The sequence below is a fragment of the Phascolarctos cinereus genome, unplaced genomic scaffold, assembly GCF_003287225.1.
Source record: "Phascolarctos cinereus isolate Bilbo 61053 unplaced genomic scaffold, phaCin_HiC Scaffold_2;HRSCAF=192, whole genome shotgun sequence".
In the NCBI taxonomy this organism is placed as follows: domain Eukaryota; kingdom Metazoa; phylum Chordata; class Mammalia; order Diprotodontia; family Phascolarctidae; genus Phascolarctos; species Phascolarctos cinereus.
Window position 1 is genome coordinate 59,515,392 of NW_027555625.1, and position 288,358 is coordinate 59,803,749.

At 43.3% G+C, this 288,358-nt stretch overlaps 3 protein-coding genes across 7 annotated transcripts; 1 reads left to right on the forward strand and 2 right to left on the reverse strand.

Moving 5' to 3' along the window:
- Positions 1 to 772: 772 nt before the first annotated feature.
- Positions 773 to 29,700, forward strand: SLC38A8 (solute carrier family 38 member 8). The gene is made up of 10 exons (XM_020989475.2): positions 773 to 1,028; positions 6,989 to 7,187; positions 9,526 to 9,685; positions 10,607 to 10,708; positions 14,082 to 14,139; positions 21,682 to 21,796; positions 22,460 to 22,607; positions 24,749 to 24,954; positions 26,327 to 26,378; positions 29,263 to 29,700. Exons 1-10 carry the CDS (start codon positions 840 to 842, stop codon positions 29,354 to 29,356), a joined length of 1,323 nt encoding a protein of 440 aa, XP_020845134.1. The 5' UTR covers positions 773 to 839; the 3' UTR covers positions 29,357 to 29,700.
- A 6,457-nt stretch (positions 29,701 to 36,157) lies between these two features.
- On the reverse strand, positions 36,158 to 87,723 carry NECAB2 (N-terminal EF-hand calcium binding protein 2). The gene is made up of 13 exons (XM_020989270.1): positions 87,492 to 87,723; positions 85,005 to 85,029; positions 70,569 to 70,677; positions 65,887 to 65,912; positions 65,416 to 65,513; positions 61,359 to 61,495; positions 59,155 to 59,273; positions 58,362 to 58,441; positions 48,758 to 48,814; positions 47,918 to 48,030; positions 44,424 to 44,501; positions 37,771 to 37,862; positions 36,158 to 37,054 (listed from the first exon to the last, which is right to left on the reverse strand). Exons 1-13 carry the CDS (start codon positions 87,720 to 87,722, stop codon positions 37,026 to 37,028), a joined length of 1,194 nt encoding a protein of 397 aa, XP_020844929.1. The 5' UTR covers position 87,723; the 3' UTR covers positions 36,158 to 37,025.
- Positions 87,724 to 89,780: 2,057 nt separating this feature from the next.
- OSGIN1 (oxidative stress induced growth inhibitor 1) lies at positions 89,781 to 137,804 on the reverse strand. 5 transcript variants are annotated; one of them, XM_078149405.1, is made up of 9 exons: positions 137,703 to 137,804; positions 121,936 to 122,080; positions 120,631 to 120,823; positions 119,596 to 119,658; positions 97,282 to 97,371; positions 94,414 to 94,550; positions 93,846 to 94,037; positions 93,538 to 93,629; positions 89,781 to 91,236 (listed from the first exon to the last, which is right to left on the reverse strand). In XM_078149405.1, exons 5-9 carry the CDS (start codon positions 97,322 to 97,324, stop codon positions 90,288 to 90,290), a joined length of 1,413 nt encoding a protein of 470 aa, XP_078005531.1. In that variant the 5' UTR covers positions 97,325 to 97,371; positions 119,596 to 119,658; positions 120,631 to 120,823; positions 121,936 to 122,080; positions 137,703 to 137,804; the 3' UTR covers positions 89,781 to 90,287. The 5 variants fall into 5 exon arrangements, with proteins under 5 accessions (XP_078005531.1, XP_020844930.1, XP_078005532.1 ...); XM_020989271.2 differs by lacking the exon at positions 120,631 to 120,823; XM_078149406.1 differs by lacking the exons at positions 120,631 to 120,823; positions 137,703 to 137,804 and adding an exon at positions 124,700 to 124,778.
- Positions 137,805 to 288,358: the final 150,554 nt, after the last annotated feature.

The following is a 288,358-nucleotide window of genomic DNA, read 5'->3' on the forward strand; positions in this document are numbered from 1 at the left end:
CTCTATGAGTTCTTAGATGGGAAAAAAAAAGCCAATTTAACCAAAGAGGTCCTTTCCAATTACCATCCAAAGCCAGTCAAGGTTTAAGGACAAAGTATTGAATCCCCTTTCCTCAGACCTCCCAATTGGCCCTAAGAATGTAATCCTCTTTAACCCTCCCGAGGCCAAAACAAGCTAAAAACTACTTTCTGTGAGCAATCTCTTAAGTGGCAGGGGAAACACACAGATACACATACACACACACACACACACACACACACCACACACACACACACACACACCCTCTTTCTCCACTTAAAAACTGTTAGGAGGATGGGAGGAGGAGAGATTGGGTGAAGGAGATATTTGGAAGAGAAGTTATGTGAAGGGTTGGAATTTGAGGATACACCCAAAGGGAACCTATAACCTAGAAAGACATGGTAGTGCAATTAGAAATGGATTGATCATTCATTACGGTGGAGCTAGAGGAGATGGGGAGGGGGGCTGGAGGTATGAGACAGAAGAGAGAAGAGAAATTTTGTAGGAGGAGGTAGGAGAGGTCAGGGTAGAGCTGAGGGGTGGAAATTGGATGATGAGGAAAGGGGTAGAGGTTTGGACTGCTGGACTGAGTGAAGGGGTGGAGTCTGCCTCTGATGTACTCTGTCAAACTCTCCTTAAGTGTCTCTGTGGTTGAGGAAACTCAAGGTGTATTGACTGGCTCCAACTGAAGCTGGACAGAGAAACTTTGTTCTCTCTGAGACAGAGCAGATCTGAATTGACTCTTGCAGGAGAAGTCCCACGGTAGCAAGAAGACAGAAAGTTATGAAAACTGGACTGTTTCCTCCCTTTGTTTTTTAAATATGGAAGAAGTGAACAGAGAAAACATTGGTCTGTTGAACAAGCCTTCACTGGATGGCAGGACACGAAGCTTGTCATCTGTTGGGGCTGTTTTTATTCTGCTGAAATCGGCTCTGGGAGCTGGACTGCTAAACTTTTCATGGGCTTTCAGTGAAGCAGGTGGCATCACCCCTGCCTTAATCATGGAGCTGGTAAGTTCCCTGGAGCCTCAGTTCAGTTTCCATGAATTCTTAGGGATGAGGTGGAAGGAATCTGTTTGAGTGTGATTTCAGGGGCGGGGGGAGAGGGAAGAAGAAGGGGTTGCAGAACAAATAACTTCAAGCAAAGCTCAACAGATGTGTATAAAATCAATGTTGTTAGTTTACATATTTTCCTTCCTTTTTCCCTCTGACTTCAGTGGTGTAGAAATGTTTCGGTGTTACAGGTTGGCAGTTGCTCAGTCTTAGAGACTCGCCTGGGGCTGTTGAGAGACTACATGACTAGTCCATGAGTGTAGAGTAGAAAGAAACCCAGGGTCTAGAGTCAGAAGACCTGGGTTCAAATAAGTCACTTAAATCTCTGGTCCTCAGCTGCCTCGTCTATTAAAATGAGGTAGTCAGGCATTCTAAGGGCATTTCCAGTTCTCAGTCTGGAGCCATGACCTTGGGTCTTCTGGAATCCAAGCCTGGCCCTCTCCACCCACTACACCATGCTGCCCCTCCTCTGTTAACAGAACTGAAAATCCTATTTTAAAGCAAGATAAAAAAAAAATTAACCATACCAAAAGGATAAGTAATCAAGACTTCTTCAAGGCTCATGAGAATCTTTTGTCTCTTTCTGTCCCTCTGTCCCTCTGTGTCTCTGTCTCTCTTCTCTCCCCCTCCCCCCTCTCTGTCTTTCCTTCTCTCTCCCTCTCTGTCTCTCTCCCTCCTCTGCTCTGTCTCTCATTCTCTGTCTGTCTCTCTCTCTGAATCTCCCTCTTTGTCTATGTCTCTCTTTCTTCCTCTCTCTCTCTCTCTCTCTCTCTCTCTCTCTCTCTCTCTCTCTCTTCTCTCCTCTCCTCCCTCCTCACTCCCTCTCTCCTCTCCCCTATCCTCTCCTCTCTTTTCTCTCTCCTCTCTCTCCTTGTAGTCAGGAGAGACCTGAGTTCAAATCCTACCTCTCATACCTACTAGCCATATGACCCTATGTATATCCACACAATCACACATATTTGAGACTTGAGTTTCTCTGCCTTGTCCAGGCTGGAGATGCATTGGCCACTCTGGATCCCAGTACTTATCAATATGGAAGCTTTACCTTCCTCTCTTTTTCCAGTCCATTCTGATTCACTCTTCCTTAGCTTGCTGGCCCTCCATTTCCCAGGGTTCCCCATATTGGTGGCAGACAGTGCTGATTCCTGATTGACTTTTACCCCTACTGCAGTTCAAAACTCCCAAACTCAAGCAATCCATCAACCTCAGCCTTCCCAGCAGCAGGGACTACAGGTGTGGACCCCCTTGCCTAGCTTTTCCCTTATTTTTAAAATAGTAGGTATCTCACACGTTTGGGAAGAAGCAAAATCACAGTTGCTGCAAGTCTTTTGTGTGTGTGCTGTTACCAAAATGGACAGTTTATGAAACTGCTCTGTTGATGCTGCCTCCAAGATTTGGTGACTTTCCATATTTTTGATTACTTTTTGTATCTTTTTGCTTCTTAAGCTGAGACCATGCCCTTTGTCATCTTTGTATTCTCCAGTGTTTTGCACATAGTAGGTGCTGCTTTAGGCTGACTGCTCACCAAGCCATGCTAGAGTTGGGATCCATTGGGCATGAGACTATAATGAAACAGCTATAAGGACTATAGCTCTGGCTGGAGAAGGCAGAATCAGGTCCAATGAGTTGAAGCCACATAGAAGCAAATTTAGGTTTGATGACGAGAAACATTTTCTAACAAACAGAACTGTCCCAAAATGGAATGAACTGCCTTGAAAGGGGGTGGACTTCTGTCCTTCCAGGCCTTCACGGAGGCTAGATAACCACTTGTAGGACAGATTACAGCAGAGATTCCTTTCCAATATAAGCTAGAATAGATGACCACCGTGGTCCTTTCCAGCTTTCAAATTCTAGAAATTTCCTTTCTTTTTTTTTAAATTTTACTTACTTGTTTTTTTAGTTTTCAACATTCACTTCTATAAGATTTTGAGTTCTAAATTTTCTTCCCATCCACTCCTCTCTCCCCAAGACAGCATGCAGTCTGATATAGGGTATGTATGTACAATCATATTAAGTGTATTTCTACATTAGTCATGTTGTAAAGAAAAATTAGAACCAAAGGGAAAAACCATGAGAAAGAAGAAACAAATAAAAAAAAGAGAGAGAGAGAGAAAATAATATGCTTCAATCTGCATTCAGACTCCATAGTTCTTTCTCTGGGTGTGGATACCATTTTCTATCATGAGTCTTAGAATTTTCCTTTCTGCAGGGAAAAATAATACTATTTGGTAATGAGCTGGCCTTTCCTGTGTATTCATCTTATCTCTTCAATTAGATTTTAAGCTCCTTGAGGGCAGAATTTCACATTTATTTGTATAAGAAATATACATATCCCTCTTACTTCAGGGCTATTTAAATGGTAGTGAATAAACATTATTGGAGATCGAATGGATTTATCTTTTTTTCTCCCTGAGGAAAATAGAAATTTCCTTTGTTACTATTTGAAAGAGAATATAAAGTTTATTTAACTTTATGGAAGCGTATGACTTTTTATTCGTCAATAAGGCTTTTTCCTTTGCTCTGCTGATGGGTAAAAAACATTTCTCTTGGCCTGCCTTGGGTGGGTTGATGATGTCAGAGAAGACTGGAAATGAAAATATTGGTTAACTCAGGCTACTGAAAGGATGGCTGAGTTATAAAGCCAAGTTATAATAATATGATCTGGGGATCATAGAAGCAAGATACAGGAGAAGTGATTGATTCCAACCTTCTTTTTATACTGGTTCTCAAATCGATCAAGGGAACTGATGTTCAGAGAAAGGATGTGACTTTCCCATAGTCATTCAATCAGGATTTACATATGGATCTTTTCATTTAAAATCTATTGTTCTCTCCACTACACCCTAAACTGAGAGAAGTCCCCTCAAAAAAAGCAAGATACTCCATGGTGTGGTAGAAAGCCCTACCTCCACCCCCCTTACATTGGAGTTGGAGAACCTGCGTCAGAATCTTGACCAAGCTACCTGTTACCTGAATGGTCTTGAAAAAATTGCTTTCACCTTGATTTCTTCATCTGCAAAATGAGCGTGTTGGGGTAGATTAGAGATTTCTATCCTAAAGTCTATGGACCTCCTCGGTCCATGGGCAGATTTCAGGATGGGGCCCACAAACATAGATGAGAAGAAATTATGTCTTCATTTTTTACTAACTTCTAATTGAAATTGAGCATTTCCTTCAATTATTTAAAAACATGATTTGGAGAAGGGGTCCATAGGCTTTGTCAGGCTGCCAAAGGGGTCCAAGACACAAAAAACAGCTTAGATTCTCTGGACCAGGTGATCTTCAAGGTCTTAAGCTATGATCCTACATCCTTTAAAAAAAAAACAAAAGTAGAGTACCTATTATGTGTGTAGGGTCCCATGTTAGGATTGTGGGTTATTAAATATCTACCATGTGCCAGGCACTGTGCTGTGACCTGCCAAAGTGATTGATGACAAAAAAGGTTAAGAATTCCTGTTGTTTCTAGCTCAAACAACTCATTTTATAGATTAGGAAACTAAACACCAGAGGGGAAGTACTCTCAAGGACTTTGCAGTCAAGTTGGGAGGCAAGAAGACCATACCATTGGAAAGGAGGCAGAAACACCATTATTGCACTTCTGCCCTTTTCCTTGGGTACCTCCACTGATAATTCATATCTTGAAAGCAACCCTCCTGCCCTCAGCCATGGTCTTCTTCTGCTTTTTATTTTAAAATCTTTCTATCAATATAGTCCAACACTATTGAGGTTACCTTTGACTACTTTCATTCCTATAATTGTCTAAATTAAAAGGATTTTAGAGATCATTTCAACTAACCTGCTCATTTTACAGAGGGAAAAACTGAGATCTAGAGATGGGAACCAGCTTGTCCAACGTCACAGGGCTGGAATCCAAGTCCTCTGACCCCGGATTCAGTGTTCTTTCTATGACATATGGCTGAGTGGGAACAGATGCTATTTCTGAGGAGTGAATGGATTCTGGGATGTGATTCAAAAAAGCCCATGTGGCTGAACTGAGTTTTATCAATCTAACTCTCTCTTAATCAGAGTACTTAAGCCTCTGGAAATAAGGAAAGAAATAATAACTGACATTTATATAGTGCCCTAAAGTTCTTTTAAAATGTATTAATCTTTTTTTAATGTCACTGGGACTTCTCTCCTTTGTAACAAATATCTATAGTCAAAATAAATCAACACAGTGGCTACGTATGAGAATGTATTTTTCACTGAGCACATATAGAGTCTACGAACCTTTTACCAGGGTAGCTAGGTGGCACTGCAGTGGATGGAGTGCTGGGCCTGGAGTCAGTAAGACTCATCTTTGTGAGTTCAAATCTAGTTTCAGACACTTATGAGCTGTGTGACCCTGGGCAAGTCACTAAACCCTGTTTGCCTCAGTTTCCTCATCTGTCAAATGAGGTGGAGAAGGACATGGCAAACCATTCCATATCTTTGCCAAGAAAACCCCAGATGGGGTCATGAAGAGTCAGATAAGACTGAAATGACTAAACAAGACCAACCCTTTGCCAACAGATAGGAAATATCTTCACTGTAAAGTTCTCTGAAGTCACACTGGTCACTGCCCTTAATTAAACTTCAGAAGTCTTTCAATATTACCTTGTGCTACTGTGGTCACTATATACATCATTATAGGACGCTAGCTTTAGAGCTGGAAGGGACTTGAGAGTTCATCTGATCTAACTCCCTAAATTTAACAGATGAGGAAACTGAAGCCCAGAGAGGTTAAATGATTATTCGTGGTCACACTGCTCATAAGCATCTGAGGTAAGATTCAAACTCAAGTCTTCCTGACTTTATATCCAGAGATCTATTCACTAAACTATTCTCCTAATTCTATTTATTTCACTCTGTAGCAGTCCTCATGCTGCTGTAACACCCCATTGTAGTCACCATAACATTGATAAAGCATTTCCTTGCAACAACCCTGTAGGACAGGGAGTGCAAGTAAGATTATCCCTATTTTACATATGGGGAAGCTGAATCTCAGGAAGGTTAAGTGATTTGCCCAGGGTTATACAGCTTGTAAATAAATATTAGAGCTAATGTTCAGATGCAAATATTCTTCCTGCTTTCATATATGGTCAAAAGTAGAAAGAACACTGCCTTTGGAGTCAGGAGACTTGGGTTTAAATGCCAATTCTGGTAGGCAAGTCACTTCCCTTCTGGTGTATCTATAAAATGAGATGTTTGAGCTAGATAGAACAAGAGTTCTTAACCCTTTTTGTCATCGACCCCTTTGGTATTAGCACAATGCCGGGCACCTAGTAGATGTTTAATAAATGCTTGCTGATTGACTGTCTGACTTGCAATCTTGTGAGGTCTATGTTCCCCTTCTCAGAATAATGCTTTTAAATGCATTCAATAAAATCCACAAGATTGTTAAGGAACTCAAAGGTTAGCGAAAATAAGGGTGCATTTTTTTGCCCAATTCTAAAATCTATCCACAGAGGTCCTTGGGCCTTGGGTTAAGAATCCTTGCTCGAGAAGATTTCAGATTTTATCTAGTTCTCAATGCTGCAATCCTACCGTAGGGACAAGATGATGGTCCTTGGACTCCAGTTTAAGAACCTTTGATTTAGAAGGTTTCAGATTTTATCCAGTTCTAAATTCTGCAGTCCACCACAGGGATAAGATGATGATCCTTGGACCCTGGTTTTAGAACCCCTATCAAGTCCTAAATTCTACAATCCTACTATAGGGCTAAGGTGATGATAGAAGAGAGTTGGTCGGCATAGCCTGTGGGGCATGAGTTTGTATTGAAGTGTATATAGCAGTCAAAGGGCATGACCCTTGAGCATCCCTACTTTTTCCCAACTTGTGTCATTGGATAGGTCTCTCCCATTTTCCCCCGTCTGTGTCCTTGGGGAGGGTGGCTGGCAGTCACAGCCCAACTTCATGGAAGGGTCTTCTTTTCACAGGTATCTTTAGTCTTCCTCATCAGCGGCTTGGTCATCCTGGGCTATGCTGCCTCCGTCAGTGGCCAGTCCACCTACCAGGGCGTGGTCAGAGTGCTCTGTGGATCGGCCATTGGGAAGCTCTGTGAAATCTGCTTCATTGTAGATATGTTCATGATTTCGGTGGCCTTCCTGAAGGTTGTGGGTGATCAGATGGAAAAATGTAAGCACCATCCCTTTAGCTGTATCTTGAGAATTTATCGCCTACTATGGTGAGGTCCACACCCCTTCTACTTTGACAATCCTATAGCAACTCACTTTTTGATGGTGGCTTTAGGTTTACAAAAGCACTTTCCTTGTGAGCTAGGTAGGAGGTGTTACCGAAGGCTCAAAGAGGGAAAGGGGCTTGATTAGGGTCACAGAGCTAATGAACTGAAGAGTTGAAATACTGATTTTGGTTTCATTTTATGACAACCCCTCCCTTACCTGCCAGAACCACTCTATTGTAGTTAACCACTAAATTTAATTTAATTTAATTTAATTTAAATTTAATTCTGTCCTGTCCTCAATGTCCTGAAAGCTTCAAGTTTCTTAGGCCATGTCTGTTGACAAATTGGGCAGGGGAGTTCCATGCCAGCATGGAAGATCAATATGGGGCAAACCTTTTCCTTCAGTGCCCTAGAGAAAGGTCACATTGTCCTAGGTGGTGGTTTGGGCAAAACTCAAGGGGCAGCTAGGTGGCACAGTGGATAGAGCACTGGCCCTGAAGTCAGGAGGACTTGAGTTCAAATCCAGCCTCAGACACTTGACACTTACTAGTTGTGTGACCCTGGGTAAGTCACTCAACCCCATTGCCTAGCAAAGCAAAACAAAAAAAAAACACAAACTGAAGTGAGTTTTGAGTCTAATTCTTGCTCTGCCCTAAGGAACACAGTTTGTATTATCTTGTTTTTAAATTACAATTTTATTGATGCAGCTAGGTGGTACAGTGGAGAGAGGACTGGACTTTGAGTTAGGAAGGCCTGAGACACTTACTAGTTGTGTGACTCTGGGCTTACCTTAATCTCTGGCTACCTCATTTTCTTCATCTGTAAAATGGAGATGATAACCATAGCACCTACCTCCTCTAGATGGTGAAGTGGATAGAGCGCTGGGCTTGGAGTCAGGAAGATCTGAGTTCAAATCTGACCTCAGGTTCTTCCTAGCTGTGTGACTCTGGGCAGGTCACTTAACCCTGTTGGCTTCAGTTTCCTCATCTGTCAAATGAACTGGAGAAAGAAATGGCAAATCACTCTAGTATCTTTGCCAAGAAAACCCCAAATGGGGTCACCAAGAGCAGAATGTGACTGAGCTGGCTGAATAGTAACAACCTCCTAGGATTGTTGTAAGGATCAAATGGGATGAGATAGGCTGTCCCAAAAGTCTTAGTGCGGTTATAAGCTATTAAATCTTAAAACCACAGGGCATGTTTGTAGAGCACTTTGTGAACCTTAAAGCACTATATAAATACTAGCTATTTATGCCTTTTATTTTCACATCAGTCACTCCTGGATATATATCTGTTCCCCAACCCGAGGAGCCTTCCCTTGTAACAAAGAAAAACGGTTCTGAACAACCAGGGGATAGAGCCACCACCTCAGCATCCAATATCCAGAGTCTCCCACCTTCCTAAAGAAAGGAAGGAGAGTTTGCATTGTTCTTAAGTATTTTGGTTTGTGTGTATATGTCTAGGTGGATGTTTATATATATTTTTATTTTAAAAAAAACCTGAGGATGGACCTCCTCAAGTGTAAGGAATGAACAAGGGTGTCTGAGTACACAATAATAATAATGATAATAATAATAATAATACACAATAATTGCTCCCATTTCTGTAGCACTTCAAGGTTTACAAGGCACTTTCCCCAACAACAACCCTATAAAGTAGAGAGTAGAAGTTCTCCTATCCCCATTTTACAGATGAGGAAACTGATGCATAGGTAAAATAACTTACCCAGTAACAGGCAAATCCAGAATTTGAACTCAGATCTTCTGACTCCATTTTTCTATCACAGTGTCCTGCTTTTCCTTGGGCAGGAAAATGTCCCTTAGAGACTGTGGACTTGTTAAGAGATTCACAGTAACGATAATAACTCATATGTGCATCATGCTTTGAAGGTCATCCAACACGGTGTATGCTTGAGGTTAACATCTTTGATAACTAGCCCCTGTCTGTAGACCAAAGCCAGCTTGAAGAAGCCCTGGGAGTTCTTTCTTTGTCTTCCTGGGAGTCTCTACTGAAGACCCTTGATCTTACTGTTGACAGGAGATGAGTAGATGCTCCCTCAAACCAGCATTCCCTGATGTTCTCTTGGGGTTCTTCGGTGGCCCCAGTATTATTGGTTTGTAGTTAGAGAACCTAGGTTGGAATCCCAACTCTGCCACTTAATACTGTGTGACCTCAGACAAGGTGACCTCTTTGAGTCTCGGTTTCCCAGTCTGCAAAATGAAGGAACTCAGTCTGGCGGCCTCTTGGGTCCCTTTCAGCAATATGATCCGATTTTCCTTTCTCTTCTCTCTAGTGTGTGATTTCTTCTTGCCAAATGAAACCCTCAGTGGGGGTGTCTTGGCTGTCCCTCGGCCCTGGTATGTAGAGCAACACTTCACTCTGTCCATCCTCTGCATCCTCATCATTTTCCCTCTGTCTGCTCCTCAGGAAATCAGCTTCCAGAAATATACAAGGTACATCCACATTTAGGAGTAAAGTGAAGATATATGCAGTTTATGAAAAAACCCAAGGATGGACCTCCTCAAGTGTAAGGAATAAACAGGGATGTCTGAGTACACGATAATAATAAAAGTAATAATTATAATACTCAATAATAGCTTCCATTTCTGTAGCACTTCAAGGTTTACAAAGCACTTTCCCACGCATTTTGTTTGGACTTTTCTTGGACTGAGATTCAGGAAGGGACCAGGGGTGTCAGGGATTACATTCCTTCAATAAACACACATACACCCCTTATTTTTGGGGGGGTTGGACCTATGATTTCAGGAATATGGGAAACTCTCAGTGGGGAAAGTCTCTCCATCAATGCAGATCAACAATCTATAACTTAGAGTTTTAAATAGTTTGGCTGAAGAAACTGAGAATTTTAAGTGAGTTGTCCATGGTCACACAGGCTATATGAATCAGAGGATGCGAGACTAGCCCTTTATCACCTATGATAAACTATTTCTCCCACATGGAAAGGAAAAAATCAGAAATTTAGTGCTAGGTACAGAAAAAGTATAGCAACTGAGTTCAAGAAAATGGGAGACAGATGTCTTGCCTGTCTCCCCAATCCTTTCTCAAATTTGGTTTCCAGATGGCTTTTGTCCCATTGGAGGGCAGGGCAGGGCAGGGCCTAAGAGCCACAACGTGTAAGGTGCTGGCCCTGTCCCTGGCAGACACTAACACAGCAGCCAGGAAGCCAGCCAAGCCAGCCAGGTATGGGGCCTGCTTGGCTGGATTTCTTGTTCTTCATTCATTCATTTTAACCTAATTACAGGCCACGTGAGCCCAGACTCCGCTCAATGGGAAAGGCCAACTAAACGTGTGTGTGTGTGTGTGTGTGTGTGTGTGTGTGTGTGTGTGTGTGGTGTTGTGTGTGTGTATGTTAGCATTCTAGGTACGCTGGCTGCTTGCTATCTGAGCCTGGTCATCGTGGTGAAGTATTACCTGAAGCCCAACAGCCTTATTCCTGAAACTCATCAGTCACCCAGGTGGGTGTCAGGGAACTAGCTGTTCCTGGTCCCCAGAGAAGGAAGTGGAGAAGAATGGTAACTCAGGAAACATTTTCAAGCACTTACTATGTGCTGTATATTGGAGAAATTTGGAGGGATCTTCTTGGTGACCCTAGTGTTTCAGAGGCATTTTCCTGCTATCTCATAAGCTCTGGTGTAGATTAACAACCTATGGGCCCAGAGCTGACCATATACTTTTCAGGTGGCAATCAACCTTCAGGACTAGATATTGGGTATTCAGCTTTGCTGGGTATTGGGGTTTTAAAGACAAAAATAAATTTTTGCCCTCAAGGAATTTGCATTCCATTGGGGGATGAAGGGAAATACGGAAGCACACACATACCTCATGAGCTGGTCTACACATGCCAATCCTGATACATGAGGGTCTCCTCACAAATCGTAGGTCAAAGGGGCGTACATTATAGCTGGAAGGGATCTTAGGGGCCTTCAAATCTAACCCATTTATTTTACAGATGTGGAAACTGAGGCAAACAGGATGAAGTGACTTGCCCAGGGTCATACAGCTAGTGTGTTAGGCTGGATTGGAACACAGGTCTTCTGGACTCCAGGTCCTATGCTCTATCCACCGCTCCACCTAGCTGATTGGACCCCAGGCCGTCCTCTGATTCCAGGTCCAGGGCTTTTCCCCTGCCACTCCATTGCTAAATGCTTCCTTCTCTTTGTATCGTGAGGTTAATGAAAATTCCTCACATTTACAATTGTCTCATTGGATCTTTGCAACCCTATGACAAAAGACAGAGTAAATTCTCCCCATTTGGTGAGTGAGAGAACTGAGGATTGGGTGGTTTAAATGATTTGTCCAAGGTGAGAATGCTGTAGAGGAGGAACCTGGTTAGGTTTCAGTTGACCCCCTCTACCACCTCTTGTGGCCTCTGGACAAGTCACTCACCCAGTCTAGGCCTCAGTTTCCCCTTCTGTAGAATGGGAGAGTCACATTAGGTTGTCCCTTCCAGCTGTGGAATTCTGTGACCCTTCATGGCTAGTAAGTGATGAGCTGGTATTCCAATCTAGATCATGTAATTCCCAGGCCGGGGACCTTTCCAGCGTAGCCCACTGTGTCTCTGTGCCTGGGATGGATGATAATGAATGGGAGCCCACCCGCCCAAGGAAAGCCTTAGATTCTAAAGCAGTCAGTGACAGGGCCACTTGGGGATTAGAAGGTAACAAGATTAGGCTAATTAAAAGGGTTAGGGGGGTGGTTAACCAGTGGAAGATCCATTTTAGAGATGTTAGCAAAGGTAGGGGGGAGTCCATGGGTGCTGTACGGTAGGTTGGCAAAATACAGAATTAACAGCCCCAGACTGGGAGGCAGTATGGGGAATCACTCAGTCAACAAGCATTTATTAAGTGCCTAGTGTATACCAAGTACTGTGCTAAGCACTGGGGATATAAAGAAAAGCAAAAACAGTCCCTGCTCTCGAGGTTACCATCTAATGGTGGAGACAACCTGCAAACCACTGTGTAGAACCAAGATAGATACAGAAAAAAAACTGGAAATAATCAACCAAGGGAGGTGCTGAGATTAAGGAGGATTGGAAAAGGCTTCTTTCTGGAACTTTAGTTGACTTAAAGGAAGCTAGGAGCTGGAGATGAGGAGGAAGAGCATTCCAGTCATTGGGGATAGCCAATGGGAATGTCTGGGTCAGGAGATGGAGTGTCTAGTGTGAGGAGGCCAGTGTCATTGAATTGTGGTGTAAAGAGGAAGGGAACTGGAAAAGTAGGAGAGGGCCTGCTTATGAAGGGCTTTCAAAGTCGAACAGAGGATGTTGTATTTGATTCTGGAGCCAACAGGCAGCCACTGGAGGCGACATCATCGAACTTGTGTTTTTTGTGGTTCAGTCAATTCAGGTGTGTCCTCCTTTTTGTGATCCCATCTGGAGCGGTTCACCATTTCTTTCTCCAGCTCATTTAACAGATGAGGAAACTGAGGCAAACAGGTGAAGCGACTTGCCCAGGGTCACACGATAGTAAATGTCTGAGGCCATATTTGAACACAGATCCTCCTGACTCCAGGACCAGCACTCTATCCACGGTACTGCCTAGCTGCCCCAATTTGTGTTATAGGAAGATCAATTTGATAGCTGAGTGGAAGATAGACTAGAGTTGGGGGATACTTAAGGCAGAGATCCTCAGCTCTCAACAGGCCATTGCAATAGTGCAGGCTTGAGGTGACAAGGGCCTGCACCAGGATGGTCACAGTGTCAGAGGAGTGAAGTGTGTGCATTATGAAGGCAGAAACAACAGGACTTAGTGACTGATTGGATTAGAGGGAAGGTCAAAGAGTTGGAGGAGGTAAGCGTGACATGCAGGTTTTAAGCTTGAGGGTGTGGGAAGATGGGGGGCTCCTCAGTAATAGGGAAGTTAGGAAGAGGGGAAGACTTGGGGGCAGTGATAATGAGTTCAGTTTTGTAAATGTTAAGTAAGATATTTACAAGACATCCAGTTCAAAATGTCCAATGGTCAGGCAGAGATGTAAGATTGGAGGTCAAGAGAGAGGTAAGGGCTGGATAAACAAATCTGAGAGTCAAATACATAGCGATGATAGTTGAACCCATGGAAGCTGGTTTCACCAATGAAATGGGATGGTGAGGGAAGAGGTGTGTGTCTAGGACATAGCCCTGTGAGAAGCACGTGAGCTGGGTGAATATCCAGGAAGGGAAACTGAGAAGGAAGGGAGAATGCAATGGGATTCAGGTTTTGTAGACATTGGGAGAGGCTGGCAGTTACAATGAAATGGTTTCTTGGATGTCATACAGAGGATCATTTCAGAAACTGCTGGAGTTCACTGGCTCTCTTAGTGGCACCAGATGGTCAGGGATACAGGGGGTACAGCTGAAATGGCAGTTAGAACCATACTTTAGGAAGCAATGGCTCTGAAGGTTGATTGCCACCTGAAGCATATGGGCAGCTCTGGGCCCACAAGGTATTCATTGTGTCCAAGCACTTGGGAAATAGCAGCTAAATGCCCCTGAAATGCTAAGGTCACCAAGAAGATCCCACTGAGTTTCTTCAATTCCTTGCCCTGTTCAGTGCCTTTGCTCAAGGCTGCTAAAGGCAATGAAGATGAGGGTGCAAATTCCTCCTCTTCCCTTCCCTCCATCCCAGAGAGGAAACTGGCAAGATGTATCCCATCCGTGCCGTCTGAACTGAGAACAGCCAGTGACCAGAGGCACTTGGCACACATGTTTAATCTTTCCCAAAGCCTGATTTTGATCCTGTGCAATTAAAACCAGAATGTTTCCTCATATCCATTTGTATTTTCTATGCCTCTAACGTTAGCTGGGGTTTCAGTTTTCCTTTTTATTAAACACCTGGTTTCATCTATTTACAGACCTTCCTCCTGGCTTGCTGTATTTAATGTATTCCCCACCATCTGCTTTGGATTTCAGGTAATTTTAATTTGAGTACAGAAAAAAAAAAGCTTTAAAATTTTTTTTCCCTTTTCTTTCATGAGTTGCCATGGCTGAAGAATTTGTTGCCCAGTGGCCAATCTTTTGCTAATGAGCCTTTTCAGACTCAAGTAGGCTAGGCACTGGATAAAAGGTAAGATACTTTGTTTAGGATTGAACTTTAGACTTTCCAACTTGGTAGAACCATCCAATCATGAATAAGCATTTATGAAGTACCTCTTCTGGATCAGGCATTGTGCTAGATCCTGATGCTTTGATGACAAAAACAAACAATTCCTGCCCTCAAGAATCTGCAGTTTGATAAGGGGACACTGATTATGTATATATAAAACTTAAAAAGCAGTTACAGAATAACTCTGGGGAGTGGGAACATGAGAGTGGGGGAGGTCGAGGCAGTAAAGGGATTGGATCTTGCAAAGGCTTCAAAGAGATTATAGAAGGTGGTGTTTCAACAGTGACAAGGAAACCAGGAATTCCAAATGATGGTGAAGAGGGAGGACATTCCAGGCATGAAGGGACTGCCATTGCTAAGGCATGAACTTACATAAAGAGTGTGCCTGCATCATAGAGAACGTATAATAAGACTGGAGATGTAGGACGGACTGGGTTATGAAGAGCTTCAAATGCCCAAAGAAGACTTTATATTTGAGACTGAAGATAGCAGGGAGCTTAGTGAGTAGAGGGAGGATTCACATGGTCAGGTCTAAACTTTAGGAAAATTACTTTGTCAGCTATGTGGAGTTGGATTGGATGGAGAGGAATTTACCAAGAACTTGCAATATGCCTGCAGGAGGACTGCATAATCCAACCTTTGAGAGTCCCGGGGTCATGTTTACACCATCATAAAATACCAGAGTTGGACTTGATTGGCATAAAACAGAGCCTCCAGGAAATGTATGAGCAGAGCAGAAAGGGAGATAGGAGTGAGGGACAGCCTGGGTATTGGACTAGTCCCCTCAGAGCTTAAAGACCTAGGAAGAAGAGCTCCAGAATGTTAGGTACAGATCTCTGGGAGATTCAGAGAAAGACATGAACAAGAATTGCATAAAATGAGATGGGATGGCTGGGCTGCTACATGTGCCAGTGGAGGGATCGGCTCTTTGAATGAGCCCCTCAGATCCCACTGGAGTGGGGTGAGAATGAATTATGGGAGAAACATTTAAGCACTGCTGTATGCACAATACTGTATTAGGTGCTAAGAGGAGATAAGACATAGTCCCCCACTATCACTCAGTCTAACAGAGTATTGGGCATAGAGGTAATTAACACAGGTTATGTTAAGTCAACAAACATTTATTGAGTACCTACTATGTGCCAGGCACTATGAGATATAAAACTCATTGTTTGAAGTCCAGGGTGAAGGTCATTTTTCAACTTCCCAGAGGTCAAGAAAAATTTCCTGCATGAGGCAGCAAGTAATTCATATAGGAATTCAACAGATGAAGAGGAAAATGGAAGAAGTTCCAGGGATAAGTAACTCCAGCGTGAGCATAGGCATTAGGAATTAGATGATTTGGGGAAATGGAGAATAGTCCAGTGTGGTCAGGGGATAGAGTGTTGGAGGGCAGCAAGGTTAAATAAGGCCAGAAAGTTGGGGCACTTGTGCCAGTACTGGACATTTATCTTTCTATCTCCCAATCTTCCTGCAGTTTCTAGATTCTAGAAGGCTTTGAATGCCAGGCTGAGGAGTTTGAATCTTACTTGGGAGCAGGCCTTTCCTCCCCTTCCCCCCTGGGGAAAGAGAGAGGAGATGGAGGCCTGGGGTCTCTCAGAAAGTGAGATGTTCTGGGGATATTCACTACTGATCCAAGGGACTTCCTCCTGCACCTCTAAATATCTGGGATATGTTCTGAAGGCTAGTTAAGCCCTCACTGAGGTATAATGACCATTCCTGGTGACCACTTCCCTTATCACCCTTTCCAGGACTGGCCATACCACCTGGCTTTCTGCTCTTGGTGGGGGATTCGGAATACTTCCTCCCCACCACTATTTCCAGACTCCTCCACTACCACCGTCACTTGACAATCTCTCCTCCTTTGGGCTCCGGGGGATGATACCCCTACGACACGCTCCTTCTGTAATGAATTCACAGTCTTTCTGTTCTGCCCTCATGTTAGGGGATTTCAGCATACATATTGATCCCCTCAAATCCCCTAATGTCCCAGATCCTCATTCTACTTAAGACCCATGACCATGCTCCACCTCAGCTCCACGAGATGCTCATACCCTCGATCTTGCTATCACCCACAGATTGTCTACTCCCATGTCCATGAACTCCGCAATTCCTTTATCTAATTATAATCTTTTATCATTCCATCTGTCCCTATGTTTTATGATCCCTAATTCTGTTCTTCATCCTGAACTGGACCACTGATCCCTATACCATCACCAGGATATCACCCCTGCACTGGCTACGCTCTTCTCCCTTCATAACTGGATTGCGTGATAAACCAGCCTAGCTCTATACTACCCCCTATTGTTGACTCTTATGCCTCCTTGTCCAATTGTGCTTGCCAAAACCCAAACTGGATTATTCTCATCACTTAGTTTCTTTGCTCCTATTCATATGCTGCAAAAACAGCTGGAAGACATCATAAAACTATTGACTAGGTCCGCTACAAATTTATTATCTAACCACTACAGCAAAGCAAGAATTCTCTTTCAGGTTGACTGATTCACCACTCCACTTTCCACAGTGGTTGTTCCAAAGCTTTTCATTCCTCTTCCGGCCTCTCATTGCACCTCCAACTCTCTCAGCCAAGGACCTTGCCTCACACGGCACTGGAAAAATTCAGGCCATTCTCTGAGAGCTCCTCCTGATCCCCTCCTCATCTCAATTTATTCAGACATCTTCCCTCACTAACTCCTTCTTTGCTCTGGTCTTGGATAAGAGATGGCTCTTCTTCTGCCCTTGATCCCATCCCCCCTGGACATCTCCAGCAGACTGCCTCCGCTATCATCCCATTCTCTCTTGTCCTCAATTTCTCCCCTATTATTCTTTCCCTGCTGATTACAAAGGATAAGGGATGACCCCAGTCATCTCTATCCTTAAAAAACTCTTTTGATCGGGCCATTCACAGCTAAACTCCTTGAGAAAACCATCAACACTGAGTGTCTCCTCTTCCTCTCCTTTCTGTCTTCTAAAACCTCTTCACTCTGGATTCTAGACCCCATCATTCAACTGAAACTGCTCTCTCTAAAATTGCCAGTGATTTCTTAATTGCCAAGTCTGATGGCCTTTCCCCACCATCATCCTTCTTGAATTTTCTGCAGCCTTTGACATGGCCGATCACCCTCTTCTAAATACTTTCTCTTCTCTCTAACCCTGCCCTCTCCTAGCTCTCCTATCCATCCTACCACTCCTTCTTGGTCCATGTCACACCCACAAAACATGGGTGTCCCCAAGGCTTTGTCCTGGGCCTTCTCTACTTTATGCTGTCTCTCTAAGTGATCTCCTCAGATCCCATAGGTTCAATTATGATCTTTAAACAGATAATTCCCCCCTCTCTTCCTCTTTCTCCCTCTTTTCTGGCTCTCTCTGTCTCTCTATATGTATATATATTCACACACATATACATATATACATACACATACACTCACACACACACATATACATATACATACACACACACACACACACACACACACACACACATATATGTATATATTCAGCCTTAGTTTTTTTTTTTAAATTCCAGTCCCACATTTCCAATTCCTTTTGAACATCTTGAATTTGATGTCCTATAGTATCTCAAATACAACATGTCCAAAACAGAACTCATTATCTCCCCCCCCGAATCCTCCCTTCTTCCCAACTCCCCTATTACCATTGAGGGCACCACCATCTTCTTCATTAGCCAAGCTCATAGCCTCAGTGTCATCTTCAACTCTTCCCTCTTATTTGTCCTACATATTTAGTCTATCTCCATGTCTACCTTCACGACATCTTTGGGATAGGTATTCTTCCTTTCCATTCACATAGCCACAACCCTAATTCAAGGTCTTTATCATCTCTTGCCTGGGTTATTACAATAACCTTCTACCTGGTCTTCCTATCTTCAGTCTCTCCACACTCCAATCTATCATCCAATCAGCTGCCAAGGTGATTTTCTCTATCATCAGTCTAATAGTGTCACCACTCAGTTCCCTCCAGGATCAAATAAAAACTCCTCGATTTGGCACCTAAAGTGCTTCATGATCTGGCTCTTCCTACCTTGCCACTCTTCTTATACCTTACTGTCTTCTACACACTCTATATTCCAGCAATATTGACCCACTTGCAGTTCCTTGAATATAACATCCGACATCCATGCCTTCCCAATAGCTGTCCCTCCCTGTCTAGAGCTCTGCCTCATTCACCTTCATCTCTTGGTTCTCCTGGCTTGCTTCAGGACCCAACTCAAATCGCATGTCCTCTGGAAAGCTGCACCTCATTCTCCTCAGCTTCTAAAGCCCTCCCTACTTAAATTCCCTTCCATCTACTTTCTCTATATCTTGTAAGTACCTAGTTCTTCATGTGTCATCTCCTCCATTAGGAAGTAAGCTTCTTTAGGACTTGGCCTAAAGGCCAGTTTTCCATTTTTGTATTCCCATTCCTTTTTTTTGGCTAGGCAATGGGGTTAAGTGACTTGCCCAGGGTCACACAGCTAGTAAGTGACAAATGTCGGAGGCCAGATTTGAACTCAGATCCTCCTGTCTCCATTACTTTTCACAGTACCTGGCACACAGTAAGTATTTAATAAATACCTGGTGACTTGACTTGACTCAGGGACTTCTCAATTTCAATGCTGACCTAGTACTTCCTGTTTCTGCTCCTCTTGCCTCTACCTGACACCAGTTACAGGAGCCAACATGCTTATAGGAGAAAGAAGGTTAGATTTGCAGTGAAGAGCAGTGCAGTGGAAAGAAATAAGCTCTATAGTTAGAGGACCTGTGTTCAAATCCCACTTCTGGTGCTACTGTGTGACCTTAGGATAATTACTTAACCTTCCTTGGACTCAGTCTTCTCATCTGTGAAATGAGGAGATTAAGCTAAATGGCCCATGAGTTCTCTTCCAATTTTGAATCTATGATGATAGTGTGTGTGTGTGTGTGTGTGTGTGTGTGTGTGTGTGTGTGAGAGAGAGAGAGAGAGAGAGAGAGAGAGAGAGGAGAGAGAGAGAGAGAGAGAGAGAGAGAGGCAGACAGACAGACACTTGGATTTGTAAATGGCAGAGCTGGGATTCTGAATGACTTTAGACAACTCAATGGAGCACACCCTCAGTTAGCTACTCTGGAGAAGGATGGGCCCTTTAGCATCCATATGTTGCCCTAGGTATATAGCAAGCTCTGGGGACTTAAAAGTAGGAGAAAGGGAAAGACTCTTCAGTTTTATCCGTCTCCCCACAAGTGTTTGCCTTTCCTAGAAAGTGATCAGTGCTCCTTTCATTTTCCTCCTTCAGGAATGTCCGTTTGTTTTCCACTCCCTCCCTTCTCATTTTAACAGGTTATCTCACAAAAATGCCCCAAAAGCTTCCAATTGAAAAAATTCCCCGCTACATTAAGAGCAAGTCCTAGGACAGCTGGGTGGTGCAGTGGATAGAGCACCAGCCCTAGAGTCAGGAGGATCTGAATTCAAATCTGGCCACAGGCACTTACTAGCTGTGTGACCCTTGACCAGTCATTTAACCCTGATTCTTCCCCCACCAAAAAGAGCCAGTCTTTGGGGTGGGGAGGGAGGCGTTGGGGGGTCATTTTCCCTTCTTCCCTATGACTGGCTGTTATTTCTTTATTGCTATTATTTCTCCCTCACTGATGTTCTTGGAGGGTCACAGCTTTACCGCAGAAGCAGCCCCCTCTCTTTTCCTCCTCACTATTGCCTCTTTACTGGGTACCATCTGTGGTTTGTTGAACGTCAACCACCAGACTTTTCCTCTCCTCGCTTTTTTCCCTTATATTTCTTCCAAAAATCTAGAGGATGTTTTTGCTCTCAACTGCTTTCTGTATGTAGTCTAGCAAGCCCCCCAACTCCTGAGATGCTCACTCACAGCCCTCAGCAGGGTACAGTGAGGTTGGTCCGCCCAAGGCGTTTGCCCAAAGGGCCACAAGGGGGCGCCCTGATTCTCCTTTTGCTGGGCTCCATCTCCTGTCTCTCCTAGCAACAGTGGCCAGGGCTGCTGTTGCCAGGCGTGTTGGCTATGGGGAGAGAGGTGCTGAGGATGGACTCCAGCCTCCTTGTCCCCACCCCCACCCAGCAATGACCTGAGTACACAATGGGTCCTCCATGCTCTCATGCAGCAGAAAAGGAGAGATGCCCTTCAAGTGATCTGAAATCGTGGGAAAGAGTGTCAGGACAGGAGAGAAAAGAGCAGGGAATATGCTAGATTCTGTGACAGAGGCTGTACGGATGTCAGGATTGTTAGAGGTGAAGATGGAATGGGGGGACAGGGACTTCATGGGGTAGCATGGTACAGTGGCAACGGGACTGGGGGGGGGAGAATCAGAAGATGTGGGTTTGAAATCCAGCTGTTACCCAAGCAAGTCACTTTATTTCTCTCAGTAGGAGGAAGGGAAGGAAAAAAGAGAGGGAATGAGGAAGGAGAGGAAAGGAGGAAGGAAGAAAGGAATGAAGGAAGAAAAGCCAGTGAGGGAGGGTAAGGAAGGAAAGAAAAGGAGAGAAAGGAGGAAGGAAAGAAGAGAGGGAAGAGAATGAAAAGGAGGGAGGGAAAGAGAGAAGGAGGAAAGAAATAAAAGGGAAGAGGAAGGAGAAGGGAAGAAAGAGAAGGAGGGAAATAGAGGCAGGAAGGAAGGAAAGAGAAAGTAAAAGGAAAGGAGGGAGGTAAGGAGAGCGGGAGTAAGGAAAGAAAAGGAAAGAAAGGAGGAAGGAAAGAGGAAGGGAAAGAGAGAGGCAGGAAAGAAGAAAGGAAGGAAAAAGAATGGAAGAAGAAAGGGAGAAAGAGACAGGAAAAAGAAAAGATGGAGGAAGAAAAGAAAGCAGGGAAGGAGAGAGGGAGGGAGGGAGGAGAAAAGCACTTATTAATTTCTATGAGGCTGGGCTCAATTTTCTCCCTCTAAGATGAGGGGTTTGCATTCAATGATGTCTAAGGTTCCTTCCTGCTCCAGGTCTGTGACTGCTAGGGAACGAGGGAGAAGGAATTGAGAGGCTCTAAGGCTGGGAGGCAGAAACCCAGGCTCATAAAGGCTTGATAAATCCTTGTGGACTGACTGGCTGATAGAATAGTTTTTATCTGACCGCAGGCTGAACATGGGGCAGTTCACACACACACCGTCTGGTATCCCCAGGGAAAGCAAGGCTGCAAAAGTCTTCAGGGGAAGCCAAGAATGCCCTGTTCCTGGATTCCTTCTCCCGGTAGAGGCTTGATGCTCTGTTTATATATAATTCTATGCTTAAACTCAGTGCTTGGGTCAGAGACCTGTAGTCCCAATGATTCCAAAGGTGGGAACACCATGGCCTGTTCTCATTCTTGGGAAGAGCCCCATGGGTGGGTGTGGGGGTGCGCTATGACTCCCTCTGTTTTTCAGTGCCATGAAGCTAGCGTATCTATCTACCGAAGCATGGACAACCAAAACCTCTCCCATTGGACTGTGGTATCAGTGGCCTCCATGCTAACCTGCTGCCTCATTTATTCCCTGACAGGTAAAGGCCCACCTGAAGTTGGAGAAGCAGACCATTTCTCCATCAACCTTTGATACTGGGGAGGGGGTCCTGAGGGCTACAGAGTGGGGGAAATTACAAGCATACAATTTACTGACGTAGTAAAGCTGGAATCCTGCTGCTGAAGATGTCGGGACCCAAACTCAGGTCTTGTCTGTTCAAGACCCTCAAACTACTCCTTAGAATCTCTGCTACCTCCTGCCCACGTAGCAGTGGCCGAACCACTCCATCAGGCCTGCCAGTCGTCCTCTGGATGCAGTAACTCAGGCTCCCTTAAGCTATGGTCTCTGAGAGGTCTTCCATGTGGGTCAGCCTGGCACCTTTACATATATCTACTTTGTCTCCCCACTTTTGAATCTTAGAAGGCCCCCTGACTCCCACTCTTCCCTCCTCTTAACCCACTTTCTATCTCCTTATTAAGTTAACAACTGTGAATGTGTCTGTTCTGAGGCTCAGAAACTTTAATTTCAGTAGAGACGCTTCTGAGCTCCCATTAGACCTTGTGACTTAGAAAAATATCTTCCAAGATGTTAAGGGATTTATCTGAGCCTGTGGGGCAACCAGGTCCTATCTGTGGATTCTAAGCCGAAGTGAGGTAAGATTTCTCTAATCCTTCCTGATTTGAAATCCCTTGAACCTTTGCAGGGCTCTATGGCTTTCTGACTTTTGGAGATAATGTTTCTGCTGATGTGCTGATGTCCTACCCAAGCAATGACACCGTGGTCATCATTGCCCGCTTCCTCTTTGGTGTCTCGATTGTGACCGTCTACCCGATTGCGCTCCTCCTGGGCAGGTGAAAGAGTTTGTCAGTTACTTGGATTAGTGTCCTAGACCGTTCCTGTGGTGGAAGAGAGCCCCCATATTCCAGCTGAGGGACAGGAAGGACCCATCTCTATGCCCTGGGACCCGGCTGCTCAGGGCAGCCTGCTCTGGATTATTAGTTTAAAGAATTTCAGCCAAAAAATATTTATTGAACACCTACTGTGTGCACTTATAACCTTTATCACAGAGCTTAATGATGAATTATGTGTTCAAATCTGTCTGCAATCGAAAGGACAGTTGAATCCTGGCTCTGTTTTACATCAGTCATTCTACCTTAGCCAAGATACTGACTGTCCATTCTTTTAAGTCTTCTTTATAAAGCACACACTGGGTATAGCTAAGGTAGACCTAAAGTTAAGATCTGATGTAGTTCCTACTCTCATGCAGCTTAGTCTGGTTCGGGGTAAAATGTGTGTGTAGAGGCACCTGGTGGCAGTGCAATGGTTAGAGCTTCAGACCTGGAGTCGGGAAGACTTGAATTCTAATCCAGCCTCAGACACGTACTAGCTGTGTGACCCTGGACAAGTCACTTAACCTCCGCCTGCCTCAGTTTCCTCATCTGTAAACTGAAGATAGTAATAGCACCTCCCTCCTAGGTTTGTTGTAAGGATCAAATAAGGTAACATTTGTAAAGCACTTACACAGTGCCTGGCACATAGTAGGTGCTGTATAAATGGTAGCTGTAATGATGATGATGATTGGGAATAATAGGATATGGGTTTGAATCATGGCTCTGACATATACTAGCTGTGTGACTTTGGGCAAATCACTTTAACTTTCTGAGCTATATAAGTTTCCTCACATGTAAAGTGCAGGCTTGGATGAGACAACCTCTAAGATTTGGGGCTGGAAGAGACCCCCAATACTATACCACCAAACGCAACTCTAATATATCATAAAATTATGTAGAGACATGAGGAAGCTATGAGTCAATTCAAATGTTTATTCACTGGTTCTCTAGGCATGGATCCATCTTGTTGAAAAAAACAAAAACAAAAAAATGGCATCCGAGGGGGAGAGGTGGTGCCTAGCTGGGGCATTAGAAAAGGTTTCTTGGAAAAGGTGGCATTTGAGCTGCGCTTCAAGGGATGCGTAGGAATTCAGGGGCAAAGAAGAGAGAAGGAGGGCATTCCAGGCATACGGGCAGGATCGGTAAAGGCTAAAAGGTTGGAAAATCGCAAGCCATATGTGAGGAGGCGATTGAGATTCGCTTAAATGTAGAATATGAGGAGAAAAGAATAATAGGAGAGTCTCTCTTGACCTTGGCTTTCCTGTCTGTAAAATGGGGTTAATAATTCTTGCCATCCTATATCCTGGGGTTTCTGTGGGGCAAGTTTGTAACTTTAAAGCAGTAAATCATTGTGGGCTATTAGTATTTCCCTGGTCTCATTTCCCCAATGAAGCTTAATCTCCTTAAGATCACGAATTATTGTGTTTATTTTTCTATCCCCCCAAAGCACCTAGCATGGTAAGCTGGTGTCCATTGTAGCTTCCTTATAAATATTTGGCCTTTGTTCAATTCAGAGTACTTGTTTGGAGATCTTAAAATCAATCTAGAATTTATTAAGTGACTTTTATGTGCCAGGCAAGTGCAAAAAAAAAAAATCCAACGATTCCTGCTCCCAATATGTGTATGAAGTCTATACAGAGACAGAGTAAATACAAAATAAAATATAGGATCATTGATTTAGAGCCAGGAGGATCAGCTTCCTCATTTTACAGGAAACAAAGCTAATCAATGTCAGAGGTAGGATTTGAACTCAGGTCTTCCTGACATCAAGTCCACCTCCTTATTCCCAACACCACAGTGCCTAAATCTGAGGTAATTAGGGAAGGAGGGCACTGGCAAATGCTAGGGCTACCTGAGAGGAAAGGAATGGCATAGAAGTCCCTTAGGAGTCTGTGTGAAAAGAAACCTATCTCATGAAAAAGGGATAAGCCAACAAAGGTTGCCAAAGGTTGGTGCCATCCAAGGAATGGGATGCTTCATTAGATTTGATTATTAGATTGTGAGCTTCTCAAGAGCAGGGATTCTTTTGCCTTTCTTTGCATCTCCATCACTTAGTGCAATCCCAGGCACATGATAAATGTTTATTGACTGACTTTTCCCAGGTCAGTGATCCAGGACTTCTGGCTGAGCTGCTCCAGTGTCTGGGGCTGTGGAAGATGGGCAGACCCTTCAGGAACCTGGGTCCGAGTGCTGCTGACAGGCTTGTGGGTAGCCACCACTCTTCTGTTAGCTCTGCTTGTCCCAGACATTGGGGAAGTCATTATGGTCACTGGGGGCATCAGTGCCTTCTTCATCTTCATCTTCCCAGGTGAACATCTCCTCTTTCCAAAGGCTTTTTCTGTAGTCTTGCTTTGCTTCTGAAGACTCAGGTCTCTGGGGGACGAGGGGAGGACACCCTAGGCTGACTTCAAGGACTCCATTAGGAACTGGAGAATCTTTCTCAAAGCCAAACAATGTCCAGCTCCTGCCAGCTACTTCTCCAAGTCATGTCAAGGCTTCCAACTTAAACTTAAAGCTTCATTGAGGGAACTGGAAGACTTCCTAAGAAAACCTTCCTTGTCATCAATGATAAAATGATTGTAATAAAGGTTCCTGGAGCCACGGCTGATTTTCCCCATAATCCATCAGCACAGAGAATAAAGAGTTATGGACTTCTTAATGTATATTGATGGTAAATCAATAGAGGCCAAATGCTTTTAGTAAATATGAAATGTAATTTAAGACACTGAATTGGAGAAGTCTGCTACTATATATCATCATTAAACATAGAAACAGATACTATGACACGTTTTGGGCTTAGCTAGCAAACTGGATAGAGCCCCAAATTAGAGAAACATCCTAAAGAAATAGCAGTTACCATAGGGTCTCAGAACTGGAAGGGACCCCATGCCTGTCTCCCAAGCCCAAGATCACATTAGCCCATGAGCCTCAGAAGAGGTAGGAGGCTTAGTACAAGACCTTGAATATAGTAGGTCCTTGGTGAAAGTACTTGGCATTTAAACCCCTTTACAATCCGGTTCCAAACTATCTTTCCACACTGATTTAGCATAACTTCCCCTTTGTAGATCTCCATTCCACCCAAACCTGTCTACTTTCTGATGGCCTTGAAGGATATCCTATCTGTACCCTCTACACTTTCACGCAGAATGCTTTTCCCAGGGGGTAACAGAAAGCAGTCAGATGGCTTCTGAGTAGACTGCTAGAAAGGATTGTGAGAGAAAAAGAATCAGAATAGGAAAGGGAATCAGGAAGTCGGAAGTGTCTGGCAACGAAATTTGGCCTTTTATTATGCACTCACCATCTGCGGGTGGTAGCTGGAGATTGCTTTTGGATTTTAACTAGTTGTTTAAAGTAACCTTACTCCTCTAAGCATTTTGTGTTTCTGTGATTCCTAAATTTAGACACACTAATTTGGGCTCTTGAAACAAGATTAATTAGCTTCAGTATTAAGGCCTCAGAATCATAGAATTATAAAGCTAGGAGGGAACTTGGAGATGGTTTAGTCCAATTTCCTGGCTTGAAAGAGGAGGGAGGTTGAGATCTGGAGAGGGTGGTGAAGGTCACAGTGGAGGGTGGTAGATGGTAGACCTGGCATTAGGGTGAAAAAGCCCACTCTGAGAAGTCTCATGGAGTATTTAAGGATCTGACATCTGCCCCCCATGTTTGCGTTTTGTTGGCAGGGCTGTGTCTCATTTGTGCAGTGGACATAGAGAACCTGGGCCCAAGGATCAGGTGAGCTTCACTCAGTGGAGTAAGTGTGCCCTCCTCCACTGTCATGACTTTATCTTAGATCTTAGGGATCCTAGCATCTAAACCCTCTCTTTTTATAGATTAGGACACTCAGGGCAATGACTTGCTCCTCTTGTTTTTACTGACAGGCATTCACCCATGCCATGGCCCACACCTGGAGTGCATTCTCTTCTCAGGTGAACAATCCTTCTCTTTCAAAGCTTAGCTTACCTGTCATCTCCTCCATAAAGCTTTCCCTCCTCCCCACCCCCCAACCAAATCTCTCTCCTTCAGATTTTTCTAGTGCATCTTGCTGGCGTTTCTTTTTACCTCATTTTATACTATTTTGTATTCTATGTATCTGTGTACATATGGTATAGGTTGATAGCTTTAGAGCTGGAAGGGACCGTAGAAGCTATGGCATTCAAGACCTTCCCTTTACTGGTAAGGAAACTGAGGCTGAGAAAGGTGAATCAAATGACTTGCTCAAGGTCACCCAGCTAGTAAGCATCAGGATTCGAATTCAGATCTCAAGCCCAGCACATTACCCATTTCACTAGCCTCTAAGAGTGTGTCCCCTAATAGCGTAGAAGCCCCTTGAGGAAAGGAATTGTTTTACATCTTCATATTTCCTGCCATTCCAAGCACAGATAGTAAACATCCAATAAGGGCTTGAAATGGGTTGTGCAGCGTGCACGTGAGAGATGGCGCAGGCTTCAACCTTGTACCACAGGAGACCCTGAGGCCCCGCCTTCTTCAATCACAGGAAACCTGGCTTATCTGGTCTAAAAAAAAGGGCCTGCAAAAAGCCAGATCTAGGCTTGTTGGAAGGAAGACCCTCCTCAGCATTAGAGCTGCCCCCAAGGTAGAAGGGGCTTCTTCAGGGGGTTGCGGGTTTCCTCGTCAATGGGGGCCTTTAGGCAAAGTACACTGTGCAGTCAGGAGGACCTGAATTGAAATCCAGCATCAGACACTGATTAACTGGGTGACCCCGGGTAAGTCACTTCACCCTGTTTGCCTCAGTTTCCTCATCTGTAAAAGTGAGCTGGAGAAGGAAGTGGCAAACCAATCCAGTATCTTGGCCAAGAAAACCCCAAATGGGGTCACAAAGACTCAAACCTGACTGAAATGACTCAACAATACACACACCTGTCCGGTACCTTGATCTCGTAGGGGGTGGATGAGACGCCTCTGAGCTCCTTCCTGTTCTGAAATTCTATGGATTGGCCCTTAGAACCTGTTGTCAGCAGTTTGGGCAGGAACTTTTCTTTCTAAAGAGGTGATTGGGGGCAGCTAGGTGGTGCAGTGGATAGAGCACTGGCCCTGAAGTCAGGAGGACTTGAGTTCAAATCCTGCCTCGGACCAAACAGTTAACACTTACTAGCTGTGTGACCCTGGGCAAGTCACTTAACCCCAATTGCCTAAAAACAAAAAACAACAATAAAGAGGTAATCTGAGTATGGCTTCCTTCTAGATTGTAGAAAATGCCTCCTGGTCTGTTTTGGGATTGGGCTGGGTGTTTGTGTGGGATTAACCTCCCCCCTTAACCCCTTAATCCCTTTGAACAGATCACTGCCTACAGAGAAAAGCTGAAAAATCTTCCTCCCTCCTTTTCTTCCTCCTCCTCCTCCTCCTCTTTCTTCATTGCTTTGCCTCTCAAAGACTCTTTCATTTAAAATGGAAAGAACACCTCCTTGGGAATCCAGGAACCTGGGTTTGAGGCCTGACTCCATTGACTACTTATATTTCCTTAGTTAAGCCACCAGGCAACCTTTCTGACTCTCAGTTTCCTCATCTGTAAAATAAGGCAGTTGGGCGAGAGTCCACCCCCTACAAGAACAAGCATGCCGTCTGCAAGGTACCTGACAGGTGTGTGTATTGTTGACATCCTATGAGGCTGTGAGGTTTGTTGTTTTGTTTTGTTTTGTTTTGTTTTGCTTAGGCAATTGGGGTTATATGACTTGCCCAGGGTCATGCAGCTAGTAAGTGTCAAGTGTCTGCAGCCGGATTTAAACTCAGGTCCTCCTGACTCCAAGACCAGTGCTCTATCCACTGTGCCACCTAGTTTCCCCTAGAGGTTTTTCTTCTACCAGGTTTTCATGATGCTTTTTTTTTTAAATTAAATTTTGTGCACCCAGCACATAAATATTATGGCATCATAGATCTAGGGATGGAGGGGACCTCAGAGGTCATCTCCCCATTGTATTGTTGAAGAAACTGAGGCCAGAGGATGCAAGTGATTTTCCCCAAATTGAACAGGTAGTGAGCATTAAAAGCAGGATTTGAACTCAGGTCTTCTGACTTCTAGGCCAATATTTTTCTCACTGTACCACTCCACCTTTCCAAGGAAACCTGAATCTGACAAGCAGGCTAGTGTTGCCTATTACTGCTATTATTAGCAGTTCCTCCTCTGAAAGAATGTTACATGTAGCAGATCATCTAGTCCTACTTCATTTTGAGGAAACTGAGGCACAGAGAAAGAAAGTACTTGCTTAAGGACCCGCAAGAGCAAGGAATTCAAATACAGATCCTGACTCCAAATCCAGGCTCTTTCCACGTCTTCCTGTTCTCCCTCTCACTAGAGTCGGAGCAGAGAAAAAGAAATGGAGCTGAGCTCCAAACCAATTTCTCCCCTCCCTCACCTTTGATAGTTGCTTTGGTGATTTTGTGAAGAAAAAAAAAATAAGGCTAAAGGCCTGAGTTCTTATTGCCTGCAATTTAATTTTTCATAGACCTGATGCTCTCATAACTACGAGTGCTTGAGAGATGTCTGCATTCATTCCCCATGCATTAAAGTGATTTTTTTCAGCCCCTCTTGTTTCTATGAAAATGTCAAGAAAGAACTTAATGGTTATTTTTTCTTTATTTTCCTTCCTCAATTCCCCAGGTCCTGCTTGATCTTCTGGGGTGTGGTCTCCATCTTGGCCGGAGCCTTTATCTTTGGGCAGAGTACCAGCTCAGCCATCTTAGATCTGTTCTGAGGGTCTGTTCTGCATCAGATCTGAGTCTTGAGCTGGATATGAACGTGGAGTCAGGAAAAAGCTGAGCAGAAAGGATCCCTCTTGGACAATTCAAGAAGCTATGGACACTTGCTGAGACTGACCAGACCCTGGGTACCTTCTCATGTGTTCACTTTGCTTAGAGTGTGTTGTGTGGGTGTGCACATGTGTGTGTGTGTGTGTGTATATGCATACATATATACATATATAAATATATCTAATTCTATGGTTTCTAGATCCACTCCCCACCCCCCACCCCCGCATGGAACACCTGACATTCATATGGCTGTCTTCTGGTTTTCTCCTTAAGCAGAAAGATGCCCCTGGGCTACCCCACTTTTTACCTTGGCAGAGCTTCCCATAGCACTGACTGACCTGTAACCTTAGTTACAGTGAAACACTATATGAGAAGGTAGCTAGTATTAGTTTTGTGAGCACCTTTTTATATAAAAAGGTATTTTATATATATATACATATATATATATGTATATATATGTATATATATATGTATATATATATGAAAATACACACACACACACACACACATATATATACATACCCTAACCATATGTATATATATACATATATACACCAACCCCCACCCCCCCATACCCACACCCACACATACCCCAGAAGCCTGTGAGCTAGGGCATAAAAGTAAGGAATGAGGTTTCTTCCTTTTACTTGTAACCAATTTGCAAGCATTTGGTAAGTGTCTACTATGAGCTAGGCACAGAGAATGTAAAGACAAGAATGAAACTACCCTGTCCTTAAGGAACTTATATTTTATTGGGGACCAGGGAACAGGATAACATGTATGAAAATATCTACATACAGAATAAATAAAAGGTCATTTCAGGCGTCATGTATGAAAATATCTACATACAGAATAAATAAAAGGTCATTTCAGGGGAGACGCCAATAGCTTGGGGGATGAGGAAAGACTTTCCATATGAGGTGGAAGTTGCAGTTGGAGCCAGGTTGTGAAAGCCTTTAAATGTCAAACAGAAGTATTCGCATTTGATTCTAGAGGTAACAGGAACCACCATGTTTATTGAGCAGGAGAGGAAAGTGATAAGACTTACCTATTGTAATAGATGGGGTCAGAGAACTCGTGTGTGTGTGTGTGTGTGTGTGTGTGTGTGTGTGTGTGTGTGTGTGTGTGTGTGTGTGTGTAGGGGAAGATTAGGGAAGGGTGACTGGGAGTGGATGGAAGGGAATGCACATGAAAGTTCTTGTCATGATAGAACTGAAGAGATTTGGCAACTTATTGGATATGAGGGAGACTGGAGAAAGGGTAAGAAGATGATTCCAAGGTTGTCAACCTGGAAGACCAGAAAAATGGTGGTGTCTTTGAAAGAAAGAAGGAAGAGGGAGAACAGTGGTGGGTTTGGGAGGAATCAGTAATGGGTTTCAGATCTGATGAGTTTGAGATGCCTATGGGTCCTCTAGTTTGAAATGTCTAGGAGGTAGTTGGTGATGAAGAACTGAAGTTTAGGAGAAGATGAGGGCTAGATACATAGATTTGGGTGTCATACATAGCAAGATAACTGAGTCCATGGGAGTTGAAGTCACCAAGTAAGAATATATGGGGGGGGAGAGAGAGAAAGAGAGAAGGCCCAGGACAGAGCACCCACAGTTAGAGGGCAGGATATAGATGATCTAGCAAAGGAGATTAAGAAGGAGCAGTTGAACAGATCAGAGGAGAACCAAGGATGGCAGTGTCTCAAAAACCCAGAGAAGAGAGAGTATCCAGGAGAGGATGGTTAACGAGTGTTGAATAAATGAAAATGTATTTTTTAAGCACTGGGATACAAAGACAAAACCAAAGACAGCCCCTGCCCTCAAGGAGCTTACATTTTCGCGGAGGGAGACAACACATACTGTTGGTGATTGGTGATCAGGGTGGGGTGTTTTGCTTGGAAAGTTAGCATAGTGCTTGGCACATGATCGGTGCTTAATATATATTTATTGACTGACTGATCAGACTGATGAATAGAAGCAAGTTGGGAAGGGACATTTCCAGGAGTATTAGCCGTATTGATTTGATGATTGTTTTAGAACTGGAAAGGGGTAATGATAGGGGAGGGCAGTTAGGTGGCGCAGTGGATAGAATGCTGGGCCTGGAGACAGGAAGACTCATCTTCCTGAGTTCAAATCCGGCCTCAGATACTTACTAGCTATGTGACCCTGGGCAAGTCACTTACCCCTGTTTGCTTTAGTTCTTCATCTGTAAAATGAGCTGGAGAAGGAAATGGCAAACCCCTCCAGTATCCTTGCCAAGAAAACCCCAAATGGGGTTGTGAAGAGTTGGATATGACTGAAATGATTGAACAACAAAGCAATAGGGGATAGAATAAAACATGGTTGGCACTCTTCTGTAGTAGTGGACCTATAGACTCTCATCAATTCAGATATGGAGGCCCCTGGTCTGGAGCTTTCAAAACAACAACAGCCAAAAAATGAGCCCTCAGGGAATGGTTTTGGGTCTTGGCATGCGGGGCAGTTGTTGAAAAGATGGCCAAGGGCTATGTTGCAGAGAGGTCCTGAACAATGAGGATGGGGAACGAGCCACTGGATTTGGCAACTGAGAAATAATCGGTAACTTTAGAGAGAGCAATTTTAACTGAATGATGAGGTCAGAAGCTGGATTGCAAAGTGCTGAAAAGGGAGAGAGGAGAAGCAGCAGGGATGAGAATAGATAACTTTTTTTTTCCTAGGAGTTTGGCCAGGAAAGGGAAGAAAGACATTAGACAGTCTCCTGAGGATGTTAGGGTCAAGTGGGGCAGTAGGAATGAGTCAGTAGATAGGGAGATGTAGAGAGAGATGGAATAGTTGCAGAAACAATATGCTGGAGGCAATGAGAGAAGATGAGATCAAGAGTCCAAGTAGAAGTGTTGGTCTTGGCAAGGAGAAGGGCTGCCTAACCCTGCAACAGAGGGTTATGAAATATAGAGTAGGGGAGGTCCAAAGAATTTAACTTACTGATGTCAACTAGAAGGGTGACAATACTTGGGACTGAAGATCCTAAATTTCAATCTGGAAGACACTTCAGATGCCGTTGGGTCCAACCCACTCTTTTAACTGCTGAGGAAACAAGCCCAGAGAAGTTAAGAGATTTGTCCAAGGTCACATCAGAGGTGAAATTTGAATCCACATCCCTTGACTCCAAAGCCAATGGTCTTTCCACCGAACCTTACGATCTCCTCAGCCTAGTCTTGACCAGCATTTTAAAATCATGGATTAGGATGAAGGGCAAAGGCATGTGCTTGTCAGATTTGCAGCTAGAACACGAACATAGTAGATGACAGAATCAGGATTCAAAAGTTGGTGAAAGCAATGAGCTAAATCAGGAGGGGAAAATTTAACAAAGAAATGTCAAATCCTACACTGAAGTCTTAGAAAAACAAGCCAGTGTATAAATATAGAATGGGGAGCCCTGGCTTGTTAGTTCACCCACCCCTGAGGGTTTTATTAGTTAGTGACAATAACTTCACTTGTTAATAAGGGGCCTCCAGGGCCATGTAGATGCGGAACTGACTTCACAGGCAGGAAGATTTGGGTTCAAGTGCCTCTGGCACATATTGGCTGTGTGACCCTGGGAGAAAGACTTTATGTCTGAGTACTCTATGCCATTCCCTCAAGCCTATAAGCTGCAGAGAAGGTACAAAGCTAGCATTAAGTAGAGGGAGCTTTCTCACCTGGGAGTTCCCCATACCAGTGAAATCACAGGTGCAATCCCTCTCCCTGATGACAATACACCTCTAAATTGTTTTGAGATTTTTAAAACACTATTTGCTCTCAACAGCTCTAAAGTGTGTTGTAATAGTATTTTGATCCCCATTTGAAAGATGAGCAAATTGAAACATCGAAGTATGGGGACTTGTCTCACAACTAGGAAGGGTCAGAGTCAGGTTTTGAATTCAGGTCTACTGACTCTAAGTCTAGTGCTCTTCCCACTATTCTACTTCTTGCCTCAAGCTTCTGAGGCTGACCACAAGTTCAGTAGGAATCAGGGTGCCATGTCAAGGCGGCCAAAAGGAAAGAAGGCAATCTTAAGAAGCATTATTTGACAATTCTCAAATCTCGATGGGATAGAGACCACGCTGAGACATTTTTTCTAGTTCTAGGAACCACATCTTGTGGGTCTTCAACATAGGTCTTCAAACCATGGCACGTGAGGAATGGATGGAGGAACCAGGAATGCTTATAACTTAAAGAAAGGACTTGGGGGAATCTGGCAGCTGCCTTCATCCATTTGGAAGGAGGTTATGTAGAATGATGGGACGTCAGAGCTAGGGGGCAATGATGGAGGCAATCCAGTCTCACCCTCTCATTTTACAGATAAGGAAAAATGATTTGTCCATGGTCACACAGTGTTCCCATTTGCAACTAGAACCCAGGTCTCTGGACTTCTAAATCACTGGGCCTCTCGGAGGGCAAACAGACTACAATTTCGGAGAGCAGAGCTAGGACCAGGAAGGCAGATCTTAACCTAAGGGAGAAAACTCTCACTGGGGCAATACAACAACCAAACAGACCGCTGAATTCTTCATCGCTGCAAGTGCTCAAATATTAAACTCTTTATGGAGGAGGAGCTTCTTGTATTTGGATTGGGGGGGGGGGGAACTTCAAGACCTACAGTCCCCTGGGCATGAAAGGAGATGTGACTATGAATGACAGAGAATTGGCTTAATTGGAAAAATCCATCTGTCCCCGAAACCGCTCAAGCAAAACCCCGAAGCGCCCCTTTATTGGAAAAGTCTGAGCGATTCCATTAAGAAATGCATTCGATCTGAAGCCCAGCTTTTCTCTTGTCCTCCCACGCGGCTCATTATTCTTTCTTCACCAAGTATTGGCATAGCCTCCTCGCCGTCTCAAGCATTAACTCCGGGCTTTGGTCGGAGGAGAGCTTCTTCCTTCTGCGGTGTATTGATAGCAAAAGCAAGTACAGTCGGCTGTTATCGACTGACTCTCGGTCAGGCTCACTGCCCCAATGATGCTCGTCCCTGGGGCGATGCACGGCTACAGTCAGCTTAGCGGCGTCCACCTTTTGCTTTGGTTTGACGCACACACCGATATAATAATAGCTTTAGAGTTTGCATGTCACCACAATCCTATGCGGCACTATGCTTATTTTACAGACGGGGGAACTGAGGCTCAGGAGGTGAAGTGATTTATGTGGGATGGGGAGTGGGAGGGGGTCCACACAGCTGGTAAATGTCCGGGGTGGGATTCAAACCTCTATTTTCCTGACTCCAAAGTCTGGCAACTTCTAATACCATCCCCTCTCAGATTACCTTCCATCTACTCTATATATCTTCTACATGCCTAGTTGTTTGTGCATTATCTCCCTCATTAGAGTGTGAGTTCCTTGGCGGCAGCGACTGAATTCCCCCCCCCCTTTGTATCTCTAGAACCTAGCATGGTAACTGGCACATAGTAGGTACTTAATAAATACTTGTTGACTGACTGATTTTCTACTGTGCCACACACACTATCTTCAGTGGCATATATTGCCTTGTTGGAGAACGTGATGCTGAAAGTGGTGGGCAATTTTTTTTTCCTGACTTGGCCTCACTCTCTTTTGAGATATGGCCCCCAAAGAAGAAATTATTCAGCGGGTGAAAGCTAGGAATGCTCTTTTTAGTTGGTGCTATTTGTGGGTTGAGAGCCATCGGGACAGAAAGTGTTTAGAGCCGTAAGATGCTAGAGCTACAAGTGATATTCGATAGCCAGAGTATCAAAGGATTTAGAGCTTAGACTTTTCTTCATCCAAAACATCCATTTTACAGATGAAAAAACTGAGGCCCAGGGATGTGAGTGACTTGAACAATACAACACAGTGAGTTTAGTGGCAGAACTGGGACCTAAATCTCTGACAGCCTTTTGGGGTTTCCCCGTGCTTTAGCAGTCCACCCCGTAGGTGCTACAACCCTATCACATTAGGAAGCCTGACAGAAGCTTAGTGTGCTGGCTGTTCAAGGTGAAAGGGTGCGCTCAGATGTCAGAGCCTTTCCATCTTTAAGAGAACAGAACTCTGCTGACACCTTGTCTGAAGTAATACAATGGCTGGAGTTGGGAGAACTTCCTCCTTACCAAGCCCTGGGCAAGTGTTTGAATCAGTAGCCATTTATTAAACACCTGCTGGAGCCAGGCAGTCTTCTAGGTGCTGAGGAAACAAAGAGGAACAAGAAACAGTCCCTACCCTCAGTGGGTTTCTACTCCCTCTGGGGAAAAGATCCATCTTCTCATAAAAGGAGTGAGGGAGAAAACAGCAGGTGGAATGGGAATCAGGTCTTCAGTACATGTGTAGAATTTATTTTTTAATTATTTTTTTCAATGAACAAACATTTATTCTTTCTCCTTCCCATCACTCCCCCCAAAACCCCAAACCATTGTAATAAATTTGAATAATCAAGCAAAACATATCCCTTTCTCCTGCTTATGTAGTTCCCCATCTCTCATGTTCACAAGATTTGGAGTAGGTCTACAGACCTAGCCTGACCTTATCATTTTGCAAATGAGGAAACTGAGACCAAAGAGAGGTCAATCGATGTGTCCCAAGTCACCCAAGTGGTAGCAGAGTCCAGATTTGAATCCATGTCTTCAGACTTTAAAATTGAGTGTTCTTCCCACCAAACAACTGTTCTATATGTTTTCCTGCCATGTGATCAGTCATTTCAGCCCACATTAGAAAACCCATATTTATGGTAAAATGTTAAGGGGTGAGATGTTGGGAGGGCCACAGGGGTCAGGAAGGAAAAACACATACTCCATAGCTGTTCCTCAATCAGAGTTTATTCCTCACCTAATAGTAAACTGTTTACATTGGCTAAAATACTGTACTGACATTTTGCGAAGTTCTACAGTTTAAATCTAGAGGCTTGAGGCTCCTAAGGGGAGAAGAGTAATCATATCCACCACAGCTACCATAAAGGCAGAGGACAGCTAGTTAGCAGCCTAAAGGGCCCGTGACCCTACTTTAGTCTCAGATACCAAAGGGGGAAATAGCACACCAATAAATAACTATATAAATGGATCTGTTAGGGAGCTGAGGCTGGGAGGGCAGCCCACGAAAGCACACGAAGGCTGAGTGATCATGCATGGTTTTTAAAGTGAAGGAAATGAATCATGGGCATTGATGGGAGATGGAAGTCTGGGTAGAAAGCAGCAGAGAAAGAGAGAAGGATGAGTTGTGGCTGTAGGAAGCTGGGAAGCAAGGGACCCTCGTGGGGCTGATGGGGATATAGCTGCTTTGTAGCTGGGCCAATGGTGGGTGCTCAGAGGGGCGGCTGCTGTCGAGAGGTGTACTGTCAGGGGGCGGATTGTGCTTCTTGATCTACAAAGATCTTGGTTGGTTCTGCCTCCTTCAAGGCCCCAAACTTTAGCCGGCCTTAAAGGAAACAGCCTCAAATACTCTGACAGTAACAGAGGGAGAGGGGAGCCCCAGGGTACAAAATAATGATGGGTACTGGGTATGGGGAGGGATTTTTTTCCTTCACTTCAAACAACAAGAAAATACATTCCTGTTTGGAAGTGTATTGAAAAGACAGCATTTATAACAAGATTCTTAGAAAAGACACACAGTTCTTTATAATGAGGGGCCAAGTCCCTGGCCTGACATTCTGAGTCCATTAGGAGGGCGGCATCAGTCTTGATTCAGTGTGCACCAAGCAGCTACAAAGGGAATAAAAAGGTGAGAAAACGTGACATTTGAATGGTGGCATCCTCATGCTCGCTGCCCCCAGGGAAAAGTGAAAGTTCGATAAAATTTATAACTTGGAAAGGACCTTTTGAGGTCACCTTGCCTCACTCCCACGGGAACTTCCATCAATGAGGATCGTGCCTGAGAATCTTAACATTAGAGTCCCTCCTTTGGGGACCAAGGCATCACCTTCAGAAGACCCCCTTTAAAATACTTATCTGTCAACCAAGAAGGGAAACATGTTTGCCACAAAGCGACGGTGATGCTCCCATCCCACACACAAACCCAGTGTCACTCATCCCAAGGCAGATGCAGAGAAGCAGGGTTTGAGAACAGCCTCACTGATCCATAGTTCTGATTTTTTTAAAGGGTTATCTACAGATTCAGAAATCTGAGTGCTCAGGTCAGGAAGGCTCAGAGGTCAAATCAATCCCCTTTCTGCAAAGATTTCTCAGCTTTTTTTCCTAGTCTTTGAATGAACATGTTCCAGTGATTGTCATTTTTTTTTTCATTTTCCTCATCTATATTGCTGTGTGTGACAGACTACAGCTACATTAATGATGTTTTGAATGGACAGTCCAAGCCATGCTCTCCCCATCCAAAGTCCTCTCCCCGGGTCCAAATGTCCTCTTGGCACCATTTCAGTCCTCTGGAGACTCCTGGTATTCCCTGTGGCCCAAGCATTTACCTGGCACTGGGATGCTGGAGACAGCTTCGGGCTGGGTCAGTGTATCCACCTTTACATGCCGAAAGGCTTTGCAGACTGGGCTTTGCAGGTGCCTGAAACCCAAGCAGAGATTGGAAGAGGGGAGGAGGGATGTAATTTAGCTTTTTAACACTTTTTAACACCCTTTATATGGACCCAAGGGTCTGAAGTCCTGAATAACACTTCCAGGAAGGGGCCTGGAAATCCAAGGGTCACCTATGGCTAGGCTCTGCCTCTGGCTTTCTGTGTGGTCTGGGAAAAATCACCTGGAATTAAAATCACTGAATACTAGAGCTAGAATGAGCTCCAAATATTCCCCTTATTTTGCAGACATAGGAACTGATACTCAGAGAGGGAAAATGATTACCCAAGGTTATACAGCTCATTAGGGTCAAAACCCAAGGCTCCTGATTCCCAGTCCTAAACCATTTCTATTTTTCCTCTCTCTCTCTTTCTCTCCTTTTGTCTCTCCCTCCCTATCTTTCCCCCTTTCCTTACCTCTTTGTTTCTCCCTCCCTCCTTCTCTTTCTCCCTCCCTCTCTGTCTCTCTCTCCATCTGTCTGTGTCTCAGCTAGAGCATTCCTCCCTCCTAGTCCTAATGAAGGATGAACAGTGTCCACAGGGCCCTCTTTCTTGCCTCCATGCTGTCTTCATTGAGGAAGATTGTTTGGGCGGGTTGGATGTCAAGGAGGAGAATTAAAAAGGGTTAAGCAGTAAAAAAAAAAAAAAGGGTGAGGCAATTAGGATTAAGTGACTCACCCCAAGTGGGCAAGTGGCACTTGCCCCATGGGAGGACCTAGATCTGTGGTCCTCCTTTCCATCCCATTTCACAGAATTCACTTCAGCCCCAGCCAGACCTTCAGCTGTTGCATGGCACTTGGGTGGATAGCCTGCTTTATTCACTTGTCTCTTATAATTTAGTGGGCCTTTTTATCTGGGTTCCTCTGGTCTCTTCCACCAGAACTGAGGGCAGAGACCATGGTTCTTATACACAGTACCTCACTGTTCAGTTATTTCTCATTCTTGGTGATCCTTTTTGGGGTTTTCTTGGCCAAGATACTGGAATAGATTGCCATTTCCTTCTCCAGCTCATTTTACAGATGAGGAAACTAAGGCAAACAGGGTTAAGTGGCTTGCCTAGGATCACACAGCTAGTAAGTGTCTGAGGCTGGATTTGAACTCATGAAGATGAGGCTTCCCGATTCCAAGCCTAGTGCTATGCGCACTATGGCACCACCTAGCTTGCCCCACTAGTGCTCAGCAAATAGCATTCATTTAAAGGGCTCTACTCTTTGCTGGCTTTTAAATACTTAGTGCCTGTCCTGCCCCACATTACCCAAATTACAACATGTAGTTAGTCGTTCAGGTCACACGTGCAGATGGAAAAGGAGGATTGTATACGAAGAGGTCAGTGGGGCTGGATTGCATTCAGGAATGTGCATGGTCCTTCCAGTGATCCTCAGCTGCTCCTGGTCACCAGAGCCCATCATTTCAACACTGATGCTCTTCTGGTGAGGTCATATGGCTGTGGGTGGTGAAACACTATGATCTCAGAAGACCCAACTCCCCAAGGCTTTGCATAGAAGACATGGGGTACATGTGAAGAAGCTGCCCGTTGGGAGAAATGGTGTCAGACACATCTGACCAGAAGAGTGGGCCAGCCAGATGGTGAAAGACAGGGATGCTGGCTGAGCAACCTAAATGCAGTGCCGGTGTTTGTGAGCCCTCAAAAGAGCTGGAGGAGGAGGCCTCCATCCACTTGGTGGAACCTCCATGAAGGGTTGTCCATAAGAACCAGACTGGAATCTGGTAGGATGAGAAAGTATGAATCAGTTGTCATCTGCATCAGGGGAGAGAGTGTCTACCCTCATAACACAGGTCCACTGTAGAGTTCAACATCCATCCTCCATCTTAAGAATCCTAATTTTAATTTAATTTATTCCTAATTTTAATATTTAATTTTAATTTCAGAGTCCTCATTTTTACAAATCTCTTCAGAAGCCTTTTATCACTCTGAGGCAGCCTGGTGTATGGCGTAGTAGGGGGAGAAAAACTGGATATTTAGTCAGGAGACTTGAGTTCAAATCCTGGGCTCTGCTGCTTACTCAGGGTTTCCCTCTCTGGGCCTCAGTTTCCTTATCTCTAAAATAGAAGGGTTAGAATTTCACTGGTACTTGTTAGCTGTGTGACCCTAGACAAATCATTTAATCTTGGTCTATTTCCTCATTTGTACAATGATGGAGTTGGACTACTGGACAGCTTCTGAGATGCGGATCCTAAGCTCTGTGTTGAGCTCTGTGAGGTGCTGGAGGTTGGGTGGATGGGGGATGGAAGAATGTGATGCCCCCCCCCCCACGGATGCTTCAGTTGCCCATCGATTAGCCTTTGACAGCTCCTGACATCCCTCATGGGGGCTGGACCACAGGGGGTCAGGTGTGGCTTCAGGTGCAGGGGCTAGGAAGGTTGTATACCGGGCTGTTATTGTTCAGTCATAGCTGACTCTTTGTGACTCCATTTGGCATTTTCTTGGCAAAGATGCTGGAGTGGTTCACCATTTCTTTTTCCAGCTCATTTCACAGATGAGGAAACTGGGGCAAACGGGGTAAAGTGGCTTGCCCAGGGTCACACAGCTAGGAAGTATCCAGGGCTGGATTTGAACTCAGTTCTTCTTGACTCCAGGCCTAATACTCTATCCATTGCACCACCTAACTGCCTTCATACCAGATCTAGGTTTGGGCTTTTTGCTGTCCCAGGAAGCTGTGCCTCAACAGTCCATCTGTGATTAAAGACAGCCTGAGGGGAAGGCGTCCTTTCCACAGTGACCCTCTACAGAGCAGGAGACATCTCAGCAAAGCCTTTTGGAGCAAAGAAGGCAGCTCTCAGGCCAAAACCGCCACATCTCCCCAGCACTGGCCACCTCATGACCTTAGAGATCATCTAATCCAGGGCTCTGAACTTGTTATATTACGTTATATCATGTCATATTATAATGATATAATATTGTGTTATAATACTATATACTGATATAATATTATGTTATTATATGAATATATCCTGATATTTATATTAATATATTATTATCTATTATATCACCATTTTTCAATGTTATTGGTTTCTTTTGTAATCCAGTTATTTTACATTATGCATTTAGAAACATGACTCTGAGAGGGGGTCCTCAGGCTTCCCCAGACTGCCAAAAGGGGCCAGGACACACACACACACACAGAAGTTAAGAAGCCCTATTCTAGCCTAAACCCTTCATTTTACAGATAAGGAAACTGAGATCTAAAGGAGAAGCGACTGGTGGTTAGTAAGCAGCATGGTCAGGATTAGCACTCAGACCTTTGGACTCCTGAGCCCGGTATTTATTCCTTCTATGACCCTGAGACAGGTGGGGAGCAGGTCCTGCCTGGATTCCTGCTCCTTTCCCTTTTCTGCCTGATCTTCCCCTGGGCACAAAACCAGATCTCTGAGCCCCACATCCCACCTTGGGCCTCGCTCTGGACGGTTTTGCCTGTCTCTCCTCAGCGCTTACAGCCCCTGGAGGTTCTGAATTGTGGGGGACATTTAGAAAACGCCTGTGTGTGAGACTCCCGGACAGTTAAAGACCTGAGTCTACTTATGCTCATGCAGCACAGTGTGCTTTTCGATGTCTTTATCTCATTTCATCATCTCACTCGAGTTAATAGAAGATGGGAACTTGGTCCCAGGTTCAAGTAGAAAAATTTTCATCAACAGGGATACTTAACTTAGCCCTGACTCCCCTAAAGCTTCCCATCTTATCTTATCTCAGCCATACACATTTCAAAGGGTGTGCAACGCTGGGCTCAGGATTTGGCTTCCTGGGGTGCCCGTCTGATGCCCGGGAACCCACTCAACCATTCTAAGGGAATGCTATTTTGGCTCAGACTTGAGGAAGGCAGGTGATGTGATTTCAGGGAAACTAAGTTCTCTAAGGCCTGGAAGAATATTAGAACCACCTCTCTGCTATGCAGGGGCCCAAGGACCATCTCTGGCTTTCCTCCTTTGGGACTCACCTGTTTGCTGCCTCTTCTGGAGAGAGCAAGAGAGCACTCCCTCCGCAGTGCCGTCTGTAGATAGACTTCACAGAGGCAGTGTTATAAGGAATATTTTGTAAAATGGGAAGGGGTCAGAATTGAAAAGCAGAAAATCACAGAAGGGCATAAATGAAGAGGAAGATCTGGCTGGAGGGAAAGCAGCTGAAGAAACTGGTTATACTGGAGAAAAGACACAGGGGAGGGACATGAGAGCTACCTTCCAATACTTGGAGGGGAGACAGGTCAAGAGAAATTGGCCCTGAAAGGCAGAGCCAAGAGCAGTGAAGAAAGCTGCAGAGAAACAGAGGATGCAAGGAGAAATCTCTGAAATGTTAGAGCCAGCCCCAAGCAGCCATGGCTGACTTGGGGGGGGGCAAGGGGCTCCCCTTAACTGGAAGTCTTCAGACAACTTGTTGGGAATGTTAAAGGGGGAGGGATTCTTGTTCAGGCACAACTCTGAGAGTCCATGATTCTGTGAGAGAAGGGAAAACAACTGGAGATTATTGTATGGATGGAAATCTGAGATTCTGACCATGGTCCCGGGAGGGAAGGGACCTTGAAGGGCCCCTCTTGTCTCACAGCCTCGAGTCACAAATGAGGAACCCGAACCCCAGGGAAGACAACATGCATATTGGGTAAACGCTTTTAGACGCTGGAACAAATCCTTTGGATTAACTAAGATGGCGCTGGATTGACTGGGGACAAGATTTGTTTGTATGGAGGATAACCATTGGCACCAAGCACCTAGCTTAAAGTCAGAAGACCTGGGTCTCTCATCTGGGAAATGCTTCACCAGTGAGGATCAAATGAGATAATATATGTAAAGCACTTGGCAAACCTTCTAGCCCTATAGAAATGACTGGCATCATCCATCCTACAACCCATTAAAATATGTGGGGAAAGTGAGAGGGGAGGAAGGTCAGAGACTTGTTTTAAATAAGCAGAGCCATCACCTCTCTGTTGGCAATAATAGTAATGATGAGATGCCTCAGAGCAGCTTCTACTACCAGCTCTGTGACCCAGGGTAAGTAACCACTGCTCTGAGCCTGCAAAATGGGGATAACACTTGCTCAATGATAATAATAATAATTGCTAGCGTTTACATAGTGCTTTAAGGTTCACAAAGCATGTTACAAATATTCTCTCATTCTGTTGTCACAACAGTCCTGGGAGGTAGGTGCTATTATTATCTTCTGAGGCGGACAGAGGTTAGGTGACTTGTCCAGGGTCACACAGCTATATGAGGAAGGATTCAAACTCGGATCTTCCTGACTCCAGGGGCTCTAGACCCATTAAATCCTCTAATTACCCAAAGCCTGGCAGGGCTGAGGTGGGCAAAGTACTTTGTAAGCCTTAAAGTGTGAAGGAAATGTGATTGCTATTAAGGATAAAGACCAGAACTGTGATTTCATTAGTATAGGGGACTTCTAGATGAGGAAATTCCCTTTACCGCTGCAGGTGAGTGCCTTTTCTACAACTTAGTCTTAGGGAGTTGTTTAGGGCAGTGAGAGGGTAAGTAACTTGACCAGGATCACACAGCCAGTATAGATCAGGGAGGTAGGATTGGAACCCAGGTCTTCCTGAGGCCCAGGGCCAGTTTTCTATTCACCAGACCTGAATGAATCTCATCACTATTATTGCCAACAGAGAGCTAGTGGCTCTGCTCATTAAAAAAAAAAAAACTCTCGCCTTCCCCCTCTCACTTTTCCCACATATTTTAATGGATTGTAGGATGGATAATGCCTAGCATTTCTATAGAGCTAGAATGTTTGCTAAGTGCTTTATATATATATATCATCTCATTGGTGAAGTAGATGCTATTATTTCCCCATTTCCCAGATGAGAGACCTGGCTGAGAGAGGATAAGGACTTACCCAGGGTCATCCAACTAAGGAAATGTCTGAGGCAAGTTTTGAACTCGGGTCTTCCTGACACCAAGCCCTTATCTATTGTGCCACCCAGCAGCCTCCAGGAAGATGGATGATATGGGGGTATCTTCCCATTCCTCCCTGGGGTCTGCGAGGCCTGACATTCCTTAGATACCAACAATTCTTGGTTTCTAGGAAGTCATCAGTGAAGAAGGAGCGGTGTCAGGTTCTTCAGGCCCCTGACTCTATCATCCCTGTGGGGCAAGGCTGTCCTCAGGTAATTACCGATCTTTCCCAACAGGACAGGATATTCTGGTTTCAAAAAACTGGTTCTCAAGCCTGAAGGGCTTCGATACTCTTAGATACTCTAAGAAATATCCCTCCTCCCTGGAGTGGTGTTTCCACTGTGGAGCGCTGAGTGCTGACGGCAAGATGGGTCTTAAATAACTCCCAAGGAAGGAAGGAAGGAAGGAAAGAAAGAAAGAAAAGAAAAAAGAAAGAGAAAGGAAGGAAGGAAGGAAGGAAGGAAGGAAGGAAGGAAGGAAGGAAGAAAAACCACAATTTTTCATAAAGGCAGCAGAATCAGCTGCACAACAAATCATCAAGGGAGGCTAGAGGTTGGTTTCCCTGGTCTGGGGAGTCTTCCTGAGCCGGCTCCCTGACACTCTGAGTCATCACGAGAAAATACTGGAAATTGACTTGGTCTTACCCCTTCCACTCCTCGTCAGTCTCCCAGAACTCATAGACAACAAAGGTGAAACCATCTGAGAGCCTCACAGCAGTGATGCTAGAAGAAGAGAGAAGGAAAGAGAGATGGGGGGGAGGAAGGGGTGGGGAGTCAGAGAGACAACAGAACTGAGATTAGAAGAGGTGAGTTCAAATCCTGGCTATCCCACTTGCAACCCTTGTTACCTTGGGAAAGTCACTTTCCTTTCTCTGAGCCTCAGTTTCTTCCTCTGTCAAATGAGCATGTTGGACTAGATCAAGTGTTGTTAACCTGGAGTCTGCGAACTTGTTTTTAAAAAATATTTTGGTAATTATATCTTGATATAATTAGTTTCCATTATAATCCTATGCATTTTATTTGATGCAGTTAAAAACATTCTGAGAAGGGGTCCCTAGGCGTCACCACGCTGGTACCCCAGGGGTCCATGACATGAAGAATGATTAAGAACCTCTGTACTAGATAATTGCTAAGGGTCTTTCCAACCCTAAGAAATTATCATCCTAGAGTGAGTGTTTGTGTGTGTGTGTGTATGTGGGGGGGGGGGAGAAGGGGAGAGAGAGAGAGAGAGAGGGACAGAGAGAGAGAGAGGGAGAGAGCAGGAGAGGGAGGGAAAAGGAGGGAGAAAGAGAGAGAGAGAGAGGGAGGGAGAGGGAGAGAGAGGGAGGGAGGGAGGGAGGGAGGGACAGGGAGAGAGAGAGAGAGAGAGAGAGAGAGAGAGAGAGAGAGAGAGAGAGAGAGAGGGAGGGAGGAGAGAGAGAGAGAGAGAGAGAGAGAGAGAGAGAGAGAGAGAGAGAGAGAGAGGGAGGGAGAGAGAGAGAGAGAGAGAGAGAGAGAGACAGAGAGAGAGAGAAAGACAGAGAGAGAGAGAGAGAGAGAGAGAGAGAGAGAGAGAGAGAGAGAGAGAGAGAGAGAGCGCCACAGCATACAACCACTGTGAACTCCAGAAACATGGAGGGTTCTGAGACCACAAATAGTTCTTAGCCTTAGGAAGGAAGGCAGGAAGGAAAAAAGGAAGGCAAGGCAGCAAGAAGGAAGGCAGGAAGGAAAGAAGAAGGAAGGTAGGAAGGAAAAAAGGCAGGAAAGGAGGGAAGGGAGGGAAGGAGAAAAGGAAGAAGGAAGGGAGGGAAGAAACAAGTACTCATTAAGCACCTACTATGTGCCATACACTATGATAAGTGCTTTACAAACACCAGCTCATACAGTCCTCACAACAGCTCTGGGAAGTAGGTGTTCTTATTATCTTCATTTTACAGTTGAAGAAACTAAGGCAAACAGCGCTTAAGTCACTTGCCCAGGATCACATAGTGCTTTCAATACAGGCCTTTGATGGATGTAAAATAAATAAATGAAGGCAACAGAGGTGGTAGAGGGAGTAGGCTTACACAATGCAGTACCATCTCCTGGCCAAACTGAACCCAAACCAATACATCTCCTCTCAGACATTAGTCTGAGGTATTCATTATCAGACTCACTAGTGTGTAAGACAAACAAAGGCAGAATAGTACCCAATGAGCACCTAGCCTAACCCACGGGGTTACAAGAAGTCACCCAAGCCTCTGCTAGAAGCCCCCTAATGAAAAGGAGCTGGTTTCCTCAGGTAGAGAGTGCCTTTCACTCAGTGATAACTCTAGTCATTAGGAAGTCTTTCCCTAGGGGCTAAGTCTAAGTCTCCTTCTCTTCCACTTGCCCTCATTCTCCTGGGTCTGCCCTCTGGGGTCAATCAGAACAAGCCCCATCCCTCTTCTCCATTATAGCCTTTCACATTCTTGAAGAGTGATATCCCACACATCCTGAGTCATTTCTTCTCCAGGCAAAACATCCCCATTTCCTTCAATAGATCTTCTTACAGCCCTTCTCCCTCTTGACCCTTCTCTGGAGGATCTCCAGCTCATGAATGCCCTTCCTAAAATGGGGTACTCAGAACTAAAAACATGACCTAACCAAGGCATATTAGACCATTACCCTCGTTATTTTGCACATTGCTTCTGCTAATGCAGACTCAGATTGTATTAGCCTTTGGGGGGGGGCAATAAACCATATCGTTGACTTATATCAAGTTTGCACTCAGCTAAAACCTTCATACCTTTTTTTTTTCCCAGATGAAACGCTACTTGGCCATACTTTCTTCATTTTGTACATGGAAAACTGATTTTTTGAACCTGAGCATAAGATTTACATTCGTCCCCATTAAGTATCATCTCATTAAATTTAGTCCAAGATTGGAACCTGTTGAAATCTTTTTGGATCCTGACTCTGCCATGCAAGTTGCCCTAGCTTTGGGTCATCAAATCTGCTTTCTTCTGGAAGCATTATCTCCTGAGGTTCCCTGTGAGAGTGTGCTGGTGTCACCAGGGATCTCCCTAGCCCTCTTCCAATGGTACATTGGCAGGGATTAGCTTATCCCGATAAGGTTAATAACCTCTTAATATGATTATGATGATGACTATTCTCATTTAGCACATCAAGGTTTACCAGATGCTTTCCTTACAACAGCTCTCTGAGGTAAAAGTAGTACTGTATGGCCTTGGAGTCAAGAGGACCTGAGTTCAAATCCAGCCTCAGACGCTTGACATTTACTAGCTGTGTGACCCTGGGCAAGTCACTTAACCCTGATTGCCTCACACCCCCAAAAAGTAGTACTATACCCATAATACAGATGAGGAAACTGAGGCTCAACAAATATTAAGTGATGCATTCATGGCTAGTAAGTGTCACAGGAAACATTTGAAACCAGATATCAACTCCATGTCACTTTAGCATTTTCCCCACTGTATCATAACATAGAATTATAGATCTTAGAACTAGAAAGAACTGGTAATAAGGTATGAAATTGAGAAGTTGTAGTGGGGAGGATGTGTGGAGCCAGAGAAAGAAAATGGCATTGGGGCACTTGATGGAGGGTGGAACTGGAAAACACTGGAGTCAGAAGATGAAGGCCATGACTATGGGTTGGAGGTTCATGGGGCTTTGATAAGCAGGTACCCTTTCAGCATTGCCCTTCTTCCAATCTCTAAGACCCCAGTCCTTTCTTCTGCCTCAGACACTTACCAGCTGTGTGACCCTGGGCAAGTCACTTAATCTCTGTCTGCTTCAGTTTCCTTAACTGTAGAATGGGGATAATAAAAACACTTAATCTCCCAGGGTTGTTGTGAGGATAAAATGAGATGATTATCTGTGAAGCAATTAGCTCAGTTCTCAGCACTTAATAAATGCTTAAGGTCCCTTCTGACCCTTCTAGACCCAGAGGACACCTACTCCTTCTCGGTCATCCCATCAGTCCTTTGGCAATAGCTAAGGAGCTAGGGTTGGCGCATTTACTAGGACATGCCAATCACGGTTTGCTCAAATCTCTGCATGTATGACCAGTGAGGGGACCCTAGATTTCATGTCTTTCCCTCTGAGGAGGCAGTGTTTCCTAGAAGGCGCAACACACCTCTGCTCCCTCCCTCCCTCCCAATAAATCCAGTGGGACTTACTGAAAGCAGTGGCTGTCCTCAGCTGTACTCCTCAGGTACTGCCTCAGGGAACTCAGAAACTCCCCAAGGTGCTCCCGCGACACCACCATCTCTTGTCTCACCAGCAGTAGATACTGAGGGAAGAGAAAGGATATAGCTGAGCAGCCAACTCCCAGGACATAGCTCTCAAACCATGACTTTGCTCCTTACTCTCTGTGTTACTTCAGGAAAATTATGTAACCACTCTGGGCCTCAGTTTCCTCATCTGTAAAATGAGAAAGTTGGACTAGCCCAAGGTTTTTTACCGTGTTTGTGCTATGGCCCCCTTTGGCAGCCTGGTCAGGCCAATGGACCCCTTCTCAGAATAATGCTTCATATGAATAATATGAAATACATACGATTACAAAAGGAAGCCAATCGTATTAGAATGCAGTTATCAAAATATTTTTAAAAACCAGCTCATGGACTCTAGGTTAAGAACCCCTGGACTAGATGGTCTCTTAGTTTTCTTCTAGCTCTGAACCTTATGAAGACCCCTCCTCAGGGTGATGTTTGCCCCATTCTACCCAGGCTCTGTGACTGTACTTCTCCCTTGCTGCAGCCATGAAGAGAGTCCTTTCCAATGTATGGGGGCAATCAAATCCTTGGGTGGACTGCCATTTTGTACCCCTGGATGTCTTGCATTCATTGGACCAAGCATCAAATTTCAGTCTTCTAACAACCATTGATGTTCATTTTATAAGGTCCTCACTTCAGAGAAATTCTCTGCCCTGAGCTGAGAGTTCCAATCAGCAGTGGGCGGTGGGGTCACCCTCGGAGAAGTGGATAGACAGAGAAAACCCAGTGGGGATGGGTACTCACAGTGCACGCCGTGCTGTTTCCATCTGAGAGACGCTGATGCAGATCAAACCAGAGGGTCTGGAATCAATCAAAACAGGAGTCAGTTCAATCGACACGTATTAAGCATGCAGTGCCAATCCCAGCATCGGGGGCTGCTGCAGGAGATTCAGAATTTAAATAAGACGCCGTCTCTGCCAACATGAAGCATATCATCCAGGAGACCCAGTGAGGGCTCACAAAGCACTCTGTATACATTATCTCTGTCAGGCTGATGGTGCCTCTCCCTTGGAGACCCCGATGAGCGAGATGCTTTGCCTTGCCCAATGTTATACATTTAGTAAGAGGCAGATCTGGGATTTGAACCCAGGTCCTTTGTTTTGCTTTTCTGCTAGGACTACTTTCTACCTCCAAAGAGGCCTAGGAAGTTCAGTCCCCCTTGGGGAGGTCTGTTGGGCCATCTGGGGCCTCCTACCAAATGGGTCCAGAGTTAGACAGGGGACCAAGGCTGAAGGGACTGATCCCCAGTGGACTCGGGAAGCCTTGGACCTTTGAGGATGATGCTGATGACATGATGATATCTCAGAAGTGTCTATTTCACAGATGACGTGTTGCTAGAGGAGTCACTGGGAAAGCCAGTTAACCTAATGCACATTCCATTGTTTCCCTTCTCTGAGTACTTAAAGCTCTGCTACCTGGGAACATGGGCCCCTGATCAATCAATTAACCACCAAGTCTAGTATGTGCCAGACACCATGCTAGGTACTGAGGATACAAGGACAGAAATGAAGTGCCTCCTGGCCTCGAGGGGCTTAACCCTGTCTTCAGTTTCCAGAACTCAGGGACGAGCAGACTCTAGGTCTTGGAATGGGTCACCCTGAGCTATTTCCAATACATGAATTTCAGGCACAATGTCTGTGTTTCCTGCCCTCCAGGCTCTGGCCCTGCTCTCCCCTTGGACCCTGTTGGCCTCCACCTGTCTGCCTCCTACCCGGTCAAAGGCCAGGGGTTCAGCCAAAGCAACGGATGTTCCCCCTTGAGTCTGACGCCCAGATTAAATCAGGAATCCGACCAATCAAGTTGCCCAGCCCTGTTCATCAGGACAAAAGCGTGTGCTTGTGTGCCAGGCCTGGAGCGAGATGGCCAGGAGCAGATGGTCTGTGTCACATCCTCATGGATAGACAGATCACAGAATGTCAGAGCTGAGAAAGCGCCCTTACAACAAAATGTCAGAGCTAGAAAGGTCCCCACAACAAAGACCGTTAGAACTGGAACGGTCCTTAAATTAGTGGGCATCAGAGCTGGAGGGATCCTTAGATCATAGCATGAGAGCTGAAAGGGCCCTTAGAATGTGAAATGTCAGAGCTGGGAGGTCCCTGGGAACAAAGAATGTGAATAGAGTATTGGACCTGGGTTTAAATCCAGCCTTGGACACTCAACAGCTGTGTGACCCTGGGCAAGTCACTTACCAAACTGTCTGCCTCAATTTCCTCAACTGTAAAAGGGGGATAACGACAGCATCTACCTCCATAGGTTGCTTGTGAAAATCAAATGAGATGATATTTGCAAAGCACTTGGCACAGTGCCTGGCACACAGTAGCTGCCTGCTTCCTTCCTTCTAGCTATAAATCTCCCATGTTAGAGCTGCAATGTCCTTAGCACACAGAATGTCAGGGCAGGAAGGGACCTTGGAGATCATCTCGTCCATCCCCGATATTTTCTAGGGTAAAACTATGGGTGCAAAACGGCTTTAAAGTCACAGCAGAAGCAAGGGATAGAGCTGGGCTGAGAATCCAGGGCTCCTGAGCAATCTTCAATTAATTTGTAATTTCAAGTTAGTGGTTGGGAAGGGGCAGAAGAGCAAGGTAGGAGCATAAAAATGATTGTTATAATTACAATCATAACTCATGACAATCATAATTGACATTTCTCTAGTGCCTTCTGTGCATATTCTCATCTCAATCCAGCCCAGCCTCCACCATGGTCCCCTGGTCTCAGCTGTAGGAGGAGGTGGGCCATAGCGGGGGGTACATACCCAGCCTGGCTATGGGACCCTGCAGTGTGGTCCTATCGGGATGGACCCAGGCCTCCCCAGGGGGAATTCCCCTGAAGATCCAGATAGAGGTGGAGGCATTGAGCGGGATAATAACATAATCTTCCTACAATCTCACTTTCAATGGGCCACTCATCCATTCAAAAACCATTTTACAGTGGCCTTATCCTTCTTTGGCTCTCTGGTTTTTTGCTTGTTTATTTGCTTTTCACTGGATCTGGGCATTTTCTCCCCTATACCCCATGCTTAAGATGCCCTCCCTCTTCAACTCTGCCTACTGGCCTCCCTGGCTTCCTTTAATCACAGCCCTATCTTTTACTGGAAGCCTTTCCCAAACCCTTTGTGTTCCAATACCTTCCCCCTGAGAATTAGCTCCTATTTATCCTGTCTCAAGGGCAGCTGGGTGGCATAGTGTTTAGACAACAGGGTCTAGAGTCAGGAAAATCTGAGTTCAAATATGACTCCAGACACTCACTAGCTGGGTGACCCTGGACAAGCCACTTTCACCTTGTTTGCCTTAGTTTCATCATCTGTAAAATGATCTGGAGAAGGAAATGGCAAACCACTCCAGCATCTCTGTCAAATGGGGTCATAAAGATTTGCACACAACTGAACAACAAAATTAATCTTATCCATAGCTTGCTTTGTAAATATTTGTTTGCATGTTATCTTTCCCACTAGACTGTAAGCTCCTTTAGGGCAGGGATTGGGTTTTCTTTTGCCTTTTTTTGTATCTTCAGAGCTTAGCACAGTGCCTAGCACACAGTAGGTGCTTAATAAATGCTTATTGATACTGGGCAAGTCACCTAACCTCGACTGCCTTGCAAAAAAATAAAAATAAATGCTTATTTATCTGTGATTCTATTGGTGGGTGAAGGGATGGAATTCTGTACCTTCTCCATAATTTGTAGTCTTACTGAATTACCAAGTGCACTAAGAGGGTCATCCAGGGTCACGAAGTCAAGAATGTGCCAGTCAGCACTTGAACCCAGGTCTTCTCGGTTCTGAGGCCAGCCTGCTATCCATTATATCATGCTGCCTCTCATGCTCTGCATTCTTTGTATGATAAAGACCAAACCCAGTATGGCATTCAAGGTCCTCCCAATCTGGTGTCCTACTGCTCTGGCCTCATCTTCCATTATTCTCCTACAAAAGCTCTCTACTCTAGCCAGACCAGTGTTCTCATTACAAAACACCTCCACCTGGATGCTTTTGCTTACTGTATTCCTCTTCCCTACTACGTCTCTTTCTCTCTTCTGCCCCACTCCCTCCTTTACCTTTGTTCCCAGGTGTTATACATCCTTCACAGCTGAGCCCAAGTGCCATCTCCTCTAGGCAGACTTCCTGGAACACAGCCAGGGCATAATTATTTCTCCTTCCTCTGAAGTCTCTGTCTGTTGGAACATCCTCTTCTCTGGCTGCATGTCAATCTCAGCCTTCTCTCTCTCTCCCTCCACTGCCCCTCTGTCTCTTTCTGTCTATATCTGTCTATTGTCCTTCCCTCTTCCTTCCTATCCTTCCCTTCTCTCCCTTCTCGTAAGCTAATCGGTACTAACTCTTTTGTCTGACGGTGATGGGTTAGCAGAACTTAATGTCAGTTTCACCAAACTTAGCCACTGCTAAATTTGCCTCTCTTACCCCTCCCTACCCGCCCCCCCCATCCAAATGTGTGTCTTGCATATGACTGTGATGGAGTATTATCGTGCTGTGGGAAATGACAAGGGGGGTGGTTTCATAAAAACATAGCAAGACCTCTATGAACTGATGCAAAGTGAAGTGAGAAGAACCAGGAGATCACCGTGCACAGTAATAACAATGTTGTAATGATGGTCAACTATGAAAGACTTAGATACTCTGGTCAATACAATGATCCAAGACACTTCCAAAGGACTCATGATGGAAAACTGCGGTCGACCTCTAAAGAGAGAACTGACGAACTCTGAATGAAGAGTGAAGTATAGTATTTTCTCACTTAGTTTTTCTTTTTTTTTTTTGAAATATGCTAATACGGAAATATGTTTGGTATGATTTCACATGTATAACTGATATCCTATTGCTTGTCTTCTCAGTGGGTGGGAAAGGGGGTAGGAGGGAGGGAGAGAATTTGGAACTCAAAATTTAAAAAGAAAAGAATGTCATAAATAATAATTTTTTTAAAACTTATGAATGAATGCAAAGAAAGAGGGGGAAAAAAAGTGCGTGCCTTGAATGAAGTTCTATATTATCTCAGTAGAAGTGCTGACTTGGATTCAGGGGACCTGGTTCAAGTCCTGACTCCATTATTTAGGATACCAAAGCACCTGAGCCCCACTGCTCTGGTTTATTTCCAACACCCCCAAACAATGAGTTAGCCAGGGCAACTTATGGGCTGTTCCTTGTCTTCGGTGTGGTTCAGTTTCTTCACCTGAAAAATGGAGGGTCTGGACTACAGGATTTCTAAGCTCTACTTCCATGGCCATAGGCTGCCTGAGATTACATTACCTTTTTATGTAGACAGGCAAACTCTACCTGACCCTGCTAGTCAGTTCTGTGGAAACACAATGTGAGGCAAAATAACATTACTGGGATACTTAACCCTGTAAGAGCAATGCCATAAATTAGGAGAAAGTGCTTTGGAGTGGCCAAAATTCAGGCGATAAAAAGCTAAATTAGATCTTTCAGGATCTAATATGATTTAATCTTTGTAACACTGATACAATCTGAGGAGCTGAGGAAAGGCTGAACCCAGTGCCCGGTCCATGACCCTGTCTTCTGTCCTCTCTTTTCCACTTTCCCTCCTGAACATAACCCGCCCCCCAAGCCCTGAGTTTGTCTTCAGTTCCCCCCCCCTCCTCTCTACATCGCTGCTACAAGCTGGACTTTTCTTCCCTCAAAGATCAGCATACCTTTCTTTAGAGGACTGCCAGGCTGTAAGAGATCATAAAATGGCAGACCTGAAGCCCAAGAAATTGTGACTTGACCAAGATCACAGTGAGCGGCTGCTCAGTGGCAAACCCAAGCCCTCTGACTACGTCCGGTGGTCCTTCCATTACATCTCTGATGCCTCTCCAGGGCAATTAGGGATGAGTTGTGTTCTAGCCCTGCAATGTGAGGGAAAGGAAAGGAAAGAAGGACAGATGTTCATGGCTGTGAGGGGCTGTGCCAGGTAGGAGCTAGGGTTGATGAATGGTGGCTCTGTGGTCTTCTCAGGGGGCACCAGGGCAGTTGCTTCTGTGGCCCAGAGGCAGCTCTGGGAGGCTCTACTTTCTGGAAGTCTGGTTTGAAGAAACTGGGAGGCATCTAGGCATTTAGAAGTAGGTAGAACCCTAGGCCTTGTCAAGAAAATCTGAGTTCAAACTGAATATAATACTTCAGGGGGAAATGGACATTTAATGAAATAGAGAACTTTCAAGCATTCCTAATTAAAAGACCAGAGCTGAATAAAAAAAAATTGATATCCAAATACAGGACTCAAGGGAAACATAAAAAAAAGTAAGAAAGAAACAAGAAAGGGAAAACAAGAGATTCAATAAGGTTAAACTGTTTATATTTCTACATGGCAAGACAATATTTGTTACTCTTAAGAACTTTATTACTATAAGGGCAATTAGAGGGAGTATATATAGACAGAGGGTATGGATATAAGGTGACTTTGATGGGATGATGTCCCCCAAAAAAACAAAATAAAGGGGTGAAAAAGAAGATTGCATTGGAAGGAGGGGGGGGATAGAATAGGGTAAATTATCTCACATAAAAGAGGCATGAAAGAGCTATTATGATGGAGGGGAAGTGGCAGGCAAAGCTTAAACCTTACTCTCATCAGAACTGGCTCAAAAAGGGAATAACATATACACTCAGTAGGATACAGGAATCTATCTTGCAATATAAGGAAGTAAAAAGGGACTGGGAAAATAGAAGGGGGGGGCTAACAGAAGGAGGGGTGGGTTGTTGGAGGCAATGAACAGAAGAAAATCTGAGTTTGAATCCTGCCTTGGACACTCACTAGGAATGTAACCCTGGCCAAGGCACTTAACCTCTGTCTGCCTCAGTTTCCCCATCTGTAAAATGGGGATAGAATAGCATCTCCCTCCCAGGGTTGTTGCGAGGATTAAATGAGATAGCATACAAAGTGCTTTGCAAACTTTAAAGTGACATGTTAGTGATGGCAATGATGGTGATGCTAGGCCAGAGGATGCACCTGAGCGAGCATTTGCCAGTGAGCTAAGGAAGTGGGGGATGGGAGGGGGTGGGTCCAGCTGCTGCCCCAACCAGTCACAGGCCAGCCTGACAGCTGGGCCCACCCTGCCACGGGGTGAGGTGGGGGTGGGGGGCACAAGAGAAGGAAAACAAATCAAAGATAATGAGGAGGCTCAGCCCGAGAGCCTGTCATCTCTGAAGAGCCCTGGTTGTTAGGACGACCAGCATTCTAATAATAGACTCTAAGAGCCTCCCCTCCTGAGCTGCCCCAAGTTGTTATGACAACCTGGGCTGTCTGGTCCTGCTGAGCACCGCCTGCCGGGGCCAGGGATGCAGCGCTGGGGATGCAGGGATGGGGATGGGGGGCTGGCTCTGGTTCTGGCCTCCTCTAAACTGATCCAAGACTGCTCCCACCCAGCGGCCGGCCTCTCACAGTCCTAGACCATCTATGGACCCTCACCAGGTTTCCACATCTATGTCCTCACACCAGCCTTCCCGTCACACCACCCTCCATGTCTGGCCGTTTGTGGTTTGTAAGATGCAGACCTATCCATGGTCTAAGGGGCAGGGGGCAAACAGGGGGCACAGTGCTGAACATGGAGTCGGGAAGAGCTGAGTTCAAATCCTGCCTTGCTGTGTGACCTTGGGCAAGTCACTTAACCTCTGTTTGCCTCAGTAAAATGTGCTGGATCTGATAGCCTCTGGGGACAAGTCGCTTAACCCTGTTTGCCTCAGTTTCCTCCTCTGGTAAATGAACTGAAGAAGGAAATGGCAAACTATTCCCAGTATCTTTGCTGAGAAAATCCCAAATGGGGTCACATGGACAACAACTGAAAAATGCTTGACCTGAAAGGCCCACTCTAGCTCTGAATCAGTTATTTTCCAGGTACCTCACTCTGCTCAGTGGTTCCAAGAGAGGCTTTTCAGGGCTCCAGGCCCAGTTCTCCCCCTCCCTACAAAAAGCAATCACAGGATCTGCTTCCTGATTGGTCCAGTCTGGCACCCTTAATCAATCATTAATCATGATAAAATGCCAATAACTCAGCAGCTCCCCTGTCTGCATCTAGAAATAAATATAGGCTAGCGTTCTTTCCCTGGCTCTTGGCTGGCATAGCCCAGAGAAATAAGTCCTGGACAAGGATTTAGGAGCTAATTACTCGTCCAACCCTGAGCATGTGTACCTCCCTCTCTGGGCCTCAATTTCCCCCTCTGTAAAATGAAGGAATTGGATTAGATGACTCCTGGATGGTCCCTCCATCCATATGATTCTCAGGCATTTTACTGCAACCTCAGTTTTCCTCATCAGCAAAATGGGAATAATAACATTCGTACTACCTACACCAGGTGGTCTTTGCAAGGAAAGTATTTTGTAAATCATGAAATGCCACAGAAATGAGAATAACGATAGCTGGCATTTGTACTTTAAGGTTTGCAAAACACATTACAAATGTTATCTTCACAACAGCTCTGAGAGGGAAGTGCTATTACGATCCCCATTTTACAGGTGAGGAAACTGAGGCAAATAGGGGTGAAATGACTTGCCTAGGGTCATGCAGCTAGTAAGTGTATGAGGCAGGATTTGAACTCAGGTCTTCCTGACTGTGTCTAGTGCTCTATTCACTGATATACCTCACTAGGTTTCAGAGCTTGGATCACTGGGATCCTGCTCCAGGTCCTGCTCCTAACTCACTGCGTGGGAATCGATAAGTCCTTTAACCTCTGAGTTCCTCCATCCATCAAATGGAAAATCAATAACTCATTCCTGCCCTGGCTATCTCATTGTGGGGGTGTTGGAGAGCCCAGATTAGATCAATGGTTTTCAGCTGCTTTGGAGTGAATGATGGTCTCTGGGGCTTCCGAGGAGCGTCCCCCCAATAGGTCCTGTTACCCTGGCTCAGGGGGCAGAAGCCCAATTTTTGCAGACACTGTGCGGGTGTCCCTTGAGACTCAGGTGCTGAACGTGCTCTGGGTCATCATCAGTCTCACGCCTTGTCCAGATAGCTTCCTCCCCAGTTCCCTCTGGCTTGTTCAAGGCCCTTCAGGAGGACTGCACTGATGACATTTACAAGGCAGTTGATAAACAGGCTTCCTCTCTCTCCTTCCTCTCTTTCTCCCCCCTCTCCCCTTCCCTCTTCTCTCTCTCTATTCTTTTCTCTCTCCCTCTGCTTCCCTCCCTCCCTCCCTCCTTTCTTCTCTCTCTCTCTTCTCCTCTCTTTCTCTCTTTCTCTCTGTGTCTCTCTCTGTGTCTCTGTCTCTCTCTCTCCTTCCCTCCCTCTCTCCTTTTCTCTCTCTCTGCTTCCCTCCCTCCCTTCCTTCTTCTCTCTCTCTCCACTCTGTCTCTCTCCTCCTCCCTCTTCTCTTTCTGTTTCTCTCCTTCTCTCTGTCTCTGTCTCTCTCTGTGTCTCTGTCTCTCTCTCTCTCCCCTCTTTCATCCCTCTCTCTTTCTCTCACCATCCCTCTCCTTCTCTTCTCCCAATCTCCCTCCTCCACTCCAAAGACCCATTGAAATAAATCAAACATGGGAACAGATTGGCTCACTATGCAGCTATAGCAAGAGAGGCCAGTGTGTGCCTGACACCCCTAGACAGGGGATGGGACACCAAAGCAGGAATATTTCTCTTCCTTTGGATAAAAGCATACTGCAGGGGCAGGGATGCTGTGGGTAGGTCTGGGCTTGGCCCCTCGGACAGGCAAAGGGGGATATCACATTCTGTCTCTTCCTAGAATTGCCTACAGACGGGTTTCCTCTCCCTAAGGACTAAGGGTCCCTTAAGGGAGGAAGGACATCTTCTTCCCAGCACCCAGCTGTGATTTTAATCATAAAATGTTAGGACTCAGAGTTGGAGGGACCTCGGAGGGCATCTGGTCCAAGCCATGCTTGAAACAGGCATCCCTTTCCACACCATCCTGGAACAAATGTTCAGAGAGAGGGAGGGAGGGAGGAGGGAGGAGGCAGCCCAGGACAAACACAGGGTGGAGGACAGCTTTGGAGGACAAAGTCAGAGAAGTCTTGCTTTATTAAACTTTACCGGTCTGCTGTTGTACTAATGAGTTATTTATTTTTAATAAAAAAGGGCCTCACACGCATCCCTCTGTTAACCATATTCACAGCTTGAAACTGGGAGTTAGGCCATGAAATATCAAGGCTCCAACCACCCCTTGGTTAAAGTGCATCTTAATTGAAATTTTAGTTCTTGGGGTGAGGGAGGTGGTGGCATAAATAAACCCCTTGAAAGCTGAATTTCTGAATTTATAGCTGTGATGACTGTGAGGGCCGGGAAGCCTCCATGGGGCTGGGGCCTCCAGCAACACCACTAGGGCTCTGGAGCAGGCCTGGAGACTACAGCTGGGAGGTGGAAGAAGGGAGAGGCTGGGGACCCAACACTAGGCCTTCCTTACCTTATTCTCCAGCCTCTCTATCAGCTCGGCTAAGCGGCTGATCTGTGCTTCCAGCCCCTCCTCCTTGGTGTCTGGGGAACCTTAGTGGGAAAAGCCAAAGAGTTCATTAAGAGGACTCCAGGACCCTGGGGAGCCATGAAGGGTGGTATAAGGGAGGAGGAGCTAGCAGTGAGCTAAGGATGAGTGGGCCCAGACTGGACCTGGAGGCTTCTCCCCAGACATGCATCTGCAGTGCTGACCCCCCTGCCTGGATGCTCTCCTTCATTACCTCTGCCTCCTCTCTGCCTTGGCTTCTTTCCAGACTCCCACCTCCTGTGGGAGGCCTATGATGGTCACCCTCATTACTAGTACCTTCACTTTGAGATTGCCTTCCAATTTACTTTGTATGTATCTGGCATGTACATAGACGTTGTCTCCATCAGAATGTCAGGTACTTTGGGGCAGGGACTGTGCCTTATAGGTACCCCCAATGCTTAGCACAGTGCTTGGCATCTAGTGAACACTTAATAAATTCTTATTAACTGGTTGACATACCCCCTCCTGAATGCTGGTGACTCCCACCCCCCGCCCCCATGTCTTGGGAATATTCCATTTCAGGATTCTGCTCTAGGATGGATCTATCCTGGGGGAGAGCTTCCCTGGGCCCCTTCAACTCCCAAGCTCCCTACCTCCATACCGAAGGTCCTGCCATGGTCCAAGCCCCATTGATGTGACAATCTAGGTACCTCCCATAACAGAGTGGCCCTCTAAGGGGCCCCGAGTGAACACTCCCCTCCCCCCAGGTTCCACTCACCAGACGGAAAGCTCTTCCCCGGCTCTGCAGATGAGAGTCTGTGATTGGGGGCGTAGCGGGGAGCCGGGTTGCCGTACCATGTATCCACCACACCTTGGCTGGCCTTGTTGGGGTTCTGCCTATAGACAAAGCACAGTATAAAAAATACATGGTGATGTCAGATTCCTGACACATGGGGCTGTTTTGACACTGGTCTCATCTTTTGAAGGCTGGGGGGATGGATGCAGCACTGATCTCCTATCACACACTGGGAGAGCTAGGCTTTCTCCAGTTATCCAAGAGGAGATACGCCAGTCCCTCCCTTCAATAGAGATGGTTCTCTAGGCTCCAGCTTCTTCCAGCACAAAGGTTTCCAGTTCATTTGTATTCTAGCTTCTCTAGGCATGCTTGGAGCACTGAACCTGGTGTCAGGAAGACCTGGGTTCAAATTCTGCTTCAGACATGCAGTAGCTATGTGACTCTGGGCTAGTTATTCAATGTCTCTGAAACTCAGTTTCATCTGTAAACTGGGGATAATAAGACCTATAGTACCTAGCTCATAAAATTATTATTAGGAGGAAATAAGATAATGGATGCAAAGCCTCAGTGTTTTCTATCCATAATCAGCTCATAGGATTACTATCGTTCAGGCGGCCTGCCAAAGCTCCCGGCTTCTCTCCCTCACTGACACCCTCTCACCATGGTCACTGTGGCCCCCACCTGCCACAATCCTAACCCTTGTCTCCACCCCTGAGGGAAATGATGAACCTTGATTTGGGGGTGACAGTGAGGGAAAGGGCTTTAAGCCCTGGGCTCAGTTTTGAGAGACCTGATCTCTCTCATTTCTTCAACCCCGTCAGCTGTTGTGGGAGGTCCCCAGTCCAAGAATAGGGTCAAAACCAGGCTTCCTTAGGAATCAGTTTGTAAGGGACAGCTAGGTGGTATGGTGGATAGAACACTGGCCCTGGAGTCAGGAGGACCTGAGTTCAAATCCAGTCTCAGAGCAGACACTTACTAGCTGTGTGACTCTGGGCAAGTCACTTAACCTCTGTTGCCTCACCAAAAAAAAAAAATAATAATAAATCAATTTGTACTGGAGACAGGGCCAGGGCTCCTCCCACCTCACCCTCCCATGATATTGGACTTCAGCAAGGTCAAACCTAAGGAATTCTGGTCCCTATTCCCTTTTCTACATGAAAACACAGACATACAACAAATACCCACATATATGAATACACACATATTTCCTCCCATTAGACCGTGGGCTCCTTGAAAGCAGAGACAGCTCTTAGTAATGGGACATGTTGTTCAGTCATTTTTCAGTCATGTCCAACTTTTTGTGACCCCATTTGGGGTTTTCTTGGCAAAAATACTGGAAAGGTTTGCCATCTCCTTCTCCAGCTCATTTTACAGATGAGGAAACTGAGGTAAACAGGGTTAGATGACTTGTTAAGGGTCACATAGCTAGTAAGTGCCTGAATCCAGATTTGAACTCAGGTCCTCTTGACTCTAGGTCCCAATGCTCTATCCTCCATGCCATCTAGCTGCTCTAGCTACAGGAACACAGTAGGTGCTTCATAAATGCTTAGTGACTTGACATAGACATAGTATAGCATAGGCACCCAGTGTGCAGAGAGATTCCCAGATACGAGCTGACACTTAGATAATGCTTTAAGGTTTGCAAGCACTGTACATACCTAGGCTTATTTGAGCCCCACCAAACCGTGATAGTTGGCATAAGTAGTATTGCCATTTTATAGATAGAAAAAACAGGCCCAGAATGGGGAAATAATTTGTTCAAGGTCACACAGCTACCCGCTCGATGTCTGGCCCCTTCCTCCTCTGCTATCGCCACTCCTCTGTGTACATTAGATCAAGGATAGCATGCTTCCATAACCCTTGCAGGTTTAAGGGAGGCAGGAGGAACATGTCACTGACACCATTTTACAGAAGAGGCGTCTGAGGCTTAACCACAAATGGGGTCATGGACATGACTGAAAGAAGACTTAACAGCAAAACTGAGGCTCTGGGGAGGTTAAGTAACTTGCCTAAGGTCACATAGCTAGTAAGTGCCACAGGCAGGATTTGAACCCAGATCGCTTGGCTCAAGCCCTGCCATACACTTATACTTGTATATGTGCTCATGCAATACAATTATTAAGCACCAGCTATGTACATAAACATATGCACAGACGCATACAGAAGGCTCCTCACGTTTCCCTCACCTTATCTGGCTGGTCTGCTCCTCAATGGCCTCTACAGCACTCTCCACAGAGCTCAGCAGGGACTGGATCTGATTGGCTGTCTCCTTGAGAAGGAAGCGGGTCACAAACTGGTCCACATTGGATCCCCCCTCGTAGACCTGTGACGGGAGAGCAGGGAGCAAAGGCAATGAGGAGCGTAAAGTGGGTGGGGGCATTTTGAGGTGGAGGGGTGTTGGAGAAGGCGCGTGGGGTCAGGGAGGCAGCCCACGCCTCCCTCCCACAATACCTCCTCTTACTTGCCCCTGAAGAGTCAACACATTTGGGGGAGCAGGGCCCTCCTGTATGAGATGATTCTGTTTGAACAGCTAATCGGCACTTCTGCTACCCCAAACTGAACTGCCTTCTCCTTCTCCTTTGTCCACTCCTCGGTGCTCCTTAGCCCAAGTCATAAATGGTGCCCTGGAATCCCTAGTCTTGGAACTGAAGATTGAGTTCAGTCTGTCAGCTAGCATTTATGAAGTGCCTGCCTGAATGGGGACTCAGCTGGCCAGTTCCAACTGGCCAACTCAGGGTCCTCACGTGGGGCATCATGCCATACCTGACTTTGGTGGCTGACACCTACTTAGATAACTGGAGGTTTACGGGCTAGATTTCTTCTCAAAGATCAAGCCTTAAGCCCAATTCACTCTGTCTCTCATTGATTTGACAACAGGTTCCTGCCCACCTAATGCTTTTTATAACACCACTTAAGGCTTATTTTTTGGGCCCTCCTGGCTCAGAGTGAATGTAAATAGTAACTGTTTCTCTTTTGACTTAGCAACCCTGAGGGTCTTCCCCTCCCAGTATGATTTTTTTTTTTAATTAAAAGGGCCATCTCTTGACTCACTTCTTAAAAAGGCCTATTCATTGAACGGGCATTTGCCTTATTCAAAGTCAGAACTTGAAAAGACCGGAGCTTAAAAGGGCCAAGGTCTCCCACTGCATCCTGGGCCATCTCCAGTTTTCCTGATGAATATCTGGCCACTGGACCCAGATGGCTCTGGAGGAGAAAGTGAGGCTGGTGACTTTGCACAACCCTCCTTACTCAAACCAATTCAATTGCAAGTCATGTCATCATCTCCCTGATGTCATGGTCCTCTTCAGGCATGAAGGATGAACCACACAACTGTATGCCAGACACAGCACTAAGCCCAGGGGATACAAAGAAAGACATAAAATAATCTCTGCTCTTGAGGAACTCACATTCTAATGGGTAGGAGAGCAGAGAGCAGGGCTTTAGGGACCATGCTGGTACCTAGGCGTGAACATTCATCAATAGGAGGGGGGGAAGAAAGTGAGAGAGAGAAAGAGAGAAGAGAGGGAGGAGAGAGTAGGGGGGAGGGAAAGAGAGACAGGAGAGAGAGAAAAAGGGAGGAGAGAGGGAAAGGCAGAAAGAGGGAGATCTGTCAAAAGAGAGACAGCCAGGGAAAGATCAAGGCAGGAGAAAGAAAGACAAAGCAGCAGAAAGAGAGGTGGGGAGACCAGGAGAAACAAACCGAAATGGGGTAGAAAGAGAGACAGGAAGACAGTAATAATGAGAGAGGGGGAAAGCCAGACAGAAAGAGAAACAGCGGCAATCTCTTCCCCAGACCAGGCAATTTCATGGGCGGTTTGAGACTGCATTGTAATTGTAGAGATGAAGGGGAAGGATTTGCTGTGGGTCAGACTGTCTTTTGTAAAATTAATTAACACTCAGAAAATTACTTCAGGTTCTGATATTTTTTGCTGAATTATAATCACTGATTATCCTTTCCACTTAATTTTTTTTAAAAATGAAAACCAAATGCCCCAGATCTGTTCCTCTACATCCCCAGGTTCTCTGACTGCCGAGGTAAGTAAGCTTTGTTGTTGTTCAGTCATTCCGGCCATGCCGGACTCTTTGTGACCCCATTTGGGGTTTTCTTGGCAAAGATACTGGAGTGGTTATTTCCTTCTCCAGCTCATTTTACAGAGAAGGAAACCGAGGCAAACAGGATGAAGTGACTTGCCCAGGGTCTCAGAGCTAGTAAGTGTCTGAGGCTGGATTTGAACTCAGGATGATGAGTCTTCCTGACTCCAGGCCTGGTGCTCCATCCACTGAACCATCTAGTTGCCCAACAACTAAGTAAAGAGGTCTGGAATTACAAGGTCTCCCCCATATCACCCTTCTCCAGTGGTGGGAGAGCAAAACAACCCAGATCCCTGAGGGCAAGCCTATGAGATCGAAGGCTTCCTTGTAAGAAAAATAGTGTCCCCATTGGTCAGGATTTCATCTTCCCTTTCAGACGAGTTGCTCCTCATAAAGGCAGATGGTCCCTCTGACACCTCATGGTGCTGATGTGGTAGAGAAGAAACATTACATGGACCCCATTCTCCCCAGACAGCTAAACTAGGACAGCAACCTGACCTAATAATAATAACTCACATTTGTGTATATAAATGTAATATATAAGCTTTAAGGCTTACAGGGCATCTCCTTGCCTCTGGATCCTGGCTTCCTTCAAGATGCAGCTCAAATCCTCCTCCCTGTGGGAGGCTTTTCCTGGACCCCCTTCCCTGCTCCTACCTGCCTTCTGCCATGACCCTCCACTGCTTCTACAGCGTATATCTTATTTGTACACAGCTGTTTGCATCTTGTCTTCTCTATTCAACTGTGAGGTCCTTGAAAGCAGAGAATGGGTTTTGCTTTTTTTGTTTTGTTTTGTTTCTTGGTATCCTCAGCACTTAGCAGTGAGCCTGGCACACAGTAGGTGCTAAATAAATACCAATTGACTGACCTGATTCACATCGAAGTAGACAGTATAAGCATTTTTATCCCTATTTTGCAGATGAGAAAACTGAGTCTCAGAGGGGTGAGGTTATTTGCTCCTGGTCTTCTGGCTGGGATTTGAATGTAGGGCTCCTCACTCCTCACCAAACCTTTCCGAAGGAATGTGAACGGAGCTCCTTGGGGCCACATTTTTCCCCTTTCTTGTATTGCCCAGCCCTTAGCACAGTGCCTGAAGTGGTAAATAAGCGCTTAATACATGCTTGGGACCTCACTCTGCCTCCAGAGGCCACACATCTTTGTCTCTCTAGGGATAGGGATGGCCGAGGAGATGGACACAGAGTATGTGTGGGCAAGGAGGCAGAAGTGGGCGGGGGCCGTCCTTTTCTTTCTTCCACGGAAAGGTTTTCCTTCTCCTGGGCAGGCAAAAATCCTTGGAGTTTCTCCAATAGGCCCCCTTCCAAATGGTACTTCTGTATCATAGTTATTGTGGGTGCAGTGGAAAAAGACCTGGGTGCAAATCCTGACTCCCATACTTTCTGGTTATGTGATTTTTTGGGGGGGCATATCACTTTACCCAGCTAGGCCTCAGTTTTCTTATCTGTACAATGTGGATAATAATACTCCCCCATGTCACAAGATTGTATGAGCTGTTATCATTGCAGAATTGAGTTGTCCCTATGTGGATTGCTATTATGGAATTCTGGAGTGGGTGTGGGTTTCCTTTAAAAGGCTCTGTAGGAAGAAGGCTGTCCAGATGGATGGTGGGCATAAACAGTGTTTGGTCAGTGGACTTGAGACATGTCATGAAACATCACCTAGGTCATGAAGGACCATGGAAGGGGGTAGATGAGTCATATGTTCAGAGCATAGGACAACGAATGAATGACCCAAGGGCTGTAAGAGCTGAAATATCAAGAGGCCCAGGGAATGGCCCCCAGCACTTTGAGCAGATCTTCCATGGAGGGTTTATGGAGGAAGATGGACCAGAATGACCCAGGATGAGGAGGCACAGATAGGCTGCACTCTCTACGAATCCCTCAAAAGCATCAAAAAACAGGACACGTCTAGTCTTCCCCATATCTATTGCTTTCCGTGTATGTCCCTGAAGGGAAGGTGGATCATGAGGGAAGGGCTTTCTTCCTAGGCCTGGGGACCCAAGCCAGACCATGACCCTCACAGTCTGCATTCTCCAGCACTAAACACAGCGATTGGTATGTAGTAAGCTCTTAATAAACGCTTGGTGATTGATAGATAGCAGTACCTCCTGTCTTAGGTTGGCTTCATACTCACCTTCTTGGTATAGCCCATGGCCTTCAGGACAGAGTGGTTCAGAGTCTCCAGGGAGGCTAGGACATCCTCATAGTCTCCCATGTGGTCCACAAAATAATCTAGGAGAAGGGGGCAGAGGGCAAGGAGTGATCAGGGCACATCTGAACTCTGTTCTTGCTTTGGGATGATGGAGAAGGCCATGTTATGCCCCTAAATTGGGGATGATGATTGAGGGTACTCATGGGTGGGGTGTAGGCAAAGGTGTCAATGGGAAAGCAAATGTGGATGGCCTTGGCTTTGGGAAAGTTTCTGCATCCTCCAACTCCATTCTTATGCTCTTCTTGTCCCCTTCTCCCTTTTTTGCCACCCTCCATGGCCCTTCTATCTAGTTTTGTTTGGGATCCCCCTTTCTGTAGATACCTTTAGCCCTTTCCCATCTTCCCCTGTTGTATCTTTCCCCACCCCATACCCATTAACCCTAGGGGCACCTACCACACAGCTCTTTGGTGTCCACATGGCTGCAGAGGGAGGGAAGAAGGGAGAAAGAATTGGAGAGTCAGTGGATTTGCATCTGCCCAACCCCAAGTGGAGGTGACAGTGAGGATGATTTTCCATTTTCATGTATCCAACTGAGGGCACCCTAGGATGGAACCCCTAGGCTTGGATCCCAAATGAAGGGACAGGAAGGCCAGTGGCACCTAAGAGGCAGCATGGTGTGGCAGCTGGACTTAGATCGAGAAGACAGGTTCAAATCCTGCTTCAGATCCTTTCCCTGAGTGACCCTGGGCAAGTCACTTAAAAAAAACAAACCTCAATGTGACTCAGTTTCCTCATCTGCAAAATGAAGGGGTTGAATTCAAGGTTCCTTCCAATTTTATGTCCATGATTCTATGGGATGGAAGGGTCCTAATTAATGGCAAAATATGCTTTTGGCCTACCATTAGAGTGACTAATGAAGTCAACAACCAGGGGGAGGGGAGAGGGGATTATTTCCAGATAGGACTGGTTAACATCTATAGATGTTCCCTGGGAGGACTCTGAGGGTGCACTGGTCCTGTTCCATAAGCACGTTACACCCCAACCACAGAATGTTAGAGCTGGACAGGACCTTAGAGGCCAGCAGGCTCAGCCCCTTCATTTTACAGATTAGTAAACTGAGGCACAGAGTTGTTAATTGACTAGCCCAGGATCACACAGCTAGGAAATGACAGGGCCAGATCCTGCACCCAGTCTGCCTGACTCCAAAACCAGAGTTCTTTCTATATGACTCATCCCCTTTAGAACTGAGCACCAAAAGGACAAAACAGGATGAGTCTATTGGACGCTGGATGGAGAGGCAAAGGGCCTAGCAAATCCCTCCTTGAAAGGATCCGTGGCTTTGAGATCAGCCCCATTTGGTGGGGTCAGGAATGATAGTAATGAAAATGGGAGCATCTGTGAGCTTCTGTTCCCTTTCAGCCGAGAAATGCTTGACAGGTGGCCTGTGTGAGGCAGGCAGAATTCCCCACCACCGAATCCCCCACAGGGGGAGAGATGAAAGAGCATGATGCAAACTGCTGAGAGAAAGTGGAAGTTCAGAAAGGGAATGATGTGGAGAGTGAGGGAACCTGTTGTCAAGAAACCGGAGAGAGAAAACAGCAGGGGATAATGGAAGCAAAGGCTACCGGAGGGGGCCAGAAGAAAGGGCTGGACAGCGACAGCGGCAGGGGCGGCTGGCTGGGGAAGAGTCAGACTTGTTCCCAGACAACCAGGGAGAGCCTGGCTGGCTGGCTGGCCAGGAGCCGACTAAGGGGATGGATGCCAGACTAAACTCAAGGGAAGGACCTACAGAAATCAGCCAGAAAGTAAGCTCAGCCTTCAGTGACTGACCAGCATTGTCCTCTTCAAGAACAAACAACAGCCATCTGTTGGGATGGGAGGAAGAGAAAGGGGGAAGGGAAAATGAGCTTGAGAGAGAGAGACTTAAGCAGAAGTGACTAAATGGGCAGACGGAACCACTGAGTCAGGACTCAGGCAGCTTCAGAGGCAGCTGTGAGTAGACATGGGAGTCCCAAGGATGGATGGAGAGACCCAAGGATGGGACTGAAGGAGTAAGCTGGCCAACCTTGGAATGAAATCTACAGAACAGCTGTGAGCATAAGATCATCCTGTTAAGAGGGGTTAGCTGAATTCTAAGACTGCACCCACAACTCACACACACGCGCGCACACACACACACACACACACACACACACACATGCATGCACACACACACCCCGACACACATGTATACATGTATGTATATATACTCCAAGACTTTTAAAATTAAGTTTTAATTGGTATTTCTTTTAACAACATCTAGATTTCCCATGGGATCCCTCTTCTTCCCTGTCTCCCGAGATTTTTTCAGCTTCCAACATCCAACATTCATTCATTCATCCATCCATCCATCCATCTATTCATTCAACAAGGCTGCCCTGACTCTCCCAGAATTTACTGTCTTTTTCGGTCCTTTGTTGCTTACCCATTCATTTCCTCATTCATCCATTTATTTACTTATTCATCAAACTAGGTGCTGATGGGGATACAAAGGTATTGAGGCCAGGAACTATTATTTCATATTGGTCTCTATCTTCAGAGCCTAGATCATAGGAGGTTGCTTAAGAGACGTTTCCTGATTTGAACTGAATAGTTTCTGCTGTCAGAGCTTACAGTCCGATATTATTGCTAATTGCCTCCATATATGTATGAGTCTTATCTCCTCAATTAGACTATGAGCTCCCAGAGGGCAGGAAGTGTGTATTTATTGTTTCCCTCACAGGGCCAAGTATCCAGCTAGGCACAAAATGATGTCAGCAAATATGTATGGAACACGGTGACTTTCTCCACTTGAAGAAAAATGGTTCTGGATGTACCCATCCTGAATGATTCTTCCCTCTCGAGTGATCCTCCATACTGTCAAACTGACATTCCTAAGACACAGGACTGCCCATGTCACTCTTCTGCTCAAGAATTCTCACTGACTCCCTGTTGCCTCTGAGATAAAATACAACCCCCTTTGTGTTGCATTTAAAGCCCTTCACAATATACCTTCAACACTTTTTTCCTGAATTATTTCCTGTTGTTCCCTCTATGTTCCAGGCAATCTGGCTTACTTGGGGTACCCTTTACACAACATTCTGTCTCCATCTTCAGTGGATTTTCACGGGATGGCTGCCATGGAATATTTCTTCACTTCAGCTTCTTGGAATCCCTACCTCCATTCAATGATCATCTCAAGTACCATCTCCTACATTCCTGCCCCACCCCAGCTCCCTTGGAAATTATTTTATATATATTTATCTGCATATATTGTTTCTCCCCTGTAGAATGTAAGCTTCTTGAGGGCAAGGATTGTCCTATTTTTGTCTTTGTACCCTCAGCGCTTGGCACTTAGCACTCAGCACAGCAATGCTAGTTGACTAAGTTGACTGACATGGTAGAAGTTTAATAAATGTTCACTGAATTGAATAAAAGAGTCCTTGGGGTCAGGCCATTGGTCAAAGAGTGCATGGGGAGGACAGAGGAAGGGTCTTGAAAAGCTAGGTTAAGGAGGGCAAGCTCTCAGAGACTTGGAGCTTGGGAAGAAGAGGCCACTGAAGATAAACTTTCAGGAGAGTTCCCACAAAAAAGATCTGGGGGTCTCAGTGGATTGTAAACTCAATATAAATCAATAAATAGGGTGTTGGTGTGGGTGTTCAGTCATTTTTCAGTCATGTCTGACTTTTCATGACTCCATTCAGGGTTTTCTTGGCAAAGATACTGGGATGGTTTGCCATTTCCTCCTCCAGCTCATTTGACAGATGAGAAAAATGAGGTAGACAGGGTTAAATGACTTGCCCAGGGTCACACAGCTAGTAAGTGTCTGAAGCCAGATTTGAACTCAGGAAGATAAGTTTCCCTGTCTCTAGCCCCAGAGTTCTATCCACCGTACCAATAGGGTACAAGATACTTAAAAAGACTAATGCTATCCCAGGCTACATTAAGAGAGGCATAGTGTCCAGAATGAGGGCAGTAAGAGATTAGATAGAGAGATATATAATACATATACATAGTTATGTGTGCATATATACGTGTGTGTGTGTGTGGCTCGATAGATACGTAGATAGATGGATGGATATCTTCTGCATTGTTCAAGGCATCTCTGGTTCTGGGCTTTGTGTTTCTGGAGAGACATAGATCACTGGAGAGCATCCAGAAGAGAGGAACCAGAACGGTTAGAAGCCTAGAGGATCTGTGATAGGGTAATCTCTTAAAAGAAATGGGGATGTTTACCTTGGAGAAGAGAACCTGACAGAATGTCTAGATTTACTCTACTTGGCCCCAGAGGAGAGAACCAGATCTAAAGCCTTCAGTGGGGATCACTAAGTAGAGGGGGGAGGACCATTGGTTGGGGAGGTTGCTGGGGGAGTTCTTAATCAGTTACAGGTTGGACGAGATAGCCTCTAAGGTCCCTCATAACTCTTAGATTCTGTGATCCTATCACCTCCCAGGAGAGTTGAGGAACTGGCCTGGGTTACTGGAACCTAGGAGAGTAACCTCAACAATTCATGGCTCTCTGACCCAGGGTGGGGATAGCTTCAGAATGAAGTACCAACAGACTTCTGGGACCATACCTAGCCCACTGCCACCCCTAATCCATGTGTTCCTAAGAGATTCCTTTTTCTATCCTCCTTTCCTCAAGGCCTTTATTTTCCCATCTGCACACTGAGGAAATGGATCCTGGTCTTCTCTCTCTCTCTCTCTCTCTCTCGTTAAGTGACTTGCCCAGGGTCATACAGTTAGCTGGCCTTCTCTCTTAAAAGTAGGCTGGGAAAGATTTTGGATATGTGGACCCAACAGTCACAATAGAAACAATGAGGGTCCTCTAAGGTCCCTTAAGATTCTGTGAATCTTTTCCAGTGTAATCTATAATTCCTTGAAAAATGACTTTTGGACAAGCTGCCATTTTTAGATTAGTGAAGCCTTCCATGGTTTCCCTTCCACTAGTGAGGAAAATTGAAAATTGTCATAGGAGAATGGTTGTCTCTCTTTTCAGTTTCTCACCCAAAGCCACACATTTTGATTGGGTGTAGCCACAAAGCCATGGCTGCCATGGGCTGTGAGTGGTCCTAGCTATATGAACAGCCCTGTGTTGGGGAAATGGGAGGACTCACTTGGTATTGTCAGAGTCAATCGTGTGAAAGAGCTTCTCAAGTTCTTCTTCATTAAGGACACCATCTGAAAAAAACAACTGGAATTCTTCCAAGGACAGCTTCCCATCATCTAAAAGAAAGAAGACATGAGGCATGAGGGTCTGGAGACAAAGAGCAAGTCTGTGATCCATTGGGACCATGGAGCAAGAGAATGGAAAGTCATGTAATCCCCAATGCACAAAATCCCCAATCACAAATAATCCCCAAATGCAGAGAGGACCTGCACACTAGATAATCCCCAAATCCAGAAAATCCCGAACCTAAATAATCCCCCAATCAACAGATAATCCCCCAAACCCAGGGAATTCCCCCACCTACAGATAATCCCCAAACTTCCCCTAAAGCCCGACTTTTAGGGTATATGTTCCAGATCATTAACTGAGGGGCCCATTCTACTCCCCACCCTCAACTACATTTCACTCTCTAACATCAACTCTTTCCCAGCTGTGGTAAAGTCCAGGCTTGGGCCTAAGGACAGAGTGCACCCATCTGTCCATCTCTCTTCTATCTCAGACTGGCCTTCTGTCTTCTTTCTTATCACCCATATTACCAGGTCCCTCCTTTCCCCCTAGAGTGGGACCAGTAAGGGTTCGGTCCTCCCTTATCTCAGACCACTCTGTCTCCTGCTTCAGGAAAGGCAGTCCCTGAGCTACTTCTTGAGGAAGATTTAATTAGCAGGAAAAGAGGCCCTGGGCCAGTCTATCTTTCATCCAGCAGTTCTGAGGCTACAGAGACAAAGTCATAAGATGACAGCTCCAGAGCTAGAAGGACCTCAGAGGTCATTTCCTCTAAGCCCATCATTTTACAGATGGGGAAAGTGAGGCCCTAGGAGACTAAGTAACTCCCCCAATGTCACAGAGGCATTGAGGATCTGAGAAAGGATTCAAACCCAGGCCCTCTGACTCTAAAATCTGAGTTCTTTCCACTGTCTACTGCCTCCCATTAGGAATCAGTTCTTTGCCCAGATCTACATGGGACAGTCTTCCTCTGTCCATGAAGTCAGAATTCATCCTGGATGCTTTGTGGGACTGCACAGACACAGGAAATTTGGGTAAGATTTCCACGGGGCTCAGAAGCAAGTCCTTAGCCCAAAGTGAGGCACAGGGGCTCAATATCTGAATTCCACTCTTGTTTTGCTCAGCCTGAGTTGGGTTCTAGGAACACAGGCTTCTCTTGAGTTTATTTCTGGTCCAACCGACTGTCTTAACAGCTTCCAATCTTGGGTGAGAGTGTCTGGCTTTTCTCCTCCAGGGAGATGGCCCTGTAGGCTCTACATAGGGTACACAGATGAGTTTCTGCCTGCTCCATCTGCTCATCCCCAACACTCCTTCCTTCCCCCTCCCCACTTTGGTTCCTCCTACCTCCTCTTCTCTCCCATTACCCCCAGGGACTGGTAGGCACAGCTGTTGGAATCACCTCCCCATCCTCCTTGATGAGATCAGAGACAACCTCACCAAGAGGATCCTATGGCTTTTGGCCAGTTGTCTTGGGTAGCTGGGAAGGAGGACCCTAGCAGCACACAGTTCTCTCAGACAGATATTAGATATTGGGCAGAGGGGCATTAATTACTCCAGAGGTGGTTTCACTTGAATCTCTTTCTTGACGAGTTATGAAATCCATCCATTTCTGAGAATGTACCTCTCTACCTGATCCATTTTCTCATTATCTATCCTCCTTAAACCTCTCTTACTTCTGACTTGACTATGTCTGTGGCCACCACTCACTATTCATCTGGGATACTGGATTCAAAATCTTGAGTTTCTCTTAGATTTTCCCCTCTCCGTTACCCAAAAGTGCATGGGACTTTTCTATCCCACTTTACCCCTGAAATCTCTTCTATATGTTGTTATCCACACCTTCCTTCCTGCCCCAATTGGAAGTCCTGTGCTAATTCACTTGAGCTCAAAGTGCTTTGCAATTAGTAAGTGCTAAATAAATGCTTTCTTTCTTTCTTTCTTTTTTTTTTTTTTGCTTTTAGGCAGTTGGGGTTAAGTGACTTGCCCAGGGTCACACAGCTAGTAAGTGTCAAGTGTTTGATCTGAGGCCGGATTTGAACTCAGGTCCTCCTGACTTCAGGGCCGGTGCTCTATTCACTGCACCACCTACCTGCCCCAATAAATGCTTTCTAATTCATTCATCTATAGCCAGTCAACATGAGATCCTATCTCAGCATCACTCATATTCATTTCCTCCTCTCTGATTCCTCTGCCATCATCCCCAGTAAAGGGTTAGGGTTAGGTTACCACCTACCTGGATTATTGCAAATAGCTAACTGACAGTATTCACCACCTCCACTGTGTTCCACCTCCAATCTATCCACCAGGCTACTACCAACATCATCTTTGTTATAAATAGATCTAGCCATGTCACACCTCTGCTCAAAAGTCTTTGGTGGCTCCCTATTACCTCCAGGATAAAGCTTAAACTCCATAACCTCATATTCAAGGCTCCCATAATTTAGTATTGCTCTATCTTTCTAACCATCTCTACCACCCAAACTCTGTTTTTAAATTGGAATCACTCAACAACCCTCAACATTCTCTGTGCTCTCATGACCCAATGTCTTTGCTTAAATTGATCCTCCTGCCTGGAATTCTCTCTCTCACTCTCTTCACTGGTTGAACTCATAATAATTCTTTAAAGCTCATTTCATATACCACCTCCTCCATGAAGCTTCCCCCTAATAATGTACCTTCTCTCCCAAACCCAACATGACACTTTCTCTGCACCTCAGTATGTATTTTTTATGTTATATTATGTATTATACTTACCTGTGTCAGTGTCTTCTAGACTATAAAGTCTTGGAGGACAAGGACTAGGGCCTTAACTAAACTCCAGCACAGTGTTCTGCACACAGTAGGAGCTTAATAAATGTCTGTTATACTTCACATTCCTGGTATGAAAGCTGAGTTTGCTACAGAGAGCAATAAGGGGAGGGGGAATGGGTCTTTTTTCATGTGTCTTCAGAAGCTAACTTCTATCATTCTGAGTTATTACGTGAGACTAGTTAGATCTTGAAGAAAGGGGATGTTTGCCCTTTAAAGCACTCTGGTGGGCTCCTTTCCTCCCCACAAGGGCTCTGCCCACACCTTCCCCAGGATAGGGGAAGAGGGCTGGGAAAAGAGAGTGTGAGGATGAGTAGGGGAAGGGAAGGATGGAGGAACCATGACCTGGGGTCTCTGTCTCATCTTGTATCTTTCTCTTCCTTTCTAACCATATCTCTGCCCAAGTGTCTCAGTCCGGTAATCAGAGATGACATGAAAAATCAAGATGGAGAGGGTGGACCCAAGAGCATTCATCCTCAGGGAAGAAGCAGAAGCCTAATGAATCCACATCTAATTAGGGGGAAGAGTCACCAAGTCAACAAAATGGCTTGAATTGGACCATGGTGTGGCATCCTTACATAGAATCAACTTCAAGCGTACGTGTATTCAAGTGTGTCAGAATTAATGAAGTGAGACCGCTGCCTTCACTAACAAGCTGGGACTGGCAGCTTCCTTAACAAGCTGGGGCCGGCAGCCTCACTAACAAGTGAGGGCTGGCGGCAGCTTCTCTGGCGCGTGACCTTTCAAATGCCAAACTCCTTATTTTAAAACACACACACACACACACACACCACACACACACACACACACACACACTTTTGCGTCTCACATGTCTGTACTGTGGGGAAGCATGGATAGCATTGCTGCCTGGCTCTGGCTGGCTAGGACATGGATGGTTCCAGTTCCTCTCGGGTGGCCAAGCCTCTCATCTCTCCACCTTCACCACTCCCCAACAGGCCTCTTCCCCTTTGTCTTACAGAACTACCTCCACCCCAGTCCCCACCCCAAACCGACACTTCAACCTCACTCTATTTCAATCCCTTTCTACTGAAGAAGGAAAGTTAGAGAAAATGATTAGTAATAACCAATTATGGAGGACAGCCAGGCTTTCCCCCTGTCCTATTTCATTGTTCAAAGCCCAGCCTTTGAAGGACTTTACTGATCTCTGCCAAAAATTCACCCCACCTAGACCATCTTATCTATGGTGAATTCCTGCCCATTGTGTTCTCCTCAAGCAAATTTGGGTGGAGGTAGATCCTTTCTCTAGCTTGCCCGAGGCTGGGGGTGGTCTGGGCCTAGAGAAGTGACTTAATGTTACTTCTCTCAGCCTCTCATTGGAGCTCATTTCTCATTGTCATATTCATTTTCTCATTAATTGTTAACCAACTGGAGTTGATTGCCATCCTTAGGTGACACTCTCTCTTACAAGAGCATATAAACTGTGAGCCTACCACCATGAGGGGTCTTTGGCATTCAAGAGTGCCACTGACCTCTTTTTTAATAAAATAATAAAATATTAGCATTATTAATAAAATGACTAATTACCCAGAAACTATGAACTTTTAAAATACCACGAAAGGGTATAAATATTTATATAGCACCTACTATATGCCAGGCACTGTACTTAAGTCTTTTTCGTTTGTTTTTTACAAATGTTATCTCATTTGATACTGAGTCCCACAAATTTGCCACTGGAACCAGGGCAAGCTTGAGAAGGCCCCTCAGTTTCCCTATTTGGAAAGTAGGATGGTTGGATTAGACAGATAATCTCTAAGGCCTCTTCTTGCTCCAAATGTTCTGATTGCTCCAAGCGGATATGTCTAAAACCAAACATATCAGTTGTCTAACGCCGCAAAATGAGCTCCACTCTGTGACGGTCCAGTTTCCATCAATGACACGTACAATTACTTTCCCTGCCAACCAGGCCAGAAAGCCTGGTTTGTCTTAGTCTTTTCCCTTCTTCCTCATTCCCAATATTCCAAAAGTCCCAAAGTAGTATAGTAACTGATAATTTTGTACCTACCCTTTTCTACTCACCTCACACTTAAACTGCTGGAGTAACCACTTAAACGGCGGTCCTGACTACAGTCTCTCTGTAAGCCAGAACATGCCATGAATCTTCCTAATACAAAACACTAAACATGCCACTCTCTTTCTCAAGAACCTCCAATGGGCCCCAGTTGCTCATTAGATCTAAAAGTACAAATTCCTTAGACCTTGTACATCTGACCTCAAACAGCCTCCATGGCCAAGCCTCCCACAACTCCCTGGGTGAATGCCCATCTAGTCTAGACTGGTCTCTTTCCCCTCCATCATGATAATTCCTGCCTCCATACTCTACCTGTCTGCTCTCCTGTTCCCTGTACTGTTCCAAGTACCTATCCCATCTAGCTCTCCCTGTATTATTATAATCTACCTGTTGTCCTAGATCCACCTTAAGTCCATCTACTTTGGGAAGGTGATGCAGTGGACAGAGTTCCAGGCCTGATGTCAGAAAGACCCATCTTTCTGAGTTCAAATCTAGCCTCAGACACTTACTAGCTGTGTGACCCTGGGCAAGTCACTTAACCCAGTTTGCCTCAGTGCAAAATGAGCTGGAGAGGGAAATGGAAAACCACTGCAGTATCTTTGCCAAGAAAACCCCAAATGGGGTCACAGAGAGTCAGACATGACTGAACAACTACACTTTGGAAAGGATTTCCTGACTATTCCAGACCATGGAGATCTCCCCCTTCCTGAACGCTTACAATGCTTAGATGAGGATCAGGTATGTTAAGCTTTGGGTGCATACACCGTGATGGTCCTGTTCCCTGTGCTAGCCTTGTCTCCATCCTTATCTAGACAACAAGCTTCCACTGAGCAGAATTTGTGGGGGATTTTAAGCTATTCTAGGGAAAAGAGAAGGATCAAAAAAGAAAAGACCAATGGCTGGAGGAGAGGGGACAGACAGAAGTAAAACCACTCAACCCTCACTTTGCTTCTGTTTTCTTTGCAAAGGAGAATGATGTTTAGACGGGAAAGAGCAGGACATAAATGACTTAACAACAAAGCACCCAGCTGCCCTTGATGAATCCAAGTCACCACGGCCAGACAAGCTGCGTTCTAAGATACTGAAAAAAGGGATTTTTCAGTACTGAATGCGATTGTTGAGTCACTTTTACTGACATTGAAAGATCTTAGGGAACTAGAAAGGTGCCACGGGACTGGAGAAGGAAACATTTTGCCACAGTTTAAGAAAAAAAAAGAGAACAGAGTTTGCAACAAGAAGCCAACTTAATTCAATTCAATAAATATTTTCTAATTGCCTACTATGTGAAAGGCACTGTATTGCTGTAGAGGGGATTGGAGATATAAAGAGAGAATGAAAGACCCTCTCTGTCCTCAAGCAACCTCCATTCTCCTGAAGAAGGTAGGTATTTACAGAGACAAGGATGTCATTGACCAACTCTGATAGACTTGACTCTTCTCAGCAATACAATGCTATAAGACAATCTGAAATATTCATGATGGAAAATGCTCTCCACATGCAGAGAAAGAACTATGAAGTCTGAATGTAGATGGAAGCACACTATTTTCTTTTTTTGTTTTGTTTTGTTTTTTCTTTCTCATGGTTTTCCCCTATTGTTCTGATTCTTCTTTCACAACATGACTAATACGGAAATAGGTTTAATATGATCGTACATGTATAGCCTATATCAGATTGCTTGCCATCTTGGGGAGGGGAAAGAGGACAGAGGGAGAAAAAAATTTGGAACTCAAAATCTTATAAAAGTGAACATTTAAAACTATCTTTACATGTAATTGGAAAAAATAAAACACTATTAAGTGGGAAAATAAGTAAATAAAACTAATTTTTTAAAAAAAAGAATGTAATCAAGTTTGACTTTAATTTTTGGAGGGAAAAATAAAATGTATTATTAAATGAATTGTTGGTGAACATCTACAAAAGAATATGGGGATCGCTATGTTCAGATTAAATCATTTCCTCTTTTGACATGGTTACTAGATGGATAGATCAGGAGAATGCTATGGGCGTGCTTTCCCTAGATGTAAGCAAAGCATGTGATAGTCTTTTATGTTATTCTTGTAGAAAAGATGGAGAGATTGTGGGTCAGATGACAGAGGTTAGTCGGATTTGGAAATGGTCGAGTGACTGGATACAAAGAGAAGCTATTAATTATTCAGTGCCAACTTGGAAGGCGGCCTTCAGCAGAATGGGCCCTCGGGCCTGCACTGTTTAATATTTTCATTAATAACTTGGACAAAGCAGTAGATGTCATGCCTATCCAGTCTGGAGGTAGCAGGAAGCTAGGGAGGATGATCTACAAGCAGGATATCAGAACCCCCCAAAAAAGGCTGATATACGGGGCCAAATTTCAGCAGCTGAAATTTAATAGGGATAAATGCAAAGTGTTACATTTGTGTTTGAAAAATAAATCAGGTGCATGAGTACAAGATGCAGGAAACATGGCTAAATCACCATTTGTGTGGAAAAGATCTGGGGGAGGGAGGGGTTCTAGTAGAATGCAAACTCAAAATAAGTCAACCAGCACCCATTAAGCGATTGTTATATGCCAGGCACTATGTTAAATGCTGGGACACAAAAGCAAAAGGAAAGACACTCCCAGTCCTCAAGGAGCTCATATTCATTTTTTTTGTTTTGGTTTGGTTTTTTGTTTGTTTTTGGTTGGGCAATGGGGTTAAGTGATTTGCCCAGGGTCACACAGCTAGTAAGTGTTATGTGTCTGAGGTCAGATTTGAGCTCAGGTCCTCCTGAATCCAGGGCCGGTGCTCTATCCACTGCGCCACCTAGCTGCCCCAAAGAACTCATATTCTAATGAGGAAAACCAACACATAAAAGTTGGGGGACGAGTGGGAGAAGGTACCCACTCTGGGACATGGTGGAGAAAGAAGTCCCAAGAGTCAGGAGCATAGCCTGAAGGAAAAAAGGAGTAGAATGAACGTGGTTGGCCTTTGCACTTTCCTTCAAATGGAGGTTCAGGGAGGAATTGATCCATCAAAGGAAGGGGTACCAGGCATGGAGTTGTCTTCCAGAACGAGAACGGGGCTGTGGCATGGTGGAGAATGAAGTATGGAGAGTCAGGAGTGGTGCCCAGAGAGACATGAAGGAGTGAACACTAGGAGGTGGTGGGATGGAGACAATGGGATCATGAGGTAGGACCTAGGTGGGAATCTGAAAAGGAGACCTCCTCTCCACCATTGTGCCAAAAAGGAGCTCTGGCTTGGGTAGGCAAATAGAACGAGCTTATCAGAGGATGAAGAAAAGAAGGGGAGGAAGAGGAAGGAGGAGAAGGTGAAGAAGGAAGAGGAGGCGATGTCAATCTTAGGCTGAATTACAAGAGCTATGGTGTCCATGACACTAGTGCTAGGAAGCCTAGTCTGTATGATTATCATATTGTATCTCTTCCCAGGGCCCTGCTCAGATCAACTCTGGATTATGATGTCTGGTTTTTGCTTCAAAATTTTAGGAAAGAAATTGATAAGCTAGAAAGCATCAAAAGGAGGACAAATGAGAATGGTGAAAGGACTTGGGATTATGCCACATGTGAGCTAATTAAAAGAACTAGGTGACACAGTGGATAGAGTGCTGTCCCTGACATCAGGAAGACCTGAGTTCAAATCAGGCCTCAGGTACTTACTATCTGTGTGACCCTGGGCAAGTCACTTAACCCAGTTTGCCTCAGTTTCCTCATCTGTAAAATGAGCTGGAGAAGGAAATGGCAAGCCACTCCAGTACCTTTGCCAAGAAAACTCTAAATGGGGTCACAAGAGTCTGGCATGACTGAACAGTGACAAAAAGAAGACTTGGAGGATGTGGAGAGCTATTTTCAAGGATCATGTGAAAGGGGAATTTGAATTATTCTGCTTGGTCCCAGAAGGCAAAACTAGGAGCAAGGGACAGATAGTACAAAGAGGAAGAAGGTTTTTGAAGAATTTTTGGGAGGACTTGGACAAGAAATAGTAGCTCTCTTTACATGTGTTAGTTCAATTGATCCCCCACAATAGCTCTGAGGGAGAGGTACTATTATTAATTTATTAATTATTATTTTATAGATGATGAGGAAACTGAGACACAGAAAAGTGAAGGGACTTGCTGAGGTCATACAGCTAGTCAGTGTCTGAGGCAGGATTCAAACTCAGGTCTTCCTGACTCCAAGTCCTTTGTTCTATCTACTGTGGTGCCTAGACTCAGTCACTCAGGATGAAAGAGCATGGATGGGTTGTGATCTTTATTGTTTCAGTTTTTCACACACTTCGATGAACTCACAGATTTAGGGACAGAGTAAAGAAAAACTTCCTAACAAGCAGAGCTGTCCAAAAATGGAATGGGGAAGATTGTGAATTTCCCTTCACTGGAAGTCTCAAAGCAAAGGCTACTGTGGTTAGGTACAGAGTAGAACTCAATAGATACTTGAGGACCAATTGACTAGCAAAACTTAAACACTTTTGATTAGTCTTTAAAACTTTTAAATGATTCTTATGAGATGGGATGATAGACTAGATATGCTGGTAACCTGAGTCCTTGCCTCACAAAATCCATGACAGGGGCTAGTGGAGAGCCTGCCAGGCCTCCAATCATAATCCCCAACTGATTCCTGGATCTGATTCTCATTTGATCTGGGCTAAGTTATTTCCCTTTCCTGGGCTTCTGTTTCCCTCACTGTAAAATAAGGAGTTTGGTATTTATAGCAGCATTTTTTTGGTAGTAGCCAAGAACTGGAAACAAAATTGATACCCCTCAACTGGGAATTGGTAAAACAAGCTGTGGTACACGAATGTAATGGAATATTACTGAGCTATAAGAAATGATGAGTGTGATAAATGCAGAGTAGGGGAAGACACATGAGTGTAAAGCCAGCAGACTCAAGAAAACAAGGACTACAATGATAGAAACAGAAAGAACAAGAAAACAAGGAAACCTGAATATTCTGCAGTGATGACCAAGTTCTGCCTCCTGAGATCTGCCCCTTCTCCCTGCTACTTTGCAGAAGTGAGGGACTAGGAGCGTGGAACACTGCATACATAGACCTTTTTTTTTTTTTAGCATATTGATTAATTACGATGAACTACTTTTTTTCTCTTTTTTTTTATTTCTCAGTATAAGAAATAAAAGAGGGAGAAGGGAGAGATGCATCAGGAAATACAGGTGATGTAAAAACAAAAGATATCAATAAAATTTATTTTAAAAAAGAGGGGAAGGAGGAATAGCTTGGACAAAATAACTAAGGTTCCTTTCAGCTCTGGGTCTTACAGACGTAGATGTACATGCCCTGAAATTCGGAGACTGGCTGGGGAAAGTGCCCTCGTGACAGGTGGCATAGATTTAGCCCTCTCAGGATAGCTGGACCTGAGCACTAAAGAAAATGAAGCTGTCAGGGTTGAGGAAAGAGCAGTTCTTGCCCCTCAGGCTCAAGAAACCAGTGGGGGAGTATCTCTCATCAAAAGGACTGCTCAGCCATCTTCTCTCTCCTCCCCACTGTCATCCCTCTCCGCCTTCTTTGTCTAATGAGCCCATTAAATTCCTGAGAAATCATAGCCTGTGACCCTGTGTTCCTGAGCTTTCTAATGAGGAGGAAGAAACACAATGAAAATGAAATACTGGTCTGTGGTTGGGGAAGGGATGAACAGTGTCTCATGTGTAGTCATACACACTGATGGTCAAAAATAGCTTTAGGGATCATAACAAAAGGACTGACTGCTTCAACAAACATGTCTGCTTTTGCTCCTCCACACTTTCCCAAAGTTCTTCTCAACCCGACTTTACCTTTTCTTTAGCTCCAACAGTGAAAAGAGCATTAGATTTCAGTGTGAAGATCTGGGTTCAAATCTTGGCCACTCACCATTTGTGTGACTTGGGGAAAGTCACTTTGCCTCTCTGGACCTCACTTTCCTCAGCTGTAAAATGAGGGATTGGACTAAATGACCTGTAAAATGCCTTCCTGGTTTAAATCTATAGTCCTATGACCCTTTCTTTTCTTTTCTCCCTTCTCATGTCCCTTCTTCCCTTTCTCCCAGCCACTTCACCTCAAATCAGTTCAACTAGCATTTACTAAGATTCTACTAATGCCAGAGGTCTCACTGAACCTTGGAGAGAAAGAAATCAAAACGAAATTGTACCTGCCCTCACAGAACTAGCAATGACTCGAGTGCTGGACTTGGAGTCAGAAAGATCTTAGTTAAAATCCTCTCAGATATTTATTAGATGTGTGACCTGGGCAAGTTACATAAATTTCTGTCTGCCTCAGTTTATCACATCTCTAAAATGGGACTAATAATACTCACCTCACAAGTTGTGAGGATCAAATGAGATGCCATATGTAAAGTTCTTTGTAAACTCTTTGTAAATGCTGACTAGCATCGTCTTCGTCATTATCACTATCACCATCATTATAGTCTGTCCTCATCATCTTCATCACCACCATCATCTTCAAGACCACCATCATCATCTCCACCACCTTCATCATCACCATCATCATCATCACTATAACCATCATTATAGTCTGTCCTCATCATCACCATCATCTTCATCAAGACCACCATCGCCATCTCCACCACCATCTTCATCCTCTAGTGAAGACTTTCCTACTTGCCCACCCAAGCCAGAGCTCCTTCTTGGCACAATGGTGGAGAGGGAGTCTCCTCTTCAGATTCCCACCTAGGTCCTACCTCATGATCCCATTGTGCCCATCCCACCATCCACCAGTGTTCACTCCTTCCTCCCTCTCTGGGCTCTATTACTGCCTCTCTCGACTTCTTTTTCCACTATGCTACAGGAGTCTCCTCACCTTGGAAGACCACTCCAGCCCGGTATCCCTTCCTTTGATGGATCAACTCCTCCCCGAACCTCCATTTTCAGGAAAGTGCCAAGGCCAACCATGTCTACTCCTTTCTTCTCCAGGCTCCTGACTCTCTAGACTTCTTTCTCCACTATGCCCCAATTCAATCAACCAATCAATCGACATTTATTCAGGGTACCTTCTCCCTCCCTCCCCTCCCCCTTTCAGCTCCCTTTTATGTGTTATCTTCCCTCATTAGAATGTAAATTCCTTCGAGGCAGGGACCCTTTTTCTTTTTTGATTTTTTGTATCCCAACACTTAGCACAGTGCCCACACACAGTAATCACTTAATGGATGCTTTGTGGAGTTGTTGATTTGTCTAGGAAGTCAGTGGATTAGGAAGGAGAAAAGAGGCACCCGATAGGGAGTGCCTTAAGAAATCCGGGGGGTATTATGTACATTTATACCATTGGTTGACTGGAGGAGGTTCTAACCTTTGGGCTGGAGAGGGTAATGCATAGGTGATCAGGGAAATGGTACTGCTAGCCCCACAGATGATGCAGAGAGGAGTAAGTTTCTCAACATCACACAGCGAGTTAGTGGCTGAACCAGGACCCAGATCCAGACCTTCAGACTCCCAGTGTTCTTTTCCCTATACCACACTGCTTCTGGTTGTCATCTACTAGTCTCATGTGTGTGTGTGTGTGTGTGTGTGTGTGTGTGTGTGCGTGTGTGTGTGTGTGTGTGTGTGTGTGTGTGTGTGTGTGTGTGTGTGTGTGTGTGAATTCTCTCCCAGCTAAAAATATAATTGACATGAGGGCAGAGACCATGTTTTGGTCTGGGTTTGATTCTTGGGTCTGGCACAGTGGTATGGAGAGGTCTCTTTCACCCTAGATTCCCACCCCATGCCAATTAAGTGCCGGTACAGCCCTTGATTCTTAAGTCAAGCCAGCAGGTCTACCAGAAAGCAGAGGCAGGAAAAGTGTGGGGGGGAATGGAAGGGAGAAGGGGAAGTGGGTGGGGAAGCCAGGTGTGTGCATGAGTGCTCCCAAGGAGAGGAAAGGGGGTTAAAAGAGGGAGTGAAGGAATCCCCCTTTTACCAATATTCCCTTATTTATAATGGGGATGAAAAGGACTAATAATATTTAGCCGAAGGTATTTGTGTCTTTATTTCTCTGCTGTTTCCATTCTTGAGAAACCAGGAGGGGGAGGGGCTAAAGATGCACTCAGAGGCTGCTCCTACTCTTACCCTAGATGCCCATTTGGGGGTTGGGCTTTATTGGGCCTTATTTTTCATGCACGATGACTTTGCCCTTCTACACCCCTGCCCTTGCCAGCCCAAGGCTCAGCGGGGAGCTTGTGGGTTCTTGGCAGTCTTGCCAGCCACCCACTGTCCCCATGCCCCCCAAAGAGAACTCCAATTCCAGCTTCAGCTCGAGCCTAGGGTTTCACCTCCCCCTCCTACTTCATGCTCAGTGGGACTGAGGCTGGGAACAGCTCAGCTCCTGCAAGAGGGTGGGAGTGGGGGAGGTGGGGCTAAGGGGCCCAGATACTTGAACGACCTGTAATTTCATCAGTGTGGGTGCTTTCCGCTGTGACATTAATCACAACCTCTTCAAATTATAGGAGCATAGATTTAGAGCTGGAGGGGACCTTAGAGGCCACTGAGTCCATTCCCTTCATTTTAGTGAGGCCCAGAGAGATTAAGTCATATGGTTAGGGTCAAACAGCAAGAAAATGTCTTCTGTGGGGATTTGAAACTAGGTCTTCCAGAGTTGTTGTGACCAGAAAACATTAATCTCCCAAAGGCCAACATGGTAATTAGCTTTCTCTGAGCTTAATTAGGTTGGTACTCTGGAATACTCCCAGATTTAAAACCTTCCCAACCTGGAAGGACATGTTGGCATTTGTACTCTGTGGGCACAGTCTTTGACAGGCCAGGTTACCCTCAAGACAGGAAGTAGTATGAGAGGAGGGCTTTGTAGAAGAAGGGGGCAGTGAATCAATCAAGTGAGAGAAAGTAACAGGCCAAACCCAATCCTAACCCCAGGAGGCCCCAGCATTTGGCCCAGTCCATCCCTCAGTCTGGCCGCACAGAAAATCTCAGTTGTGCTGTCTTTCACCCAGCATGGTCTTCGTGTCTCCCTCTTCCCTCCCTTTCATGCGCCACTTAGAGGCCACTGAGTCCATTCCCTTCATTTTAGTGAGGCCCAAAGAGATTAAGTCATATGGTTAGGGTCACACAGCAAGAAAATGTCTTCTGTGGGGATTTGAAACTAGGTCTTCCAGAGTTCACTGGAACTCTGTTCACTGGGCTGTCCAAACCTTCCTGCAAGCCCTTATCTCATTGGTTCAGCCCCAGTCCCCAGTAAGGCCCTTCCCTTCATGAAGTCATAGGTGAGACATGGGAGCCTAGGGTCTGCAAGGATGGGATATGCCTGGCCCATCCTGGGCTTTGTTGATTCTAACTTGGAGGCAGAGGTAAGACATTCTAGGTTTTCTGCCTCTATAGTACGGATCCTTAACTGGTGGGGCTTTTTTTTTTTAATATCCTGGAATCTTTTGGTGGTCTGAGGAAGCCTATGGACCCCTTCTCAGAATCACGTTTTTAAATGTATAAAATAAAATTTGTAAGATTACAAAGGAAGCCAATTATACTGAAATACAGTTATCAAAGTATTTTTTTAAAAAGTTCACAGACCCTAGGTTAAACACCCCCGAAATAGGGTCTCTCCCCCTCTTCCTGTGCTGAGCTTTGCCAGGGAGTACTCACCATTCTTGTCAGCCCGGCGGAAAATCTGCAAAGAGGGGAGAATCCAGGTTACTTTTGAGGGGAGGGGGAACACTCCCATTTCCCTGATCTCAGGGCCTGTCCCCCAATCCCTTTTACCCACCTAAGGGAGAAGCTTGAGGGGCCAAAGAAGTAAGATGGATTGAAGCACATATAGTCTCAGAAACTTACATATTAATATACACAGAGTCTCATTCATCTATAGATATGACCACAGGCATTCATACATACATATAGAGTCACAGTCATAATCACAGAGACACAATTAACACACAGTCGCACACACATACATCCCCTTATACAAATAAGGTCAGCTCCAGACAAAACTGGGAAGTGAGACAAGTTGTCAACCTTCTCAACTCCTATTCCTCCTACAGAGAATTTTCTCTATTTAATAAAAAGTAAATCCTGGAAGAAATCTCAAGGAATGAGTATCTAAAGGTGGAACTTCAGGCACCATGAAAGGTAGGCAGGGGAGTTATTTTATTAGGGTACCCCCTTCACAGAAGGGATTTTCTACTGTGCCTATGGATGAGGGCAGCCCTGTGCTGTGTGTAGCCTGCGTTCCATGCTTGGGCATGCGCACGCGTGCGCGCACGCACGCACACACACACACACACACACACACACACAGAGGAATCATAGAATTTAGAGCTAGAAGGAATTTATGAGACATATAGGAATGCACACAACCATGAGCACACACTCACTCAAGTCTTTTGAGCCTGGGCAAAGACTGGAGACTCAGATATAAAGGACCTGAGAGTCTGGAAGAGAAACAGAGGCCATGAAGTGACAAATCAGGGTTCAAAGGAGTGGGGGAGAACTGGCAGTATGGGTTCTAATCCCAGCTCCAATACTTGTGTGATACTGACAAGTTTCCTTCTGTGAGCCTCAGTTTCCTCATCCATAAAATGGGGATATTACTACTTGCTCTATATGACAGAGTTTAAGGAAAACACTGTTATAGCAATATTATATAAATGAGTTACTACTACTACTACTACTACTACTACTACCACTACTGCTGCTGCTGCTGCTGCTACTCTACTACCACCACCACCACCACCACCACCCAGGACTGAAGGGTCTTCAAGTCACAAATTTCCTAACAGCAACATAGTAGGACCTGTGTCTTTTCCCTCCATGATTTCCTGCCTGGATAGTCTGTGCCCTTAGAATCCTCATTCCTGGAGTAGCCTTGGTTACCAGCCTGAGAGTCATTTGCTGTCCATCAGTATCTGATTTCTGAGAAGGGGGACAGAGAAGAGATAAAGGACAAGAGCCTGTCCCTTTTCTAGGTGTAAGGAAACATAGGCAGCCCCTGATTTGTGTAGAATCTTAGAAACTAGAATTCCATAAGTCATCCAATCCAAAATCTTTTTAGAAATGACTGAAGGGAAATGACTTGCTCAGATGTACAAAGAGAACCCAAACCTTTCACTTCAGTGCTTCCATCCCAAGGCAGAGTCAGGTCAACTAGGGGATACTCAGAGCCATATAAAGCCTTGCCCCCAGGACTCCGAAAGAAAATTCGGAAGTAACCTTAAAAGGTGGGGAGCACGGGAGGGTCGGGGTTCTAGGTTCGATCTCTCTCATAGGAATATCTCTTCCCTTCAGCCCCATACTTTCTGCACACACACGTCCACCACTGCTGAAGAGAAAGAGTGTGAGATCTGAACCACATCTGGTTGGGAAGAGGAGACCCCAGAAATCTACCCCCTCGACCCTGCCCCATAACCAACATGTCTACACTGATTGGACCAAACACCTGGACTCAGCATTCCCCAATCACCCCCTTAAACGCGACCCCAACTAAACAGATTCCTAAAGCTGGGCAGGTGTCCAGGGTGGCAAACCAGGTCCGAGGAAAAGAAGGGAAATTGAGGGGCGAGGGTCAGAGAGTCCTATTAGAAGGGGGAGGAACTCTGGAGAGAGACTGTGATCAAGGAAAAGTATTGAGGAAAGCGCCAGGATCTAGAGAAGGGACTGTCCCAGTAAGGAGGTCTGGATTCAGGGAAGGGCTGAGATAGAGAGGCTGCAGATTCAGAGAGGTCTAGAGGTGGGGAGACGATCGGAGCTTAGTCTTGGGAGAGGAGGCGAGGGTGGGGGTGGAGTGGGGTGGGGTGGGGGCGGAGAGGCAGGGAAGTGGGATGGAGTAGGGATTGAGGATCCCTCGGGATGGGAAAGGGAGCAGGATCTGATTTAGGGAGAGGAGGGAGGAGAGAGCCCCTAAGAGAAGGGGAAGCTTTCATGGGATCCCGAAGGATGGAAGACGGGAGCAGGGGGCTAAGGATAGATGTGAAGGGGCAGCTAAGATCGTGTGGGAATCAGAGATGCCGAGACCGTAGGGGGACGGTGTAGGGATGGGGAGAGGTGGAGAGGAAGAGAGGTTTGGGATAAGGGTGGGAGAAAAGGAGGAGGAGGAGGACGAGGAGGAAGAACCCCGGGCCAGGGAGGGCTACTCACGTCCAGGATGACCGAGGTGCCCCTCCGGGGCGGGGACGGGGGCGGCGGCGGGGTGGGACAGAGCCCTTGGCCAGTCCTGGCCCCCGGCCCGTCGGCCAGCGGCTCCCGGGGTTCGCCCATCCTGGCTCCCACCCAACGGAGCAGCCCCCCCAGCGCCCGGCCCTGCGGCGGCGGCTCCCGGAGCAGTCTGTGCGCGCCGGCCCTGCAGAGGCGCGCCGCCCGCTCACACATCGCTCGCGCAGCGCCCGCCTCCCGCCTCCCGCCTCCCTCCCGCCGGAGCCACCGCCGCCGCCGGCCCGACCCCCGCCCCCGGCTCCAGCGCCCGCCCGCCCACGCGTGGCCACCTCTCCCAGCCCGCTCCGGGCGGTGCCGGCGCTGCAGACCCCGCCCCCCCGGACACCGCGTGGGATGCGGGACTCGGGACGCTGGACCCAGGCTGGGGGGCGGACAGGACCACGGCGCCCGGGAGGGGGGCGCTGGAGCCGGGCTTGAGCCTCCATCCCCGTCCAAACTCGGACCCCAACTCCCCTGGACACCCCCCCCACACACACACGTCCTCCCTCCCTCTTATTTCTGAGGATGGTGGGGGTGGGGTAGGGCTAGGGGCTGAGTCCCAGCGGGAATAACTGCGAGGCGCATTAGGACAGTTGGAATCCGTGAAGTCAGGAGTACGGTCTGAGGCTGGGAGGGGGAGAGGAGAGGTGTGCTGCGCTGGCCAGGGCCTCTCGTACTCAGCATCTAGGAAGGGATGGAGTCCAGCCTAGGAGTGCCCCTGAGGCCTCCAACACATCGATCCTTCCTTGCATCTTTCCTTGTCTCTGATTCCTCAGATGGCAGGGACAGGCAAGTAAAGAAGAGTTTCCCTAAGTCAGGCGCTCCCTCTGCCGGCCAAAGCCCCAGAACTCTCTCATTCACGCCACTCCCCCGACTCCTGGAGCCCTCACACCCCTCCCAGGGCCCTTCACTTACACACTGGTCCCTTCCCATCCCACCATTCACTCACTCACAGGGCTACCAGGTGAGATGGAATCCCACTTCAGACACTTACTAGCTGTGTGACCCTGGGCAATCACGTAACTTCTGCCTCCCTGTGTACATATCTGTAAACTGAGATCTAAGAAATGGGGGAAAAAAATAAAAGGCTCTGCTAGTTTTAAATTTATTATCCCTTTACATCCCATCACCCTGCTGTCACTCTCTCTCTCGGGATAGCACTCGGGATAAAAACAAACAAAAAACCAAAACACCAAGAAAGTCTGTCCTCAAGGAGCTTACATTCTGAGGAAATGTATGCAGTGTGGATAAATAAAAGTAAATTCAAGATACATACAAATTAATTTCAAGAATGACAATGCTAACAACTAGGGAAACATGAAAGGTTTCATGTAGGAGGTGACACCTGAAAGAGGCATCGGTGAAGGGACAGCATTCTAGATGTGAGGCACCACTGGGGTAAAGGGATGGAGGTGGGAGATGCTCATATATGGGGAACAGCTAGTATGCTAATTTGACTGGATCCAGAATCCTATGAAATAAGACCGGAAATGTGGTTGAGAGCCATGTTGTCATGGGCCTTAAATTCTAGGTGGAAGATTCTCTGTTTTATTTGGGAAGCCATAGGGAGCCACTGAGGATTTTGGAGGATGCAAATGACATGGTCAGATTTGTGTTTTAGGAATATCGCCATCAATGTGTCAGCTTTAGGGAGGATGGATTGGAGAGGGGAGAGGCTCTTGTTGTTTGTCATTCATTCTAGAGGAGGACCGTGACATCAGGAAGGTGATGCCATGACTTGCTAGTGAATTGGCTTCAAGTGAGGGAGGGCTGTGCAAAGCCACTCACTTTCTCCTCCAGAGCCATCTGGGTCCGGCGGCCAGATACACATCAGGAGGACTGGAGATGGCCTCATTGAGAGCCATCTGGAAGCAGAAAGGCCAAACAGAGGGCTGTTGCAGTTTTGCAATGGAGAGGTGGTAAGGGCTTGAGCTGGGGTAGAAGCTGAGTGAATAGAGGGGGAGGGGTTAGGTCCAAGATGTTCTGGAGGTAGAACTGACATTATCTGGCCAATGATGGGCCCGGGGAGGTGAGGGACAGGGAAGCTTCCCCTTCCCCTCCACCACACACACCATGTCAGTTTCCCACTTGCTCATTCACACTCTGTCCTTATGACTCCAGCCTATTACTTAGACACAGCCAGAGATTTAGACAACACAGCCTCAGTTTGGGGTCCCTGGGATTGCCACACGAAGACAAGCTGGAACATCACAAAGACAAATTCTCTCCAAGGACTTACTTTGGCAGCCATTTGGTTTATTCAAAGGGTAGTCCTGGGGAAGAGCTGAGGTCAGTAACCTCCTGGGGCTGGGTTCAACCATCAGTGTTGCTCATTGGCCCAGGCTTTGGGGCCTTGAGAGCCTGATGTTGTAGAGGCTTGCAAATCTCCACTTTGGGTTCAGGAAAATTTTGAGCTGGTCAGCACTAAACGTACTTCTCAGACCCTGGTCCAGCCAGACCCACAAACACTGTACTTTTCCCAGGGCATGGGCTCTACCTTTAGGCAGCCCTGACATTTTGGTCTATTAACAAGGAACTGGTCTTTAGAATCACTGCCCTTCCCATCCCTCCCCTTTATACACACACTCCCTCCAGGGAGACATCCCTCTAGGGGAGGCCTATGTTGGGGCCCAGGCTCGTGTCTGAGCCCCAGTCACTGTACCAGGCAGGACTGAGCAGGTTTCCTTCCTTGTCTGAGCTGGGCTGTGAGGCTGGGGGCATGGAGGGTGGGCAGAGGAAGCCCTAGGGGGGCTTCCTGTTTTCTTTCAGCAGGGAGCTGGCTACAGCCAGCGCCCCTCCCTGCACGAATCTCACAAAGTTGTCTCCCACCAGGGGCCCCATGGCGTAGAGGCTCCTCTGTCGAGTGCTCTGGTAGGTGAAGGGGTCGACCTCAATGGGATTCCTCTTGGGGCTGAGCGGTTGGTCTGGGTCCACAGTTAGGTCAGTGCCACCATGGGCCAGGAAGGAGAGGTCGGGGTAGGAGCCGATGAGGACCAGTACAAGGGAGACCCTGAACAGCTTGTGTTCCCCATTGTGGTCCTGGAACACAGCCTGGTGGTCCTCCTGGAAGACCAGGGGCTGATGTTTAGGCAGGCTCAAGTAGCCTTTGTAGGCCGTGGAAGAGAGGACTGATTTCTTCCGCATCATCTGGTGTACTTTTTGGTACTCCGGGTACATCATCTTGGGGAGCTGGTTGAAGATGAGGCCAGGGTCATCCACAGACCGGCGGAATGCATGGATCACTGGGAGGTTGTAGTGCCGAGCATAGAGGATGGCATCGGCGGCTGATAGCCCAGCCCCGACAATGAGCACGGGGTCTGATGTAGGGGTCACAGCCCCAGCCTTCATGGCCTCTTCTAAGGCAGAGAGCTCATAGTGAACATAGGGAAGATCCTCTCCAACGATGCCTAGCCGCGCTGGACTGTCTGATGTTCCCGTGGCCAGGACCACATTGCGGGCACGGAAGCTGAAAGGCTGCTGGCCCCCATCTGTGGTGGTCATAAAGCCGCTCACCACAAACAGGGGGCTCCCGTCCTGCTGGCTCCTGGTTTCCCCTGACTCTGGGCTCTCAATGTCCACGGCTGTGACCACAGAGCCACAGAAGAAGTTGTGGCTGAGTCCCTTCTTCACCACATAGTCCTGGTAATAATGGGCAATGTCCCCAGCTGTGGCCCGGCTGTCCCGCAGGCCCCTGCGATGAGGAAAGTCAGAGGTCAGTCTTGGTGATCTGATCAATGTAGGTGCATGAGCGCTTATACCCTTCAGAAGGTGCAGAAAAGACTGGCCTACAGCTTCCTAGTATATCTAGCTACTCCTACGCAATGGTTGCTTTCCCAAAGGGACTGGCCCATTAGCTTTTTTGAGGACAGAGTGCTGGACTTGGAGTCAGGAAGACCTGAGTTCAAATCCTGCCTCAAAACTTTTATCTGCGTCAGCCACACTTACTGAGTGACCGTGGATGAAACACAACCTCTCTCTCAGTTTCCTCATCTGTAAAATGGGGGTAATAATAGTACTTACCTCTTGAGATTGTTGTCAAGATAAAATGAAATATTTGTAGAAGTACTTTACAAACCTTAAATCTCTATACAAATATATTTTATAAATATATAAGTAATATAAACATATTTTATACATAAAGCTTTCAGTTGTGTTCCACACTTCATGACCCCATTTGGGATTTTCTTGGCAAAGATATTGGAGTAGTTTACCATTTTCCAGCTCATTTTACAGATGAGGAAACGAAGGCAAACAAAGTTAAGTGACTTGCCCAGGGTCACACAGCTAATAAATATCTGAGGCTGGATTTGAACTCAGTTCTTCTTGACCTGAGCAGTCCAATCCCTTCACCTTAGAGTTGAATGAGTAGAGACCCATAACCTAGATGTCTGGGCTCTTTCCCATAAATCCCAGCACTTTATCCACTGTGCCACCTAGCTGCCCCAATATAAATGCTAGCTATTATCTGCAGCCCAACCAGATTGGGGTATGTGATGAGAATTTCTATCCATGCCCTCCCCCTTGAGGGGATGGGGGGTGCAACAAGAGAAAATTGGAAGGGGAAACAGCCAAGGGCAAAAAGGAGGGGGCAAATGTTGAGGGGCAGGACATTCTAGACGGGATTAAGGCAAGGGTAAAGAATGAGGGGATGGGGGCCCATGAGTTGTGTTGGCCAACATAACCTAGGGCTTGGACTTAGAGCAAACTCAGACTACACGTTTTGAGTAATTTTTGTAAACTACATTTTTGTACGCTCATCCCTCTGTTGTGGGGCTGGGAGGTGTGCGGGTGGCTATTCTTTAAGGATCATCGAATGCCAGTGCTGGAAGTGACTTGAGTGTTCATTTAGTCCAATCCCCTCAGTTTAGAGTTGAAGGAGTAGAGACCCATAACCTAGGTCTCCAAGCTCTTTCCCATATATCACTTGGCCCTTTAGCTACTCAGTAAAACGTCCTTTTTGCAGCCTTGCTAAAACATGCCTCCTGCCTCTCAGTGGAGAGGGGACATGACTTGCCAGATGGGGCCAACGTTCTGACTTGTTTTTCCTTAACTGACCTTCTTTGTTAGAAGGCAGGGTTCTACTTTTGTGGAGGAGTGATCACTGGAGAGTAGCAGCAGTGAAAAAAATAAAGAGCATTCATAAAACGTTAAAAAAAATACAAATGAAAAAATCCTGACTTAGTCTCAGGATGTAAGAAGAGACTCTTCGTAAGTAGAGAGGAGTCAGAGCCACGAATTTAGAGAGGGAAGGGACCCGAGCGGCTACTGAGTCCCACGCCCTCATTTGATGCATAAGCAAAAGGAGGTCCAAGGTCAAGGAATTTGCCCACTTACACAGCTAGTAAATGTCTGAGGCAGCACTCGAACACAGGTCTTTCTGATTACTGTGCCACCTTCCGACTCTATGGAGTGGTATGCTAGGGGCTGGTATATGAGGGGATGCGGATGATGACCAGCTCAAGCTTACCACTTGATAGTATGGGAAAAGCTAGAGTAGAGAGGGTGGGAATCAAGGAAGAACGGCAATTGGGAAGCTAGGGACCACAGACTATTCTTTTACAGAGAGCTAGTTGGTACAGTGGATTGAGTAGTAGACTTGGACTCTGGAAGACCTGGCTACAAATCTTCCCTCAGATCCTTAGCTGTGTGACCCTGGACAAGTCATTTACCTTTACAAGGTTGGTGTGAGGATCCAAAGAGATAATGTGTGTAGAGTACTTGGCAAATTTTAAAGTGCTATAGAGCTGTATGCTATTATTGGTGTTGTTGTTATTATTATTATTGTCATCGCCATAGAATGGGCCACCAAAAAAACACACAAACAAAAAAAACCTAAAAGGACCCTGGACCAGATTCAGAGGGGACATTATCTTGGATTCTGGGTCTTCTACCCCAGCTAGGGTTGGGAGAAATGCATTTTTCTGGTTTCGAGCAGCCTTCTTTCCCTAGTTCTCCCTCATTCCTCCCCAGCCAGGCCCCATCTTCTTCTCACCTGCGCTTCCTCCGCATCCAGTCCTTAAATTTCAGGTCAGGGAGCCCCATCCACTCGCCCTGGCTCAAGGTCACCATGGAGCCTTCAATGGACTAGAGAAGAATAAAGTCCTTTGGTCTCTGCTTCCAATCTCCCCCTGACCCTAGGGCCCACCCAAGGGAGGGAAGAATAGGAAGGTCCCTTCAGAAAGACAAGACGATACATTGGCTAGGGGGAGGGACACACAGGGCCACTCACTGGGAGCAATTTTCATCATTTGACTCTCCCAAGTCCCCTGATCTCCCCAAATTCTGTTTCTCCCAACTCACATGCCAGGCACCTCCGGGGAGGTTGCGACCCAGGACCAGGTGGGGGATCATTCGCTCTGCTTGGTGTTCCCAGGTGAGGACAGACTCAGTATTTCCTCCAAAATCTGTATCTGGACGCAGGAGAGCATCAAAGAGCAGGGCCACAGGGCTTTGACTTCTGCCCTCCAAGCCCTCTGACAGATAGTCCAAGTCCTACCAGGGAGAGAAAGATTTCATTCGGAGTTAGAAGGGACCTTAGTGGTCATTGGAGACAACCCCTTCATTTGACAGATGAGGAAACTGAGGCACAAAGAACCTAAGTGACTTGCCTAGGGTTTCTCGATAGGCTTGGCCCAAGAACACAGGAGACCAGTGAGGGTCAGGATAGGTACGAGTCTCTGACCTGTTGACTAGACCCTGCTCGATACTGAAGACCAAGTTGTGGGGGTGGTAAAAGGAAGATACTGATAAAAGTTACCAGGGGTAGACATTAAGTAAGGAAATCCAGAGAAGAGGAGGACCACTAACTCAGGGGGTGAGCGGGTCTCTGTGGAGATCGGGGTGTGCTTATAAAGGTTTCCAGACTGACCTGGTCCAGGATAGAGACATGGGGTTTCTCACTCAACTTCTTCTGCAGGAGGGGGTGTGGGTGGACAGCATCAGCCTTCACATAAGGAGTATAGCCAGAGAGTAGGTAGGACAGACAGATTCCTGAAGGGCCATTGCCTGGTGGGAGAGAAACATGGTGATGGACAGCCCATTGTTACCAAGTCCAATTGCTAAAGGAGAAGAGATGGCTGTCCCAGGACATATCTCTCCATGAAGATCCAGCACTTAAAAACAACATGAAACAAAACATCCACACAATGTTTGCCACAGGGCAAAGTACATGAACCAATGATCTACAGCTCCCCAGACACCTTGTCTATGGACCCAAGCTTGTCTCAATATGAAGAGGCTCAATATTAGCTATGTATTTTATCTATGCCATAGACACAGGCTCAACAGTAGTAGCCTCAATGGCTCTCCCAAGCTCAGCCTGATCTCTCTTTGGCATTTAAAACCCTTTATAGCTTGACCTTTTCCTGTCTTTCCAGTATTCTTATACTTTACAAGTCTCCTGCACATACTGTACAATCCAGCTGTACTCCTGTTCCTTGAACATGTCTCTGACTCCTGCCTTTGTTCTGGCTGTCCTGCATGCCTGGAATACCTTCCTGATGCCTCTACCTCTTAGCTTCCCCAGCTTCCTTCAAGAGTCAGCTCAAGCCCCCCCTTTTACAAGAAGCAGGCATGGTTCCCCTGTCCCCTCAACTCCCACCTGCTTTCCCTCTGAGATTGACTTCCATTCATATCTTAGGATAAATTTATTTGCTCTCCAATTAATTTTAATTTTTTTACTTTATCTTTTATTGAACATTATTTTTGTTGTGTTGTGGCCAGTCAAGAATGTGTTTAGTATTTGTTTTTCTGCATTTATTTGTGAGGTTATATCCCAATACATGGTAAATTTTTGTAAAGGTGCCATGCAAGGTTGAGAAATATATAAACTCCTTTCTCTTCCCATTAAGTAATCACCAGAGAGCTATTATCTCAAATTTTTCTAAAATTCTATTCAGGTCCTTAACTTTTTTCCCTCATTTATCTTTTTGTTAGATTTTTCTAAGTCCAAAAGGGGTATGAAGATGTGAATTTGAAGGCAGATTATTTAGTCACAAACCCTGACTTAAATCTGTTCCTACCTTTAACCCTACATTCTAGGTCTCCTAGAACTATTTCTTTCTTTGTTCAAGAGGTCATCACTATCTCTTTGGCAACTCATACTCCAGAAAAGCCCAGCTGTCTGAAAATTGGCAGCCAACTTGGGTATTAGAATATAAGCCTGGTAGTAAGAATACTATCCAGAAAAGGAGAGCCAAATAATGCTGGGCACTCAAAATATAGGACCCTCTAGTAGCAAAATTGCTGCCTCTTCTCTTGAAAGGCATATGCTAGAAGGGAGACAGGGACTCTCATCCCAACTAATTAGTCCTATGAGTTGATACAAGTATTAACTTTGTTCACCTTCCCTGGACTCTGGGAGGGTCAGCCAACAAATGTGCGGTACAATGAGTTAGGAGAAATCTGTTGGGTTTATACAATAACTAAGGAGCCTGGATCAATATTGTCATTATCCTAACATTCACTAATTTTTTTCTTTTTTTCATGTATTTATTTATTTTTGGTTTTCAACATTCACTTTTATAAGATTTTGAGTTCTAAATTTCCCCCCTTCCCCAGACAATATACAACCTGATATAGGCTATATATGTACAATCACATTAAACATATTTCCATATTAGTCATGTTGTGAAAGAAGAATCAAAACAAAAGGGAAAAACCATGAGAAAGAAAAAAAAGGGGAGAACACAGTATGCTTCGATCTGCATTCAGACTCCATAGTTCTTTCTCTGGATGCGGACAGCATTTTCCATCATGAGACTTTTGGAATTGTCTTAGCTCATTGCATTACTGAGAAGAGCTAACTCTATCAAAGTCGGTCATCGCACAATCACATTCATTATTTTAATAAAAAGTTTACAAAGTCTTGTTCACATGGTCTGAGAACAGAAACAGATATGATTTTACCAGTGGAAATGACATTTCAAAAGATGCATTATGATCTACTTTGCTGCTGCACCCTATCTGACTTACAACTAAAACCTCTTTTATGCGTTGTCTTCATTATTAGAATGTGAGCTCCCCAGGGCATAGGGTGTCTTTACTTTTCTGTTTGTATCCTCAGCAGTAAGTATAGTGCCCATAGTAAGAGTTTAACAAATCCTTTCTTCATCCATCTATCCATTCTTCCTTGTCTTCTCCCCTCTCTCCCTCTTCTTTCTTCTCTCTCCTCTCTTCCCTTCCTCCTTTCCTTTTCCTTCCTTCTTTTCCTCCTTCTTCCCTTCTTCCTTCCTTCCTTCCTTCCTTCCTTCCTTCCTTCCTCCTTCTTCCTTCCTTCCTTCCTTCCTTCCCTCCTTCCTTCTTCTTCCTTCTTCCTTCCTTCCTTCTTCCTTCCTTCCTTCCTTCCTTCCTTCCTTCCTTCCTTCCTTCCCTCCTTCCTTCCTTCCATCCTTCCATCCTTCCTTCCTCCCTTCCTTCCTCCCTTCCTCTATTCCCTCCTCCCTTCCTTCCTCCCTTCCTTCCCTCCTTCCTTCCTTCCCTCCTTCCTCCTTCCCTCCTTCCCTCCTTCCCTCCTTCCTTCCTTCCTTCCTTCCTTCCTTCCTTCTTCCTTCCTTTCTTCCTTCCCTCCTTCCTTCCTTCCTTCCTCTCTCCCTCCCTCCTACCAACTGCTTGAGGTAGGCCCTACAATGTTACTCTCCACATTCTTGACCAGCCTCAGGCCTCATGGCTGGTGATCTTTGGTGCCTAAGCAGTCAAGAAGCTAGGAGACTCTCCTGCCTCAGAAGGGAATACTCACCAATGATGATGACTGGGAGGGGCTCCTTCCACACAAAACACATAGTAGCCACAGGAAAGGGTCTCGAAGCCAGAAATCAACCTGTCAGGGCTGAAGAAAATGAAGATTATTAGGGTGACCCATGCATTGTTAAGCGTGGAGCCTCTCAGCGTGGCCAGCGATGATCCTTGCACCACGTCTACAAGTAAGGAAGAGCATAGAATTTGAGGTTGGAAGCAAGTAGATCGATTACCTAGCCCAACCTTCCCATTTTCCATAAAAGGAACCAAGGTCTATAGAGGGGAAGGGCTTGACCCCGAGCCAAAAAAGGTAGTCAATAGCAGGAAAAGACTCCAGACTAGGTCTTAAGACTCCAAATCCAGTCCTCTGCCCATAGCACCATAGTGGAGGTCCCCATTTTCAGACCTACCCTTTCCAAGTACCACACTCTCTATTCTAGAACCCTGCCTAGGTGGAAAGAGGGGTTCCCTAGAGACTATGGTCCCAGCCTGAGCCCAGGCCAGCTCTTCCCTTCCTCCCAGTCAACTCTCCTATCCCTTCAGTGGTTATCTATGGCTTCCTCTCTCCTTAACCCCAAAGACACAGCAGCAGCTGCCCCTGGTTTCATTTCATGAGCATTCTTGACTTCATCTGATTTTGCATCTTGGATCAGCCCTGACCTGTCCGCCTGTGAAGAACAATCCTCCCCTTCCCTTGCTGGAATTTTTAAAAAATATATTCTTGTTACTTTATGTTAAAGGCATTTTGGCATTGTAAACCTGTAATGATAGGATGCCGGAGGTACGGCATAGGGGTTAATACTTGAGTGACAGCCATCCAACTGGGGAAAGGGTAGAGCTGGTAACCCGGGATGAGGAGGGTTCGGCCATCCATTGGGTTCAAGGTAAGTCAATCATTTCTGCTCTACAAATGAGGTCACTTCCTTGTACTTCCAACAAGAGATAGGTATTTAGAAGGCAGCCCCTAAACAGACTTAAAAAAAAAACCAACCTGGAATGATCAGAGAGATTGCCTCTAGGAAGGAGAGTTATTACTGGAGGGAGCAGATAATAAAGGCGCATAACTTTAAGGAAAGATAAGAGCTGGCGTTGATGGTGTTTTAAGATTTGCAGTCCTTCACGTCCATTATCTAACATCTGTGATCTTCACAGCAATTCTCCAAGGCAGATTCTTATCGCTCTCTTGCAACAGAACCAGTATCTATCAGAGCCCCGCCCCTCCTCTAGCAACAGTAATAATCTACTACTAGTGCGATAATCTCCTAGCGTGGTGTCCCAGTCTCCAATCTGTCCCAAATCCTTCTTATACACAGCTGCCCAAGTGATTTTCCTAGAGTGCAGGTCTTCTGATCGAGTTACCCCCTCCCCAGTAAATGCCCATGGCTCCCTAATTGATTCTAGGATCACACAGGAACTGTGTAGTGTTTCAGAACCTGGCCTTCCAGCTAGGACATGCAGGGGATAGAACCCTGGGCTTGGAGTCAGGAAGACCCCAGTTCAAAACCAACTTCAGACCCTGGGCAATTCATTTTCATCTCTGCCTGCCTCAGTTTCCTCAATTGTGAAATGAAGATAATAAAAGCATCTCCCTCCCAGGATCAAATGAGTTTAGCATAGTGTCTATCACATAGAAAGTACCTAATTAACCCTGTTTCCTTCCTTCATTCTGGCACTTTATGGCCCAGTCAAACTGACCTTTGATGTTTCTCATACACAAAAGTGGAGTTCCCACTTGTCTCTTCTGTCTGGAATGAACTTCCTCTTTAGTAACACCTACCTCCACAGCTCAGCTCGAGGGTCACTTCCTAGCAGGTCACCTTCCTGATTCCCCAGCTGCTAGAACCTCCCTGCCCCCAAATTACCTTATATTTGCTAGATTTTGTTTGGGCAGCTAGGTGGTACAGTGGATAGAGTGCTGGGTTTGAAATCAGACATCTTCATGAGTTCAAATTTACTCCCAGATACTTACTGGCTGTGTGACCCTGGGCAAGTCAATTCACCCTGTTTGCCTCAGTTTCCTCATCTGTAAAATGAGCTAGAGAAGGAAATGGTAAACCACTCCTGCAGCGCTCTGTAGGCAAAGCACCATGCTAGGTGCTGGGGATACAAAGAAGTAAATGAAACAGTATAGATCCTCAGGGAGATTACATTCTGAGGAACATATGTTAATCATTTAAAGGAACCAAATACACTTAGCCTGAATAAGAGAAAACTTGGATGAGATATGATAACTGTCTTCAAGTATCTGAAATGGAGAAGAGATTAGAATTGTTGGCATAGTCCCAGAGGGGAGCTAGGGGGTGGGAGTTGAAGTGAAGTGGGTTCCAGTTTAATATATGAACATCCTAACTATGAAAGCAGCCCCACAGTGGAATGGGAGGCCTCAAAAGGTAATAAGTTCTTTGTTACCAGAGTTCTTCAGCATCTGAACAACCACTTACTAAGGGTGTGGGAGGATTTCTACAGGGCATAGGCTGGAGGAGATGATTTCTTATGTACCTACTAGCTCCAAGACAATCACATTTTTACAATGAGGAAACAAAACTCTGAGTAGGAGAGCAAAGCCTTGAAATGGACTTGTTTAGAGTCTAGAATATGGTTTACTGATCCAAATGTAACTTAAGCCTAACTATGGCTGAGCAGGGCGAGATCAGCCTAAGTGACTTTTCGAAGCTCAGCCTTATTTTGGGTGGATGGAAGGGAAGACACTTGGGAGCCCCAGGACCATCCCTTCTGGCTTCCTGAGGCCAGCACTCTGTCCACTGCACCACCTAGCTGTTCTCAAATCCTGGCTGTGGATTGTTCCAACTCTTGAGCTCTCTCCACCAGACCACACTGCCTCAGTTCCCTCTTTTGTTAAGAAAAAAAAAAGAAAAAGAGTTGAACTGGACATAACTCTAAGGTCTAAGTCCTATGATCCTGGCCTGAGCCTGCTTAGGCCCAACAGGCTTCAAAGACAAGGTCAGAGGCTGAATCCCAGAAAAAGGACACCTGTGGCTTTGAACTCCACCCTCACAGCAGGAAATTGGATTCTCCCCCAAGGGAGTAGGTGTGGAGAAGGGCAGGTGTTCCCTGGAGGCCAGGGATTGGGACAAGCAAGGGGCAACATTCCTGGCTCATGTACAGGAGATCTCAACTCCTCTCCACCATCCCTGAACCAAGGTTCATTCACCTTAAGGCAGCTGCAGCTTCACTGCTCATCCTAAGGAATTGTGGCGGGGCTGGTTTGGGTGCCAGGGCCACACCTCTCAGAACCCACCTTCAATAACTTAAGACTATACTAATGGCACTGTGAACCAACTAGAGACGCCCTGGGCAAAGATGGGAGGTCAGCGGTGTTCTCACTGGGAACCTAGGACTTGGGAATTTAGCTAAAAGAGAGTTTAGAGTCTAATCTAATCTCATTTTACAGAAGAAGAAACTGAGTCCTACAGAAAAATGACTTATCTAAAGTGAATTCCTTGATAGCAGGGACTTTTTTTCCTTCCTTTTTCTTAGTATCACCAATGCTTAGCATAGTGCCTGGCACATAGTAGGTGCTTAATCAATGCTTTAATAGTAGGTGGCAGAGCCTGCCTGGTTTTGACCCAGGTCTTCTGACTTTAAATTCAGTCTTCTTCGTACACCACAACCATTATTATCATAAAGGCTAACATCTATTTTAAGGCTGGCAAAGGCATGTCCTGAAGTGGTTATCATTGTTAATTACTGTTGAATTCACAATAAAAAATAAAATGTTTAAAAAAGCTTTGTAAAGCATTCTGCATCCATTATTTCCACTAGATTCTTACGAGATCTACCTGGAAGGTAGATATTGTGATCCCTATTTTACAGATGAGAGAATTAAGGCTCAGAGAGGTTAAGTCACTTGCCCAGGGTCACACACTAGTCAGTGTCAAAGGCAGAATCTGAATCCAAGTCAGGAAGCACTGTACTTGTGACATGGCCAAAGATTCCAGAAACATTCTACTTCTCTACCCTCCCAAAGCCTGATGTCACCCTGGGGAAGACGCCAAAGGCCTCCTGGGTTATAATGATAACAACTGTAAACATAACTGCCATTTATAGGAGACTTGAAAGCTGGCAAAACCCTCTCTTTAGATTCCTCACAAGCACCTTTTGACAATACCCTGCACTGAGATAAATGCCTCCTGGATAAATGAATGAATGAAGCCTGTGAGTGAGTTACTCAAGGTATCATTAACTCAAATTTTTCAGATGAAGAAACTGAGGCATGCTCCAATCTCACCAGGAACATAATAATAATGTTTCACATTTCCATGGCACTTTAGATAATCAAAACACTTTCTCCACAACAGGCCAGTGAATAGTTAGTAAAAGTATTATTATTTCCACTTTATAGAAGAGGACACTGCCTCAGATCACACAGCTAGTAAAGGAGCAGTCCCAGAGCTCTCTGGCAACCCTCAGACTCCAAATTTGGTACTCTTTCCCACTCTGGTAGCCTGGGAGTGTGCTAAGTGCCCTAGGAAGCCCCTTAGGAGCCTCCTAGAAAATATCGTAGGAGTGAGGCTGTCCGAATCAAAGGACCAGAGGATTTTATGCAGGAAGACATCTATCACTGAGCCGCCAGCCCCCAAGACCACGCTCTAATAACCTCTGGGGACACACCTGAGCTCTCGCAGCTATGGTCCGGTAGTTTTCCAGGAAACCAACCCTCTGCTGTCCCTAGGATTCTGGGCTCAGAGGTTTTAGGGTCGATTTTTCCCACAGGCATTTTGGGGTACTGTGGCATGCCCCCCCAAACCCCCCCCCAACAACCCTCACCTGATCAAGGAAGATCCGACAAGTTTCGCTTTCCCAGGAGAACTAGGAGACACAGGGTCCCAGATCCTGCTACTTCTGCAGGACACCCATTGCTCAGTGTGTATCCAAGAGTCTGAGACGAGTAGGACACGGGATTTATTTCACCGGGTTGCAGGGGGCGGGGTCAGAAAAATCACTTTCATAAGCGTGAGTCAGCAGGGTCCTTTCATATGAATGAACTGGAGCTACTCGGGTTACGGGCATGACTGACGGCCTTAAAGGGGCCGTACTTCCTTTTTGCGGCTACTTTCCCGAGTCCATCCTCCCGCAGGGATTAACTCCTCCTGCTGGGCTTTCAGACGGATCTCCAGGAGGTCCACATTAGCCGTGACAAGAACCACAAATTAGGCTGACCTCAGGGAGTGAAAACTTTGTTTTTTCTGGCCTGGGAGGGGAGTAGACTCACAGATAAAGAGCCAAAAGGAATTTAGAGACCATCGATTTAGAGCTGGGAGGGATCGTAGAAAGTCATGGAGTCTTCGGGTTTCGCAGATAAGAACAGAGTCTCAGAGAAGTGAAGGGACTTGGCCAAGGTTATGTAACTATTTAAGTGTCTGAGGCAGGATTTGTACCTAGGTCTTTCCTTACTGAGGGTCCAGTGTCTTATTAGAGGCGCTTGGATCCCAGGACTTGGCGTCACTAAGACCTGAATTTAAATCCAGACTCGGTCACTTCCTAGCATGTATGACCCTGGGCAAGTCCCTTAACCGCTGTCTGTCCCCAGTCTGTTCAACAGTAAGATGGGGATAATAATCACTGCTAGGGTTGTTGTGGGGATACAATGGGATATTTATAAAGTACTTAACACAGTGCCTAAATCCTTATTGAGTTAGCCCGGCTCCCTCATATTACAGATGGAGAAACTGAGGCCCAGAGAAGTTAAGGGTCAACACCAAGGCCACACTGATTGTATGTAGCAGAGAGCCAGGATTTCTATCAATCAGCATTTATTAAATGTTTACTAGATACCAGGACAGGCACTGCAGACAAAAGATAAAAAGTATCTGCCCTCAGGGAGCTACATTCTCTCAGGGGAGAGTGTACATTCATAGGTGTATGCGAAATAGATATGGAAGATAGTGCTTGAGGGCAACTAGGAGGTCAAAGTGGCAGATGTGAGGAGGGATGGCTTACGAAAGGCCAGAAGGTGGAAAATGCAGCGTAGTTTGTGAGGAACAGTAAAAAGGTAAGATGGATGGTACTCTGGAGTCTAGAGCAGAGGTTCCCAAACTTATTTGGCCTACCACCCCCTTTAAAAATAATCACTCAGCACCCCTTGGAAATCTACTTTCTTTAACCCTTTAATGTTTTTTTTTGAAAATTTGCATCATTTCAAAAAAATAACACATCTTAAATTTAATAATTTATTGCAAATTTGTAAATTCCCTGCATTGAAATTTTGATGATGCAATATTGTGTCATATAGCTGTATTGTAAACAAATCATTACACACACATGTTCCTTTGGATGCCCGTTGACTGATTGACCATTCGGGACCTGCCAACACTCGCTTGCTAAGACCTGTTGTCGCACTTGACCACTGAGGGGTTATAACTTGCATTTTGTGTGTTTATTTGGAAAAGAATGTAATCATTGTGACTTAACTCTGTTACACACCAGATGAAGGAAGTAGGAAAGGTTTTTCAAAGTTTTCTGTTTTCTTTATGCTTCCACCACCCCCTTATTTTTATTCAATGCCACCCAAATGCCTCCACTCCCCCCACCTTTCAGCATCCCCCAGGGAGTTGTTGACCACTTTGGCAACCTATGGCTAGAGCATGTAGAGGAATGATGGCTCTCTGACTTCAAATCCAGGTCTCTTTCCATGATGCCACGTTATTCTCAAACACTTGCACTCGTTTCCGAGGTTTTTTATCACTACTTTAGAAATATTACCCCAAGTACTCTCACTTTACCCCTGTGTTTTGTCTAAAACTCAGGGCTTTCCCTTATTTTACAATGTAGACTTTAAATAGTTAACATGTTCTTGTCCTAGGATAGCCAATGACTTCAGAGCTGGGAAAATCCCCTACCAATGATTTTTGTCCTCATAGGGTTCTGGGACTGAGAGCCGAAAGGCCCCTTAGAGATCTTCCCTCCTAATCCCATCTTTTGGAATGACAGCCAAAGGACCTTCTGATTTTAAAATTCTATGAACATACATACAACCTGTGAACAAATCTGTTTGGAGCCTCAGTTTTCTCATCTGTAAAATGGAAAGATTAGACATAGCTATGGAACGCTATGCTCCATTTCCTTCCCCCTCACATGTCTAGCACAGTGTCAGGCTATGTTGTAAGTGAAATAGGAGAGGTGGAAGACACAGGCCCAAGCCTGAGACAAAAAAAGTGAGAGAAAAAAAGTATAATAGTTTTTTAAAATGTGTGATTAAGTTAGGAGGTGGTGGATCAGAGAAGTGGGGCTGGATTGGGGAGAAAGACTAGAATATTGAGTGAAAGGTCATGGAACCAAAAGATCATAGAGTTGAGGCTGGAAGAGTCCATGGAGGCCATCTCATTCAACTTCTGCATTTTACAGATGAGGAATTGGGGCTTAGAAAAATTAAGCAACTAGTTCAAGGTCACATGGGGAATGAACAGCAGAGGCCAGATTTGAGCATAGGTCTTGTGACTCCAAACATCCTTTTTACTGTACCGTATTATGATTTTGATGATGATGATGATGCTTGAGAAGGGGACTGACATGGTACAAATTGTAGTATGTAAGAAGATTAAACTATAGATCTGTGTTTGAGGGACTGAGGCAGGGAGAGGCTGGAGGTGAGAAGACCAGTAAGAAGACTGGTCCTCAGGACCAGTTAGAAAGTCACTATGCTTCCAGGTTCTGGTCAGGGGAGGAAGTCCTGAACTTGGACGAGGTTGGTGCCAGTTAGAATGGAAAAGGAGGGAAGCCTCCGAGAGGTTTTGAAAGAAAAATTTGTTGGGACTTCATGATGGATAGGATGTAGAGGAAGAAAGATGGAGAAGTCAGTAGTCAATAAGCAATTATTAAGTGTTTACTGTGTGCCAGGCACTTTGATTAAGAAGTCAGATATGATTGATATTTCAAATTATGGAGGGAGGGGATCATCTTCCTGGGAGGATAGTTTGCAGATTGGGAAGCTGAGAAGAGATGTCTTGGGATGGGGTGATGGGGAAAATGATGAGCTTGGTTTGGGATGTGTTGTTTGAGATTGTGGAAGGACATCACAGTATAGATGTCCAGGTTGAGTTTTTTTGCTCAGTCATTTTCTCAATTATGTCCCAACTCTCTGTGACCCCATTTGGGGTTTTCTTGGCAAAGATGCTAGAGTAGCTTGCCGTTGCCTTCTCCAGCTCATTTTTACAGATGAAGAAACTGAGGCAAAAAGGGTGAAGTAACTTGCCCAGGATCAGAGCTAGTAAATGTCTGTGGCCAGATTTGAACTCACAATGATGAGTCTTCCTGACTCCAGACCTGGCTCTCTATCCTTTGCACCATGTGGCTTCCCCATAGATGTTCATAGGCAAGGTATTATAGTGGGAAGAGCACCTGGTTGGAGTCAGGCTAGGGTTTGACTCCCAGGTTTAACCACTTGCCACCTGCACTCTCTGGGCCAAATTGGGTCTCTGTTTTTTCTTCTGTAAATGAGAGGTTGGATTGGCCATCATCCTTTCCAATACCCTTCCCATCTTTAAAATCTCATTATTTTGAGGTGTAGGTCTGGAGCATAGGAGAAGTCAGAACAAGATGTGCAGGCTTGGGAGTTAGCAGCGTAGGCTAAAACCTTGAGATGAGATGAACTCACCAAAGGTGAGGACAGGTGAGTGAAATCTTCAAGGAGAGAGAGGAGAGCCAAGAACCCTGAAATGAACTATGACTTCAAAGTAACGTGGTGCATGTGCTATTCCCTCTGTCACCATTGCATCCTCCTCTCAACACCCCTCCCCCAGTACATCAGCATGACTCAGGGGAAAACCCAGTCAGCCTTTCTCCAAACTCCTTAGGAAAGGGGCTGACCTGGCATCTGTTTCTCATCTCTCATCCCATCCTCTTTACTCTTCCATCCTTTGGAAGTGGAAATGGGTTGGAATTTTCCCGATTTTTTTTCTTTTTTAGATCTGTCAACTGAAGCTGAAAGAGATAAATCAGTGGCTGCTTCTCCAAGCCAACAGAAGCAGACTTTGGGCAGGATGGGGAAAGGGGCAGAGCCCTAAGGAGAGAAGTAGAGGGGCAAGGGAGGACCATGAGTTTGCCCATTAACCATTCTGCAAGTTTTCCCGTGCACACTGCTCGCAATCATTCATTCATACTCAATTAGCCATGCAGAACTGCTCCATCTTCATTTTAATATGAACATTAAACACGAACACTTTTGACTGGTTTGATGTATTGAAGTCCAAAGACCTGGGACACAACCCAGGTCTAGACCAAATGACTGAAGCATAAAACTGGAAGGGAACATTGGACTTGGATATTGTTTTCTGGTTCTGACATGGTGACTTTGGACAGACCACGTCCCCTCTGGGTCTCAGGTTGCTTCCTCATAAAAGGAAGATATGCATAGATTAGAGATCTTTAAGGTTTTGTTTGTTTTTTTCCTCTGCTCTGACATTTTCTGGAGCCAGCTGGCCCTAAAGCAGATTGCCTTTTGGACTTTGGCCCCTTTAGACACTGTCTCATGGAAGCATGCCAAAGGTACCTAATCTACACACGAGTGGTGCCCAATAAATATTTAGGGATTGAGCTGGCTCTGATGAAATCAACTGGAAAACTGAGATACCTTACGTTTATGCCGTGTTTCTTTCTCAAATCTTGCCTCATCCTCCTCAGTCTTCCATCCCCTGGAGGTGGGTTGGAATTTCCTTGATTTTTTTAGATGGGCAAACTGAGGCAGAAAGAAATGAAGTCAGCGATTCCTTCTAGGCCACAGAGTTAAGCTAATGCCCCAGCCTGCATCTGAGAGGCCCTGAGGGTGTCCTGAGGAGAAACTCTGGAACAGGACAGCTCAAGGTACCAAGAGGAAGTAAAAGGGCAGAACAAGGTCGAGGAGTGCTAGGTTAATGTTTGACAAATTATTGCCTTTGAATCCTTTGTCTCGATGACCTTCTGCCTCATCCAGGACCGACCTTCAGTCTCATGTCTGTCTGATTTCACCACTCCTGCACCAGGGTTACTGATAATTCCTGGAGAAAGTCATTATACAGATGGACTAGAAAGGTCAGGGGAAGGATTGATTTATTTTGGCTTGGTCCATGCTCTTTAGACCTTAATAAACGCTTAATAAATGTTTTTGAACAAATGGATGGATGGAGTGATATATTAAAGGAACTCTGACCTCCTGGGTGGGTGGGCCCACCTCCAGATTTCTTCCTTTCACCCTGTTCCCTGCAGCCCCCGCTCCTCCTGATGATGCTAAGCCTGGCTTGTTTTCAAGGACTTTGGGAGATTTCTAAACTTCCAAATAAGTGGCCAAGAACAGACTCTCTCATTTGGTGGCTTTATTTACTTAGTACCCGGGTTATCAGAAGTAGAATTTGTTTTGCTTGCTCTCCTTTGGAGGCAGAGACGAGCAAACACGGACAGAAAGAAGCGGGGACAGCGAAGGGGCAACATTTAAAGGCTTTGCTTTTGGGAATGTGGGTGATTTCTTCCTCTCTAATGGCCTCTTTGGCAGTCCATGCGCCCCCTGGGCTCCATCCTCCCCCATCTGCTGTTGCTCAAAGCAGCTATCACCCCCGGACATGGCCAGATTGGGGGATTATAGGGGAAGAGGCTTGAGAGTGCAGGGAGAAGTGGGGGCTTTTTGCAAAGCTCTGTTTGAGCGTACGGAATTTAAGCTGACCCCGTTGCCTCATCTGAGAACTCCAGCTCCTCTCTCCCCCCTGCCCCAAACCTGCCACCTTTCAAAAGCCTGGACCTGCTTTTTCTCTTTGCTTTTCCTACCCCACTTCCTGAATCCACCAACCCAATTCTGCACTGAGGGACTCCTGTCTCCATATCTTTGCCCATAAGGCATCATTTAAGACTCTATACACAATGGGAGGCATTTAACACTGGACAGGGAGCCCAAAGACCTGTGTTCCAGATCCACCATTTACTTGCCTTACTTATAGGACATCTCCCCCTCTCTGCTGCTCTGTAAAATATGGGGGTTGGATTCCATGTCTGAGGCGCCTTCTAGAACTAACATTTCAGAGCTCAGCTCAAATGCCTCCCACAAGGCCTCCTACACGAGGTCTTTCCTGAGTTCCCAGCTGCTAATGTTGCCTCCGAGTTATCTTATATTTCTTTTTTTATACATTTTGTTTATACTTGTAGGAATGAATGTTATATTCCCCTATAGAATATTCGCTGAAGGCAAGGATGATTTCATTTTTCTCTTTTATCTATCCCCGGTGCCTGTAGCCCACCTTGGGCATTTTCCCTGGCTGTCCCCCATACCTGAGGTACTCTTCTTCCTCATCTTCATCTCCTCGATTCTCTGGCTTCCTTCACGGTTCAGCTAAATCCCATGTAATGGAAGAAGCCTTTCCTGGTCCCCTTTAACGTTAGTGTCATCCTTCTATAACTGTCTCCAAATATGTATGTATGTATATGTGTGTGCATATATATATATACACTATATATATATATATTATATACATACATACACACATTCTCTCTCTCCCTCCCTCTCTCCTTCCCTCCTTCCCTCCTTCCCTTTTTTCTCTCTCCATCTCCCTCCTTCTCTCTCTCTCTCCCTCCCTCCCTTCTTTCTCTCCTTCCTTCCTTTCTTCTTCTTCTCTCTCTCTTTCACTCTCTCCCCTTCCTTTCTTTCCCCCCTCCTCTTTCTCTCTGTATAATTTTTCATATATATGTATGTATTTGTGTTTATGTATATATGTATACATATGCATGTATATACACGTGTACCCTCCCTGGGAATAAGTTTTCTCCTATAAACTGAAAGGGTTGTACTGAACAGCTTCTGAGATCTATACCTAGCTTTGGATCTATGATCATATGGGCTTATGATTCTATGGTCCAATTAGTGACTAACAGTGCCTGACTGACTGACAAAGAGAGACTGCCTTCCTTAATGCCCAGGATTGCTCTCTCCTGGGCCTCCTCTCATCTGACTGACTCCTCCTTGGTCTCCTTTGCATGGAGACCCCAGGCATTGGTGTTCCCCAAGGCTCTGTCCTCAGACTTCTCTTTTTTTCTAGACTCTCTTCCTAAGTGATGTCCTATGTATTCATGGAGCTGAACATTATTCCAATGCAGATGTCCTCCTAATCGATAGACCCAGCCCTGAACTCCACCCTCACAGTTCTAACAGCCTGCTAGACTTCATTTCTGTGTGGATGTCCTCTTGGCATTTCAACCTCAACGTGTCCAAAACATCTTTTCCCCAAGGAAGTCCTCTTTGAAAATTCTCCATCTCCATGGAAGGTACCAGCATCTTCCAATAACCCAGGCTTATACCTTGGACTCATACCTGACTCCTCACTCTCCTCCACCCTGCGTATCCACTCACTTGCCAAGCCCTGTTGATTCTGCCCTCAACTACCACCCCCAATAACTCTCCATTTTCCCCACTCCCACAGCTACAGGGCCTTCTAATCTCTGTCATGGACCATTGGAATAGCCCGCAATAGACGTAATGGTTCTCCCTGCCTCCCATTTCTTCCCTCTCCAATCCATTCTCCACACCCAGATGTCAAATAATCTTCTAAGCCAGGGGTTCTTAACTAGGACCCCATAAACTTGCTTTTTTAAAATAAAATATTTGTACAACTATTTCAATAGAATTGGTTTCCTCTGAAATCTATTTCTATGTGTTTTATTTTATTCATTTAAAAACATCATTCTGAGAACAGGCTTCACCAGACTGCTGATCAAGGGGCCCATGACACAGAGTTACTTAAGGACTTTTGCCATAAAGGTGCAGGAGACTGACCACACCCTTCTCATGCTCAAACATCTTTCATTGGCTTCTTTGCTTCTAAGAGAAAACACACAGTCTTTTAACCAAGCATACTGTTAAGCACCTACTGTGTTCTAAGTACTGTTGTAGGTACCAAGGATGCAAAGACAGAAGAGGAATATTTCTTATCCTTATCAGATTATATTCTAAGAGACAGCCAGATGGGACAGTGCATACAGAGTGGAGTCAGCAAGACCCGAGTTTAAATTCAGTTTTGGATGTTTCTTAGCTGTGTGATTCTAGGCAGGTACTTGACTTCTGTTTGTCTCAGTTTCCTCATCTGTAAAATGGGGGTTGATTACAGCCCCTACCTACCAGCATCGTGCGAGGATCAAATAAGATAATATTTATAAAATGCTTAGCACAGTGTCTGCCACAAGGAGGCACCTAATAAATGCTTGTTTCTTCCATTTCTATCAAGGGAGACAACATGTGCATTTACTTGAAAACGAAAAATAAATTAATTAATTAAAAAAAAAAAGATGGAGGTGAGGAAAAAGCGCATCCCAGCTACAAGCATGGGGAGGAGGAGGAGTGTCATTTGGCAGGAAGAGCAGGAATCCCAGGATGGCTGGACTGCAGAGTATGGGAAGGAGTATGGTTTGCACCAGCTATTGGCTTTAAAAGTCAAACAGAGGAGGGGCAGAGTCAAGATGGCGGAGTAAAAGCAGTGACTTGCTTAAGCTCTCCTCCAAACCCCTCCAAATACTCATAAAAATGGCTCTAAACAAATTCTGAAGCAGCAGAAGCCACAAAAAGACAGAGTGAAGCAAATTTCCAGCCCAAGACAGTCTGGATGGTTGATCTGAAAGGCATATCACACCGGGCTGGAAAAGGAGCGCAGTGCAGTGTGGGCACGCAGGCCGCAGCAAACCTGGAGCAGGCCTCAGAGGACCGAATCGCAGGCAGCTGTTGTGGTTTCCAGACTTCTCAACCCATGAACGCCAAAGACAACTGAAAAGGTCAGTGAGAAAAGTCTGTTTCAGCAGTGCTGAGAGAGGAGCACAGGGTCTCAGTTCCAGTTCTCTGAGCGCGCACCCGGGGGTGGCGGCTGCCCTCTGAGCTTCCAGCCCAGAGACTGAGGGGGAATCCAGTGGCTGATCAGAGGGGGGATTGCAGGGATCTCTTTGCCAGTGCTGAGGCAGGAATCTCTTGCTTTGCCTGTGCTTGGATCTGGGTCATGGTTCTAGGTGGCAATCCTGGGGCAAGGAGGAGTGCTGGCGTGGTGAAGCTTGTAGTGGCTGTGGAGAGAAAACCCTCCTCACAGTTGCACGACAGAAAGGAGTGCTTGCGGTCACTAATAGACAAGAGCACAGGCCAGGAAAGGAGTAAACACCTCACCCCTTATCATACCACCTTGGAAGAACTGAAAATTTGCAGGTCCCTTCAAGTATCTTTGAAAACAGCTGTACAAACCCCCGAAGTTGGGACAGCACATTTTCCACATTGGAAGCAGACTCTTACCTTAACAAGGAGTTTAAAACTCAAGTAATTGGCCGGGATCATGAGCAAGCAGCGCAAAAAGAGTCAGACTATATTATCTTACTTTGGTGGCAAAGAAGATCAAAACATACAACCAGAAGAAGACAACAAAGTCAAAGCTCCTACATCCAAAGCCTCCAAGAAAAATACGAATCAGTCCCAGGCCTTGGAAGAGCTCAAGAAGGACTTTGAGAAGCAAGTAAGAGAAGTAGAGGAAACACTGGGAAGAGAAATGAGAGTGATGCAATAAAACCATGAAAACAAATCAACAGCTTGCTAAAGGAGACCCAAAAAAATACTGAAGAAAATAACACCTTAAAAAATAGCCTAACCCAAATGGCAAAAGAGGTCCAAAAACCAATGAGGAGAAGAATGCCCTAAAAAGCAAAATTGGCCAAATGGAAAAGGAAGTCCAAAAGCTTACTGAAGAAAATACTTCCTTAAAAATTAGATAGAGCAATTGGAAGCTAGAGACTTTATGAGAAATCAAGGCACTGTAAAACAAATCCAAAAGAATGAAAAAATAGAAGATAATGTGAAATATCTCATTGGAAAAACAACTGACCTGGAAAATAGATTCTGGAGAGAAAATTTTAAAAAGTCAAATAGAGAAGTTTGCATTTGATCCTAAAAGCACCATGGGAGGAATCGGAATTTATTGAGTAAAGGAGAGAGATATGCAGACTGGAGTTTTAGGGAAATCACTTTAGAAGCTGCTTGGAGACGGATTGGAGAGGAGAAGAACTCATTGCAATTATACTAGTCTAGGGGCGTGGGAATTAAAATCTGAAGTAAGGTGGTAGCTGCAAGAGTAGAGAGAAGGGGACAGATTTGAGAGATGAAGTGGAGATAGAAAGGACAAGATTGAATAGATGATGTAAGGAGTATGAGGGGGAAAAGTGCAAGCCTAGGTCACTGGAAGGATAGTGGTACCTTTGAGAGCAAGAGGGAGTTCAGGGAGAGGGGTCATTTGGGGAAAGATGAGTTCTGTTTTGGATATGTTGAGTTGGAAATGCCTATGGGACATACAGTACAAGATGTTCAATAGTTAGTGATGGGAAATAGAAGTAAGGAGAGAATCTGGGGCTGAGAGTCGTCTTCTTACAGACAATAAATGCTTCTTAGCCTGACATTTGTTCCCCCCACACCCTACCAGGGGTGGGGAACCTGCAGCCTCAAGGCCACCTGCAATCCTCAAGGTCCTCAAGTGCGGCCCTTTGACCGAATCCAACTTTGTTCTGTGGCCTCAGGTTCCCCACCCATGCCCCAAGCTAACCCCCCTTTCCAGCCCTACTTCACATTACTCCTCCCTGTATACACTCCTTTCCAGCTCTCATTTCCAGGGGGCCTTGCATTTTCACAGACCAGGAACTCTTTCCCTTCTCATCTTGTCTTTTAGAATGCTTACCTTCCTTCAAGGTTGGGCTCTGGCAATCCTTCCTAAATGAAGGCTTCCTTAAGCCTCCTCATTTGTTGATGCTTTCTCTTTCCTCAAATAGCCTTGTATTGTACCCCCATTCTACTCTTCCCCTACACCCAGTTGATTGTAAGCTTTTTGAGGGAAAGGGCTGTTTCATTTTTGCCTCTGTATCTACAGTGCTTAGCGCAGTCCTCTGAACATAATCTGCGCTTAGTTGATGTTTCATAAAAGGGATCTTAGAAGCCATCTACTTTCCTCTTTGTTTAGAAAGAAAGTGGAGGTCCAGGGACTTGTCCCTCGAGACACAGGGGCCATCTCCAATAGTATCTTGCCACTGGACCCAGATGGCCCTGAAGGACAAAGTGAGGCTGGTGACTTTGCACAGCCCTCCCTCACTTAAATCCAATTCGCTCGCGTGTCATGGCATGACCTCCATGATGCTGTGGTCCTCTTCGAGAACAAAGGACAAACAGCAACCCAAATCACACAGGTAGTAAGAGTCACTGGCAGGATTTGAACCTTTTGACTCCAGAGCCAAGCGATCTTTCCCCTGGACCATCATTTCCTCCAGCAATGCTATTGAATTGAGTGGAAATGAGAGGCTGACAGTGACTAACCAAGAGACTTATTGTGGTTGATGGAGTGAATGAGTTCACGCCTTCTGGCTGCAGTTGATGTCATAATCTCAATTAAGATACTAATTCCAACACGTGTGTTCTGAGCTCCGGGCGTGCACAGTGCTAGCTGCTGATTCACTCTCCATTGTCTCTTGTTTTGGGGAGGTAGAGAGAGGGATGTGTCTGGAGTGTACAATCCTCATCTGGAGAGGACAGTATCAGACGGGGCATCTCAAAGAAACACTGTGTCAATTTTACACTTTTGTCTGTGCGTGGTTCTGTTTCCAGGCCCAGCGATGGGGCAGGCTAGGCTGATGCTTTCTCTAGTGAACACTGAGAAAAGACACAGCAGGGAGGAAGTGGGTGTAGACACCTTGTCCTTGGTGTATGAGACAAGAAGGCATCTCTGTGGGTTCACACAGCTGGATGTTCACACCTTTAAGAAGCAGGCTGGTGTAATAAAAAAAAAAAAGGAGGAATTTGGAGTCAGGATACTTAATAGATCTGGTGACTACTTTGCTCAAAAATCCTCAATGGCTCCTTATTGCTCTTGGCACATTAAGGTGATTAATAAATGTTTGTTTCCTTATAGGTGCTTAATTAATGCTTGTTTCCTTCCTCTGTGCTCCAACCAAATTAGGTCACTCTCTGCCACCTTTCCTAGGCTCAGGTATCCTTGCCTTTGCCCACAGGGCTCCCTATGCCTGGAATGTTCTCTCCCTTAATCTCTTTGCCTAATGAATTGCTTTAAAGCTTGACTCATATACTGCACCAACTTGAAATCTCCCCATTGACAATGACATTCTGCCTGCAACCTCACCTACCACTCAGTTGTCTTTGGTAATGGAGTTATGTAATAGAGTTATGTAGATTAAGTTATCTGGCTTTGTATCTTATTTCCTGGTTAAAAGGTAAGATCTAAGAAGAGAGGTACTACATTTTTTATGTGAGCTCTGTATCTCTCCCAGCCCCTAACTTAGTTCTGGAACATAATTACTCTTAAATAAATATTTTCTGAATGAGAGTCAATGAGGCTTCCTGGGGGAGAAAAGCACTGGTAATGGTGTCAGAGAACTCCGGTTCTGGCTTTGGTGCTTACTACTTCAGACTACTTACTACTGCTTGGACAACTCATGTAACTTTCAGAGACTTGGTGTCCTCATCTGAAAAATGGTGATGGTAATAGCACACCCTCACAGCTGTTGTGAGGGTAGTAGGAAGATAGCTCTAGAGGGAGAGGTGACCCTAAAGATTATCTAGTTATATCCCCTCATTCTATAGATTAGGAAACTGAGATCCATGGGTGGAGGATTTGGGCGACTTACCCAAAGTCACACAGATACTAAGAAAGGGACAGATCTGGGATTCAAAATAAGGTCCCCTGACATCAAAATCAATATTTATCCCTCCTATACTGTATATGAAAAAAAAAACAACTTTGGAAACTTTTAAGTGCTACATAAATGGGAGCGATGATTGCCTTCTCTGGGCCTTAGTTTATGAATTTGTATAAATTAGAAGGGCATTTAATAGCGCTTCTCAAACTTTTTGGTCTAATGACCCAGATATACATTACAACATTATTGGGGACACCTCCCAAAGAGCTTTTGTTTATATGGGATTTATCTATCGATATTTACCATATTTGAAATTAAAACATCTTAGTGTTATTAAGCAAATAGACTTGACCCTACCTAATGTACCTCCTGAAAGGGCTTCAGAGCCTATCCCCAGACCATGCCTTTAGAACTACCAGACTAGAAGGTCTTGGAACTCTGGCTTTAGATTCCTTGATTGAACATTTGAGGGCACTTTACACCCAAGAGCTAGAAAGTGTTTAGTTCCACCCCTTCATTTTTACAGATGTGGAAATGAAGGGGAAGTGACTTGCCCAAGGTCATGCAGCAAGATACCTTTCCCTTTTCTAAGTCTGTTTCCTCATCTGTAAAATGAAAGGATTGGACTAAACTATCTCCTTCCAACTCTGATGCTAATGGAAGAGCAGTGATTTGAATCCAGGTCCCTGAGCCTCAGTTTCCCCATCTGTAAAAAGAAGGGATTAGACTAAATAATCCCCTTTCAACTCTGATGCTAATGGAAGAGCAGGTCTTCTGACTTTCAGTCTATCCATTTTACCATATTTCTTCAGGAACCCAACTTCTTTTGGGAGTGGCCTTGTTTCCTCTTCATTGGTGGTTGCATCCGAGGCAGCACACACATCACCCTTCCCTTCCTGGAAGCCCTCAGATCACAACCTGTAGGCGCCTGCCTCTTCCTAGTCCTCCTCCTGAGGTCAGCTCTACAGGCTGGATCCTGGAGCTCCCTCTGAGCTGCGGCTGTGGAGTTTAGGTTCCTTGGCTGCCTTCCTAGCAGAAGCTGCATCAACTGGGATTTCCTGAGTCCCCAGGGCTCTGGAGACTTTGTGGAAAGGGACTTTTGTTAGCCCATCTTTCCTAAGTAGTTGGGTGGTTATCGTGGGACTCCAAATAACCTTGGCCCTCAGGCCCTCCATGTTTCCAAGGTGTAAGGCAGGCTGTAGGACAAGTCTGGACTGGGCAGGGCCCAGTACTTATAAACTAAAGGCCTGGCCTCTGGTTTGGGGGTGTAAGAAGGATCCATGGCAGAAAAACTGCTTTTAGAAGAAAAAAAAGACTTCTGAGCAGGAAAGAAGCTAAATTCCCTGAGAAACAGAACCAGAACTCAGGACCCTCTTGAGTCCCATAGGAGCTGGAAGAGAGCTGATCTCGTCCAACCTCCTCATTTTTCAGAAGAGGAAAGTGAGCCCTAGAGACAGGAACCAATTTCCCCAAGGTCACACAAGCCCAGATTTGCAGAGAACCACTGCAATGAAATTCTTTGGAATGAAAACCCAGATCATTTTATTCCAGATTTGATGCTTTTATCACTTCACCTGAACAGTCTGGGTGAGGGAAGGGAGAGGAGCTATGTAGTCTTCAATAAAGGGGTAGAAAGCATTACCTTAATCGAAAGGAATTCATCTCTAATGGTAGAATTTCAGGCTCTATGCCAGGAAGGTGGGGAAGGTATTTGGGGGCAGGAAGGCCTTTTCCCTGTCCCATTAAGCACACCATTCCCAAAACTTACATATCTTTGGGGTTTATTAACTATTAATTTATTATGTGATTGGTTAATTATTATTTATTAATAGTATGATTCAATATTGATTTACTAACTAGGTGGGGTACACAAGGGCCAGGAAATTTGACTACTAGTTAGCATGCACTCATGGCTTTCTGAGAGAGCTGAGGACGAACCACCAGTGGCCTGCTCTGTTCATTTCCCCCTTCTCCAAGCCTACTGCAGAATAGAGTCAGAACCACCACTATCTGCTACAGACCACATAATCTTATCCTCTGATTTTAGAGTATCTAAGTTATTACTCGCTTCCTCAAAATAGACTTGGAGCTTTTGAGGAGCAAGAATTATGTTTCCTTCTGTGCATTCCTTCTCCACAGTTAGCTAGCCCAGGGCTGGGCATAGAGTATTCATACATCAGTAATAGATGTATAATCCTTGGTTTAGAATCCAAAGCTACATAGATTGTATTCAATGTTGGGAGACTTCTAACCAAATCTCTCATGCTCATTTGGTTCCCTTCCTCCCTCCACACCCCCCTGCCCCCATTCCCTGAGAACATCAGAATGTATCTCGTGTCTAGGTCTCCATAGAAAAGATAAAAAAGTGCAATCTCCATGCAAGTACTCAGGCTAAAATGCATCAAATATGGGACAGATTTTATTTCACCCAATAGACAAGTGCAAAAATATTAAGCACTCACAGGTGAACTTTGCTTCTCTTTCCTAGGTTTCTTTACAATTCTGCTTACCATAGCATGACCCCTATGGCTGAGGGTCTCCCACAGTAGGAGAGCACTTGGGGTTACCAGGGAATAAGTTTTCTCACCCTTTGGTGAATACCACCTTCCCCAGGAACCTAGAGTACTCCAGACTTATAGTACTCCCTAAGTTTGAGGGGACCTCTTCCCCCTGCAAAGGAGAACTTAGGGTTGATAAAAGAGTCAACCTCTTTCCCCTTAGGCTTTCGCAGTTACATAATTCACAGTATTAGTGAAGAGAAAAGGCTTGGTTTCCTTCTCTACATGGTGGTTCTGCCTGTTGTTGTCTCTTGGCCCTGGATTTATATTCATCAAGGCTTCAGTGTAGGGGGGGGTATCACATACAAATCTATATCATTTGATTTTCATTTCCAAGGGCTAACAATTTCCTAGGAACTGAAGTATGTATGTATCAAGGTGCTGTGTATATAGGTAAATAAATATAAGGTGATTTCAGGAGGGAGGAGTATTAGCAGCTGCTGGAGTGGAGGGTGAGGGAGGATAAAAAAAAAAAAAGACTGAGTAGGAAGTGGTACCTGAACATAGAAGAATGTGAAGGTGAGTGATATGAAAAAAAACTCAAAAGGTAGGATAGGATCCATTTTGTGGTGAGTTTTAAATGCTAGGCTGAGGATTTTGTGCTTTATCCTAGAGGGATAGGGAGTCACTGAAGATGTTTGGACGGGGGAGTGACATGGTCAGACCTGAGTCTTAGAAGTATTAAAATTATCCCACCATGGCCATCTTTTTGTTGGGTGTCTGTCCATCTGGCTAGGCTGATCCCCAGTACCCTTCGCTCTTCTGTCACCCAGCTTATCCTGGAAGCTTTTCCAGTTTGGTAAGACCTGCCACAGCTTGCCCTCTTATAGTATGGTCTCCTGGGAACAAGGATCAATTCCATATCAAGATGGCTCTTGATAGGAGGAAGTTGGGTGAAAAAACACATAGGAAACATGACTAAATGTGTACCTAGGTTCAATTCAGTTCAATTCAGTTCAAACCAATCCAGTCCAATTCAACCTAATTCAGCAAACATTAAGTACCTAGTTACTCCACACGAAGCCCTGTGTTCAGTATTTAGGATACAAATTAAACAACCACCCCACCCCTGAAAAACTGAAACAAGTCTCTGCTTTCCAGGGGTTATCAGTCTTCTAGGAACTGAAGTATGTATGTATCTAGGTGGTACGCTTATAGCTAAATAAATACAAGTCAATTTTATTAGCAGCTGCTGGGATGGAGGATGGGGAGGATAAAAAAATAGACTCTGAGTAGGAAATGGTACCTGAGTTGAGCCTTGAAGTACGCTAGGGATGCTAACAGACAGAGGTGAGGAGGGAATACAAGCCAGGTATGGGGGAGAGCCTGTGCAAAGAAGGGAGAAGGGAGATGGAATATTGAGTTCAGAGAACCTACAAGCCAGTTGGATTAGAACATAGAAAAGAGAGAAGGTGAGGAATATGGAAAATGACTCAAAAGGTAAGGTAGGACCCATTTTGTGGTGGGCTTTAAATGCTGGGCTGAGAATTTTGTGCTTTATCCTAGAGGGATAGGGAATCATTGAATATTTTTGGACAGAGGAGTGACATGGTCTCACCTGGGTCTTAGAAGTATTATTAACCTAGCAGCTGCTTATCCCCTGGAAGATGGATGACGAGCCAGCAAAGGAGGCTGAGAAGTATTACGGATTCAGAGCTTGAAAGGGATCTTAGGGACCATCATCTACTCCAACCCCTTTATTTTATAAACTAGGAAACTGAGGCATAGTGAAGCTATGCAATGTCACAACAGAGGTAGTAAATGGAAGAGGTGGAACTTGAACCCAGAGCCTCTAACCCCCAATCTACTCTCTCCATTGTACCACACCACCTCTCAAGGAGGCGATTGTCAGATAGGTAGGAGGAAAACCAGGAGAGAGTGGTGCCATACAGCTCAAGGAAGAAAGTCTCAAAAGCTGTAGCAAGATCCAGTGGGGAAAAGGACATTTGATTTAATAGTTAAGAGCCAATTTTCTCCTGATTCCTATTTCAGTGCATCTTTCTTCTCCTACAGTAAGTTGTCTCCCTTGTGACTGTGGGAATGTTGAGGGTCTAGATCTGAATGCCAGAAACTCACATCAGCAGAACCCCTCCCAGTCAATGCCATGAAGGGGCCCAGAGACACACCTCTCCATAAAGGGGCCACTTTGGGGATGTGTAGGAGCAGGATGCCACTTGTTTCCCAGTCACCTGAAAGGAAAAGGAAGTAAGGGGATCATTGAGGGAAGCCTTGATCTCATTGTCCCTTTCATCCCCTGTGGGCTTTGGTGACAGACCCACACCACTCTCATGCACTGCCCCACCTTTCTTCCCAAACATTTCCTCACTTGTAGACCACCCCCTCTTTCTGGGGTAGGCAGAAAACTATTTAAGTTCCCAAGAGAACTTTGCAATGGTTCTCTCCATGCCCTCTCCATGACTTCTGGAAGCTTCTCCCTCCTCCCCAACCTCCAATCCTCACTTATTTTGGTAGCTCAGTTTTTGGGTCCGGATAACTGGGGTGGCAGAAAGAGCACGAGTTTGTAATGGGAAGAATTAGGTTTGAATCCTAGCTTGGACACTAAACGGCCCCTAAAGCCCTTTCCAGCTCTGCACCTTATGGTTCTCAGTGGATGCTTCCTTCACCAGCTGAAGCACAGAGCTAGGAGGACTTGCTCCAAGTCTGAGTATCACATTCCCATTTCCCCACTCCAGGCTAAATTTAGGACAGCCATTAAATAGTAGAGTCAGGATTTGTCTCCAGGCCCTCTGAGTCCATAGTGATTTATTGGCTACAGAATGGATGTGGCTCTCCAGGAATTTTGATTCTCTGGGAGCCCTTTCTCCAGTCCCCAGATGTTCCCCCCCATCACTGGCAATGTCCTACTCCTTCGTCAGTGCTGTCCTTTTTCAGTTCCTCACTGAACTGAGGCAACCCCAACCTACTGTTAATCCAGTCCCAATATGGCCCCAGCCTCTTTTTTCTGCTCTTAGTTCCTGTTATTCCCAATACCTTCTTTCACTATATCAGTTAAGTCTTTTCACTCTTCTCTAGACATGTCATGCTTAATCTCACCTTCGAGTATTTGTCTACACCTTTTCCCCAGTACCATTGGTGGAGATGGGTGATGGTGGTGGTGGGGAATTTGGGTGAGTCTCCCACTCCAGTCTCAGCCTCCTTACCACTGTGGGCTTCTCCCTTGGCAGATGAGATCCCTCAGCTCCCAGGGTCAAAGTTGAGAGCTCTTTCAGACAACCACAAGAAATATTTCAGGAGCTCTCTCACTGAAAATCACCATCCGAGAGATTAGAGTCCAGCCACTCTTGGAATGGGGTTATTATTATTCTCATGGCTATTCTTCCCCTTCCTAATTTTCTAGGAAAAAGGCAGAAGGAAGGCTCAATTCCAAAATCTAGGTCATGCTCTCCTCTGACCCTGTCAAGTTTAATGATTGGCCCGTAGACAGTGTCCTCTAAAGGAGATAGCTTCTGGTGGTTCCCACCTCTTGGAGAACTGGGCTTTTTATGACTCCTTTCTCTTTCTTCCCTGTGAGATAGTATGCTGTGGCTTTGATCACAACATTCCTTTATTTCAGGGGACCTATAAGGGTTCCTGCTCCATTGCCTGTAAGTCAAGCTCAAACTATTCTGCCTGGCTTTCATCCAGAGGATCCAAGTATTTAAAGCTGGAAGGGACCCTAGAGGTAATCTAACCCAAGCCCCCCTCCCCAACATCACATATGAGGAAGCTGAGGTCAAGAAACTTCCCAAATAGTATGTGGTCACTAAGAGCCAGAGCTGGGATTTAAACCCAGTTCTTCTGGGTCCAAATGCAATGCTCTTTCCACTACAATATAGATATATTGCAATATAGAATACTATATATAATATATGGTACTATATATACTATATATAATATAATATGTGCTTGTATATATATACATACAACACACATATATACATATACATACATACATAATATATATACAATTATATATATATATATATGCATATGAAATACATTATGTCCTTACCAAAGGTATTCCCATCTTCCCCTTTCCTCCCTATCTAATCTTACCTTTGTCTATTTTGTCTATTTCCTAAAGTCTAGGATTATTTACTTGAGGGCTATGAACTTTTTTTAAACCTTTGATAACTGTATTGCAATTGATTTCCTTTGTAATTCTCTCTACATATATTTTTGTTACTTAAAAATACTATTCTGAGGAGTCTATAGGCTTTGCCAGACTGCCACCAAAGGAGTCTGTGAAACAAAAATGGTAAAGAACTCTTGCCCCTAGACCTAGACCTTCCTAGACCTTCCATTCCATCAGGGCAATTTCTCAATTACCCTCTGCTTATGACCTTCTCCATCTCACCTTCATGCACTTGCCCACTCATTACCCTTGCCTGGAATGCCTTCCCCTTTCCTGTCTGTGTAAAGCCTGTCCTTTCTTCAAGGGTCCAGCTGTGCCCTTGTATACTCACCCCAATCTCCACAGCCTCCAGCCTTGTTTCTGTGACCCTGTGTCGCCTGGGCTTATTTGTTCAATAACTGTCCTGTTACCTGCACTGCTCCATGTCTTCCAAATCCCTGCAAAGCCTCCTCTCCTGCAGGGCTCCCCTCCTATGCCTGCACAAAGGAAAAATTCAGAATTTCAGAAAATGATAGTGCAACACTTCGCTCCCACGGCCCTTGCCTCCACCATCATCTAGAATCTTCTCCCTTTGAGTAGCAGGTAAAGCCTCACCTTCTACACAAAGCCTTTCCTGATCCCTCCCCTGCCTCAATGGCTGTTGCCTTCCCTCTCTAATGGGCATATATTTAATTCTCTTCTATTCATTGTATTTTCTTCTTTTTTATATTTCTTCTCTATATTCCTATATTTATACTTGTCTATCTTACCCATCCCCTCCTCAACACTGCCCCACCCCCCAGCTCTCCTCATGCTTAAAATGTAAACTCCTTGCGAGTAAGGGTGGTTTCATTCTTTGTTATTTGTAACCCCAATGTCTGGCACACAGTAGACACTGGTGTGCTTGTCGACTGATTAAATCCATGGTTCCAATGACCAATGGGGCAGTCAGTCTATTATTGTGGAACAGACACAGGACAAGGAGTAAGAAGTCAGAGGTTGTAGCCCTGGCTCTGTCTGCAATTATGATAAATTATCTATTCTTTCTGGACCTCGGTTTCTTCAGATGTAACACAAAAGGGTTGAACTAGAGGAACTCTGAAGTCCCTTCCACTCCCAACATTCTGTGGTTTGATTATGCTTAGGGCTTTAAAATTCTGTGATTCTATGATTCTAAGTATTATCAGGCACCTCTGGTGTGGCCAGCCACATTCTACGCATTGTGGGAAATTCATAAATAGGATGCCAACACATGATGCCTCCCCCAAGAGAGCTCATGCTCTAGTTGGCGAGGGATGACTAGCAAACATGAAACAACAATACGTAATCAAGCACTAGGTTATTATAGTGTGGACTAAACACCGTGGGAATCCTGAGGAAAGAGTGATTGCCGGGGGCTGGATTGGACAGGGAGAGCTCTGTAGCGTAGATTCGAGGCTCTCAAAAGAGTTTTTCAACTTTTTGTGTCATGGACCTTCTTGGCAGTTTGGTGAAACCCACAGCCTCCTCCTCACAATAATGTTTTTCCATTTACAAAAATAAAATATGTAGGGGCAGGTAGGTGGTGTAGTAGATAGAGCTCTGGCCTTGGAGTCAGGAGGATCTGAGTTCAAATCTGGCCTCAGACACATAACACTCACTAGCTGTGTGACTCTGGGCAAGTCACTTAACCCCATTTGCCTCACCAAATAAATAAATAAGTAAATAAATAAACAAACAAATAAATAAATAAATAAACAAATGGATGAGTGAATGAATAAATGAATGAATGAATAAATAAATGAATGAATGAATGAATGAATTAAATATGTAGGATTACAAAGAAAACTAGTTATACTGAAATAGTTATAAAAATTTCAAAATATTTTAAAAAATGTTCCCTAGAAGAATGGAGTAACAGAGATACAACTAGGGTGGGGCAATCAGGAGTTTGATCCAGGGTGCTACATTTAAAGGGTTTTGAACTACAAGGGCATATAATTCCAAAGCTTAGTACCTATTTAGTAAAAATAGTTTGTTAAAATAAGAAGCTATGAGATGGCAGGCTGGAATGAATGTTTCTTCTGCATCCTCATTCCCCTCCACCATCGGGAGGGCTTTCTTATGGCACATAACCTGAGGCATGCTTTGAGATACTTTGGTTGCATAAATTCTTAGTTACAGTTCTGTGGGGGCAAAGTTCCAGATCAATCACCTTTACTGATATGTGATCTAGACTATTTTGAGTCACAGATCTATGTCATCGCCCTTGGCAAGAAGATGCTATTGATAATGAAAGGCAGTTGAGCAATCTAGCTTTATCTCCAGAAGAGGACTGCCATATAAATAGCTATCTTTATATCTTTATCTATGTCTACACATACACACACATACACACACATGTGTGTGTGTGCATTGCACGTATGTGTGTGTGTGTGTGTGTGTGTGTGTGTAGTGTGTGTGTGTATTTAAAGTCTGGCTCAAAAGCTCTGTGAAGGGAAAATAAGTCAGGAAGACTTGAGTTCAAATATAACCTCAGAAATACTTGGTGTGTGACCATAGGCAAGTCATTAAAAGAAAAAATTTGTTTGCCTCAGTTGTCTCATCTGTAAAATAGGGGTAATAGCCCCTACCTCCCAGAGTTGTTGTGAAGACAAAATGAGACAATAATTATAAAGCACTTAGCACAATACCTGGCATGTAATAAGCACTGTATAAATGCTAATTTGCTGTGATTATTATTATTTATGGCCAACAGGCAGTTTTCTATAGAAGTGAATGATAGAAGTTGTTCAAAAGGGTGAGCAATAAGAATTACAGGGATTAGGAAAATGACGTTGGAAAGATTTGTGGAGGATAGATTGAGAAGAGAAAGACCAGAATGGAGAAGCTGATTGGGAAGTGATTACAAAGGTAATCTCATAGTCCGATGACCACAATTGCGCCTATTGTCTACCCTCCCAATTGATCAGCACAAGAAGAGAGCATGTGGAAAGTCTTGAGAAGGGAGCCTTCCTGAGTGATCCTCTCAGCTCACTGATGCCCTTCCTTACACCTGAAAGGCAAATGCAGGCAGATCCCTCTTTCACAACTAAGTCAGTGCTGCCAGAAAGCAACGAGGATACAGCCAGTCTTACCTCTCCCCCAAGAAGAGTTATTTTCCATTTTCCATAAATGCCCCAGAAGAACAGTGCTTTCAAACACCAGGTTGTCAGCAGCTCTGCTCGATTTCCTAAGCTAGGAGTAGGTGAGACTTCAGTTGGGCATTGAAAGATGGGTGGAATTTGGTTAGCAAAGAACAGAGGGGAGGGCATTCCAAGTGGACAGGACAATATGCATGCCAGCATGGAAAGAGGAAGGCATATAGTGTGTTCACGAGACAGGGAGGAGACCGATTTACCTGGTGTTAGTGAGTAGAGGACAGGGAACAGTGAAAAAGAAGGTTGGATGGTGCATGAGTGGTTCTCAAATGCCAAGCAATGGTGTTAACTTGTCCAATCCAGGAAAGACCATTCCTTGGGAGAGACTATTGGCTTATTCTTTTTCACCCTGTACCTTTTGCCCAGGACAACACCCCAAATCCCTTTGCAATCCCACCCTCCATCACCTCTTTGCTCCCTGTCTTCCCTGCTCTTTTCCTGTTTCCTTTGCTCCCTCTGGGGTTTTTTATAGCAATAGGATTCCAGCCTGTTCTTGTTTTACGGGCCAGATTGCCTCTCCTTGGCTTGGCAGCAATAGGGATTCCCTCTGCCCTGAGAACCTATCTGCGGTGGAAGATCTAGCTCCCTATTCTGATGGGGATAGGGTAGGACTTCTTCCCACTGCATAGATTTCCATCGACCTGTAGTGTTAGAAATGAGTTACATTATTGATGGTCTATTTTGAATTCCTCTTGATTCCATTTTAGAGATGTAAAGACTGAGGCCAAGAGAGTGGGAAATGACTTGACCAAGGATGCAAGCTAGTCTTGTATCTCACTGCACAGACCCCATTCCCTTCATTCTGCACTCTTAACCTGAACTACAAAAGCCCCTGGGGGATACTCGTTAATTCTCTAGCAATTATCCAGGAAAAATGTTTCATCCCTACACATTAACACCTGGGGCCCCAGCTGGGCTCTGTGCCCAGGTCTGAGCTCATATATTCTGTCCCAGGTCTGACTTGACATGCAGTGCAGTTGGATTCTAAGGTCTCTGATTGTTCAACTGTCCATTCATCATCATCATAACCCTATAATAGTGTTTCTATGCCACTTCATAGGTTATTCACAAACCCCCTTCATCTTCTCTCATTTGATCTTTATTATAATTCAATGAGGTAGGCATGACAGGTGTTATTATTCCCATTTTACAGATGAGGAAACCGAGGTGCAGGGAAGTTAAGTGAGTTTCCAGTGACTAGAGGTGCTCAGATAGAAGCCGGGTAAGCCCTTATGAAGATGTGATCATGTACATCTCTGTTTCTGGCAGGGGTTCACTTAAATTACCTTTAAGGTCCCTTTCATCTCTAAGACGTTATGTTGCCATGACTTCCCCAAGGTCACAAAATGAGTTAATGGTGAGCAAGAACTAAAAAACCAGAGCTAGAACTAGGTCAGGACAACTGGGGCTTTGCCCCTGGGGTGCCAAAATTCAGAGGGCACTGAAAGAACTTATTAAAGTACTGCATTTAGCACTTAGCTAGCAAGAATAATTAATTAAATCAGGAAGCAACCAGCTGGCCACCTTTCCCGGGTGAGCTCCCCAGGTGTCTCAGGTGAACCTCTCCTTGACACAGTTCACTCCCCTGGTGGAAGCCTCCTCAGCAGGATCTCCTGGGGGCTGATGACCTGAGGTCTTTTTCTCTGCCAACAGGGCCCTGTGTCTGGTGGGCTGAAATCTTTCCATGATCAGTAGAATTTGTCTCAGAAACTCAATCAGAGGGAATTTTTCATGTGACTTGCCTCCTATGTGTGGTATAATGTTTATTGCTGGGAGCTGGAATGCTACTTCAGGTTATGCCTGAAACCTGGGTTGCCTGATTCTCTCTTCCCTGTATCTCCCTGACTGTCATCTGTCAGTCCCATCTATCCTTCTCCTTGTCTAGTCCGTAGGGTTGACAGCCATAGACATGCCCTCGTGGGATACTCTCGATTTCTAGCCATATAGGTCTCTCTCCCAGAATAGAGAAAGAATTCTCTGTTCTTTCCTTCGAGTCTATAAGGCCATTTCCTCTCTGGCCCAGATTTTTTACCACCACAGTAGTAACTGGCCTAGCCTCTAATCTTAGCGCTCCTTGGGCCTCCCACACCCACCGGAGGGGTAGTACCCAAGCTGAGGTCCCATCATGATTATCGCCTCCTGACAATAATCAATAAACATTCATCAAAGGCTCGCTCTGTTCCAGGCAATGCGCCAAGTGCTGGGGATACACACATAAAAGAGAGACCTTGCCCTCCAGGAGCTTACAATCTAGTCCATCACATAGAAGCCGGGTAAGCCCTTATGAAGATGTGATCATGTACATCTCTGTTTCTGGAAGGGGTTCACTTAAATCACCTTTAAGATCCCTTTCATCTCTAAGACTGTATGTTGCCATGACTTCCCCAAGGACACACAAGCCTTCTCAACTCAAGCATCTAGTCCCTGACCCATTTGCCAGGAGTGAATAAGTATTTGAGAGTCAAATCCCTACATCAGCCTCTGAGAACCAAAGGCAAAGCTAAGAAAGAAGAAGGTCACGACTAGGTTGTCCAGAGCCATACAGCTGGGTATCATTAACAGCTGATATCAAGGTTTGCAAAGCTTTATATATGTTATCTCATTTGATTCTTATAGATAGGTGCTATTCTTATCCCTATTTTCTAGGTGAGGACACTGAGGCTGAAGAGTAATCATGGTCTCTGTTCCTTTAAATCCTCCTCCCCGACACAGACACACACACACACACACACACACACAAAACATACACACACAAACACACACACACACCACACACACACACACACACACACACACACCCTCTTCCCCACTCCCATACACATAGCCTTTATGACTTCAGGTGAGGGGATTGTAATAGTGTCATGGAAAGAGTCAGAAATCTCAGTGATTCTCTCTCTGGCCCTAGTTCCCTGCAGGGGTTGGATTGGAGATGATCTCTAAAGCTCCCATCCAGATTGGAAAGGCAAGGAATGATCTGTGAGGTGGGAGGAAAGGACCAGAGGGAATCTTCCCTCCCTTTCCCAATGCGTCCAACAGTGGGGGCGGCAGGTTTCTGAGCCAGAGATGCAGACGTGTACTTTCCTGCCAGGGAAGAAGTGCCAAAGACACCCGGTAAGGCCCAAAGGAGGCTCCAGATGCAAATGCCTTGTTAATGTAATAACCAGCTGGGAACCTCAACCGTGGGAGTCAAGGGAAAGAGGAAAGACCAGTTGTCATGGCAATGTGGCTGAGCCTGGGTCACTGAAGAATCGGATCACAGGAACATGGATTTTGGGCTGGAAGAGATAATAAAGGTCATTCACTCCAATCCCCTCATTTTACGGATGAGGAAACTGAGACACAGAATGGTTAAGTGATTTTCTCAGATACCCAAAGGTGTCTGAGGCAGGACTTGAACCTAGGTCTTACTGACCCCAAATCCAATGCTCCATTCACATTTATGATGTCAGGCTAACTCTTATCAGTGTGCTCAAGTTAAGGGCTGGCTGTTGTCACTACCCTTCCCTCCTCTCTGCCCCCCTGCCCCCATCTTCCCCTACTGAAGGTCGCAAGGCCAGGCGTAGTGGGAAGGAGGAGGGATGAGGCAGGCAGCAGATGAGGATCCAGAGGGCATTTCCTGTTCAGCGTAGTTTTCTCTCTTAATCTTATTTTCTGATGTGTACAATCAGAGGGAGGTGGTGTGAGTTCAGACCAGATAGATTGCCTCTGGAGTTCTTCCAGCTCTGTCTTTCCATGTTCCAAGATCATTTCCTGATCTAAATTCTACAATCCAATGATCTCCTTGCTAGGGCCATAGACCACTCCTGGCATAGGGCCCTCATTGAACTTTCATTCATTAGGGAAGCAGCCAAGCCTCATAAAGCATTTTGCTAATGGGCCCAGGGATTAAACCCTACAACTAGGGGCATGTTTTGCTGCACTTCAAACTCCAGAACAGATGGAGACATTTCACTCAGATGTTCACCTTCACCTAGAAACAAAATAAAATGTTCCAATCCTGGGAGAAAAAATATAAAGTACATAAGACCAGCTTCCAGAAAGGCGGCAGAGTAAATGTTCCTTACGAAGCCCAGCTTCCCCGCATCATCTCTGAGAGATGACAAATATGCCAAACAATACAAACAATAGCAACAGAAAAGAGAGAAAAGGAAGAAATGCTCATGGAGAAAAATGGACAGAAAGACAGAAGGAATGAGCGAACAGAAAAAGAGGACATTCTATAGTGAATGAAAACTGTGGCATAAAAAGAAAGTAAAGAGAGATCTCCATTGGGAAGAATAAGACCACCACTATGACACTTATCTTCCGAAGGGAGACTGGACAGCAGAAAGAACTCTGAATATGGAAATAAACATGGGATCAGATCCTGACTCTGCCAATTACTCTCTGTTTGGTCTTGGGCAAGTCATTATTTGTATCTCTGGACCTAAGTTTCCTGATTTGTAAAATAAGGGGTTTGGATTAGATGATTTCCAAGATAGTTTCATATGTATTATCTCCCCCATTAGAACGTGAGCTTCTTGAGAGAAGGAACTGCTGTCACTTTTCTGTTTGTGTCCTTAGTGCTTTGAACATAGAAAATGCTCAATAAATTCTTCATTCATTTATTCATTCCTTCTTTGAAACCTAAGTCTTTGATCCTATGACCCTTTAGTCCAGATATTTTCAACCTTGTTTATGTCCTAGACCCCTTTGGTAGAAGTCTGTAGAAGCCTATAGCTTCCTTTTTCAGAATCATGTTTTTGGATGCATAAAATAAAATACATAGGATTACAAAGGAGAACAATTATATTGAAATAGCTATTGAAATATTTATACAAAAGAAGTTCATGGGCCCCAGGTTGCAAACTCTTGCTCTAAAGTGATTTAGAAACAGAATAAAAGATATAAAGAAAAATCTGTCATCCATAAGATTGGAAATAAGATCATAACAGGAAGGATTCAAGAGGCTGATTATAAGAAATGGCAACATTGGGGCAGCTAGGTGGCACAGTGGATAGAGCACTGGCCCTGAAGTCAGGAGGACCTGAGTTCAAATGTGACCTCAGACCAAACACTTGACACTTACTAGCTGTGTGACCCTGGGCAAGTCACTTAACCCCAATTGCCTAAACAAAAAAAAAAAGAAAAAGAAAAGAAAAAGAAATGACAACATAGAAAAAATGTTGGAAAATCTCCATGAAGCAGTAGACTCCCCAAGGAGCAGATAACCTAAGGCAGAATGAAAAAAAAAATTGAGTACCAAAAAAAAAAAATACAGCAGTAGTAGTGGAATCCCAAGGTCTGTCTTGCATGTGTGCATGTGTGTGGAGCAGGAATGATAATGTTTGGGTTGTTAGAAAAATACACTTTATCTGTGTGTGGGGTGGGGAAGGAGTAGGGTGATGGCTACGTATTCATGCAAAGATTATTATGATACTCTTAAAAGTAAAGCAGGTACATCGTGTTGATAAAAATTTTTGAGAAAGGAGAATGAAGAAAAACCAAACTTACTTATATGTTAATGAACCCAAATTTAGTCCAGGAAGAATGCATTAGAAAATAAAACCCAAAAGTTTTCTCCTTACACAAAAAACATTTAAAACTTAGGAATTCATATAGATTCAGAGGGAAGGGCTGGAATAAAATCTGTTGTGTTTCATATGTTAGTGTCCCCTCGAATACCTTGGACCCAATGATCAGCACCACCATTCCACTTAGATACACATATAGTCATACTCTCAATGTCACTATCCCCATAACCACTTGACCTTTATGATCTAGAATTCTGAAATTCCTCTAACCACAACATCCTATCTTATCTGGCTCTCTCTCTGCCTCATTGCTATCAGTTCTATTTGTCATCTTCAACTCTCTCATTCAATCCATACCTGCTGCCTCACAGCGTACCACCCCTATTTGGCTCTTCATCTCTTCCCTTTGAAATATTGACCCTCAAGAGTTTTGTAAGCTGGGATCCATTAATTTCTTTTGTGTTATTTCAAAATAATTGGTCTCCTTTGTAATCCTCTGTACTGTATTTCGATCTGGCAGATAACCGTTCAACCTCCCCTCACCCCATCATCTCTTCCCACAATGTTTGTGCAAATCTCTTCTCTCTTAAAGCCACCTTTATCACCCTCACCCAATATCTCTCCACAGAGGACCTCACATCCTACTCTGCTGAGAAAAAAAGGAGGAATGAGCCCTTCTCTTCTTCACAATTCTGTATCTCAAAACTTCTCAACGTCATTCCTCATTCTCTCCTCCTTGGCTGCAATTTCTGATGAAGGGTTTGGTTCTTCTTGTCAAAGCCAACTCCTCTACTTATGACCTTAATCTCATCTGCCCAAAATGGAACTTCTCTTTTCCTCTTCTGCCCATCTCTTTTCCTAGCTTCTCTTTTTATGTCAACAGCACAGTTATTCTTCCAGTTAATTCCTCTTCTGCCCATCTCTTTTCCTAACTTCTCTTTTTATGTCAACAGCACAGTTATTCTTCCAGTTAATGCATATCCACAAATTGGAGTCATCTGGACTCTTTGTTTACTCCTAACTGCTCATGCCTAATTCGTTGCCAGGTACTACTGTATAAATGTTTCATGTGGATACAACACCTCTCACATCTATTCTCCTCTTGCCAGTCCCCCCCGAGAGGGGAGGTGACAAGCATGTATATAGTGCCTGGTCAGGCACTGTGCTAAATACTTTACAATTATTGTCTCATATGATTCTCACAACAGCCCTGTGAGGTAAGTGCTGTTATTATCCCCATTTTAGAGTTGAGGAAACTGAGGCAGAGGAAAAGTGACTTGCCCAAGGTCACACAGCTAGTAAGTGTCTAAGGTCTTCTTGACTTCAGGTCCAGCACGCCATCCATTGTACTGCCTAATTTTTCCACTTACTCTCTCCTCCATCCTTTGCAATCTAGTTTTTTGCCGCCCAACTCTATTGAAACTTCTCTCTCAGATCACACCAATAACTTCCTAGTGTTTAGCTTCATGAACTGTTTTTAGTTCTCATGCTCTTTGACATCTCTGTGTTGTCTGACACGTTGGTGGTTTCTTTTCCCTCGGCGTTTTTAACATATAAATTTTCTTTCTTTTCTTACAAACTTAACAACCACCAGTCAATAAATGTGCCGTTATAATAGCCAAAGAAGAACAAAAAACAGGATAGTGTACAAAACTGTGACTTTCTGGTAGGAAATTTTTCAAAGTTCGTAGTAAATTAAACATGGTAGTCACAAAACTGCCCAGCTTACTTTCCGAGCTTCCTTCTGCTCTTTTCTATGTATTTGTAGAATATTTCTTTGGTGTTCTTTATGTTCTGTTTTCTTTTGCATCATTGCTATCCACCAAATTCCCGTCCCCCCAACTCGGCCCAAACTGAAGCAACTATCCCTTTTCGCAAATGAGGATAGTTGAGTGTAGGCATCCTCCTTGAAGATTTCCCCTTTGGAGAATGCTCAGTTGGCATTCCATTCGAGCACATGGAAGCTTGGGGTAGACCTACTTTGGGGTATGTGGGATAGAGCCCTTCCCCCCACATACATACCCAGTCCCACTTCAGAACAGGTACAGATATCTTCATTCCACTCCCATTCCACTCCACTCCTGTGGGTCTGCCATGATAGCTTAAGGGTTCATCCTATGTGGTGACAACCAGTCTGTAGGCTGAGCCAGGACCCTGTGGATATACTAAAGGGACGATCCTGACCCCTCAAGCCTCTTCATCATCCTTGGAGCTCAAGACTGAGCCTCTGAGCCGTCAGTAGGGTTAGAAATGTATGTGTGTTGGGGGAGGAGGGACTCACTTCTTTCCTAGCTGGCTGAAAGCCCAGAGTTGAGGGCCACCTAAGCATGTCTGTGCCTGGGGACATTTTCCATTCCTGTCTTCTTTCCTTTGGTGCAGGACCTTGTGAGATCTCCACAGACAGCTGCTGTCTTCTTCCACTTCTGGGGCACCCTAGCAGCAATTGGAATGGCAGCAAAAGCTACCAAAAAACAGCCAGAAGGCTGGAAAGAAGGAGCCTTCTTGACATTGATGAGACTGTCCTTATTGGAGTTGAAACACAAAATGGCGATTGAGTTGCCCTTGAAAAGACCTTGTGTGTGAATATCCTAATACAGCTTGGATATTTTACCTCTCAACTGAATTTTTTTATCTGTCAGGTAAGTTACTGGACTCTGTCCTAACTAGTCTATCATTCTTTTTAGTCCATTATCCTCAATTGTTTAGTATTCTTTTTTTTGTGTGTGGAAATTAAGCTACCTAGTCTATACTTGATTAACATTGGGACACTGTGTACCCTTGTACTTTCTCCCCTTTCTGGGGAGAACACTTAGATTAGAGCCAAAAATAATCAATCAGGGATGAGGGTGGAGTTAAAGCCTTGGGGATCCTAATGTTCTTGAGAAGATAAACAACTTCACAGCAATGGACCCAGGGCAAACTTCAGAGGTAAATAAGGGACAGGGATTGGCCAAGGTGGCCAGTCCCTTTGGCTTCAGCTTGCTGGTGCCTGCTCAGTCATCCTATTAGACAAGCAAAGTTAATCAAAACATTGGCTACATCTGAAAATGAATGTTTCATTGTTCACATTGAGCTCAGCTCCTCTCTTCCAAGAGGTAGAAACCATGCTTCATTATCAGTTTGATGAAACAGTCAAGATTTCATCAGCATTGATACTCAATGCTTCACCTGTACCCTCAGGACTCTCTGCCCCTCTGATCAGAGGTGGAGGGAAGAGCTCCTTTTAAAGCCTTGATTTAAAGAGGGTGCGCTAGCCAGCCATCTCTCCATTTCTCATAAATTTCATTTCTTTGGACCTCTCCTCATCCCACTTCCCCTCATCCACCCAGGTACCTTTTTTGTTCGTGTACCCTTTTAGTTTCCTTTAGTGTATTATCTTCTCTCATTTGATTGTTAAGCTCCTGGAGGGTAGGGTCTTTTTCATATTTGTATCCCTTTGCCCTTAGCGCAATAGCTGGCACTGAGTAGACGCTTATTAAATGCTTACTGATTGACTGACTTCTAAAGTCATAATTGGTCACTGGGCTGATCAGAGAGCTGAAGTCCTTCAGAGTTGTTCTCCTTTACCTTATTATGTTTGTGGTATAAATTGTTCTCCTAAGCGGAGTCTTTATCAGTTCATACATCTTCCTAGATTTCTCTGAATTCATCATATTTATAATTTCTTGTAGTGCAATAATATCTTCATTACATGCAACATTGTTCAACCATTTCCCAACTTATGGGCATCCACTTTATTTTCAGTTCTTGGCTACAGCAAAAAGTATTACTGTAAATACTTTTGTAGCTGTGTCCTTTTCCTCTGTCCTTCATCTCTTCGAGTCAAAGGGCATGCATAACTAAATGATTTTGGGGGGTAAGTAGTTTCAGAATGATTTCCAGAATGGTTGGATCCATTGGCAAAACCATCACTAGCGCATTACCATGCCATCCTCTCCCAGATCCTCCAACAAATGCCATTTCCCTCTTCTGTTATCTCTGACTATCTCAATGGGTGGGAAATGGAACTTCAGCATTGTTTTGTGTTTCTTTTTTCCCCTGGCTTCGGAGACATCCCATTTTCTTGGCTCTCAATCACTCCTTTGTTTCTTCATCCTCTTCCTTCCCCTCCAAGGTGGGTTTTCCCCAAGGTTTTACTCTTGGCTTCCTTCTCTTCTCTCTTGGCAGTCACTTCCTGGGAAATCTCATTCACTCCCATAGCTGCAACCTCTACACAGATAACTCCCAGATTCCTATCTCTGGCCTTCAGCTCTTTCTTAAGCTTCACCCTCACATCTTAGAATATCAAGAAATCTTCATTTGGACTGGCACCTCAAATACAGAATGTCCAAAACTAAGTTTTATCAGCTTTCTCCCAAACCTGCTCCCCCTTCTGATGTCAATATTTCTGTCAGTGGCACCACCAGATCATTCTACCACACCATCATGTTTGAAATATTGGTATTTGTTACTCCTTTCAATAAATACTTATAAAATGCTTCTATGTGCAAGGCATTTTTTCTTTTTTTTAGCCCTGGGGACACAAAGGTTAAAAAAAAAGTCATTGTTCCTGTTCTCAACAAGCTTACACTTCACTGAAAGGCAAAAAAGTGATCTTCAAATATTTTCTGATCCTTTCCTCTTAACCCCCTCAACTGTGGAACTCCTGTCCTTGATCCTTTGCTGTCTTGACTAGCGAGTGTGTCCCATGGTTCACTCTATCAAGATAGCCTCAGCCATACTTCACCTTCTGCATTGGCCATCTTCTTGCCATCTGCCCTGACACAATGTGAGAATACCCTTCCCACCTCATTTCTGGCTAGGGAACCTTAATCAAGTTGATATTTTTATTCCTATAGAGAGGACTTGATAATCAACTCCCTTCTGGCTCTACTCACGATCTTTGTGACTTTCCAAAACAATCAACTGCCCCCTTCCCCCCAAAACCACTTCCCTATATGTATTGCTTCCTCCATTAGAATGTAAGCTCCTAGAGGGCTGCGGTTTTCTTACTTTTGTATTTGTAATCTTAGAACTTAGCTCAATGCTTGGCACATAGTGTTTAATACATGTTCATTCATTTTTTTTCATATTTGTTATTATTGTTGAGTCATCTTTCAGTCATGTCAAAGTCTTCATGACTTCATTTGGGGTTTTCTTGGCAAAGATACTGGAGTGGTTTGCCATCTCCTTCACCAGCTCATTTTACAGATGAGGAAACTGAGGCAAGGTTAAGTGCCTTGCCCAGGTCCACACAGCTAGGAAGTATCTGAAGCCAGATTTGAACCCAGGAAGATGAGTCTTTCTGACTATAGGCTGGACACTCTCTCTACCGTGCCACCTAGCTGCCCTATATATTTAATCAGTTACCAAGTCCTGGCAAGTCTTTCTCTACAATAGATTACCTATTCATCCCCTCTTCTCTATTCTCATTATCAGTGTCCCATTATAGGTCCTCATTTCAACATTTCTGGACTGTGGTGTTAGTCTCCTCCTAGACATAGGCCCCTAACAGATCCCTTTCCCTTCTCTGGTTCATTCTTCACATTCTGTCAGGCCAATCTTCCTTAGGAATTGATCTGGACATGTCACTGTTCTGTTGAAAACCCTGCTACAACTACTGACCACTCAGTTCAAACGACTTTTATAAAGTTCTTAACAATCCAGCAGCACCTTGGCCTTGTCTCATATTACTTCTCTCAGTGTGTAGCCAAATTAGATTCCTTGCTTATCCCCTGTGTCTTTGCTCATGCCCTCTCCATGACCTGTTGGATTCCTACCTTCGTTTGAAGCCCAAATCAAATACTCTCTAAGACCTTCTGATCCCCTCATTGGGAGTGACCTTTCCTCTCAGGCCTTGTTTGACATGTGCATATCTTGCATGTGTTTCTCGCATTATTTTGTATTAGAGTTAGGTAAGTGTTTGTCATATTGCCTCCCAGACTGTACAGTTGACGAGGGAAGGGATTGTGTCTTCTCTATACGTTGTGTCTCCTCAAGGGTGGAGTATAGGAGCTTTGCACACAGTAGGCATTCCATAAACGCTTGAAGTTGTTGCATTCTAACTGAGTTCAGACTATGCTTGTACTTGGGCTTTTGAAGTTCCAGAGGTGGATGAAATTAGACATGTGACCACTGCCCTGAGAGAGATATAATCTGGAAGCAGAGGGGCAGGGTAGCCCAGCATGTGGATGGGAGGGCATAGGGAAAGCCAACCAAGGTTTAGGAAAATCACCTCCCAGTTCCCAGAACTCCCTAGCAGTTTGCAATTTAATGCAGAAGACAAGATTTGTCTCCTAGAATATCGGGGGGAAGTTGAAAAGAGGTAGATTTTGGTTCTAAATAAGGGACAATTTCCTAACAATTGGAGCCATCCAAAGGTAGAATTGTCATGGGAGATGGTGGATATCTTCTCCCTGCAGATAATCAATCAGGTAAATGATGACACCATTTATGGGGCATGTGAAAGTAGGGATTCTCGTTCAGGTATGTGAATGACTCTATGGTCTCAGATCCTTCCAACTCTGACGTTCTGTGATTCCATGATAGAGCAGACCAAGTAGGAAAAAAAAATTGTTATTGAAACTGGACTTTGAATCTCCTCTATGGAATAGAGATTGCCTTGCCTATAAGTAAGTAGTCCATGCTTTCATTCATTCAAGAAACATTTATTAAACACCTATTTTGCATGGGCACTGTAGCCCATATATTGCAGCCTTCAGCAGGGAAACAGTTTCTGAAATCCTTATGAGGGTAATAATAATAAATAACTATCATTTATCTGGTACTTTAAGGTTTACAAAGTTCTTTACAAATATTATTTCATTTGATCTTCACAACTACCCTGGGATGTAAATGCTATTATTATCCCCATTTTACAGAAGACAAAACTGAAGCAAACAGGTCAAGTGACTTCCCCACGGTTACATAGCTGGTGTCTGAGGCTGGATTTGAATTCATGACTTCCTCACTCCAGGTCTACTGCTCTACCCTCTGTGCCATCTAGCTACCTCCCATAATATGTTGCTACCGTGAGGAAATTCTAGAGAATGACTGCCTTCCATAGATTGCAATTAGCAGAGGACCTTCTTTCCCCATTTGTGATAAAATAATTTCAAAATATCACAAGCAGTGGCTGCCACAAGTGGTCCCCAGAAGATTATTCCCTGAAATGTTGCTCATGGGACAGTGAATCCATGAGTTAGAAATATTTTCACCAAAGTCAACAGTTTCCCCTTCCCCTATGTGGTAATTTTCATTCCTCATCCTTCCCCTAAGGGAAAGAAAGCAGGAAATCCCCAAACAATGTCTCTGGGATTAATTTCCAGACTTAGCTCTGGTGTACCCCAACACCATCATCCATCCCCATGGCCTTCAGAAAAGGCCATGGTCTGTCCCAGGGATGCTAAGTCGCATCTCCAATAACAATCCAGGTGACCTTTCCTTACCTGGTGGTGGCAGAGGCAGGTGTTAGGTAGAGGAGGACTGGGCCTTGATGGTGCTGCCCCTCCCCGTGGATGGTTGAGCTTGTCCTGGATCTTGTCAGAAGGGACAACATGGACAAGATGCCAACTTGGCCCTGTTTGTCTGCATCACAATTTAGGCTGGCCCCGAAAGGTCAGCTGGGTGAGTTGCCCAGGTAGCAGACAGAGGGAGAAGTTGGTCTCTGCCTTGTGGGGAAAGAGGAGTCATCAGGTTAGGAGTCTATCACTTGGACGCAGAATCACTGACTCATAGAATATTAGAGCCGGAAGGATAATTGGAGATAATCTTTGCCAGGATCATAGGATTTAGAGCTGTGAAGGACTCTTAGGAGACCATCCAGTCGAATTTCCTCATTTTTATAGCTGAGGAATCTGGTAGGTGCTTAAAGAATGTTCAGTCATGGAGCCCATGGCAAGAACCCCAAGTTCTGGGTTGACATGGGCTGGGTTCAATCTGGGTGTGGGAAGAGGCTTCTGATAAATCAATCTTTGGCTCCTGCTCCCATCCATGAATTCCCCTCAAAACATTCTAATTCGTTTTCAGGTCTCTTACAGAGGGGGTAGAAATGGTCCTCAGGTCCTGCAAAAATACAGCTAATATACCTCAGATGTATTGAGTCTTTATTTTACTCTACAGAAAATGCAAAATGCATACAGAACTCAATGGAGCCAGTAGCGGTCAAGACAACTCCCTTTCTCTCTTTAGTTTGTTCTTTCTCACCTCAGGGACCTATACCTTCTGACTTATGGCACTACCCTATGGTTGAGACTTCCCTAGAAAGGAAATGAACTCGAGGTCAGCAGAGAGATGACCCTTATTCCTCCTACAAGCCTCACTGTCCCCTTAAGGACCTATCCAGGCATCCAGAATTGTATAATACTATCTTAAGATCTGAGGAAACTTTAAAAGGGAATTTTGCATGCAGAGTCGCTTAGAGTGGACTTTTGAACCCTTTACTTCTAGAAAATCACACAACCGTCCAGCTTTATAGTGATATCCTAGGATTTTCAAGCTCCCCTGAAAGGCATATCAACCCTTCTAATGGGATCCGCATGGCTGATATAACTCATAGTAGTTGTGAATGGTAAGGCCTACGTTGGCTCTGACATATTGTGGTTCAGTCCTTTGTCGCTCCTCCAGCTCCAGAGCCATGTGCTGTTCACTCCTCTTCTCTCCAGAAATCTGGTTCCCGGAACTTTCTGCATTTTACCACTGTCCTTGGCTAATGCTACATGGCTCTTCTAGAGCCACGTGGGTTTCCCTTCTGTGGTGCTGCTACTGCTTCTCCATGTCTGCCATTTCTATAGCTCACTGGGTTCGCTGGAGAGGGGGTGAGGTTCATAGATAGGCAGACTATCCCACCCAGTGACCCAAGTTCCCTCTCTAGTGTCTACTCTGAAGGTGTGGAACCTTCGGCCTCAAGGCTCCTGTGGCCTTCTAGGTCCTTGGGTATGGCCTTTTGACTGAGTCCAAGTTTTACAGAACATTTTTTTTTTAAATGAAGGGGATTTGTTCTGTGACGTTTGGGTTCAGTCAAAGGGCCACACTTGAGGACCTAGAGGGCCACATGTGGCCTTGAGGACACAGGTCCCACCCCTGGTCTGTTCTCTGAGACCTGTCTGTGCTCAGCTCTTTTGGACCTTTTTCCAGCTGGTCCTGACTCATCTCAAAGAGGTCTTAGTGGATCAATACCTCTCAGAAGCAAAGGCACGCTCAGCAAGCAGGCGCCATTAATCTTCTTAATGAGGCTTTAATGGAGTTATTTACACTTTTGGTAGGGATTCCTATTCAAAGGCAAAAAAAATGTTGAGGGTCTTTAGCCTGGTCATACCCCTTACCTGGAATTGAGTTGAGGCCTCCCGGAGAGGTTGTGATATACCTAAATTCAGTCAATCAGTCAGTTAACAAGCATTTTCATTATTTTTAAGTTAAATTTTATTTTTAATGAACAAAAGTATTTTTTCCTTCTTTCCACTTCCTCCCATTGGAAAAGAAAAAAGAAAAACTAAAGTCTTGTAACAATTATGCATAGTCAAGCAAAACTAATTCCCACACTGGCCCGGTCAAAACAGATACTTCTCGGGGCAGCTAGGTGGGGAGGCAGATAGAGCTCCGGCCTTGGAGTCATTAAGACCTGAGTTCAAGTTCAGCCTTAGACACATGATACTTACTTGTGTGACCCTGGGCAAGTCACTTAACCCCAATTGCCTCACCAAAAACAAACAAAAAACAACATAAAAACAAATGAACAAAAAACAGATATGTGTCCTTTTGCACTCTGAGTCCACCACCTCCATCGGGAGAAGGACAGTATGCTTTGTTCGGGGTCCTCTGGAATCACAGATTGTTGTTGCATTGATCAGAGTGCTTAAATCTTTCAAGGCTGTTTGTCTTTACCACATTGTTGTCGTTTTATTATTTGTTCTCCTGCTTAGGCCCAAGGTTTCAAGGTGGCCACTTTATTTACTGTTTGTTTTCCTAGTTCTGCGCAGGGGTATTACAATACATTTATTTAACAGCCATCTCCCGATGGATAGGAACCCCTTATTTCCAATTTTTGGCCACCACAAAAAGAGCTTCAATAAATATTTTTGTACACATGGATTATTTTCCTCTTTCTTTTTGTCCTCTTCAGACACTTGCCAAGTAAGTCCCTTAACCACTCCATACCTCAGCTTCCTCATCTGTAAAATGGGAATAATAATAGCATCTACTTCCCAGGGTTGATTTGAGGTGAGATAATATTTATAAATCAATTCACAAACCTTTAAGTGCTATGTAGAGGCCAGCTATTATTGTTTGCTATTATTATTATTATTAGTCTCGTTATGGTATTTCTGAGGCAGAACTTACTCAGAGTTTAGAAGGAGCATTTACTAAGTGCTGAAGTTCACATATGTAGTAAATAGCAGAGGTTGGATATGAAACCACTATCATCTGATTCCATAGTCTTCTAATTCAACCCCCTCCCTCACTGCACAGGTGGTGTGCCTGATGACAAAACCTTGAAATCCTTCCCAGGTGATAGTGAGGCAGTCGTATAGTAGGTATGTGGGCAAAAGATCTTTCCCTGTCTGAATCCTCATTCAGAGTGCCCAGTCTGGCAAGTAGGAGGAATGCTATGTTGTGTGGCGTGGCTTAAGGAGCACCAGGTCAAATACCAGTCCCACTGTTTATTCACTGATCAGTAGGCTTCATTCATTGGGGACGTGTGTTGTCCTTCAAGAGCCTCCTGCTAAAATGAGAATAGAGAGGGGATCTTAAGCCTTTAATACCTCCAACAAGGCATTAGTAGGATATGCCATCTCAGGAGCTGGCAGGTATAGGGCAAATGATTGGGTTGGAGGATGGGAAGGAAGCAAAGGGGTTTCGATGGGGGAAAGGGGAGGAAGGACTCCACCCACCAATTTTTGTTGTTGAGTCCTTTCAGTTGTGTCTGACTCATGACACCATTTGGGGGTTTCTTGGCAAAGACATCTTCTCCAGCTCATTTTACAGATGAGGAAACTGAGGCAAACAGGGTGAACTGACTTGCCCAAGGTCACACAGATAGGAAGTTGTCTGAGGCCAGATTTGGACTCGGGAAGAGAAGTCTTCCTAACTCTGGACCCAGCTCTTTATCTCTCCACCCATAAACTTTACCAAGTTCACAATTTTGTTGAATGTCTGCCGTGCTTAGAAGCATTTGGCTCTGTGAAATTACTCTGTACCTAAGGATTTTGGTTCCTAGTGACCGTGGAGCTGTATGGGTTCAGCCTTGCCCTGGCAACATCTGGGATTATGGGATTTAGAACTGGCAGGGACTGTAGATATTATCAGTGTAACCTCTTCATTTTGCAAAAAAGGAAACTGAGGCCCAGACAGGGTTAGTGTTCTAGCTCGTGAATGTCAGAGCCAGGATGTGAATCCCAAGTCCAGTATTGTTTCTCGTACAGCATATCACTTGTCACTTTCTGTAGCAGAACACTAAATGAGAACATTCCCGGGTCGCCGAGTTCTCTCGTACAGCTCAAGCCTAACGATTTTCTTTTCGAGTGCTCCTCTCTGGATCCTGGCACCGGGCCTCAGCTCTGACCTCAGCTCAGTGAAAATCCGCTGGGCCACACCCAGCCCTGGGAAGTGACTGTGGGCCATTTTCCCGGAATCTTCATCCTACCTCCTGCCTCTGCCTTGAGACCCTAATTCCCCTTTTTTGGAAAAAGGCCTGAAGACTTAATCATGTTTTAGTTACAGCACAGTGAAGCCACAGGCTTGGACACACCTGGATGCCAAGACTCTGTACTACCTGGTGATGGGCAGGTAATGTATCGGTAATGGTCATATGTGGCCCTGCGCATCTCTTGGAAGAAATGATAATTAGAGCTACAAGACTCAAGTGTGTCCTGATGTGTCAAGAATAATAGTGACAAGCCACAGCACATACAGAAAGGGATGAGCAGGATGGTACAGAAACTTAAGGCATGTCATCCAAAGATTAATTGAAGGCATGGCTGGAGAATCTGAGCAAGGAGGATTATGTTTAGGGAGTTTGTGGTCTTATGGCCTAGGCAGAGGTGGGGAACCTTCGGCCTCAAGGCCATATGTGGCCCTCTAGGTCCTCAAGTGTGGCCCTATAACCGAATCCAACTCTAGGTCCTCAAGTGTGGCCCCAGAGGGCTACATGTGAAGGGGCCTCACCTGAGGATGTAGAGGGCCACATGTGGCCTCGAGGCCAAAGGTTCCCCACCCCTGGCTACAAGCCATGTGTCAGAAAGGCCTCTGCCAAGGTGGAATGCATCCAGAGGAAAGTCTCCAGGATAGTAAGGGGATTGTAGACCATGCCATTGGAGAGTCAGTAGAAGAACTGGGAATATTTAGCCTGGAGAAGAGAAAGCTTGGGAGAGGGGGGATACTAATTGCTGTCTTTAGGAATTTTGAAAGGCTGCCTTTTATAAGAGGGATTAGGCTTGTTTGGTTTTGCCCCAGAGAGCAGAACTAAGAACCGTGGTTAGAAGTAGCAGAGAAGCAGGTTTGGGCTCTTGGCAGATGTGAGGAGAAATTTCCTAACAATCACAGCTGTCTGAAAATGAAGTTGGCTGCCTCGAGAGGTCAGTGGTAACAAGCACAAGAACAAATTGTGGTGGGAATGCAATGGAATACTACTGAGCTGTAAGAAACGATAAAGGGGAAAGTTTCTAAGAAATCTGAGAAGAAGACTTTTATGAACTAATGCAGGGTGAAGGGAGCAGAACCAGGAGAATGGTTTATACAATGACGGCATTATTGTGAAGACAGACAACCTGGAAGGACTTAGGAACTCTGATTAGACCAACCACAATTACAGAGGACTCATGATGAAACATGTTACCCACCTCCTGGCACAGGTGACAGCCTCAGAGTGCAAACTGAGACAATTTTTTTGGGACATGGCCAACGGGGAAATTTGTTTTGCTTGACTATACATGTTGGTAACAGGGCTTTCATTTTTCCTTTCTCAGTTGGGAGAGTAGGGAAGGGGTGGGGGAGAAGAAATGGGGAGAGAAGACAGATTTTCATTGGTTGAAAAAACTCAAAAATAATAATAATTAGCATTTATCTAGCAGTTGAAGTTTTGCAAACTTAAGTTTGCTAATTCATTCGATCCTCACAACGACCCTTTGAGGTAGATGTTATTATTATCCTCATTTTACAGACGAAACTGAAGCTTACTAGCTGCGTGATCCTGTGAGTGACCTGGGCAAGGTCATGTAGCTAGTAAGTGCCCCAGGCAGGATTTGAATTCAGGTCTTTCTGAATCTAACACTATCCACTACACCCTCTAGCTAAGTTTCTGATCATTGGCAATCTTTACCTGGCCACCGGATGGCCAAGTCTGTGATGTTATGTAGGTGATTCCAGATTGCCCTATGTGATACAGTAGCTCTAGGTCAGATAATCTTCTTAAACTGGGGTTTCTTTCGTAATCCTATGTATCTTATTTTATACATTTAAAAACATTATTCTGAGACTAGGTCATTAGGCTTTTCCAGAATAGCAAAGTGGTCCAACAAGCCGAAAAGAGTAAAAACCCTGGGTGTAAGGGGTTAATCAGTTAATTTGCATTTCTGTAGCAATACTTGCTGTTTACCTCACTTTCCTCATAGCCATAGATGAGACTGGCAGTACAAGTACTGTTATCCTCATTTTGCTGATGAGGAATCTGCACTTGCCTAAGGCCATAAGCTAAGTAATGGTGGATCTGGGGCTAGAATCCAAATACTAAGAGTGATACTGTCTTCCTTGTTCTTTCTTGAACCAGATGCTGTATTTCTGGACTCTGGCTCTTTTCTCTGGCTGTCTCTCATGTCTGGAGCTCTCTCTGTCTCCTCATCTCTGTCTTCTGGCTTTCCTAGATTCCTTCAGGTCTTAGCTAAACCCCCATCTTTTGCAGGAAACCTTTCCTGATTCACTTTATGATACCAGTGCCTTCTCTTGTTGAGTAGCTCCAATTTATTCTTGCCTATAGCTTGTTTGTACAAATTTGTCTTCCCATTAGACTGTGAGCTCTTTGAGGGCAGGGACTGTCTTTTACCTTTCTTTGAATTTTTAGCTCTTAAGAGTAGTTCCTGTTATATAATAGGTGCTTAATAAATGCTTGTTGGGGATGCTAGATGATGCAATAGAAAAAGTGCCAGGCTTGGAGTCTGCAAGACCTGAGTTCAAATGTGGCCTCAGACACTTACTAGCTATGTGACCCTGGGCAAGTCATTTAACCTTATTTGCCTCAGTTTCCTCATCTGTAAAATAAGCTGGAGAAGGGAATGGCAAACCACTCCAGCATCTTTGTCAAGAAAGCCCCAGATGGGGTTATAAAAAGTCAGACATGACTGAACAACAATAACAACAAATGTTTGTTGACTGACTCTGTATCTAGTATTCTCTAATGTACCATGCAGCCCCGAAGGTCCTTTCCAAATCTGAGATTTTGTGATTATCGGGGGATATTGATTTAAGTGGAGGGTCTTAGACAGGTAAGATAGCTCCAGTGATTCCTGCAGCATGTATAGTTGAAAACTGATGATAGAGTAATAGGATGTAGAGCGGAAAGAGATCTTAGAGGTCAACTAGTCCTACTTCTCATCTTAGAAATGACAAAATGGAAGCCCAGGTTGCTTAGGGAGCTTAAGCTAATAGACTTTGACAATTCATTAGGTTTGGGAGGACAAGTGAGAAGAGTCTAGAATTATAGGAGTTTTAGATCTTGAGTGGACTAGGTCTTAGAACCCTCCAGTACAACCCCTGAATTTTGTAGACAAGGACATTGAGGCACAGAGATGACTCAGGTATGGAAACTCAATGACTGGGAAAATGGTGGTATTCTCAAAGAAATGGGAAGGTTGGGAGGAAAGGAAGGAAGAGGATGGGGTCTTTTTTGGACATGTTGAGTGTCACGTATCCAGATGACAATGTCCAGTGGGGGCAGAGAAGCCAGAGGAATAGTCAGAGGAGAAACTGGGGCTGAATACATAGATGAAGAAAGGAAGGGGGGAAAGAAACAAACATTTCTCAAGCACTTACTCTTCACCAGACCCTTTTTTCCTTCCTTTCTTCCCTTCAATTACCACATCTGCAAAGATGACTCTTAGATATATACATGCATCCTAAATCTCTCTCCTGAAATTTGATTTGGCAGCAAATATTGTTTGCTGGACATTTGCATCTAGATATCCCAGCAGTACCTAAAACTAAAAAGAACTAAACCCGAAATAAAGAGAACCTGGACTCAGAGCTTACCTCTGAAGCTTAAAAGTAAGGTAACTGGTGTGACCTTGGGCAAGACCCTGAATTTCCCTAGGCCTTAGTTTCCTTATCTGTAAAACTGGGATGGAGGGAGCAGTTAAACTGGATGGACTCTGAGGTTTCTTCTAGCTTTACGGCTATGGTCATATTGTAACATGGTGCCCCTTTCAGATTTGGACAACTTTACTTATGAAGAGGAGCAAAACCACCAATAATTCTGAGAGAACCTCTGAGAAAGTACTTTTCTTCAAAGAAAAATACTTGGGGAGAAACATAATTTTGAGAGGGTCTGAGAGAAAGTGACCATTAGAGAAAAAGCACTTACTGAAGCAAAGATAGCCAAAGTGTCTTGTTTCCCAGAAGCTAATTTAATATGATTAGTATGAGGACTTTGAAGTTGGCAATTGGGAAATTCTGTGAATTAGAATGTTTCGATGACTATAGGACAATTGTATATTGCCTATTTGTGGCATATCTAATATAAATTTGAGTTTTTCATTCCCCTTCTTCCTCACCCTCAAGCTAGAATTGTGTCATTTTACACAAGGATGTCCTATCAAAGTAGGACATCCTTGCATAAAGTGATATACAGCTGAGAAAGACCACAAGAGGAGAATGGAAGCAAAGTGAGGCTTCCATTTCCTTGAAGTGAGCTGAGTTCAGTCAAACTCAACTGATTAAAGGGCTGAGAAATGAGATTGCCCTCTGCCTCTTGAAAAGAGGCCTTCCACTTAAAAAGCACATATTCAGCTGAGCCTAGCTGAATAAATGGCTCATAGAAAAGAGGGGAGGACCAAGAGAAGAGCGTGAAGCCTGTATTGCCCCTTCTGAGTTGACTAGGGGAAGATAGAGTGTGTATCTGCTACTGGGAGTTCAACTGATCGGAGGAAAAGTTTTGCTTCTGGGAGCTGACTGAAGGAAGAAGGACTTTTTGCTACTTAACAAAGCTGACATGGGAAAGGAGAGGCTTGTCTGCTTTGCCTTTTACTGTCGACCTGGGGTTTAAGAGGAGAAAACCCCTCAGATTCTGGCCAAGAAAGTAGAGCTGAATAGTTCTTCAGATCACAGTCTCAAGGTTTTTTCTAAGAACGTAAGACTGCCCAGAAGCCCAACAAAACAGCAGTTAGAATGTAGCAGCCATCATAGATGGGGCTCTGACCTAGCAGTTGATTTGTGGGTACAAGTTGTTGCCTGAGGAGACTAGGGACATTAAAACCTGCCAAACATAGTTGTGAGTTTTCCCAGGGACACATGGGTTTCCCTCCTTACGTATCTCCCTGATAGGCTTCTGTAAGTTTGTATTCTTCCCTATGAACACTATATATATTGATGGAAGATGATTGATTGGATTATAATGTTATAATCATTCTGGTTTTGTAATCTGTTTAGTAAATGTTTCATGATTCAGAGTTAATTATATCATTTTGATTTGTTTAAGTGGGAAGCACACCAGTGGGGGCTCAGGAATTACAATTTTGAGTAGTAGTAGACATACTTCCACAGCCCAGAATTACCCCTATGGTCCCTGAGAGTGGGTTTTCCTCTCTGGGAAATCCTGTCAACTTGCCTCCCAACTTGGGTTCAAGGTGGGGTGAGTGGAATGGCTCAAGAGAAAGAAGAAAAGCTGGCGGTTGGGTGCTGTAGCACATACCCATTGCTGCAGCTATCCTAGAATATGTATCACTTCTGCTTGGGAACCGGGGCTTCCTTAGTTTATCCATAATATGTCTATGGTGCTGTCTAAATGAAGTGAGACATTGCCACAACTATAATTAGGAAGCCCTTTGACATCAGTGGAAGGGCGTCCTAGGGAGATTTGGAGGTGCTAACATTGTAGTCCCTTGTAGGCTACAGAGATAATCAGGGCTGCATCTTTTGGGAGGGAGAAGGGTTAAGAGTATGAAAAGAGCCAAAGTTCTTACTTCAAATATCCTAATTTTTCTGTTTTCTGATGAATAAGTTATTTTGAGTTAACTAATCAACAGACATTTATTAAGTGCCTACTCTATGCCAGGTACTATGCTGGGTGCTGGGGATATAAATGCAAAAAATGAAAGTCTCTTGACTCACATGGTGCTTCTATATGTTACACTTTGGGTTATGATGTATGTGTGTGTGTGTGTGTGTGTGTGTGTGTGTGTGTGTATATACTATGTTATATATAGTGTAATAATATAATATGTTATACATTTATATGTTATACGTTTAGTTATATTTGTTATATTCATGTTATACATATAGTTGTCTCTCCTATTAGAAAGTAAAATCTTTGTAAGTTGAAATTGTTTCATTAATATACACACACATAAGCAACACTCACATACACATGCACATACATATATATAATACACACACACACATATACACATATGCATATACAAGTTCTAGAGAATATCTATGAAAATAAATCAATTTAAGTCATAGGTTTTGCCAATCAACTGCATCCCTTCCTGAGTGTATATATGCATGGGAAACTGTCCAAATCCCACCCCTGCTTCATTTTGCCTTCACTGTCCTCCCTCCAGGGAACAGCCCTGGAAACATGAAAGGTAGAACTAGAAGGTGGCTTAGAGTTCACCGAATCTAACCTCTTCTTCCAAATTTCCCATAGTGCTTTGCACCTTACTTTGCAAATATCACATTCTCTCAGCTCTAATACCACCTCTGTGGGGCCTTTTTGATCGTCTATTGAGGTCATCCTCTCACTGAGTTACTTTGTATATGTTTCACACATAATTGTGTGTGTGTGTGTGTGTGTGTGTGTGTATGCATCTGGTTGTTTCCCCCTATAGAATGTAAGCTCCTTGAGGGCAAGGACTGCTTTCATTTTTGTCTTTGTATTACCAGTGCCGAACTAAGGTGCTCTATAAATACTTACTGATTGATTGACCACAGGACCATAGATTTAGAGGTGACAGTCTGTCACCGTCTTTTAAGGATAAGGAAACAAGGCACAGGAGAGGTGAAAGTGACTTGCCCAGGGACACAGTTATTAAGTGTCTGAGACAGAATTTGAGCTAAGGCCTTTCTAATTCCAAATCTAATATACCTATACACATAGCTGTGGAACTCTGTGTATGTGTGTGTGTGTGTGTGTGTGTGTGGTGTGTGTGTGTATCTTCGGAGAGAAAAATGGACACAGATGAGAGAGAGAGAGAGAGAGAGAGAGAGAGAGAGAGAGAGAGAGAGAGAGAGAGAGAGAGAGAGAGAGAGAGAGAGAGAGAGAGAGAGAGAGAGAGAGAGAGAGAGAGAGAGAAGAGAGAGAGGGAAAAAGAGAGAGAGAGAGAGAGAGAGAGAGAGAGAGAGAGAGAGAGAGAGAGAGAGAGAGAGAGAGAGAGAGAGAACTGAATAGCCTTTTGATTTTACCCTACAGGAAATGAAGAATAACCAAACAACCAAAAAGCCCACCTGATCCCCTAAACAACGGATGAAACCCACAAAAGGATTCCCCATAGCCCACAAACAATACAGTTTTCCTCCTTCTCTGGTGGATCCCACTTTTTGACAGTCTCCTAAATTGAGCTCTTCAGACTAAGCTTCCACTGTGTGAATTTGGTCTCCCTGACACTGCAGTGGGCTTCACCCCCACGTTCTGGTGAATCCTTCTGTAAATGAGTCCCACAGAGATTCTCTTAGGCATTCATCCTCATCGTACTACTTTAATGGCTTGGGATCCCCTAGGAGGGAAACATACTTGGTGCTGCTAGACATCTAATCCCTCTTCTTATTGCACCCACGTGTCTGAATTAAGTAACTGTAATGGCAGAGTACAGTCAGACCTCATTTTATTGCACCTTGCAGACGTTGGGTTATTTACAAATTGAAAATTTGTGGCAACCCTACATTGAACAAGTCTATTAGCACCATTTTTTCCAACAGCATGTGCTCACATCGTGTCTCTGTGTTATATTCTGGTAATTCTTGATCTATGATCTTTGACATTACTATTGTAATTGTTTTGGGGTGCCCCAAACCATATTTCTGTTGGCAAACTTAACTAATAAATGTTGTGTTCTGACTGCTCCATCAACCAGCAGATCCCTGTCTCTTTCCCTCTCCTTGGGCCTACCTATTCCCTGAAACACAACAATATTGAAATTAAGCCAATTAATAACCCTACAATGGCCTCTAAGTGTTCAATTAAAAGGAAGAATCAATCCATGTGGCAAACTTGATTGTTGTCTTATTTTAAGAAATTGCCACAATCACCTCAGCCTTCAGCAACCACTCTGATCAGTCAGCAGCCATCCACAAAAGATTATGATTGCCTGGAGGCTCAGGTGATGGTTAGCATTTTTTTTTTAGCAATAAAGTATTTTTAATTAAGGTATATACATTTTTAAAAGCTATAATACTATTGTACTCTTAAAAGACTGCAATGTAGTATAAACATAACTTCTATATGAACTTTGAAACCAAAAAATTCATGTGCCTTGCTTTATTGAAATATTCGAGTTATTGTGGTGGCCTTGAATTGTACCCAAAACCTCTTAGGTGTTCTGTTGTTCAGTTGTTTCAGTGGTGTTCAGCTCTTTGTGACCCCATTTGGGGTTTTCTTGGTAAAGATACTAGAGTGTTTTGTCATTTCCTTCTCCAGCTCATTTTACAGATGAGAAAACCGAGGCAAACAGAATGAAGTGACTTGCCCAGGGTCACACAGCTCGTAAGTGTCTCAAACCTCAAAAAGATGAGTCTTCTTGACTGAAAGCCTGGTACTCTGTCCACTGAGACGCTTAGCTGCCCCATTTCTCTGAGGTATGCCTGTACAAAGTCTTGGAACTGCTGCTCCTCCCAGTCCTAGGGGAGTCCCAGTCACTCCATATGCATAATTCTCTTCTCTCTCCTAGTCAAGCTGATCTGGACATTCCCTTTCTCTTCTCTTGTCCATCACCAAAGGCATTATCCAATAAAGTGCTTCATCTCTGGCTAGAGGACCAGATTCTGGAAGTCCACTGCCTAAGAAATCACCCTTCTGTGGTTCCTTCTACTGCACTCTTAGTGTCTTTCTGGATTCTAAAGTCTAGAAGAAAGAGAAAAATGGGAAAGAGAAAAATGGGAAAAGCACCAGGTAGGTCTGTCTGTTCCTCCAACAAGAGTCCATCTTCCCAAGAGTCTGAATCAACTAACTTATTTTAGGGTCCGCTCTCAGTGGTGAAACCGCCGTTCCACGAGGTGCCGAGGAGTACAAACCAACCAATTCATCTTGGGGCAGATCCAGTCATTGACCTTTGATCAGGAGGTATCTTTTATCCTCCCGTTGAAGTATCAATGGGCATGTCCACATGCACTCCAAGGGGGTGCGTTCAGAAGTTTTGAACAAGGGCTCACCACTCTATAAACTCTTCAAACTGATCGGGGAACTCATTTGATGAACCCTCACTGTATGGAATGAAATGCCTTTTCATGTACCCTCCCCCCAACCCATTAGTAAGCCTTAGGTAGTAAGGATGGTCTATGTGGTGTCTCCTTTCCAATAAGGAAGTTGAAATAGCTCTCCTTGAAACTATTTATCAAAGGCAAAAAAGTGTAGTGGAAAGAAACCAGGAGAATAATAATAACAATAGCTAGCATTTACATGGTGCTTTGTGGTTTGCAGAGAGCTTTCCATGTTGTCTCATTGGGTTTTCACAACAACCCTGAGAAGTAGGTACTATATATTATCCCCATTTTACAGATGAAGAAATTGAGACTGAGAAAAGTTAACTGATTTGCCCTGGGTCAGTCAGTCAACAAACCTTTATTGACTTCCTACCATATGCGAGGCACTGTATAAATGCTGGAAATACAAAGACAGGCAAAAACAATCTTTTCTCTCAAGGAGCTCATGGTCTCAATAAGTGTCTGAAGCAGGATTTGAACTCAGGTCTCACCTCTTCTAAGTTCAGCACTCTATGTGCTGTGCTACCTAATTGCCCAGATTAAGTACCAGGTTCAAGTGAAAAATCTGCTTTGGACAAGTTACTTCCTGTCTTTTGCCTCCTTCTCAGTGTATTGAACAAGTTGGACAGGATCTCCTAGCTTTGACATTGTAGGATTCGGAATCCTCGCCAGGCCTTAGAAGGTCACATTAGTTTTCTAGGCCAAGCCCATTAACTCTCCTTGGAGAATTCCTCATCAGTAATTTGAGAGGGCTGGGGCAGATAATCTCCAAGATTTCTTCCAGAATGAAATCCCATGAGGCCAAATACAGCTGTTACTGCTCCTCATTCTCTTTCTGTGGCTGCCGCTGTTATTTGGAGGGAGGGTTGGACGGAGGTGGGAGGGAGACAGCTTTGGACTTCCAAATGTTGGCAACAGGCCTCTTTGGGAAAAGTTCTTCCTAGCCTTCCACAGAACCACCTCTTCTTTCCAAGCATACTTAAGGGAGAGTATGGGAAAGATCTTAACTTTAAAAAAAAACCAAGGCCTTCCACTGCATCCAGGGCCATCTCCAGTCATTCTGATCCATATCTGGCCACTGGACCCAGATGGCTCCAGAGGAGAGAGTGAAACTGGTGACTTTGTACAGCCCTTCCTTACCTCAATCCAACTCATTTGCAAGACACAATATCACCTTTCTGTTGTCATGGTCCTCTTTGAGAATGAAGGACCACTACCAATAATAACAAGAAGGAAGAGCATACCCAGATAGAAGCAGCTGTGGCCATCACTCATGTGTCCCAGGCAGCCCCTGCCTCAGGGAATAGCTAGCCTTTGATGCCTTCAGGCACGGGATAAAAATAGTCCCTCTAGGCTCAAGTTAAGGCAAAAATGAAGGGCAATGTAGCCTAATCTGACTTAATTGGCTTCCCTTGTCCTTGGTCAAGTTCTGCTCACAGAAGTGAACTTAATAGCCCCTATCCTCTTCCTGGGTGACCTGGACCTACTTCTGAGGCTCCCCTATCCACTTCTCATGCTGCTTGTACGTTCCACCCAGAGTCCTTCATACCTTGTACCCACAGATCCCTACACTCTTCAAATACAACCCTTCCTCTACTTTACATCTATGTACAGCTAGCTGGTGAAGTGAATTCAGTGATGGACTTGAAATCAGGAAGACCTGAGTTCAAATCCTGTGGCACTAGGCAAGTCACCTCACCTCAATCTGTCTGTAGCCTCATCTCTAAAGTGGGGATAATAATGGCACCTACCTCCCACAGTGAGGATAAAATAAAATAATATTTCTGGAGTGTTTAAAGCACCATATAAATGCTAACCTAGAGTTGGGAGCCACACTCTCTTCACTCCACACCCTCCACCAGCTCAGTGTTATATCCCTTAGCCTTTCATATGCTCTCTCCCTAGCTCCTCACACTTTCTATGCCCTTCTCACACACACCCTGCACCATCTCCTCTCGTTTGCTCCCCTCTCATATTCACATCCCCTCATGTCCAGTTGTGTCCACATGCTGCCCAAGGCTCCTCCCCCAACCCCTCACATGCAGCTTTGTTGTACGGATAATACTACTGGATTTGAGTCTGCAGACATGGCTCTGCCACTTCTTAGCTGGCTGGCTTTGAATCAGTTGCTTAATCTAATTGAGCCTCTCTTTCCCCATTTGTAAAAAAAAAAAAAAGGGGAATCATTCCTGTTGTACCGATTTAGCAGGGATTGTTCTGAGGACCAGGGAAGACATTAGACGCAAAGTGCTTTGTAAGATGTTATGTAATGTCCGGGTCAACTCCTGGGAAAAAGGGCAAGGGTGTAATCTGTCACCACGGGCCCCGCGTCCCATGCTCCTCACACGTTCCAACTCTAACCTCTCATTCTGGTTGAAATTCCTTCACGTTCTACATACTTAACAGTCATCTACATGCTGTAACCAAAGCCATCCTGACTAAATTCCCCTCATCCATTCAACAAATCGTTATTGACCACCTGCTGTATACAGGTCCTTGTGCTAGGGGCTGATTCCTCTCCCCACCCTCATTTTCCCCAGAACACTCCCTATGCTCAATATTCCCATTCTCATGTTTAAATGACATCCTATCTCCATCAAGGAGTGAACACCAGAAGATCCAAGTCTAATTATAAATGGGGTGAGGCAAGGGTTGCTAGAATTCCGGGAGCCCAGGCATAGAGGTGAGTGGAAGGGGAGTCATCTGCCATCCCTAGTCTCTTTCCAGGAAGCAAGGCTTATCTTGTACAGAAGGCCTGGTCAGAGAACCAGCCTAACTGTCCTGCAGCGCCACCTTGTGGTCATGTGCTGCACAGCACCTCATTTAGAGTTTGGATCCCACAAGTCTTAGCACTTGAACAGAAAATTTGGATTTACAGAAAAGCCGGGGGTGTGAGAGGGAACAAATAGATGAGAAGAGCTATTATTGCCTTTATCCTAAGTCCATCAGGTAGAAAACCTCTTGGATTTACAATCAATGGTATGATCCCAGAACAATGGGGAAATCACTATCATTAATCACATTTATATAATGAAGTTTGCAAAACACTTTTTATATATATGATATATACAAGCCCTCCCTAGGGCCACTGCTTTACTGCATACCAATCCTCCAGGCCTAGGACCTTGCGTCTAATGGCTTCTCTTCTCCTGGGCTTAAGTTCTGACTCTCTCACAGCTTAGGATCAATGATGACTTTCCTGAGGTATTTCCAAATCTCTCCCATATAGACAAGGCCTAACTCAAGTCAGGTCAACAGAGTTTTGAAAGAAAGTATAGGCGCAGCTAGGTAGCACAGTGGATAGAGCACCAGGCCTCGATTCAGGAGGACCCCAGTTCAAATCTGGCCTCAGACACATAACATTTACTAGCTGTGTGACCCTGGGCAAGTCACTTAACCTCATTTCCTAGCCAAAAGAGAGAGAGAGAGAGAGAGAGAGAGAGAGAGAGAGAGAGAGAGAGAGAGAGAGAGAGACAGAGACAGAGAAAGGAGGCATAATTCAGTGGACAGAAAGCTGAGTTTGGAATCCAAAGAGAACTGGAGTTGAATTCTACCCCTAAGACTTACTGGACCTAACCTCTCTGAGGTTCCTCAGTTTCTTCATCTGTAAAAGGGGTAATGGTACCTACACAATGAGATAATGAGGCAGCTGGGTGGCACAGTAAATAGATCTGGGTTCAAATCATGCCTCAGGCAGTTACTTGGTTACTTGCTGTGTAACCCTGGGACATGTAACTTAATCTCTCTCAGCCTCAGTTTCCTCATCTGTAAAACATAGATAATAATGGCATTTACCTCAGAGGGTCATCGTGAGGATCAAAAGATATTAAACATATAAAGCACTTTGGAAACCTTACAGTGTTAATATGAATGCTAGCTATTATTTTTAATGTGTATAAAGCATTTTGTCAACATTAGTGTGCTATGTAAATATTAACTATTATTATGTTTACTGAGTTGTCAGCTAAAGTTATAAGGTTTAGAGATTTAGAGACAGAAGGGACTTTGCAAATCATTAAGTTCAATCCCTTTATTTTATAAGTGAGGCCCAGAGAAGGGGAATAACTTAGACAAGTTCACACTGTAAGTTGCCTGACATCCAGTAAAGAGATCCAAGTTACCAATCCAGAGAACTGGAAGGAACCATAGAAGGAATGAAACAAGCACCTACTATGTGCCAAGCATTGTGTTAAGTGCTTTACAAATACTTTCTCATTTGATCCTCAGAACAGCCTTGGGAGGTAGGTTTTATACATTACAGATTTATGCATTTATACATACAGGTCTTATACATCTTACATAATTGAGGAAACTGAGGCAGATAGAGATTAAGTGACTTACTCAGGGGTCTTACAGCTAATAAGTGTCTGAAGTCAAATTTGAACTCTGGTCTCCTGACTCCAGACTCAGCACTCTATCCACTATGCTACAAAGCTGTTTCTGAGATAATTGAGTTCTGTACCCTCACTTTATAGAAGAGAAAACTGATGATGCTTTTTGCTTGTCGTTTAAAATCTCACACACCTCTCTCCTGCTGAGCCTGGATGTCTCTAATGTAGGCACGTAATCCTGTGTATTATAATGCTGTCTCTGTGTATGCCAGCTAGCCCCTTATTAGAATCTAAGTCTTGTGAAGACAAGGACTGGGCATCTTATCTAAACTTGGTATCTCTCCCAGAACTTAATAAATGTTTCTAAGATTGGAATGAATTGACTTGAATTCTGTGGGTTATCATTTGGGAAGAAGAATCAAATAAACATTTACTGAGGCTACTTTGTATCTGAGTCTCTGGTAACTGGTGCTATAAAGGATACAAAGAAGAGCAAGACAGGATACCTGCCTTCATGAACTTACAATCTAACTCAGAACACAAGACAACCCATAAACCCCAGAGTTTATGCTACGCGTCATATTAGGGATACAGATAGAAACCCAGAGGGGGGAGAGATCACTTCCTGCTGAGGTGAACAAGAAAAGTAGGATATAAGGTGAGCATTTAAGAATAGATCCTAGGAGGGACAACTAGGCGGAGCAGTGAAATAGAGCTCTAGCCTTGGAGTCAGGAGGACCTGAGTTCAAAACCAGCCTCAGACACTTGATACTTACTAGCTGTGTGACCCTGGGCAAGTCACTTAACCCTGATTGTCTCATTTTAAAAAAAAGAATTAATCTAGAGGTAGGAGGATTTAGAGATCTTTCTTTGTTTCAGTTGGAAGGAATGAATTGAAGCCCAGGGAAGGAAAGTAAAATAGATGGTTAAGTAGAAAAGTCAAGATTCAAACCAGGGTCCTCTGAGTGACTCTCTCTCTCTCTCTCTCTCTCTCTCTCTCTCTCTCTCTCTTCTCTCTCTCTCTCTCTCTCTCTCTCTCTCCCCCCCCCCATTATAATACACTCCTTCTGAGAGAGGTGTGCTTAGCAGGGAAGAATGAGGAGGATACTTCAGATGTGGGAAATAGGACACGTAAAGGCAAAAAGACTGAAAAATGGAAGCCATTTTCTGGTAATGAAGTGAGAGGAAGAAGCAGGGAATGAGGTATATGTAGAGTTGAGAATACACTGCATTGTCAAGAACCTGGGCTTTGATCTAGTTCTGCTTTTTATTAGAACAGTATGACTTCAGATGCTTTACTAGCTATGGGACCCTGGGTAAGTCATTTAACCTCTGTTTGCCTAATAACATCTACCCTCCAAGGGTTGACAGGAGATATCTGTAGAGCACTTTGCAAACTTAAAAGTGCTATATAAATTCTAGCTTTTATTATTCCATCTGTAAAAGGATAGATAGATATGTTTAGGTAGATAAAGGAAGAGCTTATTATGTACAGGCAGTGTGTAAAGTACTGGGGAAATAAATAAAAGTATGATAGACAGTCCCTATGGGCAGCTAGGTGAAGATGAAGCAGGAGATAGAACCCCAACCCTTTATTCAGGAGGACCTGAGTTCAAATCTGACCTCAGACACTAGGTGTGTGACCCTGGGCGAGTCACTTAACCCTGTTGGCCTCAGTTTCCTCGTCTGTAAAATGAACTGGAGAAAGAAGTGGCAAACTGCTCCAATATCTTTACCAAGAAAATCCCCAAAAGGGACCCCCCAGAATCAACATGACTGAAAAAACTTAACAACAACAAAAGAGAGTCCCTGCCCTCAGGCAACTTACATTCTGATTGAAGAAGACAGCATGTAAAGGGGAGCTGGAAAGGTGGGGGCATGGTGTTAGACCTGCTGTGGCATGGCTGAAGATATCTGGGCAGCAAGAGTGGATTATTTCAACGATCTCTTCCAGCACTTGCTCCTATAGCAATCGAGAGACTCGTTTGGCTGAAACAGAGCATTCTTGTAAGGAAATTGTGGGAGACGAAGCTGAAACCTACTCCTTGGAAAGTGGGTTAGAGGTTGGATCATGGCACTCCTTTAACAACAAGGCTAGAAGAGTTTGAACAGCCCAGTCCTGATGCGTTTGGGTGCATCTGGTCTGAAGGAGCCCAGGAAGCAGCCCTGAACAAAGGGAAGGCGTCCAGGGTCAATAAAGAAAGACACAAAGAGATAGAGCACTCTGAATGCTGTTTACTAGCTTTGTGATCTAGGATAGAGTGTGATTCTTAATCTCTCTAAGCTCAAGATCTCCCATGTCTAAAATGGGGATAACACCTGCCTTGCCTACCTGACAAGAATATTGTGAGCTAACTTAGGTAAAACACTTGGTAAAGCACTAAGCTAGGTGACGCTATAGTGCATAGAGCGCCAGGCAGGAAGTCAGGAAGACTTCCTAGATGTGTGACCCTGGGCAAGTCACTTCACTTTATTTGCCTCAGTTTCCCCCTCTGTAAAATGAGCTGGAGAAGGAAATGGCAAATGACCAGTATTTTTGCCAGGAAAATCCCAAATGGGGTCATAAAGAGTAAGACACGACTGAAAATAACACACTACCACCACCAAAGCACGAAGCATACTCAGTGATTACTATTTCAGAAAGGAAACCAACCTCAATCACTGTACCCTCCCGAAGCCTCTTTCTAGGGCTATTGTGGGGTGAGTACTTGGCAAACCCAAGAGTTCTGTATTAGGGGTCCTTAACCTGGAGTCCTATGGATAAAATTCAGGGGATTGGTGAAGTTGGATAGGAAACAGAAATGGGATTTTAATTTCATCATAGTTGGTATCCATTGTAGTCCTCTGAATTTTATTTTATGCATTTTAAAACATCATTCTGAGAAGGGGGTCCATAGGCTCGCCGCAAATGCCTAAGGGGTCCATGGCATAAAAAAAAGATCAAGAACCTCTGCTGTCTCTATAGAAAATCCTGGGTTTTGCCCCATAAGGAGAAAGCAGCTGTTATCATCACTGAGCAGGGCTCTGATGACCCAGGGAGCACCATCTGTTATGAGCACTTCAGTTACCCAGTGGTACCCAGGTCCTTGGGCACTGAGGACCTACCGTGGAAGCCCAGGTACCAATGAACTTGTCTCCTCCAGAGCAGGCCTGGTGACACTCTGGGAAACGACAGTTGAGAAGCTGGTCAGCAAAGCTGACACCAAGCCTGAGGCTTCAAAGCTGCTGTAGGTGCTGACACGCTTGGCCTTCATACAGCTGGAGACTGGCTGGGGGGGGGCCGGGTGGGGCCGGGTGGGGGTGGGGGTTTAAGCAGCTCTGTGTTGCCATAGCAATGCTTTGTCAGAGCCAAGCAGAGCTGATGGGAGATTCTCCATCACGGAAATAGCTCATTAAAATTCCAGTCCTTTCCAGCAAGCCACAGGCCCACAATCAGATATCCTTCATCTGGAGAGTGTGGCAAGGCAGAAGGAGCCCTGGATTTGGAGTCCGAAGACTTGGGTTCAAATTCTGCTTTTGTTTCCTGCTACCTATGTGATCTCTAGCCAAGTCACATCAGTTTTGCGGGCATTGGTTTTCTCATGTCTGAAATGAGTGGATAGAGTTGCAGTTGGGTGATGCAGTGGATAGACTTGAGTTCAAATTTGACCTCAGTTATTAGCCAACTGTGTGACCCTGGGCAAGTCACTTAACTTCTGTACCTCAGTTTCCTTAACTGTAAAATGGGGATCATAATAGCACCTACCTCCCAGGATTATTGTGAAGATCAGATGAGATGATATTTGTAAAGTGCTTAGCACGGTGCCTGGCACACAGTAGGTGCTATGTAAATGCTTGTTTCCTTTTTTCTTTCCTTGGACTCGTCGTTGAGAGAAGTCTGGTGTCCCCAGGACAAGGAAGGTAATGGCTCTGCTGCACTGTCCCCTACTCGGATCATATGGAGAATGTCGTACTTGGTTCTAAGCATTGCATTTCAGGAAGGCGGGACTTGGGTAACTGTCGAAGAATCAAATAAAGGCAAACAAGATGGTGAGGGCGCTGAGGAGCATGTCATGCCAGGGAGGACTGCTTGAAAAAAGCGGCATGTCAACAATCCAAGAAAAGAAAAGACTGAAAACAGAGGATACGGCCTGCTGGCTGTCTTCAAGCACGGGAAAGCCCATCATGTGGAAGATGGGTTATATTTGTTCTTTTTGGCTCCAGAGAGTAGGGCTAGGAGCCATTGGTACGGAAGCAACAGAGAGGCAGATTTCGGCACAGTCTAACCAAAAATTTCCCATTGATTTGAACTGATCTGATTCCCATTTCACCAGAGAAGGCCTTCTTAATTGGGTCTGTTATATAGATTTTGGGGTAGGGGGGAGGGGCTGTGAATTTGGAAGAGGAAAAAAACCTATCCCCTTTGTTTTCACTAACCTTTAGTTTCTTTCATGATCTTATGGATTTTATTTTATGAATTTAAAAACATTATACTGAGGAGGGGTCCATAGACTTCCTCAGGCTACCAAAAGTGTCCATGACATACAAAAAAGACAGGGACCCCTGCCCTAGAGGTATTCAAGTAGAAGCTAGATGACTGTTTTAAAAAAGGGTTTTTTTAATTCTTTTTTTTTAACATAATCACTCCCCCCCACACACATACCTCAATAGCACCTTTCCTTATGCCAAAAAAAAAGTCAGTTAAGCAATTCCATCTGATCTAACAGCTCCAACTGTGTATATCCATGCCACCCACTATGAGCAGACAGGAGACAACTATTCTAACACCAGGCATCTGGAATCAATGCTGATCTTTGCATTTTATCTGGATTCTACTGTCCTTTATTTTTGTCCCACTTTATAGTATTGTAGTCAATGTGTACCTATGGATTTTTAAAAAAAAATTTCTTAGGCAATTAGAGTTAAGTGACTTGCCCAGGGTCACACAGCTAATAAGTGTCAAGTGTTTGGTCTGAGACTGGATTCAATCTCAGGTCCTCCTGAGTTCAGGGCCGATGCTCTATCCACTGCGCCACCTAGCTGCCCAGTACCTATGGATTTTGGGAGTGAGGGCAGTTCTGCTTTCTTCACACCACATCAGTGCATCCAAGACTTTCCATATTTCCCCAAACTCTTCATATTCACAGGATGGTTATTTGTTGAGGACATGGAAGAAAGGATTCTGATTCAGGGAAGGGTGGGACTTGACTTTCAATGTCCATTTTAATAATACAATAATATTTATAGAATGCTTTAAGTGCTTTGTAAAACACTTTAAATGTGTTAATTCATTTGATCCTCTTAATTTTCCCATGAGGTAGGTACTATTATTATTATTTTTACAGATGGGAAACTGAGGTACAGAGTGGTTAAGTGACATGCGTAAGGTCACATAGTTAATAAAGAGACCAGATTTAAACTCATCTTCCCAACTCTTAAGACTTGTACTCCATCCATGATTCCATCTAGCTGTCTAAGGAGTCACTTTTAAGTGTGAGATGTTGTAACTTTAAAATTCTTCCTGGCACTAGCAACCTTATGTCTTATGTATGACCAGATAAAGCAAATCAAGATGGGGTGATATCATGTTCACAATTGCTGGAAATGTAGACTGATCTGGGGCCTCAGCTGCTCTAAAATACAGCCATAACAACAACAATAATCCATCCTTTTTCACTCTGAGCTAGATCTTGGTGAAATCAACCAGAAGGAGAATCCACCTCCCTCATCTTGCCTGGCTTGGGTTATACTGTACTTGCATCTCCATATCCAGAGGAAGATTGCCCTAAAACATCAGATGGTACTTATTTCCCATGAGAACAGTGTTTGGCTTAGTGATGGCATTCCCAGGGGCACTAGATTCTGAGCTTAGCAGTGAAAAAATGGACCACCACAATTTGCTTTGATGGAGTCCAAATAAACTAGGCCTGTTCTCCTAGAGGAAAAGGTGGTAGTGGTGGTGATGGTGGGGAGGATGGGTAGGTGGGATAGCAGAAACAATGAGAACAACCAATCAGATCAGTCTTTCTCAGCTTCCTGCTACTGCCATGATGTGTCAAAAACATAGGCTTCAGGAATCAGCAGACCTGATTTCAAATCCTAAATCTTTCACTAGCTGACCTTGGAGTTAAGTGACTTGCCCAGGGTCACACAGCTAGTAAGTGTCAAGTGTTTGGTCTGAGACCGAATTTGAACTCAGGTCGTCCTGACTTCAGGGCTGATGCTCTATCCACTGCGCCACCTAGCTGCCCAGTACCTATGGATTTTGGGAGTGAGGGCGGTTCTGCTTTCCTCACACCACATCAGTGCATCCAAGACTTTCCAAGTCACCTCTGACACTTCGGTTCTCTCAGCTATAAAAGGAGAGGATGATTAAACTGGTTCTTAACCTTTCTTGTATCCTGGACCCTTGGGAATTCTGGTGAAGCTTAGGGACCCCTTCTCAGAATCATGTTTTTAAATGTATACAATAAGATTGCAAAGGACACCAATTATATTGAAAAAGGTTATGAATATGTGTATCTATGTACACATACATATATATATATACCTACACACAACACATACATACATATATACAAACATATACATATATTATATACACATATATGTGCATACATACATGTATGTATGTGCATATATGTGTATAAATGTGTATGTGTATACACACACATATGCACGGACCCCTGCACTATGATCTCCAAGGTCCCTTACAGCTCTGAATCTCAGGATGCATGTGAGCTGACCTTTCTGGGACAAAACAGAGAGCTGCCTTCATATGAGTCAGACTCTTAGGCCTGTGATGTTCAAGTGACTTTTTTAAGGGGATAAAATGCTGGGAGAACTAGCCAGGCCCTGCTAGGTCAAAACCACAGAGTGTAGTGACATTTGCCAAACCTGTCTTTGACCTACCTGAATAGTTTGCCCTGGGTTCATTGCTTTGGCGTTCCTGTCTCTTCAAAAGGGGAAGCAGGCCCTCTGTTCTCCCATTCCACACCCCAACCTCCACCTCAGATTCCAGGGGAACAACTCTATTTTGGGGTATACCCTCCCTATGAAGGAGGAGAACATAAAAGGTACCCAGAGTACAACCACGAATCACGTGTCAAACAGGCATATTTATTCCCACAGAGGAAAGGGAACATTAAGTGATAAAGAATCACAGAATGATTACAATCAGTTGAGAGGCCAGCATTCAGTCGATCCCCTGACATGTTTGCCACAGTACCGACAGTTCATTAGTTCGTTTACGTTTCGCCACCACAGAGTAGATAGAGCCCAATCAATACCAAGTGGGCTCTTTATTTCCTCCTGCTCATTTCAGAAACCGTCCCAAGGCATTGAGAACTCTAGCCAGGATCGATCACAATTTGATCAGTGCTGAAAGATGAGTGGCAAGGGGGCAAGGAAGGCCAGGAGGGGCAAGTACTATGAACTGGGTGTGATGGACACAGAAGCCAAAGGGAGTGGAAAACCAGTCATTATAAAAAGGGAGAGGAGGAGAAGCAGCTAGGTGGCATAGTGGATAGAACACCGGCCCTGAAGTCAGGAGGACCTGAGTTCAAATCTGACCTCAGACCAAACACTTGACACTTACTAGCTGTGTGACCCTGGGCAAGTCACTTAACTTCAATTGCCTCCCCCCAAAAAAAAGAGAGGAAGGGCTGTATGTTGGAGAGCAAATGGAGTGGAACCAGGAAACCAAACATAAGGATCTGTGTGGGCTGCACAGTCACTTAGAAAACCACACATTAGCATTATCTATGTTCTATTGTGTTTTTCTGTATTTATTTTGTTAAATATTTCCCAATTACATTTTATCTGATTCGGTTGTACACAGGAATGTTGTGGCAGTAATGTTGGGGCTGCCTGCTGGCTATGTGTTTGATACCTCTGGCAGAGAGGAAGAGAGTTGACCTTAGAGACAAGAAGAACTGAGCTCAAATCCTGCCTAGGACCCATCAATCAACAAGAACATATTAAGCTCCTACTATGGGTTTGGCACTGGAGTTACGAATACAAAGAAGGAAACAATCCCTACCCACCAGATGCTTACATCATAATGAGGAAACAAGAAATATGCTAATAAGTCTAACCTGAATAAATATAACTAAATACAAGGTACTTGGGTGGGGGGAGGACTAGAGTGGGGGCCAGGAACAGATTTCAGGAAAGGTGATACTGGACAGAAAGTAATGCTTGAGTCTTGAAGCAGGAACAGGAAAATCCTGTTAGATGGATGTGAGAATGGAATATATTCTAGGCATGAGGAGCAACTAGTACAAAAGATGGGAGATGGAGATCCATGTGTAAAGAACAGAGGGATGGCCATTTTGGCAGTATCAGAGTCTAGGAGGGAGAATATCCAACGAGGCTGGACAGAGAGGTTGGGGTCAGCTTGTGAGGGGCTCTAAAAACAAAAGGGGCCAGGTTTATATTGGAGCCTTGAGGCCACAGCTCTGAGTTTGTTGATGGGAGAATTACTCAATCAAATGGGCATTTAAGGAAAATCCCTTTGGAAGGCACTTGGAGGATAGATTGGAGTGGGGAAGGACTTGAGGCAGGGAAAAGAATTTGGAAGTAGTTGTAATATTTTAGGTTGGGGTGTTAAGGCCTGGAATTAAGTGGTGATATGTGATCCTTGGATTCTTGGCACCCTAGCTGACTCTTGAAGAGAAGGTACCCATCTACAGTGGCAGGGGAAGTTCCTCAGGAAGAAGCCCCTTAACCAATGGAATCATAAATCTGTCAGCAGCAACAACCACCCAAAAATGTGGTTACCCTCAGTCCAAAGGGCAAAAGTGAGGCCAGCATTGATTTCCGGCCAAATCAGACACCGTGGCTAGGTAGGGGATTGGAGCCAATGTTTAGAGATCAATATTAGATACAGTGGACCCAGGTGAAAGTTAAACCTAAGTACACAAGCAGGGGCTGGGGCCTAGAAGTCAAACTATATATATATATATATATATATATATATATATATATTATAGTCATTTTATAAACATTAAATGCCTACTATGTTCTAGGCACTGTACTAAGCCCTGGGGTACAACAATAACAACAACAAAGACAGCCCCCATCCTCAAAGAGATCACAGTCTAATGGGGGAAACAATAAGCCAACAGACATGTACAAATAAGCAATATGCAGGATAAATAGGAAATAATTAAGAGAGGGATTTTATTTGGGACTTAAAGGAAGCCTGGGGAGGCAGAAGGCAGAGATGAGAAGTGAGGTCATTCCAAGCATGGGGAACAGCCAGAGAAAATGCCCAGACCTGAGAGATGGATTGTCTTGTTTGTAGAACAGCCAGGAGGCCAATGTCCCTGGATTAAAGAGTATGTGGATGGGAGCAAGGAATAATAAGAGGTGGGCAGGTTAGAAAGGGCTTGGAAAGACAGGGGTTTTTGTGTACACACACACACACACACACACACGTTTTTCTGATATACTTGGGTGGGCCTACATATCAGCAACACCAAAGGATGCTTATTGATTCTGGGACAGGTGCTAGCTACTTTCTGTCCTGGGTTTAAGCACAATTCTTGGTGTGCACAATAAGGGCTGAGATGCGCAGGCCAGGCTCTAAAAAGGCTCCTGGTTGGTGACCATTGTAGGAGAGGAAGGGGGTGGGGGTGGGGATGAGGTCAAGTTCTCACAATTCTAACAGACTCCTCGTGAGGACAGGTGGCATCCTCTGCCTAGTCAAACAATAGACACCATTCTCAGCCTTTATGAACCACAGAAGGGAAGTGAGGAGTAGTCCTGCCCAGCCCCACTGCCGGCTGCATACACTAGGCAGTTCATGGGAAAGTTTAGGACTGGGGAGCCTTTCTTTGAAGCTTCACCAGAATTGTAGTGATTGGGATGAGATAAAAGCCTCTTAATTCCTAAACCAACTAAACTGAACAAAGACCATATCTAATTCTGTCATCAGGATGGCAAAAGGAATCATCAGTGTTTATTGTAATAGGGTTTAGGACCTAGATACCCACTACTCCTAGGAGGAGAGCCGGCTCACAGTAGGGTTTGGCTACCAGAATCATAGTCCTTCCCAATGAACTTCTTGGTAAAGGAATAGCAACTATCTTAATTCAAAGCAAGACTGAAAAAAAATTGATGTCTCTAACATGGCAATGCCTTATGCTGGGTGATACAGAACACAAAAGAAGGGAAAATATAGTCGCTGACCTTGAAGATCTCCGAGTCAAGTTAGGGAGTCAAGATTGCTACATGAAAATTAAAGAGGAATATAAGACATGCTGTGTGATCAGGTTCCAGGTTCCACAGTATATTGTGTAAATTCCTTAGAATGGCAGGAAGAAAAAAAAATATTGTTCATCATCTTTCCCCTTAAAGTTGTTCTTCCAAATTTTCCTATTTTTGCTAAAGGCACCAATTCATTGCAACATCAAGTAAATGCCTTTATGGGCCAGACACTTGCTAAGTTCAGAGGTTATAAAGACAAAAATAAAATCATCTCTGCCCTCCAGGAGCTGGAATTTTATGGGCGAGGGAATGGATGCCACATAGGCCCATGGGCTTAGAGCTGGGAGGGACCTTAGAGGGCATCTAAGCAAACCTTTCACTCGAAAACCGAAGCCAAGAGAGATTAAACTATGTGCCCAGAGACACACAGATACAAAGAGTCTGAGACAAGACTCCAGGCCAGGTCAACCTGATTCTGTGATGTTTAAAAAGTTCGAGAGACGTAGTTTCTGGGTAGTTATTTTATTAATAATGCCACTCTTGAATGCCTATTGTTGGTGGGCTAACAGTTAATACGCCCTTGGAAGAGTGGGTGTTCCAGAGGATGGCAGTCAATTCTGATTGGTTAACAATTAATGACAATGAATAGTACAGTGAGAAGTGAGCTCACCCCAATGAAGGGCTGAGAGTGACAACATGTCCCGTAGCCTTGGGCAAGCTAGACAAAGGATCTACCTCCACCCAGACTTGCTTGAGTAGAACACAATGGGCAGGAATTCACCATAGATAAGATGGTCTAGGTGGGGTGAATTTTTGGCAGAGATCAGTAAAGTCCTTCAAAGGCTGGGCTTTGAACAAGGAAATAGGACAGGGGAAAAGCCTGGCTCTCCTCCATAATTGGTTATTAATAATCATTTCTCTCCATTCCAAGCCCAACTCTCTATCTGATACACCAAGTTACCTCTTCTGGTCACATATTTAAGTGGTTACAGTTACAGTCACCTCTCCTGATGCACAGATACAAGTACTTTCACAATTATCTCTCCTAATGTACACATATAGTTATTCACAGTTACACAGTTACCTCTCCTGATGCACACATGTAAGAAAATTAATTCAGAGAGGAATAACTAATAACTGGAGGAATCAGGAGAGGCCTTGTGTAGGAGACGATAAATAGGCAATACTTCCAGGGAGGCTGATGCTGCCAGTCACCCAGCATCTTGCAGATTGGACAACAATAGGTCCCCGGCAGAAGCACCATTTCATGGTAATTTTTTGGGCCCCCCTTGCTCAGAGTGAATGTAAATAGTAACTGTTTCTCTTTTGGCCAGCAGCCCTGATTCCCAGTTTGATTTTTTTTTTTAATTAAAGGGGCCATCCCTTGATTCACTTCTTAGAGAGGCCTATTCACTGAATGGGCCTTACCTCACTCAAAGTGAAAACCTGGAAAGATCTTAGCTTAAAAGGGCCAGGGTCTCCCAGTGCATCCTGGGCCATCTCCAATCTTCCTGATGAATATCTGGCCACTGTACCCAGATGGCTCTGGAGGAGAACGTGAGGCTGTAGACCTCGCACAGCCTTCCCTCTCTCAAATCAAAGTCAATTGCAAGTCATGTCATCACCTCCCTGATGCCATGGTCCTCTTCCAGAACAAAAGACAAACACAAAAACCTAGGCTTAAAACCTTAGCCTCCTCTTTGATTTGTCCTTCTTTCTTAACGTTACACATTCAGCTAGTTGCTCAGTCCTCTAGATACTTTCTCCACATCATCTCTTGGGACACAGGGGGCAGTTAAGCCTAACTCTCTCCCTCTCATTTAGACAGTTAGAGGGTACAGTGGATAGAAACTCAACCTTGTGTCAGGAAGAGATGAATTCAAATCTTGTCTCAGAAACTCATTAACTGTATGACTCTAGACAAGCCTTTTAATTTCTGACTGCCTCAGTTTCTTCATCTCTAAAATGGGGCTACCTTCCAGGGTTGTTATGAGGATGGAATAAGGTAACATTTGTGAAGTGCTAGTTATTATTATTAGAATACCCAGGATGGAGATACAAGAAGGGATCTGCTTTTGGATATAAGAAGGAACATAAGGATAGTGAGAAGAGAACTAGCTGCCTGCAGGGCCTAGAGAGAGGCTTGGGTATATCTTCACCCCTTACAGAGAATCTCATTTACTGAGGAGCCTACTGGCTCCAAATAGAGATGCTGAAAGTACAACAGAATCACAATGAAGTGTAATAAGCTGATGAACGTTGACTTTGCCAGACAAAAAAATGAGAAATTGGTGCAGCAGAGGACCCAGACCCATCCCTTTCTTGGTACTGTGAGCAATCCATTATCTGGATCTTTGGGAAAATAAGTCCTCACAAGTAGGGGAGGGTTTCTTAACACTCTCCAGAAGCTGGAGGGGAGCTTTCCTGAAGGTCAAGGGGCCCTTTAACCTCTTTTGTTGGGCTTTGCTATCTTATTTTCAAAATCTTAATAGCTTGAGAATTTGCAGGGTAGCCAAGGGACCTATTTAGAGAAGGTAAAATGAGCCAGACAGGAATATTTCCAGGGATTCTTTGGTGGGGGTGAGGGTGGGGCATAAACCCAAGAAATTTTATAAGATAGCCTTCCCCTCACATCCAAAACAAAATGAATCAACAACCTCTTCTAAGCTTTCCTATGTTTCTTTTTCTGTCAAAGATACCACCATTCTTCCAGTCGCTCACCCTCACCACATTAGAATCATCCTCAATTCTTCACTCCCCTTCACCCCACTTATCCAATCAGCTGTGAAGTCACATCAGTTCGACCTCCATAACATGTTTTGAATCCGTCCCCTTCTCTTCATACCACCCTAGCTCAGGGACCTACCATAGACAGGGCCTTGTCTATTCTAAACAGCTTCATTGATCTCCCTGCCTCCAATCTCTCCCCTTTCTGATCCATCCTCTACAAAGTGGCTAAAATAGTATTCTTAAAGCACAGATATGACTGTTACCCCTTCCCCCAGCATAATAAACTCCAGGAGCTCCCTACTACCCATCCAAAGTCCTTCACAACTTGTCCAAAGGTAATGGATTCCTGATTCCTGCCTACTTCAGAAGCCCCACGTTGTTTGATACCTTTCATAATACTAATAATATTCTCCACTACATTATTATTTATATGTCATGTCTCCTAGCAGATTTTAAGTTCCCTAAGGGCAGGAAGCCTGTCATCATCATCATCATCATCATCATCATCATTGTTATTACCATCCTATTTATTTTTGTGGCATCTCTAGTGGCTAGGTTACACATTGCACAAAGATTACATATTTGATGAATGATAATAATAATCTGACATTCGCTAAGGGCATTATGTGGTTTATCTCATTTGAGCTTCATGATTCTGTAAGCTACCACAGATATTATTATCTCCATTTTACAGATGAGGCAACTGAGGTTCAAAGTGTCAGACCAAAGTTTTCCACCATCCCCGTGTTCTTGATATTCTGTTAAAAACAAATCTACAATAATGACCACTTTAATTAATTAAAACTAATTGCAGCTAAATTGTGGACTTAATTTAACCTTGCAAGACTAAACTAATTAAAATTATTTGTAGACTTATTTTAATCTTGTAAGACACCTGAGCTTTACAAATCATAGAATATCAGCGCAAAAAAAGACTTTAGAGCTTACATAGTCTAATCTCATTTATAGGTGAGGAAATCAAAGGTCAGAGAGTTTAAGGAAATGATTTAGGTAGTTAACAACTAGCCTGTGGGAACCAAGAAATAAGGATCAACAGGAGACAACATAGATCTAATAGCAAAGAAAAGACTTTTGATAAACTTTCAGGGTTCTTAGCCTTTTTTATGTCATGAATTCTTTTGGCAGTCTGGTAAAACCAGGGCACCCCTTCTCAGAATGTGGGTTTTGTTTTGTTTTTGTTTTTGTTTGGCAATTGGGGTTAAGTGACTTGCCCAGGGTCACACAGCTAGTAAGTGTCAAGTGTTTGGTCTGAGGCCAGAATTTGAACTCAGGTCCTACTGACTCCAGGGCCAGTAATCTATCCACTGTGCCACCTTGCTGCCCCATTCAGAATGTGTTTAAATGCATAAAATTAAAAAAAAAAAGATTACAAAGAAAATGAATCCTATTGAAATACAGTTATCAACAAAATTGTACTGTGTTTAGATCCTCAGGTTAAGAATTCCTAATAGAGGCAGCATTATTATCTCAGTTTCAGCTACTGTCATATCCCTCTACCTTTTGTGTAATAACTAATCCTTGAGGTTTGGGTTTGGGTTTTTGCCTCGTATTTGTTTAATATTATTTTGTAATTTAAAAAATACATTTATTCTGGATATATATGATATGTGCTATCTCTTCTGACAGAATATAAACTAGAAAACAGGGAATTATTTAATGTTTTGCTTTTGAATTCTTAGCACCTATTATAGTGTCTGGCACAGAGCAGGTGCTTTTTGCTGTTATTCAGTCGTTTCAGTTGCTTCTGACTCTTCGTGACCCCATTTGGGGTTTTCCTGGTTTGCCATTTCCTTCTTCAGCTCACTTTACAGATGAGGGACTGAGGCAGACAGGGTTAAATGACTTGCCCAGGGTCACATAACTATTAAGTGTCTGAGGCTGGATGTGAACTCAGAAAGACTCAATTTTTGACTCCAGGCCGGGCACTCTGTCCCCAGTGTGTGCTTGACGAATGCTTGTTGAAGGACTTATTGATCCATTGAGAGAACTGCCCTAGGGACCACTTGGTGGTGATCACAAACAGATAATTGATGAGAGGTGCATGTTGGGAGTCAGATAGTTAAAGGTATCTGACAGCTGGGTGTCTTCTGTAGCAAATAGCGTCTAGCCACAGATCCCAGAATGAATGAATGAAGCATTTTAAAGTGTTTACTATGTACAATGCATGAGTTACTGGCTACAAGTTACATGGAGCACTCCTTAGGATACAGCGGCAAATCAAATTACTACCAGGTGACGCCCCTTCCTTAATGTCCTTTCCACTGATAAAATCATGTCAGTTTCTAACATGGAGCCATTTGAGAGTGCCAAGGGCTTTCTTTTCTGGGTCTTCACTGGCCATGGCTATTGGACCTGCAGGAGCAGCTGTCAGACTGTGTCTCCACATGGAGTGACTTCCCAGGATGATGGCTGAGGGCACTGGGCTTGAGGAAGCATTGTTATTCCTAAGATCTTGGGTTTGGGGTCCTGAGCTGCCTCCATCAGGATCCAAGAGCACTGTTGGTTAAGGTGGCGCTGTTTTGACCTGCTGGGCTGATGCTGCTTTCTTTCTCTCCCTCAGAAGACCCTGCTTGCTGCATCAGGTAGGCTGGCTCGTAGGCCCTGGGTGTGGTAGTTAGTTAGCAATTGGTGGGGATGGCTGAGCCCTTCTCCACGGGAGTTGTCTGCCCCAGGGATAACTATGAGGGCTGGTCTGAAAGCAAGACGGGTGGTCTAGACAAGATGCTGCTGCCATTTCTGAGACTCTTGTGCCTTTCTGCCTGTTGGTGACAGTTGTCCTGCAGTTGTTGGTGATGGCGAGGAATATGGGTGCCTTCGCTGCAATGTTTTCTCCCCTCAATGGTGGCTGAATGGTAGCATCTGCTGCCTCATGATCAACCTGGTCATCTCTGCCATCCCTGGAGTGCAAGGCCCTTCTGGATAGGAGTTTCCTGGAAAAAAGAAAAAAACAACAACCTTGAGACTTCTGTTGCCTGAAGTTCCCCCAGGTAAATATTTAAACATTCTCTTTGTCAAAACAACAGCCAATATTTACCCTGGAGAGTAAAATCGATCGTCCTCCCATGCTCTGCTCTCTGGGGTTAACAACATCTTGGACTTCTATTTGCTTTAATTATGTATTTAGCTTCCTGTCAGCAGAGGCAGGATTGCTATAGAAACGGCCCCTCCTGGAGTAGGATGCAGAGACCAGCTCCGCCAGGAGAGTGACTGGGCTGGAGAAGCAGGACATTTCCAGCTGCCTCCAGAGCTTTGATAAGGTCAAGGGGCAATCACAATTTATTTTTTTAATTTCCCCTCACACTAGTGTGGGTCTTTTCTCAAAATGTCTGACTTGTGTTTTGGTTTATAGTTAACATTAGATCATCTAAAGATCCCATCCCAAGGCTTTGTCTTTGGATAAGAGAAACCTGGAGGTGAGCTCAGTTTTGCCAATGAATTTAGCTAAATTGTATTAGACAAAAATAGTGTTTATCTGTGTGTGAGTCATGGGTTGGGGGGTGGGGGAAAGAAGGCACACAGGAGAAAGTGTTTGTATTCACAATCAGTTCATAAACCCTATCTACATTCAAACACCAAATAATGATATTGGCTAACATCTATATTGCACCTTAATCCTCACAACCTCACAATGCTGATAGTTGCTATCATTATCTCCATCTTACTGATGAGGCAACTGAGTCTGAGAGATTGAATGACTTGTCCATATCCCATAGGGATACTGAGATAGGTCTTCCTGACTCCAAATCCTGTGCTTTCTGCCCTGAGGCACTTAAATGCTGATGACTATGCTGGAAAAAGAGACTTGGGTAAATTCTGAAGCCCTACAGGGCACACAGAGTCAAATTTACCTGCTCTCACTCTCTAGCCTTAGGGCACTCCAGAAAGACTTGCTACCTGCAAGCTTTCAATCTCCACCTTTTTACTTACCTCCACTCATTTTTTCCCAAAAATACACATCTAGAGCCCCTTATTGCCACATTCTTTTTTAATTTTATTTTTATTTGCTAGGCAATGGGGTTAAGTGACTTGCCCAGTGTCACACAGCTAGTAAATGTTATGTGTTTGAGGCCAGATTTGAACTCAGGTCCTCCTGACTACACAGACAGTGCTCTATCCACTGCACCGCCTAGCTGCCCTTACTGCCACATTCTTGAATCTCTACACTGAGACTTGAGGCACTTAAAAAATAATCCCCACCATAAAGTCAGAGACATGCATTTGGTCATGGCCACTGTGGGGATCTAGTTCGCTTACTATGTTTGTTATTAGTTTTTTTCTCTCTCAGCTATCAATTAGATGGGTGAGTGGAGGCATGGAAAGGGTTAGCAACAGTGATGTTAAAAAATAGAGGGCCATTTATAAAAAAATCTAAAAGTATTTAAAAAAAATTCACAGAACAGAAACAAGTCTAGAGGGGGAATACAGATAAGCAGGATAGTTTTGAAAGTAATGTGTGAGGGGCGGCTAGGTGGTGCAGTGGATAGAGCACTGGTCCTGGAGTCAGGAAGACCTAAGTTCAAATCTGGCCTCACACACTAGCTGTGTGACTCTAGGCAAGTCACTTAACCCCAATAGCTTGCTTTCACTCTACCCCCAAAGAAATTAGTGTGTGGAATTTATTGAATACTTTTAATATAGATAAAATGCAAGCAGCATGAAATGAAGATGAATAGTTTTATATGTAATCTTTTTGTTGTTGTTCTGCAGTGGGTATGAAAATGCTAATTTGTGTATGTGTGTGTGTGTGTTTAAGTTAAGAATAAAGAATAAAAAAAAATAAGGAATAAAGCAAAAGCGAAAGCAAAAGCAAACAAGGAGTTCCAGCTGATGCCACACTCTTGCACTCGGCACATTCAGGCTAGCTTCTGACTCCCCAATCCCAACGACCAGCATGGCCAGTCTCATGGAATTGCAATAACTTAATGCTCCTTCTAGCCTCACTCTAACTCAAGATAGCAAGAACAATGGAACACTTGTGTCTGCCTCTGAAGGACTGATACTTCCCCCTCAGCTCTGAAGTATCTCAATTTTCTGACAGCTACAACGAAACAGAATTAGTGCAGTGAAGATAGGACACTGTCAGTCAGTCAATCAATCATCATTTATTAAGTGCCCACTATGTGCCAATCACTGGGGATACAAAGAAAGCTGTATTCTCAGACTTAGGAAAATCACTAAAACACAATTACAGAGTTTGAGAAGTAGAGGGGACCTCAACAACTTTATATCCCATACACAAAAGGAATCCCTACTATAACACTGTGGGGGGTTTTTGTCCTTTTTCTTGAAGAAGATCAATGACATCACGAGTGATGTCTTGACTTTCCTGTGAATTGGATTTAAGTGAGGCAGAGCTGCACAAAGTCATCAGCCTCACTTTCCTCCAGAGTCATTAACATACCCAACAAGTAGTCATCCAGTAGTCTTTGCTTAAAGACTCCCAAGGATGGAGAACCCCTTAACTCTTGAGGCAGCCCATTTTATTTGGTAACAGTTCATCCGTAGGAAGTTGTTTTGTTTCATTTTCCTCGTATCAAACCTCAGACCCTTTTCAACTTCTACCCATTGATACTGGCTCTATCTTCTGGAGGCAAGCAGACTTCCATATGACAGCCCTACAATACTTGAAGACAGCAATCATGTCTTGTCTCAAGCTTCTCTTCTCCAGGTAAAACATCCCTGATTCCTTCAACCCCTTGGTTGATTGAAGATAACATATGGTCCTCAGCTAGTTAAGAAGCTCCCAAGATCACCATCTGGCCCATGGTGTCTGCTAATGAGTTGGCCTGCCCATGATTTACCCCTGTCATATTCCATTCTCCTGGGAGCAGGACTAAGGATAGGTCATTAGCCTTCCTTTTCCAAGCTTCCCATTCATTTTCCACCTTAGTAGATCATGGGCACGGTATTACTTCCTAGGAAAGCAGTTCCAAAAGTGACCACCTCCTGGATCAGGAATGAAAAAGCAAACTCACCAGGAGCAAAGAATTTAAGATGAACCAAAGCTAACAAAGAGGTTGGGGAGCTCTCCTTCTCATTGTCAGAGATGATAACTGTCTCCAGGTAGGCAGTGCGGTGGATAGGGTGCTGGCCTAGAGTCAGGAAAACCTGAGTTCAAATCCAACCTCAGATGCTTCCTAGCTATATGACCCTGAGCTAGTTACCTAACCTCTGTCTGCCTCAGTTTCCTCAACTCTAAAATGGGAATAGTATTAGCACCTGCCTCCTAGAGTTGTTGTGAGGATAAAATGAGATAATATTTGTAAAACCTGGCACACAGAAGGTGCCATATAAATGTGTATTCCCCTTCTCACCACCAGTAGGGGCTGCAGGAGCCAGACTTCTATCCTTATAGACTATTGAGTAGAATGATGGGCTTTCATTTTTTAAAGTTCATGACGACTTTTGTTTTTATAGCACTGTCATTTCCCTATTATAACCCCTAACAATGGAACAGAGGAAAATAGCTAAGAAAAACTGACTTACCCAGTAACCACATCTGATGGTCTATGCACCATTCCCCAGTGGTAGTTTCCTACCTCTCTACCAGGAGGAGAGGGATCTCTGTCTCTTCATCTCTTCCTCTAAGCCAGAGATTTTTCCTTTTGGTATTGTTTTCTTTTACATAATTGGAGTCATTTTCTACATTGTTCTTTTGGTTCTGAAATCACCTTACAATCTGCTTGGCCTCTCTACCTTAAGGACCTCTGAGTCTTTCCATCTGATGGGCAACTGAAACCTCCTCAAAGTGCTGTCTCCCCCCAATTAGAACGTGAGCTCCCTGAGGGCAGGGACTGTCTTGCTTGTCTATATGTATCACCAGCACTTAGCCTAGTGCTCTGCTCATAAGAAACCCTGAATAAATTGCTTTTTCACTCATTTGGCTCATTTAATTTTTATTGTTGTTGTTCAGTCATTTTTCAGTAGTGTCTGACTCTTTGTGATTCCATTTGGAGTTTTCTTGGCAGAGATAAGGGAGAGGTTTACCATTTCCTTCCCCAGCTCATTTTACAGATGAGGAAACTGAGGCAAACAGGTTTAAGTGACTTGCCCAGGGTCACACAGCTAGTAAGTGTCAAGTGTTTGGTCTGAGGTCACATTTGAACTCAGGTCCTCCTGACTTCAGGGCCAGTGCTCTATCCACTACACCACCTAGCTGCCCCTCAAATCTCTTTTTGCACTTAAGGTTTGCCACTCCTCTATCAGGAGGGGATGTGTCTTTCATCTTCATTCTTTTGGACTCCTAGTTTATCATTGTGTTGATGGGAGTTCTAAAAACCTTTCAAAGTTGTTTTCTCTATAATGTATAAATGTATAATTCTCTGTAACTTGTAGGTATAAATTATTCTCCAATATTTGCTCACTTTACTCTGTATCAGTCCATAGGGGCCTTCCCACTTTCTTCTGAAATGTCATCAATGTTTTAATCACACAATAATATTCCATTACATTTAAATAATTTCTTTAGCCATTCCCTATTACAAGGACAGCTCCTTAGTTTCAAATTTTTAGCTACCATGAAAAGAGCTGCTATAAATTTTTTAGCAGCTAGGTGATACATTGGATAGACACTGGACCTGGAGTTAAGAATAGAGTTCAAATGTGGCCTCAAAAGCTTACTAGATGTGTGACCTTAAGTAAGTCACTTAACCTCTGACTGCCTCAGTTTCCTCATCAATAAGATGGGAGTAATAATATCATCTACCTTCCAGAGTTGTTATGAACATAAAAAGAGCCATTTGTAAAACACTTTGTAAACATTAAAGTGCTATATAAATGCTGGCTATTTTATTATAATATAGACTTTCCCCTTGTTTTTACTTCTTTGGGGGGTTATGCCTAATACTGGTATAGCTAGATCAAAGACATGCCCATTTTGGTAAATTTCTGGCCATGGTTCCAAACCGCTGTCCTGAATAGCTGAGCCAATTTCACGGCTTCAACAACAGTGCATTAGCGTACCTGTTTTTCCACAGCCCCTCCAACATTTGTCATGTTCCTCTTTTCTTGTTTTTACCAGTCTGACAGATGTGAAGGGGAACTCAGAGTTTCTTTAATTTATAATTATTGGTAATTTTGAGTATTATTTTTACATATGACTTATGATAGCTTGGATTTCTCTTTTTGAAAAACTACCTGTTCATATTCCTTGATCATTTTTCTATTGGGAACAGCTCTTTGTCTTATAAATTTAAATCAGTTCCTTATTTATCTTGTAAATGAGACCTTTATCAGAGCAATATATTATAAATATTTTTCCCAGTTCCCTGTTTCCTTTCTAATTTTTACTACATTGGGTCTTTTGGTGCAAACCCTTTCAAATTTTAGATAATCAGAATCATCCATTTTGTGTTGCATGAACCTTTCTATCGTTTGGTCAGTCATGAACTCTTCCCCATATATAGATCTGTAAGACAATTTCTTCTTTGCTCCTCTAATTTGTTTATATGTGTCTTTTTCTATCTAGGCTATGTATTCATTTGAAGATTATCTTGGTGATAAGGTGTTGAAGTATAGGTCCAATTTCTGCTAGACTCTTGTCTAGTTTTCCCATCAGCTGTTGTCAAAGAGTGAATCCTTCCCCCAGTAACTGGGGTCATTTTATCCAAACTCTCTTAATTGCCAAATCTAATGGTCTTTTGTCAGTCATCCTTCTTGATCTTTCTGTTGCACTTCTCATTGTTGAACACCCTCTCCTCCTGGATGAGTCTCTTTCCTCTCTGGACTTTTTTACTACTGTTTCCTGGTCCCTTTCCTACCTGTCTGAACACTCCTTCTCATAGCCTATTTGCTGGTTCATCACCCATTTAATGGCCCCTGTGGGTGTTCTGTTCCTTTATGCTTCTCTCTATACTCTCTTGGTGACCTCATTAGCTCCAATGGGTTTAGTTATCATATCAATGCTGATGGATGACTTTCACATTTATATATCCAGATCCAGCCTTTCCCCTGAGTTAATTCCACATCACCAACTGCTTATTAGACATTTCAAACTAGACATCTACGACCCATCTTAATGTGTCTAAAATACACTCAACGAAATGTCTAAAAATTATCTTTCATCCCTCCCTAATGCCTCCCAACCTGACACCTCCTCTAAACTTAAATACAGCCATTCTTCCAGCCTCCCAGGTTCAAAAGATTGATGTTATTATCCTTGATTCCTTCCTCTTCCTCTTCCCATATAACCCATTAGTTGCCAAATCTTTCAGTTTCTACCTCCTCAACAACTTTCTCACTGAACTCTTCTCCCCATTCAAAGAATTTCCAGCTTAGTTTTGTGCATTACCTCTTACCAAATAGTTTATTGCAACAACCTCTTAACTGGTTTCTCTATCTCATCTCTCCCCATTTCAGTTCATTCCCCATAATGTTGCCAATGTGATTTTTCTTAAATGCAGACCTGGCCATGTCACTCCCCTATGCAGTCAACTCTAGTGGCTTCTTATTACCTTGAGAATCAAATATAAACTCTTCTTTTTAACTTTTAAAACCCTTCACAACCTGACCTCAAACTATCTAGCCTTGTTGGGCATTCTTCCCCTTGCTATACTCTGAGATGCAGACAAACTGGCTGTCTTTCTGTTTTTCAACATCACACTCCACCTCTTGTCTCATGCTTTGAACATCTTCCTTCCTTATCTCCACCTCAAAGAGTTCCAATCTTCCTTTAAAGATGCATCTCAAGAACCACCTTCTACATGAAGCCTTCCCTAATTTCCCTCCTTCCTTCCCAACTGCTAGTCCCTTCTCTTTCAAACTACCTTGCATTTAGCTACTTTATATTTATCTGTATTTTCTTTATGTTTACTCTGTGTACATGTATATGTGTATGTATATGTATGTACATGTATATATATATGTGTATGTGTATGTGTATGTGTGTGTGTATGTATATATATATATATGTGTATGTGTATGTGTGTGTGTGTGTGTGTGTGTGTGTATATATATATTTCCTTGTTGTCTCCCTTGTTAGAATGTAAGCTTCCTGCAAGTAGGGTTTGTGTCATTTACTATATATGTATCCCCAGCCCCTAGCACGGTGCCTGGCACACAAAAAGTGTTTAATGAATGCTTCTTAGTGAATTGATTCATTCATTTATTCTTGGGATTGGCAGGAAATAACTACAGATATAAAGACAAAACAGGAATTTAACAACTTAAAAATAAATAAGAAGAAAGTGTTTTTAAATCACAGATTTTCTGAATCAGCCCTCAAGCCTGACAAAACTTGATGGTATCTTTCTTGTAAGTCAGTAATGATCCAGGTCAATTTGTGAAGAGATGTGAAGAAGGCAATCAGATACATCAATGCCCCCACTCCAGGCCCCAAAAGACCAGGCAAAGTATGCCAAGAAAGATACCAAACCCTATAGGGGTCAAAGGGTTTCTCTGACCAAGGTCTAGAATTTCTGGGCTAGGGAGACAGCTGGGTCTACACAGCTTAAGGCAGTGGACAGAGCACGGAATTAGAATTGATTCTGCCCCAGACTTGCTGTGTGATCATGGACCAATCACATCCTCTTTTCAAGCCTAGATTTGCTTACCCACAAAGTGATGAGGCTGGACTAGAATCACAAGATTTAGATCTGGAAGGAACCTTTAGAGGTCACCTGCTCCTACTTCCCCATTTTTCAGAGTAAGGAACTTGGGAACCCAAAGAGGAGAAGTGAATTAAGTTCTTAGACTTAAAACTAAAAAGAACTTTGGAAGCCTTCAAAGACCCATCCCTTCATTTTACAGAGGAGGGAAATAGAGACCATAAGGAAGCGAATTAGGACCCTAGATTTCTAGCTAGGAGGAATTTTTAGGGATAAGGGTATTGAATGATGATCTCTAAGACCTCTTTGAAAGCTCAATCTCTGATTTAATCCAGTGGCTCTCAAAGTGTGGTCTAGGAACCTTTGGGGAAGGGTCCCTTCCAAGGGGTCCTTGAGGTCAAAACTATTTTCATAATAATACTAAGATGTTTTCATTGCTAATATGGTAACTATTGATAGATATCACCTAAATAAACAAAAGTTCTTTAAAAAAGGCCTCCGTGATGTTTAAGAGTATAAAGGGTACTGAGACCAAATGTTTGAGATCTAATCTAATCCAAACTTATCACTGTACAGAGAGAAAAAAAATGAGACCCCAAGACTTTGAGTGATTTGGTCAGAGTCACACAAGCTCACAGAGCCAGAAGGCTAGTTCTGCTCCTCTGATTCCAAACCCAAGACTTTTTCCACTGGCTCACTTGCCCCAGGTCACACAGCTAGTAACTAGAGCTGAGAATGAAACTGGTGGCATTTTTCTCATACAGAAAATAGCAAGATAAACATCTCTTATGAGAAAGGTCCCCACCTTAGAACATATAGCCAGTCACTGTGACTTTATCCCAGCAAAGAAAGAACAATGGTTTAAGTGTGCAAAAAACCTGGGTTTGAATCCTAGAGGTTTATAGCCTGTCACTGTAACCTTATTCCAGCAAAGTTAACAAATTTTGCTTGGAGTCAGAAAATCTGGTTTTGAATACCTGGTCTGTTATTTCCTACGTGACCAAATGATTGTTTTCTCTTTAAGCCTCAGTTTCCTCTTCTGTAAAGTGAGGGATTAACTATAATAGGGATTCTTTGGTTTAAAGTATGTTTTATTTTATTTTTCTCAATTACATATAAAATGATTTTTAATATTTGGTTGTTTGTTTTTACAATTTATAATTTTTGAGTTAGAAATTCCCTCCCTCTTTTCCCTCCTCCCTCCTTGAGAAGGCAAGCACTGTGATATAGATCATCCGTGTGCAGTTATGAAAAACATATTTCCATATTAGTCATGTAGTAAAAGAGAACACGGACCAAAAACTCAAGAAAAATAAAGAAAGTTTAAAAAGTATCTTTTGATGATCATTCAGACCCCATCAGTTTTTTTCCTGGGGTGGATAGCATTTTTGTCATGAGTCCTTTGCAATTGCATAATTGTCTTGGATAATTGTATTGCTGGGAATAGCTAAGTCATTCACAGTTGATCATTGTACAGTATTGCTGTTACTGTGTATGATGATTTCTCGGCTCTGTTCACTTTACATTGTTTCACTTCATCTATGTCTTCCCAGGTTTTTAAAAAATCAACCTGCTTGTTCTGAATTCCATAAGGACCTAGGGTAGACTTGGATCACAAATGGAAAGTTTGGAATTAGGGATAGTCTCTATGGGCCCAGGTATCACCCTACATTGGATTATACTGAAAAATTTATGCTGGATCTAGAAGGCAAAGGGTTAAAAGGGACAGTCAGTGGTAATCTAATTTGCCTTCTATGGTTTTCAGTCAAACTTTCTAGCCCTAAAGGACTCAATCAGACAAATAAATAATTATTCTGACACTTAAAAAAATCCACCTGCTTATCATTTCTTACAGCACAATAGTATTACATTACAACCATATACCACAACTTGTTCAGCCATTCTCCAATTGATGGCATCCCTTCAATTTCCAATTCTTTGTCACCACAAAAAGAGTGGCTATAAATATTTTTGTACATATAGGACCTTTTCATTTTTCTTTGATCTCTTTGGGATATAGACCTAGTGGTATTGCTGGGTCAAAAGATATGCACAGTTTTCTAGCCCTTTGGGAGTAGTTCCAAATTGCTCTCCAAAATGGTTGAATCAGTTCACAACTCCACCAACAGGGCATTAGTGTCTCAATTTTTCCACATTCCCTCCAATATTTGTCATTTTCCTTTTCTGTCAAGAACAGGGATTCTTAATCCTTTTTTTTTTTCAATAGGCAGTGATGTGGTACAGGGGATAGAGCCTCAGACCTGGAATCAGAAAGACCTGAATTCAAATTGAGTCTCTGATTCCTGCTAACTGTGTGATCATGGGCAAATTATTTAACCTCTGTATGTTTCAGTTTCTTCAACTGTAAAATGGAACCATAATAGCACTTATCTTATAGGGTTGTAAAGTACTTAGCATGGTGCCTAGCACACACTAGACACTTAATAAATGCTTGTTCCCTTTTTCTTTTACCTACCCTTCTGGAACTCTAGAGACTGAATTCTAGGGAGCCTTTCTCAAAATAATGTTTTTAAATTAATAAAATAAAATGCATAGGGTTACAAAGGAAGCCAATTATATTGAAATACAGTTATCAAAATGTATTTTAAAAAAACAAGTTTGTGGACCTCAAGTTAAGAATCTTTGGACTCTGTGATCACTAAGGTTGTTTTAGCTTGAATATGCTGTGGTCTCCTTTGATAGACTCAAATTTTTTTTTTGTGTTTGTTTGAGACACTTTACTTCCTGGAGACTATGTTTAGGCCTGACCACTCCTTCCTGGTTCTTGCATATTATACTGTCACTAATAAGCTTATGATCAAATTACAGAGAAGTTCAGTGTTGCTGACTCATTCAAGTGGTCAGTTGGGACTCCCAGGTCTCTGTTTACTGCATTTGTGCTTTTATCCTATCTGTAGAACTTGTTGCTAACCATAGAAGAAAGTTCAGTTGACCTGGCATTAAACAATGAGTATTTTCTGGAACCCAGTGTGTGGTCAATTCTGGGGGAGGAAGAGAAATCCAAGACAAGGCTTTGTCTTAGATGGGGACACAAGGTTTGCCCAACACAAGACATTTGTAATTCCATGATAGATTGTGTGATACAGACTGGGTACTGTGGGGGGGGGGGGTCAGAGAAGTTCACTGAGGGCTAGAGTGCTCAGGAAAGACTTTATAAAGTAGGAGAAACTTGAGTTAGGCATTGAAAGATGAGCAGTGTGGAGGAGGGAGGTTGTTATAGGCCAACGGAGTTTCAGAAATGGAGGTGGGAATGAATGGTGTTATAGGGGCATAAATCTAGAGGGGAAGAGACCTCAGAAGTTATCTACTCTGGATCTTAACCTGGGGTTCATGAACATGCTGTTTAAATTTTTTTTGATAGCTTTATTTCCTTTGTAATCCTATGAATTTTGTTTTATTCACCTTCTACCAAGTTGTAGATGGGCCAAGATTTTGGTTTGATGGAGGACATAGTCAATAATAACAAAAATAACAAATCTGCATAATAGCAATGGTTTTAATAAAATTTTATAAGCATAGGTTGAATTTCCTCATCTTTAAAATGGGGACAATAACTGCTTGCATTCTGTGTGACCATGGCAAGCCCCTAAGACCCCTGGGCAACTCTCCATAGCTATCAATTGAAAACCAGTCTAAATCTGCAATCTGGAGGAAGTTTCCATCCCAGAAGTTCCCCACACTGATGAAGGCATAGGTGTGGAGCAAAACCAAAATAAAATAAAATCTTTGTATTACCTACCTTTCAAGGTTGTTGTAAGGAAATTATTTTTGCAAACCTTGAAACCACTAAAAAAGTAAGTCATATTATTAATTTCTTTTTTGATTCTATTCTTTTCAAATTTTACTCTCAGTAGGAGTGAAATAGAACTGACTGATCTGGAATTGTCCCAGTTCTTTTTTTTTTCTTTGTTCAGAGAGTGCTCTTTGAGGTGAAATTTGGATTCCTAATTGTAATTTCTATCATGGAATGTGGTCGATTTTTTCCCTGTGGGATTTCATCTCTGATATTATCACATTAGTCCATAGGAACATATGCCAACCTAATATACAAATATATGCTTTTCCATGCATGATTTTTCAAAAACATGGCTAATAAGTGAAGCCAAATTTGAATTCATCCTCCTTGAACTAGAGCATCCCACTGCCTAAAGGACAAGGATCATAGATCCAGAGCTAGGAGTGAACTTGGCAGTCATCCAGTCATAGAATCATAGCATTGGTGGAAGGATCTTAGAGATCATTGAATCCAGTCCTCTCATTAAAGGTTAAGTGCCCTGGCCATATAGCTAATAAGTGGCCCAGCTGGGATTCAAATAGGGTCCTTCTAACACCAAAACCAGTGCTTATTCCATTGGGCCATGTGCTCAAGAGCACAAAATGGAGACCACATTTGTGGAAAGCCTCAGATAACACAACTATTTAAAAAATATGTGTATATGTGTATGTATGTGCAATATTTTATTTTTCCCCAATTACTTGTAAAAACAATTTTTTAAAGTTTTGAATTCCAAATTCTCTCCCTCCCTCTTTCCCCTCTGCCCTTCCTGAGACAGTAAGCAACCAGATATAGGTTATACATGTAACATAGCTATTATTACAAAAATATTTGTTTTAGAAGATTCCTTATCCAAATAGAGATGTGCCAAGAAATACTGTTGTTTTCCATTAAAGTAGATTCAAATGCTACCTGACACACTTGATTTCTTGCTGTTCTTACTAATAAAATCCCCTTGACATTAAGCCCCTGACAGCTTGCGGGTTCATTATGCTTCAGAACCGATCTAACTCTCAAAGCTAAATGCTTGTCACCATCAGCACTGAACAGGCTTTGTAGAAGGTAGTCACGTTATTTTCTGCATAATGTTTTTAATTAAGCACCCGATCCCGTGCATTGTTAGATGTCTTCCTTTCACTAGAGAGCCCTCCTTCCCTGAATTCCTTGACTCTTTTGTGTTGGAGCTAACACAAAGACCATACACCAACTGCATGCATTTCTCTACCCATGAGGGCGATAGTTCAAACACTAGGCGACCTAGGAGGCTGCATGGGCTCTCATGATAATGGGCTTCCTCTTTCTACTTGTCCACTTAGCAGTCACTTCATTTTCCTCAGCACCAGGTTTAAAAAGTGAAAGGAGAGAAGGAAACAAGCAGTTATTAAGCACCTACTAGGTGCCAGGCACTGTGCTAAGCATTTTGCAAATATTATTTGATCCTCGCAACAGCCCTGAGAGGTAGGTGTCATTACTATCCCAATTTTATAGTTAAGGAAACTGAGGCAGACAGAAGAAGTTAAGTGACTTACCCACAGTCACTTGGCTAGTAAGTATGTAAGGCAGGACTTGAACCTGAGTCTTCCTGACTCCAGGCCCAGCATCACCTAGCTGCCCCTAAAAGCATGAGATTAAGATTGTGTGAGATGTGAGTAAGTAATTCTGAAAGGGCAGGTGGACTCCTCCTTCAGTGAAGACTGAAGTCCTACCTGAAGGACTAACCCTATTCCACACCCTGAGACCATTATGGCCCTATGCTTGGGGGTGAAAGAATCCATAGTACTCCAACATCACGTTCTCATTCCTGTTGATTGCACAAGGACATTTTAGCAACTGGGCTAGACAATGAGACATGACAGGATCTTGTGCCCAACTGTGTGGTGTGGGCTACCAATGGAGGTCAAGAGGAGGAGAAGGTAAGGTTAAATGATGCCAGTGGGTACCAAAGTGGCCACAGTGCCTTAGGCATTGCTGGGAAAAGGGGGGAAAAGGAGGAGAAAAGGGTCTAGATCAGGGGCTCTTCACCTCAGGTCCATGAACTTTTATAAAATACATTTTGATAATGGTATTTCAATATAATTGATTTCTTTTGTGATCCTGTGCATTTTATCTTATGCCTTTAAAAGTATGATCCTAAAGGGCCCATGGACTTCCCCAGACTCACTGCCGGAGAGTCCAGGACACCAAAAAGATATAGAACCTCTTAGCTAGAGGGAGCAGGAAAGTGCTCTTTTCCTCCCAAAGTACTTGGGATTTCCTTAGGATCACAGACCAAGAGCTAGAGTCAGAAAGGACTTTAAAGGTCACCTATTCAGTCAGTCAATTGTTTGGCAAACATTTATTAAATGCCTACTATGTGCTAGTGCAAGCTGGGAACACAGAGAAAGGAAATGATTTATTCCCACCCTCAAGAAGCTCACAATCTGATGGGAGGTATAATGTGCAAACAACTGTGTGTATGCAAGGTCTATATGATGAAAATGGAAGGAATCTTAGAAGGAAGGCACTAGCATGGGCCAGAGGGGAGACACTGGGAAAGGCAGGATTGAATGGAGCTGGGAAGGGAACCAGGGGAGCTGGGTGACAGAGGGGAGGAGGAAGAGCATTTTAGAAACAGTGAGCCACCTGTGTAAAGGCACAAAGATGGGAGAAGGGAATGTTCTGTCTGAGGAATAGCAAATAGGCCAATGTGGTTGGATCATTGGGCTGCTAGGTGGCAAAGTGGATAAAGTGTCAGGTCTGGAATCAGGAAGACCTGAGTTTCAGTTACTAGCTGTGTGATCTTGGACAAATCACTTCACCCTGTTTGCCTCAGTTTCCTCATCTGTAACATGAGCTGGAGAAGGAGGTGGCAAACCACTCCAGTATCTTTGCCAGGTAAATCCCAAATGGGGTCACAAAGAGTCAGACATGACTGAGCACAAGTCAGATTATAGAATTCACAGAGAGGAATAACGTGAAAGAAGATTATAAAGGTAGGAAGGTCAGATTGTAAAGACCTTTAAATATCAAATAGAGTTTGATATTTTAATTTTATTTAACTTTGTATTTTAATATCTTATTTAATCCTGGAGTTAATAGGGAGGCACTGGAGTGAGGAGAAGGGACGGTGACATGGTGAAAGCCAGTACAACCCCCTTATTTTACAAGGTCACAGAGATGGCAAAGCTAGAATTGGAACCAGATCTTCTGATTATATGGATGTGGGATATAACACCTGACTTCGACAATATGAGCTCTGTGAGGTCAAGGGTTTCTTTTTGCCTTGTATCCCAGGTGACTAATATAGGCCAAACCACAAAATAAGTGCTTAATAATTGTTATTGAATGAATGAACGAATGAAGGCCTACAGGAGAGGTTCCATACAATGATGGATTAGGAATAACTTCAGGATCATGGAATTTAGATCTAAAAGGGAAATTAGGGATCAAGACCGACCTCCACACTTTATTTATTTTATTATTTATTTATTTTTTAGGCAATTGGGGTTAAGTGACTTGCCCAGGGTCACACAGCTAGTAAGTGTCAAATGTTTGGTCTGAGGCCAGATTTGAACTCAGGTCCTCCTGAATCCAGGGCCAGGGCTCTATCCACGTGTCACCTAGCTGCCCCCAACTTCCACCCTTTAAGAAGAAGAAATTGAAGTTCTCAGAGGTGAAATAATTTGCCCAGAGTTGGACAAGCAGATTTAAAAACCAGATCCTCTGACTCCATAGCCAAGCTTCTTTCTACTATACCAGGAGGAGAAGCGTGGGGCCATAGGATGAGCTCTGAACTTGGAATCAAATTACCTGTATTCGAATCACAGCCCAGGGCCATGACCTGTGTGGTTCTGAGGAAGTCACTTTAGGTCTGAGGACTTCAGTTTGCACTTCAGTCAAATGAGTGGTTAGATCAGCTGACCTCTAACTTTTCTTCTTATTCTAAATCTATGAACATGTTCTCCAGATTTAAATGCCGATGCTTGGGCCAGGAGACACCCACCTTTTCAGGTCAAGGTATTGAGCACTAAAACATCTATTTAGAAATAGGAAGGATGCTCTGATGATAATATGATCTCTGAAAACACAAGGGAGTGGACAGCTCCTTTCCACTAGAGGGCAGCTCAGACTATAACATACCCAAGGACAAATAAACACCTGTGGCCGTCATGACTGCAGTTCAACGGGTTACACTCTTCTCTGGGGCTCAAATGCCTTCTAAAATCAGTATGCAATAGCACTCATGGCCAGCTTTTATATTTCTGCCCTGTTTACTGCTTGGTTAGGGGGAGAATTCAGGATATGTGACACAGACGTGACTACTTATGGCTTTCCCAATTGTCCCCATATGGCTCTGTAGTGACTTAGAGACTTTCAGAATGTCACTGCTCCAGAATGTGCCTCAGTTTCTCTCCCCTTGGATACCATCCCTTCAGTTTTTCACCATCCCAAAGGCAAAGCTGGGAGAGGGGGAGAGTGGGAGATGCCAATGCCCCTAATTTAGGAGCATAAAGAATCTTTCCACTTCGGGAAATTGCTTGGTGCTCCTTGGGGGCCTAAAGAAGGGTTTTAAAGGATTTGGAAAACATCAAAGAAGGAATTGAGCTAAATATAAAGCCCATAATAGGGAATGGGGTTGAAAACCTGAGCTGGACAAGTTTTGGTAGCAACTGACAAGCCCAAGGTGGTCCCTCACTGTTGCTTAAACCACATGGTGCTGTGTAGAGCTTCGGCTTCCTTCTCAACTTATGGATCACAAAAAAAAAATGCTTGAATGCACATGAGTGTGGAGAAATGACATGCACTTCTGTAGTATTAACCAGTACATAAATGTAAGGTATAGGGAGGCAGCCTTGCATAGTGGTTAGAGGCAAGCAAGCTTGAGTTCAAGTCCTGACCCTGACTTATACTGGCAATGTGACCCTGGACAAGCTGTTTAATCTCTCTGCTTTAGGCAACTCATTAGAGAAGCTGCCAGTTTGCACTGATAGTTGTTTCCTTGTCAAGAATTGCTTGTACCAATAAAAAGTCTTATTCCACAAATGTAAGGTAGAACTTGACAAAGCTTGGATGCCAGGTCATCATGGTGCCTCAAGATTTCATCATAAACATCTGGCATTTGTAGTCAAGCCTTGCTTTTTTGTTTTGAAATCAAATTCCAATTCAATGAAATGTAGTAAGTGCTTACCATATGGAAAGCACTGTGCTAGGCACTAGACATTCAAAAACTAAAAATAGCCTTAAAAACTCTTACCCTTGGGGGCAGCTAGGTGGTGCAGTGGATAGAGCATGGGCCCCGGAGTCAGTAGGACCTGAGTTCAAATCCAGCCTCAGACACTTGACACTTACCAGCTATGTGACCCTGGGCAAGTCACTTAACCCCGAATGCCTCACGAAAAAGCAAAAAAATAAATTCTTACTCTCAAGATGCTTTCATTCTAGTAGGGAGGAATGTGACAGGTAAACAGGAGAGTATAATACAAGGTAAGATGAATTAGCCAAAGGAAAGAAGAGATAAACTGCTTCAGGAAAATTTAAGGTGGGAAGGAAAATTTTCTTTGGGGATAATAATAATTTATATAGCACTTTAAGGTTTTCAAAGCACTTTACATACATTATTGTATTAGATCCTTGCAACAAACCTGTGAGTTATTGTTATCACCATTTTACAGATGAGGAAACTGAGGTTGAGCAATGTTGAGGAGGGTGATTGTGGCATCAATAGAAATGGAATGGTTGGAAGAGTTTGGAGAGTAAAATGAGTTCAATTTTAAACATGTGAGTTTGAAGTTCTAGCAAAGCATCAAAGTGAAGGTGTCCAGCAGGCAGCTGGAAATTCAGGACAAGAGTTCAAAAGAGAGACCATCACCAGACAAGTTGATTTAGAAATAATTTGCATAGAAGAAACCATTGAATCCAAGGGAGTGCGTGGAAATCCCCAAGGGAAGTATGTGGAAATCCCCAAGGGGGAGTGAAGGCAAAAAAAAAAAAAAGGTCCAGCAAAGAGATCAAGAAAACAATTATGTTTAAGGTGCGGGATGAGGGTGATGAACCAAAGAAGGAGACTTGAGAAGGAATGATGAGACAGAGAACTGGGTGACATCAGCCTCATGGAAGTGAAGGAATTTGGAGAATTTGTGTGTAATTCACGATCAAATATCAGTTGGACTAGAGAGCCTTGAAACTTTAAGATTCTATGATTCTGGAAATTGAACAAGAGTAACTATTAGGATAGATAAACAATAGTGTTGAACATGGAAGAAAAGTTAAGGAGTGGAGGATTGAAAAGGGCCATTGGATTTAGTAATTAAGAGATCATTGGTAAGTTAAGCTCAGAACCCTCACCAAACCATGAAAAGTTGTTTAATAAACAAGAGAAACAACTTTCCCTAATAATAGTTACTCATTCATCTATATCTTAAATCTTTTAATCTCTTAAGGTAAAATAAATACTAAAGTTGCTGAATATAAATATTGCCTTATTAACAATGAAATCAAATAATAAAATAGACACAGTTATTTATATTTTTTAGGTGTGAGAACAACACCAACCAAAGTCATCTCAAACCCTCACTATAATAGCAAATAACTCCTCTGTATTTCTGAGAACACAGTCCCACACTATTTAATTCATTCAAGGTAACTAATAAAATCTCTTTGTAAAAATTCTCTTCATCTTTTTTGCAAGATAAAGGCTAAAATAATTTAATCAAGAAAGAAAACCTTGCTCTCCTCTTTCTCTCTGTTTTCCAGCTTTTCTGTAAATGTGAAAGGAAAACAGTTTTCAAACAGTTCAATGATAGTGAAAATGGCCATTTCTGTAACATTCCATTTGACTTTTAAAGCTACGGTAACAGTTACTATAGGGTAGCTAGGTGGCATAGTGCAGACAGTGTCAGGCCTACAGTCCGGAGGACCTGAGTTCAAATCTGGCCTCAGATACTTACTAGCTGTGTGACCCTGAGTAAGCCACTTTATCCTGTTTGCCTCAATTTTCTCGTCTGTAAAATGAGCTGGAGAAGGAAACGGCAAATTAATATAGTATCCTTGTCAAAAACAAAAAACCAAACCAAACCAAAACAAAAAAACAAACCCCAAATGGGGTCATGAAGAGTGGGACATTACTGAAAATGAATGAACGCCGCACCAACAGTTAATGTAGCCTCTGTAGGAGAGGCTTTTGAAACAGATGTAACATAACATAAGTAATTACATACATAATACTTTTCAAGGCACTTTTATGTCCATTATTTCCAAAACCACATCTCCAACAGTAGCTCTTCTAAACCTTCTCTTTCCTTAAATGCCTAGTTCTTTCCTTACCAACTTCTTTCTTAGCAGATGACTTCATCTCCTACTTCACTGAGAAGACCAAGGCCATCCATCTTGAGGTCTTTCATTTTCCCTGATTTAACCTAATTGATGGTGCTTCCCTATCCCCTAATTCTCTTGTACTTATTTTGCATGTACACACACACACACACACACACACACACACACACACACACACACACACGTTGTTTCCCTCCCGTAGAATAATAGCTACCATTTATATACAACTTGAGATGAAAACTTTGATTCTAGTCTCAGAGAAGGAGGTGGCCAACTCCTTGGTGTAAGGGGAAGGGCAAAGGGCAGTTTGAATCAATGTAAGGCACTTCCAGTGTGTAAACTGCTCCATTATCGAAGATCATGAGAGCCTGGGTTTAGCCCTGAAAGGGACCTTTGATGCCATTTGGCTGAACTCCCTTATTTTACAGTTAACAAAGCTGAAGCTAGTGAAGTGACTTGCCCAAGGTCACAAAGATAGTAAATGGAAAAGTCATGGTTTAAACTCAGGTGCGTGTGACTCCTTCCACTGATCAATAACTTAGAGATTTATATGAGGGGGCTGAGTGGTCAAATGATCTACCAAAGGTCACACAGCTAATACATATCACAGATAGACCTTGAACCCATATATTCCTGACTCCAAGGCCAGCCTACTACACATTAAATCATGTGACTTTCAATACACTTTCTATTACCTCACAAAGACCTGCCTGGGATATCTGATGATGATCAAGTCAGAATTATGTTCCAGGCACTGTGCTAAGTTGTGGATACAAAGAAAGGCAAAAACAGCCCCTGCCCCTAAGGAGCTCACATTGTAATGGGAGAGAAAACCTACAAATAACTCCGTGTCAGTGTGAAGCTTCCCCAACTCTTTAGGCTCCCAAGGCAGCCTTAGGTAAATCTGTAACTATCAGTCAGTCAGACAACACACATTTATTAAGTGCCTACTATGTGCCAGGCACTGGGCTGAGCCCTAGGGATTCAAAGAAAGACAAAAGAGAGTGCCCTGCCCTCAAGGGGCTTGAAATCTAAAGTGAGGGGGAGACAACATAGAAATAAATATGTTCATACGAGACAGATATGGGGAAATTGGAGATCATCACAGAAGGAAGGCAGTCCATCTCATTAGCCCCCAGTGAAATGAGGTCCTGCCATCCCATTGGCAGCCATCCTATTGGTTGCTGTTGGCTTGCCGTCTTTTAGGGACAGATGCTCATCATATACTGCAAGCTGCTGACTCCTTCAGGGATTCAAAATTCATCTGAGCACACTGTTACCTCTGCTGGCCTCTGACTGGAGGCAGCCTAGCAAGAACTCTTGAGTCACAGCCGGTAGACCTTTGGACACCGTGGCTAAAGGCCACACCCTTTGGGGACAGTGGGACCTTTCATGCTGTTGCCAGTGGTAAATCCGAAGCCAAATGTCTCATAGTTCAACAGATGGATGATTGAGAAGGCCTGATTTGGCTGTTTCATTGTTATGACATCATCAGGTATCCTGGACAATATTTTCTCATCTTGCTGAACCAGGCAAAATAAAGTTTTGAGAAAACAATTTTAAAATTTGTTTTTTTTTTACTACAATTGTTTTTTCACTGCAATATTTTACCAGGAAAATGCCACTCAATGCAATATGTAACATTACCCCCTTAGTCATTATTAAGGGCCTGTTAGGTAAAGTGGATAGAGTGCCGGGCCTGGAGTTAGAAAGACCAGAGTTCAAATTTAGCCTCTGGAACTTCCTAGCTGTGCGACCCTGGGCAAATCACCTAACTCATGACTCTCTTGGCTTCCTCAATTCTAAAATAGGAATAGTAGAACTAGCCCCTCCCTCCTAGAATTGTAAAGATAAAATGAGGTAATATTTGTAAAAGAGCTTAGCACAATGCCTGACACATAATAGGAGCTTAATAAATGCTTATTCCCTTTCCTATTCCCTCACCTTATCAACCTTTAGGTAAAAGTATGTATGTATCTGAATATATACATACACATACACACACTATATATGTATTTGTTGTCATTCAGTTATGTCCAACTCTTTATGGTCCTGCATGGAGTTTTCTTGGCAAAGATACTGGAGTGGTTTGCCATTTCCTTCTCCAGTGTATGTGTGTATACATGTATGTGTATGTATATGTATGTATATATGCACACATATATACACATACACACAATATAATGTTTCTATTACATATACCTTTAAACATATGTAACACACATGTATAACCCATACATACACATACATAACACGTACATGTATGCAGTGCTTATATGCGCATGTATGTATACATACACATATATGGAGACACATTGCTTAGCCTCTTTGGGTCTCAGTTTCTCAATCTGTAAAATGAGAGGGTGGACTGGATGACCTGTAACGTCCCTTACCCTCTAATTCTATGCTCATATTGTGAGAGGTAAGAAGCGATTATATTTCCACATAAGGAAATAGAGAGAAAAGTTAGCTCTATGTCAGAGGTTCTAGAACCGACTAAAAGTGGATGCGATTGGTTGTTTGGTTAAAGAGGCTGGAAGTAGGACAAGGGTTAAGCCTTACTTAGAGTGTGCATGTGTAACCCTAACCCTAACCCTAACTTCTCCTGCCCAGAGGGGAGCAATAGCACAAAACTAGGCACATTTCATATATTAGCAGGAAGAGGGTCATGTTATGAAATGGGAGTATCAGGAAGATTGTTCCCTGGAAGAGCAGGGACCAATCTCAGCTCAGAAGGGAGGGAGAAGAAGGAACTGACTACATAAAAGGCTTGCTCTGGCTTCTGTCGGAGTGTGTGTCTTTTTTGGGGGGGTACCACACACACACATCTGCTCCTTGCAAGACCGTAAATAAACATCTCCTTTGCTCACTTCGGTTTAAGTTTTGTTTCTTAAGGGAGGACCGAACTCCACGTGGCATGTTTCTAGGGGAGCAGTGAGTTGCACCTGCGTGCTTTGGCTAAACCCCTAACCCTACCAAGGAGTGACTGAACCTCGTTTCTCACAATATGATCCTATGTATGTTCACATAAATGTATTTTATATGTGCATAAACACAGTGTGTCGTTTAGTTGATGGCACTAACAAAAAGAGAATGCAAAAGAACCTATAAATCCACATTTGATATTTAGGATTTGGGATTATCTGGGTCACAGTCCCAGAGAGTGGAGAAGCAGGCACAAGAGGAATTCCCTAAGGGGCAGCTGGGTGGCGCAGTGGATAGAGCAACAGCCCTGGAGTCAGGAGGACCTAAGTTCAAATCCTGTCTCAGACCAGACATTTGACACTTACTAGCTGTATGACCCAGGCAAGTCACTTCACCCCAATTGCCTTGCTCTAAAAAAAAAAAAAGAGTAATTCCCTCAGGGAAGACCATGACTAGGGAAGACATCTAAGCTGGTAGCACCAGGACTGTAATAATGCCCAGTTATCATGGCCATGAGGCAGCAGTATGAATTGAGAAAACTGAAGGAAGAAAAAGATGAGGGTGCTTGCTTCTGGTCATTATTGGACTAGTCTTTGTGTGTGTGTGTGTGTGTGTGTGTGTGTGAGAGAGAGAGAGAGAGAGAGAGAGAGAGAGAGAGAGAGAGAGAGAGAGAGAGAGAGAGAGAGAGAGAGAGAGAGAGAGGGAGAGAGAGAAACTTGGATAGGGTCATTTGGAGAGAGTGATTCAGACCCAGGTAGGCCTCTGAAGTTTGGGAAAGACATGGCTTGGGATCCCCAGAAGACTTTTCTAATGTGGGTGTGTTTCTATGTGTCTCTCCCAGTTCTCTGATCTACTAGACTACAGGCCCAGGGCATCTGTGTGCTCAGGCTATATTTAGCACAATATCAAGGGGATGGAGGTAGGGGGTGGGGGGCACATGGGAGATACAGCTGAAAAGGGGGAAACAGATGTCAGGCTTTGGGTACAGGTGAGTGCCTTTCTTAGAAAAGCCTCGGCTGCATCTCTGAGAGGGCCATTTTCTGAGGCTCAGAATAAGACAATATTGGTTCTGGTTTATCCTTCCATCTCTAACTTAATTCTCACTTCTACCAAGAAAGCCTTGGCTAACTATTCCATCCCACCCTGATCTCCTTGTGTGATCCCGGGGATTTAGAACTAGGAGAGACTTTAGAGAAGCATTTAATCCACATAATTTGGCACTTATTTACGGTCATGAATTGTTCATCACTATTTTTTGTGCTCCATCTCTCCCTGAGGCAGGATGGTATAGTGGAAAGAATGCTGGATTTGGAGCCTGGAGTTCTGATTTTAACTCCCAGCTTTGCTGGGCAAGCCATTTAACTCCTCTATTCCTCAGGCTTTGGGAGGGCTAGACTAGGCAGTATCAAATACCTCTTCTCCCTCAAAATTTATGATCATATGAGATTATGTTTGTAAAATGCTTTGCAAACCCTAAAGCATGACATAAATGCTAGATATTATTATTATTATTAATTTAACTCCCATAGAGTCTGATCATATTGTTACTGATTCCCTACATGATAGGACCACAGAATATTGCTCTGATATGTTTGTTCTTTTCCTGCCTCCTGAACCTCAGGCATTGTCTTCATCTTCCTTTCATTAGAACCTTGGTCCTATGCTCCTAGAATCACCTTGCATCCCTTTCTTCCCATTTTCAGCTCACATTTTTATGTTGTCTTCCCCCATTAGAATGCAAGATCCTTGAAGGCAGGGACTTTCTTGCTTGCATGAATTTGTATCCCCAGACCTTAAGCACTTATCAATGCTTTATCATCATCATCATCATCATCATCATCATCATCAACAGCAACAGTTCCCAAGGCTGTCTCTGCTGCCTTTTGTTTCCCAGTCTTTTGGCCAGGATTCCTGTCCTCTGCAGCTTGACAACCACACTTGTCACTTATTATTCTACCACTAACCCTTGAGACTTTCCTGATACTTGAACATAAATGTAAAGTCTTATACTTGGGTTCAAAACATCAACATCACAAGTAGTATAAGGCATGGAAATTTGACCATAGAAGACCTAGAAATTTTGGTGAACTATAAGCTCAGTATAAGTCAACAGTATGATATGCAAGGCAAAAAAGCTAATGCAAACTTGGGATGCCCAGGAACAAGGAGGTAATAATTTCACTCTACCAGAGTCTCTGGTCGGATCATACCTGGAGTATTGTATTAATTTCTAGGCTCCACATTTTTTGGAAAATAGTGAAGATCCTTGAGTTCATGGAACATGAGGACTGGTGTTGAAAGAATTAAGGCTATTTAACTGGGAGAACATGATACCTGTATTCAAGCATTTGGAAGGCTCTCCTGTGGGAGAAGGATCATACTGGTTCTATCTGGCTCAAGAAGGTAGAACTATAGGAGCAATGGGTAGCAGTTATTTAGAAACAAATTTAGATGTTATGTAAGAAAAGAAAACCCACCTTCCTTACAATTAGAGGTCTTCCAAAATGAAAAGACTGCCTCAGGAGGGACAGGGCTCCTTTCCATTGGACATCTTCAAGCATAGGTTAGATAACCGCTTGTCACATACGTCGAGGAAGTTAGATGGCCGATTAGAAAGCACCAAGGCCTTCCAATCCCAGAAGCCAATCTTTGGCATTATCTCAGAAGACTTGAGTTTGAATCCTGCCCCAGACACTTACCAGCTCTCTATGTGACCCTGAACAAATCACATAACTTCTCTCAGTCTCCTCAACTGTAAAATGGGGGCTATAATAGCACCTGTCTCGTAGGCTATTCTGAGGGTCAAATGAGACAATGCATATAAAGGGCTTTGTAAACCTTAAAGCACCAGGTAAATGTTCACCATTTATAATGAGTATTTTTTTTTCAGGTACAGGTTGGATGGATTAGATAGCTCCCAATGCAGAAGTTCTGTGATTCTGTGATACATCTCACTTTGATCATCTCCTTAGACTCCCATAATCAATGTGGGTAAATCTGCTCTTCTTCATTTCAGTTCTTCAGATTAAAATAAGACTTTCTGTGAATTTCTTTCACCTCCAAGAACTGTCCTTGTTGGTATTTGGAATTTGTTTTCACCTGGATTTTCACCTGGATTGTGGAAAGGTGGAGGTATGAGGGGCATGTGGTGTGATTTGTTCCTTGGTTTTACTTCCTGATGGGATGAGTCCGGAGGCCAGGGCTGAAAATTCCATGGAATCTCTGGTTCCTTATTCTGAGTGGGTGAAGGAATGGTGCTTTGGAAATGGTTGGTGGGCAAGGGAATCCCCGAGGAAAGCAAATGCTGAGCCTACATCGGGCCATAAAATCATAGACTGTGTAATTTAGAGCTAGAAGAGCTCTTAGAATATAGAGTACAAGAACTGGTAGGAACCTTAGAACAAATACTATGAAATCTGGAAGGGCTTTTAGAATATAGACTATGATACCTGGAGGGGCTCTTAGAACATAGAGTATCAGAGCTGAAAGGCCTTTTAGGACATACAATTCAAGAGCTTGAAAGGTCCTTAGTGATGATCATCTAGGGCAACCTCCTAATTTTACAGATGAAGAAACTGAGGCACAGAAAGAGGATGTTAAAGGTCACATAGATCGTAAATACCGCAGCTGAAATCTTTTTCTGTTTCATGGAACAAACTTGATTGAAATGATCCTTGACCACATTGATGGAGAAATCAATAGAATGAACACATGGTCACATTTGATCTAAGTGTATATGAGCAGAAATGGCATAGTGGAGGGAGAAATAGATGAGGAATCAGGAAGACCAGAGTTCAGATCAAATTGCAGATAACTTACTAAGCTGTGTGATCATGGGAAAGACACTTAACCTCTGCCTGCCTCTGCTTCCACATCTGTTAAACTGCATATTAATTACATCTACCTCCTGGGATTGTTATGAGGATCAAATTAGAATATACATATATATATGTATATATATATATAAATATACACACACATATATACATATATATTATATACACATATATTAATATATACATATATTACATATATACATTATATGTATATATTAATATATATTAATTAATAATATATAATATTAATATATACATGCACACAAAGTGATTTGAAAACCCTAAAATGCCACATAAATTGTTATTTATATTATTATAATAATATTATTATTTGACATAAGCAAATATACTGAAAGGGTGCAGGGGTAAGTGGGAAAACCTGTCCAGCACCTGACACATACAGGTGTTTGTTGATGTGATTTCATTTGCTGTCACTTCTATTCACCGGAGTTTCTTGCCCCGTCTTTGCAGGAGCAGCTACCCTTAGCTAAGTTTGAGCAAGGTGGAAGCTGGGGCCTCTCACAACCCCAAATCAAAGGCCTAGATGCCTGAGTCTGTAGAGGACCCACCATTGGGATCAGCTGATGGATCTCTATGGTAACGGCATTGAGAGGAATATGAGAAGTCAGGCTGAACAAAGACAGTTTGGGGAGCTTTGTTGTATGCGCTCCAGCGATATGACGTGAAGTGAGGAGTACAATGCAGGCTGCTAATACAAGTCTCCCGAAATCTGGAGGAGGGGGAGAAAGGGAGGGTGGGGATGAAGGCTAGAGTAGGAGGGAAAGATGTGGAGGCAGAATAGCGATGTTGCAGAAGGCAACTCCCTCTCTCCCCCTCAACATCCTGGCAGGTCAGTACATTGGCCAAACGAAGGTGGGCGACTCAGTTCTTGGGGAGGAAAAGAAACACAAAATGTTGAGAATGGAAGGGATCTCACAGATTAAATAGAGTCCAACCAGCTCACTTGACAGATGAGGAGCTAGGTAGGATCAGAACTTGGAGTAGAGGATAGCCAACAGTTTGGAAAAAAATGGCAAGGATCTGCCAATTACAGCAACCTCTAGCAGGCAAGTGTTTCCTCTCATTTAGCTTTAGTTTCTTCCCCTGTGAAATGAAGAGGTTGGACTAGATGATCTTTAAGGCACCTTTCTAGCTCTGCAATTAGATAATGTATAAATTAACCTTTTGTTCAGTTGTTTTTCAGTTATGTCTGACTCTTCATGACCCCATTTGGAATTTTCTTGGCAAAGAAACTGGAACGGTCTGCCATTTCCTTCTCTAGCTCTTTTTACAGATGACAAAACTGGACAATGGGGTTAATTGACTTGCCTAGGGTTACACAGCTTGTAAGTGTCTGAGGCTGGCTTTGAATTCAGGAAGATGAGTCTTCCTGAGTCCAGGCCTGGCACTCTAACCACTGCGCCATCTGGCTGCCCTAAATTAATCTATACACAAGAAAATAGATGAGTATGAGGTATAAGGGACTTTGAGAGGTGGCATATTGTAGTGCATAGACTGCCTACCTTTAAGCCAGAAAGAACTATGTTCAAATCCTACTTCTGGCACATACTAGCTGTGTGACCACAGGTACGTTGCCTAACCTCTTAGTGAGCAGAACTATGTTACAGAGCTGTTGGCACGCACCAGTAGAGGGAATATACATGCTAGTAGTTTCCTATAGTGAATGAAATCACAAGTCCAGACCAAAATAAGTGCACTTTAGAGGTGCACTACTCCAATCCCCCGCCTTTTAATCACTCTCTTCATCATACCTCCTCTTCTGTTTTTGCCTGAGAAGGAGAGTAGCTCTCGGACAATATGTGGAAGGGGGTAAAGGAGCTTTCTCAACCATGTCTGAGGAGGTTTTTCCCATCCCTGCTTTGGGCAAATGATCAGGAAAGATTTTCCCATAAGCCAGTGGAGAAATTATGGCCATGAAGAGCAAAGAGATGAACTGAAGAAACTGAATGGAATAGACATGACTGCATAATCAATCAATCAATCAATCAATCAAAAAACATCTAAGTGCCTGTTACGAAAAGAGTGGCTTTGGTGGAATGATAAGGCTCAAAGCTGGATTGACAAGGAGTGAAAAGAAGAGAGAAAGAGGAGAGAAAGTGGAGGCATCTTTGGTACAAGGTCTTTTCAAGAAGCTTAGACACAAAGGGCAGAAGAGATAGAGATTGATAGTGATCAGGGATGGAAGGAACAAGTGAGGGTTTTTTGAGACAGAATGAGACATGGACTTGTTTGTAGGCAGCAGGGAAGAAGACAGTAGATAGGAATATTATTGGGTATAAAAACAGTAACTATGAATAACGGAGAAGTAATGGGAATACGTGAACTCATACAAAGTGAACTAAGAAGAATCAGGGAAACAATATACATAATAACTACAATCATATAAATTTAAAGAGCAAAGCAACAAAAGTATCAACACTGAATGTTATGAAATTATGATGGCCTAGCCTGGCTCCAGAGGAAGAAAATGAGGATGCGTCTCCCTCTTTTCTTTACTGAAATGAGGCATTATGTGTGTGTACATTCCATATGATGTTGGACTTGGTTAATGTGTTGGTTAATTTTACTGAAATGTGTGTGTATCTCTTTTCTATTGGGGATAACTCTCTGGAAGAGGGAAATATGATTAAAAAAATAAAATATATCAATACAATATTTTAAGTGTAGAAACTGAAAAAAAAAAGGCCAGCTGGATTGGTGAGAGCTCCCTGTGTGGCCACACCAGCAATTTTAGAGAATTACCCCTTTTCTTCTCCATCAGAATCACTTATATTTGTGTTGTTACAGTTTCTCTCTTGAGAACTTCCCATACCTCTTGGGCCAAATGCTTCCTTGAAATTTTAGTCCATAGAAACCTATATAATCATATCCCATCACAGAATCTGGGAAAGAGTTGGGAATATAGAATAGGCTGTTGGTTATTGTCAGGGGGCAGGCAAAGAGGACCAGCAGAGCCCTAAATTTGTGCCAAAACCAAACAGTTATAATAGGTCACATTTACACTCCATTTTCCACTGCAAAGCACTCTTTCTATATTATCTCATTGAAACCTAATAGCAACATGCCTGTGAGGTGCATAGAACAATAATGGTTGATCCTAGGAGGTAACTGAGATTTGGGGAGATAAGATGGTTAGCCCAAGTTCACGTTGCTTTCAAGTGGCAGCACGGGGTCTCCAACAAAGACCTTCTGACTCTTAAGATTAGTGTTCTTTCTACGATATGATTTCTCCAAGATACAGAAAAGTCAGGATACATAAGGCAGCTGTTAGTCCTGACTCCTGACACCAGCATTACAGAGGAGATTCATATTTTTAAACTGAAGTGAATTAAAATCAATTTCATCATCATGATGCCCCTTGAGAGAGTAGATGTCCACATGACACTACCCTTTCCTGAGGACACAGAAGTTTCCCTTTTTATTGGAAACTCATTTTCTTCTCATTTCCTTGTTACTAAAATATTCTATTTCTCTTCCCTTCCCCTTTGAGCTCTCATTACTCACTTTGGGCCAAATTTATCTCATTCCACTTAATCATTTGAAGCATATGTCCAAGATTATCATTTCTGAGAAAAGAAAAAGGCTTGGGGGACACATTAACAAGAGTGAAAAAACAATGGGTCAGATGATGGCAATGTGGTTCAGTGACAGATTTGGCATCAGAACCTGGGTTCAAATCCCAGTTTAACCACTCCTTGTCTGTGTGACCTTAGACAGGACATAATCTCTCTGGGCCTCAGTTTCCTCAATTATAAAGATAAATGATGATCTTAGAGATCTCTTCTATCTCTAATAAAGATCCTACATCAGATTATCTACGGTCCAGAGTCAGAAGCTAGAGTTCTCATTTCCTACCTAAGAATCAGGGAATACCTATGCTCAAGATTTATAGCTGGATTAGACCTTAGAGGACAAAATAGTGAAGCCAAGAAATCACTTAACTAACCTCTCCATTTTACAGATGGGGAAACTAAAGTTCAAGGAAGGGAAAGGACTTTCCTAAGTTCATACAGATAATAAATAGCAGAACAAGTATGCCAAATTCAATTTGACTGAACAAACCTTTGTAGGCACTTGTTACATGCTAGGCACTATACTAGGCACAGGGGACACTGAGATAAGATGTCTTTTCCTCAAGGAGCTTATATTCTTCTGGGAGCAGGGAACATGTTCTCCAGATTAAAAAATATAAAGCAGCTACAAAGTAGTATGTGGTAATTTCAAAAAGGAGAAACATTAACAACTTGGGGGAGGAGAAAATCAAGAAAGGACCCATGGAGGAGGTAGCCCCTGAGCTTGACCTTGAAAGATGCTCAGGAATAGACAAAGTAGAGACAAGAAGGGGAGTGAGGGTATTCTAGGCCTCCAAAGAGGAGAATGGAGATCACCTAATACTCTTTCAGTTTGGCCATCAACCTGAAACAGTATATGAAAGGGAGTAATATGAAAAATCCAAAATGGAAAAAAAAACCCAGGAAGATCTAATATATCAAAACAGCTAAATAACCCAAAGTGAGAAAGACAAATTGAGTAAGCCATAAATGAACTCTTATAGGAAAAGCTTGCAGATCCAGATAGATTCACAAATTCGTTTATTCAGCACCTACTCTGTGTCAGCTAGGTGGTGCAGTGGATAGAGCATCAGGCCTGGAGTCAGGAAGATCTGAGTTCAAATCCAGCCTCAGACACTTACTCAGCTGAGTGATGTCGGCCAAGTCACTTAATCCTTATTTGCCTCAGTTCCTCATCTGTAAAATGGAGACACACCGGAGAAGAAAATGGCAAACCACTCCAGTATCATTGCCAAGAAAACCCTGTAGACAATGTCTATAAAGTCATGTAGAGTTGAACATGACTGAACAACAACAATGTGTCAGACCCTATGTTAAACACTAAGGATACAAATAAGAAAAAGAAAGACAGTTTTATCTCCCCTAAAGAAGTTTCTTCTTGTTTGTCCATTTTGGAAGAGGGCCAAGGGGGGATGTCTTGACTTGAGTGTGAATTGGATTTAAGTGAGACAGAGATGTTCAAAGCCATCAGCTTCACTCTCTTCCAAAGTCACTGAAGTCCAGTGGCAGGACAAAGTCAAGATGAGTGGCAATGGCCTGGATGCAGTGGATGACCTTGGCATCTTCGATGTCTGACCAAACTCTAAGGACTCCATAGTGTTTCAGCCACCTTCATGGCCTTTGGAATAAATTGTTCTCATCCACCCATTCCACCAGGGGAAGTCTTCATATGCTTGGGGTAGACCTCCCCCCCCAACTCACCAATGGGTTTGAGACTCATCAGTTACCCTCAACTTAGTTTAACCCATCTGCCAAGTTGGTTTTATCAGGGTGTGGCTGCTGCACATACTATAGCTTCTTGAAGCCACAGGTACGAGTTGGCTGACTGGTCAGATGAACAGCCCTGAAAATGGCTTGACAAGCCCCCACACCAGAGATGCTAGTCCTCCCTCAACACTCCACGTGCACCCCAGTTCACTTACAATATAATAGAGGGAAGACAACACCTAAAAGGAAACTGAAAATGGGAGAGAGGGGTCAACAGAGAATGGCAGTTTTGACACATGATTTTCCATGGAGAAGAACTGCTAGTGGAAAATGGAGAGGTATCTGAAAGTAAGGAGCCCTCCATAAAGTAAGGCATTGGGAGGAGTTTATTGGCCCGCCCTCCAGCATTACAATCAAAGGGGGAAGGCAAATGAAGGCACAGAGAAGGGGATGAGGATCCCAAAACTGAATCAATCTGCATAGTGATAAGATTTCAGGTGATCAACTTATCCTGGGCGAGCTGCAATGTTCTAAAACTATGCAGAGCTGCTTATGGAAAATGGCAAGAAATGAATCTGATCAAGCATTTAAATAATAAGCAATCACTATACTACATAAACTGCTTTCAGAAATAAAGAAGCACTTTACCAAACCTTTTCCATGAGACAGAAATTCTGCTAATTTCCAAAATAGGAAGGAGTAAAACTGGTCAAGTTCTGGGGAGAAAATACTTCAAATTTAGGTTTAGCTTAAATCTGGAGTCTTTCAAAAAGTGAGTGGTCAAAAGGTACTTAATATATTATGTAGATCTGATATAGAATAGCTATAAATGCTTTACATACCAAAAAAAAAAATCCCACAAAACAGCAGCAGAAGCATAACTATTGTTATACTCCTAAACTTCAGAATGTGGAGTAGTATGAGGGACTGCAGAACATTTCACCTCATCTCTGCACTGTCCAAAAAATTCCTCCCCTTTTCATCCTGGTAAGCCAGGCCAAGGGTTGTATTCCTCCTCCTTACTGTGGTTAGTGGTCATCTTTTCCCAGGAGTGTGGAGTTGTAGAATCCTCCTCTTGCTACCAGTCATCACTGACTGAGGGACTTACCATCTTGAACCTCTTGAATCATAAAGATGTCTCTAAGGCTGGAAACATCCATCTCAGGATCATTTTAAAGTCACCTATACTCAGGAAAGAAATAAAACAGAAGGCACAGCGCAAAACCCAGTCTCAGGCTTACCCAGAAGGACATTTGCTTTAGTTGCCTTGTGCTGACAGGTACCATACTACTGGGCTAAGGGAAGAACTCCAGTTCACTTCCTCTCCAATTCCAGAGAGAGGCTCAAATAGCTCAGACTCATTTGGCAGAAGATGGTAGGAGGACAGAGAGAAACAGAGTGCTGTACTTATTCTTAAAAGCTCACTGAGAAAGCTATATTTATTGGCTTAGCAGCTAATCCAATCTGATGCAGCTTTGACATAGTCTATCTACCCCACTTCATCTATGATGGGATGTAGAAGCAAGGGGCCACTAGGGTTAGCTGTTTCATCCCAAAGTGACACATCCTTCAGAAGTGACGATATGTTTCCCTGGAAATGGCCAGCACTCCAGAGGGTGTATTCTACCTAGGGCAGAATGCCTACTGTTTGGCCCCTATTACATCAGAGTGAAAGGGATCTGGCTCATGAGCTCTTTAAACCCCAGATCTTTATGCCCTTATTCCAGAGGCTTTGTGACAGTGGGCTAGTCACTTAACCTCTGTCTTCCTCAGTTTCATTATCTTTAAAATAGGGATAATAATAGGGTTGTTGTGAGGATCAGATAAGATAACTTGTAGAATGCTTTGCAGACCTTGAAGTGCTATAGAAATGTTAGCAGTTATTATAATTGTTAAAGATTAAGAGCCATTCTTTAGCAGATAAGTGATAGTGGTTTCAAGAGTTGAACAAACAGTTCTCAAAGTGAAAAAAACACATGCTATTAGCAACCATCTAAATATATTCAGCATTCCTAACAAGGAGAGAATACTCATCAAAACATCTCTGAAGGATCACCTCTCACACATCAAATTGGCAGATAGTAAAAGATGGAAAAATTCAATGTTGGCAGAGATGTGGGAAAAACAGACACACTAATTCACTGCCGTGACTTGGTCCAAATGTTTTGGAAAACAATTTTGAATTATTTAAGAAAAGCTTAAAAAATAATCTTACCACTATCGGCTTCATGTCCCAAAGAAATTATTGCTATCAAGAAAAGCTCAATATGGGGCAGCTAGGTGGCACAATGGATAGAGCACCGGCCCTGGAGTCAGGAGGACCTGAGTTCAAATCTGGCCTCAGCCCAAACACTTGACACTTACTAGCTGTGTGATCCTGGGCAAGTCACTTAACCCCAACTGCCTAAAAAAACCCAAACAAACCTCAATATGTATATGTAATGTGGACCTAGCACCATTTTCCAATTCCCTCTCCAAGCTCTCTGTCTCTCTCTGAGCTTGGGCTGGCTCACTCATCCCACTCGGACCCAGGCTTGTCATTTGAGGTGGTATCCCCAGTCAACCCTCTCAGAAGCTCAGAGGTAATCCTTTGTGAAGGAATAGTCTCCTCCTACTCACCACTGTAACACCTGAGCGCCCTCTGGTGTACTTCCCATTTATACAAAATTAGTCGTAAGGACACTATTAACTGTTTTAAAAAAATATTGATGTCTTTTGTTTTTATATCACCTTATTTTCCCTTCCATCCTCTCAGAGAGCCAACTCATATAACAAAGAATAGTTTTAAAAAGAAAAAGAGGAACGAGAGGAAACAAATCAGTAAAGTCAATCAATACATCCCCCAAATCTGAAAATAAATGCAATGTTCCACATGTGCAGACCTTCCACTTCTGCAAAGGAGTGGGAGGAAGTGTCTTCTTCCATATCTCATTGGAGGCCATGCTTACTCTTTGTCATTAGCATCTTCTATAATTTTGTGATTGTTCTTTCCACTTACATTGTTGTAATCATTGTGTATTTCTTTTTGGAAGTATGACTGTGAAGAGTTCTAAGAAATAAGCAAAAACACATATGTGGACATGCAGAGTGAACAAAACAGAGCTAAAAGAACAATGTACCTAATTACTACAGCTGTGTAAATGAAGGAAACTTTAAAGGAAAACAAAACTCAAACTGCAGCTGGAATTTGGATAGTGAAGAAACAATGGTGCTCAGTGATCAAAGGCAGGTGCACTCTCCTGGTGAATCAGTCCCTAAGTCTACATGCTTTTCTGGGTCAACATCAACATCTGGGGACCAATGAACCATAGCATATGTTGATGTCGGATTGGCACTGTTCTGAGACTCAAGGAAGAGTAAACTCCTGGGGGGAGTGATGGGGAGAGAGTCAACAGATTCAGAGTCTGGATGGGAGCAGAACCAGGGACAAGTAGGGAAAAGTGTATGAGTGGGTCTATGTCACTTATGCTTGGGTTATGATGGGAAGATGTTTGGAAATGATACCACTTCACCTCAAGGACCATCCCTTCTGGCTCAGTATCACAAATAATAAAACATTAGAGCTAGAAAAGACATTAGGGAACATCTGAAAGAAGCCTGTGGTTTTAGGACGAAGGATCTGAAGACCAGAGAATGAAAGTGACTTGCAGGTCACAAGGCTCTGCCATTACAAAAGCCAGGACCCAGGCCTGGGGATTCTGACTCTAAGCTCAGTGCTCTTTCTATGATGCCAGGCTGGAGTCAGCAGATGAATTATCCAGCGAAGGCCCCAATGTGCTTCTCTTCCAAGGCAAGATAGCCTTGGCACAAGGCCATCAAGTGACCAGAAACAAAAGGCTAGCACATTGGTGGGAAGAGCTCTGCTGTCCAAGCACACAAAACATCTGGACTGCATGAACACACAAAATGGTACTGAATGACTGACTGGCTGTCCGCATTGTTTAGGGTCATTTTCTAGAACCTAATGAATGTGAGGGGCTAGCTAAAAGTCACTGGAAACAATTACTTCCCTGCTATAAACTTCAATGCTGAATAGAGTAGAGGCATTCTTTGCAAACAGCCCTTAGGCTAAAGCAGAGTGCCAGGATTCCAGGGTAAGTAGATGTGTGGGTTCATTTATTTTAATAACAGAGTACATTAAGGAGTAAAACTACAATGTGGGTCAACATTACTCAGCCCTTAGTCCAGTGTGGCATTGATGCACTCAGAGTAAAGCGGTGACCCAATATCTCCCTTCCCAAAGGGAGGAAGCTTATAGGCTGCAACTTATAATGCCTGCAACTCTGATAGCTAGGGCTGACCAAATTACAAAAGATGGGACTGTGAGAATGGAGTCAGGACCAGGGAGAGCACATATTCTTTCCCTGTTAGCAAACTCAACATTCTAAATTCAGTCATTACCCATTGACAATAGGGGAAGGGAAGGGATTAAGTATTTATTAATGTCTAATCTGTGTCACGCCCTGCACTAAGTGCTTTCCAAATATTATTTCATGTGATCTTCACCAAAATTTTGTGAGGTTAGGTGCTATTATGATTTCCATTTTACAATACAATACAATTTTGTTATGTAATACAATACAAAACAATTTTATAATAGTGGCAAGCTAAGGGTCCCACACTCTTTCTTTTTGTGGACAAATCACATACAAACATATGACTTAGAACTGAAAAGAACCATGGAGAGCATTTAAAAATTCATTCAGTAGAATTTTGGCTTCCTGAGCATTGGGGAATACAAAAAAAAAAAAGAAAAAAAAAGAGAAAGAAAGAAAGAAAAGAAAAGAAAAAAAAACAAGCCTTGCTCTCAAGGAGCTCACACTCTAATTGGGGGAGACAACACATAAAAGAAAATTTGATTGGAGGACTGGTGGAAAGGCACAAAAGCCCTAAGGTTTCAGTGTCAGGGAGGATGTCAAGGGCTTAGGTTATATCAGTAGGTCAGATGACTGGGATGTGGTTTTGGAGGGTAGATATAGAAAACTGAGCAGGTGGTAAGGTCTGAGGGACTTTAGGAGGCAGCAGCAGGTCAAGTGCTAAGGCTTGGAGGTCCTTCATACCCCATTTTAGGTGGGGAAACTGAGGCTCAGAGGAGTTAGATGACTTGTCTAAGATCACACATCTAGTGTCTGAGGCATAATTTCATTTGAACTCTTACCTGATACTCAGTCTAGGATGAGACCCCATGAGATTAGGAAGATAAAGAAAAGGAAGTTGGATGTGGTTCTCAAAGTGCTAAGGAGATAAGATTCTAAGGTAAGAATAAATAGAATCTCCTGTTTAAAGAGCCCCCATAAGTGGTTTACCACAATTCTCTAGGGAAGCAATGAGTAAGAATGATGACTAAGGCTCTCACTCCTAGCAAGTGTGGAGGGAAGATTTTCTAGTGAACTGCCTAGTGAGAACACTGTATCCCTTCTATAGTCAATTGACTGTTATCTATGCCCAAAGTGCAGATTGATATTTCTCTTAGAAATAGAGGTAAAAAGCCTAAAGGGATTTCCCATCCATTTTCTGGGTTATCAAGCAGCAGGAAGCATTCCTTTAAAAAAGAAGGGGTTCAAGGTAAACACAAAAAAGAAAGAGCATCCAAAGAGGAAAAGGGAAAATCCTGACTTATATCAAGGGTTAGAGAGTGAAAGGATGTGACTCAGACGAGAAAAGGAGAAAGAGCACTGAGCACTTGGAAGTGCAGAAGGATCATTGAATACTTGGAATAATAGAAACAAGCCTTTTCCCAATGAGGAAGAGCTGGACCTTGAAGAAGAAGTAATTGTCTGTACTTCCTCCAAGAACTATGGTATGGGTCCACTGATACTATCAGGGGAGAACTCATTTCAGTAAGGATCAGAGGAAGAAGAGAATAAGGATTGTTAGAGATTTCCTGTTGAAGGATGCTGAGGCAGCTAACCCCCATAGAAGAGTCTGAGATCTTTCCAGGGCATTCATCTAGGATGTGGCAAAGGACATCCCAAGGCTTTACAGGCTGGATTACCAGTGCCAACTCTTATTGACTTATGATACCATCATTAAGTGACTTCTCTAAGGTCACATAACTAGTGTGTGTCTAAGGCATACATGGTACTTGCCAGAAAACAGAAAACATTGCTAAAGATTACAGAGCCTTGGGCAATAAAGTGAATCTCTTAGATCCAGAGAAAGGTGGCCCAGTGTGAGGCAAGTACTTCAGGAGAGCAAGGTAGATTAGAAAGAGAACAACTGGTTAAGAAGGTGGTATCTGAGAGTGTGACTTGGACTTCTGGGAGATGGTTTAAAGTTATGTATTCAATTCAATTCAGCAACTTGGTTGAATGCAAGGAATTGTACTAGATATTAGCCATAAAAACACAAACATTTCAAGATCTCTTTCACTGAAATAGCAAGAGGAGGGAAGATGTCACATGCAAATAAAGAAATACAGTGCAACAAAGGTAGAGGAGGGAGAAACCACTCACAAGTTGGTACATCAGGAAGGCTTCATAGAAGTGAACCTTGCAGGAAGGCAAGGTTTTGGGGAGTAGACATGAGAAAGGAGTGCATTCCACACACAGAGAATGGCTTAAGCAAATGCCAAGAGGCAGGAGATAGCGAGCAATTAGCCTTGTTTGGCTGGAAAGTAAAGTTTGTGAATGAAACAGCAGTAGGAAACAATTTAAGTCTGAGTGAGATTGTGGAAGATCTTTGATGTCAGGTTTGCCTTTTATCCTAGAGGGCAACAGGGATTCATGGGAAGATTTTAAGCAGGAAAGAGATGGAACTAGACCTCTGTCTAAAGGAGATAGGCTTAACAATCATGTGGATTAGAGAATGGAGTGTGACTGCAAGTAGGGAGCCCAATCAGAAGCCTATTACTGCAGTGTAGGCAAGAGGGGATGGAGGCCCAAACAAAGATGGCGGCTATAGCAACAGAGAGAAGGGGATCACATGGTCTAATCAAAATGGCACTAAACATGCATGCTCAACTTAGAGTCAAGGGATCTAAGGAATCACTTACTGCCTGTGGGACCTTAGGCAAGTCTCTCAGAATGTTTTGGGACCTCAGTTTCCTCAGATATAAAATAAGGAGGTTGGACTAGATGATCTCTAAGGCCCCTCCAGCTCTGGACCTATGATCCTGTGATTCTCTCTGGATAAGACAGACAACAAATTCACCAAGAATTTTGAAGCACCTACTGTGTGCTAGACATCCTGCTAAGTGATGGGTATACAGAGACAAAAATTAAACAGTCCCTGGCCTCAAGGAACTTCTCCCCTAGTAATGTGAAGGGGACAAAAACATTCACACCAATAAAGAACTATAAAATATGCAGAAATCACTGAGCATCCTTGTTACTTGAGTATTCGTTATCTGATTCCCTACAGTTAGGAGGAGGCTGCATTTTCTTTTGATCCAGACTTGTGTGATTTCACTAGTTTAGGGAATTCGTGGTGAGTGAACCTCCTCCATAAACACAGATTGCCACTTTTTCTGTAGTTGAGGAAACTGAGGCATTCAAAGACTAAGGAACTTGCCCAAGGTCATATAACTAGTGAATGTCTGAAGTAGGATTTGAACTCATCTTACTGACTCCAGGTTTAGTGTTCTAGCCACTGTACCACTTAGTTGTCTCATGTTAAAGGGCTATAAAAATGTTAGCTCTTATTTGTCAAGCAGATTTGTACCAGGCACTAATCTGGGTGTAGGGGATTTAAAGACAGACACACAGAATAGTCCTTGTCCTCAAAGAGCTTAAATCCTGTTGGAGTGAAATAAGTTGGGCAAGTAACTACAAAGGAAGGATGAAAGGAAGGAAGGAAAGAAGGGAAGGAGAGAGAGAGAAGGGAGGGAGAGAGGAAGGAAGGGAGAGAAGGAAGAAAGGATAAAGGAAGGAAGGAAAGAAGAGAAGAAAGGATGGAATGAGAAAGGAAGAGGGGAGGAAGGAAAGAAGGGAGAAAGGGAAAAAGGATGGTGGGAAGGAAGAAAGGGAGGAAGAAAGAGATGAAGGAAGGAAGGGAGGAGGGAAGGAAGGAAGAAAAGAAGGAAGGAATAAAGGATAGGAGGAAGGAAGGGAGGAGGGAGAGGAAGAAAGAAAGGGAGAAAGTAAGGAGAGAGGGAAGGAGGGAAAAAAGGAAGGAAAGGAGGAAAGAAGGAAGGGAGAGAGGAGGGAAGGAGGGAAGGAAGAGAAGGAGGAAGAAAGAAAGGAAAGACAGAAGTAAGGGAGGGAAGAAGGAAGGAAGGGAGAGAGGGAGGGAGGGGAAAAGGAGGGAGGAAGGAAAGATTGGGCTTGTGGAATTCTCATGGAGGAGTAAAAAATCCCTCTACAAGCCTCACACACATGCCAGCGACCATGCCCATGCCCATGCGTACACACACATACACACACACACATGCCCAAACACTCACCATCAAGTTCTACCTTTTGCAGCTCAGGAGGTATGATTGTCACCGGCGTTACCATGGAGACCACACGGGCCCACTTTGCTCCAAGTGGCATATTGTAGCCATGATGACTTCTATTTCCAAGCTTGTGCTCTAGAAAGATTATTTTTAGACTTTCCAGTAAAAAAAAAAAGCAGGGGGTTGGGGGTGGGGGTTAGAACAGGTCCTTTGAGGAAAAGCCTGTTTTTATCTTCTCATGTCGGCCTCAGGGTGTTCCACAGGGGGTCTCTGCTGTCCGAAGGCTGTGCCAGTGAAGATCTCGTGATGTTCTGTACATCTATTGCTTGAGGACAGAACAGCCAGGGAGAGAGGGACATCACTGAGGGCTAGGGATGGATTTCTTTGGCCACAACTCAAGATGCTGTCTGCTAAGGCATAGCTGAGCTCTGGCTGGTGTTTGCTGAGGGACTTCCCACACGGATGATATCATGGATCTAGTGATGTATGCAAGGACACCTTCTTAGTAATTAAAAACAATAAGAATTCACATTTAGGCAGCTAGGTGGGGCAGTTGATAGAGTGATGCGTTACAGTCAGGAAGACATGAGTTTGAATCCTTCTTCAGACATCAACTCACTTAATCATTCTGTACAATGATTTTCTTACCTGTAAAATGAGGATAATAATAGCACCAACCCCGCAGGTTGTTAATAAGATAACATATATAAAGTGCTTTACAAATCTTAAATAATGAAAATTTTATCATGAACCTTACTAACAATAACTAGCATCTAAGTTCTAATTGTTGTTATTATTAAGTATTATTACATCCTGCTTTATAAAATGCTTCCTCACAACCCTGTGGGGTCAGTAGTATAAGCAGAATATTAGTTCCATTTTACGGATGAGGGAACTGATGTTTAGAGAGGTTAAAAAAACCTTGTGCATGATCACACAGTTAGTGTCTGAACTGGGGCTCAAACTTGTATCTTCTTACAAGCCTAGTGCATTTACTACATTGGCCCTCTAAGGCAAAACCGGGAGGAGGAGGCACTTGGCCATGTACTAGGGGCCTCCATCTGTAGTCAAATGGCCTGCCTCTGAGGTATGCCCCCAGAATACACTCAGAATACAGATACTTCAAACCTCCAGATTAGAGACTTTCCCATAGGAGAAGAGACTGGAGTCAATGACACTGTTAAAGGGAGAAAGTTTATCACAGCAAGTTGTGTCCTTGAAAGTTGGGCAGAATTTGGACAAGTGGAGAGGAGGGAGTAGAGAAAGGCATTTTTAGGGGAGGGAATAACGTGAACAGAGGTAGGACTGAGCATCACATCTGAGAAGCAGCAAAACACAGGACAAGGAGTTTGGATTTGACTCAGTAGACAGTGGGAAGCTATGATAGGTCTTTGATTAGAGAATGGAATTGTGAAAGAAGGGTTTTAATAAAGTAAGGGGAAATGCACCTTACACCAGGGATCGGGAAACCTGGGCTGTAGCAACTGTATTATCAAGATGCATGACTTTGTAAAAATTTATATGTGTGTATATGTATATATGCACATATATGTAAACATGGATGTATATATGTGTGTTTGATTGTGTGACATGGGAGACACTGGCATAGGACTGCCCAGCATGGAGTGCCCACATCCGAGAAGGTGCTGTGCTCTATGAGCAAAGCAGAATTGAAATAGCTCAAAAGAAATGCGAGATATGCAAATTTAGAGAATCCACCCCAAATGTTCACTTAGACTATTTGTGCCTGACCTGTGGTAGAGCATTCTGAGCTCATATTGGTATGATCAGCCATAGTCAGATGCACTGTAACTCGATTCTAACATAGTGATATCATTTTGGTCCTCTTCCAGAACAAAGGACAACAACCATAGCCATTTGTTATGTGTACGCACACATGTATATACACATATATACACATAATATAATATTATTGATATAATTATAATTAAAATGTTATAGATATGTACTATGAACAATATAATATTTTATGTAGAAATATATATGCACATACATACATATGTACAGATGAGGAACTTCAGGATGAGAAAAGGGAAATATATATATATATAATGTATATATACATACATATTATACTGAAACTGAGAAAATATCATAAATTTGCCTTTAAAACATTAAGGCAAATATATTTACAAAGTTGCTGTATTTGTAACAAATAAAGGCAGTGGGATATCATTGGTCATATGTGGAATGAGACTCAGGCCATCACTGTTCTCAAGATAATAACAATAGTAAAAGCCAGCATGTATGCAGTCCTTAAATTTTTGTAAAACATTTTACAATTATTTTCTCATTTAATCATCACAACAGCCCTGGGAAGTAGATATTATTAATATTATTATTATTATTGCCCCCATTTACAATTGAGGAAACTGAGGCAGAAAGGGGTTAAGTGACTTGCCCAAGGCCATACAGCTAGTGTAGGATGGGCTTTGAATTCAGATTTTCCTGCCTCCCAAGGCCAACACTTATATACATACTGTACCACCTAGCTGCATTAGAAATCAAATCTGTGGAAGTACAAAGGAAGCCAATTATATTGAAATACTTCTCAAAAAAATTTTTTTAAGCAAGTTAATGGACCCAGGTTAAGAACCTCTGATTTAGACCATGCATGTACATATATACCTACCTGATTTGTAAAATGGGGATTGACATTAATATTAAAATGAATATGCCAATGAATATGATGTAATCAATGAGGAGACTTTCTCTAAAGATTCAGGTTACAGGTCACTGATGTCTGCCTATCCTATATGACTTTGGTCCATATCTTTGAGAAAATCCTCCCCACAGGGTTCACCCAAGATGCCAGAGACCTTTCTCTAGTTCTCTTGATATTGCACAAAACCCATGAACTGTCTGTTGAATGCCTCCTGGCATCCTCTTTGGCTGTCCCCCATGCCTGGAACACTTTCCTTCCCTCACTCACTAGGCTGACTTTAAGTCCCAACTAAAATCCCACCTTTTACAGGAAGCCTTCTGCAATCCCTTTTCATTTCAGTGCCTTCTCTCTGTTCATTATTTCCCATTTATCTTGTATATAGCTTGCTTCAAATGTATTTGTTTGCGCGTTGCCTTCTCCATTAGGTTGTAAGTTCCTTGAGGGCAGGGATTGCCTTCTGCTTTTTGTTGTTGTTGTTGTTGTTTTTTATCCCTAGTACTTAGCACAGTTCCTAGCATGTAGTAGGTGCTTAGTAAATAAATATGGATTGATTCTTCCTTTCACTATCCACCTGGTTCATCTTTTTTTTTTCTCTTTTGGTCATGCCTTTCTGTGATGAGCTATTATGACATGGATTTTCCAGCTCAATTCTTTTTTTACAGTGAGTCACAGCCTTCCTCTAGCTCCGAAGCCTTCCACTGCCTTTTAAGGGATCCTTCACTTCTATTCTTCAGACCCTGGAGGAATCCATGATTCCCATGGGACATGCTGGTAAATATTTAACAATTGGATCTCTGAGGAAAAAAAAACTTTTAAGTTTGATTTGAATTATTAATATTTTATCTATAATTTTCTTAAGGTTAGATAATCAACAGAAAGATAAATCAAGCTCTGATTTGTAGCCTTGCCAGTTTCCAAGTGATAAATGCTCATGTTGAAAATGTAACCATTGACTTGGCTGAGCTGAGCTGGCTCCAGCGTACTTCGCCGTTTACTCCATCTCACCAGAACAGCTCATGTGAAGGTTCTGTGAACGTCTCAGTTCAGTCTCCCTCCCTCAGTGACGATCACAGATGTAACCTGTCTATGATTCACTAGGTTGCTGCCTGAGGTACGCAAAGCTTTAATGTTTTGCTTGGTGTCACATGGTTTCAGATACCAGACTTGCACCTGGATTTTCCTGGCTCCAAATCAGTACCCTACCACTGTCTCCAAGAAGAATACTAGTGTTAAAAGATGAGTCTTTGTTTCCAGGAAGAGCTTGGGGATCATGAAAAGAACTGTACATTTCCCCATTGGCAAGACAGCACACTTTCCTCTCTTCTGTTCCTTGCCTGTTAAGCTTTGGATAATGCACCAGGCCCAGCACCTGCAACATCAGCATATTTATAAATGCTCAGTAACTAACTTAGTTTGCAATGCCATAATGCAGGGGTTTCGTTCATGCCTAGGATGGTGTTCTGATCAAAGGCCTGCCCACCCATTTTGCAGGATTTCCCAAGCGTGTTTCTTCCCACAATAACCCTGGCAGTAACCTTCAAAGGGTCCACCAGCACCACCCCGATCACTCTGACATCAGGGCAATGGCTTGTTAGGGTAGGTAGGGAGTGGCTGATTCCAAAAACTTACAATTTAGCTTTCTGCAAAAAGAATCTGTCCAGGGACTCGGCCACAATGAGCATATCAGTATTATTTCAAGTTACCAAATTTGAGAGGGAATCTTGCTAAGACCCCAAACTTGAGAAATGAATGTTAATCCACCTACAATCTGGAGGGGTTTTTTTAAGTTGTTACCAGAAAACACAAAAAAGACCACATTTCCCATGTCCCAAATGAGATACAGCTAGCTGAGGATGCCTCTAATTTTCCTGTGACACAGCTCACCAGTACTCACTGAAGTAATAAACGAAGAATTCATGAATTGGCTATTTCAGTCAATCCCTTGTAACAACCAAGTTTCTTTTCTTTAAAGTTTTTCAGATATAGCAAAACCTTTAATTAAATATTGGTTTTTTAGTGAACCATGAAAACCTCAAATGCTGACTCAAAATGGCAATAGCCACAGAGAGTTCTACCCGGGAGAGGGGTTGGGTTGTTTTTTTTTTTTAAACAATGTTGGGAAGAGAGTTGATGTGATTTACATCTAATCAATTTCAGGAAATCAATCACTAGTGAAAAAGTCTTGATTTAGTTTTATGGGTTTTTTTTCCTATCACGAAATGAATCCTTCTTGTTTGACACAACCAAGCATAAAGCCAAGAGCTCTGGATTCAAATTCTAGCTCTGACCTTCTTAGTTGGATGACCTTGAGTAACCCACCTCACTATTTTGACTCTCAGTTTCCTGATCTGTAAAATGGAGATTACCAATATTTGCACTGTTTACCTCATAGGGTTGGTCTGAGGAAATCCCTTCCTGCCAGTGTGTCTTTGGACAAATCAATTCACCTCTCCAACCCTCAGTTTTTTCATCTACAAAATGAGGGTGAGAAGTGGACTTTGAAACAGAATATCTGAATTCAAATCCTGCCTTGGATACTGATTAACTATACTATCCTGAGCAAATCCCCTAACTTATCTATACCTCAGTTTCCATATCTGTAAAATGAAAAGGTTGAACTCACTAACCTCTAATGTCCCTTCCAGATTTAAATCTCTATTTGCCATTCCTACCCCATAGGGTTGGTGTCAGGAAAGCACTTGGTAAATCACTGTGATGTAAATAGGTGGTCATCATCACCATCATCACCACCACCACCACCATCATCATTATTATTTTCCTCTAATTCCAGTTCCCCCAGACTTTGTTTTTAAAAAGAGCTTCCAGTAAGTTGAGAATTAATGAGAGACAGTGGTAATGGAACAGCAGAGGGGATAGGCTGTGCCACGGCTGGCATTTAATTTAGTTTGAGATGCTCATCCTGGCAATCTGTTTGGAGCCTAGAGGACAAAAACACTGATTGCAAGCACTGAACCACCCAGCCCTGAACACCCAGCTATCCCTTTTCAGAAAATATACAAATGTATGCACAGAAAGGGGGAGAGCAGGAATCCCCATTGACTTTATGTCATGGGACACAAAGTATTGAAGAGGGAACAATGTGGAACACTTTGGAATGGCACCTGAAAATTATTTTCCCCAACTTAGCTATGGAGGCAAATAGGGGACCAGAGAGACCAGCTCTAGCCAAGCCTTGGGAATTACTTATAAACACAATCCTGATTTCAGCTGACTCTTTGAGTGGGCTAAACTTGGCTTAAAAAATAAAATAATCCCCTGTGGTTGGCCGATCTCAAATTAAATGATTCAAATACTATTCAGGTTGATGAAAGGGTTTTATCCAATTTCCTTTCGACCACATCCTCCTCCGTAAGGGCAGGAAAGGGACGGACTCTGGGAGAAACAATATTTTTAGATCTCTAATCCCTAGGATGGATGGAGTTTATTAAATATGTATTCCTTTTTCTTGACAACAGATAAAAATGAAGAGAGGGGGAAGAACATCAGGGGCTGAAAAAGGCAGTGTTAGTATGGAAATGGAGTTTCCAGAAAGATGATGCTTTGTTCCCAGGGTCCCTTTCAATCCTTTTACTTTGTGATAATGTCTGACACAAAGGCTCCATGCTAGAGAGGGCTCCAAAAAAATTAAGAGAGTGCTCCTGGGAAAGGGATTTACCTCATATTGGAAAGAGGGACAGGGAGAGGGAGTGTAAGTGGTCATGAGACAATGTCTTGATATGGAGGTGGAGGGGAAATCAGTAATCCATCTGTAACATAAAAAAATCACCCCCACATATTTCACAAATTAGAGAATCATTGGAGTTAAGAGGGTCCATTTTTAAAAATGAAAATGCCCCTAAAGGAGACTCAGGCACTAAACCTTTCTGGGATGTGATTTCATGTGCTGGCATCACAGCTCAGAATCTAGGAAGCTCAGGTTAGGAGAGCCCTCAGAAGCCACTGGGCTCAACTCTTACTTGGACAAGACTCCTGCGTTCATCCATCCTCTTCTGCAGACTTCTAGGGAGCCTCACTACTTCTGAGGTGACTTATTATATGCTTTGGGATTGTTTCAAGTCATCCCAAGTTGTTCCTGACATCAAGACCAAATTCTCTTTGTGACTTCCACCCAAATCTCCTAGTTCTGTTCTCTGCGGTCAAACAGAAGAAACTAAATCCCTCTTTCATGAGCAGACCTCCACATAAGGAAAGGCAGCTACCACAGTTCCTGAGCAGCTTCTCTTCTTTGGGATCAGCATTGCCATTCTTTGTAACAGGGCATGTGTAGAGCTGGCCTGTCTGCTGCTGGCTGGCTACATTCAGTGCCAACTCAATGTTTGTTGTTACTATTTGTCCTTCAATTTTTGAAGAGGACCATGACATAAGAGAGGTGATGTCACGACTTGCAAGTGAATTGGGTTTGAGTGAGGAAGGGCTGTGCAAAGTCACCTGCCTCATCCTCTCCTCCAGAGCCATCTGGATCCAGTGGTCAGATATTGATCAGGACAATTGGAGATGGCCCCAGATACAGGGGGAGACTTCGGCCTTTTTAAGTGAAAGTCTTTCCTAAGTCTCAGTTTGTCTGAGGCAAGACCCATTCAGTGATTAAGGCTAGGTAAGAAATGAAGCAGAGTGCTTTGGGCATTACAAATAGATGTCTTCATTTGTTGCTGGGGAGGAAAAATAGACCTTTAAAAATGAAATGATTCTGCCCCTGTCTCTTTTCTTCTTTCATTTCTTTTTGTGGAAAGTAGTGCTACCATGAAGGGTAAGGGTGGGAGTCACCCTTTACCCCATCTCAGCAGAAATAGTGAATTCCCAGCACATGGCAGAGAATCATGTCCTATGTAGGTGATTCTGAACCTGTGTTTGGGTTTGCCTCTTTTGTGTTTGTTTTTTTTTCCTGGGTATGGTTGACTGAACAGTGATCCTGAGAAGTTTGTGTATTGTCCTGGAGGGAACTTTGTTAATTAAATGGGTTGAAGAGCTTGGGTCCCTTGGTTGGAGCTGATGGGCGGTAAAGGGGGTTTCTTCTCTCAGAGAAGATGATCATTGGCTGGAAGATGAACCTCACACCTGTCCTGGCTTACCGGAAGACACGATCTTTGATAGGAATAATGCTGAGGGAGGTGACATATAAATTGCCTCTTCAGTAGTCCCATAAACTGCTTCATGTTTTCATTTGTAAGTCAAAGGAGATTATAAGGAGAGTATAAGAATAATTATAAATTACCGTATCCTGTTTTGTCTCTCTTCCAGTGCCTGCTTTTGGGTCTTATGTGTGTTAAATGTTTCTTTTGTTTGGAGGAAATAAATATCTGTCCCATACCTGTTTTTTATTTTACATTGTTTTTCTACTTCTTCCTTTAGAGAAGACCCTAGAAATGAACCAAACCAAAGTTTTAAATAATATTCCCCAAGATTTCAAGGTGGGTGGGATCAGGGTATAAACAGTCAGAGTATGAAAGAAAGTATCTAGTCATTCTAACTGGAGACCAGGCTGCCCCAAGACTGAACCTTGTCATTGTGTGTGTGTGTGTGTGTGTGTGTGTGTGTGTGTGTGTGTGGTGCGTGTGTGTAGATCAGAAGGATTCTTTGGTGGGTGCCTATCTTTAGGCCCCCTGGACCCAGCTGTGTTTCTAACTGTTAGACACATACGAGGTGATCAAAAGGTCCTTCACCACCTCTGGATGTTCTCCAGCTTGCCAATATCCTTCCTAAAATGTGGCATAAGGAACTGAACATAATACTCCAGATAAGTTCTGGTCAGAACAGAGTAAAATGAGATGAAGTGTCATAGTCCTAGATACTCTGTCTCTCTTAATGCAGCTTAGGATTGTATTAGTTTTGTGGTTGTCAAATCACGCTGTTGACTCTTATTTAATCTATTAGTCAATCAACCAGCTTTAATTAAGTACCTACTATGTTTCAGCCACTGTGCTAAGTAGCAGAGATTTACACAAGTTTCTAAAACTAAGAGCCATCCTGCCATAGGTAAGTAGTCAAATAGTGTGAATGAAGAGTTTTCAAACTATTAACAAGTTTGTGAAAAATTGATCAAAATCACTAAAAATAAAAGAAATGCAACTTAATATAACTCTGATGTTTCACCTCACACCTAGAAAATTGTCAAACTTTTAAGATATTGGAGGAGTTGCAGGAAGACAGACACACCATTATATTGTTGATGGAGTTATGATTTGGTCCAGCCATTCTGGAAAACAATTTGGAATTATGCTTTTAAAAAATGGCTAAGGGGCAGCTAGGTGGCACAGTGGATAGAGCACCGGCCCTAAAGTCAGGAGGACCTGAGTTCAAATCTGGCCTCAGACCAAACACTTGACACTTCCTAGCTGTGTGACCCTGGGCAAGTCACTTAATCCCAATTGCCTTAAAAAAATGGCCCAAATATCCATATCCTTTGACACAGATATTTCACTGGTAAATATATGCTACGAAGAGATCAAGGACAAAAAGAAAGATTCTGTGTATCCAAAAAATTCACAGTGATGCTTTTTGTAGTAGCAAAGAACTGGACAGAAAGTGAGGGTCCATTAATTGAGGAACAGCTGCATAGAAAGTACTGAAGGTACTGAAATATTATTATTTGTTGTTGTTCAGTCATTTAAGTTGTGTCTGACTCTTCGTGACCCCATTTGGGATTTTCTTGGCAGAGATACTGGTGTGGTTTGCCATTTCCTTAGCTAGCTCATTACATGAGGAAACTGAGGAAAACAGGGTTAAGTGACTTGTTCAGGGTCACATAGCTAGTAAGTGCCTGGGGCTGGATTTCAACTCAGGAAGATGAGTCTTTCTGACTCCATGACCTGTGCTCTATACCCTGAGACACCTAGCTGCCCTGGAATATTATTACAAAGATGAATATAAGGAATGCAGAAAAACATGGGGATGCTTGTATAACTAACGCAGAGTGAAATAAACGTAACCAGGAAAACACTGTACAATGTCTTCAACCATGTAAATGGAAAGAAATTAAATGGAATGATATTTCATTATAATTACTGAGTTTGACCCTGGAAAAGAAATTTATGAAAGAGTTGAAAGACAATGGGTTAGGAATGTGGTGTACACTTTTTGATGTGGTTGATATGCTGGTTAAATTTGCTGAACTGTTTTTTCTCTTCTTTGTCATAAGGGAAGGCTCACTAGGCAGTGGAATAGGGAGAGGTAAATTTGGAAATGATGTGGGTATAAGAAACAAAAGGTATCAATACAGCTTTAAACAGATCCAGTGGCTGTCTATCTTCACCCTCCTTGAGTTCTGCAGCTTTCAGTACTGTTGACTAAATTAAATATTCCTTCAGCTCAGCTCTAACAATGTCATTCCCCTCCTGAAGATCTCCTTTTTTGAATTAAAATTCTCAAAATGTTGTATACACTTGTCTCTATTTTCCTTCCTTTCATTCTCTCTTCAGTTCTTTGCAAACTGTCTTCTGACCTCATCACTGAACCAAAAACTTCTTTCTTTAAAGCCACCAATGACCTCTGAATTGCTAAATCTGATAACATTTTCTCAACTCTTTTCCTGGGTTCTGATTGGTGAGCATATCATCTTATATGTTACTTCCTGGTCATCTCCATGCCATGCTGCCAGGTGTACGTGGACCTCTTGGCCCTTCCAACTTCAACTCTGATAAGAGTAATCAAGTTATCATTACTATTTAGGGCAAGACCATCTCAAGAAATTAACCAATTTCTTTAGATCCCATAGCTCTGACTTCCTTTTTCCAAAACACTCTTCACTGGTTACTATGAACCTATTGTGTTATTTCCCCTTATTAGAATATAAGCTCCTTGAGGGCAGAGACTGACTTGCTTGAAGATATACACTCAGCCTGGCATGTACTAAGCACTTAATACATTTTCTCATTAATTCATTAATACATTCATCCATTCATTCATTTTTTCTCGATTTCTGAAACCTTTGACGTTGTTGATCACTCTTTCTTCTCCTGGATATTCTCTCTTCCCTGGGTTTGTATAACAGTTTTCTCTTAATTCTTCTACTTGACTGACCACTCACTCCTTTTCAATCCCCTTTGTCAGGTCATCATCAATATCATGATACTTAACTGTGGGTGTATTTAAAAAGGTGCCAAACGAACTGCCAGCTATGATTGCTGACTCATCCTATCAGTGATATTTAGAAGATCAGAGAAAATGGGAATGGTACCAAAAAGCTGGAGAATGGCGAATATCCTGATTTCTAAAATAAGGAAGAGAATCAAGTCTGAAACCACAGGACCATAAGATTGACTTTAATTCCTTGGAAAATTCTGAAAAACATCCTTAAAGAGAAGGTTGGTGCATATCTAGAAAGGGAAAAAGAACCAGCCTGGCTTCATCAAGAGTAGGCTATATCAAACTAACTTCATTTCCTTTTTTGATGGGATTCCTAAACTGTAGATTAGGAGGATATTGTTGATATAGTCTACCTAACATTAGTAAAGCTTTTGATAAAGTATCTCATGCTGTTCTTATGGGAGGGTGGGAAATGGAAAGATGGAGATCAGACAGTAATACAATCGGATGGATTCAGAACTGAATGGATAACTTGACTTTAAGAGTAGCTGTTCAGTATCAATGTAGCAGGAGGTCTGGATGGAGGGTCCCCAGGGATCTGTCCTTGGTCCTGGTATATTGAATATTTTTTCAATGACTTGCATGAAAGCATAGAGAACATGCTTATCAACTTCTCAAATGATACAATTCTGAGAAGCAGAGCAAATACACTGGATGGTAACGTCAGGATCTGAAAGGCTGCAACACCAGGGTGAATCCAGTAAGATGAAATTCTGTAGGAATCAGTATAAATTTTTTGTGCTTGAGTACAAAAAAATCAACTCAAAATATAAAAGATGAGGAAAGTGTGGCTAGAAACCAAGAGTTAAGAAACTGGAATTTTTGATGGATGGCAAGCTTAACACGACCCAGCAGTGTGATGTGGCAGCCAAAGCACTAAAACAATCTTGGGCTGCCATAGAGGGAACACAGCTTTACCTCCACTGTATTCTGCCTTTGTCAAACCTCATATGGAGTACAGTGTTGAGTTCTGGGGCTGATGTTTTAAGAACTTTGATAACATGGAGAGTATATAGAGGAGGGAAACTATGATGATGAAGGTCTTCCAGTTCATGACATATAAGGATGAGTTGAAGGAATTTGACATGTTTAGCCTGAAGAAAAGAAGACTTGGGGGAGCATGATAGCTGTGTTCAAATATTTGAAGAGCTGTCGTATGTGGGAGGAATTAGGCTTGTTCTATTTGGCCCCTGAGGGCAGAACCAACTCAGTGAAAAGCTGCAAAGAGGCAAATTTGAGTTTGACGTCAGAGAGGAAAAAAAAAACAACTTCCTAGCAATTAGCACTGTCCCAAAGGGGAAGGGGCTGCCTTGAAAGGTAGTGGTTTCTCCATACCTGGAGACTTTCAAGTGAATGCTGGAGGGCTGCTTGTTGGATATATTATATTGGGGAGTCATTGATGTGTGAGTTGGACCAGGAATGATCCAAGTTTCAGTTCTATGTCTATGGCCCTTTTTCCCTTCCCTTCCCTTCCCTTCCCTTCCTTCCCTTCCCTTCCCTTCCCTTCCCTTCCCTTCCCTTCCCTTCCCTTCCCTTCCCTTCCCTTCCCTTCCCTTCCCTTCCCTTTCCTTCCCTTCCCTTCCCTTCCCTTCCCTTCCCTTCCCTTCCCTTCCCTTCCCTTCCCTTCCCTTCCACTTAGGATCAGGAAACTGTTCAACTGAAATTATACCTCAGACACATACTAGATATGTGTGACCTTAGACAAGTCATTTATCTTCTTGAGCCTCAGTTTCCTCACCTAAAATGGGGAAAATAATAGTACCTACTTCGTAGAGCTGTTGTGAGGATCAAATGGGATAATAAATGCTAAATGCTTTGCAAACCTTATACTTCTATATAAATGTGAACTCTCCTTGCCAACTTGCTTTACTTAGTAACTGATTGAGGAGAGGTAAGACTTGAGAAGAAGGTCTTCTTGATGAGTATTCAAGTCTCACTTCTTCTCATCATTCCTCACCCCTTTCTTCTCCTCCCTTTCTTTACTCATCCAGGGTTCCCTATCTCCTTAAGTTTCTCTTCCTTAATCTCAAGACATTTTCATTCTTCAGCTTAATTCTTTCTCTTCCTTTAGCCTGAATTATTCTCTTTCTCCTCCTTCAACTGAATTACCAACTCTATTCCTTCTGGGGAAATGGGAGACCTTCAGCTCTTACCATCCTCCCTGCCATTGTCTCCCAAGGTCCTCCAGGCTTTACTAGCTGTGGAGCCTCTACAGACCTGGCATTACCATCTTACCTACTGATGTAACCCAAACACTTCTGGGCTTGGCTATCTACTCTTCCATTGAGCTTCTTGAGACTTTTAGGCCTTTCCTGCAGCACTCACTGCAACAGAACTTTCTTTTATGTGTTGTCTTCCCAAGTTAAATGTGAGCTTCTTGAGAGATGAGATTGTCTCACTTTTTCTATTTGTATTTCTAGCACTTAGAACAATGTTTGGCACATGGTAAACTACTAATAAATGCTTTTCCACTCATTCACCCATCCATCTATCCAACCATCCATTCATCCATCCATCCATCCACCCATCCATTCATTCATCCATTCACCGATTTCGAGTTTCCCCTCCACTAAACCAATCTTTGGCCTTCTTCAGGGTTCCTAAACACTCTAAATCATCTGTTTCATTCTTCTCCTTTTTTATTTCAAGTCTTTCTTATGCTCCTTCTCCCACACAACTTTCTACCGCCAAATCCAGAAGTAGAACAATGGAACCATAGAATTCTTAAGTCAGGAGGGACTTGGGAGCATAGTTCAACCATCTGACATTATTTTCCCACTAACACCTATAGCTAAGTAGAATTTTCATTAGGATAATTTTGGATGGATGCTCTCCTGGAGGAGAGCAGGCCTAGATCATAAGATCACAAAATTATAAACTCAGAGTTCGAAGGGGACTTAGTAATCCTCCAGTTCTAATCCTTTATTTTTACAAATGAGGAAACTGAGGTTCAGAGAGAAGTGATTTATCCAAGGTGAGGGTATATGTTAGGGAGGGAGGCTTTCCCAAAGGAAGTCAGAGGGCATTCAAAGGTGCCAGGAAGTAGGAAAGGGACACTGAAAGGGAAAGAGATAGGCACTGATTAACTTTCACTTCCTTTGTAATTTTGGCCAGGGTTCTGTTGACAGCATTGGCCCAAGAACCGCTTCACACAGGAATGAAAGGTGATCTATTGCCCTTGTTGGACAGTCTTTCACTGAACTCCTCATTAAGGACAAATGTCATATTTTCTATTCAACGTGTGTGTGTATGTATATGAGTGGGGCAGTTAGATGGCACAGTGGATACAGAACTGGGCTTGGAACCAGGAAGACTTATCTTCATGAGTTCAGATCTGATCTCAGGCACTTAGTATCCATGTGACCCTAGGCAAGCCATTTAACCCTGTTTGCCTCAGTTTCTCATCTGTGAAATAACCTGGAGAAGGAATTGGCAAATCACTCTAGTATCTTTGTCAAGAAAGCCCCAAACGGGATCACAAAGAGTTGGACATGACTGAAACAACTGAATAACAAATGTACGTACATGTGGAATTTTTTTTTTGGCTAGGCAATGGGGTTAAGTGACTTGCCCAGAGTCACACTGCTAGTTAGTGCTATGTGTCTGAGGCTGGATTTGAACTCAGGTCCTCCTGAATCCAGGGCCGGTATCCACTGCACCACCTAGCTGCCCCCATGTATTTTTTTTTAATAAGTGGAAGAGTATTTTAAATTAATGGAGTCAAAAGGACTTTCAAAAAACCTAGCTAATTCCCTCTGACTTCATGGAAAAGGAAGTTAATATTGAACCAATAATAGTTCCTCAGTCTATGATACAATCAACAATATCTGGGCCTCAGCTTTCTATCCAAAGATTGTTCAATCTATGTTTCTGGCATGAGCTCATATTGCCTGCTTGGAACCAGCTTGTGGTCCTTGCCAAACTAGGTCCTAGATCCCTCCAAGTGCCCCAAATCCAGGCTATCCTTCAAGGCTCCTCTTAGATATTCTCTCCTCTATGAAACCTTTGTTTCTTTCTCCTGGTTGAGAACGATCCTCTTGTATACCTAACACGGCATTTCATACCTGCCATGTATTTAAATGGTCCACTTTGCATTAATTTCTTGAGACCTTCACTAACGTCCTCCTCCAAAGTCTCATTTTGGTACGGAGGAGGAGCTAGTTTCTCAAAATCTATACTATCAGAGCAAAAGCCCTAGAACATCTTACAAAGCTGGGAAGGCTTGAAAACACAATTTTCACTTGACAACCAGTCTCCAGATTGACCTGGAGCTCCCTGATTCATTGCTTGGCTAGCTGTTTTCAGGATGATCACAGAAACTCTTGAAGGATCTTAAAACACACACACACACACACACACACACACACACATAATGGGATTTTTAAAGCTAACTTTTATTTTTTAAATGGACATAAACCCATTTCTTTCCCTCCTATCTTTGACTCCGCTGGAAAAAAAAAAGAAAAACAAAACCCTTGTAACAAACATGCATATTGCAGCAAATTCCTGAACTGACCATATGCCTCCTTCTGCACCCTGAGTCCATCACCTCTCTGGCAGTGGGTGGATAGCATGGTTCATTGGGCAGCTAAGTAGTACAGTAGATAAAATGCTGGGCCTAGAGTCAGGAAGACCTGAGTTCAAATCTGGTCTCAGACACTAACCATTTGACTCTGGGAAAGTCACTTAACTTCTGTTTGCCTCAGTTTTCCTGTCTGCAAAATGGATAATAATAGCACCTACCTTCCAGGGTTTTTGTGAGGATAGAATGAAGTGATCACTGTAAAGCACTTAGCACATGCCATTAGCTGTTCATTGTTAGTCCTCTGAAATTGTGGTTGGTCATTGTGTTGATCAGAGTTCTTAAGTGAAGATTGAGTCTTAGAAGGATCATGATCTTTGCTGGTTTAGAGAAAACTCAAGTGGAGAAAATTAAGGGATGTTTGAGGTATCAAAGAAAGGATTTGGAGGTGGCTAGGTGGCACAGTGGATAGAACACCAGCCCTGAAGTCAGGAGGAACTGAGTTCAAATCTGACCTCAGACCAAACACTTGACCCTTACTAGTGAGTGACCCTGGGCAAGTCACTTAACCCTAATTGCCTTAAAAAAAAAGGCTTTGAACATGTGCCACACGTTTTCTATTGGCCTGGAAATCCCACAGTGTTAGAGATACTCATAGCCTTGCATCCTTTTCTTCATCTTTGAATTCCCCCTGTCATTCTGGCTTAAGTGTTTGTTAAATTGAGAGGTGTGTGTGTGTGTGTGTGTATGTGTGTGTATACATACACGCAGTGCTTGTTCAGAAAGATGACTCAGGTGCTGGAATGCACCACTCCACATTGAGGGAGGAGGCCTGCCTGGTTCAGAGGGCTTATTTCCATTCTCACTCATATTCTTTCTCCACCCTCGCCCTCTGCTCTTCTTGTCACCCTTACCCTCCCGCTGGTCCCCTGGGAAACACTACCTGTGCTTTCATTGGAGCTGAAGGCTCACTTTTTGAATGTTTCATTGGTTTGCTTTTATCATTGTAAAAGGCTATTTTTTTTGTGAACCTTTTCATTTGGTCTAAATACATCACAAGGCCCTGATGAGAATGGAGTTCTATAAATAACCACCAACCCAACCCAACTAAAGCCCTTTTTTTTTCTGGAGATAAGAAGGAATATTAAAGAGCAGGGATGTTTAGATCCCCTTAACTCACAAAGGGCTACGGCTCAGTCTACACTGCAGGTCAGAAATCTATCTGTTTAGCCTTCCAACTCCCCCCACAACCCACTGGCTCCCTGCCCTGCCCGCCACATACATTCTGCTCTCGTTCTTATGGGAAGACCCAGGTACAGGAGGCCAGGGGGCCAGGCTTCAAAGGAAAACTACCGACTGTCTGACATGAAAGGTAATCAAAATAGCCTCTTTTTCTTAAACAAGTGTTCAGGAAGAGTACCAACTGGTACCATGCCTGAGGAATATATGTAAAGTGCTTTACCAACTTTAAGGCACTAATAAATGGTGGTTATTATTGGTATTTATTATTATTTCTGTGACTAGGACTAGGGATGACAGAGATCAACATCTGATCATTTGGCAAGGTCCAAATGTAGCTTGGAGAGCCCATTGTCATGGTCAGACTTAGCTGTGGACTTCATAAGTTATTCCTCAAGCACCTTCGCTCAGAGGTTACCTCCAATCTACCCATATCTTATATGTGCACAGTTGTTATTATGTTCTTTCCTTCATTACACCATGAACTCCTAGAGGGCAGAGACTGTTTTTGCTTTTTTTCATGTCCCCCGCTCTTAGGATAGTACCTGCTTATTAATTGAGTTCAGGGCCAGCCATACAAGGAGGGGATGCTCTGAGGGCCTTTGAGACTCCAAATACTTCCCTTACCAGGCAACTTCTCTTTCTACCCAGAAATTCCCATAGTAGACTCACTTTTGTTGTTGTTCAGTCGTTTCTGACTCTCTGTGACCCCATTTGGGAATTTCTTGGCAAAGATACAGGAGTGGTTTGCCATTTCCTTCTCCAGCTTATTTTGCAGATGAGGAAATTGAGGCAAACAAAGCTAAGTGACTTGCCCAGGGTCACACAGCTAGTTAAGTGTCTGAGGCCAGATTTGGACTCAGGTCCTCCTGACTCCAGGGCCAGTGCTCCATCCCTTGCACCACCTAGCTGCCCATAGATTCACTACAGGGTTAAAAAAAAAAAGACATAAGCACTGTCTACAGAATGTTTCTATTAAAAAAAAAACACTGATACTACCTAAAGTATCACTCTCCCTAGTTCTCTCCCATGAGCACATTGGTTAGGATTCATGAGTTGGTACCCTACCTGATGTCAGCTGCTAAAATATGACCTTCCCCATCATAAAGTGAGACCACTGGAACTGAAGATAATGATGACAATAGTTCACGCCTAAGGTTCTTTCCAGCTCTAATGGCTTGTGCCATGTGACCTGAGAGACGTCAGCATATTACAGAGGACAGTATCGTGGAGAGGGACTCAAGAGAATTAGGTTCTTGTCTCTGCCATTAACTAACTAGCTGAGTGACCTTGGGTAATCATTTCTCTTCTCTGGGCCTCAGTTTCATGAGATTGGTAAAACAAGAGAATTTGGACTAGATGAATGCTCAAGTTAGTCTATGACACCTGCCAGGGAGCACCTGCAAAGGATGGGTTTGTGTTCTTCTTTCAGCCTCCAGGTCTGTTGTTGTTTTCTGGATAATAAATGGAACCTGGCCCACATTTATTTTTCTTTTCCAGAGGAAAGAGAAAAAGGATAAGGATATGAGAGAGGTAGACAGCTGGGTTGAGCTGAGTGGGCCAGAAATGACTGGGATGAGAGAAGAACCAGTTTGGCACTCGTTGGGGTAGAGTGGGGTAGACAATGAAAAAGTTTTAATATGGTTCCTTTTGAGCAACCAGCCCAGAGTTCATGGCCCAGATGTCTATCTGGTCCCAGGAGAAAGAATAATTAGAACAGAAATGATCTCTACTGACCTTCTCAACCAGCAAGTTCTTTGGAGCTATGAAACTGAATCTGACTTTTTGGATTTTTTAAATAAGATGAATATAAATATTATTTAATGTTCACATTATCAAGTATTTTTTCAAAATGTTCATAAACAATAAAAAATTTGTTTGATATGAAGCCCAATAGGGAGAAACCAAATGAGGCCAACTCTGCAAATATTTTTAATAGTATTTTATTTTTCCTCTAATTACACATTAAGACAATTTTTAGCTTTCATTTTTACAAGATTTTGAGTTCTGAATTTTTCTCCCTCTCTCCCTCCTTCCCCTCCCCTCTTCCAAAAATGGTAGGCAATTTGAAAAAGATTATACATGTGCTATCATGTAAAACATATTTGTATATTAGTCCCAGTTGTGAAAAAGGAAACAGATCAAAAGGGGGGAAAAACATGAAAAAGAATAAAGTAAGTTAAAAATAAATGCTTTGATCTGCATTGAGTCCATCAGTTCTTTATCTGGATGTGGATAGCATTTTCCTTCCCGAATCTTTTGTACTTGTCTTGGATCATTGTGTTGCTGAGAAGAGCTGAGACATTCATGGTTGCTCATCACACAATGTTGCTGACACTGTGTACAATGTTTTCCTGCTTCTTCTCGTTTCACTTTGCATCAGTTCTTACAAGTCTTTCCAGGTTTTTTATGAAATCTGCCTGTTCATCATTTCTTATTGCACAATAGTATTCCATTACATCCATATACCGCAGCCTGTTCAGCCATTCCCCAACTGATGGGCATCCTCTTTATTTACAATATTTTGCCATCATAAAAAGGGCTATTATGTTTTATGCATGTGGGTCCTTTTCCCCTTTTTCATAATCTTTTTGGAATACAGACCTTGTAGTGGTCTTGCTGGTTCAAAGGGTTGCACAGTTTGGTTGCCCTTAGGGCATAGTTCCAAATTACTCTCCAGAATGGTTGGAGCAGTTCATAACTCTACCAACAATGGATCAGTGTCCCAATTTTCCCACATCTTCTCCAACATTTATCATTTTCCTTTTTTGTCATATTAACCAATCTGATAGGTGTGAGGTAGTACCCCAGAGTTGTTTTACTATGCATTTCTCTAATCAAAAGTGATTTAGAGCACTTCTTCATATACCTATAGATTGCTTTGATTTCTTCATATGAAAACTGCCTATTCATATCCTTTGACCATTTATCGATTGGGAAATGGCTTATATTCTTATGAATTTGACTCAATTCTCTATATATTTGAGAATTGAGGCCTTTATCAGAAACACTTGTAAAGATTATTTCCCAGCTTTCTGCTTTCCTTCTAATCTTGGTTGCATTGGTTTTGTTTGTACAAAAGCTTTTTAATTTAATATAATCGCAATGATCTATTTTGTATTTTATAATGCTGAATTCTACATATTTGATTCCTTCTTTTACCAACCAAGGACAAAAAGTGAAAATTTGGTTAAAGAATTCCATGACTACCTTTAAGATGACTGGAGACCCTAAAAAGCATTGTATGTTCAGGGCTTGGAATCATTCCCTCAGATAACTGAGCTTATACTCAATATAGTTGTATGATATAAACAGCACTGCACAAGAAAATGAAGAAAACTCTTAGTCTCTGGTTTTCTGCGTGCCTTTGCCCATCTCATTTGCTTTCTCTGGGACTCAGTTTCTCCCACTTTAAAATGAAAGTGTTGGATTTAATGGTCTCTGAGTTATCTTCCAGCTCTGACATTCTATGTTCTAAAATTCCTTTCAACTCAGACATCTCATATCCTAAGATTCCTTCAAGCTCTGGTCTTCTGTGTCCTAAGACCCCTTCTATCTCTGACATTCTATAATCAAAGATGCCCGTCAGCTCTGACATTCTCTGCTCTAAAGACCCTTCCAGCTCTGACAATTTGTTCTGTGGTCTCTTTCCAGATGTTCCATTTTATGCTTTAACATCCTAGGTTCTCAAAGCTTTTCCAACTCTACCATTCTATGTTCTAAAGTCCTTTCCAGATTTGACATTATATATTCTAATTTTCCTCCCCGTTTTTACATTCTAAGGTCTCTTCCAGTTCTGACATTCTATGTCCTAAAGTCTGACTTTCTTTTTTGTTTTAAGGTTCTTTCTTATATTCCTTGTTCTATGGTCCCTTTCTTACTTTGACATTTTATATTTTAATTTTCTATTTTCTAAAACCCCTTCCAACTCTGTCAATGTTCTAAAGTCCCTTCTGAATCAGACATTCTGTATTCTAAGGCTCCTTCTAGTTTTGACATTTTGTGTTCTAAAGTTCCACCCAGATCTGCCATTCTGTTCTGAGTTTCTTTCCAGATGAAATACTCTATTTTCTATAGTCCTTTCAACTCTTATGTTCTAAGTTCTCTTCCAGTTCTGATATTGTCTGCTTTCTACGTCTTAGGGCCCCTTCCCAACTTGACACTCTGTGGTGATATTATAGCCATGCACCAGAAAGTCTATGATAAGTCCCTTGAGTCTTTTCTCCTCAGGCCTCTGGATCCTTGGCATGTTCAACAGAGTAAGATCAGATCTTTAGATGCTAGCCTCCTTGAGGATGATAAGGCAGAGTTTTAAAGGCTTGATTTTAACCAAGTTGAACACCTTGTTAAGTAGTTTGCTCTCAAAATCGTGATGTTATGGAAATAGTAATATTTGTCTAGCACTTCGTATTTTCAACTTTAGCTCCTACTCACTATGGTAAATGCCCTCTGGGGAGCTAAAGCTTCAGTGTCCTAGGGTTATTTCCCATTTTTATGGCCTTCTCAGACACCTTCATCCTGAAGTTGTTCTCACTTTCAATCACATGCACCAAGGCACATATGAAACAACTGAGCAAATTGGTTAGTCCCATTCACATTTTTCTCTCTCTCTATTTTGTTTTATTTTAAATTTTATTTTTAATAGTATTTTATTTTTCCAATTACACATAAAGATAATTTTTTAACATCCATTTGAAGAAATTTTGAGTTCCAAATTTTCTCCCTCTCTCCCCTACCCCTGCCAAAGACAGTAATCAATTTGACACTGGTTATATATGTGCAATCATGTAGAACATTTCCATATTAGTCATATTGTGAAAGAAGAAACAGACCAAAAGAAAAAAAAGTGAAAAAAAAAAGTGAAAAATAGTATGCTTTGATATGCAGACTTCATCAGTTCTTTCTCTGGATGTGGATAGCATTTTTTATCTTGAGTCCTTTGGAATGATCTTGGATCACTGTATTGCTGAGAAGAGCTAAGTTGTTCACAACTGATCATTGTACAATATTGCTGTTACTGTGTACAATGTTCTACTGGTTCTGCTCACTACACTTTGCATCAGTTTGTGTAAGTCTTTCCAGGTTTTTCTGAAACCATCTTGCTCGTCATTTCATATAACTCAAATAGTATTCCATCACAATCATATACCACAACTTGCTCAACCATTCTCCAATTGATGGGCACCCCCCCACTCCCATTTCTCATCCCACTGAGCTCCAAATGGACTCAAAGGTTCAGAATAGATTGCCCCCTCTCCTTTACCTTCTGGTTCTTCTCAATCACATATCCACAGATTAGACTGTCGAGAGGTTTAGCTAAGATAGGGTGGGCAGCCACTAAGTCCTAGAAAAATCTTCAGTTCACACATTGAATTTTTTGCATACTTAAAAAGACAAACAAGCTGTACAAAAAAAGAGACCTTTTTCTATTTTCCTGTGTATATGGAAATGTCTCTTTTATTTGGTGTTTATTAAGTTCAGAATATTTTTTTTAAAAAAGGAAAGAAAAGAAAACTTTTGATGTCTTTGGACATGCCTGGGTGGGAGAGCTTTTTGTCTTCTCAGGGTTAATCATCACCCAGTCTATGCTGAAGCTACATGCCCCATGTACCTGATAGAAGCCCTAGGGATCTGGTACTCGATAATTTAGAGGAGTGACCTATAACTCGTCTAACACAGGGTATCTTAAAATTTATAAAGCAGTTTAAGCTTTAGTAGTTTTATGTTTTAATAACTTAGTAATTCCCTTGCTTTTTCAACATCTTTTTGAATCTGAGATCATCCAGATGCAGTTGGACTACCAAAAATGGCTCATGTCACCAATCACTTTTTCACTCATTCATTCAACAAACATTACTTAATAAATATTACATTATTAATATTAATTAATATTATTATCACTTAAATATTAAGTAATGTTATTAAGCAATTAAGTAACATTAACTAATTATTTAATAAATATTAAGCATCTACCATGTGTGAGGCACTGTCCTAGGCACTGGAGAAACAGGCAAAAATGAAAAAGTCTCTGTCCTCAAGAAGATTATATTCTACTGGGAAGAAATAATAAGCGTACAATTATATAAACAGACAAATAGATGAGTGAATGAATAAGTAGATGGATAAACAAATAAATGTAAACTGAGTAAATATGACATAATTGGGAAGAGGAAGATGCTATCAAGGAGAGGGGAGCAGGATAGGCGTGTAGAAGTTAACACTTGATCTGCATCTTGAAGTAATCTTCTAAGAAGCATAAGTGAGAAGTGAGTGTATTCTAGGTATAGAAAAAGTCACAGAGATGGGAGATGGGTAGAGAGAACACCCCTGAAAAGTGGACAGAACACTATTAATTCCTCGGAACATGTATTCCAATTGGTGCCATCCCAGCGGATAAATACAGATTATGTCTTTTCACTTCTGTCTTTTGGGGGATCCAATAGAAAACATTGATCAAGCCCAGCACTGCAGACAGTCCAAAGTCTCCCGGATTCTTCGCACATTGAACTGATATACTTTGGTGAAGCAGTTAGGTGGCTCAGTGGATAGAAGGCTGGAGGTGGAATCAGAAAGACCTGAGTTCAAAATTAGCCTCAGACACTTACTAGCTGAGTGACTCTGGGCAAGTTCACTCAACCTCTGTTTGCCTCAGTTTTTCTATCTGTAAAATGAGGATAATAATAGCACCCATCTCCCAGGCTTGCTGTGAGGATATAATGAAAAATTTGCAAACCCTTTGCAAATCTTAAAGTATTACATGAATGCTGGCTATTATTATCAGTCTCTTTTTTCAAAGTCTGATTGCCCACTTTCGTACAAATCTTCCCAGTCTTCTTCCATACCAACACTCTGGGTTCTGTGATGATGTGTTAATTATACAGCTCTTTCAAGTAGTTCCTGAAATTCTCCAGCTCTTGGAGGACCTTCTTCCAGGTCTTCTCTCTAAAGGGTCCGGAAGCATTGGGGTGAGTCGTGTGCTCTGACTCTGGATCCTGGAGAATAGAGACCAACTTTTGTCCTTCTTTGTATCCCCAGCACTTAGCACAGTGCCTGAAACAAATGCTCATTGATAGATTGACTGACCAGAGCACATGCCCCAGCCCACAGAACACTTCAGCTCTCACGCTGGATTTCTTCCTCAGATGATCTTCCCCTTCTTCAAGCAATGAAGAATCTTCAAGCTCAAATTCTTGATCTTCCTCTTTCTCCTCCAGGCTGACTTTCTAGACTTCAGTACTATTCCACCTCCACTCCCACTCCTACCATGGGTACTTTTTGCTCCATCCCCATCAGTTCTCTCCTGTGTGTTGCTTTCCCCAATAAGAATGTAAGCTCCTTGAGGGTAGGGAATATCATTCTTTTTGCCTGGAACATAGTAAGTGCTACTACATAAATGCTTGTCTTGCCTTGTCTTTGAGGAGGAGGTTCATTGCTTCCTTGATGACCACTGCCAGTATCATCCTCGATCTTCTCATAGGCTTTGACACAAAAGAGGCTTGGATTAGTGGAGTACCTAAGTACTGGACCCCAGCTTACTGCCCGTGAGAGATACTCTACCAGCACCTTGAATACACTGAAATTGGTTTCCATTAATGCTAAAATGACTGAGATGTTGGTTGGGTCTAGACCTACTAGAGCGTTGGTGTCCACTGATACCCACAAAACTGCTTCTCTTGGAATGCAAGTCATTCTAACATTGCCCAAATATAGGTAATCCATTGAAATCCAGTAAACTATTTACTACTAATCTATGTGGTTGTTTGTTGTGCTTCATTCTAGAAGAGGACCAAAATGACATTACTATGCCAGAGTCAAGGTACAGCATATCACAGTTGGATCTGTGATATCCAACTGTGACTGATCAGACTAATAGGAGCTTGAAAGGCTCTACTACAGGTCAGGCACAAAGTCCATATATTGCCATATCATCAGAAGTCCCAACCATGCAGCTCAATTCCCTTCTGGCTCATTCTCTGGTCTGCTCTACCTCCACAGTGGTGTCCCTTTATGGCAAAAACTGTGGCCAGCTTTTACTCCTGCCCCCTTATGTGTTGTCTTCCCCCAATTAAAATATAAACTCCTTGAGAGTGAGAAACTGCTGTTTCTTTCCTTCCTCCCTCCTTCCCTCCCCTCCCTCCCTCCCTTCCTTCCTTCCTTCCTTTCCCCAGTGCTCAACACGGTGCCTGGTACATAATAAGAAATTATAAATGTTTATCTAACCCAATCTAATCTCTACTACATTCATAGATCTAGAGATCAAAGAGATCTCAGAAGCCATGAAGCCCAACCCTCTCATTTTATAGCAAATGAGGAAACTGAGGTCCGGGGAAGTTAAGCATCTCATGCAAGGCTTCACAGGTATTGTGTCAAAAGTAGAATTTGAACCCAGTCCTCTGACTCCAGGTTAGTGCTTGTACTCTGTACCAGACTGCCTCCCCAGAGAAGCCTCTTCCCTGCATAGGCTATAGGGGTCTGTGCTGTGAACGTACATTAAAAGTCTGATATAATATTATCATTTGGGATCTTCTGCCTAGCACAGTGGGACCTTCTACATCATCAATCCACAAGGTCATTTCTGGACAAAGTCCCAGAGTACAGGTGGAAAACCCAGGAAAAGTAGGTGGAGAAGGAGTCATGGTTTGGGGGACTTGAGAGGCCCCTCTCCCATGATTCCATTATCGTTTCCCAATAAAGCTCCTTATTGGCCAGGGTACTGATGGGAAATGCGGTTTTCTCAGCTAGAAAGAGAAGCTGAAGGATCATAAGATGTTAATGCACCTGCTGGGGAACGTCCATGAGTTTTGGCCCTGAGAGCCAGATATACTTGAAATCAGTAGCCATTTGGGGCCCCAAACAGAAAAACAATCCACAGCAGTAGGAGCCTTGGCTGGCTCATTGATCCAATTAAACAGTGACCTACTCAGCACAGTGCCTGGCACATGGTAGCTTAATAAATGCTTGTTGACTGATGGACACATCCCTTACACCATCCTACCTTTCCCCTTGTCTTCTTTACAATGTAATGAGAGAAATCAGGGGAATTCCCCAACATCGCCCCCCACCATCCCAAGCTGCCTGGCTGGGCTTTTCTGGGGTCACTCCATGATGCCTGCATGAGGATATACCTGTGAGAGCCACCCCACATGCTCTGGTTCCGTACTGGAGTTCTTGCAATTTCTTATGGAGCCCATTGGCTTATGCTTGAATCATTCCAAATGGAATGCAAGTCCTTCAGTGCTGAACCAGAACACAGGGGATGAGTCCCCCAATCCATCTTCACACATACTCCATGGAGTGCCCTTTCAGGGCCTGGTTCAGCACCCCAAGGATGGGAGAGTTCCTATAAATATCCCTATTACACAACAACTCCTCAAGACATCTTGGAGTATACTAACTCTCCTTTTCACTGTCTTCTTGGTGAATCTTTTTCCTGGACTTCCTTCCTCAGGCCTCGGAGCCCTGGTCAGTTTTTGTCTAACATCCCTGCAAAGAACCAAACGGCAGGCAAGGGATGATGTGGAGGGCATGTGGTTTCCAAGTGCAAGCCTTCCCAACCACACAGTAGCGTGGCTGGAAAAGCTGAGGAATGAGGTGTTTAACTGTCAGGAGCTAGTCAGAGCCCAAGAAAAGAAGGTTGAAATATCCCTCGGGGGGGGGGGTGTACAAGTTACATTTGGTAAATGCAGTGACTGAATTTAAGAAACTACATTAGAGCTGAGAGAAGGAAACTCTCCTGGGACCCAGAGTGCGACTTCATTAAGACAAAACCAAGGCTGTGTCGAGAACATTTTTCACCAGATGGCAATGTTCCAAGAGATGGGGAATGATCCATGGCAGCCGTCTCCAGGGGCCACATTGATGGCTTAGCCTCCCTGACCATACCTGAAAAGAGGGTTAACTATGAAGATGTCAATTAAGATTTGAAACATATGCTGAGATGAAGATGGCTCAGATGAGGTCTACTCTATACTTCACTAGGTACATCCTGGGAAAGGAGGTGACAGGAATTTCTTGGTTCAGCTGTCTGTTTCAGAAAGTGCTGCTGGGTTTGTCTAGTCTCACAGACGCCTGAGAATCTTCCACCTTCCTGGGTGAAGGGATAGAGTTTGTGGAGACCGATTAATATAGGTCATTAGAGCCACAAAGGACCTTAGAAGAGATCACTTGGTCTGTCTCCTTCATTTTGCAGAGGTACCAGCTGAGGCCACAGAGAAATGACTTTCTCAAGGTCATACAGCAGCAGGCCAGTGGTTGAGCCAGGATCCCAGAGTCTTAGAGTTGGAAGGGACCATGCAGATTATCTAGTTCAGCTCCATTGTTGTAAGGATGATTTTGAGCTTTTAAGTTCCCTTCTCTGATCAAAACTTCCTGTCCTTCCATCTCTCCCTCTGCCTCACTTTTCCTCTTCCTAATATTCAGTCATAGCATCATAGTTTTAGAGCCAGAAGGGACCTTAGGGGACATGGAGTCCAACTCCTTCCATTTTACAGATCAGGAAACTGAGGTCCAAGTTAGTCAAGTGACTAGATCAAACAACCTGGGATTCAAACTCAGTGTCTCTGACTCTGTCATACCCAGTTCTCCCAGTACATCCCCCTCTGCTCTGGTCTCAGTTTGCTCTCTTAAGAATCTTACTCTACTCGCAACCAGAGCAATTATGCATTATCTCCACCCTAAAATCCTTCTGTCCCTTTGTCCTTCTTCCATTCATGCTTATCAACCCACAACCATGGGTTACCCCAACAATCCCCTTCTCTACTCCAATTCCCAAGCTACTAAAAGCAGAAAATCCACTCTAAATTCATGTTAGCTTATCTCAAAATGGGAAAGGGGAAGGAAAGGGAAGAGAACAAGCATTTATATAATGCCTACTATGTGGCACGCTGTTAGGTGCTTTACAAATACTATCTCATTTCATTTTTACAACAAACCTGTGAAGGAGGTCCTGGAATTATGCCCATTTTACAATTGAGGAACTGAGGCAAATAGAGGCTGAGTGACTTGCCCTGGGTTACACAGCTAGTATGTGTCTGAGGCTAGATTTGAACTCATTTCTTCCTGATTCCAGGCCCAATGCCCTGTTCCATTTACTTGCTGGACATCACCCACTAGCACCTTAAATTCAACAGGTTCAAAACCAAATTCATCATCTACGCCCCTAAACGTGTTTTTCCTTAAAACTTCCTCATTTCTATGGTAGCTCTACAATCCTCCTCATCAAATAGTTTACTAACTTTGGAGTTGTCCTTGACTCTTCTGTCCTGCCTTTTCCTGCCACCTCCATACCTACGTCGTAGTTCAGTCCTTTCAGTTGTGTCCAAATCTTCATGACCCCATTTGGGGTTTTCTTGGTGAAAATATTGGAGTAGTTTGCCATTTCCTTCTCCACGTCATTTTACAGATAAGGAAACTGAGGCAGACAGAAGTAAGTGACTTGCCCAGGGTCACACAGCTAGTAAATGTCTGAGGCTGCATTTGAACTCAGATCTTCCTGACTCCCGGCCTGGCTCTCTATCCACGGTGCCACTTAGCTGCCTCTTGTGCCACCTCATTGACCTGCATTCCTAACCAGTTGCCATGTCCTGCTTATTCTACCTCTACAACCTCTTTCACATCTATCCATTTTTCTCCACTCACATTGCCTCTAGCCTTGTTCAGTCCAGGACTACCACAACAGCTTAACTGGTCTTTCTGCCTCCCCTCTTCCCTCTCACCAATCCTTCATCTACACTTGCCAAAAAAATCTTCTTAAGCCATCTGACAATGTCACTCTCCTGTTCAAAACTTTCAGTGACTCCCTATTGCCTGCCAGATGAAATATGAATCTATATGAAGCTATCCTCAGCCTGACATTTAAGACTCTCTACATTCTTGGTCCAACCTTCTTTTCCAGTCTTACTTCTCATCACTCACTGCACACCCTCTGTGTTGCAGCCAAACTAATTCCTTGAACTTCCAGGTATTTTATGAGGCCTGCATGTGTTTAGAATGCATTTCCTCCTCATCTCAGAATCCTTATATTCTTTCAAAGCTCAACTCAAGTGCAAACTTCTCGGGGAAGCCTTCACTTACATCTCACCCTGAGTTGTTAGTGCCCTCTCTGTCCTCAAATTATCTCTATTTACTTCTCTGTGTACCTTTTATTTTCATCCCTCTTGGAGTAGAATGGAAGTTCCTTGAGGGCAGTCATTGCTTTGCTTGTATCTTTGTGTACCCAGCACTTGACACAGTATAGACATTAATCAAAGCTTGTGGAATTGGACTGAATGAAGAAGCAGAGAACCAGAAAGATAAGGTACTTTATCCAAATGTTATACAGCTAATATTGGCAGAGCTAGGATTAGAACTCAGGCCTTCTGCCTACCAGGTCTTTGCTCATTCATATGATGTCTTTGGTGCTACCACCTCCCCTCAACCCCAAGCAAGGCTGAATCTCAGTTTAGAAAGAGAAGACATGGTAGGTATGATAGAAGATAAGGGACACATTGAGATATACTGAACACAGGTCAAGAGCAGTAGTTGCTGTTTTCTTTACTCCGATTCCATTTTCTTATCTTTCTCTCAGAATTCTGAAGAAATACAACATGAACAGGATGGAGTGTTTTTGGCTTCTTTAAACCAAGATTCATTACAGCACTTCCTCAGAGGCCAACATTCTCCTCCCAAAGCATCTGACATTAGCTCCAAGTTCCATGGTGCAAGATCTGGGAGACTCCCAAGAAGTGATACTTTCTTCTTTCTTGTGTTACAACAACAAACAATTATTACTAGTCCCTTTGCCTATGGAGAAGGGTGCAGCAAGTTCTTGGGAAATTTAATCATGATTATAAATTCCTAGAATTCTAGAATGTTGTAACTGGAAGGAACCTCAGGATGATCTAATTCAACCCCCATGTTTACAGAGGGGTAAACTGAGGCCCAAACAGATGAAGTGATTTGCCCAAGGTCAGATAGCAAATTATGGGCAGAGAGAGTCAAGATCAAGACCTAGGTCTCCTGTCTTTCTATCCAATGTGGTTTCTGCTATGTCTTAGTGCAATTAAAGGAACATCATAAAAATAATCATTCCCACTTATTTCAAGAAGTTAGTTAACGCTGTGGAGTTGTAGGCATCGCTACTGTTTTGTGGTTGTGGTATAATAGAAAGGGTGATGGATCTGGTGCTTCACAAATATCAGCCCTATCTCCCCAATTTGGGTCCCCAACTGGAAGGGAAGGACTGATTCCTTCAGCTTCCCTCTTTTCCCAGTTTGAAGTACTTTCCTTTTCTTCAGATTTCTCATAGTGTTTTGTCTGGACCCCCTCCCCCCCTTTTTTTGCACTTATCTCGCATTACACAGATTAATAATAATAGCTAGAATTTAGTTAGCACTTTAAGGTTAGCAAAACATTGTACATGTTAATCTCATTTGATTCTTACAACAACTCTGTGAGGTAGGTATTGTTATTATCCTTATTTTGAGCTAAGGAAACTGAGGCTGAGAGAAGTTAATGACTTACCCAGGGTCACGCAGCTAGTTGGTGTCCAAAGAGGGATTTGAATTCAGGTCTACCTGACTCCAATCCAGCATTCTCACACACTGTGCCACTTAGCTACTCCCTGCAGTTGCCTCCCTGGCTTGGTACTTTGGCATGGGCCTAAACCAGATGTACATCTTTGGTATTCGTGATAAATAAATGCAGCAAAGCATGGTCATGGGAGCCAGCTAGTTCTCTCAAGGGCAGACCAGCAGTGCTGTGAGGCAGAACACTAATGTCTGGGAGCAATTAATATTTGCAGATCACTAGGGCTGCAGTTCCCCCAAATTTGTCTTCTTCCTTCCCCTTCCACCTCTTGCAATTCCCTTAAAAATGATCCTCCCCGAGCTCATATCTTGTTCTTCTTAACTGGCTGTCACCTAATCCCCTAAACCATTAACCCGTAATGGGTCTTAGGGTTTTCTACCCTACCCTTTCCACCTCTTAAATACCCAATGCCTTCCAGAAGGACAGGAATTTCTGATGCTGACAGATGGTTGGGGAAGTTTTAGCAGACAGTTGGGAGGGTTTGGGGGTAAAGAAGTCTAGTACTGGGGGAGTCAGGGGAGCCTTTGAAGTGCTTTTCAAGTAACACAGGCCATTGGCCACCTGTGATAGCATTTCACCAGTCTATCCTACTTCATTTATTTTGTCTACAGAAAAGTGAAAACATACTTCCTCAGCCATCTTAGCAGAGAACGTAAGAGGTGGAGTGATAATGGCAAGTTTGATATTGACAGGAGGGAATGGATAAGGGGGAAGAGACTCTAGTATCAGTCGTTAACACTTTAATACGGATTTTAGTCTGAGTATGACAATAAATCACACACTTAAGGTTAGAGCTAGAAATCAAATTCCCTTTTTTTGCAGATGAGGAAACAGGGGCCCAAAGAGGTCACCTGAATTATTTAAAGTCACCCAGTTAGTTAGCAACAGAGTTGAGGAGCCAGATCTTCTGAGTCCTAATTTAGAGCTCTTTCTAATATGCCACACTCTACCTTGTTCCTACTATGGCCCATCTCCTGCTAAACCTCAGCTTTGGATTACTACCCATCTCCTCTACTCCTACTGGCTATTAGCTGGAGGACTTTTCACAATCCGAGTGGGTGTGTTACTATTACTGCTACTACCATCTACTACTTACTATTGCTAATACTACTATTACTACTACCTACTGCTACTGTCTACTACCTATTACTACTACTACCTAGTACTATTACTACTGCTATTACCTGTTACTATTACTACCTATTATTACTACTTAGTACTACTACTGCTACTATTACTACTACTACTATCTACTACCTACTATTGCTGGTACTACTATCTACTACTACTACTACTTACTGCTACTAGTAGATAGTAGTAGCTATTACTACTACTACTAAAATACTACTACCTAGTACTATTACTGCTACTACTACCTGTTACTACTCCTACTACTATTACTACTACTCCTACTACTACTATTATTACTTACTACTACTACTATTACTACAACTCCTACTACCTATCTACCTACTACCACTGCAACCACCACCTACAACTGCTATTACTACTGCTAGCATTTCTATGGGGCTTTAAGGTTTGCAAAGTCTTTTACATATGTTATACCATTGAATCTGCATAACAACCTTGGGAGGTAGGTACTATTACATTTTCTAGATGAAGAAGCTAAGGCTTAGAGCAATTAAGTGACTTGCCTGAAACCACACAGCTAGTAGGTGTCTGAGGCAGGATTCAAACTTACGTCTTCCTGATTCCAAACTGGGAAAACATTTTTCGCAGCAAGTTTCTCTTATAAAGGCCTCATTTCTCAAGTATATAGAGAACTGAGTCAAATTTATAAGAACATGAATCCCCAATTTATAAGAATAGGAATTCCTCAATTGATAAATGGTCAAAGGACACAAACAGGCAGTTTTCTGACAAAGCAATCAAAACTATCTAGATAGTCATATTTTAGAATGTTCTAAACAACTGGTATTTAGATAAATGCAAATTAAAGCAACTCTGAGATGCAAACTCACACCTATCAGATTGGCTAATATGACAGAAAATGAAAATGGCAGATGTTGGAGGGGGTATGGAAAAAATGAGACACTAATGCACTGTTGGTGGAGTTGTAAACTGATCCAATCATTCTGGAAAGCGATTTAGAACTATGCCCAAAGGGCTATAAAACTCTGCATACCCTTTGACACAGCAATAAATACCATTACTATATCTTCATCCCAAAGAAATAAAAAAAAAGAAAGAAAAGGACATGTATGAACAAAAACATTTATGGCAGCTCTTTTTATGGTCACAAAGAATTGGAAATTGAGAGGATGCCCTTGAGTTGGGAGAATGGCTGAACAAGCAATGGTATACGATTGTGATGGAATACTACTATGCTACAAGAAATTATGAGGGGGGTGGTTTCAGAAAAAACATGACAAGACATATAAACTGATACAAAATAAGGAGAATGAGGAGCTTATTGGGCACAATAATAGCAATATTGTGCAATGATCAACTGTGAATGATTTAGCTATTCTCAGCAATACTATGAAACAAGACAATTCTGAAGGACTTATGATGAAAAATGAGAACTAATGGAGTCAGTAGAGGTCAAAGCATACTCTTTTTTACTTTATTTTTTAATGTTTCTTTCCTGTGTTTTCTCTCACAATATGACTAATATGGAAATATATTTTGTATGACTGCACGTGTCTATATCAAATTGCCTGCTTTCTCAAGGAGGGGAAGAGGAAGGAGGGAGGGAGCAAATTTGGAACTTGAAATTTTAAAAAATGAATGCTTAAAATTTTTGTTAACATTAATTGAGAAAAAATAAAATATAAAATAAATGTTTTTTTTTAAAGTCTTCCAGATTCCAAGTCTGGAAGTCCACCCACAAATTTATGCTACTCAATTTCAACTGGATCTTCACTGAAGCAAGACAGTCCTTTCTAGATTCCCCATCCCACCCAAATCTTGGCTTCCCTCTTCCTCAAGCCTTTAATACTTCCCTCTTCACCCTCTCTCTTAGTTGAGGACCTCACCTCTTATTTTACTAAGAAAATTGAGGGCATTTTATGGGAACACTCTCTTTGCTCCATCTTCATTTCAAACCCCTTGACATCTCCCACTCTCTCCTCCTTTCTTGAAATGTCTGACAAAAAAGATGGTCTCTTTTCCATGCTGAGGCTAAAACTCCTACATGAGCCTTTAATTCCATTCCCTCTCATCTTCTTTTGAAGATCACATCTTCCATTATCCCTTCTTTCATGAATCTTCAACCTCTCCCTAGCTATTCATTCCCTCCTACCTTCAAACATGCACAAGTCTCCCCTATCCTTAAAAAAAAAAATCCTTTGATCTCTTCTCCCTTTCTCTCCTCACTTTCATAAAAAAAAACCTGTGCATTCATTGCCTCCACTTTTTCTCCTCTGATTGACTAGTCCTCAACCCTTCACCATAGAGCTTCCAATCTCATCATTTAATGGAAACTGCTTTTATTTGCCAAATCTAACGGGCTTTTCTCAGTCCCAATCCTTCTCAGACTATCTGCTGCATTTGACACTGGTGTCTATCATCTACCCCCTTTCCTTTCAGGATTTCGTGACACCCTTCTCTCCTGGTTCTCCTCCTACAGGTTCTTCTAATTAGAGTAGAGATAGAGATAATAATTGAAACCATGGGAGTGGATGGATTCACCAAACGAACTAGTATAGAGGGAGAAGAGTCCAAGAAATTTTCTCCCACAGTTAGCGGGCGTAAGATGGATTCAGTAAAGGTGACAGAAAAGCATAGGTTAGACAGGTAGGAGAATAGGGAGAGAAACTTAGAGAGAAGAGACCGAGAGACAAAGACTGCAGAGGAATCAAGAAGAATGACCATTAGATTTGGCAAATAACAGAGCCTTAGTAACTTTGGAAAGGACAATTTCCACTGAATGATGAGGATGAGAGCTAGATTGTAAAGAGTTAAAAAGAAAGTGAGAGTACAGTGAGTGGTAATAAGTCACAAAGCCAAGGTGTGAAGCTCTGTGTTATGATTCCACTCATCCTCAGAATTCATGCAATTCAATACCCTTATTTTACAGATGAGAAAAAATGAAGCCCATAGAGGGGAAAGGAGCTATCCAGTATCACAAAGGTAGCAAAATATTACAGGCAGCTAGGTGGCAGCATAGTGCATAGAGTGCTGAATCTGGAATAAGAAAGACATCTTCCTGAGTTCAAAGCTGTCCTCAGCACCAGCCCTGAAGTCAGGAAGACCTGAGCTCGAATCTGACCTCAGACCAAACACTTGACACTTACTAGCTGTGTGACCCTGGGCAAGTCACTTAACCCTAATTGCCTAAATTTAAAAAAGAAAATCTATCCTCAGACACTTATTAGTTGTGTGACCCTGATCAAGTCACTTAACCCCATTTGCCTCATCTGGAAAATGAATCAGAGAAGGAAACAGCATACACTCTAGAATCTCTGCCAAGAAAACTCCAAATGGGGTCACGAAGAATCAAACACGATTGAGCAACAACAGCGACATGATGTAGAGAGTACCTTGTGCCTCTTACATTCATCTATTTTCTTGTGTATAGAATAATTTAGGGCAAGTAGGTGGCATGGTCAATAGAGTACTGAGCCCGCAGTCAGGAGACCTGAGCTCAAATCTGGCCACAGACACTTACTAGCTGTGTGACCCTGGGCAAGTCACTTAACCCTTTTGGCCTCAGTTTCCTCATCTGGAAAATGGGCCGGAGAAGGAAATGGCAAACCATTCCAGTACTTTGTCAAGAAAACCCCAAATGGGGTTATGAAGAGTTGGACACAACTATTGTTGAACAATAACAAAAGCAAAATACTGGAAGAGGAATTCAAACCCAAGGCTTTGGACTCCATATCCAAAGTGCACTTATTCCACACAGCCACTCCTTATGCAATGAGAGGTTTAGTCGCCTGTATAACTACTTTCAAGCATCATAAAAAAAAGGTTAGGGAGGTTTTTCTGGATAGAGAATCCTTGTCCCTTGAAATCAGGGGGCTGGGGGATGCCACTGCATTCATCTTACTGGCCCTTCTCCAGAGATATATGGTCTTCAGGGGATCATCACTCCTCCTGTTCCTATCCTCAGAGTGTGGATAAACTTGCCTGGGTGAGCTCCAAAGTGTCTTTGAAGAACCCAGAACTTTTCTTCTTTCTTTAGGATAATTGCTTTTCTGTTAAAAATTCCCACCTTAATATAGAATCTTAGAAAGAAGGCAAGGAGCCATATTTGGGAAATAATTCACTGTAACTCTGTACTGAGCAGCTCCAGGAGGCGGAAACAATTCCAAAAACATTAAGTTCTTAAAAAGGCCCCCTACCTGGAATGTTAGTGCCATTAGAGTGAACGTTTTATAATAATGGAGGCACAAGTAGTTTATTTTGTAATAATTGCTTTCATAACCCATAGAGAAAATGCATCACAAATCCAAACAATTAAGTAAAGTGGCACTATTAGTCCTTCTGGAGTTCAGCTATTCGGAAATATCAGTTACCAACTTTACTTCTAGCTTTTTTTTTTTAAATCACTGATACAGAATTTTCTGTGACAATTAGACGAAATATCCTTAATGTTCAGAGAGAGGATAGTTGAAAATAATATCTGCTTCTTCAAGTTACAGAACCTTTTGTTGCCAAAAAATAATCCCTTAAATGTATAACCTTGAGGGTGTTATTTGCAAATATTAATTCTTAAATAGGCTATTTAGGGGGCAGTCATGATAACGTTAGGTGGGGATTTCCTTCACTGGTGCAATTCCTTGTATTTCAATTACACAATTCAGCAAGTATTAATTAGTTTTATGTGCCACTATGCTAGGAGTTGGTGATACAGAGCCCAAAATAGCATAGTCCCTGGCCTCAGGAAGCTTTCATTCTATAGGGTGGGATACATCATACACACAGACAAACACATACAGTGTGTGTGCATGTGTATGTGCGTGTGTGCATGTGTGTGCGTGCACACATGTGTATGTGTGTGTGTGTATGTGTGTGTGTGTGCGTGTGTGTTGAGGGTGGAGGGGAAAGGAAAGGATGGGCAGTGTTCAAGACAAGCTTCAAGGAGAAGTCCATACTTGAACTGTGCTTTGAAGGTTTCTGTGAAGTGGAGGTTTGCATGGAGTCCATTCCAGACATGCGCACCACCCTTATGAATGCACACGAGCAGGGGAAGGCTGTTATATAGAGGGAACAATTAGCATACCAGTTTGACCGGGACAGAGACTACATGAAAGGTAAAAATATGAAATAAAGCTGAAGAAGTAGATCTTAGGTATTTTGTGGTATCCTCTAACTGCTAGTCAGAGGATTTTAATTTTGTCCTAGAGGCAATAGAGAGCCACTGAAGACTGTTAAGTGGGAGAAGAAGGCGCCATTTTGGGATCTGTGTTTTCAGATTCAACTTGACAGCCATGTGGAGGGCAGATTGGAGCAACGAGAGGCTAGAGGTGGGGAGACCGATTAGAAAATTACTGCAATAGTCCATGTGAGAGGCGATGAAGATTGTAAGGGTCAAGGCTGATTGGGTGGAGAGAAGGGAATCTTATCAAGACATTTTGTGGAAGCAGAATCAGTAAGTCTAGGCAAATAACAAGGCCTCCCTCTATACCTTCCTGTGTGATTCTCGTCCACGTCTTCCTGTTAACCCTCCAGAGAACAGCCCCTTGGTACGCTGCAGGCCTTCCTCTGGCCTTTTCCCATATTTCAAGGGTACCATTTCAACACTGGCTGCAAACTGGTTACCCCTCACTCCAGCTATATGAGTGACATACTGTCTTTTGTCATCATGTGTCCTTGAGGATGTTAGAAGAGGGCTTATCTATATGGTTCTGTGTTAGACCATTAACTCTTATTTAGGCTCCCAATATACAAAGTAACAAGTAGACTTGCTTTTGAATCATAAAACCACTTATTGGGGGGTTTGAAAAAATGCACATATGTATATGTAGTGTATATATATGCATACATATACATACACACATATATAATGAACATACATCTATGTGTACATATATGCATGTATATGCATATATAGAGAGAGAGATCACTTACATGGTACATGATAGTACGTGTGTTGGAAAGCTATGAATACAACAGAGATGGCTGGTAGTAAAAAAAAAAACCAGGGCTTCTGCCAACATGCTACTGGAAAGGAGCCTTCTCATGTAGTATGTTCAGTTGGGCGCTCATGTGTTTGAGCTGATATTCTTTCTATCGGATTGTCCTCAGCTGGGATTCTTATAGAGCTAGGCCATGTTCTCATTTTCCTTATTTCTAGGTAGGCAGCTTCAGATCAGTGAAAAGTTACAAAGCCAGGTGGCCCAAGGGGCCAGCGACTTCTGGCTGCAAGGTCGTGCTGAGTGTTAGAGAAATGGCAACATTTCATTGGTCTTCTTGAAAATCAAGCTCTGTCTGGCCATTTGTCAGCCTAGTTGATGGCATGCTTGTGGCAATCAGCCATCTAGAAGTGAAGTCCTGGACAATGAAGTAGCAATAAGGAAATATCTGGATGGGATTCCCCAATTGGCCAAATTGGATATTTGAATATTTTGATCATAGAAAATCACAATGCATGTGTTAAACATGGAATACAGAACAAACTCATTTGATTTTACCCAACCAATAGAGGTCCCTCCCAGCTCTAAACACTATGGACCATAAGTCTTAGGCAGCTTCTTGTGTGCCCATCATCATTAGTGCCGTGGTGCAGCCAACCGAGACCTGCCATCTGCCTTTCTCTTGTCCTTTGAGTGATGTGAAATGTTGGTTCCTCTAAGTTTCCATGATTCACAGTATCACTGGGAGAATACTGAGATTAAAAAGAGGGGCTTTTGAAGATCAAGCAGCTTGGGATCATTGAAAATATTGTGGTTTCTCAAATGAAATACAGACTGGTCTTCTCTGACTTTTCAATTCCAGGCCCAGTTTAATCCCTCGTTCTGGGGTGTTTTCCCTACTGTTAGCCATGTATAATTCATACAGTTCCATTTAACCAATTAACATCAATGAGCTTTTATGACGGTATATTTACCAGGAAGTACAAACATTGTATTCTCTCCCCCTACACTACTTCAGTCCCTGGGGAGAGTGAGCTCAAACTTACAGCAGTTTCTCTATAGCATCGGTCTCAGTAATTTGACTTCCAAATGTACACTAGCTGCTGGATGAGCTACGTTTCAGCTACTCCTAGACCGGGTCAGACGGGTTGCTTGGTACTCTTTCCTCACCATCTGGAAGCTGGCACATATTGACATAGCCTCCAGCTACCTCTGCTGGCTTGCCATTCTGACCTCTGGAAGTTTACAAAGTCGTAATACTCCTTCACCTATGGAAAGCATAAATACAACCCTGATAGAAGGAACAGTAGAGTTTTGGCTTTGTGCTGGCTCTGGGCAAGAGAGAGCTCGAGGCTCCCTCTTCCACCCAGAGGTCCCCAGCAGCTTGTTCAGACACCAACCCAAGAGATCTGGGTAGTGCCTTTTGAACATACTCTAGTTCTGACTCCACAGATAAGCAAAAAGGCCCCTTTTCACCACACAGTGAAAGGATCAGTGACAGAATGGCTATTCATGCTCCAAAATCCATGTGGGGATTGCCTCACTAACACATACTCACAAGGCACCTGTTACATATACTTCTATATATCTGTGCTGTCTTCTTGACAGAATATAAGCTCCTTGAGGGCAGGGACTGTTGTTTTTGTATCTCTGGCACCCGGCAGCTAGGTGGTGCAATGGATACAGTGCCAGGCCTGGAGTCAGAAATACTCATCTTTATGAGTTCAAATCCAGGCCAAGACACTTACTAGCTACAGGCAAGTCATTTAACCCTGTTGCCTTAGTTTCCTCATCTGGAAAATGAGCTGGAGAAGGAAATGGCAAATCACTTTGCCAAGAAAACCCCAGTGGGGTCATGAAGACTCAGACACAACTGAAATGACTGAATAACGACAACAGCAATCCCTGATACTCACTTGGTACTTAATAAATGCTTATTGAAAAAATTATTGTGAATACAAGGGACATAGAACTAACAGTTCTACATCTACGTTGAAGATAGAAAATTCGTTTAAATTGCAGCATTGGGGACTAATTTAGACATCAGGAAAATGTCCTTGAGGCTAGGGATTGGTAAACATTGGAATGCTGCTGAGGAGGTCATGCAATCCTCTTCTCTAGGAGTCTTTACACATGGGATAAAACCAAAGTTATTTGCAATGACTCAAGAATGGCCCTGCTGCAACAGGGGAGAATGGATTGGACTGAGTTCCCTCAATTCCTTGGAGGTCTATGATTCACGGAAGCAAGAAACATTTAGCAAAGAGTTCCAGGCTTTAAAAGCTACATTGAGAGGCCTGTTTTCTCTCTTGTGTGCATTAGTCAGCAGTCAGCAAATGATATTTAAATTTCAATTTTGAGATGCTCTGCTAATGAGAATTGTTTCCGACATCTTGGATTTGAGTTGCCCGACTTGATTTCTTCTGCTAGCAGGAGTAAATTCCTTGGAATAGTGTTTGATAAACTGGTAACCATGGCACCTGTAGCAGTAATAAAGCCCTGGATGGTAAGTGATGGCTTGCATTAGCCTACCTGGCTAATTACTCAATGCATCAAAGAGTCCAGTCACTAACAACAAGGAGCAGGAGACAGATCAGACAGGTGGACTGCTCAAGGCCAAATCATGAGTCAGAGATGGAACTGGAAGGTAGGTCTGCCCTTAGCTCCGGATATCAGTCCAGAGGTAATAAATACAGAGCAAAAGCCCATCTCACACTCTGCACCTGCTTGGGTCAACATGCACCCCCATTTTGGAATAATGATTCAAACAAAAACACAAACAAAAGAATGAGAGCATGTGTTCTTGAGTATATAAAGTAACCAGGTGAGAGTCAAGGCAGCCAGCACCTTCCCCCTATCCCCACCCACAGTCCATAGCATTTCTTGCTTCACTCTTTCCAGGAAAGAAAAGAGACAGAGGGAGCAGTGGGGTCACCCTCTTTCATATAGGAACTCAGTTACACCAGCCACCTGGCTCAGAAAGGCAAGAAAAAAGCTCAGTTGTAGACTTTATGGATAATAGTAGTGCTTCCAATTGTAACCCACCACAAGGCCTCAGGTTGATTCTGTTATCTCTGTAAACTGTCCTCTGTGAAATAAAGTTTAAGACAGTTACAGTCCTCAAAGGGCATCTTTTAGAGTTAACTGATAGAGTCTGCAAAATATTTGCCACAATCTAAAGTTCCAGGAAGGAACAGGTATAATAACAATTTGTAAAATGTCATTTTTTAAATCCCTCTGGTCCTATGATTTCTTTACCTTCTCTAGGAGGAAAACATGATAAACCAATGTCTGTTATATCATCAATCACCATGATGCTAGTTCATGTTTATGGAGTGTATATAATGGGGAGATAGACTAATGAGGGCCCAAGCCCTGGAGCATGCTCAGATTTGCCTTTCCTTGGGGGCATAGAGCAAATACAACATTTCTGGCTGCTTGAAGTTCAATTGACTGCATGGACTGTTGGGGAGGAAACCCGTGCGATAATGAAGTCTTCTAATTGACTGAGGTGTCAAAAGGACTGATGAATGCTTTAGCTATAAGAGGAGAATGTTAGCTTTAGCCAAAGAGAAGGAAAAGAAATTGAAGGAATTAGAATAGGCAATGAGGAAACAAAACTATCACTCTTTGCAAATAATATGGTGGTATACTTAGAGAATCCTAGAGAATCAACTAAAAAACTACTTGAAATAATTAACAACTTTAGTAAAGTTGCAGTATATGAAATAAACCCACATAAATCATTGGCATTTCTATGTTCCTAACAAAGCCCAGCAGCAACAGCTAGAAAGAGAAATTCCATTTAAGGTAACTGTAGACAATATAAAATATTTTGGGAGTCTATCTGCCAAGACAAACCCAGGAACTATATGAACACAATTACAAAACACTTTTCACATAAGTAAAGTCAGATCTAAATAATTGGAAAAAATATCAGCTGCTCAGGAGTAGACCAAGCTAATATTATAAAATTGACAATTCTACCTAAATTAATTTACTCATTCATGCCAAAGCAATGAAACTACCAAAATTATCTAATAGAGCTAGAAAAAAGAATAATAAAATTCATCTGGAAGGACAAAAGGTCTAGAATATCAAGGGAATTAAGGAAAAGAAATGCAAGGGAAGGTGGCCAAGCCATACCAGATCTAAAACTGTATTATAAAGCAGTAATCATCAAAACTACTTGGTACTGGCTAAAAAACAGAGTGGTGGATCAGTGGAATAGGTTAAAACACAGTAGTCAATGACTATAGTAATCTACTGTTTGATAAACCCAAAACCTCCAGCTTCTGAGATAAGAACTCACTGTTTGACAAAAGCTGCTGGGAAAACTGGAAAATAGCATGGCAAAAACTAGGCATAGACCAACATTTTACAACACATACCAAGAGAAGGTCAAAATGGGTACACAATTCAGACATAAAGGGTGAAACTATAAGCAAATTAGGAGATCAAGGAATAGTCTGTCAGAACTATGGAGAAGGGGAGAATTTATGACAAAACAAGAGATAGAGAACATTATGAAATGCATAATGGATAATTTTGATTACATTAAATTAAAAAGGTTTTGCACAAACAAAGCCAATGCAACCAAGATTAGAAAGGAAGCGAAAAGCTTCCTTTTACAGCCAGAGTCTCTGATAAAGGCCTCATTTCTAAATATATATAGAAACTGAGTAGAATCTATAAGAATATAAGTCATTCCCCAATTGATAAATGATCAAAGGATATGAACAGGTAGTTTTCAGGGGAAGAAATTAAAGCTAAATACAGTCATATGAAAAAATGCTCTAAATTACTATCAATTAGAAAAATACAAATCAAAACAACTCTGAGGTGCCACATCATACCTATCAGATTAGCTAACATGACAAAACAGGACAATGATAAATGTTGGAGAAGATGTGGGAAAATTGGGACACTAATGCATTGTTGGTGGAGTTGTGAACTGATCCATTCTGGAGAACAATTTGGAACTATGCCCAAAGGCCTATAAAACTGTGCATACCCTTTGATCCAGCAATACCATTACTAGGTATATATCCCAAAGAGATCATAAAAAAAGGAAAAGGACCCACATGTACAAAAATATTTGTAGTAGCCCTTTATGTGGTGGCAAAATATTGGAAATTGAGGAGATGCCTATCAATTGGGGAATGGCTTAACAAGTTGTGGTATATGAATGTAATGGAATACTATTGTGCTATAAGAAATGATGAATAGGAAGATTTCAGAAAAACCTGGAAAGGCTTAAATGAACTGATGCTGAGTGAAGTGAGCAGAACCAGGAGAACACTGTACACAGTAAAAGCAACACTGTGCAATAACTGAGTTTTTAGACTTAGCTCTTCTGAGCAATGCAATGATCTGAGATAATTCCAAAAGACTCAAGATGGAAAATGCTATCCATATCCAGAGAAACAATGGAGTCTGAATGCAGATCAAAGAATACTATTTTCTCTTTCTTTTGTTGTTTTTTGTTTTTTCTTTCTCATGGTTTTTCTCTTTTGTTCTGATTCTTCTTTTACAACAGACTAGTGTGGAAATATGTTTAATATGATTATACATGTATAGCCTATATCAGATTGCATGCCACTTTGGGGAGGGAGAAGTGGAGGGACAGGGAAAAATTTAGAACTCAAAATCTTAAAAAAGTGAATGTTTAAAAATAAATTAATTAATTCAAAAAAAGAAGGACTAATAATTCAGGAGATACCAACCCAGAACTGAGTTCCCAGGATGACCCTGTATTCCAGAAGTGAAGAAATAGATGCTATGAGCTGCTGGGGAGGTGGGCGTGGGGAAGGGCAGCTGCGCTATCTCCCACTTGGATACCATGTGCCCATGAACACATGGCATTTCTACCTCTTTGGTGTTCATGTTTTCAGTGGAATGAATATTCTAAGATAAGAGTGGCCAGATAACCAAATGAGCCAGGAGATTCATCAAAGATATCAGAAGTCCTACTGGCAAGTTACATCAGAAGCAGAGTCCACTAAAGTTGGCAGCAATGGCAACTGGAGAGGTCTACCTGCAGATGGACATGGACAATGGCAGTTTCAGGTGTCTTGAATTCCTAGCGATGGAGAAAAGTGTCAGCTTTGGACTTTAGAAAGACACTGAATCTTGAAGCCTAGCAGAGAGTTCCACCAAAGAGGAAATTCATGAAAACTTTACAAATTGAGGAAAAAAAGACTCCTAGGGACAAGAGTTGGGAGGTATACTTTGGCCACATGGGCTTTCTACACGTGTGCCTCATTACTATTGCATTTGAGCTTTGAACCCATTCTCTCTAAGAACCTTGTAGGGGAAGAGGAAAGAGTGCCCTCAGTAATGGGAAGAGAGAATTGTTTTTGTTAATATTGATCTTGCTGTGCCTGCTCAGAAAACCTTTTTTTTTTTAAAGCGAATAGAGTTCATCTGGTTGATTAATAATAGTGAGCACAGTGCTGGAGGTACAGGAACTAAAGTATGAGAAAACCCAGGGTTAGCCAATGGAATCCTGAGAGAGTAGTTGAAAGTAGCCTTCTGGGAATCTGGCCTGCTAATGGAAGAGGGAATTGGGGGAATGAGCCCAAAGGGAGTGTTACAGGTGTTTAATGGCTACACAGTGCTTTCCACACAGTATTTCATCTAATGCTCACAACCACTTTGTAGTGTGGAGAGTTAAAATTATTTTTTCTTCATTTTTACAGCTGGAGAAACTGAGGTTCAAAGGGCAAAATGGCTTGGTCAAAGGTTACACAATTACGTGTCAGCACTAGAACCTCAAATCCTGAGCCCTTTCTATTAAACTGTAGCACTTTTTTTTTTTTAGCAACAATTTGAATGTAGCCCATGAAAACTCTGAGAGTCCTTATCCGGGCTGCTCCAACTTTCACTGGTAAGTTGGGTCCCTAGAAGGTTTCCTTTTCAGAATTCTAGGGATGGCCCCAAGGGATCATGAGTATCTTTCTGATGCTATTGGCTCAGTCTTCTAATACCAATTACCAATTAAAGTATCTCTTCTATATCCTTGAGTGACCAGTGTTTAGCACCCCACTGTCATTTAATAAACTAACATCCATTAGCTCTTATTAAGGGATATTAACTGAGAAGACATAGCAAAAACAGAAGTTTTAAGGCATTTCTACCAAACACCAAAGGGTACACTTGCCCCTACCACCTCAGTCCCTGAGTCATAGTATGCATATACTTTGACAACAGCGTTATTTCCAAAAATCATATAAAATTTACTGCATGTCCAAGAGAAAGGCAGAATTATGTCATGGTATAGACTAGAGTGAGCAATTGGATGGTGCAGTGGATAGAGTGCTCAGCCTGGAGTCAGGAAAACTCATCTACCTGGGTTCAAATCTGACCTCAGATACAAATGTGACTCAGATACAGATCAGCTGTGTGACCCTGGGCAAGTTACTAAATCCTGCTTGCCTCAGTTTCCTCATCTGGAAAATGAGCTAGAGAGGGAAATGGCAAACCACTCCAGTATCTTTGCCAAGAAAAATACCAATGGGGTCATGAAGAGTTAACACAACTGAACAACAACAACATAGTCTGGAGCAGGGTTCTTAACTTCTTTTGTGTCTGGGAAGAGTCCCTGGCAGTCTGGCAAAACATATGGATCAGATGAGATAGTTGTAAAGTGCTTAGCACAGTGCCTGACACATGGTAGGTGCTTAATAAATATTTTTTTTCCCTCCCCTTCCCGTCTCCCTTCTCAGAATAATGTTTTTAAATATATAAAATAAAATACACAGGATTATAAAGGAAACCAAGGGTTAATCAAAATGAAGGCATAATGTTTCACAGACCCCGTGAAATCTGTCCACAGACCCCTTTGAGAATCGGGGAATGGTCTGGGGATCTCACGTTAGGAGCCAATCTAAAGCATAAATTTTCATCAGCCATAGGAATAAAGGAGCAGAATTCTTAAGAGAATCAGAATTTTTGTCAGAGAAGGAAGGTTCCCTAGCTTCAAAGGGGGTTTTCAGGGAGGCATTTTCATGGAACTTTAGAGTTTAAAGATTATTAAAGCCAACCTCAGTTTTGAGATGAGGATATTGAGACTCCTAGAGGGAATGGTCAGCCCGAGGTGACAAAACCAGTTAGTAGCAGTGCCAGAAATGGAGTCTATTATCTCCAGACTCCCAGGCCAGTGTTTTTGCCACTACATCATGCTGACCCTTTGACTCATTCCTCCATTGAGCCCAGGACAATTGCATGGCTATTGAGTTACTAAGGCATTCTATTTCCACCTCTGCCTGGGCCCTTATGTGTTCTCATGGATTTTGCTTTCTGGAGATTTTTTTTCTTATCTAATTTAGAGAAAAGGAGGAAAAAGAAAAAGAGCCAGAGAGAGACTCACATGACAACCAGCTAATGTACACACTTCTTTGACTTTAAAAGCTGAGGCCAAAAAGTCTTCTTCATAAGCTGAATTCATTCCTTTTGTGAAAATATTTTTCAACTCAAAGCAACATCTAAATTCTGAGCCGAATCAGGGTCCTAAGCAATGGCTGGCAAGTGTGGCATGGCAAAGAGTGTAGAATTAGAGGGCCTACAGGAAATCCCGTCTGCTCATTTCCTTACCTTTCTGTGCCTCAGTCTTATTCTCTGTACAACGAGAGGTCTAGACTAGATTTCTTTTATGACCTTTTCCAAATGTAGAGCCTGTGAAACAGCTGTCTGATCTCTTCAAAACCCATTTCATCCCATCACTGTATTTCCTGTCCTGGTGGTCCCAGAAGCATCTACCAAACCATGCCTCTGTACCCTCAAGAAAGGATGAATGAATGAATAAATGAAAGAATGAATGAATGCTCAAATTCCACAAGGAAAAAGAGGCTGAGAGCCACACACACCCCCCAAACCCACGGACAAAGGTGGCTTATTGTGGCTGCTGGGCTTTCCTCTTGTTCTTTTCAGGGTTGGGGGCTTGACTAATACACCTCCTGCTTCTTGGCCCCAGAATAGTAGAACAGTCAATGGAGGTTCCAATAAAAGACTTTTCTGTCATTTTCCTACCCACTGCTTTCTGGAAGGAGACCTGATTGGATCAATTTTGGGGAGTATCTGTCTCTTTCTTTTCCCGACCCTTCAAAAATGGTTTGAAAAGGCTTCTGGAATCAGATTGGAGGCTGGGGATTTTAGACAGGATCCATTACCCTCATTTCCTGAAGGACTCACCTATAAGACCCCTTTCCCTCTCAGGCCATTCTATTGTCTGCTCAAGTATGTATGTTATATGCATGTATGTATGTATATGTGTGTATGTATAGATGTATTATGTATGGCGGGTGTTTGGGGGAGGTGGACCAAGCAGGTCCTGGACAAGATTCAAGTTTTCTGGTGATAAAACCCAATATTGAGGACATCTGAAAGGTCCCTGATGGAAGGATGGGGTGGAGATCAATCGATCGTCTGGGCACCCAGGGATATTTCTTGGGCATAACTCCTGTTAGCTGTTTTAGGCAGGGCTATAGGTTTGGAAAGAGCCCTGGACTTGGAGACAGAGAAATTGGGTTCAAATACCCCAAGGTCACCTGTGTAAGACGGGCAAGTTGTAAAATGAAGGAATTGAACTAATCGGGAATTTTTAACCTGGTGTCTGTGAACTTGTTTTTAAGAATATTTTGATAACTGTGTTTTAATATAATTGATTCTTTTGCAATCCAATGCAATTAACAATACGATTCTGAGAAGGGGTCCAAAGGCTTCCTCACACTATCAGAGAGGTCTGTGACAGAAAAAAGGTAAAAATGATCTCCTGCTCAAAATTCTGTGCTCCCATATTGGATAACTCACCATTGCTGTTTTGACTTGGGTTTCCTTTCAGTTTGAAGTTAGGCAGAGATTGCCTCCTACCAAGGTCTCAGCTCTTTAATAGGGTGTTTCAGAATTGAGGATGACAGATGATGGCACTGCTTTTGGGGTCTATGAAAGGTAGTGTCTGCACCAGCTGAAGAAAGTAATGATGAAAGGGGGAACTCATCAGGGTTGGACATGACCCAGATAGACCCTCTAGTCCTCCCCCTCCTTTGCCTCCCCATCTCCAATTAGGAAAGATTGCAACTAGCTGTAAAATACAGATGTCCATCTTCTCCTTAACAATCTCTAATGGGAAGGAAGAACCCAACAAAAAAGATCAGGAGAAAAAAACCATGGTGATGGACATCTTGAGAGGCGTGAAAATGTTGAGGGGGTGGTAGGCTGCCCGTGTGCTAAGTGGGGAGCACAGAACTTTCCTGGTAGCTTATGTGAGAATAGATTCTGCTCGCATTTTTCTCTAGATAGCAGGCCAGTCACCAATTAATGAGAGAGGAAGAAGGAGAAGGTAAAGCATGACACCCGGTGCACCAGTTCCAGTGTGGCACCAGATATACTGTGGAGACTCAGTAAGGACAAGTCTTCCATATGGGAGGGAGGTATGGAATAGTGAGCAGGCCTCAGAATCAGCAAGAACTGGGTTCAACTTCTGTCTGTAGCATGTGCTGGCTCTGTGACCCTGGGTAAGTCACTTAAATTCTCAGAGAAGGGATCAGTCTTTTATACTATCCAACATCCCCTTTCCCTCCACCTGGCTCCCCTGCATCATCTGCAGGGCTGAGGACAAATTAGGCATTTAATGCCTGCTGAACAAAAGAATAAATGGATGGACATAAGATAAAAAATTAAGCTAGAGGTTACGGTGAGGAATGTAAGGCCGGGGGAAGGAGCTTCGTTCGAATTTTTAATTGATGTGCAGTATAGGTTTGGGATCAGTCTGTGAGCCAGGTTAGAAAAAGGTTAGTTTGTTTAAAGAACTAATTGAGCTAACTGGACAGGTATGATGAATATGAAATCATAAAAACCCTTTGGACATGAAAGCATATACTTAATGGTATTTAATTTTCTGTCTTTTTTTCAGTTGTATCCAACCCATTTGGGGTTTTCTTGACAAAGAAAAGAGTGGTTTTTTATTTCCTTCTCCAGCTCATTTTTCGGATAAGGAAACTGAGGCAAATAGGGTTAAATGACTTGCCCAGGGTCACACAGCTAGTAAGTACCTGAGGCTGGATTTGAACTCAGGAAGATGAGTCTTCTTGACTCCATACCTGCTGGTTTATTTGCTATGCCAGCTGCCCCAATAGTATTTAATATATATTAATAAATTCCAGTGGATAATGATACTAATAATGATGACAATTCATGTTACAACAAAACAACATTTTATAATTACAAAACACTGTAAATTCATAGTGGGAGATTGGTGAACATCCACAGTGCACTAGGTTATAGCTAAGAACTAGCGTTTTATAGCCCTTGAAGGTTTGTGAAGCTCTTCACATATGTAAGTGCTATTATTATGCCTATTTTACAGATAAAGAAATTGAGGCTTAATGAAGTTAAGTGACTTGCTCAGGGTCACACAGCTAAATAAGAATCTGAGGTAGGATTCCTGACTTAAACTCCAGCTCTCTCTAAACACTACAGCACTTAGCTGCTTCAGCTGACGCAATCTCCATGTGAAAGCGGCTGGGGAGCCTACTTCTGGACTGACATGAGGACAAGTAATAGAAGGGCCCTGCTACCTGAATTGGAATGTGCAAAGGCTTCTATCACGGGTTCCAGTTCAGTAACTAGGTAGTAAAGAGAAGCCTTTTTGATTAGCTATGAAACTACAGCAGGGATGCTTTCAAAAGTCTCCAACTAGCCAAGGTGGGGAGGAGAGGGTGGGTCAAAAGAGCGTCTGGTTCTTTTCTTTTCCTCTCTGGTGGTTTTTGAGGAGAGAGACATCTGCAAGCCTCTGGGTAAGGAGAGGCCTCAGGCCTCCCTATCCAAGGCCAATATATGGCCCTTAATAGAGTCAGAACGCCTGAATTCTTGTCTTGGCTCTTTCCACTAACTTTCTGGTTGGCCTTGGACAAGTCACAGATTTAGGTCTAGAAGGAACTTAAAAGATCATGTAGTTCAATCTCCTCATTTAATAGATGAGAAAACTGAGAAGTGAAATGATCTGCCCAAGGTCATGAAGCCATCTTGCTTCTCTGAGTTTCAGCTTTCCACACCTGTGAACTAAGGGCATTGTATTAACCGTCTCTATAACCTCTTCTACTTCTACAATTCTGTAGGATCCCTTCTGGCAGGGAGAGTCAGGGAAGCCTTCATGGGTGAGATAGCATCTGAGCTGGGCCTTCAACTAAAAAAAAAGGATATCTGTGATTAGAGAGGATAGGAATAGAATCATGGCCCAGAATAAATGCACAGGAACAAGAGAAGGTGAGAGACGCCTTGTAGTCTAGTAGAGCTGGCTTGTAGAGCAGCTACATAGTAATTACACCCTTCAAATACAAAGTATTCCTCTCCCTTCCAACAACCCTTTGAGGTAGCTAGGATTGTGAGTATTGTAATTGTCCCCACTGTATAGGTGAAGAAATTGAGGCTCAAAAAATTGCCATGGGAAGTGGCAGGGACAGTTTTTGAATCCAGGTTTGCTCACTCTTACTCAGGTGCTATGGAAACGCTACCTAAGTCCCAAGTAGTGTGAATCGTAACCCCCTGAAGTGATCACATGTATTCGAATTTGCACTATTCAGAGTTGTAATTATGTAAGATATGGCCATTGACTCCAGCCCAGTGCAATGTAAATTCAAATAATGCAACCACTTCAGGGGGATTTGTCATTCACACTAATCTGGCTGTAAAAAATAAGTTTAAGGGGCAGCTAGCTGGTACAATGGATAGAGCACCGGCCCTGAAGTCAAGAGGACCTGAGTTCAAATGTGGCCTCAGACCAAACACTTGACACTAGCTCTGTGACCCTGGGCAAGTCACTTAATCCCAATTGCTTAATTAAAAAAAAAGTTTAAAATGAGGCTGAGAAAGTTCTTGCCTCACTAGCTGTAACACCCTGGATAGGTCACTTAAAACACTATCTGCCTCAGTTTCCTCATCTATAAAATATATGCTCTACTTACCTCAAAGGGTTATTGTGAGGAAAGCACTTTAGAAACATGAAAGGGCTATAGAAATTTGAATTATTATTGTTGTTGTTGTTATGGTTACTTTGTAGGCAGTGAGGAGGGATGAAACTTTTTGGGACCTGTCACAAGGAACTCTCCTTTGGCAGTTGTATGAAGTCTGGGTTGGGGTAGAGAAGAGCCTGGAGTCAGGGAGTTCAGTCAGAAAGCTTTGGCCCATTCTTGTACTATTTTTTAATTGTCCCTGTTGAATTTTGTCCTGCCCTTGACCTAGCCCATTGTGCAAAATTATTTGAATGATGTCCTCATTTTTAGAAGTGTTAGCAACTCCACCCAAATTGGGGCCATGTCATGTGCTCAGCAGTCAAGCATTTTAATGTTAAATGTGTCAATATCAAGCAAAAAACATTGTTCTCCCATGGGACATTATAGTTTATTATCCTCAGCTTGATGAATTTTGGATAAGTAGTCTCCATCAAAACAGCTCAACTTGATACAGTTCAAAGCCTTCTATATATGGCATTTCCTTTGGTCCTCACAAGAGCCCTGGGGTACAGGCCCATAGGAGATTAAATGATTTACCTAGAGAGCTAGTGAGTACCAAGTAATGGGGGATGGGGTGGGGTTCCTAGCACTCTCCTTCATGCATGGGCCAGTTGCTCCCTGTTTATGACATTTCATCTCTTGGCTCCATGTTTTTTAATAGATTGTCTTCATATCTAGTCTATACTCCCTCTTCTCCTTGTGAATTGATTCACACTTGGCTATATCTCTTAGGACTTCTTTCTGGAACCTAATTTTATCAGTATCTTCTACTCCTGAGGCCCCTCCCTCCCTCCCTCCATTGGAAGGTAGAGATCAGAGAATTCTTCCTAGAACCTCCATTTAAGGAAAGCTCCTAGTCTAGCCATCTCTTCATTTTCTACACAGTTAGATGTCTTTGGACTTCTCCTACTCCCCAATGCCCTCCCCTCCTAACTCGGGTCCCAATCTTGTTGTTTATCTTCCTTTTACATGTTGTCTTCCCCCATTAGATTGTAAGCTCCTTGAAGGCAGGCACTGTCTTTTGCCTTTCTTTGTATCCCCAGCTTTAGTACAGTGTCCAGCATATAGTACACGCTTAATAAATGTTTATTGACCAACTAACTTAAAGAACAGCTCAGATAACACCTTGTACATAATAAGATCTTTCCTAGTCATACCAACTCTTAGTGCTCTCTCCGATGAAAGTAATTTTTATAGCTTTGTATTTATTTATGTATATGCGTATTGTATTCTAGCACTTAGTAGATGTAAGCTCCTAGAGAGACAGAAAATGCTTTGTCTTTGTGTATCCAAAGTGTCTAGTACAGTACCTCATATATAATAGATATTTATAAATCTACCTTCTTGTTACTTTTCTGACCTTCAGGGTGTCACTTAACATTTCTAGGTCTCAATTTATTGATCTGTAAAATGAAACAGTTGAATTAGATCAGAAACTCTTAACTTTAAATAATCCCCCACAAATCTGGAGCAGCAGAACCCACAAAAGGATAGGGTGAGATAATTTTCCAGTCAAAGACAACTTAAAAGGTTAGAAGGAAAGGTCTGTCACTCTGGGGTAAGAGGGAAGTGTCGTCCAGTGCAGGCCATGGCAGCACAGACTGGGCCCAGGAGCAGGCCTTGGGAACGACTGAATCAGCAGCAGCAGCAGCTGCTACTGCTCTTGGAGTTTCCACCCTACAGATGGTAAGGGATAGAACAACTGGTGAGAAGGAGATTATAGGGGTCTCTTTGCTGGCACCAAGGGCAGGATCCTGTTGCTTTGTCCATACTCAGATCCAGGTCACAGTCTTGGGTAGCAGTTCCAGGGCAAGGAAGAGCACTATAACATCAGAGCTTGTAGCCACAGTGAAGCAGGGACCTCCTCACAGTTCTAGGGCAGAAAAGAGTGTTTGTGGTTACTCACAAACCAGAGCACAGGCCAGGAGAGTAGTAAACACACTTCTCCTTAGATCATCCCACCTCGGAAGAACTGAAAACTTACAGTCACTAAAAGCATTTCTGAAAACAGCTTCATAGAACACCTGAAACTTGGGACAGTGTGCCCTCCACCCTGGAAGCACAGCCTCACAGCAAACAGTTAAAAGTCAAGAAATAGTCTGTAAAATGAGTGAACAACAGAAAAAAATTCTGAGTAGAGAAAGTTACTACGGGGTGAGGATGATCAAAACACACATTCAGAAAGCAACAAAGTCAAAGCTCTTACATCCAAAGCCTCTAAGAAAAATATGAATTGGTCTCAGGCCATGGAAGAGCTCAAAAAGGATTTTAAAAATTAAGTAAGAGAGGTAGAGAAAAATTGGGAAGAGAAATGAGAGTATACAAGAAAATCCGAAAAGAGAGTCAACAGCTTGGTAGAGGAGGCATGAGAGAATGCTAAAGAAAATGGTACGTTGGGAGGCAGAATGGGCCAGATGGTGGAAGAGGTGTAGGAATCCAATGAGGAGAAGAATGCCTTGAAGAGCAGAATCAGCCAAATGGAAAAAAGATATACAAAAATTCACTGAAGAGAAGCACTCCTTAAAAAGTGGAGTGGGCCAAATAAAAAGGGAGGCATGGGAATTCATTGAAGAAAAGAATTCCTTGAAGAGTAGGATTGGCTGGGTAGAAAGGGAGGTGCAGGGGCTCGCTGAAGAAAATAGTTACTTGAAAATTAGAGTTGAGCAAGCAGAGGCTTGGTGATTCTATGAGACATTGGGAAGTAGTGGAAGAAAACCAAAAGAATAAAAAAGTGGAAGACAGTGTGAAGTGTGTCACTGGAAGGGCAACTGGCCTGGAAGATAGATCCAGGGGAGATAATTTTAAAATTGTTGAACTTCCTGAAAGCCATGATAAAAAAAAAAGAGCCTAGACATCATCTTTTAAGAAATTATCGGGGCAGCTAGGTGGTGCAGTGGAGAGACCTCTGGCCTTGGAGTCAGGAGGACCTGAGTTCAAATCTGGCCTCAGACATGTGACACATAACTAGCTATGTGACCCTGGGCAAGTCACTTAACCCTGATTGCCTCAGCAAAAAAATAAATTATCAAGGAAAACTGCCACGGTATTCTAGAGCCAGAGGGTAGAGTAGAAGATGAGGGAGTCCACTGATTACCTCCTGGGGGACATCCCAGGGCAAAGACTCCTAGCTCCGGCCACATTCCAGAGCTCTCAGGTAAAGGAAAGGATGTTTCAGGCAGCCAGAAAGAGATGATTCAATTATCATGGAGTGATGGTAAGGATAACAAAAGATTTAGCAACTTCTGCATTGAAGGATCAGAAGGCTTAGAATGTGATATTCTGGAAGGTGGGGGAGCTAGGATTACAACCAAGAATCACATATCCAGCAAAACTTAGTATAGTCCTTCAGGGGAAACGATGGACATTCATTGAAATGAAAGACTTTTGGGCATTCCTGGTGAAAGGACCAGAACTAAATAGAGGATTTGACTTTCAGCTACAAGGTTCAGAAGAAACATAGAGGGGTTGACAAGAAAGGAAAATCATAAGGAACTTATAGGGTTGAACTGTTTGCATTCCTGCATGGGAATATGCTACTTGTAACTCTTGTAACTTTCATTATTGGGGCAGTTTTGGGGGAGTGTATAAGGCTAGAGGACATGGATGTGAGTTGAATATGATGGGGTGATATCTAAACAAATATAATTAAGGGTTGAGAGGGAGAAGTGCACCAGGTGGGGAGGGAGAGGTAAAATGGAGTAAATTATCTGACATAAAAGAGGCACAAAAGAGCTTTTACAGTGGAGAGGAAGATGGGGGAGGTGGGGGAGAGCCTTACTCTCATCAGAATTGGCTCAAAAAGGGAATAACATACACACTCAATTGGATATAGAAATCTATCTTATGTTACAGGAAGGTAGGAGAGAAAGAGACAAAAGAAGAAGGAGATGCTCCAAAAAGGGAGAGTGGACTGGAGGAGGCGGTAGTCAGAAACAAAACACTTTTGAGGAAGGACAGGGTGAAAGGAGAGAGAGAATAGAACGGGGTGGGGGGAAATACAGCTAACAATCATAAATGCAGAAAAAAATTTGAAGCAAGTTTCTCTGATAAAGGCTTCGTCTCTCAAATATATAGAGAAATGTGTTAAATTTATGGGAATAAGAGCCATTCTTCAATTGACAAATGATCAAAGCACATGAAGAGTCAGTTTTCAGATGTAGTAATCAAATCTGTCTATGGCCATCTAAGAAAATGCTTTAAGTTACTATTGATTGAAGAAATGCAAGTTAAAATAATCTGAGGTACTACCTCACATCTATTAGATTGGCTAATAGGATACAAAAGGAAAATGACAATGCATTGTTGGTGGAGTTGTGAACTGATTCAACCATGAACAATTGGGAGCTATGCCCAAAGGCTTATAAAACCAAGCAGACCCTTTGACCTAGCAATACCACTACTAGGTCTGTATCCCAAAAGAGATTAAAAAAAGGGAAAGGACCTACACATACAAAAATATTTATAATAGCTCTTTTCTGATGGCAAAGAATTGGAAATTGAAGAGATGACCACCAATTGGGGAATGGCTGAACAAGTTGTGGTATATGATTGTGATGGAATACTATTGTGCTATAAGAAATGATGAGCTAGATGCTCTCAGAAGAACCTGGGAAGACTTACATGAATTAATGCAAAGTGAAATGAGTAGAACTGGGAGAACATTGTACACAGTAACAGCAATATTGCAAGATGATCAACTGTGAATGACTTAACTATTCTCAGTAATACAATGATTTGAGAAAACTCTGATGGACTTATGGTGAACAATGCTATACATCCCCAGAGAAAGAACTGATGGAGTCTGAATATGGATCGAAGCATACTTTTTTACTTTGTTTTTCTTGGGTTTTTACATTTTGATCTGTGTTTTCTTCTACAACATGACTAATAGGGATACATGCTTTGCATGACTACAAATGTATAACCTACATCAAATTGTTCGCCTCCTCAACAATAGAGGTGGGGAGGGAGGAAGAGAATTTGGAGCTCAGTTCTAGAAATGAACGTTGAAAATTGTTCTTAGATGTAGTTGGGGAAAACAAAAGACTAAATAAAAATAAAATAAAAAGTACAACTCAGTCGCTACTTCATATTAAAAGAAAAGCTCTCATGGCAACTTTTTTTTGTTTTTGTTTTTAGGCAGTTGGGGTTAAGTGACTTGCCCAGGGTCACACAGCTAGTAAGTGTCAAGTGTTTGATCTGAGTCCTCCTGACTTCAGGGCTGGGGCTCTATCCACTGCGCCACCTAGCTACCCCCTCATGGCAACTTCTCATACACAAGCGTACAGCATTGAATCATCATTCTCCCACCAACAATAATAGTCTTACACAAACTATTCAGGTTTGCAACTTAGATTAAAATTTTAAAAACAAATTCACGGACCTGAGATTAAGTAGACTAAATGACGTTGGTAGTCTCATGTAGCTTTAAATCCTATAAACCTATGAAAGGAGAAGTTGGGAATCTTAATCCTGTTCCACAGTGATCTTAGGAAAAGATGAAAAGGTAGAAGACCTTGGAGAAGAAAATGGTGGGCCAATCCTTGTGGCCTGGGGGAGAAAAGAAATGCCTTCAGCCTGACAGAACCAATAAGTCATGAGAAGTCTCCACATGGCCATAGGCAGCCGCTGAACCATCTTACACTTGTGTATTTTCTAGCAACGTGAATGTCCAAATAACATTTTATAGCCTCCTAATAATGTCTTCTGTGGAACTCCCCAACAACAGTAACGGGATTGAAATGATTCTAAGCTTTCCTATGAGACTGTCACCTGGATCCCCGATCTTAGATGTAATTAGTTCTGATGAACCCCAAATGTATTTAGTGTCGTTTAACCAACAATAGACTTGGATACCAATGGCTGGGTGTCAAATTTTATCTCTAACATTTACTATTGCGGCTTAGAAGATTGTATCCTTTACTCTAGTGGTTTCCAGTGTTTTTGTTCCATGAGCACCTTTAAGCCAAAAAAAAAATGTGTTGGTAACCCAAGAGTAATTAGTCAGGAAGACCTAAGTTCAAATCTGATCTCAGACATTATTGTGCTATAATATCACTTCTTCTCTATTTTCCTCAATTTCCTCATCTGTAAAATGGAGATTATAATGGCACCTACATCTCAGCATTGTGTGAGGATCAAATGAGATAATAATTGTGAAGTGCTTAGCACAGGGCCTGGCACTTGGTAGGTGCTATATAAGTGTTAAATATTATTTATGCAATCAAAGTTTCCAAGGCATCCATTCTAGGCTCTGCCTTTTAGATGCTTTCTGTTATTGTCTTATAGGGCTTACCCCATTTTCCATTGTGCCTCATTCGCAGAACAATGCCAGTTATTGCAGGTGTCAGAGAAGACATTGTACAGGTTCTAGATTGTCCTTTACTCCTATGTATTTGCATTCCCAATCTACTGTTCTCTCTTTTGTTTCTTCGGTGGAACTTGCCATTGCAAATTTTAGTTTTTCTATTCTATTTGTTATTTTTGCTGTACAGGACTGCCCCTTGATAAGGCCCCCCAGTCCCTACTGATCTATAACCTCTTTTGTTGATCTTTTTTTCTACATTTGCCTGGAAATCTCCTCCTTGTGTCCCTGCTCTCCCACCCTTCCAGGTGCCATTTGTCCCCAGCGGTTTCAACTCCCCTCTTCCCAGAGAAGTAGATTTTTCAGGCACTAAATTTCATCCAGCGTAAGGTCCTCACCTCCCTTCACCCATATTCACCAGTGGCATCTCCTACCACCTCCAAAATAAGACCTCCTTCCTTTCCTCCTTTTTTCAATTTCTCCTCTCCTCTTCACCCTGTCCCTATAGACTCGTCTTTTTCTGAGGCTAAAGAGTCCACTTTCTCCCATTGTTAGCCCATGATTTCACACTAGCACATCACTCATCCCTCTGCATCCCCCTGCTTTCCCCACCCCAACTTCATGTACCCTCCCATATTGTAATGTAATCCCTCAAAAGAAGCATCTACTATAAGTAGGCAGAATGTGACCATGTTCTGTTCATAATGCTCCTTGTCCACCTCTTCACTATTACCTCTACCAGATTCCCTCTTTCACCAATGTGCCTTTAGGAAGCAGTTTCTTACTGGTCTTTCTCTTATTACTCTGTTGTTATCTACATTTATCCACTCTTACTATAATTCTACTGTCTGGAGTATTCAAGAAGCAAATAATCTCTTCATTTCTGGTTTTCTTTTTAAAAATGTTTCAAACTCTTCATTATTATTGAATGTCCATCTTTTGTCCTGTATGCTTCAGCTCAAATTTGAAGGATGGGTCACCCTGGGTTGCATCCTGAGCTCCATCACTCTTTGGAACACATTATTCCTTCCATTCTTTTTCTACTGGGTGCAGTATAGTTACAGTATTCAAATGTCCTTTCCTTTGTATTTGATGGTTTTTCTCCTGATGGCTTGCAGAACTTTTTTTTCTGAATCAAATTGTAAAATTTAACTACTATGTGTCTTTGAGTTTATAGTCTTGGTTTTTTATGTGGAGATAATCTGTGAATTCTTTCATTTGGGATTTCGTTTTATAGGTTGAGAAGTTTCAGGAAGTTCTCTTCTCTTATTTCCTTCTGTATTACATCAAGGTTTTTTTGTCTTGTCATATTCTTCAGGGAGACTGGTGGTCCTTAGGTTGTCTCTGTGCAACTTGTCTTTGACATCCATATGTTTGGCAACATATTTTCTTTTAATGTTTTTGTTTTTTGCATTCACTCCTATGTATTTGTATTCCCAATCTATTATTCTCTCTTTCATTTCTTTGGTGAAATTTGCCATTGCAAATTCAAGTTTTTCTGTTCTATTCATTATTTTTTACTATACAGGACACAAATTCTGTTCTTATAATTCTCTTTTCTGTTTAAACAACTCAGAAATAGTATATCATGGCTCCATGTTCTCAAATTCTACAGGGTCCTTTGTCTCATTTATTGTTGGATCAATTTTCTTCATTTTGCAGTATTTATTCATAAATGACTGAACTCATTTACTAGATTTGGAGGCCATATTTCCTTCTGTGTAACTGTTTTTCTTATTGATTTACCTGTTTATATTCAAGGTCTTTGAGATTTATTCATTCTAAAATCTTTGGTACTTTCACTCCCTCCCACCCCCATTCCCTTATTTTTCTCATCACTAATTTCCTGAATCCCTCTCTCTGATTTTGGTTTCCTTGGGGGCTGGATCTTAAAGCCTCTCAGCCTCCTCCCACACTAGACAACTCATGGTTCACCAGCCTAAGTCTCTGCCTCAGGTCACTTTTGGGTGGACAGAACTGACCTCAGCTGGATGCTATGTTCTTTTCCTCAGGCTTGGAAGAGTGCTGCACACTCCCTTCCTCCAAAACGGATGGTGTCCTGTTCTGGTGACCTGTCCCACTGTTTATATTCCTCTGTTCTCTGGCCTGGAACCTTCAAAGCCAGCTGGCACTAATTCCAGCAGTTTAGAGCTTTGCAGCACTGGTACTTCTAGGTTGAAGCCCTTGTCAGGCTTTTCCTCCTGAAGCGCTGGTTGTCAAATTTTCACAGCTGAGTGCTGGGGTCTCTATGGTATTAAGAAGAGGGAGAGGGAAATGGGAATCAGAGCTGAGTTTTGATGTAAGCCTCCCTTGTGTGCTTGTGTCTGCTAATGTGGCCTTGCTGCTGGAAGTGTGGAAATAGGGTGGGGTGCTGACTGAGGCCAGGGTCAGTGAACATCAGTTCCTGAGTTTTAGGTTTTTTAACTTTCTTTCGGATTCTGAGTGTCCTAGACCATGGGAACAGCTGAAGTTGCTCTATCTTTGGCATATAATTCCTATTTTGGAGAAATTTGAGAGGTTGTGGGGATCAGAGAAAATGTCTAACCTGCCATATTATTGCTCATGTGACCTGGAAATCTCAAGGAACTTACATTTTAATAGGGCAGGAAATGACTAGCATTAATATGGCACTTTAAGGTTTGAAAAGTCCTTTATGTGTACTAACTCATTTCATTCTCACAATAACCCCGTGAGGTAGGTGCTATTGTCCATCTCCATTTTGTTGTTGTTGTTCAGTCTTTCCCGACTCTTTAAGACCCCATTTGAGGATTTCTTGGCAAAGATACTGGAATGGTTTGCCATTTCCTTCTGCAACTCATTTTACAATTGAGGAAACTGAGGAAAACATAGTTAAGTGACTTGCTCAAGGTCACACAGCTAGTGTCTGAGGCAAGATTTGAACTCAAGTCTTCCTGGCATCAGGCCCGGCACTATATCCATTGTACCACCTAGCTGCCCCAAATTACAGAGAAGAAAACTGAAAGAGAGGTTAAGTTACTTCATAATAATAGCTAGTATTTATATGTAATACCTTAAGGTTTCCAAAGTGTTTACATGTTAACTCATTTCATTCTCAAAATAAACCTGTGAGGTAGATGTTATTGTTATCTCCATTGTATAGATGAAGAAACTGAGGTAGAAAAGGTTTAATGACTTGTCTGGTAAATATCTGAGTCAGGATTTGAACTCATGTTTTTGTGACTCCAAGTCTAGGGCTCTATCTACTATACCACTTAGCTACCTTTAGCAAGGACATTATAGACAGACAGATTGATGGATGGATAGATATATAATGATACATAGAGATATACAAAATAAATAGAAATAGAAAGAATGAAGCAATCTCTACTCTCAAGGAGCTTATACCCTGATCTCTGACCTGTGTTGGTAGAGAGAGTACCTACATTGATGAAATCACAGGTTTTTTGGATCCTATACCCACTCCAGTAGTCAGATATTTGAACACTGAGTGACCTTATATGAAACCTTTCTGCAGTGGAAACAACGAGGTAAGCTGATCAAACTCACTGTTTACATTTGTAATTGCTATGGTAACCCATACCAGGAAGAGTGTGCCCTTCACTTCTATTAATATTTTTGCTTGGCCAAGAGAGCTAAATAGGAAGAAACTGAGATCTCCAGCAGAGAAGTGAGATTGGGAAATCTTGGGCAGAGCATCTCGATTAGACTTGAATACATAGCCCTGCCTGCTGTCCTCACTGTGACAAAACCTACTATGGTCCCAAAGTCATTCGCAAGGCATCTGTGATTGCCTGGTCTCCAAGACTCTCCTCTGGAGCCTGCATTTCTTGGTTCAGTTATTTCAGCCCATCATCTATTGGCTTTACATGGGGTGGGGCAGGGGGGTGGAAAACTACATGATCTCTCTCTTAATTTTTGTTTTTCCTTCTCAGTATCTGATATAATCTATGGGAAGGGAAGGGAAGGAAAGGGAGGGAATTCATTAGGATCATGATAGCCCAAATAATTTTGCTTTCCATATGGTCACACCAGATATATTAGCTGGATGAGTCCATATTTGAACTGAACCCAGGTTGTCAGTAATCTTTATCTTCTTTCTAGAAGTAGAATATTTTCTCCTTTCCTTTTCTCTTCTCTCCCCTGTTCGTGGAGCTGAGGAAAATAAATGGTGTCTGAGGAAAGGTATACTTAGTGATAGAAAATTCAGGGGACTAGAGAAGAGGAGAGAAGGGAAGACCTAGAGAGGGGGTAGCTAGCAGCAATTGGGGAGAGGACGTCTCTTGAGGGGACACCAGGGAGATATGCCTTTCTTCTCCCTTTGACCTGAATAGCTTAGCAAGCCCAGATAGGATTTGTTGGTGAGTAGGAGTTGGGAACACATCTAATACTAAGAACTGTGACTAGAGATTTCCATACATCTCTGGGAATATATCACTAATGAAAAGGTTTTTGTTTTCCACTTTTTAATAAAATTTTCTTTTGCAATATTATGAACTGTGTGATAGAACTTGGCAAATTATTCTCAGTATGGGGGGAGGTGGAGTAAGTTACCATGCATATATATCCCCAGCTTTCTTGAATGCAGGAGATGCTCCAACAGGATGACAACATTCTCAAAGCATGTCTGCCCATTCATTCGTGAGTCTCTGACAAAAGATGCTGCATTGATTTAATTAAGCTCCTTGATTTTCCCTATGATTCAAACATCTCTACAATGCAGACATCAATCAATCAGACACAATCTAGTCTCCACTCACTCCACAAGAAAAATAAAAGATTCACAGGAATAGCCCCAAATTCCTTGGCTTCCATGGGGACATGGGGATCAGACATGATCTCTTAAACAATGCAGTGCTTGAAAGAAACACAAATGAAATTTCCAATTTTGCTTTGTGGAAAGAACTTTAGAATAAACCTAGTATCAGAGCCGGACCATCTTTGAACTTCCTGCCTCCAATATAGGATTTGGCCTGGGAATTCATGCCTGAGGTGGCTGGGACTTAGAAATGCCATGAACATCATCATCATAATCATTTTAATCTTCTTATATGGATTATCAATTAACAAAAGCACATTGCTTAAAGTGATGGTCTTTATTAAATCATTTAAAACCTGCTGATGTGCTTCAAATATTTCCCTAAATTCCACCTTGGGGATTTTATATTTTCTTATGACTTCTGAGTGACTGCGGGATAATCACAATTTTCTCCATTTCCCCATCTGTAATTTGAGGGGAGGGGGTGGACTAAATAACCCTGAGAATTCCTTCCATGTCTAAATCTGATAGGATCCTCTCATTCTTTCTCACTACTAAAACAAATTAACAAGTCATTTTATTCAACAAGAATTTATTAAGTACCTACTATGAACCACGAATGGTATTAGGCATTGGGGACACAAACAGTCCCTGACCTCAAGGAACTTACATTTTACTACTAACAATCCACTGGATTAACAATGAGATAAAGTTGGTGTCAGTTTCATTCTTTACAATTGAGGCTCATCCTATCCATGTGACAGCACCCTTCAGTACTTTAGAACACAAATCTGTAATTTCATCTATGTGCATAGCCTTTCCACCAATGCAGAATGCAACCCCTCTGCAGTGTTTTAGACTATCTTCCCAGTCATCTCCTCAAGATGCTGCCTAGACTTAAGTTATCACCTTCATATTCCCACCTACAGCAGCCTTGGATTCCACTCCATGGTTCCCCCAGCTCTGATACATAAGTTTTTGCTTTGTCTTTCTGAGAAACAAGGGGCCATGACACTTTCTGGCCATTTCCACACCATACCCCCTCATCTACCCTCTTTCTAGCTCTCCTCTATGTGTTATCTTCCTTCATTAGAAAGGAAACTCCTTGAAGGCAAGAATTGTCTTCTTGTCTGCTCTTATTTGTACCCTCAGGGCTTAGCAGTGTGTTAAATATTGTAACCACTTAATAAATGCTTTCTCTTTTTTATCTATCTGAAACTGAGGCAAACAGGGTTAGGTGTTTTGCCCAGGGTCACACAGCTAGTAAGTGTCTGAGACCAGATTTGAACTCAGGTCTTCCTGACTCTATCTATTACATCACTTAGCTGCCTCTATAACAATATCTATTCATAACATATGGCCCAGAATTCCCTAGAGCTCTGTTCTCACATGAATTGGGTTGCATTCTGAGGGCTGACCCAGCCCTGGGATTCACCTTGTCTGAAGCTATGGGTCTCTTTTGTTTGATGTCTCTTGAGTTTGTTTCTATGGATGTAGTTCTGCATATTTTACTCTGGCTCCAAAAACTGTTGTGTTGGTATCATGGAGATGTACGTTATTTCCAAAGTCATTTCACTAAAGATGATAACTTTAACAAAATTTCATTGGTTGATGATGCCCCTACTGGGGGTTTAACCCAGGAAATCTCTAAATATAGCTCAAGTATAGCTCGTGTCTAGGTTTTCCCCAATGTTGGTAAAGTTGGTCCCCAGCTTCTATACAAGCTCTTGAAGTAATAAATGTTTTTTGAGTAGGACACTCTTCAGACTCAAAATACAGAAGGTACAAAACTCACCGAGCCCATAAATAAGATACAGAAACAAATAAATCTGTTTAAGAGCCCACAAGCTTCCCTCAGAAGGGAAATGAACTTGGGGTTATCATTAGAACATTTTTATACTCTAGGTGGTCCTTCTTTCCTTCTGAATTCTACACCACACCCTTGACTTGTATCACCACTATGTGGTTTAGATTACCCCAAAAGGGAAAACATACTCTGAAGGCTGCTAAACAAATCATACCATTCCCATTGGACCTGTACATCTAAATAACCCACTATGGCGAAAGAAGGTGGCATGGTCCCACTTTTCCTCCCTCCCCTTCTGCTCTATTCTGTGGCTTTGCTCTCCAAAAAGAATGGAGCTATGTGGCAAATCTTTTTCCTTCAAGAGGAAACTCCTCTTCTCTACTAGAAACGCTAGTTCCCAAACTCTTGAACTTGGGGACTCTTGATCAATGAATTAACTTGGGTTCATATGCATGAGGCAAGTCCTGAGGCTGGCACTGCCCAGGAAATCTCCCTTCTCCTACTAGAAGGCTGAGATCTGAGATCATAATACGTAGGGAATTAACATTTTCTTTCTTTATATAGGACAACACACAGGAATGCTGTCAATTGCTACACTCTTGGGTCATGTGACAAGTACATGTCTACTTGTGCCACACACTTTTTTGCTGGAATTCTCTCAATGGGCCAGATGCTGCCACCTGTGGGGCTGGGAAAGTCCATTTTCAGGTCTGCAGTCTCAAACCTACGCTCTGAAAGCTGTGTCCAAACACAGAACTCTCATGTCCTCCTACACTAATGGCAGGCATTTCCACACATTTCCTTCTGACCAGTGTCACTAGATCAAAGAGTACAAACCTTTACGTGCTAAAGAAATGTTGGCTATTATTATTGGGGATCCAAACCCCCCTCACAGGGATCTGAGATACTGCATAGATTCTTCCCTTTATGGATAATAAGAATATACATTTATGAAACACCTACCATGTTCCAGGCACTGTGCTAAATGCTTCACAAATACTATCTTATTGGATTCTTGTAGCAGCCCTATGAGGTAGGCGCTATTAGCCACATTTTACAGATGCAGAAACTGCAGCAGACAGAGACTAAGTGACTCGCCCAAGATCACTCAACTAGGAAGTGTCTTAAGCTGGACTGGAAGTCAGCACTATTCACTTCAGCACCTAGCTGTTTCTGGATAGGGATTGGACCTGTGGTTTCACTGGGATAGGGAAAGCCCAGGTGGGGAGACTTTCTTAGCCATTGCGGGTTTTCCACTTCCCTGCAATCTCATCTTAGAGAATTAAGCGGAGCAATTCTGTATTCTAGGGTCCCTCCCAGCTCTGACATTCTGTGCCAAGTATAGTAAACTTGTGGCCTTCTGGATTCTTAAGTGAGACCTTTTGACTGAATCCACATTTTACAGAACAAAAAGTCTTTGTTCTGTAAAATGTGGATTCAGTTAAAAGGCCACACTAAAGATCTAGAAGGCCACAGGTTTCCCACCCCTGTGGTTTGCCCTAGCTCTGGCAGTCTATGATCTCTGGTTTATTTAACCACTCCAAAGCTATGATTTCCCTTGAGAGGTTAAGTGATCTACCTAGGGTCACATTGCCCACAAATATCAAAGTCAGACTTGAACCCGGGTCTTAATGGCTTTGAGGCTAAGACTCTTTCCACTATACCACAATGCTTCTTGTGGATGATAATAATAATAACATTTAATGTTTATTGCAATGTGGCTTACAAGGCGATTTCTTACAATAAACCTAAAAGGCACGTAGTTTATGTAACTCCCTAAGACAGGAACACTCTTCGCTTTCTTTGTAACCCCTGCACTTAGCACAGTGCCTGGCACATCGTGGGCACTTAACAAATGCTTCTTGACTAGTACCTGTGTTAGCATTGTAGTATTTTGGACTGGAAGGCACCCTAGAGTTAAACCCACTTACTTTGCAAATTAAAAAGGAAAAAAAAAACTGAGGCTCAGAGAGGTTAAAAAAAATGATGTACCCCAAATCACAGGGGTAGAAGAGCCAGCCAGGATTCTATCTGAGGTTCATTGGAATCAAATCCGTCTTTACATTCTGCTACGTGGTTATTATCATTTTACAGATGAAGAAACTGAGATTTGGAGGAAATGAAGTGACTTGCCCCGGGCCACTTACTAAGTGCCAGAGCTGGGATTTCTAGTATACCATTCTCCTGTCCTTCCTAGGGAATATAAACCTTTCCCCCTAAGGCGTGGACCACAAAATCGATACAACCAGTCCCACTTCAACCAACCATCTACTGCCCTGACAACATGATCGCCATAGCAACAAGTACTGCTGACGTGGGCTACTCTTCCTTCCCCATTTCTCTCGCCGCCGCCCCCCCCCCCCGCCCCGTCCCCTCCAGCACGGAGACCCCTTTCAGAGCGATCCAGTCACTGCTGACCATCCATCCACCCTGCAGAAGAGGATGGTGGGGAAAATAGAGAAAAGTGAACTAAAATGATTTCAGTGACAAGTCTTTGGACACTAAGGCACCTCAGGATGCTCGAGCTAATAGATAAGCTCCCGTGTGTAGCTGAGGGAACGAGGCACCTTTAAAAAGCTGACCTGCTGTTTACCACTTTGGTGAGGGGTGGTGCGTAGTGGAGGAAATGGGAGCAAGAGTGATTAAAAACAATATTAAACATGGAGTGGGATCATATTGAAACCAAGAGAAGTAACCAGCGGAGTAAAGGCACTAAGGTCCTCGCGTCACTTAGAATTCGGGGCAGCAAACACCAGGACCAAGGGAATGTTAGGCAGCAAGGACTGACAGAGTAAGCGGGACACAAGCAAAGATCGAGGGGACCTGGGGGGACCTGAGAATCGACTGTGCGCTTTGCAATTAGCTCTCAAACCACTCGATGTCACCATCTCAGAGGCTGCTGGTATTTTAAGAACAATTTCATCCACGTGGTTTTAATTTGGGTCTACTCAATTCATGAGACTGTGGCTGGGAGGTAGAAAGAAGCTTTTCTGAGACACATCTCCAAAAAAGGGAAAAGTGAATTCAACAAAAAATGCAACCTTTAGTGGGTCATTTCCCTGCCTTCTACTTCCCAGCCTCAGTTTCCTTATCTGCAAAATGAAAGGGCTGAGCTAAATGATCTCTAAGGTCCCTTTTAGCTTCAACATTTTATATTCTAATGTCCCTTTCGGTTCTGGCATTATGTGTCTAAAGTGTCTCTCAACTGTGACATTCTGAGATCTAAGGTCCAACTCCCGACCCTCAACTTGGACATTCTATGGTCTGAGGGATCTCTCAACTCTGACATCCTCTGTTCTAAGGTCCTTCTCAGATTTGACAATTTTATGGTCTGAGATGTCTTCCAGCTCTGACATTCTATGTCCTAAGGACCCTCCCAGCTTTGACATTCTGTGTCCTAAGGACTCTCCTAGATCTGAGTTTCTGTGTCTTTAGGTCCCTCCCAGCTCTGATATTCCAAGTCCTAAGGACCCTCCCATCTCTGACATTCTATGTCCTAAGGGCTTTCCCAGATCTGACATTCTGTGGGCTAAAGAACCTCCCAGATATGACATTATGCATCCAAAGGACCCTCCCAGCTCTGAATTTCTTTGTTCTAAGCTTTCTTCTAGCTCTGACAGTCTATGATCCATGATCTATATAACCACACAAAAACTACAACTTAAGAAGTTATATGGTTCCATTTGGAAAAGGCAATAGTGACATGTGGGGGAGGGGGGTGTGGGTGTGTGTGGGTATGTATGAGAGAGAGAGAGTCTTTATGTGAAAACCATTTCCAAATATTCTCCTATTGCGCCACAGAACAAATGAAGGAAGGAGGGGAAAATCATGGACCCCCAGGAGGGCAATAAGCTAAAGTTCAATGTTAAAGGCAAGGACTTGAGGTCCCTTCCAGCTTGGATCCTATGAGTCTAGTCTGACACACAACAAAAATGGCACTGAAAATTCCAACTGGTCTTGTTGAACACAGAATCCCCGGATTAAGTGAACAGAAACAAATGACTGGAGAACACGGCTCTAACTAGAGCAAGGAAGCGGGGACCGTGTGCCAGCTGGTGACATCTGAGAGGGCACTGTTTCTTCCCTGATGCAGTCTGGAGACCATTGTTCCCAGCCTGACTGTTCTCTGCGATCCCATTCCCCCCTGGGGAGCTGGGAAGGAGGCTGGTTCTGGAGAGGGGGAAGAAGGCTGGCAGCAGAATTCGGGAGAACAGGGATCACAGGATCGTAAATGTAAAGCAGGAAGAGACCTTCGAGGTCATTGAGGCCAAATCCTTCATTTTATGGGTGAGGGGATTGAGGCCCAGAGAAATTATGTGACTTGCCCAGGGTCACACAGCTAGTGTCAGAGGCACTTCTTGACTCTAAGCCCTGTGCTGCACCTTCCCTATGCCTGCGCCCACAGTCAAACTGTCTTTCCCAAGTCCCCCTCTCTTCCTCCCACGTCAGAGACACTTTCCCTTGCTAACCTCTCCCCAGATTTTTCTCTTTCCTGGCTCAGCATTAGCCTTCCACAGTGCCTAGCCTACTGGACTCTTCTCCCTTTCTGCTGGGTTTAGCTACAAAGGGCAGAAGAGATACAGGACAATAGCGAGGATGGAAAGATGAAAAAAGTGAGGTTTTTTTCAGGATTGGGGAGACACGGGCATGTTTGCAGGCAGTAGGGAATGAGCAAGAGGACAGGGGGATATCAGAATAATCAAAAGAATAGGGATAGCAGAAGAGGCAATCTGCTGGAGGAGATGGGATGGAGCGGGATCTCTTAACAGGTAGAGAGGGGTAAGCCTTGGTAAGAAGTAAGGCCACTTCATTGTGCTGGACAAAAGTGAAGGAGGAGACAGTGGCAGAGTGATAAGAGATGAGGAAGAGGGCAGGAGAGGGAGTTCATGGTGAATGGCCTCAATTTTTTTTTTCTGTAAAATATGACATAAAGCTCTCAGCTGAGAGAGTGGGGGAAGTGGGAGCCATGGGAGGTTTGAGAAGGGATGAAAAAGGTTTGGAGGAGCCTCTGTGAAGAATGGCAGAGTGGGTTAATAAGGGAGGTATAGTAGGATTGCCTGGCAGCAGTGAGGGCCCAATTGAGGCTGCATAACATAAATTCATGGTGGACCCAGTCAGAATGGTTGCATTATTTTCTTCATCTTCATTCAGTAGCACATGTATAAGGGCTAATGGTGGGAGTGATCTGAGGCTGAGGCTTGGCTGGGTAACTCATTAGTCATGTGATAAAGGGGCTAGGGATTCCAGAGAGTAGGATGGTGCTTTCCGGGCAAATCATGTAGGTGGAATTCTATCTGTGATCTTCAGTGCAAAGACACTGGCTTCCTTGCTGCTCCCTCTGTAAGACATTGCATCTCCCAATGCTGGGCATTTTCACTGATTGTCTCCCATGGCTTGAATGTTTTTCCTTCTTGTTTCTGCTTTCTGGCTTCCCTGGCTTCCTTTAAATCCTGGCTAAAATCCCACCTCCTACAATAAGTCTTTCCTCACCCTCCTTGTCCTCTCTCTTTGATTATCTCCAGTAATCTTGTACAGATCTTGGTTGTACAAAATTGTTTGAATGCTACCTTTCACATTAGATTGTAAGCTACTTGAGAGCAGGGACTAGCTTTTGCCTCTTTTTGTATCCCCAGCACTTAGCACAGTGCCTGGCACATAGTAGATGCTTAATGAGTGTTTATTGTCTGACTAGACTGTCAGAAGGCTGCAGGGCAGAAGAGGGAGGGCTTATGCTTCAAGAAACAACAGCGTTAGAAGCCTGGGCTTACAAATGAAAGAAATGCTGGATCTTTCTGGGTCCCCTTCCTCTCCCTAGAGTAAATGGACAGAATAGAGGGATTTTGGCTGAAAAGAAGAGACAGGCAGACACCAAGACATGGAGAGGGAGAGAGAGGGGGGGGAGAGAGAGAGAAGGAGGAAGAGAGAGAGGGAGAGGGACAGGGACAGGGACAGGGACAGGGACAGGGACAGGGACAGGGAGAGAGTGAGAGAGAATGCATTTCTTTTACCATCAGGGAGTCCATATGGTGCCTGTGCAAGAGGAAACCTCCTATTTTGGACTTCAAGTGACTCTGAGCAGTTGTATACATCTGTGGTACTGCCACATGATGGTCTCTGTTTTATCTTTTTTCTCTTAACAAACTTTGTTTATTAATATGGTGAATTGTATACTCGAAAAAGTGGAGAACCAGTCTGAGTGTGCAGGGGATATATCCATAAGTAGGGTAGTGGATACAGCACCGGACCTGAATTCAAATCCACTCTTAAACACTTACTGGCTGTGTAACTCTGGACAAGTCATTTTAACCTCTGTCTGCCTCAGTTTGCTCATCTGTAAAAGGGGATGATAATAATAGCACCTACCTCACAACGTTGTTGTGAAGATAAAATAAGATGATATTGGTAAATTTTTTTTTTGCAAACCCTAAAGTGCTATATAAATGCTAGCTATTATTTCCTTCTATTTATCCATTTTCCTGGGCTGTTAGGTGCACCCAGCCCTGGAGTCAGGAAGACTCATCTTCCTGAGTTCAAATTTGGCCTCAGATACTTACTAGCTGTATGACTGGACAAGTCACTTCACCCTGCTTACCTCAATTTCCTCATCTGTGCAATGAGCTGGAGAAGAAAATGGCAAACCATGCCAGTATCTTTGCCAAGAAAACCCCAAATGGGGTCATAAAGAGTCGGGCATGACTGAACAACAACAACAACCAATTTCCCAGATTTTATGGGTTGGGGCTATAAAGCAAGAGTAAGAGAATTGTCCAAAATGTGCCCAGGCCCTAAGAGGGGTAAGGATCTCCGAGTTAACGACGTTTTGAGATCCTGTGTTTGTACCGAGGTTCACCTCTGAGACCTGAGAGTCGAGCTTCTCATCGATAACCCAGCTTCCTGCAAAGAGCAGCTCATGTCATTTTGTATTGTGATGATTTGTATATGAATCGCAAACCACTTCTCCTCCCACCCCCCACAGGACAGTGAGCGCCATGAGATCAAACAAACAGCGCCTGTGTGTTTTAAGTGCTTCCATATTTGCAAAACGTAACTGGATAGAATTGGATTGAATACTCACCCTCCCACAACCTTGGAGGTCGTTAAGAATTAGGCTTGCTGTGGAAGAAAGGGCTCTGGATTTGATGGCAGAAGACTCGATCTCCACTCTGGCCTCAATGGTTCCCCAAACTCCCCAAGTCTCAGGCCCTGGCAAGCCCTCGGAATTTCTTGCCTGGACTATGGCAATAGCTTCTTAATCACTTTCCCTGCCTCCGGTCCCTCCCTTCTCCAATTCCTCATCCACAATGCTGCTAAACTGATCTCCAAGCACATGTCTGACCATAGCCCTTCTTTGCTCCCAAAGCTCTGATGGCTCTCACTCCAATGGCCTCTTCAATAAAATACTAGGATAAAAAAGTTCACAGCTTGGCATTTAAAACCCTTCCCAATCTCACTCCAGCCTATCTTTCCAGGCATGTTACATCACTTCCTTTCATTTACTCCACATTCTAACCAAACAGACCTATTTGTCATTTTCCGTACATGACTCCCTTCTCCCATCACCACACTTTTGCCCAGGTTGAGCCCCCTGCCTATAATGTACTACCTCCTCACCTCCACCTTCAAGGGATTCCTAGTTTCCTTCAAGGCTCAGGTCAAGGGCAACTTCCCACACAGGTTTATCCTGTTCCTCTCAGTTCCTAGCACCCCCATCCAGAAAGATTTTTACAGAGACTTTGCATTTATTTTGGATTTATTTATCTCTATTCATGTTGTCTCCCCAAGGAATTTAGGCCCCTTGAGGATAGAGAAAGTTTCCCTTTTGTCTTTGTATCTTAGGCACTTAACACAGTGCTGGAGAAGACATTTGACAAATACTCACTGAATTCAGCTACCCATTCCTCCTTTTTGATGTGATCGGATCCAGGATGGAAGTTCCTTTCATTGTTTTCTTCTGAAGGACGAAATCATCATTAAGCCAAGTCAACTGCTCTACTTTAGACAGAGAGAAATGTCTGGATAATTGAAGCTTGCCCCATTACTATTTCACACTCCTGTTCTGTGTTTCCAGTCTGTTCTCCAAACCCAGCAATTTCCTCTTCCTGTCCAGGTGGTCAATGTGTAGTTTACTCCAATGACAATGTTGCTTCTATCCCTACTCTCTTCACTCAAAAGCCCCCCTTTGTCTTTCCTGGATTTCCTCACACGAGTCTATCTTCTTAATATACAATGATACTCTGTCTTCTCCATTCCTATTTTTTAAAACCTGTCCTGCTCTTTTTGAATATTTTCCTCCAGAGCCATACAGTAGCCCTAGGTCTAATGCCACTAAGTTTCAATGGTATTCATAAGGTCAAATCTGCTTCCAGGTTCAATGTTCTCAAGTTCAGCTTTGAGCAGTTATGTTTAGACATCAGAGGCCATGGGTCTTATTGATGCCCCTTTACTTTAGAAATGTCTCTTGCAAATATCTGGGTGTCTCTGTAGCCAATTTCTTTCTTTCTTTGTAGCTTAAAGAGTGACTTGTCTTTCTTCATAAATAGAACTCAGGTCTCCCTGGGTCCACTTCTTGTTTTTTCCTTGCCTCTCTGTACAGTCCCTAGGAAGGGGAATCCTTATCAAAAAGTATTCAGCATTTTTATTATTGCACTTCCGGATGGTGAAAGGCTGTCCATATTGTCCTCAATTTCCTAAAATGATGCACCATTGTATCCCCCAAAGGCCTATGGATATGGTGGCAACTGAAAAGAACAAGAGTAAACAGTAGTTTTTTCAATTTACACCATTTGGGAAGATCAGGTCTGATGGTCCTTTGGAGCCAACTGTATGCTAAAAGAGAGTAGATTGTTGTGTTTGTCCTTCATTCTGGAAGAGGACCATGACATCAGGGAGCTGATGACTTGCCCTGAAATTGACCTTGATTTGAGCAAGGGAGGGCTGTGCAAGGTCACCAGTCTCACTTTCCCCTCCAGAGCCACCTGGGTCCAGTGGCCAGATATAGATCAGGATGACTGGAGATGGCCCAGGATGCAATAGGAGACCCTGGCCCTTTTAAGCTAAGGTCTTTTCAAGTTCTCACTTTGAGTGAGGCAATACCCATTCAGTGAATAGGCCTCTTTAAGATGTGAGTCAAGGGATGGCTCCTTTAATTAAAAAAAATCAAACTGGGAGAGGAGGACACTCAGGGTTGCTGCCCAGAAGAGAAACAGTTACTATTTACATTCACTCTGAGCCAGGAGGGCCTAAAAAAAGGAGGGAGAGGGGAGAGAGGAGAGGGGAAAGGGAGAAGGGAGAGGGATGACATGACTTGCGATTGACTTTGATTTGAGTGAGAGGGGGCTGTGCAAGGTCAACATTCAAGCTAAAAGGAGCCTTCGAGAAGCAGCTAATTTCTCTCGTTTTGTGGATGGAACCAAGACTCAGAGAGAAGTTTCTCTCTTGGGACTTAGGAGCATATAGTGAACTATTGAATTGCATGTAGATGGAATAAGTGGGTACCTATGGAATATGATTTGAAGGGTGCCACAAAGCCATATTCCTTCACTCAGATATCTCTGATATGTCCTGCTACGGCATCTGAAATCCTCCTCCTTTATAAGTGGCCCTTTAGGGCAAAGACATAGCAGCACTTTGTATAAAGAGATGTGTATTTGGAATCAGAGGCTCCGGGTTTGATTCTCAGCTCTTGGGAAAACCTTGCAACCTCTAGGCTTTCATTCGCTGAGGTCCCTTCCAGCTAAAAAGCCCAAGAGCCTATGAATTGTCCCTGGAAGTCCCAGTTAAAATGCATGCATCTCACCTGGGAAGGGGAAGGAGGGCCCACCAATGTATCAGCACAGATGTTCTTTCTTTAATTAGCAGCCACAGTACTTGCTACAAAGGTTTTGTTTTTCTTCCTTTTTCTCCTTGGGATAGGAGGAAGTGGGAAAGAGAGAAAATGAAGGCATGTTAATTTTGAAAAGTAAAATTTAATTTAAAAAGGAGTTTAGGGGAAAGATGATTAAAACGCTAGCTGGCAAAGATCCTGAGGGAGGGAGTAGAAGAAAGGACAAAGAGGGCTTGGGCAAAGAGTCTGTGTGAATGCGTGTGGATACCAGGGCAGAGATGGGGGCTGCTACAGTGCGGGGGGAGGACAGAGTGAGGGGAGGCTCATAAAAGGAAGGGCGTTCTGAAAGACTGACCCAACCTCTCCACAGGTTTGCCTGGAGTTTGCCTGGTTGCAGCTATCTTATAGTCTGCCATGAACGGTGAGGTATAGTGGTTAGGGTACTGGATTTGGAGATAAGAGAACATGGGCTCAGTGCCATAGTGACTATGAGAAAACCTCAGTTTTCTCCTCTGTAAAGTGAGGGGATTGACTTACTCCAGCTCTAAGATCCTTCACGACTTTCTATCCTATGTAAGACAATGGAAGTAGCATATAATTTGGACCTGTGGTCAAATCCTAACCCAGGTATTTCTTTTATCTATTTGTCCTTTGGCCAGTTGTTTAACTGGTCTAGGCCTTAGTTTTCATACGTTTTAAATGAGGATGGTGGCCCAGGTGATCTCTGAGGTCCTGTGGTAGTTATCTTTATGTTCCCCTCCCCCCCAAAGCCTTTGCACCATGGCTAATGTCTGGGACTCCAGATTCCCAGGGTCCTCAGTTACCGAGGCCGTCCCTCGGGTTGTCCCCTCTGCTCCTCTTTTTACTTGTGGAAGAATGGACAGCCCAAGCAGACCGCCCACTGCCAGCTCTTCTGACTCCTTTCAAAGTGCCCAGTGGGGTTAAAAGGCTGCGAACATCAAATGCCTGACTGAAGTGGTTTCAGGGCCCAGGCTGATAAAGAGTCACTGGCAGACAGCCGCCATTCCCATGTCACCTCAATAGAAAGCAAGAGGGGAAAGCTGCCCCCCAGGATTGTAACTGAATCCCCGCCTCAGCTTTGGAATGAAGAAAGTAAAGGGCAGGGCTGCAGAGGCTTTAATTTGGCAACAGAGCCGCCCTATGGGCACAGGCCCCCAAAGCAGATTAAAATCTACTTTGGACCAAGGATTGCCCGAAAAGTGGCAGGAACATAAAAGGGTTTTGTTTGTTTGTTTAGAGAACTGTGTGCAAAGTCAGAAAACCGGAGCTCGGAGTCTGGCTCCACAATGATGGCCAGCCATTTAACCCTTTCAGAGACTATTTCCTCTGTACAATGAGGGAGATAGGAGATGGTGCCCAATGGTGCCCATCCTCCCCACCTCCTGGAAGATGGTGCCCATCCTCCCTACCCCCAGGGGATGGTGTCCATCTTCCCTACCTCCCAGTTGTGTCTGACTCTTTGTGACCCCATTCGGGTTCTCTTGGCAAATATATGGGAGTGATTTGTCATTTGCTTCTCCAGCTTATTTAACAGATGAGGAAACTGAGGAAAACAGGGTGAAGTGACTTGCCCAAAGTCACACAGCTACTAAATGTCTGAGGATGGATTTGAACTCAGGGAGAATCTTCCTGACTCCAGGTCCAGCACTCCATGCACTTCAGATTCAGGAAGACGAGTTCAAATTGAGTTTAGACACTAGCTGCCTGACCCTGGCCAAGTCACTTAATCCCTGTTGCCTCAGTTTCTGCATCTATAAAATGGGGTTAATAACAGCACCTAGCTCCCAGGGTTGTTGTGAAGATCAGATGAGATAATTGTAAAGCACTTAGCACAGTGCCTGGACGTAGTAAGCACTATGTTGTTGTTCACTCATTCAGTCATGTCCAACTCTTCGTGACCCCATGGACTTACACGTAGGGTTTTCCTGGCAAAGATACTGGAGTAGTTTGCCACTTTCTTCTCCAGTGTGTCCCCATTTTACAGATGAAGAACTGAAACAAACAGGGGTTAAGTGACTCGTCCAGGGTCACACAGCTAATAAGTTTCTGAGGCTGGATTTGAACTTAGATCTCCCTGACCCCAGACCCAGTGCTCTACTTGATTGCCCCAAGCACTATGTACACATTAGCTATTGTTTTTTTTTATTGTTACTATGATGGCTCTCAGGGTTCCCAGTGTGATCCTTGTGAATCAGAAAGCTAAGAGCATAATCATCAATAGGATGAGGACTGGTTAAAGGAGGTGCCAGGCTGGGCCCATTATTCAATTGGAAGGAAGATCACCGAGTCCTAATGAACATGCTCAGAATTCCGTATTCAGAAGACCTAGGTGAAGCTCTTCATGACCAGGTAGAATGAGTCGGGCTGAGAAAGAAAGGGAGGATGGAGTGAGTCATGTGCCCAGCCCACAGCCCGCTCAGATGCCCTTCCACCGTGGGCAAGCAGGAGCCATGAGGAGAATACGAAAGAATGCCCATGGTTCTTCAAAGTCCTGCTCGACTTTGGAGATCAGAAAACTCAGATCAAAACCAGCCCAAAGGTGGGCAGCCTATTTAACAAGGCAGGAGTTGTTAGAAAAATTTGACAAATTGGATTTGCACTGTCCTCGGGGAGTCAGGTGAGGATTCTAGAAATATGCCCAAGGACTCTTGGTAATTTCTATAAAGAGACAAAAGAATGAGGATCAAAACTATGAGCACAGCAGGGATTCAGCTCAGATACTCTGTCTTCTAAAACTGGCTTCCTGTTGTTGTTCAGTCATGTCCGACTGTCTGTGATCCCATAGCACGCCAATACTGTCCTTGGGGTTTTCTTGGCAAAGTTACTAGAGTGCTTTGCCATTTCCTTCTCTAGTGGATGAAGACCAACAGGGCTAGGTGACTTGCCCAAGATCACGCAGGTAGTGAGTATCCAAAGCCAGGTTTGGACTCAGGTCTTCCTGACTCCAGGAAGTTCTCTATCTACTGAGCCACCTAGCTGCCTCCAAAACCTGCCTAGCTGATGCTAAATCATACAACTATGGGATGTCAGAGCTGAAGGAGACCTTAGAACATAGGATACTACTCACAGACAGAAGAGACAGTAAGACCTAGAATATCAGAGCTTGAAAGGACCTTAGGATGTAGAATGCTAGCACTTGAAGGAACCTTAGATCATAGGATGGTACATATAGCAAGAAGGGATTTTAGTAGCTAGAACATCAGAGATGGAAGAGACCTTAGAACACAAAATGCTACTTATAAACAGAAGGGGCATTAAGACCTAGAACATCAGAGCTTGAAAGGACCTTAGGATATAGAATGTTAGCACCTGAAGGAACCTTAGAACATAGAATGGTACATATAGCTAGAAGTGATTTTAGTAGCTAGAACATCAGAGATGGAAGAGACCTTAGAACATAAAATGCTACTTATAAACAGAAGGCACATTAAGACTTAGAACATCAGAGTTTGAAGGGATCTTAGGATATAGATTGAAGAGCCCTTAGAACATGGGGTGGTACATATAACTTGAAGGGACTTTAGAATCTAAAACATCAGAGCTAGGAAGGATCTTAGGACCTAGAACATCAAAGCTTGAAAAGCCCTTAGAACATAGGGTGATACATACAGCTAGAAGGGACTTTAGGACCTAGAACATTCAAAGCTTGAAGAGACCTTAGTATATAGAATATCAGCACTTGAAGGGACCTTAGAACATAGAATACTAGGGCATAGGTATTAAAGAAATCCCAAATTTTACAGATGAAAGAACTAAAGCCCAGAAAGGAAAGATAATTGGCCCCAAGTCTCATAGCAGTTTAATAACAGGGCCACAGGTAGATCTTGAGACCTGTCAGTGCCAGTCTGGAGCTCTTTCTACTTAACTATTGGGCAGTTAGGTGGCACAGTGGGTAGAGAGCTGGACCTGGCATGCGGAAGATCTGAATTCAAATCTAGCCTCTGATACTTAACCAGCTGTGTGACCCTGGGCAAGTCACTTGATCTCTATCTGCTTCAGTGTCCTCATCTATGAAGTGGAGATGAGGACAGCACTTTTGGGAAGCTCACGCTGAAGTGCCTAGCACTGCTTCCTCAAGAACACTCCAAACACCTTATTTTAGCCTTTCCTGAGTCTGAGGCAGCTTCAGGACTGGATCCCTGTGGACTCTTCTTTCTAATGCTTTAAGGTTTTCAGAGACTTTCCTTACAATAATCCTGTAAGATGGTCAATACCATAACAACTATCCTCATTTTACATATGAGGAAACTAAGGCATGGACAGATGAAATGGCCTATCCATTTTCACCCAGCGAAGATGTCTCAGAGTGGGGACTTGAGCCCAAGTTTTCTGATGCCAAGTCTGAGGCTCTTTCCATTACACCGAAGCTGTTACCCTCTTGCTACAACATCCCTGGCCTGCCTTTGCATCACTCAAACCACAGGCATTTATTAAGTGCTTACTATATGATAGGCACTGTGTTAGAACCTGGGAGTATTGTGACGGATGAAAAGTCTGAGAGACATGATTTCTGGATGATTAATAATTTTATTAATTATTGCCAGCAAATAATTAACGAAAGGATGATCATTCATCCGTCTCTCCTAAACCAAAAGAAAGATTGACTGCTGCCCTTGGAAGAGTGGGTGTTCCCAACAGTAATCAACTCTGATTGGTTAATAACTAATGAGAAAATGAATATTATAATGAGAGGTGGGCCTATTCTAATGAGGGGCTGGGGACCCTTACTTTGATTATGTCACTCTTACTCCCAGACCACCCCCAGCCCTGGGCAATCTAGACAAAAGATCTACCTGCCACCCAAGCTTGAAAAGAACACAATGGGTAGGAATTTGCCCATATTAAATTCTTTTTACTCTTTAATGAGAACTAATCTTCCCCACTTGGGTGCGGTCTGAACAAGGTTGAGGAGAAAGTTAATCCAATTTCATTATCAGCAATGTCCTTCACATGTTGGCTGAATAATTCACCAGGGGACTGATTCCTGAATGAGGAAATAGAAAAGAGAAAAACCTTAGTCCTAATTTAATAATTGGTTATTAATATGAGAGAGAAACAATCATTTCTCTCAGTATGAGTATAAAGAGTGAAACAATCCCTGTTCACCAGGAGCTTATTTAGCAACCAATCTACAAACATTTATTAAGTGCCTACTGTGTACTAGGAGCAGTGCTCAGGCCTGGGGATACAATAGGTGAGATAGTCCTTGTCCCCAAGGAGCTTACAATATAGCAGAGGGAGACAACAAGTATATACAG

Coding starts and splice junctions, on each gene's coding strand:
- NECAB2 (XM_020989270.1), bottom strand. CDS start 87,722: ATGTGTGAGCGGGCGGCGCGCCTCTGCAGGGCCGGCGCGCACAGACTG. Junction 65,913..70,568: donor ATTGACTCTGACAATACCAA/GTGAGTCCTCCC, acceptor CTCCCTCTGCAG/CCATGTGGACACCAAAGAGC. Junction 65,514..65,886: donor GGACACCAAAGAGCTGTGTG/GTAGGTGCCCCT, acceptor CCCTTCTCCTAG/ATTATTTTGTGGACCACATG.
- SLC38A8 (XM_020989475.2), top strand. CDS start 840: ATGGAAGAAGTGAACAGAGAAAACATTGGTCTGTTGAACAAGCCTTCA. Junction 1,029..6,988: donor CTGCCTTAATCATGGAGCTG/GTAAGTTCCCTG, acceptor TTCTTTTCACAG/GTATCTTTAGTCTTCCTCAT. Junction 10,709..14,081: donor GAAACTCATCAGTCACCCAG/GTGGGTGTCAGG, acceptor ATCTATTTACAG/ACCTTCCTCCTGGCTTGCTG.
- OSGIN1 (XM_020989271.2), bottom strand. CDS start 97,324: ATGTGTTTTGTGTGGAAGGAGCCCCTCCCAGTCATCATCATTG. Junction 94,038..94,413: donor ATGTCTCTATCCTGGACCAG/GTCAGTCTGGAA, acceptor TCTCCCTGGTAG/GACTTGGACTATCTGTCAGA. Junction 91,237..93,537: donor TGGATGCGGAGGAAGCGCAG/GTGAGAAGAAGA, acceptor TCCTCATCGCAG/GGGCCTGCGGGACAGCCGGG.